Source organism: Choloepus didactylus, chromosome 15, assembly GCF_015220235.1.
Source record: "Choloepus didactylus isolate mChoDid1 chromosome 15, mChoDid1.pri, whole genome shotgun sequence".
NCBI classification, from domain to species: domain Eukaryota; kingdom Metazoa; phylum Chordata; class Mammalia; order Pilosa; family Megalonychidae; genus Choloepus; species Choloepus didactylus.
In genome coordinates, this window is record NC_051321.1 from 32838362 (window position 1) to 33082154 (window position 243793).

Genomic DNA, 243793 nt, shown 5'->3' on the forward strand with positions numbered 1-243793 from the left:
ATGCTATAGGAAAATCCACCAGAAGGGAGGTTGTACTGGCTGACCCACCTACCAAGCCTCTTCCTGGGATTATTATTATAGTTATTCACAAATTATTAATACAATTATTCACTAGTATTGATGATTACAGTTACCATAATTCAGCCTAAAATTCTGGGTACTTTACATTTTTAGCCATCTCCCTTCATCCTCACAGAACCTCTGCAAGGAAGACAAACTATCCTCATTTTACAGATGAGTAAACTGAGGCTCAGAAAGGTTAAAGCAAGTGCCAAGGACACATGGCTAGTCAGCTACAGAGCTGAAATTTGAACCAAGTCTGTCTGACTATGATGCCCATGCCATTTCCACTGAACCTCATTCATTCATTCCCTCAACAAACATTCGTTGGTTAAACAGAGATCCTACAATTTTGCAAGTAAAGACTGAAAGCGATGTGAGTCCTTAAAAGTACAGGAATTTTGGGGGGGGAGGGGTTGGGGGTGGGGAGTGTGGTGGTGGGAGGCAGTGCCACAGTATAGAAGCTGAAAAAGAAAAATCCTCACAAGACACTCTCTCCACCATCCCCTAAGTGGTCATATGAGTCTGGCACACACACTTGTACATGTCTGTCTATGTGGACAGGCACATCTGCATGTATATGAATCCACCAGGGAGCCACCCAAAGACCCAGCAGCCAGAGGGGTGGGGAGAGAGCTGGAGGGCTTGATAGTCAGGTGACGCTCCTTGGTGGTCAGTGGGAGCTGTCTGTTTTCAGGGATGCCCATGCTTGTCCAGTGTCAGCCAGGCCAGGCCAGAGGCACTCGGAGCAGCACATCTGAGGGCTGATGTACATTCTTCAGTTCCCCTTTCTCCACCCTTACCCCTAGATCTGGAGCAGAGGGTGGGTAGAGGGGAGGGAGGGAAGGAGAGAAAAGGAGGGACAGGAGCTAGAATGGGACAGGGCAGGGGTGGCATCCAGAGATTTGGAAGCTGTTTGTGATGCAAATATGTATAAAAGCTCTGCATTGCCTCCCCTGAGAAAGGAGCCTAAAATTGAAGTCTAATTATAACGAATGATTGTTAATGAGTTGTCTAAACATAATGGATGGAAAGAATTAAATGCCCAGAAGAAACAGGGTTTCATTAACACACAATAAAGAAACCACAAGTGGGGTAATCAGAGCCCTCCCTGTCATAGAAGAGCCCCTCTCTTTCCCCCATGGATGGGCCTGGCAGGTGGGAACAAGGCTAGGACCCCCAACCAGAAGCTTGGGACATGTTGGGGGCACATGTCCACAAGGCGGACATTGCCTGGGTCCTCACCTGCTTGGGTGCACCTCTGCATGGGTGCCCACCCCAGGCAAGCACATCCACAGTCCTGTGGGAGTTTGGTCAAAATAAGCAAATGTGTGGATGTGAGCGAGTATGTCTGTTCCTGGGAGTGGCCTGCAGTGGATGTGGCCTGTGGAATCTTGGAAAGGCACACTCCTTCCAGGTTGGGAGTAGCCTCTGGGCTTTGGGGTCCTGCTGCAGACTCCTGCCCCTGCACATCTTGGCTCCCTGGGAGGGAAAACATCTGTGAGAGGACACAGACTCCCATGTACACACAAGTGCACGATTCTGAATGTCGAGAATCAGCCACACCCACCCATACTCAGAAGGCTGGAAGGAGGAAGGACATCTGAGAACATCTGGCCCAAACCAGATCACCTAATAGATAATGCCAGTGAGGCCCAGAGAGTAAGGTGACAAGTCCAAGGTCACACAGCTCAGATCTCCTCATTCTGGTCCAGGGTGCTCTAGTTTTTAGAACAGTCATCTCTCATGAACGGTTTGGAACATGTATACAATAAGATAATATTCTTCTTATCATACACACACACTGCACATGGGCAACACAGGGCCCTAAACTCTTCTGGGGAGGCATCAGTGTTTAGTGAATCCAAGGGGACAGGCCGGGTGATGCTAAGTGGTCCCAGGATGGCACAATGTGCAGGAGCACACATATGCAGGGCTGGTGGAGGGCAGAGCATGAGGGCTGGAGAGAAGTGAGCTTTGATTGACAGGTTAATGAAGCACTTTATACTGGTGGTGTAACTGCAGAGGCAGGCTGTGAGAAGGCACACACACACGTACACCCACACACAAGCATACACACCGTGACACACAGGCGACACCCAGCAGGGCAGAAACCGAACTGGCCAACCTCTAGAGCATCTCCCCACACCCAGAAGGATGCCGTCTCTGCACCTCTCTCCCTCATTTTTCAGGGATCTTGTGGGATACAAACCTACAATCACATTGATTTAGTCCAGATTATGCATGGATGGGGAAATGGGGGTTGGCAACTAGAACGTGGACCCATGGCTCTCTGTGCTCACTATTGGGATGACCTCATCCACAGAGAGAGTAAGGACAAGGCTCAGACTCCCTACAAGATGGAGCCCAAATACACTGATAGGCTCCCCGGTGGGGAAAGAGATACGGTGGGCTTGGGAGATATACTCTGGACGGACATGCAGGTCCTCAGCTGATCTCGCCTCGACCCACCCCAAGCCAGGCAACCTCCCCTCCCCCCAGCTTCGCCCTTCCTTTGACCCCGCCCCCCTTGGAGCCAACACTGATTGGCTGCCACGCAGGCAGTGCCGGCCAACCAGCCCCCGCAGCGCCAAGAAAAGTTAATTTGGAGTTCTGGTCTCCTCCCAGGATGCATTTGGGCGGCCGCCCGTAATGAGATGCATAATTGCGGAGGCCTGCCAACAAAAGCAGGCTGGATTTAATTGAGTCAACGCGTGGCCATTAATAATCTGACGGCAGCCCTCCCCCACCCCCACTCGCCATCATCCAACGCTCTGCAGCCCCCAACTCACTGAGCCTCCTTGCTGAGGGAATCCGTTCTGATCCAGCTTGCCCCCAGTGCCTGCTGAGGCCGAAGAGAAAACCCAACTCCCCTAGAATGTCTCGTGATAAACCTGCCCACCTCCACCATCAACACCAACACTTGACCATAACCACCCACTCACCTCCACCCCCCACCCCGGCCTTTCAGTCATTCCACAAATATATCCTGAGCTCCCACCATGTGCCAGGCACTGGGCTTGGATGTGGGAATAGGGCAGCCAACACAGACATGGCCAGCCTCCTGGAGCTCAGCGTCACCCTTCACCTGTCCTCCCATACCTTTTTCATGTTCCTGACTCTCACACCTGTCCCCACTTACTCACATCCACACCCACACCTCCATACACCAGCCCTCTTACACCTTCCCTGTTTACCTGCAGCCTACACCGTCCTCATGCCCTTTTCCCAACACTGGTCCCTCTTATGTCTTAGTCAGACACCTGTCAACAATACACCCTTTTCCGTACTCCTGCCACCAGCATCTCTTCCCCCAGGCATGTCCCCAAATCTCCTGCCTGTCCTCATGCACAATTCCCGTGCAGAACCCTGTCCACACACTCCCCTCTCCCCCACATCTGTTCCTTTAGGGAGCCTGCACAGGACATGCTTTCAGTACCCTTGTTGTGGTTGCCTCTCTTCTGCCCCTCCCTGACCCTACAAACCTCATCCAAACTCCCCAAGGGGGCCCATCTCCTAGAGCTGTTCCTGCATCTGTAAAATGAGGATACTGTTAATAAATGCCTCGTGGGGTTGTTGAAATGATGATTTCATGAGGTAATCCATGTAAAGTGCTTAGTGCAGAGCCTGGCACCTGTAAGCACTCCCCAACACTACGTGCTGACATGTTTGCTGGGAGGAAATAATCTGATAAACTCTCCCACTGGACCTCCTGAGTGACGCCCAAGGATAATCTGTTTTACATAAACTTAGGAGAGGGCCTGGCCTAACCCTAATGATTGAAGCTAAAATGAAGGAAATCCAGGCATAGTGGCCAGCTTTTTATGCCTCTGCAGGAAGGTGTGTTTGTTTCCACCCTCACCTGCCTCCCCCCACCTGTCTGTCCAATATTCACCTGGGGGAAGTGGACAGACCTTAAATTCGGTATGGAGTCTTTGGGAGGAGGGAATGGGGCACTACTCCTCCACCAACTCCCCTCCCTTCCCCAAATCTCTTGTGGAGTGAATAGAGGTTAGTCGGGTTTGGGAACCGGGTGCGCTGGGATTCTGGGGGCACTGGAAGGCAAAGTTTCTTACGAAAGGACAATAAGAACCCTCCCCTCTCCCATTTATTCTTCAGTTTCTGCTGTACGGTCAGGGAGGCAAAGGAAGAAGGGGAAAGAGCCACCGTTTGAGGAGAGGTGGATCTGTAGCCGCCTATTCCTACCCCCCACCTTCCCTGCTGGGGGCGAATCTGTTTACATGCGTTCAGGAAAGGAAGATACCCTCTCACCCCTGCCCAGAGCCTCTCCTCCACAACCAGAGTCGGGCCCGCGGGCTTCCGGGAGGAGGTGTCGCGGCTGCGTTCTGCTGGGGCCCTTAGGCGGGCGCGCGCGGGCACGCGACTCCTGGGAGAATCTCCGTCACTGCAGAAATCGCCGAAATTGGCTGCAACTAGTAAAGATGCCAGGAATTTGCACCTTGCTCTGTGACCTAAAGCAAAAATGACATGAACATTGACAAATTTGACAAGGAAATTTGTGCAAAAAACAACTTCTATTTGGCTAGCCAAGCAGCAAATATGCCGGATGATACGCTTTATTAAGCAATCCATTTCTCAGCAATAGCGGCGCCATCTGCAAAGGTTACCGCGCATCAGGCTCGGCACAGAATTTCATCTGCGTCTGCAGTCGGGGCCGCACGCGGACACATTTTTCATGTACATGCGATTCCGGATGCAAATAGAATCCGTGATGAAGGAGGTGACCTTCCGGGCCGAGCCGCGCGCGCTAAAGTCACGCGCGGTCGCGCGGGGAGCGGGCGGGGCAGGCGAGCGCGGGGCACACACGGGGCTTGGGCTGAGAGTTGTGTGGGGACGGGGGTCGCGGAGGGCCTAAGGGGCGGAGGTCGTTGGGGGAGGAGACTGGAAGGGATTTAGGGGAGAGTTGGTCCAATTCTCTCACTTTACAGATGTGGAAACTGAGGCCCAGATCTGGGGAGGGTCTTGCCCAAGTCCTACTGCCGGGTCACGGTAGAGCTGGAGCTGGGCCCGGGAGCCCTGGCCCCCAGGCCTGTGTTAGCGTGAGGGCTCAGAGCGTAGTCAAGAGTGTGCTGGGTTCTGTCTGTCACCAGTTGCTAACTGTGTAACCCTGAGCAAACAAGTAAAGTTCTGTGCCTCAGTTTCCTGTTCTGTAAAATGGGTGTAAGCTGTTACCCATCTCACGGCCCTGTGATGAGGATTAATTGAGTTAATATGCATAAAGTGCCCCGAACAATGCCTGGCAGAGAATAAGCTCCATAAAAATGTTTGCTGAGCAAATAAATGCATTCTTCCATCCCTCCTGGGCTCCCGAAGCTACCAGCACCGTGACTTTTTCTGAAGAGAAAGCTCTTGTGGAGGCAGAATGGGTGCAGGTGGGGGGAAATGGGTGAGCTAGCACCCTCGTCATAGTGAGGAAGGGGGGCAGGTCCTCTTCCCTCTCAGAGGAAAGCTCCTTGCTGCCTGCCCACCCTATTTTCCTGATCTTTTCTTTCTACTTCCAAACCACCTACCCACCACCCTCACCAAGCAAAGAAATAAAATGCATCTTCATTCTCACATTTCCGCTTCCAGTCCTGTTCAGTTACTTGCAGCTACTCCAATTCTGATTGTGGTCTGTTGGGGCACCAGGGTCTGTCTGTCTTCTGTCATGTTCTTCTGTCATACTTGTGTGCCTTAATTACTGGTCATTCCTTTTGGCTTTCTGTTGAGTGGGGTGGCGGGGGGGTGGTCACCCTGGAAGGAGCTGCGCTTTTCCTTGATAAAGCCACTTTGAATTCTTGTCCCCCTCCCCCACTGAGTGACCTCATCCCCCATCCTTGGTAACTTAATGCCTACTCTCCGATTTAAGATAAATCCCCACCCTTGTCACTGCTCTGCATTCCTCAGCCCCCTCCATGATCTCCCAGTTTCCTAAAGTTCCCTCCCCTTCCACCCCATCCTTCCGCCCCTAGCCAGGACTGTGCACTGAGGGCACCTGTAGGAACCATCCTGATAAGTTGGGCTCCCCCACCTCTCGATGAAGCACCCTCTCTACAGTTCCTTGAACTCCCGGGGGAGGGCTCAAGCATCACTCTTTCCCCCAAGCCTCTTTGTGATGGATCAGGCTTACTACACAAAAGATCTGCTTCCTCTGGGCTTGTCACACCCCATCTCTCCGCCACCATTGCTCTCCAGTCCTCGCACCTACAGCAGCCCCCGCCTGTGTGGGGAGGTTTGGAATATAGCAGACCTAGTCTTAAAGCTAGGCTCCCGAAGCTACCAACACTGTGACTTTGAGACAATCAACCTCCAAACCTGGCTTTTCTCATCTGTAAAATGGAGGATGTTAATAGTAACAACCTCCTTAGGTTTGGGAGGGTTTCATGAGATAAAATGTTAAGATCATTAAATAAATAAATGGGTTTCCTTTCTTCTCCATTTCCACTTGGGTTCCCCGGCTCTCAAGGGCTGCTCAATCCCGCCATTGTTTTGCCACGCCCTCCCCAATTTGGGGTGTGTTTTTTTCCAAAAGGCCAGGTTTTAGACTAAAAGAAAATCCGGTCCTGCCCCAAGTCCTCCATCTCTGGCTCTCAGCCTAGACTGTGGGACAGAAGTCAGAGGTTATAATATATTCGTTTAACATGTATGGAGAACCTATGAAATGCAGAACTCTCGACTCCTTGAGGCTGCGTGAAGCAGGCCTTCGTCTATCCCCTCTCAAGCAGCTGCTGGTCGCCCCCGCGAGGAGGTGGTATTGGAGTGCCCTGCCTTGCTCCATGTACCCCTAAACCCCGCAGCAGAGGTCTTGGTTCGGATAAGAGATGATGGGGCGGGGAACTACCCTAAAACCTTCGCGAGGCCGTGGAGGCCCCACCCAGGGTCTTTGATCTCCTCTCCCCGGACCCCCATCCCCTGCCTCCCTTCTTACGGCCACGTCTGGCTCTGACTATAGGGGGAGGATGCAGCAGCTCCGAGGGTCTCGGGACGGCCGGATCCCCCGACCAGGCTGTGGTCTGAGGAGGTGCCCCGCACTACAAAACATGCTACCCTGTGGAACCTCTTTGGTAAGACCCCACTCCCTGCCGGGGATGGTTTCTCATCCATCCAGGAGGCCGGAGGGGCGGGGGTCCGCGGCTAGGGGCGGGGTCACAAGGCCCCGCCCACTAGGCCCCCCACTGCTCCGCCGCGCCCTTAGCGGCCCTAGCAGGCCAGCCCACCCCTCCCCCCGGCCCTGGCACGCTACAGTAATCCAGAATGTGTATTTCTGCAGATGATTAAATCAATACAATCTTGACAGGACTTGTTGGAACATGCTTCTTTATTTTGCGCAATTCCTTCCCCGCGTCACCGGCATTTATCACCCGCTCGGCTGTCAGCACCGAGATTGTGCGGGGCGAGGCGGGGTGGGGTGGGGGAGGGTCGCACTGCGGGGGACCCTGCCCTTAGGCAGGAGGAGCGGACCCGCGACCACTCTGCACTAATACAGACAAATAAACTTAGGGGTCGGACTACGCCCCACCCCCCCCACGCCTCGTGCGCTTCTCCTTACGTTCGAGTTGGAACAGGGAGATTTAGGATTGGGACCGTGAGGTAGAGGAGGCCGCAAAAAAGTGGGGGTCGGGGGGCTCAGGCAGCACCCACAATCGCCTGTACGCACTGTGCCCCACTCGAGGTCACAGCCCCTGCCAATGGCACTCCCGCCGATCCTCTCCTGCCCCTCTGACCTTGGGCCTGGCAGCTGAGGACCCTCGGGGGTGGGCTGGGGGGGGCGGGGAATCGGGCGCCTTCGCCCTACAGGCAGGTGAGCCTTGGCACCGCAGGCGCTGGGGGAGGCGGGGAGAGGAGGCTGGCAAGGGGGGTGGGGGTGAGGGGCGAGGATGAGTAGGATGAAGAAGAGCAGGAGGAAGTTGAGAACCACTAGGAGGAAAAAGAGGAGGAGGAGGAGGTGGGAGGGTGTGGAGAGGCAAGAGGAAGGATGGAGGGTGAGGAAGAGGGGAAGGGGAGGAGGGCGAAGGGAGGAGGACGGGGAGGACGGGTAGGGAGGCTCGGAGGCGGTGGCGGCCGGTGACAGGTGCCTCGGCGGTGGCGGCCCTCGGCAGACGTGATTGCCGCCGTGGCTGCGCGCCGGAGCGTGACTTTACAACTAATCCTGTTTGTAAGTTATTATTTATCTTCAGGAAAGTTTGTCAAACTTGGGCTTTGATTTTTCGCCCTGATTTCCCTCTTGTGGCGCTCTCTCGCACGCGCTCCCATATAATTTATGACTGCCTCTGGTCCTGATGACAGATTATTAAAAGTAGAATTAGTTTTTCGCGCAGAATTTTTCCACTGGGAATTGGGAAGGCAGCGCTCTCCGCGGAAGGTCTCCGGCGAGGTCTCCATTACTAATAGAAGTTTTTTGATGGGGTGAGGAGACTAATGATTTGAATTTACTGTGGCAGCAGTCATGTGGGCGGGAAGGCATCAGCCGAAGAGACAAGAGGTTAACTTTCTCCCTGTGGAGAGGTTTATTGGATTGTTTAGCAGCAGAAGGATAATGTTTTTGTCATAGACTGCTGGTGCCGCGCTGCAGTGCGGTGGCCGCCAGCGCCCGGAGAGGGGAGAGGGGAGAGAGGGGGAGCCAGGGAGACCGCGCGAGGCGGACAGACCGACAGACGCAGCCTGGGAGAGCGGGAGAGTTAGAGGGCCACGCACACAGAGACACAGAGAAGCAGGAGAGACGGAGAGAGACAGGGAAGGGGCTTGAGAGATACCAAGACGCAGAGTGACAGCCCGAGAGACAAGAGCCCCAAAGAAAACGACAGTGAGAAATAGAGGCGGGTTGGGAAGAGAGAACCAGGGGACAGCGACACAGCGAGACAGGAAGGAATTGGGGACAGGGGGAAGGGAAGGGTGGGAGAGGCCCTCCCAGCTCCCAGGGCCGAGAAGGAAGACCCAGGAGGAGGAAGGGGTCCCGGGGGTGTCTGCGCTGGCCCCTGAGTCCTGGAGGTGGGGGCGGGGGGCGCGGCGAGGGTGACCCCAGGCCGGGGCCGCCCCCACCGGGCCTGTTTGGGTATCTGGGAGGCGCGGGCCGCGCTGGCGCCCCCAGCCGGGCGGGGATGGACCTGGAGGGGCCGGGAGTGGGGGGAACTGGGGGTGGGGGGAGCGCGCGGCGGCGGCGGCGCGTTCACCTGGCCGTGCGCTCGGAACTTGTACTCCCAGCATGCCTCGACAACATGGGAACCGGAGGGGAGTCGCTGCGCAGCTGAGAGCCTCGGCTTAATCTTATGCACCATTAAGCACTCAGCAGCAAGCCCGTCCTGTTCATATACATCATCCACGCTTAATAAACATAATGATGACATAAGATGTAATTCTAGATGAATTTTCATTTTATAGGGAAATGGAGAATTCCTGTAGAAGGGAAAAAAAGTAAATTATCTGGGAAGTGCAAAATAAATGATGTTGCTCCCAGAGATGAATAGAGGTGTTAGAGGGAGAGAGGGAGAGAGAAAGAGAAAGGGAGGGAGGGAAGGAGGGAGAGAGCGGGAGAGAGAGGAGCAGAGACAGAGAGAGAGAGGGAGAGAGAAAGAGAGAGAGACGGAAAAAGCCACGCGGGTATGGGGGTGGGGCGGGCTAGTGCGATGTAGGGGGGGAACCCCGAGGGATGGAGGCGGCCAGGGTCTGGGTGGGAGCTGTGGGGGGTGGGTCGGGACCTACATTCAGCGGAGGGGCCGAGGACTGGGGGCGGCGGCGGCGGCCCGGGCCGAGGCGAGGGTGACGGTGACGGACGGGGCCGGGCCGGGCGGTTCATTCATCAAGGGAAGGATCAGGGGCCCGAGGAGTCACTTACGGGCGGAAATTGAATTCTGATGAAAGCGCGGAGCGGCGAGGGCGGGGGAGCGAGGACCCGACTCGGGCCCGGTTCCCAGACTTGCCAAGGGGAGGGGGAAGGGCCCGCAGAGCCCTTCCAGACTGAAGCCCACGCCCTCTTCCTGTCTGGAACCCACCGCGACCATACCTGCCCCGGGCACCCAGCAGGGATGTCCGACTCAGCTTGAGAGGGTGGCAGGGCCTAGAGGTGTATCTAGAGATTGAAAAGGCGCCTCTCCCTGTGAATTTGACCACAAAATGCCATGGTCTGGCCAGGGGATGATTGCCCGGATGGGGGAAAAGGTCAGAGAAATGCCGGGGGTGGGGGTGGGGGTGGGGGTGTATGTGGGTGGGTGGGGATTGGTTTAGTGAGAATTAGAGGGAAGGGGGGCAAGAAGGGTGAATGGAGATTTGGTGGTGGATCTGCAGTCGGAGTCAGGGAGGAAGAGGGTGGGCTAAATGGGGGAAGGGTACAGAAGGGTCAGGAGTCGTTAATGGGGGAATCAGTGCGAGGGTCTTGAGGGTTAAGGGGAGATAAGTAGAGGGTCCAGAGGTAGGGGGAATCCCTAGTGGGAGGGATGGTGTAGCTAATGTGGAAGGCAGGCCCAGGAGAGAAGTGGGGCTGTCAGCACATTAACTGCAGAGTCTTCCCCTATTAAGAGGGAAGGAGCTCCTTGATGAAGGTCTTAGACTGCATAACACTCACAGGGTTCCCTGTGGGCAGGGTGGTGGTCCCCTGGGCAGCGTGGAGGAGAGTCTGTTCCATCCAGTCTCCCCCATGGTCTGAGCTGGAAGGAAGGTGCCAAGTCTCTCCTACCAAGAGCACGGTGGGGGGAGGGTAGGATGGAGATAGAAATGGGATAAAGATGGGGGCCATAGAGAGCTGGGGCTGGGGTTTAATTCTGCTGGGTTGGAATAGGGAGAAGGGCTCCTAACCTGAACTCTGCTCCCAGCACATGCACCCAAACCTACCCTAACTCCCCACATATGCTTCTGCAGCCAACCATTGGCTCATCGGCAAAGCCTTTGTGAGCTTCTGCCTTCCCTTGCTCAGGGATAGTCATAGCCTGGTGCACAAAGAGCTGGAACCCAGTATGTCCAGTCCCCAGCAGGTAGGAAAAAGAAATTCATGTCTCAGAGGCAGAGAAACCATGCTCCAGGAATCACTGGTGATACTGATGGTAGTCATGGTGGGAGTCAGCATGGAAGCCTTGGAGTAAATGGCATCAAACCTGGTCTTGATGATCCTGAGGACTAGGCAAAAATTGGGATGAGGGTGAGGCTAAAGGTGGCATTTGAGGCAGAAAGAAGAGCATGGACAAGGTGGGGAAGAAGGGAAACATGGAAGATGTTTCCTTAGTTGCTTGGATGGGGCTTAGGAAGTATGTTGAGGGGGTAGGGGAGCATCAGAAAAGCAGGCCAAGAGAGCAGGTTGAAGGGAAGAGCATATCCTATTGTGAAGCATTTGTTTTGCTTGACAGAAGAAGGAATGTGGACTTTATTCTTTGGGCAGCAGGGAGCCATGGATGGTGTCTGAGCTGTGGAAGGAGAAGTCAGAGCTAATTATATTGATAGCAGAAAGCATGAAGGAAAAGATAAGGAGAAGGTCATGACAAGGATGACACTTTGTTCCTGTGCCTGGATGTCCCTAAGAACATCAAAAGGGTGTGAGAGATGTCCTCTCCAAGTGTGATCCAAACCCTTTATCAATGAGATCCCTCTCACCCCTCCTGAATTCCTTTCCCTCGAGATTTCACCTCTGAATGAGTCTTTCCACAAGACCATCAGCAAGCAAGCTGAACCTCTTCCAGACATCCCATTATTTCCTGCAGTGATGTGGTAGTCTTAGTGACTGGATATGTGACTTGTTTTGTCCTATCTAGGCTGAATGGCAGCAGAAGGAGATTAGAGTAATGAAAGAGGTTATAGCCACAAAGATCAGAAACACAAGACCTCACACAGGGAACCAATACCTACCACTTGCCCCCTGAGCCTTGGTTCTCAGGATTCTAAAACCTCAAGAGCCCTTAGTGGTGATTTTGGGGTCACTGGGAGGCCCTGGTGGGTGGGACTATCTTTTCATGCCCTCTCCTCAACCCCTCCTCACCCCAATCTCATCACTCTTCCAGCTAATACAAATAAAGGCAATCAGCAATTATGTTCCAGGCTCTGTGCCAAAGTGACCCTCATGTAGTGGCCATTGGGCACTAGGAGGGGGCAGAGCTTGGAGGGAGTGGTGCCTTGAGGGGGTCTCCTGCCAGCCCATGCAGGAGTGCCTTTGTTCCAGTTCCATACAGGGAGCTAGGGTTGAAGCTGGAAGGTCGGTCATTTTGCTGGTCCTCCAGAGGAGTCTACCTGGTATAGTGGAAGAAGGTCATGCCTCTAACTCTGCAGTCTCAACGCTGTCAACTGTTGGGTGAGCGAGGAGGGTACCATTCTGGATTGCCTACACCCCTCAGGAAGGAATAGGTCCAGCATTAGAACTAAGTGCTCCACACTCAGCAACAAAAGAAACAACAGAAATACCCAATGCCCCCCCATACCATCTATGTAACTATCCATCTTAGACACACAATACACTCAATACCTAAAGCTAGACATGTATGTAAATCCACATACATCATAAGCATGGATTCATAAATAAATACACACATGTACCCATTTATGTCGATGTTGCAATGTGAGTCTGTGGGAATCATTGTGTTTCAGTTGTCACAGTGTATGGTTGTATATCACAATTTCACAAGTGCAAAAATTCATATAGACATATCAACATACATATACTGCTTATGGGTGCCTTTACATACACATGAACAAATACATCATGCTCAGTTTCTATACCCCAGGGGCTCATTTGAAGATAGGGAAACAAAAGGGAGCAAGAACATGATGGGGGCAGGAGTGGGGGTGGGGCACATGGTGGGGGGAGCACTTGAAACTGCAAGAACTACAGGGAAGTAATGAGCTGAGAAACCCAGGCCTGCCCGGCTCCTGTTTGCCCCCCACTCCTCCATAGGCCCTCCCAGAAGGGCCCAATGCAGCCATCCCCTCACCTCCCTTGGAGCCCGAGTTTTAATTTGGGCGGTGTAATTTTGGTGCGAACGGTTGGGCGCCTTTCGTTGGGAAATTGGGAGGAATGCAAACAAGATTTCACTTCATTAAACAGGGGCAAACAGTAGAGAAATTGCACTTACTTATGGAAATGACTTTTAAACATGCACAGCATTTACTGGCACTGCCCGTGCTGAAATTCTGCGAGGATTATACATGTGAATAATTCACCGTGGGCCAATTAGAGCTCCCTCTGTCCCTAACCCCCAGTAGCCCCCATCCCACCCTGTCTTGATTACTCCCAGCCTCCTCCAGCTCCCCCTCTGTCTTTCTCATTCCTAATGTTTCACTTGCCAACCCAGGCTGAGAAGCTGGTTGTCCCACACATCTTAAGAGACACCTCAAACATTGTGACACAAGCATTGTAACACCTCAAACATGTTCCAACACACAAAGATATGCAGTGTGAAACAGTGTGAAAATGCACAGGGTGAAAGCACCATGAGTCAATATGGCAATACCCAGATACATTTTGACAACCCAAACATGTTAATACACATTATGACAACTCAACAATTGTGACATACAAGCTTTGTAACACCTTAAACATGGCAATATACATAGTAACAACTCAAACATGATATTCACAAATGTGTATTTATAACCCTGTAACATAAATGCAGATGTATATCTCATACATGGTGATATACAACCATACACTGTGACAATTGCAACACAGTTTTTCACACAGACACACATTGTAACAACATGAACATCTGATAACTCAAAAACCCGGCATGTATATTATGCCAATTCAAACAGAGAGAGAAACACCAAGTTGTTAAAATGCAAATATGTTGTCACATAAAGATAAACCATGACAATTCAAATTTGGAGTCATTCACAGAGATGGAATTTGATCATTCAAATCTGGTGACACCCTCACAATTTGGGGAGAATTCAAAAAAGATGACACAATTACACAAATTGTGTCAAATCAAAACTGATTACATACAATGGTACCCCCTGATAACTCAAACCTGGCAACATATACAGCCTTACACTGTGACAATGCAAATACAATGCTATACACATGGTGACAATTTAAACATGCTGACCGATTCTTATTCTGCCCACCGAAACATGCTGGCTCACAAGAACACATGATGGCAACACAAACATGGCAACACACACTAGGCAATTCAAACACAGTGAGATAGGTTTAGGCATTCATTATATCAACCCAAGCATTATGATAACTCCAATGGGATGATACAAACATTTTGACAACTCAAACATGGTAATGTACACACAGCACATTGTAAAAACACCAACACAATGATATTCACAAGTATTCATTTATTCACATGTTGTGTAAAGTCAAACACAGTGACCCACATGCTGACACATAGGTGAGATACAGTCACAGAATATGACATATATGAAGACAATGCTGAAATAAAATACTCTGATGCATTGATACAGCAATCATAATCACACATTCTAACCCATGGACATTCAAGCGACCCAATGACACATGAATGACAAGGAGAAATGGAAGGAGACTTAGTGACACTCATGAAAGATACGTAGCAACACATACACAAGTACATTGACAATGCCACACCCTCATGGATGGACACACCCAGATTCCCACCCCCCATACCCCTATTCAATCTATGTAATTAACAGCACAGAACCTGTCTAGGTAGGAGCAAGCCTCTAGGGTTCCAAGCATGAAGCTAAGGGCTGAGAAAGGAGTAGAGAGAGTAAACACATCATCTGTAAATCCAAGACAGAGACTTCTGTGGAGAAGGAGAATAAAAAAATTAGTGAGGCAGATGGCTAGTACTTATAGAATATTTGTCCCAAATACTCTTTGTAAGAAATCTTGAGGATTCAATGTTGACATTTCAGGGAAGGGAGTGTTCTCTTCTCTACACTCACAGCTCAGAGAAGAATGGAAACTGGGCCCAAAGTAGACCACTTCTGCTGGCACCATTCACACCAGCAGTGCCCTGGGCCAGTCTGTGATGGCCTTGGTGGTAGTCGGGGACTGTGGAGGAGCTGGCTCACATTTGGGACCTTGATGCAACTTCCTGAGATGTCCCTTCATGGCTCTATCCAGTATCCAGGGTTGGGGAACAATCTTCTGACCCATGGATGGTCTTTCCCCATCACTGAGGCATATCTCTTCATGCTGCAGAGTTGCTTCTGTTCAGGGAATCATGCTCTTTGCTCTAGTCCAGAGAATGCAGGGGGCAGGACCAAATAAATAGAGCCTAACCAGTAAAGAGGGACACCCAGTCCAGCTCTGAGCTTCCTGGACCACTGAGTTTGCCTTGAGAATCAGTGAGGGTGTGTCAGCATCAGGGAATGTACCTACTATATTCACATGTCAGTACCAGTGTGTGCTTAACCACGAATATCAGCATGTATTGGGTGGTAAATACCACTGGGAATCAATGACCCTTGAGCCCAAGTGTGTCCTGGTGACATTTTGATTATTCATGCATCCTAGTGTGCACCTGAGTGTTTGTATCTATGTTGCCTTTATGTGGGTCCCTGGGCCAAAGTCTGATTGGCACTGCATATGTTTATACTATTTTAACACGCATGGCTGTGACATCTCAGGTATAAATACATGTGTTAGCATGTTAGGGTTGTCATAGTGTGTGCCAGGGGGTGGGTCAGCAGGTTTTCATTGTCATATTGTGGGTGGTGTGATTCTGCCAGGACCTCAAGACCATTAAGAAGAAAAAAGACAGCCACATTACCTATTGCCACAGCAGGTCACCCTGCCATGGGGGGTGGGGGTCTGAGAGGCTGACCTCCCAGAAGACTGGCTACATCAGGACTCATGGTCCCATGAACAGTCAGCACTTTTGACTCCTGCCTATCTGAACCCCATTCTCTCTCTTATCTGCTTCCAGGTTATTCCCATTTCACAGAAGGAAACATTGAGTACATGTGACCAGCAAGGTCATGCTGAGTCTGGACAGGGGAGAGGAAGTGAAAGCCTGGAGCCTGAGAGAGAAGGTGGAGATATCAGACAAGCCATGGCCAATGGCTTGGTGCCCATGACCTTGTCCACCTCTTCCCACCCATGATGGAGAGCACCTGGGCCACAGCTGCTCTGCTGCCTTCCCCCACCCTGCCTTCCTCGACCCCAGTCCCAAGCCTCAGCCCATCCACATCCTCCTCCCTCCCTAGCCTTCCTCCATAACCCCCCCACTCCCCACTTTCTCCCTTGCTGGCTCTCTCTCCAACGGGCACATGTCAGAGAACATTATGTGCACCGCGGATTTGCATAATTCAAGAAGCATCAAATTAAATTTGCATAATTCCTTTGATTACACTTGTTATTAAATGTAAGTGACATTGATTTACAAAATGGCCCAATATAAGGTTAATAGCCAATGTCACCTTCCAACAGGGTGAGTGTGTGTGAGTGTGTGTGTGAGTGTGTGTGTGGCAGGGGCAGGGGGATTGCGGGAGGGCGGATCTGATCAGTTCCTAGCATCCGGCTCAGCCCTTCTTTGCCCACTCCTTCCTATCCCTCCCCCCAAGCTGCCCCAGGCCCCCAGTCTCCCCTCCCCAGGTTCTGAGTCCCAAGAGAAGGAAAGCAACTCACTGTGCCATCCCCCTTTCCTTCCCTCCTTCTTCCAGGGCTGGATCCAGTGAGCATAGGTTGAGGGGCAGATGCTATAAGTCAAAAGACATTGGGGGGTAAATGGTTAGGGATGATTAGGAATCAGAAGCTATGAAGTGGTGGGGGTGCTTTAGAATTTGCCTCAAGACATTTCTGCTAGAGGGTGAGTCACTCAAAGGATGTGGGCTGCTTCTGATCTGAGTTACATCAGGGAGACCCCAGGTCGGGTGGCAGAGCATGTGCAGCTTATGCTCCTGAGGCTCCAGGCACAGGGCTGTAAGGAACCCCTGAGAGTAGTGTGGACACACTCTCTGGGCATTGAGGAGTCCGAGGTTTAGGACCATGAGAACTTGGGCTCAGGAGCCCACAGAGAGGCTCCTGGGTGAGCAAATCCCGGAGATGGGGTCAGGGAATTCGTAACTTAGTCACCATGGCCTACTTTTGAGGTAGGGGGAGGGGCCAGAGAGAAGGCACTGACTGCCTCCCCCCTCCCCCCACCCCCACCTCCAGCGAGAGAGGACCAACTCCTCCCAAGGAAGGAAGGAAGTGCAGGGCCCAGGGTGGGATGGGAAGAGAGTCACCCTGGACAACTGTGAAGGGCATGGACAAGAATGTACACACAGCAGGGCCCAGAGCCCCGCACCCCCAACCCAAACCAGCAGGGCCCAGAGCTCCCCACCCCCAACCCAAACCTGTACACACACAGACATAGACATACACAGCATCAGAGCATGTACAGCCTCATACTAACATGGAGGGACACAAAGACTCTAATATACTTATTACTGTGTTCCACAGACAGACACATGGATGGCTGTTCACCAAAGCACATGAACACAGAAGCTCACAAAGATACAGAAACATGCAGAAAGTACATGACACCGAGAACTTGGACCAGCATGCTGTCCCACCTCCAGTAGGGCCCCCCCTCCTCTGGGGGTCTTCCCACTGCCTTCCAGACCCTGGAGATGTTGGAGAGGATTGTGAGGGTGGGGTGGCTGGAGGGGGCTTGCTCTGTCTGCAGACCTCCACCTTTGTGGGAGTGAGTGGAGAATCACAGGGGTTCCTTCCAGTGCCCCCGCAGAGTTCCTTCTGGGCCTGCCTCCCCTCTCCTACCCCAACCCCTTGCAGAAGAATCCCTTCATCCTTAATCGGCCGCAGAATGTGTGTGTCAGGGGCAGGGACAGAACCCCACCATTCATTCTCTCCCTTGGTGAGAATATCGACAAGGAGGTAACTAATCGTTAAACCCACTGGCCCTTTCAGGCAAGGAAGGAGGATTATTGGCAGGACTGTGAGGGGCAGGGACCCCCTCTTGGGCCCACTGAGGTGGCAGTGGTCTCAAGACCAAGCTTTGAACACAACTCAAATCCAAACTCAACTGTCCTTGCCCCAACTGGGGAGCTCGAACCTAGGGTGAGGATGTGGTTGTGCATCTGAACTCACAAATCCGCAAGGACACCCACTGGAGCCTGTTCAGGCACAGCCTTCACACAGGAACACACACCAAGAGTCTACAACCTGTGGACACCCACAAACAAATGCATAATGTTGCAGGACACAGACACAGCCACCCCCTCCACACACACAGACACACATTCTTCAGGATGATGGTCAAGAGTGGGAAGTCTAGGGCCACACGGATCTGGGGTCAAATCCTGACCCTACCATTTCCTAGCTGAGCAGCACTGGGAAACCTGCCAAATCATTCAGAAGCCCTGCTTCTTCATCTGGTCGGTGGGAGTAAGAGCAGCACCCGCCCCAGTGGGCTGTCATGGGTATGAAATGAGATAATCAATGTCAAGTGCCCAGCGTATGGCTTGTGCTTAGCTGAGCTAAGTTGGTGGAGGTGATGCTGTCATTGTCGTTCTTGTTATTATTATCACTTCCCATCATAAGCACTTGCTGAGCACTGTGTGCCAGGTACTGGCAGGCCCTGGGGATACAGTGATCAGCAGGACTGACAGTTGTGGGGACCCCATGTGGGACAAAAGGACTGAGGACAAGGCCTCACTCACCCCACCCCACCCCACACACCCACCCAAGGGCAGGTGCAACAAAATCCCAGACAGTGGGCCCCTGAGATGCCGGGGCTGGACTGGGCATTATTTTCCGGTCTGCCTGGGGCACCACCGCCCTCCACCCTGAGCCCTCAAAGAAGATTCCTGGAGCGTGTCTGGTCATCCCTTCACTTGCAAACCCTGATGTGTCCCTAGACCCCTACCATGAGTTTTGTGTGTTTTTTTTTTAAACTCTATCTCTCATAGCCCAACAGGTCCACACAGGCGTGATGAGTGTGTGCACATGCACACACAGATGCACGCGAGTATGTATACTCCTCTTCTTAGCTTCTTTCCCCTGGTATGCTCCCTGCACACCCTCCTGCGCTATCCAGGTGGGGACACTGCTGCTGTTCTCCTAATTAGCAAAGCCACAGGCTCCTCTCAGTATTTCTTCTCTTTGACCTCTGCCGGCTTTGGCAGCAGCTCCACCTCTCCTCCTTGAAACTGTCTCCTGTCTTGATTTCCATGACATTGCACCTTCCTACTCCCCCTCCTGCATCTCTGAAGTTCCTTTTCTGCTGTCCTACCTGCTCCTCTGCCTCCTCTCACCCCCTAAATATAAGTGTGCCCCACGAGTCTGCCCTCAAACCTCTTCTCTCCCCTCTCTGTATTTTCACAAACTGTCAATCCCAACTTGATAGATAATCTCTCTGGAAATAAACATCCTATTGAGATCTCTAACCCCAAACTCTGTCTTCCAAATGACTTGAGTTTCCACTTGCCTGTAATCCGGTATGTCAAATTCACCATGCGCAAGACTGAATGCATTCCTTTCTTTGGCAAACATTTCCCGAACACTTACGATGGCAGGCAGCTGGGCAGGCACTGAGGGTATGGAGTGGAGGACACAGTCCCTGCCCTCAAAGAGCTTAGAGTCTAATGAACTTTGCCCCTCTTGACCCCCCTTTTCATTCCTTCATCCTTCCATCCTTCCAATTATAAAGCCTCTGAATCATCTTAGACCCCCCTTCTCCCCACTTCCTCATCCCTCCCCTTCCCGTCAATCATCAGGTCTTTAATCCCCATTGCCACTGGCCTGTCAGGTCCTCTCATTTCTTGCCTCATAAGCAGTCTCCTCCTGCCTGTCTTTCTAGGATGTAGTTCACCCCACTCACCCCTGCTAAATTAATCTATCCAAAGCACAGCTCTGACCATGTCACAGCCCTACTTGGGAATCTTCAGTGACCCCCAATATATATATTAAAGTCTAAACTCACGTATGATAATAATTATCACTTCAAAGCATTACTTTCATATATTATTTCATTCAATTTTCATCACGGTCTTAAGAAGTAGCTATTTTCATTTCATCCTATTTTACAAATAAGGAAACAGTTACAGAGATTCTAAATAAGGTGCCCAGGATCCTAAACCTTGGGCTGAGGCCCCAGAGCCTGCACCCTTAACCTCTAGGTGATTGTGTCTCTAGCCAAGGCTGGCCACAGAGCTATCATTCCAGCTCCATTTCCAATTCCCCAACTGCTCATATTCTAAGCTCTGACCAAGTTGGTCTATTTGCTGTTCCTTGAATGCATCTCACACTTGGGCTTATCCTGCCTCTTTGCACATGCTGGTTCCCTTGACCAGAAATGTCTCCCTTAACCCCAATATCTCCACCTGCTGAAATATCACCCATCCTTCAAGGAGCAGGTCAAATGCCACTCCTTACTGATTGTCTAATAAGAATCAACCCCTTTGTGATTCCTTTCTTACTGCACTTAACGCCCTTTCTACCCCCATACAGCTCAGCACAGTGTGTAGAATGTAAGCGGCATTCCAGATAGGTATTTCACATTGACTCGCTGTTCCTTCCCTGGAGGAAATCAGCATTCTATGTCAAGGGCATGGGCTTCAGAGTCAAACTAGTTTGTGACTTGAGTCTCAGTTTTGCTCGCCTGTGAAATGGGGATAACAATTCTTACCGTGCAGACTTGTGAAGATGAGTTGGCCAAATCCCCTTGGGAATGGTGGCCTCTTCTTTTGGAAAACAACCTGGGGGTCCCAGAGAGAGGGTCTTCTGAGTCTCGCCAGAGTCACTTGGTTCTAGACTAAATGCTCGACCCATGCAGAACAATCAGGGCCCTCTGGGATCCTTCACACTGGATCTGAGAGGAAAAGTGATCCTTCTGGGAGGTGGGAACTGTAAGGTGAAATCCCAGAGACAGAGAGCATTTTTGTTTCTGTCCAGGCCCTATTCTGAATGTGCTCGAAGCTCAATAGCAGCTCTGCCCTTCCCTCTCTTTGACTATTTGAACCCTTCTTTGATTACCTGAGATGTCCCTATCCCTTCCCATAGATTCCCTCATTGCCTAGACTAGTTCAAATTGGGCTTCTATCACTTGCAACCAAATGAGTCCTGACTGATACAACATACAAAGAGTCTGACACTTAGTAGGGGCCCAATAATTGCTAGTTCCCTCCCTCCGGGAAGAGGCTAATGGAATCCCTAGTCCCAGAGAGGTTGTCCTTGGAAACTGTCCCAGAGGGGAGCAGAACCTCTGCTCGTTTTTCACACCTGGTGGACGTGTGTGCAGCCTGGCCAGGGCCTGACGCCCAAAAGGCTCCAGCCCTTCATGTCACTGTGAATTTTTAAAAACTTCATTCATACCCTTTGAATACTAGCAAAAATAATTTATGAGCAAGAGACCAGCAAGCTGAACTAAAATTTTAAAACAGAAACATATAAACTGAAAATCAGAGTGTGCCATTAATAGATAGAGACAGATGCTTTAAGTTCTTGGGAGATGATAAAGTTGGGTAGAAATGGAATCATTGCAGATTATTTAAAACCTGGAGTCACTGGCCAGACATTTCCTGGTTGGCTCACAGGCAGGAGGGCTACGTGTGAGGCTGCATTGTCCTAGCTGCCCCTCCACACCGCTCTGCTCCAAGGCAAGCCTGGCATTGACCAGATACGGAGCCGCCTGTCCTGGCAACAGATCCGCTGCGGACTTACAATCGAAAGTGACCTTTGCCTGAAGGCAAGTATTAAAAGGAATTGCCTCTGAAAAAAGAAGTTGGTGGGGCTGTGGGCTATCGGAGAATTTTCACATATTACTCTGCATACTTCTGTATTGTTTGAATCTCTCATCTTGAGCATGTATTATTGTGTAATTTTTAAATATTTAGAAAAAACCGCAAGTGATCTTACTGTGTGTGTACACGTGGATACTGTGGACGTGAGCTCCTGGCCCTATGCCCTCCTGCGGGATCCTTTGTGGGGTTCTTGGTGAACTGAGCACTCACTCTCCTTCCGCTCCTCTCCAGCAGCTCAGCAGGCGCATCCTCTCCGTACAAACCACCCAGGCTTAGGCGTTTAGCTGGGAGAGCTGCCTGCCGCAGCAGAGGCCCCAGGACCAAGGAGGGCGGGGGCCCCCGTCTGCTGCCCATATGGGGACATTGTCTGTCCCTGCCCGAGGGCCGCCCCCTCCCGCCTCACATCGTCCCCCTTGCTGTCTCCTGCTGGCCCAAGCCCCGGCCTGCGTCTTTCCTTTTCATTAGCCTCCTAGTGGTAGCCCCAGGCAGGACACAGGGGGCTGGGATTCTGTTTGCTCTTCTCCAGCCTCAGAGCCCCTGGCCAGCTCACACTGGACTCTTCCCAGCCCGGCGTCTGAGCCTCACATGCGCGCACGGCTCGTAGGTGGAGAAGTACCTTGCTCGGCAGAGCTTCCGGGTCCAGCTATGCCTCTGATGGCCCCGGCTCGGGCTCCAGTTGTTCCCCTTTCCCTTTGTTTTCCTTTACTTCGTGAATCTGGGAATGAGGCCCAGATCCCCCATAGTCAGGGCTGGGGGTTTCTACTTTGGGGAGAAATTCAGAGAGTGTGGGGGTGGAAAGGCACTCCCAGTTTTGGCAATGCTCCGAGCCTGCAGGGCATGGCCCATTGGGGTTGTTTTTAAAGGATAAATTCCCACAAAGCCCTTTTCCAGGTATTGGAGGACAGGTCACTTAACAGGGTATGGGGTCCAAGAGAGACCAAAAGGCAGACACCAAATGGCTTCAGTCTCAGCTCCCACCACTTCAACCAGGCCGATTCCTAACCTTCTTCATCAGATGGTGTCCAACCCAATCTCTTCATGGTTCTCTAGAAGCTTCCTCTTACCCCCCCCCCGGTCTCTTGAATTTCCACTGCTCTTGTTGCGGCGTCCCACCCCCATAGATTCCCATTCAGTAGGCCTAAAATTTTGCATTTTTAACAGGTTCCCAGATGACGCTGATGCTACTGGCCCAGGGACCACATTTTGAGAACTACTGGTTTGGACCATTCTCTAAGGGTGGGAGTTCTTAGGGGAAGGTGGGAAGGGTGAAGGAGGGTTGTAGAGCCTTGGTCCAAAGGCAGAAAAAACTTCCTTGGCAAATACTCCTAGACGTACACTCAGAGTATATTACTCAGTGAAAAGAACATGGAATTTAAAGTCAGGTGACCTGGATTCCCCACCTCTTGCTCACTTGCTGTCAGACTTCACATGGATCATTGATCTCTTTTAGCTTTAGTTTCCTCATCTGTAAATGGGGTTTGATAATAATCCCGACTCAGTTTATTGAGGAGATCTAATAAGACAATACACATGAAAGTGCTTTGCAAACTCTAGAAACTGGACAAGTTTTAGTTTAGAAGGTTGTGGGATTTGCTTGTGTTTATTAAATATTTTCATACTGTTTACCATGTGCCAGGGAGCGTTTTAAGTTCTTTATAAATATTAACTAATTTAACCTTCACAATGATCCTATGAGGGACAAGATTACATGACTAGTAAGTGGCAGAATTCGGATTTGAACTCAGATAATCTGGCTCCAGAGTATACTGCCAATCACCACTCTATGCCACCTCTCCACAGGTTGGCCTCCATTTCTGCCCCCATGTTCATGTTTGCAGATGTGTATGCATTCTCTAAGTTTAAAAGATGTTCTGAAGTGCTTGCAAGTGTGTGTAAAGTATGTATCATTTAATGCTCAGTTCTTGTGGATGAATGCTGAGAGGGGTCAGCTAACTTACACGTGTAGAGAGGACTGGAGGGGTTGGTTCAAATAGATGTCATCAGGGCCTTTACTCTTAACCCCTTTGCCACACTGAATGTGTCTGCATGTTCAGCGTGGGGGTATGTATATGGGTGCATGTTTGCATCTAAGTATCTCTCTCTCATCCTTTGTAGATAGATCTATCACCTATCATCTTATCTGTCATCTATCTATCTGTCTATCTATCTATCCATGACTGTATCTAAGTATCTAATCTATCAGCAGCTGGGCTAATTGTCCTGGGTCAAGTTTTTTGGAAACCAAGCAGTGGATTGGAAGAGGGGTAAGGAGGAAGTTGTGGCCTCTTTCAAGTGTTCTCTTGACTCCAGAGCACCTGTAAGGGGCAAAGCCCCTGCTCAGGTGTGCAGAGGGAGGGGTCTCACCCCAAGGGTGGGTATTAACGTTTCCTCATTCTCACCACCCCCGAGCAGTGGGCTGGCGACAGGTGGACACAGAGGGGCCTCGTTGCACTCCTGAGAGTGCCCACCAGGAACCGACCATCTATCTGTCTGTGTTGGCACTTATCCAGAATCTGTACGCTGGAATCCAAACAAGTTTGTATCTTCAAGAGTGATTTCCTTTGTGTTCTTCCTTAGCATTTGTTAACATTTGGGGTGGGGGGAGGAGGGAAGGTTAAATCTGGTTTTAAATAGCCATTGAGAAAACTGGAAGGCAGATCTATTCGAGCTGATGCCCCAGGAAGGAGGGACTGGTGGGTAACAGAATCAAATGATTTGGGAGCCAAAAAGAGGAGCATAGTTCAGTGTGACTAATGAGTTTCTTTTTGGGGTGGGGCCAACCAACCTGGATGTGATGGGGTAAGTATTATTTTCTATCTTGAAGAAAAATGTGTGACGTTTATACTGTCTCAGAACAAATAGGCCCCTGACTGATGGATAGTTTACCATTTATGTAGCTGGTTTCATGTACTTTTGACAGCTCAATCAGGATTCCAACAGTTATAAAAAATGATTTTCTTCTAGGAAGTTGCAGGAGGGGAGCGTGTACCCCTCTACCCCGCCCTGCACTCACTTGACACTGTACTTCTGAGTGAATAAAAGACCAGGATGTGGAGAGAAGTATTTGAAGTTGGAAGAGGCCTGTGGGTGCCCCAGAGTCTCAAGTTGGATATAGGGTGTCGCACTTCTCGAGGGCTGCCTTGGCACCGTTTGCCTGGACTGTGGCCTGGGGGCCATTCAGGAAGGTCCATGAGCCCTACGACAGGGTTTGGGGAGAGGACAAGGGGCACAAGGATAAGCCCATCAGGAACCCAGGACAGCTGGGCCCAGACTAAGACCGTCCTTGCAGCCATGTGGAAGCTTTGGGCCCCCAGGGTGGCTTCTCCATCCTGGATCCAGCACGTGACCTAACTACTGTGTCTGCTGACCCACTCTCCGGGCAGGAAAGGGACCATGAGGACAAGGAGCAGGGTCGAGATCCTCCTGATCCTCAAGTGGTAGCAGCAAAAATGGACAGTGGCCAAAGCAGGAAGGAGAAAGGTAGGAGGTGGTATTTTGCCACCGTGCACATGCCCAGGGGCATTTTTTTTTTTTATTAAATTCAGTTTTATTGAAATACATTCACACACCATACAATCATCCATGATATACAATCCACTGTCCACAGTATGATAACATAGTTACGCGTTCATCACCACAATCTATCTCTGAACATTTTCCTTACATCAGAAAGAACCAGAACAAGAATAAAACATAAAAGTGAAAAAGAACACCCAAATCATCCCCCCCATCCCACCCCATTTGTCCTTTAGTTTTTATCCCCATTCCTCCACTCATCCATACACTAGATAAAGGGGGTGTGATCCACAAGGTCTTCACAATCACACTGTCACCCCTTGTAATCTACATTATTATATAATTGTCTTCAGGAGTCCAGACTGCTGGGTTGGAGTTTGGTAGTTTCAGGTATTTACTTCTAGCTATTCCAATACATTAAAACCTAAGAGGTGTTATCTATATAGTGCATAAGAATGTCCACCAGAGTGACCTCTCGCCTCCATTTGGAATCTCTCAGCCACTGAAACTAATTCGTCTCATTTTGCATCCCCCTTTTGGTCAAGAAGATACTCTCAGTCCCACGATGCCGGGTCCACATTCATCCCTGGGAGTCATACTCTGCGTTGCCAGGGAGATTTACACCGCCCAGGGGCATTTTAGGTTTGGGTGTCCCTCAGCTTAAACCTGTCTCCATATAGGGAAGTCTGGATTTGCACCAAAGATCACTTAGAGGCTGATGGGCTGGTGGAAACTGGAAGCACAGAAAGGCCTCAGCCAGGTCTGGAAGCTTTGCCCACACTGGGGCAGGTAATAGAACTGAGAGCCTCCCCGGGCACAGACTTTCCACCAGAGGCATCGTCAAGCCTCTAGCCTGTGACTTGGAGAGCAGGGTCTTTGAGATTGCTTTCAAGGAGGCAGCCTCAAGGTGTAGCTAGCAATCCTCCAGTGCAGGCAGGCAAGGCCATTCACATGTAGTTTTCAGGAATACCCACAACCCAAGCAGGCTCTGGAGTCAGACTACCTGCATTCAAATCCTTCCTCCTCTTCTTACAAGTTGTGTGATCTTGGGCAAGTCACTTAACTTCTCTATGCCCAGTTTCTTCAATTGCAAAATGGGCATATATATTATAGCAATCTCATAGGGCTGCTGAGAAGCTGAGAACATTCAATGAAATGACATGTTGTATCTATTTAGCACAGAGTTCAGTACATTTCAAACACTCAGCGGACAATAATGATTTCTGCTCCTCCCCCTCCCTCTTTTTCATAATTACCATTCGATTAATAGCAACCACATGCTCATCACAGCTTTACATAAATTTGTTTAAAAATGCATATCAAGTAGTATAGTTGGTGTTGAAGATGCATTAGGGGACAATGATGATGATAATATCTAGTATCTATTGAGCACCTACTCTCTGCCAAAGCTTCTTAAATACTCAACATACATTATCTCATTCATGAAGCTAACAGTTTAAAAGGTGCTTTACATATCTCATCTACTGGAGTCCTCACAACAACCCCATGAGGGAGATATTGTTGTGCTCATTCTACAGACGAGGAAGCTGAGGCTGCGAAAAGTCAAACAGATTGGAAACAATGGGACTTAGATTCAAATCCAGCTGCGGGGCTCAAAGCCCAGACTCCTGCCCCTGTCGCGCTGCTGCCCTGCCCACATGCTGCTCTGTCATGACTAAAGGCGTGGATCCCCTGTCCTGAGTGGGTGCTGAGGTGCCTCGACCCCCACGTCTGGATGCCTCTCTATGACCAGATGCCACGTGCTAATGAGTATGGGTGGTTGGTGTACTTACATCTCTGCATCTATGTCTGAAGGGAGACTGTTTACGTGACTTTGTAGGAGTGTAGCTAAGTGTGGTGTAACTGGGCGTGTGGGCCTGTCTGTTCCTTTGGTGGTGGGCCTGTGTAACTACAGGGGATCAGGTTCGTGGTGGTTGTATTGGTGTGGGGGGTTCTCCGGACTCCCCCTCTAAAGGAAGGAAGAGGGGCGCTGGGAGCAGGAGGGAGTGGCATCCGCCATGCCTGGGCCTGTCCTTGCCTGCTGGCTCCACGGGTGCTAGCTTGCAGGCCGAGAGATGGAGAAGCTCATTTCCCCTTAAACACCGCAGATTAAGGGCCCGCAGTGGCCACGGGCGGGAGGGCGCCGTGTCGCTCACGTTACAAATCAATTCATTACCGGCACTCGCAGTCGCCTCCGATCTTCAAGGATCGGGGGTTTGATGAAGAGGATTCATTTCAAGAAATAAACCTTTTAAATTAACCACGAGATGAGGGAAATTTCTTTATTTAAAAAATGCTCAGGCCCTGCCAGCTTTGTTTTCTCTCTTATTAGCGCTGTTATTAATAATACCATCCCCTCTCTCCAGGGTATAGTCCACCCTGGCCCTGGGGAGCAGGGTGAGTTCCTCCTGCTTGGGGGCGGTTCCCCATCCCCGGACCTTGGGTCAGGTCTGTCCACTCCATCAGGTCCGAGGACCAATACGGGGGCCCCAGATGGACTCTCAGGCCCAGGGGCATGTGGCCAAGGACATGCGGCCTGACCTTGGGCAAGTTCACTTGACCTCTCTTTTCTCCATGGCACACTGATCACAGAATCATCACTTTCCACAACTGGAACTTAAATTTAGGATTGTAGCACTTTCATATCATCAGTGAGACAGTTGAGGCCCAGAGAGGGGAAGTAATTTATCCACAGTCACACAGAATCTTCATGGCAGAGATGGTTTCAAGACCAGACTATTTCTTGGTCTAGTTTCTACCTGGGAACAAGAATTTGGATTTGTGATCTATAGAGTACAAAGCACCTTGGTATACGTGAACTCACTGGATGTGCATAGAAAACTTTTCAGATGCACATCATTATTGCCACTTTACAAATGAAACCGAGGAGCACTGGGAATGTACCTGTCAAGTTTTGGCAAGGAACGGATGACATCCTCTATTGGGTCATCTGAGGAGATTTTAATAAAGCGACTACAAAGGTATGGCCAGGGTTTAGGAAAAGTACCAGAGATGATGCAGTCATCCGGGGCTAGTAGTAGTGGGAAGACATGATTGCCCCAGCCCTAAAGGGACAAGGGTGGGTGGAAAAAAGTTACCAGAACCAGGGGAGAGGGTTGGAATGCGATGGCTCCCCAACAGGAACCGTGGCCTTTGGTACAGAGACGCCGTCAGTCCACAGCCAACTAGAAAGGAGGGTGCCATGGAAGGAAATGCCCCGAGCCTCCTCTCCTCCCTCCCTCACCTTTCCTGCCAGTGTCCCTTTTGGTCAAACCAAGGGAGTCAACTAAGGCAGACTGTGCAGGCCAGCCTCCCGGGGCCCAGAGCAGAGAGCAGAAGGGTGGGAGTGGGTCTGGAGGGGCAGACACCCAGCACAGGTGGGATGCTGTTTGCCAGCAAATGGCAGAGAGATGTGGCCCAGGATGCCTGAATGGAAGGTCTCCTAAGTCCAAAGACCTAGTCTTTTCTACAACCCTGCCCTGCTCCAGTGATAACCGCCCCCTACCTCACATGAGATGCCGGGCTTGGAGGTGTAACCTCTCATGAGGAGGGGCTGCCCCCCAACTCGCACCCTGTGGCCCCTCCAGAGCGGAACAACCAAAGAATGGCATCCGGTGATGACTGGTAACAGCATCTTGGGGAGCATGTTTGCCTGGGTCACCCATGGGAAGGCCCAGTGGATGTGGGGGAGGCCCTTCCACCAGCCCACACTGCAGACAACCATCTGCCCCTAAAAGAATCTGCAGGCTGCAGAGCTGGCCCAGGAATCAGAGAGAACAGACCTCCCTCCCCTTCCACACAGGGAGAGTGGTAAGGGGGGGCCCTTGGAGGGCAACCCCCACCTCTTCCTTTGGGGCTCATTCCCCACCTTATGTGGGTGAGGTTGGGGGATCCCAGGGAGACTCAGATTAGGGCTCTTCTTGCTTTGCCATCTCCTAAAAGGAAAGCTAGGTTGACAGATTAGGGTCATAGAAAGATCGAGAAACAAAGGGCCAGAAAGGTGGAGAGCTCAGAGCCCCGGAGCACCCAGAGTCTGGGGGAGGCATCAGGGAATTTGGGGTTCTACAGCCTGGCAGAAGGAGGGGGTGGGAGCTGGGAGGGGCCCATAACCAGGCTGTTTAAACCCTGGTGTCCAGGTTCCATCCCAACTGGTATTTATGGAGTCCTTTCTGGAGTATGGATCTGATATCTTCCTCCAAACAGGGGCTCTCCACTGCCACGACCATGTTTTTCATCGTCAAACCAGGGGTCTCTGGGAAGGGGCCATAGCTCATCCTCTGGGTGGCCTCCTAAACCGGCCCAGGGTTCTGATCTCAGGTGAGGGGCTTCAGCTCAGGCATGACCTCCCCGCCCACAGATACAGACCTCAAAGTCTCCCTCTCCCTTCCTCAGTCCCCTCCCAACCACACCCTCCCCTCCTTCGCTGCAGACTGGGAGAAGGAAGGAAGGGAGGGGAAAGAGGCCTTCCTAGCCCAGACGTAGACCTGCCCAGGTGTGTGGGGGAGACCAGCTCACCATCTCATTAATGTGGAATTGTTTTTAGGTTAATAATCTTGCGTTAATTTTCCCTTAAAATATTGTCTTTGACCGTTAAATGCTCACACTGTTATAAAAAGAACGTAATAAATGATCTTGAAGCAAATTCTCCTGCCAAATGTCATAATTTATTTGCATAATTAGCTCTTAATTTTAATTCAATATGCAAATCCACGCTTCCTTTCCATTGCAGCTGCCTGTTTCCCAGCCGGGCAGCCATGAATTTACTATGACGCTCTCTCCGCGGCTGTCAGAGGCTGGGGGTGGGGAGGCGGGCGTCTTCTGGGGCTGGTGCCTGAAGGAGGGGCTCAGACACACAGACTCAGATGGACAGACCCATGGACCCCGATACAGAGATACAGACTTCCATCGATGGATCCACGTGGACACCAGAATCCTGTCGTAGAGATTGTCAACAGTAGAGAAGCACCTATGGACATCACAGGTGGAGAGACCCACAGGGGAAGGCACAGGATCACAGACTTCTAAGCTGACACCTGGAGAGACCCATGGGCACCTGCTAAGACACACTGCACAGGCAGAAACACTGACACGCATGAGCACAGACTCACATGCAGACACAGGAACTCCTGGACACGGGTGTGTAGACTGACATTCAAAGGCATAGATATACCCAGATATACCTACAAACGCGGGCAAACACACAGAGACCCGGCCAGCAAGCAGAGATGCATGGGCAGACACAGACAAACACACAGGTGGGCCCAAAAACCCACAACGCAGAGAATTGCAGGCTAGATACTGATGTGCAGAGGCACCCTTGCCGAGACAGTGCTGAAACTACAAAGCTATGTGTGTGCATTTATAACGGGACGTGCTATCACACACAGAATCCCTACAGAAAAGCCAGGATGCATGTGGACACCCTCCCCCCCTACACACACAGACACACAATGCTGGATAAGCCACTTTGTCCTCCATGTCTCCATAGCAGAAAGATTTTTGAGGCCTTTGTGGGGATTGTGGAAAAAGCACAGAACTTAGGCTGGGTTCTTGTTCTCCCACCAGCTCCACTCCTCACTTGCTGTATTACCTTGAACAAGTTACTTCATTTAAAAAAAATAGCAGCTTTATTGAGATATAATTCATATGCCATACAATTCATGGGTACAATTCAATGGTTTTCAGTATCGTCACAGAGTTGTGCAAGCATCACCATAAGCAATTTTAGAACATTTTCATCAGCTCTACCTAACCCCCAAAAAACCTCTGTACCCATTGGCAGTCACTCCCCATTCTCCCCACCGCCCCAGCCCCTGGCAACCACTAATCTACAGTCTTTATTAATTGGTCTCTTCTGGACATTTTATGTAAATGAAATCATACAATATGTGGTCTTTGTGACTGACTTCTTTCACTTAGCATAACATTTTCAAGGTCTGTCCATGTTGTAGCAGGTATCAGCACTTCATTCTTTTTTTGTTGCTGAATAATGTTCCATTGTATGGATATACCACATTTTATTTATCCATTCATCAGTTGATTGACATTTTGGTCACTTTTACTTCTGGGCTACTATGAAGAATGCAGCTACGAACAGTCTTGTACACATTTTTGTGTGGACATGTGCTTGCATTTCTCTTGGCTATAAACTAGGAGTGGAACTTCAACTTTTTAGAGCTTGACTTTTTCATCTATAAAAAGAGAAGGCTCTCTCTCTAATGGAATCCTTCACAGGTTTATCCAGCTGCAATTGTTTTTGATTAACATGGTGTTCTCAAATTTGAGATTATGGCTTTTTTCATACAGCCAGACACACACAGACACCCGGACAGACCAACAGACACACAGACACACACACAGTGCGGTCACGTGCACAATCACCAGCGCAGCCGCCCAGACACACACAGAGCCACAAAGGCACAGAGGAACTCAAGGTGAGCTGGACACGGGGACCCATTCCTGAGATGGAGCCCAAGAAATAGATGGAAACGCAGTGAGGGGGAGACTGAGACAGCTACCCAGTCCCAACCAGGAGAGAGTCCTTTCATGGAGAAGGGGGCTGAGGTTGAGAGTTTGGGAGGGAGGGGCTCAGGCTACAAGATGGAGAGAAAAGGCAGGGTGAGAGGGAGAAGTGTTAAAACTGGGGGACCTCTCTGAGAGGAGAGGTACGTAGATGGGGTCAGGGTCTGCTCTGGACACCAAGACACTTGGGTCCCCTTGCCCTCCTGTTTCTGCCCTCCCTGCTCTCCCACTGGGCTACCCTTTGTCTCCCTGCTCTCCTCCCTCTGGGAAATGTGACTCCTCCCACCCTTCAGTCCCCTACCCCCACCCCCACCCTCACCCTAACAAGACGAGAAGACAAAAGGGATCTTTTTCCAGGATAATTAAGCCTCAAAGACAGCAGCTCCTCCCAGGAAACTGATCGGGCTTGCCCTGAGTGTCCTTTAGTGTGGGAGGGGAGGGAAAGGGAGACAGAGAGACCAGGAGACAAGAAAGTGAACTCAGAGACCGCCGGGCCCACACTGACTCCTGCGGCCGTATATTACCTGTCACAAAAGTTTGATCTTTAATTCCCCTTCTCGGGAGAGGGGTTTATGAAGTTAGGGGCCTGATTAGCTACAGACCCTAGTATACTGTCTCCCTGTAATCACAGAAGTCCTGGGTGTGGATGAGCAGAAGACCCACACGTGTGTGTGTGTGTGTGTGTGTGTGTGTGTGTGTGCGCGCGCACGCATGCATGTGCATGCCAATGACCACAGTTATTACGGATGTGTGTCTAAGTTGTGCATCAACGTGTGAGTGGTGAGTGTGTCCGTCCCTAACCCTCTCAGATCCCCACCCCCACCCTGCCCCCCTGCAGAAGACTCACTGTGCGGCCTCAGCGTAGTTTCTAACCTGGAGTGATCGCTTTCCTGATTTGCCACTTTAGTACTCTTGTTAATGAATTTTTAATCTTCTTAATGACATTAAACACGGAAAGTAATTAAGGAAAACAAGTTTGAAACTGCTGACTTCAACCCTTTATTCACAACTATTTAATGTAGAATTAATTTGATTTTGCCCATTATTCAAATGAACGCGCTACCTTCTCCTCGGCCCCAGGCCTGTCCCCTTGCCACCGCCCCTGCGTGCCCGGGGACCCCCTGTCGTGATCACCCAGTTATCACTGACCCGAGTGGGTGGTGGCTTCTGTGTGTCCTGCCTGCACTGGGGGCCTGGGTATGAGGACACAGCCATACGCCTGGGTGGTGCGGAGGGCAAGGGGCCCTCTCCAGGTTGGGAAAATTGAAGGGAACGAGGAGGGAATGGGAAGGAGGAGAGGGCAGGATGCTGGGGTGGTGCAGGCCCCTTCCTCACCCTCTTTCCATATCAGATTTTCAGCCACAGACACTCAGCCAACAGCCTCAGGCGCTTGGTGACCTGAGCACTGAAGGCTGGGCGGCCGGCAGCCCTGGGTGTGCAGATCCTGGGGTGTACAGATTCACGGGTACTCCGAACGAAAACACTGTCTTCAAATGTGTAGAAGTCAAGATAATCAGGTGTTTGGAGGCTCTGATGCCAAGGTGGGCATGTGAATGGTTATGTCCTGGGATCCTCCATTTTTCAGGATTTCAGACCAAAGAAAGAAGTCCCCTGGCCCCCAAACCTGGGCTTCAGGCCACTGCGTGGATGAGGATGAAATGGGCAAGTCAGAGCTTGTTGAAGCTGGGCTTGAAACTCCTCTGGGTCAGAGCAGAAAGCAGGCCCCAGGGCGGAGCCAGCCTGTCCCTGGGCCTGAGAGGACGTGGCCACCACCTTCCAGAAGGTCCTTTACCTTCTGTCTCTGAGCCTGGGTGAGAGAGAGGGCAGGACCCAAATGAGCCTTGGGGTGGGCAGTCCCTGCACCTTCTCTGAGTCTGAAGCCACTGGAGCAGAGGGCTCTTCCCCAGCCGCTCACCCCCAGCCTCTTGACTGCTGCCCTGCAAGGCTTTGGGGCTCCCAGGTCCTGTCTTGCAGGTGAATGTGCATGTATCTGTGTGGCAGCAAGGACGGGGTGGGATAGACACAATTGTGGGAGGCAGCGGAGGGGAGCGGGAAAGCTTGACACATGGCGCCAGGCAGATCTGGCTTAAATCCCAGCTCTGCCCCTGTCATGTGATTTGGGGTAAGCCCTTGACCTCTTCTGCTTAGGTTCTTTCCTCCTCTCTGAAGTGAAGAGATGGATTATTACCTTGAGGAGTTGCTGTGAAGATGAAATGACATGTCCAGGTACAATCCCAGCACGGTGCCTGGCATACAGTGAGCCTTCTCCATCACTTCAGGCTCCCCCAATCTCCCCCAATGGGAAGAAAGGAGACCCCAAGACCAGAGGGGCCAGAGAAGAAAAACTGAGGGCTTCTGGGGTTGGGGCCAAAAGAGCTGATGAGAGGGGAGTTAGCATTGGAGAGCATCCTCCCCCTTTATCCCTTGAACATCCCCTGAAATTTTCCCTGGAGTCACTTGGCTGAATTATATCCCTGGGAGGGGTTATCTCTCGCCCTCCCTCCCCCTCCCCCCTTCCTCTTGCTTCCTTTCTCCAAACAAGCCTCCCCCAAGTCACTTCACTCATCGTGGCTCCTGGAAGAAAACCAGCCCTAACCCTTTGCCCCCGTCCTCACTCTGCACTGAGCCATGACTAGGCCTGAGCTGACACGAGAGTCTCTCTCATGCCTTTCTCCCATTCCAGGGACTTTATGGGCTGAGACGTTACTGGCTGCTCACTTCTCTTTCACCCGCTCCTCTTTCCATTATTCTCCATTTCTCTGCCCCTCTCTTTCCTCCCCTGCCATCGCCTGTCTTGCTCTTCTCTGTCTTGATCTCTATGTCTGTCTCTGCCTCTCTATGTCTTTCTTTCTCTAAAGACTTTGCATTCTAGAACATTTTCAGCTGCATCCATCCAGGGTGCACTGCCAGGAAAGGAAAACTGGTCTGAGTCCAACAGGAGGTACAGTGGGAGGGACCCACCCCTTAGAGTGCCTCAGGGTTAGGGGAGAGCTTGATCCCTGATATCTAGTCCAGGAAAGCCCAGAACTGGTGTGACTGGGGTCTCCTGTCCCCCCATTACTCTGCCCACTTCCCCTCCTTGTTGACATCTTGGGAGGGGTCATGAGAGTTACGAAGAAGGGGACTTGATCAGTTTAGCATACCCACACCCCACTCCCTCACCCACTCAGCCACCCCAGCTCTCTCACACCCACAGAGCCCTCTCACAAAGACCCACATTCTCCCACACAACATACACCCACATAAACAGACAAACTTGCACCACACACACACACACACACACAGAGACACAAGTACACATGGGCGCAGAAACACACGCAGATACAGAGGCACACTCACAGATACACTTAGCCATCCCCTCCAGATGCGTGCACACACACACAGACAGAGATCCCACAGGCGCCCAAAAGCACAGGGCAATGATTAATGTCCCCTCAGAAAAAGAAATTATATCGAATAAATTAAACTACTGTGGCAGCAAATTGAAAAATAAGGATGTAAATGAGGTTTGAATACTTAATATTGAAGAGAAGGGGGGAACGAGAAGGGATCACTGGGTCCCCTGAGAAGGGAAAGGATGGTCCCTCCTGCCCCCCAGTTTGATCTGGCTCCTGTCCAGAGATCCCAGAACCCCAGGGGGGCTAAGGCAGGCTGGGGACTTTGGTCAGCTCCGGGGACCCTCCCCTCAGTGGCCTTTGCAGAGAAGGTCCCAGAGCTTCTGGAAAGACTCAAGGCTGGGGAATGGGGAGGAGGTGGCGTGACCACCTGGCAACACCTCAAAACCACCCCACAGCCCCTTGCCTTCAGATCTAACACATGCTCCTTTGGAAGGCCCATCCAAACATAGCTGCACCCACTACTCTCTCCCTCAGGGACCCTCGCACACCCCAAGTCACTCAAATACACCTGATCATATACGCCTTGTCCAACCCTCCCATGACCCAATCCCAAAGCACCCACATTTTCAGAACTCACCTGCCTTCCCCCCCCCGCCCCAGTATATCCTAACCCATACACACACCCCAACACAGCCTTAACACCTCAAAGACTTTCCTCCTCTCATGCCAACCAACAGCCTGGTACTCACCCTGGCACACTTCTACCCACGCCAGACACCATAAATGCATACTTGCACACACATGTGGCACATTCTCAAGTATAAACACCTTCCCTCGGTTCATCACCCTTGGAGCACACTGTGATATAGCCCCGTCTCACACATGCCCCAAATATAAACCTGTGCACACAGGCACACACACACACACACAAAGTGGGGTGGCCCATCCGGGACTCTGTGCATCAGAAATTGTGGGAAGGAGGGGAGGAAGGGTTGGAGGAGGGTCTTCTTTCCCCGCCTAGCTCTAAGCGAGTCCTCCCTACCCACACGCACACACACACACACACACACACACACACACACACACACACACAGAGGTTCTGTGTGGCTCACTTCCACACAGCCTCCATCCCCTGTCTCTCTCTGCCTCCATTTCTGCTGCTATCTCAGTTTCCCTCACTCTGCCTGTCAACTGCTTTTTTCCTGTCTGCTTTTGTCTCGGACACCCCAATATATCCCTCCCTCCACCTCCTCCCCATCCGTCTCCTGGCCCTGGGGCTGCCCCCCCACCCCACCCCCACCCTGCTGGACCCCCACCCTCACCCCTTCCCCCCTCCTCCGCGTCTCTCGCTGTCGTTCTCTGTTCATATATATTTAGTATTTATTTACAAGGCTGGGTTTTTTCCCTGGGCGGGAAGCCAGCCGTGCACAGAAATCCTTAAGATGCTATAAAGCTGGTGAGGTATAAAATGGAAAGTGGTTAGTGCGTTGTTTGGAGATATCTCACCGGCGGCCGGGGCTCCGCGCCGCCCAGCCGCCCGCTGTAAATCTCCCGGAGTTTAGCGCGCTTGTTGGTAGCTGGCCCGGAGGGGGAAGGGCGGGGGCGCCGGAGGGGGGCGTGCGGCGGGCGGGATGGGGCGCCCCCCAGCGCCGGGGACGCTTCTCGAAAGGCTGCTAGCCTGAGGGGTCGCGGTCCTTTCTCGCAAGGAGAAGGGGTACAGGGGGGAAGGGGGGGTGCTGGGAAGACCTCCATTAGGGAAACAGGGTCCCTCAGTTGTGCTGCTTCTGGACTTTGCCACTCCCCCAAGGGGGATCAAAAGAGAAGGATTGAAAACCCAGAGCCCAGAGGGCCCCATCAGTGCATGTGAGGGGGCAGGGGGGTTCAGTCTGTGAACCTCCTCCCCAGGGGTCCACCTAATCTACCCCCAGTCTCCAAAGAGCTGGTCATATGGGGAGGGAGAAGACCTCTCCAGGAGGTCAATCCAGGACAGAGCTGAGTTTAGGGGAGACCCTGTGGAATTCATCCACCCTGGCTGGGAATCAAGGCTCTGTCACTTCCAATCTGGTCCTTTCATACAAGTTTTTCTCACTTCCCTGAGCCTGGGTTCCCCCTTCCTCAATGGGGTCATAGTAGCTTCTGCTCCACAAGGTGGAAGGGGAGATGAAATGAGTCACGGCAGGTAAAGGATTTATCAATGCCTGGGATGCAGTAGATGCTCAATAAATGCTGGCTATTGTTTTTAGTGCCCATCTTCCCAGTACTTTCTTTATCCATGTATTTAGTTAGTTGCTCAATTGCTCATTTACTTAGTCAACTATTCACGGCATCCATCCACTCATTCATTCAGCAGTTTTAAGCTGTGCAGTTCTGGGCTCTGTGGTAGAGGATTCCAGAGACAGCAACAGCCCTCCTAGGAGAGCTCACGGTCTGGACGGGGCAGTAAGATTTACCCCCAAAGGGTAAAAGAGTCACTTCTGGATTAAGCAGCATTACAGGGCAGCTTTGAGGAAAGGGCTCCCCCATCTATCAGCGTGCCCAGCCCTGTCCACAGTCACTGATGGATGCCCTGAGTTCCTGTGGTCAGAGTCACAGGAGGAGGGGTGGGCCCTGGTTGCAAGGAGCGACTGGACTGTGAACCCCCAGAGGAAAAGTCTCACCCCCGTTTGTCTTCCCTGATCCCAGCAGCGCCCAGAGCCAGCTCTCAGGAGCTGTCAGTAAGTGCCTTTGATTGATGGGTTGGAAAGGCTGAACTCTGCCACACTCCCCTCTCACTCTGGAGGGATGATGCACCTGTCATACAGCCTGCACAAAAGTGTCCCAGCTCACCTGGACACATGTCGGGAGGGCTGGAGCAATGACTAGGAATTCTTTGTTGGTCACTGTCTGAACAGAAGGCACAGTCGAGCCATGTCTGGGTCACACAGCCATGTCCTAACCAGTTTTGCTGTGTTGATTCATTTGTTCACTCTCTCATTCATTCATTTATTCAACACATATTTACTGAGTTTCCTGGGCAAAGGGATAAGGAGGACACAAATGAGTATTACTCAGTCCTGGCTCTGAAGAAGATTGTCATCCAGGAGAGCACTGAGGGTAACCGTATCAGGAAATCTATGACAGGAGCCAGAAATGCTATAGAGAGAGCTGTAGGGTTCATAGGGAGGAGATACCACTTTTGAGGGTGGTAAATGATTTTGATGATGATGATGATAATAATAATAATAATAGCAGCTATGAGGCACCTTGCTACATATTTTACATGCAATATTCTAGAAGATGGATTTACTCAAATTGTTCTTGCAGAAAGATTAGAAAATTGACCAGCAGAGATGAGTAGGGATGTTGGGGGGTGAGGACATTCCAGGAGGAGGGAGAACAAGAATGAATGCACAGAGATGGAAAATTGCTAGGTGGGGAGTGTTCATAGGAACCACTCAGAGTCCAATTTGTCTGGCAAATAGGAGAGTGAAGAAGAGTAACGGGAAAGCTTGGAGATAGAGATAGGTAGGGGCCAGATCATGAAGGACTGTGAATATCATAGTAAGGAGTTTGTACTTTAGGTAGTAGGCAATGGGGAGCCATTGAGGGTTTTTGAGCAGGAGAGTGACATGATCAGAGCTGTGCTTTAGGAAAATTAATCTGGCAGCCGTGTGTAGAACAATTGGAAGGGGTTAGAACTTAAAGGCAGAGAGCTCCACTAGGAGAAAGATACCCTATGGGGTGACTGGTCCATGGTAGACACCAATACTCATTTGTGTACTCATGGACTCACTTGTTGTTTGGATTGAAGTGATCCAGGAAAGTAGTCATAAGGACCTTCCTGGGTGCAGTGGTGATTGTGAGGCCAGGGCGAGTGCAAAAGATATCAAGGGGTAATGTCTCTGAATTTATAAACTGACTGAAGGTAGGGATGAGGGCAAGGGAAGAGGCTTCTGGTGGGGGTAAATGCATGGGTGACAGGGCTATGAACGAAGTGGGAGAGTCACAAGTTGTCGCTGACTTGGGGAGACCTATCAGTTTGCTTTCAACATGTTAAATTTGTACTGCCTGCATTGTGGACTTAGGTCTCAAGAAAAGCTTGGAGTTAGAGGTAGGTATTTCCATCACCTGCAGGGAGATGACAGCTGAAGGTGCTAGAATGGACAGTCACTCCCGAAAGACTGCAGGGAGAGAGCAGTGGAGAGCTGAAGTTGAAGTGTGGCACTATATCCACACTTGGGGGAGTGTGTAGGAAGCGGTGCTCAAGAAAGAGACAGAGAAGGAGTGTTAGAGACGGGGGAAAAGCAGGAGAGGGCAATGGGCAAATGGCAAGGCAGCCAAGAGTGAAGTGAGTTTTAAGAAGTGGGCAGTGTTGCCAAGCATACGCATGGGATGGGGCCTGAGATCCGTTGTGGATTCTGTTGGCCAGGAGGTTGGCCGAGAGACAATGGGCAACCTTAGGGAGAGAAGTGTTGCTGGTGTGGGGGCTGCTGAAGCCAGGCTGAGGGGTGCTTCTGCGTGCAGGGATGACAGTGTGGGGTGAACTCCAGGGCATGGCACTGAAGGGCACTCCATTACCTACACTGCTCAGACCAAGCCCCAGACCCGAGGTTTTGCCAGAGGCCCTCTTTTCCCTCTCCTGGATGGAGCGGCTGCCAACCAGGCCTGGAGAAGAAAGCCAGGATCAAGGAGGCTGACCACATGCTGACTTGGGATCCCTGAGACCCTGGGATCTCAGCACAGCTGAAGGCTTGTTGAGTTCATGCTATTTATTTGGCTCCAGGACACACGAACCTGCTCTTCTTTCTGATGCAAGCCACACCTGTCCAGTAGTCCCCTGGGCATGCTTGGCCATCTTCCCTGGCCTTGGAGATGATCCTGGCTCACGCCTGTTGCCTCTGTCCTTAGCCTACCCCAAGCACTAGGCTGATGATGCCCAAGTCCCCCCAGGGGTACAGGAAGTGCCTGGGGGGTCAGAGGGACAGAAGGGGCAGAACCCAGAATCTTGCTTCCCATTTAGGAAGAGCAAGGCACGGGGGGTGTTGTGGGCCCCCACCCTCCCGGAGGGGACCCGCAGTCCTAAATGCCCCCGCGCCTTCTCCATATTGTGGGAAAAGCTGCTGCATCCATCACTGTCAGGCGCCGAGTTTGAATAAATTTGAATGCACTGAGCCGTGGGCTGCAGTTTCTATAATATCACTTTCCAGTTTGAATATTTCACTTACTTTTTTTTTTTTTTGAATTTCTTTTTATCCAGCAGTTTCTCCTCCTTTTCATCTACCCCGTTGTAGCCAAGCTCTGGATGTAGTGAGAGGACAGTGCCTCGAGGGTGACTGAGATGAGAAGAGGCCAGGCCTTACCAGCTTTGGCATCTCTGTCCTCCCACCCACACACCCACCCACCCCCAACCAGGGAGACATGTGCACTCCCTGGGCCCCCACTCTTGTAAATGGGGAAACAGCAGCCAGAGAAAAGAGCCACCCTCACATGCCCACCCCTCTGCCTGAGCAGACCAAGTGTGCAGAGCCCCTTGTTTCTTCCTTATAGGGGCTGAGTCCCTCACCTACTGGCTGTTCATCACACACACAAACAGATACACACACCTGCACACACATGTACACATACCACTCCATATAACATATTAATTTATACCTAGATATTAATGGCAGATTGCAATTTCCCTATAGGAAGCTTGCTCCTAAGTCCCTCTAGCCACTGTTCTGCCTTCCCCTATAAATAAGGAGCCCAATCCTGGATCACTTTCCCCCCCAGTCTTCCAATATTTCTTCACTCTCCATCCATCAGTGTGACCTTCTGGATGAGGGCCGCCGGAGGGGGGTGGAGAAAGGACTAGAGTCCTGGTGATGCCCTTTCAGAGAACCACTCCCAGTTCCAGGCAATGAGCCCCATCTCCACTCCCCACTCCCCACTCAGAGCTCAGGGGCCAGGGGGAGCTGAGGTACAAACAGAGAAAGAGGCCATCCTGGAACAAAGTTATTCAGGATTCTGTTCAAAGTGGAGTTCAGATGGGAGTGGGGAGGTGAGGAGGTTAAGAAGGATCTTCAGCCAGTAACTCTCCATAGCGGGGTCTGGGAACCCTGCCCCTTGGACCATCCGTAAGGGACCCCCATGACACTGACAGTCTCTAGAGGGCAATGACCATCAGTGAAGACACTTTCCTCTATGGAACACATTGACTGACACAAGCCTCCAAAGAGCATCCCCAACACTGACCATACGGGGATCACTGACTTTCCAAGGAGACTCCATCTAGATGATCCACCCGGAGGTGCTCCCACAGAGCATGATCTCCTTCTCCCTACCAGGAAGAGCACTTATTTGGACACAAACAGCCCCAAGTCTCCCAACAATGCCCACAGCTACCAGCCAGTAGGTTCTTACAGCAGAGTGTGGGTTGGGGAGATCAGAGGAAGCAGAAGGCGGAAAAGCTGAGTGTGTCTGTGACTTTAGGGAGGTGATGGGGCAACTCCCCTCCATGTGTCTGGTCCTGTGCTCTCAGAGTTAGGCCATGGGAAAGGCAGGAGTCAGGGAAGAAATTGTCAGACTTTGGGAGCTCACAATGTGGTTGGGGAGATGAAACTGTCATTAAGCGCAATGTTGATTTCTACTTTACATTTTGTCATGCTCAGAGGGGGTTTGAGGAGATTTGAGGGGAAACACAAACACACCAGAAGAGTTAAAGAGAAAGAAAGGAGGCAACTGGAAGCCCTTCAGAGGCAGGGGAGAGGGAGGCCTCCGCCTCCGAAATCTGGTGGGAGAAAGTGTCTGCAGTTAACGTGGTCATTGCATAAGAGCTCGTGCTGTAATGCGTCCACCTCTCAGGGAGCTCACCCAGGGTTCAGGTAGTCAAGGAAGCCTTCCTGGAGGAGGTGGAGCTGGTCTGGGAACTTGACAGATGGCAGAAGTCCCAAAGAGGTTGAGAGAATGGGGGAAGTATTCCAGCGGCAGAAGCCAAGTGAGCAAAATCAGAGACATGGAGCTGAACATACAAGTGTGGCAAAGGCTGGGCCAGGGAGGGTCTGAGAATGTGAGTGGTGAGTTTGGGGTACCTTGAGGAGGTGGGAGAGATACAATGTGTTTGGGGCACAGTGAAGAGATGAGAAACTGTGGGCCATTGACAGAGGGGTGGTGGGGTGGTCAGTGTGTTGGGAGTGCCTCAGCCAAGCTTGGTCCCACCCCAATTTTTCCTGATTCTAATACAGGTCCCTTGGCACCCTCTTCTTGCACCGCCCCACCCCACCCCACCCCACCAGGAGCTCAAACTCAGCACTCGAGCCACACAAAACAGCCCCCCCCAGGAGGAGGCTTGCACCCATCAGGGAGGGGGCCCCAGCGTCCCCCTTCTCCCCAGTGTGCCCCCGGCTGGGCCCGCAGCAGAAGGGAGTGTGGTGTGAAGGGAGAGCCTCTCCTGCCGCACCATGACAGATGATTGACTCGAAACAATATCTAAGGCGATCAGGATAAAGTGCTGGCCATTTCAAGGCTCAGCAGAATTCAGATTCTAATTAGACTTCTCACCACATTCCAAATAAAAATGGTTCCCCTGGTATCCTCTTTGCCTATCAGGTGTCTCTCCCTGATCGCTGGAACAAAACGCATAAAGAAAGTGATTAAAGCCATAACAAAGGCATAAAATTGGAATTATCGCTGCCACCACATCTGGGAGCACGGAGTGTCACTGCGCCGCCCCCGCCTCCCCAGACCCACACACACATACACACACATGGAAGGGCTGCCCCGTCGTGGCTCCTGGCTGGGCACCCTGCAATGAGAGCCACCAGAAGGGCAAAGGAGAGGCGGGTGGCAGGGCGGGGAAGGGGGTCCAAGGAGCCAGGGCTTGGGGATCAGGACTCGAGCGAAGTGGGTGAATGAGGAGCTCCTGGCTTGGGGACAAGGGGGTGAGCGGATCAAGGAGTGAGGGGTGGGTCCAGATAATGGTCACTGTCTCTATGTTTAGATATTCCCTAGTGGGAAGAGGCCTTGGGCTCTTGCCTCAATAATCTCACCACCCCCAGGACAGGCATGTGTGTGCGCTTACACACACACACCCCCCCCCCCCACACACAACCAGGGTTTACAGCACGCTATATATGATCTCAAGCACACTACCTGGTATCCGTCTTTGTTGGGAGACCCCTGCTCTGCCAACAAACCACATGTCCCCCCAACTGACCCAAGGTTGGTGTTCAGTCCCCTTTCCCAGCCTATGTCCAATAGGGACCACTGAGTCAACATTGGTCCCAACGTGGATGTGCACAGCCAGCATGCAAATCTAGAGACCTTGGTCCCCTACAGTACACGTTTGCACATGTGTGCATATGTGTGCACACACTCACTACACCATGCCTCTAACAAGACCCTCACATAGTGCACACTCTGGAGCTAGAGCCAAGGTCCCCATTTCAGCAGGATGCCCTGGCCAGAGGGGTCTCTCTGTCCTCTCCAGCCCTTCTGCCTGCCCTGCCGCAGCCCCCATCTGCCCCTCGCAGCCAGCCTGGAACCTGGCACAGGGCAGCCTTGTTCCCTGCGTGGGGCGGGTGGGCAGGCGGGAGGTCCAGAGGGGGGTGAAGCAGTGGGAGCGGGGCTCTGAGCGGGGACGATATAAAATTAAAAGGTAAAAAGCAGGAACGCAAATGGAGGGTGCTTTCAGCTTTCACATTATTAATGACTCTTCAAAAAATCGGCGAGTTTTCCAATCTTCTCTGAGAAGCGCTTGAAGGAGCTCACAGATGAAACTGACCTTCAAAATGTTCTTTGGTCTTTAGTTAAGAAATTCGCTCGCCATTATGGCATCATTAGGGAAACAAGGATAAAATTACTCCATGGTTAATGACCTATAGTATCTCCCCACCAAAATTTGTTTCAGATCTAATAAAACTGTGCTTAACACACTCGGATGAGTTATGAGGACTGTTCTGCAGGGTATTAAAATGTGGAAAATAGATTTTCTGAAGCTGGGGGGACTGGACTTTTTGAATCAGATAGCAGAATGGAATTTTCTGGGCAATAAATTCTTCCATGTCTCAATTTCATCTCGCTCTCTCTCTCTCTCTCTCCTGCCTGCCTCTGCCCCTCTCTCTCTCCCTCATTCACTCTCTCTCTCTCAGTCTCCCTCTCTGTCTCCCGTCTTTTTTCTAAAATATTGAAGCAACATAGAAACCTTTAGAATTTGAAGCCTACATAAACTTTGAAAAAAGCACACTGACAAAGGACCACTGTGTGTGGCAGTGGGAAGCGGTGTGTGCGGACACATGTGTTTGTGGGTCCTGCCTGCCTCCCTGGAGTGGAGGCAAGGAGGCAACTGCCTCTGTCACCTTGCCCGGGGCCTCTGTACGCACGTGAGGTGGGAGTCACACCTCCACCTCTTTATCGCTGGCCAAGCTGGCAGATCGTACCCTCTACCCCTGAATCTCAGGGCACACCCAGGCTGATGACCCTTCCTAGCACCCACCCCACCTGGGCCCTAGACACCCACCGAGGCCAGGTGTCAGCCTGTAACAGACCACCCCTGTCCTTGTCCACCCTAGACGTCACGGTGCTGGGAGGCGGGTCGGCTGCATTGGCCTTGCGAAGGGTCAGAGCGTGCCCTGTCTTGCACACATGCGTGCACATGAGCACACGAGAGCCCCACCGATGGGGCACACCCAGATGCCCCGGCCAGCCAGGCTGGAAGCTGAGACCTGAGCCCGGGGCTGAAGCGGTGGCTGAAGGTACTCGGGGGCTAGATGCTGCCACGGAGAGAGGTGGCTGGCGAGGTAATGGCATTTTGCTCTCTTTAAACTTTAATCTTTCCTATTAATTCCCTGCAACTGGAGAATGTGTGAGAGTTAATGTTCCGTGAACGTGTTTCGCACTCGGCAGTCTCTTCGAGCTAATTACCTTCAGGTGCTAAATGGAGGGAAATTGCAATCCATTTGGATGTGAAAAAATTTCGCCTTCCAGTCCCCTGTGAGACATCCTTTTTCCTGAGTGCTGCAGAAAGAATGCTCTCTGGGTGGGAGTTTTTTTCCTAATGTTTTTTTTCTTCGGCCTTCTCCCCCGCCCCCTTTCTCCAAGAGTCTGGGTTTTGCAGGACCATGGTGGGTTGGAGACTGGAGGAGGCCTGGGCCTCGGGCACAAGGTCGGGTCTGGGGTGGAGACCAGGTGGGAAGGGATTTACGTGCAGGGGAGACACCCCAGCTGAGAATCTGGCCCCTGCCCCTGGGAGGCCCTGGAGTGGAAGTGTATTTACACGCTTAATAACACGCTTATTACCAGTGTTTCTCAGCTGCTAGGTTTTGAATACAGATATAATGGAATTTTACAAGCCACATAAAAGCTGTCCTTCTCTTGGACCCTGAACTGGGGTGTCTGGTAGGGTGGAGGACAGGGGATGGAGGATGAGAGGAGGAGGGGGCTTGAGGAGGTAGGGAAAAAATGGGCCAGAGACCAAGATGGAGAGAAGAATGGGATGGGAAGAAGGTGGGTCTGGGGGTGGGGTTGTATGAGGATGAGATTGAAGAGAGGCGGGTAAGGACCTCTGCCTCCATCTCAGAGGAAAACTACTATACCAAGGATGAAGGTCCTAAGACTAGTGGAGTAGGCTGCTTCAACAGAGCACACCCACCCTGAAGTGGTGAAAGAGCCATCCCTCCAGCCCCATCCCTGACCTCTGATGTCTGACCCCCGCCTCAAAAGGCCTCACAAAAAAGACGTCTAAGTTGACCACTTCTCTGGGGCCTGCGTCTAACCCCGTTGCAAATCCCATTGCTTTACTGAGGTTGGGGCAGGTTGCTGCCCAGATATAATATTTTGCTTCTCCCACCTAACAGGAAGCAGCCTGGTTTAGAAGCACAGGGCAGAGTCCTCCCAGGCTAAGCAGTGTCCACTTGAAAGAGGTTTTGGCCCCCATGATGGCCTCCGTGCTCACATTTGCCTTGAAGTTCTCTGCTCACACCTGTGCCTGACTTAGGAGGTGACGCCTCCTTCTAACACGAAAGAGCCTTCTTCAGAATATACTGGGAAAATATTGGAATGGCTTGGGTTTTTTTTTTTTTTTTTAACCTTTTTATTGCAAGGAATTTCAAATATAAATTTCAAATATAATTTTCAAATATAATAAAACCTGAATGTATCTCTCACCAACCTGCTGCCGATCTTATTTCCTCTATACCTCCCTCCTCCGTCCCCCAGGATTATTTTGACGGGAGTTGCAGACATCATATCAATTCACCCAGGAATATTTCAATGTGTATTTCTAAAAGTTAAAGACTCTTTTAACATAACCACAATACTGTTATCTCACCTACATAAAAAATAAACTACAGTTCCTTACTCTCGTCAAATATCAATTTAATGTTCAAATTTTCCTGAATCAGGTTCTAATCAAGGTCCACGCATTGTAGGTGGTTGAATGGACCTTAACATTTCTTTTATTCTGTAGGTTACACTTTTCTTTTCTTTTCCTTGCAATTTATTTATTGAAGAAGCTGAGGGCCTTTTATCCTACAGAATTTCCCTCGTTCTGGATTTTGCTGACCATATTCCTGTGGAGTCATTTAACATGTTTTTCTGTCCCTTTAAATTGGTAGATTCTAGAATTGCTTGGCTTCAGGTTTGATTTTTTGGCAGTGCCACACTTTGCAGGTGGTATTGTGTTCTTCTCAGTGCATCACATCAGGACCACCTAATTTCTACTTGTCTGCCTTTGTAGGATACCAAGACTGATCAGTGAGCTCAGTTGCTCTCAGCCCATCTATCCATTATAAAGTTCCCCATCAGCTTTTTTCCCTCCATCAGCTTTTCACCTAATGGTTTTAGCAGGCACTTACTATCATCCACTAGATCCATTATTTCATTAGGGGTGGTTGCATTTATCTTAAGTTTGTCTATATTTTCTTAACTTTTTATTTAGAAAAATTTAAAACCTGCAGAAAAGTTAATTGTTGCAATGAGCACCCATATGCCCTCACACTAACATTTGTGTGTTAGTTGCTGACATAAATACCTCAGCATTTATCTTTTAAGAGTAAGGGCATTTTTCCATTCAGCGCAAACCAATGATCACTTTCAGGAATTTAACATTTATCTGATATATGAGAGTCCACATTCAAAACCTCCTCGATTGTTCCGACAATGTCCTTTACAGAAGCCATCCCCCCATCCCAATCCAAGATCTTGTGTTGCATTTAGTTGTTTTGTCTCTTTAATCTCCTGTATTCTGGAATGGTTCCCCAATTTTATTAATTTATTTTTTTTGGTCTTTCACGAATTTGGTATTTTTTGAAAGTCCAGGCAGAATGCCCCTCAATTTGGATTTGTTTGGTTGCTTCCTCATGATTAAATTCAGGTTAAACATTTTGGGCAGAAATACCATGTGGGCAGTGTGTCCTTCTTGGTGCATCACAGAAGGAAGCACATGATTTCAGATTCTCCCATTACTGGTGATGATGAGTTGATAACTTTTAAAGTGGGATCATCCAGATTTCTCCATTGTAAAGGTGAATTTTCCCCTTTATGAAGAATACATGATCTGTGGTGGGAAATTTTGAGACTGTGAATATCCTTTTGTCTAAGAATCTTTATCCAATGGTTATGGCATCTATGGATGATTCTGGCCTGAATCAATTATGACTATAGTGGTTGAAAAATGGGTGTTCTTTCCAATTCTATAATTCCTTCTACCTTTATTAGTTGACACTCTTCTCTAGTGGTGTTTATTTTTAATAAGGGATGCTGTTCCCATATAGGAAGGCTTGATAAGGACGGGGAGGCTGTGCTGGTCAGGACCGGGCATGACTCTGGTCTCTGGGGAATACCAGGCCCAGAGAATGGCTCCTCCACCTGGCAGCCTAGGTACACCTGTGGCCCCAGGGGCACCTCCCCACAGGGCCAGGCCTGGCTCAGTGCTGTGGGATGGGACTTTTTATGCATTTACTGCCATTCGTCCAGTGCAAGTCCAGGCTGCACGCTAGGCCTGGCAAACCCAGGTCAGAGCCTTCCAGCCACTGCTTCTGGGATGAGACAAGATGACAGGCAGACTCAGTTTCTGCTCTGGGGTGGGATGGGAGTCCTTTGGCCACAATGCACCAGAGCTTCTGAAGTGGCAATTGTGTGAATCACTAGGAGAGGACACTTCCTACTGAGGAGGAGATTCCTTCTTTAACTAAATCATGTTAATAAGGCTGCAAATGGCAGAAAATAACCTAAACTAGCTTAAAGGGATGTTTATTGAGAACCTCTAGGAGTATTTCATGCATGTAGGCTTGTGAAGGGCAGAAGTCAAGGCAACTCTGGGCCTCCCACATCTGGAGTCCATCAGCCTTCTCCTTCGTGTGTCACTTATTGTCTCTGCCCCATAGTTTGAATTCCCAACTCCCAGGAGAGGGAATCAGATTGGTCCACTTCGCATGAGGCATCTTCAATCAACTGTGGCGAAAGGGGCTGAAATGAACCCACCTCTAGGTAGGGAGAGGAGTTCTCAAAGACGTTAAGCAGATACCCCAAGGGGGGCATATCACAGAAATAAAGCATGCAAACTCACCAAGGGACAGGCAGATAAAAATGCTTGAGAAGAACAGCTCTATCATAAGGGGCAAGGCCTTGGCCCTAGGAGGTGCTGGCCAGAGTTGAAGGATAGGACCATCAGGCCACATTGGCAAGTCCCATGGACCAATCTCACTGTCATAGGTCTGGAGGGACAATAATATGCAAGGGGAGCTGTGTCCAGAGGTGCAGTTCTGAGTGTCTGTGGATGTCTGGTCAGGTTGATGCTGGAACACCAAACTATGGAGCAGCTTCAGAATTGGGGAAGGGGCTCTGGGTCTCCAAATAATGAGCCTCACCCAACTTCCTCCTACCTTGTTTCAGTCATTTCATCTACTAAAGGATATATACCAAACCTTCCGCTTTGGTCTCAAACCCCAGTGCCCCTTAGGTCCGTCCCACTCATGGAAGTGAATCTGAGAGAAACACCAAGGGCAGCACACTTGATATTTTTGAGCTCCATGGAGGAGTCCAAGTTGTTACCTCTGCCCGCTACTGGGGGATTCTGGTTAGTGTCTTCTACTTTTACCCCTAGACTTTGCAAAATTCAAATACTAAAATTCACAAGTATGTACCCAACGTATACAACAGTCATAAGCTGCACCCAAGAAGAATAATATGTTTTCTCCCAACTGTGACCTGTTTTTGTGCTCACAAGACGGGCTGGGCACACCCTGCCCTGCACCGTCCCCAGCCCAGGCAAGTACAAGCCAATGCGAATGTACTCAGAGCAGGAACTCAGCTCCCCAGCCACAACTAGGAGCCTGCCTGGGCTGGGCTCAAGCTTCTGAGCAGGCCCTCCTCAGCCTGTTTGTTCAGTCGTTCCTTTTTCAATAATCAGTGTCCCTCTTTAACCCTATTAATGTTTTTGCTCTTAAATTCTCATCTGGTATCAATAATGCTAGCACAGCTTCCTTTTGGTTAATATTTCCCTAGCATATCTTATTATATATCTTCATTTTCAACTTTTCTGTGATTTTATGTTTTAGGCATGTCTTTTGTGATCGGCCTATATCTAGATTTTTAAAAGGTCTCCTTTATGGGCAAGTTTGGTATGTCTATATTTATTGTGATTACTGCTGCATTTGGACTTACTTCTACCATCTTATTTTGTGTTTTCTATTTACCATGAGTTTTCTTTGCTCTCTTTTTCCCTCTTTAATGCCCTCTATTGCATTGACAAAGTTTTCTTTATTCTCTCTATTTTATTTTCTGCTGATTTGGAAGTTATACATTCTGTTTCTAGAGAAATAAGAGTTACCCTTAACCTTTTTTAAGATGCATATTTTAATTAACAAAGATTAAAGTTAATCTACATTTCTATTCTCCTAAACAATAGAAGGATCTTAGAATGCAAACTAACCCCTTCCATCTTTCATGTTATTTAACAATATGTATTTTAGTTCCACCATCTATATTTTTATATCCTTTCAAAATAGTCATTGTTATTATTATTTTATTAGCATTATTTTAATGGTTAATGCTTATTTAGATCTGCCTACTTATTTACCATTTCTTTACTCACTATTGCTTCTGATAACCCAATTCTTCCTTCTGGGTTCAAGTTCCTTCTTGCTGAAGCACATCTTTTAGAAATTCTTTTAGCAAGGATCTGTGACTTGTAAAACACTCTTGCATTTGTATCTGAAATTGTCTTTATTTCATCCTTTCTGTTGAATGATAGTTACCTGGAGTATAGGGTTCACTATAGTCTAGGTGTAAACCTATTTTTATTTATTCTGCTCAGGGGTCCAGTTGTGTTCCTTCTTACTGAGAATTCATTTCTGCATTCAACACTGGAAAATTCTCTACTATTTTATCTTCAAACATTGATTCTCCCCCCTTTAGCTATGTTCTCTCCTTCTGGAATTTCTAATATCTCTATTGGACCTTCTCATTTTATCCCTCATGTCTCAACTTCTCTTTATATTTTCTATGACTTTAACTCTGTGAGCTACAATTTGGATAATTTCCAATATATCTTCCAATTCACTAATTCTCCCCTCAGCAGTGTTGTCAACTGTTTAACTCCTCCATTGGATTGTTTTTACTTAAATATTATTTTATTTCTATTTTTCCCTTGTACCTTATTCTTGTCTTTTGGGTTTTATTTTCCATATGGTTTTATTATCTATACAGTTATCTGAATTTTCCATTGTATTGTTCTTGCTGACTCTTCTTCTTAAAGTGGTATTTTTCTTCTTACAACTTGTAATTTTTGATTGTGAACTCATTTCTGGCAGGACTTGGTTTATGTGGGAGACTTGCATGCCCTTGGGGTATCAAGCAGTTTTGCCTTTACTGGGATCTTACAGGTTTCATCATTTCTAGACCAGTTTCTTTGTTATTTTGTTGAATTGAGGTTCTCACACCTTGTAAGTAGTGCAAATGTGCACCCCACACCTATGTCTGGCACAGATTTGGGGTCCTGACTTCTCACAGATGATTCTTTTCCCAACTTTAGCCCTGGAAATATGAAAAACTTTTTACTGAATCCCCATCAGTGAGTGGAGTTTTCTTATTCCTGTTACATGCATAGGCAGCCCACACACACCCCTCCCCACCCCGGCCCCTAAATGAAGGGAGCTCAGTTCTAGCCCCTCAACATGTGGAGACCTGGGGGACACTCTTCTGCCCTTAACATTGTTAGCCCCTAGCTCATCTGACATATTGGCTCTAAATATGAGCTCCCCCTGTTCACTTTGGCTTTGAGTTTTTATTCTCAGCACTTACAGACTTCCCTTTCTTGCCTTAGAACTTGGTGATGTACTTTTCAATTGATATATTTTAAAATTTATCATGTAAAATTTTATTCTCCTCCTTGTAGTTTTTATTATCACCAACTTCAATATTTGGGGGCGACAGAAAACCAGATTTTGGATCTGCCATGAGCATTTAAAGTATGTAGTCAGGCTGTTCAGCCTTTGGTATTGCACATCTGAATTTCATTATTCATGAACAACATCTCCCTCAATCACCTTCAAGGACAAGTCATCATCTATTAGACCAATGTTTCTCAAAGTGCAGGTCACAATCCATTAGCAGGTCATGAAATCAATGTAATGAAATAGAATAAAATAGAAAATAAAATATCAGAGTCCATCACATATGTAAGCATAGGTATTGCTTATGAAACTTTTGTCTCAGGTTTCTGTATGTGTTTTTGTGTTTGTCCCAGGTCACCATGCAAAATTTATGTCAGGTTGTGATTCAGGGTAAAAATGTCTGAGAGTCACTGATTAGATAATATTCTGCTTTCCCCTGAGACTCCACTCAACCTACCACCCATTTCTAGCAGGCCCATCTTCAAGAGCAAAGATTACTTGCAAAGCCAGGAAAAGTCAAGGTGTGTCTCTTCCATATAATATCATACCCCAGGGCACAGAGAAGGTCCCACAAAGGTCCACACTGCCCTGGATTGTCAGCCCCATGAGTGGTCAAGGATTCCCAGTGAAACCTGTGATTGACAGGTATTTCCTGTGCTCCAGGCCCCCAGACTTAACTCTGATATCCCCTCCTCAGCTTCCTGGGCAAGTCTTTCAGCTGATGCTCAGCAGACCTTTGAGACCCTTAAATGCTGCTTCCCCAAAGTCTTAACCCCTTGACAGCTCCTTGAACGTGACTTTCAAGGCAGCTATATAATATCCACCTGGGAGGACACCTGGTAAATTACTCCCCTGCACTTAGCTCCCAGAGAAATTACCATCTGCAGAACTCCCCTACACAGCCTAAAAGGTAGAAGTGTCAGCTGTAAAGACCACATTTTGTGTATCAGCTTCATGGTCAAGAAGTGCCCCAACACATGCTCCTCCTCTGTACCATCTTGAAATGTCTGCAAATCACATACATTCAACCCATTTCATATACAATGAACCCCAGTATGAAGGGATTTGAGCTTCATTTAACTTCCACATTCAGTGTATCCAGAGGTTCCAAAATAACAAAAAGAACAATTGTCTCTAAAAATCAATTAAATTGACATTTGTTGAGCTCCTATGTGTCAGACACTTTCACATGCATTATCTCATTTAATCTTTCCAGCAACCATATGAGGTTAGTATGATTATCCCCATTTTATAAATAAGGAGATTGAAGATTGAGAGTCAGAGAAGTTGAATAACTTGCTAGAGGTCACCTAGCTAGAATGTGGCAGCAGAACTGAGATTTGAACCCCAGTCTGGCAGACTCAGCCTGAGCACTTAACCACTATTCCATATAGCCTTTTAACAAAGCGGCCCCCCTGCCAGTGAGGACATAGACTCCAGGACCAACTTATGCAGAGCCAGAGCTTTCTCTGCATGGCTGGCCTAAGAAGCAAATGATTTGTGTGTGCACGCCTGCTCCAGGGCTGGCTCACTGTGTGTCCTTGGGTAAATCGCCTCTCTGAGCTTCAGCTTCCTCATCTATAACAATACTTGGACTATATCCCTCAGAGGGCTGCTGCAAGGAAGACAGAAGATAATATGATAGTATTTTATAAAGCATAAAGTGCTGTGCCAAGAAATGATCTTCTTATAAAAAATCCATATTATTAATTAACTGAATGTGTCTGCATTTTCCTTGTTAGATTGGGAGTCTCTTCATCAGCTTCCACTGTTCTTAGGATGAGATTCAAAATGCCAATTTGACCTGCAAGGCCTGCATGATTTGCCCCTATGTTCATTCCTTCCTTCCTCATTGTGTTCTAACCTCACTGGTCCCCGTTTCTACCTCAGGACCTTTGCACATGCCGTTTTTGTCTGCCTGGAACATTTCCCACTTTTACCACCAACCCCTGCTTCTCCCACCCCCTGCCTTGCCTGACTAACTGTTCATCCTGCAGGTGACAGGTTAATTTTCTCAAGGAGTTCTTATATGACTAGAGTAGATCATTTTATTAAATGTTCTCATAGCATAGAATGGGCTTTTCTTCCATAGTACTTTGGAATTTATTTACTTTGTGTGCATAGTGGTGGTGGCTGTTTGTGGTTTAACAGGTGTATCCCCCATTGGAATGGAAGCTTGATGAGAGCTAGAACCATACATGTTTCAGCAAGTCCTGTGTCCCCAGAACCTAGCAGAGCGCTTGGTACAGAGTAAGGGCTCAACAGATACTTGTTGGATACATTTAAACAAATGAATAAATGTGGGCAGAGACATTTTACTAATATTTTATCACCTATTAGATTTGCAACCAAGGCTCATTTTGCTGCAATCACCTTTAGACTGGCATTTCTGAGCATGAGGCCTATAAGATGGACAATAGGTATTACATGAGAAAAGGGTTCTAAAGTCAAATACTTTGGGAAACAGAAGGTTACACCAATGGAAACAGGATTTTAGGGTTTTTGTTTGCTTGTTTGTTTTTACCACAGGATGTCTCAGAGTCATGCCTGAGGGATGACAAGGTAAAGCAGAGTCTCCTGGGCCCAACTATGATGACCACATACTGTGACAAATAAACCTCTCTTCCCTAAACCACTGAGATTTGGGGGTTGTTATGGTGGCATAACCCAGCTTACCCTGACCAATACATTGTCTATATGGAAAATTTTTGATATTGGAAAACCTATAGAAATCAGAAGCCAGAAGGTTTCTGGAAATCTGTGAGAAATGAGTCCATAGAGATAGCTGAGGAGGTGGGTGGGCTGGGTGACCTGAGCTTGCTCATTCACTAGGGTCAGTGGATTAGAGTCATGCTTCTCCACAAATGAGCAGGGAGTCAGAAACATCCTTACATAGCAAATGAAACCTGATGGGTAGTGGCTTCAACTTTCAAACTAAAAGGGGTTCCATCATTGATTGATTAATGCATTAAATAAACAACATTTATTGAGCATCTACTACATGGCAAACACTGTTAGGTCCTGGAGACATACCAGTGAATAAGGCATAGGTTTTCAGAGGGCTCAGAATCCAGAGCAGGGAGCCAGACAGTAACCAGTCTATTTCAATATAGTATTTCAAAAGTTGAAAAGACAATCAACACAGAGAAAAGGCACCCAACCCAGAAGCAGATCTGCAGGTAGCTTCCTTGAGAAGGTGATATCTGACCTATGATCAAAAGGATAATTAAAAAGTAACCAGGAATGGGTGGCAAGATGGTGGACTGGTGAGCTGTATGTTTTAGTTACTCCTCCAGTAAAGTAGGTAGAAAGCCAGGAACTGCGTGGACTGGACACCACAGAGCAATCTGACTTTGGGCATACTTCATACAACACTCATGAAAATGTGGAACTGCTGAGATCAGTGAAATCTGTAAGTTTTTGTGGCCAGGGGACCCGCACCCCTCCCTGCCAGGCTCAGTCCCGTGGGAGGAGGGGCTGTCAGCTCTGGGAAGGAGAAGGGAGAACTGCAGTGGCAGCTCTTATCGGAAACTCATTCTACTGATCCAAACTCCAACCATAGATAGACTGAGACCAGACACCAGAGAATATGAGAGCAGCCAGCCCAGCAGAGAGGAGACAGGCATAGAAAAAAACAGCACGAAAACCTCCAAAATAAAAGCGGAGGATTTTTGGAGTTCTGGTGAACATAGAAAGGGGAAGGGCAGAGCTCAGGCCCTGAGGCTCATATGCAAATCCCAAAGAAAAGCTGATCTCTCTGCCCTGTGGACCTTTCCTTAATGGCCCTAATTGCTTTGTCTCTTAGCATTTTAATAACCCATTAGATCTGTGAGGAGGGCCCCCTTTTTTTTTTCTTTTTTTTTAAATCCTTTTTTCTTTTTCTAAAACAATTACTCTAAGAAGCCCAATACAGAAAGCTTCAAAGACTTGCAATTTGGTTAGGTCAAGACAAGAGCAGAACTAAGAGAGCTCTGAGACAAAAGGCAATAATCCAGTGGCTGAGAAAATTCACTAAACACCACAATTTCCCAAGAAAAGGGGGGTGTCCACTCACAGCCATCATCCTGGTGGACAGGAAACACTCCTGCCCATTGCCAGCCCCATAGCCCAGAGCTGCCCCAGACAACCCAGTGTGACGGAAGTGCTTCAAATAACAGGCACACACCACAAAACTGGGCATGGACATTAGCCTTCCCTGCAACCTTAGCTGATTGTCCCAGAGTTGGGAAGGTGGAGCAGTGTGAATTAACAAAGCCCCATTCAGCCATCAGTTCAGCAGACTGGGAGCCTCCCTACACAGCCCAGCAGCCCAGAACCGCCCTGGGGGGACAGCACTCACCTGTGACATAGCACAGTTATCCCTCAACAGAGGACCAGGGGGTGCACGGCCTGGAAGAGGGACCCACTTGCAAGTCTCAGGAGCCATACTCCAATACCAAGGACTTGTGGGTCAGTGGCAGAGACAAACTGTGGCAGGACTGAACTGAAGGATTAGACTACTGCAGCAGCTTTAAAACTCCAGGATCACCAGGGAGATTTGATTGTTAGAGCCACCCCCCTCCCTGACTGCCCAGAAACACACCCCATATACAGGGCAGGCAACACCAACTACACACGCAAGCTTGGTACAGCAATTGGACCCCACAAGACTCACTTCCCCACTCACCACAAAGGCAAAGCAGGGGAGAACTGGCTTGTGGAGAACAGGTGGCTCATGGACGCCACCTGCTGGTTAGTTAGAGAAAGTGTACTCCATGAAGCTGTAGATCTGATAAATTAGAGATAAGGACTTCAATTGGTCTGCAAATCCTAAAAGAACCCTATCAAGTTCAGCAAATGCCAAGAGGCCAAAAACAACAGAAAATTATAAAGCATATGAGAAAACCAGACGATATGGATAACCCAAGCCCAAACACCCAAATCAAAAGACCAGAAGAGACACAGCACCTAGAGCAGCTACTCACAGAACTAAAGATGAACAATGAGACCATAGTACAGGATACAAAGGATATCAAGAAGATCCTAGAAGAGCATAAAGAAGACATTGCAAGACTAAATAAAAAAATGGATGATCTTATGGAAATTAAAGCAACTGTTGACCAAATTAAAAAGATTCTGGACACTCATAGTACAAGACTAGAGGAAGCTGAACAATGAATCAGTGACCTGGAAGATGACAGAATGGAAAATGAAAGCATAAAAGAAACAATGGGGAAAAAAATTGAAAAAATCGAAACGGACCTCAGGGATATGATAGATAATATAAAACATCCAAATATAAGACTCATTGGTGTTCCAGAAGGGGAAGAAAAGGGTAAAGGTCTAGGAAGAGTATTTAAAGAAATTGTTGGGGAAAACTTCCCAAATCTTCTAAACAACATAAATACACAAATCATAAATGCTCAGCGAACTCCAATAGAATAAATCCAAATAAACCCACCCCGAGACATATTCTGATCACGCTGTCAAACACGGAAGAGAAGGAGCAAGTTCTGAAAGCAGCAAGAGAAAAGCAATTCACCACATACAAAGGAAACAGCATAAGACTAAGTAGTGACTACTCAGCAGCCACCATGGAGGTGAGAAGGCAGTGGTGATGATATATTTACAATTCTGAGAGAGAAAAATTTCCAACCAAGAATCTTTATCCAGCAAAGCTTTCCTTCAAATTTGAGGACAGCTTAAAATTTTCACAGACAAACAAATGCTGAGAGAATTTGCTAACAAGAGACCAGCCCTACTGGAGATTCTAAAGGGAGCCCTACAGACAGAGAAACAAAGAAAAGACAGAGAGACTTGGAGAAAAGTTCAGTACTAAAGAGATTTGGTATGGGCACAATAAAGGATATTAATAGAGAGAGGGGAAAAATATATATGACAAACATAAACCAAAGGATAAGATGGCTGATTCAAGAAATGCCTTCACAGTTATAACGTTGAATGTAAATGGATTAAACTCCCCAATTAAAACATACAGATTCGCAGAATGGATCAAAAAAATGAACCATCAATATGTTGCATACAAGAGACTCATCTTAGACACAGGGACACTAAGGAATTGAAAGTGAAAGGACGGAAAAAAATATTTCATGCAAGCTACAGCCAAAAGAAAGCAGGTGTAGCAATATTAATCTCAGATAAAATAGACTTTAAATGCAGGGATGTTTTGAGAGACAAAGAAGGCCACTACATACTAATAAAAGGGGCAATTCAACAAGAAGAAATAACAATCATAAATGTCTATGCACACAATCAAGGTGCCACAAAATACATGAGAGAAACACTGGCAAAACTAAAAAAAGAAATTGATGTTTCCACAATAATTGTGGGAGACTTCAACACATCACTCTCTCCTATAGATAGATCAACCAGACAGAAGACCAATAAGGAAATTGAAAACCTAAACAATCTGATAAATGAATTAGATTTAACAGACATATATAGAACATTACATGCCAAATCACCAGGATACACATACTTCTCTAGTGCTCATGGAACTTTCTCCAGAATAGATCATATGCGGGGACATAAAACAAGGCTCAATAAATTTAAAAAGATTGAAATTATTCAAAGCACATTCTCTGACCACAATGGAATACAATTAGAAGTCAATAACCATCAGAGACTTAGAAAATTCACAAATACCTGGAGGTTAAACAACACACTCCTAAACAATCAGTGGATTAAAGAAGAAATAGCAAGAGAAATTGCTAAATATGTAGAGACGAATGAAAATGAGAACACAACATACCAAAACCTACGGGATGCAGCAAAAGCAGTTCTGAGGGGGAAATTTATAGCACTAAACGCATATATTAAAAAGGAAGAAAGAGCCAAAATCAAAGAACTAATGGATCAACTGCAGAAGCTAGAAAATGAACAGCAAACCAATCCTAAACCAAGTAGGAGAAAAGAAATAACAAGGATTAAAGCAGAAATAAATGACATAGAGAACAAAAAAACAATAGAGAGGATAAATATCACCAAAAGTTGGTTCTTTGAGAAGATCAACAAGATTGACAAGCCCCTAGCTAGACTGACAAAATCAAAATGAGAGAAGACCCATATAAACAAAATAATGAATGAAAAAGGTGACATAACTGCAGATCCTGAAGAAATTAAAAAAATTATAAGAGGATACTATGAACAACTGTATGGCAACAAACTGGATAATGTAGAAGAAATGGACAATTTCCTGGAAACATATGAACAACCTAGACCGACCAGAGGAGAAATAGAAGACCTCAATCAACCCATCACAAGCAAAGAGATCCAAGCAGTCATCAAAAATCTTCCCACAAATAAATGCCCAGGGCCAGATGGCTTCACAGGGGAATTCTACCAAACTTTCCAGAAAGAACTGACACCAATCTTACTCAAACTCTTTCAAAACATTGAAGAAAATGGCACACTACCTAACTCATTTTATGAAGCTAACATCAATCTAATGCCAAAACCAGGCAAAGATGCTACAAAAAAGGAAAACTACCGGCCAATCTCCCTGATGAATATAGATGCAAAAATCCTCAACAAAATCCTTGCAAATCGAATCCAAAGACACATTAAAAAAATCATACACCATGACCAAGTGGGGTTCATTCCAGGCATGCAAGGATGGTTCAACATAAGAAAATCGATCAATGTATTACAACACATTAACAAGTCAAAAGGGAAAAATCAATTGATCATCTCAATAGATGCTGAAAAAGCATTTGACAAAATCCAACATCCCTTTTTGATAAAAACACTTCAAAAAGTAGGAATTGAAGGAAACTTCCTCAACATGATAAAGAGCATATATGAAAAACCCACAGCCAGCATAGTACTCAATGGTGAGAGACTGAAAGCCTTCCCTCTAAGATCAGGAACAAGACAAGGATGCCCGCTGTCACCACTGTTATTCAACATTGTGCTGGAAGTGCTAGCCAGGGCAATCCGGCAAGACAAAGAAATAAAAGGCATCCAAATTGGAAAAGAAGAAGTAAAACTGTCATTGTTTGCAGACGATATGATCTTATATCTAGAAAACCCTGAGAAATCGACGATACAGCTACTAGAGCTAATAAACAAATTTAGCAAAGTAGCGGGATACAAGATTAATGCACATAAGTCAGTAATGTTTCTATATGCTAGAAATGAACAAACTGAAGAGACACTCAAGAAAAAGATACCATTTTCAATAGCAACTAAAAAAATCAAGTACCTAGGAATAAACTTAACCAAAGATGTAAAAGACCTATACAAAGAAAACTACATAACTCTACTAAAAGAAATAGAAGGGGACCTTAAAAGATGGAAAAATATTCCATGTTCATGGATAGGAAGGCTAAATGTCATTAAGATGTCCGTTCTACCCAAACTCATCTACAGATTCAATGCAATCCCAATCAAAATTCCAACAACCTACTTTGCAGACTTGGAAAAGCTAGTTATCAAATTTATTTGGAAAGGGAAGATGCCTCGAATTGCTAAAGACACTCTAAAAAAGAAAAACGAAGTGGGAGGACTTACACTCCCTGACTTTCAAGCTTATTATAAAGCCACAGTTGCCAAAACAGCATGGTACTGGCACAAAGATAGACATATAGATCAATGGAATCGAATTGAGAATTCAGAGATAGACCCTCAGATCTATGGCCAACTGATCTTTGATAAGGCCCCCAAAGTCACTGAACTGAGTCATAATGGTCTTTTCAACAAATGGGGCTGGGAGAGTTGGATATCCATATCCAAAAGAATGAAAGAGGACCCCTACCTCACCCCCTACACAAAAATTAACTCAAAATGGACCAAAGATCTCAATATAAAAGAAAGTACCATAAAACTCCTAGAAGATAATGTAGGAAAACATCTTCAAGACCTTGTATTAGGCGGACACTTCCTAGACTTTACACCCAAAGCACAAGCAACAAAAGAGAAAATAGATAAATGGGAACTCCTCAAGCTTAGAAGTTTCTGCACCTCAAAGGAATTTCTCAAAAAGGTAAAGAGGCAGCCAACTCAATGGGAAAAAATTTTTGGAAACCATGTGTCTGACAAAAGACTGATATCTTGCATATATAAAGAAATCCTAGAACTCAGTGACAATAGTACAGACAGCCCAATTATAAAATGGGCAAAAGATATGAAAAGACAGTTCTCTGAAGAGGAAATACAAATGGCCAAGAAACACATGAAAAAATGTTCAGCTTCACTAGCTATTAGAGAGATGCAAATTAAGACCACAATGAGATACCATCTAACACCGATTAGAGTGGCTGCCATTAAACAAACAGGAAACTACAAATGCTGAAGGGGATGTGGAGAAATTGGAACTCTTATTCACTGTTGGTGGGACTGTATAATGGTTCAGCCACTCTGGAAGTCAGTCTGGCAGTTCCTTAGAAAACTAGATATAGAGTTACCATTCGATCCAGCGATTGCACTTCTCGGTATATACCCGGAAGGTCGGAAAGCAGTGACACGAACAGATATCTGCACGCCAACGTTCATAGCAGCATTATTCACAATTGCCAAGAGATGGAAACAACCCAAATGTCCTTCAACAGATGAGTGGATAAATAAAATGTGGTATATACACACGATGGAATACTACACGGCAGTAAGAAGGAACGATCTCGTGAAACATATGACAACATGGAGGAACCTTGAAGACATAATGCTGAGCGAAATAAGCCAGGCACTAAAAGAGAAATATTATATGCTACCACTAATGTGAACTTTGAAAAATGTAAAACAAATGGTTTATAATGTAGAATGTAGGGGAACTAGCAATAGAGAGCAATTAAGGAAGGGGGAACAATAATCCAAGAAGAACAGATAAGCTATTTAATGTTCTGGGGATGCCCAGGAATGACTATGGTCTGTTAATTTCTGATGAATATAGTAGGAACAAGTTCACAGAAATGTTGTTATATTAGGTAACTTTCTTGGGGTAAAGTAGGAACAGTTTGGAAGTAAAGCAGTTATCTTGGGTTAGTTGTCTTTTTCTTACTCCCTTGTTATGGTCTCTTTGAAATGTTCTTTTATTGTATTTTTTTTTTATACAGTTGATATAAAAAAGAAAAAAAAGTTAAAAAAAAAAGGGAAAAAAAAATATGTAGTGCCCCCTTGAGGAGCCTGTGGAGAATTCAGGGGTATTGGCCTACCCCACCTCTATGATTGCTAACATGACCACAGACATAGGGGACTGGTGGTTTGATGGGTTGAGACCTCTACCATAGGTTTTACCCTTGGGAAGACGGTTGCTGTAAAGGAGAGGCTAGGCCTCCCTATATTTGTGCCTAAGAGCCTCCTCCCGAATGCCTCTTTGTTGCTCAGATGTGGCCCTCTCTCTCTAGCTAAGCCAACTTGAAAGGTGAAATCACTGCCCTCCCCACTACGTGGGATCAGACACCCAGGGGAGTGAATCTCCCTGGCAACGTGGAATATGACTCCTGGGTAGGAATGTAGACCTGGCATCGTGGGATGGAGAACATCTTCTTGCCCAAAAGGGGGATGTGAAAGGAAATGAAATAAGCTTCAGTGGCAGAGAGATTCCAAAAGGAGCCGAGAGGTCACTCTGGTGAGCACTCTTACGCACAATTTAGACAACCCTTTTTAGGTTCTAAAGAATTGGGGTAGCTGGTGGTGGATACCTGAAACTATCAAACTACAACCCAGAACTCATGAATCTCGAAGACAATTGTATAAAAATGTAGCTTATGAGGGGTGACAATGGGATTGGGAAAGCCATAAGGACCACACTCCACTTTGTCTAGTTTATGGATGGATGAGTAGAAAAATAGGGGAAGGAAACAAACAAACAGACAAAGGTACCCAGTGTTCTTTTTTACTTTAATTGTTCTTTTTCATTTTAATTATTATTCTTGTTATTTTTGTGTGTGTGTTAATGAAGGTGTCAGGGATTGATTTAGGTGATGAATGTACGACTATGTAATGGTACTGTGAACAATCGAATGTACGATTTGTTTTGTATGACTGCGTGGTATGTGAATATATCTCAATAAAATGAAGATTAAAAAAATGTAATAATAAAAAGTGACCAGATAAGAAAGGAGGGAAGAGCATTCCAGGCATAAGGAACAACTTGCAGGAGGTAAGAGATCTGCTCTGGGTCACAGGAGGAATCTAGCACGAGACAGTGAAGCTCCAGGAACTCTACTGCCATCTCCAAGCCACAAGGCAGAGGAGAGAAACAGACCCAAATATCAGACGGGAACCTGAGTGAGGAAGCCAAGCTCTCTGAGAAAGCTAGTTTAAACCTCAGACAGCAGCAGTGCATGAGGTAACCAGGATTTAAGAGGGCAAGAAGTAATGGGGCTGAGGGTGAAAGTGGGGTCTCTTCTACCAAGGATAAGTCACCCAGGAGGCACGAGAAATGGGGATGTCAAATCCATACAACATGAGCCAGGCCTTAATATTCTTCACCAGACCAGGACCCTAGGGGCTCGGCAGCTTGGAGGTAGAGGGATGGGCAGCTAGCTAGAGGACGGGTACTCAGAGAGGGCAGCTAAGAAGGAGGAATGGGGAAAAAGTGATGCCCCCCAGGCCAGGCTGTGGTGCCAGCCTGAATCTCCCATGTTTTATCCACCCAGAGTTGAAGTGAACTGTTGAATTGGGAAGGTTTGGCCTATAAGCCTTGACAGCCACACTGGTGTGTGGTCCAGCTGCTAGTATGTTGGGGTCATGGGTTTGTAGCTTTGATGTTTTCCCTTTATTTTGTAATCAAGGTTTAAAAATTTCAGCAAGATTCAGTTGAAATAAAAGAAGGTGGGATTGAACTAAAGGGAGGCCAAGGGTGATGATGGCCAGAATTCTGGAATAGATATAGAAGATGGGACTGATGTGTTCCAGCACCAGGGGCAGGCTTTCTCTATCACCCTCAGTAGGTCTCCACTCCTCCTCTAAGAACACCCAACCCTCTTCTTGGGAACCCTGTCACCTCAGGAAATTGCCAAGGCATCATGAGCCAGTCAGTCTTCCAGGGATACCTTCCCCATTGTAGGAAAATGTCCCCCAACTTTCAATGTTTCTCTGTCCTCTGCATACTTGCCTACATTAATTTATTTGTTGATGCAAAAAAATACTAGTAATAATATAGTATGGTACATAAAAGTGTGGCTTTTGGTATCAGACAGAAACTCAGCTCTACATCTAGTAGCTATGAGACAGGAAAGTTACTGAGCTTCAATTGAGCTTATCTATAAAATAGGGAGAGTATACTTTCTTCAGGTAATGATTAATTGAGATATGTATTGAAGCATTTAGCATGGTTCCAGCACAAAGTTAGAATTCAATAAGTGTTAGGTAGTATAACTGATATTATTAAAATAGGTTTTTTTCACAACCTACGCTTACCTGACCCATGGGCTTAAGTGACACCATCAGTTCCTTTGTACAACACACTGACTCATGCTCATGGCTTGTCAAATGTTCACTGTTAGGAAGCCATATACTGTGTTCCCCCCATTTGGTCAAATTACAAATTACAAGTCATTTGTTTTTAACTCAGCTGGTTTATGGCAGTTGTGCATATTATTCTTATTATATAATTTAACTAAATGTTACATAAACCAATAAAATATGAGTCCAAAACTAATGTTACTGCTTGAAAGCATTCCATAACAGAAAGTTGCTAAAGAAATTTATCAAATTATGTATTGTTGAGACAACTGAAAAAGGAATGCAAAAAAATCATAAAAATCTAGGAATCTGCACTCAGATTGTTTCCCCAATACTTTAAAGTTTGCAGTGCATATTAAAGAAATCAAAATGATATGTTCAGATATGTTAATTCAAAGGTATGGGAATGGATGGGGTAATGATTGTTTGTTAATGGGATTATAAGTATCAGGGCTGTATTGAAGGTGAATAGGAGTGAAAGGGGTTGTTTAAAGGCATATATCCCATAGATTGGCACTACAAATATAGATAGGTGTTTGCATTTTATACTTCTAAGGTATGACACTAGCACAGAGAGTTGACAACAGAAACTCTGCCTGTTTCATACTAGGGACTATAATTAATAGGAGTACCTTACTGGTACCACACAAATACTAGGGACAAATAATTAAGGGCTGAAAAGATCTATGGGGTGTTTTGGATCATGAGAATTGTTTAAAATGGAGAGTGTTGAGGATTGTACAAGTAAGTGATGGTAATGTGAGATAAGGATGGATTATTGTGGACAGAACATATGCTATGTGAACTTAGGAACCCCGTAGTTTATAAGTCAAGCCCTTGATCTGGAGGCTTGTTCTTGTGAAACTTATGGTTGTAAAGGGGAGGCTAAGCTCACCTATAATTATGCCTAGGAGACACCTCTAGAGAACCTCTTTGGTTGCTCAAATATGGACTTTCTCTAAGGCCGACTCTGCAAATAAATTCACCACCCTCCCCACAACATGGGATGTGACCCCCCAGATGAAGGAGTCTCCCTGGCGACGTGGGACATGGATTCCAGGAAGGAGCCTGACCCTGGCATTGGGGGTTGAGAATGCCTTTTTGACCAAAAGGTGGGGGTGGGTGTGGGGGTGGGGGTGGGGAGAGAGGCAACAAAAGAAGGTTTTAGTAGCTAAGAGAATTCAAATAGAGTTGAGAAGCTGAGCTAGAGGTTACTCCTATTCAATCTTCAGCTAGATATGCCAAATGGCCAAAGTAAGATAAGCCCAAGTCAGTAGTAGTCCCCCAAACCCTAAAGAATACTCTGGTCCCTATCTGAGACTCTATAAAGTTTCACTCACTAAGTTTATTCTTCAGAAACTTAAATCCTCCAGAGAACTCCTATGCCAGCTAAGTCCCCAAACCCAGAGGCAATAGCCTCTTCAAGAACATCAACCAGATGTGTCCTTTTTTCACATAATGTTAATACCCCTTTTTCTCAACATGAACAGGTTAGGGTGGTCACTGCCTAGACATCCCTGAAGATTAGGAAAGTGATTAAACTACAGGAAGGGGTAGCAACAGACAAGATAGAATTTAATAAAGGATTAGAAATACTCAATCTCTATATAATTTTCTTTTTCTTAGTTGCTAGAGTATTAGAACAGCTAGAAGGAAAGAATTGAAATGGTGGATATGTAACCTATAGCATTCTTTGAAATTTGCTCTATAGTTACTTGTTAAATTGTAATTTGAAAGTTATCACCTTTCTGTATATATGTTATATTTCACTATAAGGAAATAACTGAAACTATGATACTGTAACATAACATTTTTGGAAATTTCCTATATAACTAGTTGTTAAATTGTATTTGAAAGTTATTACCTTTTTGCGTATATGTTATATTTCACAATAAGGAAATAACTGAAACTGTGGAACTGTAACCCATAACATTCTTTGAAATTTGCACTCTGACTACTTGTTAAATTGTACTTGGAAAGTTATCATTTCTATGTATATTTGCTATATTCCACAATAAAAATATGATTAAAAGAAATCAAAATTGAAAATGGTAGTCAATGTATTCTGGGTGTAGTTCATACAAGAAAGATGATGGTGGAATGCCAAACAGCACACCCATGCACAAAGAAAGGTCTTGGCCCTGTATCTAAAAACTGGAAAATAAATGTTCTTTCATTTATTTCAAGCAAAAATGAAACATTTAAGGTATGCAAAGGCAAACTGAGAGGTGATCCTAGTCTTCAAGGAACATATAGTCTGGGGGGAGGGAGGGAGAGGCAAGTAAGTTATTGATCATAGTGTATTATAATGGAGGTTAATGAAGCAGAGGGGAGGGGATACCTAACTTAGACAACTGTGGGGAGGATTCCTGGAGGACATGTCTCCTGAGCTGAGTCTGCCCTTCCTCTCATCTGTTTCTCAACTCTTTTCAAAGCTTCCTCCAACATAAAAGCTTAAGACTAGCCCTCTAGCTTTGTCCTACTGTCCCGTTAATTTCAGATCCCACTATGGACAAGACTCAAAGGGGACAGTCTGCCCACCCTGGCATTAAGGAGCCCTAAGGATCACAGAATGCCTTAAGGATCTGTCATCTATGCATCTGTTTAGACTTGTTGTTATTCTGTGAATATTTTCAGCTATGCCCCTTCACCCAAGGGCTTGTGCAAAGCAGTGCTAATTTTCTGATCACTTTTTAAAATAAAATTTTTTACTTTGAGATAATTGTAGATTCACATGCATTTTAAAAAAATAAAACAGAGAACTCCCAAGTACTCTTTACCAAATTTTCTTCAACAGTAATATCTTGTAAAACTATAGGGCAATATCACAGCTGGGAGATTGATATTGATACAATCAAGATACATAATGTTTCTATCACCACAGGATCCCTTCTGTTACCTTTCATAGCTATACCCACTTTCCTCCTACTCCTATCTCATCTTTAACCCTGGCAACCACTAATCTGCCCTCCATTTCTATAATTTTGTCATTTCAAGAATGTTATATAACAGAATCATACAGTATGTAAACTTTTGGGGTTGGCTTTGTCACTTAGCATAATTCTCTGGAAATTCATCCCAGTTGTTGCTTCTTTTTATTGCTGAGCAGTGCGGATGTACCACAGTTTAACCCTTCACCCACTGAAGGACACCTGGGTTGTTTACAGTTTGGGGCTATTACAAATAAAACTTCTATAAACATTCATGTAAAGGTTTTTGTGTGAACATTAAGTTTTAATCTCTCTAGGATAAATGCCCAATAATGTAATTTCTGGGTAGTATGGTAGTTGCATGTTTGGTTTCTTAAGGAACTGCCTAACTGTTTTCCAGAGTGGCCATACCATTTTACTTTCCCACCAATAATGTATGAGTGATTCTGTTTCTCCGCATTCTCACCAGCATTTGGTATTGTCACTATTTTTTATTTTAGCCATTCTGAGAAGTGTGTAGTGATATGTTATTGTGGTTTTAATTTGCATTACTCTGATTGCTAATGATGTTGGACATTTTTTCTTACATTTATTTGCTACCTGTATATTGTCTCTTGTCAAATGTCTCTTTGTGTCTTTTGACTATTTTCTAATTTGATTGTTTGCTTTTATATACTGTGTTTTGAGTTCTTTGTATACTCTAGATACTAGTCCTTTGTTGGATATGTGGTTTGAAAATATTTTAACACAGTCTATAGTTTTTGTCTTTCCATCCTCTTAACAGAGTATTTCACAGAGCAAACATTTTAAATTTCAATAAATTATAATTTATTATTTTTTTCCTTTTATGGATCATGCTTTTAGTATCAAATCTAAGAATTCTTTGCCTAGCTTTAGATCCTAAAGATTTTCTCCTATGTTCTTTTCTAAAAGGTTGAGTTTTATGTTTTACATTTAAGTACATGATCCATTTTGAGTTAATTTTTGTGTAGGGTATGAGACTTAGGTTGAGGTCAATTTTTCTTTTTTTGCATATGGATGTCTGCTTGTGTCAGCATCATTTGTTGAAAAGGCTCCCTTGCATTGCTTTTGTACCTTTGTAAATAACAAGTTGGACATATTTGTGTGGGTCTATTTCTGGTTCTCTATTCTGTCCCATTGACATCTGTTTCTATATCTTTACCAATACCACACACTCTTGATCATATAGTCATATAATAAGTCTTGAAATTGGGTAGACTGATTCCTCCCACTTTATTGTTTTAGCTATTCTAGTTCTTTGCCTTCCCATACACATTGCAGAATAATCTTTTTATATATCTATGAAAACTTTTGCTGGGATTTTCACAGGAATTGTGACAACCTGTATATCAGGGGAGAAGTATATGTTGATACTTCCAATCCATGGACATGGTATGTCTTTTCATTTTTTAGGATCTTTGATTTCTTTCATTGGCATTTTGTAGTTTTTATCATACAGGTCCTGTATGTGTTTTGTTAGATTTATACTTAACTATTTCATTTTTTTGATTGATTGTAAATGGTATTGTATTTCTAATTTTGCTGTTCACATGTTCATTGCTAGTATATAGAAATACAACTGATTTTTGTATTTTTATATGTTTTGTATACTGAGACTTTGCAGAACTCATTTATTACTTTTAGGAGGTTTTTTTTCTTAGATTAGTTGGGATTTTCTACATAGACATATCATATGCAAATAGGGACAGTTTTAGTTCTTTCTTTGCAATCTGTATACCTTTAATTTCCTTGTTGTGCCTTATTGCACTGGGTAGAACTTCTAGCTCTGTGTTAAATAAGAGTGGTGAAAGCAGACATTCTTGCCTTATTTCGGATCTGTGGGGAAAGCATTCAGATTTTCACAATTAAGTATAATGTTAGCTGTAGGATTTTCATAGATGATCTTTATCAGATTGAGGAAGTTCCCTTCTACTCTTAAATTTTTCTGGGTTTTTTATGTTTGGGCATTGATTAGTGTCAAGCGCTTTTTTTAAAAACATTTTAAAAATATTTACAAACACACACTCCCCCTTCTCCCCTCCCCCATACCTTCTTCCCTGGTAAACTCTATTCTGCTTTCTATCTCTGCAAATTTGCTATTTCTAATCATCTCTTGTTAAGTGACATCATACAATTTTTGCCCTTATGTGTTTTGCTTATTTCACTGAGCACAATGTTTTCTTCTATGTTGCAGCATAATTCATAACTTCATTTTTTTCTCATGGCCAAATAATCTTCCATTGTGTATATGTACCACATTTTGTTTATCTGTTTCATTTGTTGATGGAACTTGGGTTGCTTCCAGTTTTTTACTCTTGTGAGAAATGCTGCTGAAAACATTGGTGTACATGTATCTGTTTTCACTCTTTTAGGTGGGCAAGAATCTGTACAAGTATATTCCTAGAAGTGGGATTGCAGGGTCAAATGGTGATTCTATATTTAATTTTTTGAGGAACTACCATATTGCTTTTCACAGTGGCTATACCACTTTATATTACCACCAACAATGTACCAGAGTTCCAATTTCTCTGTATTCTCTGATACTTGTTATTTTCCATTTTAAAAATAATAGCCATCCTTGTGAGTGGGAAGTGGTATGGCATTGTGTACATTTGCATTTTCCTAATGGCTAATGGTGTTGAAGAATATTTTAATTTATTTAATTGGCCATTTCTATATCTCCTTTGAAGAAAGGCCTATTCATGTCCTTTGCCCATTTTTAAAATGTGTTGTCTATTTGTTGTTGAATTGCAAATGTTCTATATATATTATGAATATTAAGCCCTTATCTGAAATATGGTTTGAAACTATTTTCTCCCATTCTGTAGGTTGTCTTTTCACTTTCTTGATAATTTCCTTTGAATCAACAATGTTTTTAACTTGATGGAATCAAATTTATCTATTGTTTCTTTTTGTTGCTCATGCTTTTGGTGTCACATCTAAGAATCCATTGCTGAATTCCAGGTCATGAAGGGTTGTCCCTATGTTATCTTCTAAGAGTTTTACAGTTTTAACTTTTATATTTAGGTCCTTGACCCATTTTGAGTTGATTTTTGTATATGGTCTAACTTTATTCTCCTGAATATGGATATCAGATTTTCCCCACACTATTTGCTGAAGAGACTATTCTTTCCCATTGCATGTACTTAGCACCTGGGTCAAAAATCACTTGGCCACAAATGTGTAGGTCTATTTCTGGACCTTCAATTGTGTTCCACTAATCTATTCGTCTGTCTTTGTTCAAGTATCACAATGTTTTGATTACTTTCCCTCTGTAATACAATTTGAAATTGGGAAATATGACTCCTTCAACTCTGCTCTTCTTTTTCATGATTGTTTTGGCTATTCAGGGCCCCTATCAGTTCCATATAAATTTGAGGTTTGGTTTTTCCATTTCTGCAAAGAAGTCTGATGGAATTTTAATAGGATTACATTGAATTTACATTATACTACTTTGGGTAATATTGACATATTAATAATCTTACCTCTTCCAATACATGAATATGAGATTCCTTGCCATTTAATTACGTCTTCTTTAATTTCTTTCAGCAGTGTTTCAAAGTTTTTAGTATATAAGTCTTTTGTATTCTTAGTTAAATTTAGTCCTAGATATTAAATTCTTTCAGATGCTATTGTAAATGCAATTGTTTTCTTAATGTCCTCTTCAGTTTGTAAATTGCTGGTGTATACAAGCACAACTAGTTTGTGTGTTGATCTTGTACTCTGCCACTTTGCTGAATTCATTTACTGGCTCCAATAGTTTTCTTGTAGATTTCTTTGGGTTTTCTGTATATGAAATCATATTGTCTGCAAATAAAGATAGTTTTACTTATTCCTTTCCAATTTGGTTACTTTTTATTATTATTTTTTTCTTGCAGAATTGTTCTGGCAAGAATTTCTAGTACAATATTGAGTAGCAGTGGTAAAAGTAGGCATCCTTGTGTCATTTCTGATCTTAGGAAGAAAGCTTTCACTATTGAGTATGATGTTATAGGTTTTTCATAATAGCCTTTATCATGTTGAGAAAATTTCCTTCTATTCCTACTTTTCTGAGTTTTTATCATGAAAAGGTGCTGGATTTTGTTAAAAGCCTTTTCTGCATCTATTGAGATAATCATGTGGTGTTTTTCCTTCATTCTATTTATATAGTGGGTTATACTGATTGATTTTCATATGTTGAACCACTCATGCATTCCTGGAATGAACCCCACATTGTTGTGGTGTATAATCTTTTAAATATGCAGTTTGATTCATTTTTCTAGAATTTTGTTAAGGATTTTTTGCATCTATATTCATAAGGGAAATTGAAGGTCAGATTTTGATATCTGAGTAATGCAGGCCTCATAGAATGAATTAGGAAGTATTCCTTCCCCTTAAGTTCTTTGAAAGATTTTGAGAAGGATTGGTATTAATTCTTTAATTGTTTGGTAGAATTCACCAATGAAGTCATCTGTTCTGGACTTTTCTTTGGTGGAAGGTTTTTGATTATTGATCTACTCTCCCTATTTGTTATAAGTTTGTTGATGTTTTCTGTTTCTTCTCAAGTCAATTTGGGTAACTAATATATTTCTAGGATTTTTCCCATTTCTTGCAGATTATCTAGTTTTTTTTTTGGCATACAATTGTTCATAATATTCTCTTATAATCCTTTTTATTTCTGTTAGGTCAGTAGCAATATCACCATTTTCCATTCTGATTTTAGTTATTTGCACCTTTTCCTTTTTTCTTTGTCAGTCTAGCCAAAGGTTTATCAATTTGTTTGATTTTTTTTTTCAGAGTCAACTTTTTTGCTCTTATTCTCTCAATTGTTTTTCTATTCTCTATTTCATTTATCTCTTCTCTAATCTTAATTCTTTCCTTTCTTTTGCTAACTTCAGGTTTACTTTGATCTTGTTTGTTTAGTTTTTCAAGATGGAAATTTAGGTTATTAATTTGAGACTTTGCTTTTTTTAAAATAGGCATTCATAGCTATAAATTTCTCACTGAGCACTGCCTTTGCTTCATCGCCTAAGTTGTGTCTTTGTTTTCATTTGTCTCTAAGTGTTTTCTAACTTCCCTTTTAAGTTCTTCTTTAAGCCATTAGTTGCTTAAGAGTGTGCTGTTTAATTTCCACGTATTTGTAAATTTTCCAGTTTTCATTCTGTTATTGATTTCTAGCTTCATTTCATTGGAGTCAGAGAGATTATTTTTATGATTTCAATATTTTAAAATTTATTTAGACTTCTCTTGTGCCCTAACATTTGGTCTATTCTAGAGAATGATCTGTGAGCTCTTGAAAAGAATGTGTATTCTGCTGTTGTTGGGTAAAGTATTCTATGCATGTTGGGTATAGTTGGTTTATAATGTTGTTTGGGTCCTCTATGTCTTTGTTGGTCTTCTGTTTAGACATTCCTTACAGTATTGAAAGTGGTGTATTGAAATCTTAAACTATTACTGTAGAACTGCTTATTTCTCCCTTCAGTTCTGTCAATGTTTGCTTCATATATTTTGGCACTCTGCTGTTAGATGCATATATATTTAAAATTGTTAAATCTTATTGTTGAATTGATCCTTTTATTGATATATAATGTCTGTCTTGTAACAGTTTTTTACTTAAAGTCTATCTTGTCTGATATTAATATAGCTGCACCTGCTCTCTTTTCATTATTACTTGCATGAAATATTTTTCCATACTTTCATTTTCAACCTATTTGTACCTATAGATCTAAGATGGGTCTCTTGTAAACAGCATATAGTTGGGGGATGTTTCTTTATCCATTTTGCCAATATCTGCCTTTTGATTGGAGAGTTTAGTCTGTTTACAATTAAGGAAATTACTGAAAAGGCAATATTGCTAATTGTGTTTTGTAAGTCATACCTTTTTTTGTCCCTTCTTTCCTCCATTACTGCCTTCTCTTTGTTTAGATGATCTTTTATAATGAGCCATTTTGAATCACTTATCCTTCCCTTTTGTGTAGATTTTTAAGGTATTTTCTTAACAGATACTATGCAGATTTGAATTTATTATGTCTCCCACAAAATCTATGTTCTTTAATGCAATCTCATAGGGGCAGACTTATTAACCTTATGATTAGGGTGGGACGTTTGGTTAGGTTGTTTCCATGGACATGTGACCCACCCAACTGTAGGTAAGACCTTTGGATTAGATCATTTCCATGGAGGTGTGATCCTGCACATTCTCGGTGGGTCTTAATTAGGTCACTGGAGTCCTTTTAAGAGAGCTCATAGAAAGAAGGAGCTCAGAGAAGCTGAGAGAGACATTTTGGAGAAAAACTAAGATATGTAATCCAGAGTTTGCCCCTGGGGGATGCTAAGAGCTGACACAGACCCAGATGTTTGGAGACACTGGGAGACGCAGACAGAAAGATATTTGGAGATGCTACACTAAGAGATAAAGCCCAGAGTTGCCCCAGAGAAGCTAAGAGAGGACCCCCAAATGCTTAGAGAGAAATGCCCTGGCAAAACAAGCAGGGATGCACAGAGGTTGAGAGAGAGAAGCTAAGAGAGACAGAAGACCAGAGACATTTTGGAGAAAGCCATTTTGAAACCAGAACCCAGGAGCAAAGGACCAGCAGATGCCAACCATATAACTTCCCAGCTAACAGAGGTGTTCTGGGCACCATTGGCCTTTCTTCAGTGAAGTTATACTCTTGTTGATGCCTTATTTTGGACACTTTATGGCCTTAGAACTGTAAATTTGTAATCTAATAAATTCCCTTCCTTAAAGCCAATCTATTTTTTGGCATTTTGCATAACGGCAGCTCTAGCAAACTGGAACAATTACCATGGGGATTTCATTTAGCATACTAAATCTATTACAATTTGATTTCAGTAGCCTACACATACGCAGTACCTATATCCCTCCATCCTTCCCTTTTATGGTGTTCTTGTCATGAGTTACATCATTATGCATTGTATGCTCAGTAACAAAGATTTATGCTTGTTTTTATGCATTTGAATTTTAAGCCTTATAAGAAGTAAAAGATAGCATTACAAATGAAAAATGAAATGATACTGGCCTTTATATTTACCCATGTTGTTATTTACACTGGAGAGCTTTATTTTTTTATTCAGCAGTGTGATACTGTCCAGTATCTTTAACATTTCCTGTAAAGCAGGTGTAGTGACAATGAACTCCTTCAGCTTTTGTTTGTCCAGAAATGTCTTAATTCTTACTCATTTTTGAAGGACAACTTTACTTGTTATATTATTTTTGGGTAACAGTTTTTCTTTCAGCATTTTAAATATGTTTTCCCACTGGCCTCCATGGTTTCTAATGAGAAATTGGATGTTGATCTTATTAAGGGTCACTTATATGTGACACTTTGCTTCTCTCTTGCTGTTTTAAGATTTCTGTCTTTGTCCTTTGGCATTGGACAGTTCTATCATAATACGTCTCAGTGTTGATCTCTTTAGTTTCATCCTGCTTGGCACTCATTGAACATCTTGGATTTGTATATTCATATCTTTCATCAAATTTGGGAATTTTCTTGACATTTCTAGAGATCTTTTTTCTGGCCCTTCTCCTTCTGGGACTCTTATGATGTGTATATTGGTGTGCTTAATGGTGTCCCATGGATTCCTGAAGCTCTGTTCATATTTTTTCACTCTTTTTTCTTTCTGCTCCTCAGCCCACACAATTTCAATTGTTTTTGCCTTTGAATTCACTGATCATTTCTTCTGCTTCCTCCTATCTGTCCTTGAACCCCTCTATTGAGTTTTTTACTTCAATTATTGTACTTTCGAGTTCCAGAATTTCCATTTGGCTCTTCTTTATAATTTCTATCTTGTCATTGAAATTATCATATATTGTTTTCCTGATTTCCTTTAGTCATTGGTACTATTTATGAGAGTTATTCTAAGATCTTTGATTAGTAATTTCAGAGACTGCACTTTCTCCAGAATATTTTCTATCAATTTCTTTTTCTCCTTTGACTGGGCCATACTTTCCTGTCTCCTTGTATGTTTTGAATTTTTAGTTGAGAACTGGATATTCTAAGTATTATGTTAGGGTCATGCTGAAAATTACTCTTCAGTCTGCCTGTCTAAGAACAAGGGAAAAAAAGGGAGAGAAAAAAAAAGAAAAAAATACTAACAGACAAGAACACCCACAAACACACACACAAGAAAACAAGAAATAAAAGCAAGGAAAAAATAGTGAGGTACATTGGGTCTCAAGTTTCTTATTATGTGCTGGTGGGAAGCCAGAAGCTGCTGCTTTTGAGGCCTAAACCTAGGTCAACATCCCTGCTTTTCCATCAGGGATCTGCCAAACTGAATAACACAAGAAAGAGAGAAAAGAAACTCAGCCAATGAAAAAGTGCACTGGACATTTATGTCCTGGTAGACACTGGTGTGAGGCCAAAAGCTGCTGCTGCAAGAGGGCTGAAACCAAGGCCAGAGTCTATGTTGTGCCTTCAGGGATCTGCCAGGCCAGGAAAAACCCTAACACAAAGGGGAAAAATCAGCCAAAGGAGATGCATTAGCTCTATGTCCAGATGGGTGCTGGTGGAAGGTTGGAAGAATGCTGCCTAGAGGGCTGAAACTGAGGCCACCTTTCATGCTGGTCCCTCAGGGATCCCCCAAACTGACCTGAACCCTCAACCCCAACTTTAGAGGAGGTAGTTTCTTTTGCAACCCCGGCCCCAGTCATCTGCTCTCAGAATCCAGGGAGCATTGCTGCAACTGCAGCCATTTCCACAGCTACTGCCACAGGGCAGAACAGTGTCGTCTGGTGACTGGTTCATGCTTTCACTTACAAAAGCTGAACTCTCGGCAGCCTCTCACTTTCTCTGGCATTCCTACAGTTGATAAAATTGTCCATTCTAGTTCAAGGGTTATCACCTAATTAATTCCATTCTCTTTCTTAAGCTCTTTCATTTTTCTAACAAAGAGAGTGATTTGTAAAACGTCTTACTCCACCATTTTACACCTGCACTCTCTTCAGTACCCTCAACTGCTTTTTTTTTTCGCATCAATTGTTAAGATCATGTGATTCTTTTTCTTTAGCCTGTTAATATGTGTAAAATATTGATTGATTTGCAAATATTGAACCAGGCTTGCATTCCTGGAATAAACCATACTTAGTCATGGTGTGTAATTCTTTTTATATATCACTGAATTCTATTTGCTAGTATTTTGTTGAATGTGTGCATCTATATTCATGAAAATATTGGTCTGTAGTTTTCTTTCTTTGTACTGTATTTGTCTGGTGGTAGCAGAGTAATAATAGCTCCATAAAATGAAGTTGGAAGTGCTCCACCCTCTTCTATTTTCTGGAAGACTGTGTAGCATTGGTATTAGTTCTACTTTAATCATTTAGAATTTGCTAGCAAAATCATCTGGACCTATAGATTTCTTTCTTGGCAGTTTTCAATTAAAAATTCAATTTCCTTAATAGTTAAAGAACTATTAAAATTATGTATTTCATATTGGGTAGACTGTGGTAGTTTTTACTTCTTAAGGAATTGGTCCATTTCATTTAAGTATGTCAAATGTATGTGTGTGGAGTTGTTCATTGTATTCCTTTATTATCCTTTTGACATCTGTAAGGTTTATAGTGATAGCACGTTTCATTCCTGATATTGGTAATTTATGTCTTCTTCTTTTGGTCAATCTTGCTAGAGGTTTATAACTTTTATTGATATTTTTGAAGAACCAACTCTTTATTTCATTGAAATACTGTTTTTCTTTTTTCAATTTCATAGATTTCACTTCTATCTTCATTATTTCCCTCCTATTTTGTTTTGCTCTTTTTTTCCAGGTTCTTGAGGTGGCAGATTAGATTATTGAATTGAGATGTTTCTTCCTTTCTAATGTATACAGTTAGTGCTATAAACTTTCCTCTCAGAACTGCTTTAGTTATGACTACAAATTTGGATATGCTTTATTTCCATTTTCATTCACCTTAGTGTATTTTATTTTCTTTGAGACTTCCTCAATGACATGGATTATTTAGAACATGATATTTAGTTTACAAATGCTTGAAGATTTTACTCTTATCTTTCTGTTATTAATTTCTGGTTTGATTCCTTGTGGTTGGAAACAAATTCTGTGTGACTTTAATTATTTTAAAATTGTTGAAGTTTTTTTATGTCCCAGGATACAGTCTATCTTTGTACATGCCAAGTTGGCACTTGGGAAAATGCATAATCTGCTGTTTGGGGTAGAGTGTGTTACTAGTGTCAGTTAAAATCTGTTAGTTGGTGGTGTTTTTAAATTCTCTGTATCGTTGATGATTTTCTGTCTAGTTATTCTGTGAATTGTTGAGAGGGATGCTGAAATCAACTATGATTGTGGATTTGCCTGTTTTCTCTTTTGTTTGTCTCTTTCCAGTTCTATTAGCTTTTGCCTCAGATATTTTGCAGCTCTGCTGTTTGGTGCATACTCTAAACATTTAGGATTGCTATGTCTCTTGGTGGATTGACTGTTTCATCATTTTACAATGTCTCTCTATGTCTCTGGTAATTTTCTTTATTTTTAATTCTACTTTATCTGATGTAAATAAATCTATTCCTCCTTTATTTTAATTAATGTTTGCATGGTATTTTTTCAATCTTTTACTTTCCACATGCCCATATCATTATATTGAAATGAGTACCTTGAACAGCATGAAGTTGGATCATGTCTTTTAAGCCCCTCTGCTGATCTCTGTCTTTTAATTGATGTATTAGACCATTTATGTTTAATGCAATTGTTGATTGTTGGGCTTAAATCTCTATATTATTTTATTTTGTTTTTTGCCTGTTTGTTCTGTTTTTCATTTCTGTTTTCTTTTTTCTGCTTTCCTGTGGGTTACATGAACATTTTTTAGAATTCTGTTTTGATTTATCTATAGTATTTTTGAGTTTATCTCTTTGTACAGCTTTTTTATTGGTTGCTTTAGGCTTTACATTATATATACACAACTTATCAAAGTCTACTGGTGTCATTATTTTACCAGTTCAAGAAATGTAGAAAACCTACCTCTCTTTATATCAATTTACCCTCCCTTCTTCTACAATTGTCTTAAATAGTTTCTTTATATACATGAAAGTGTTATAATTTTCAATCCAATAGTAAACAATTTAGAACTCTCAAGAGGAGAAGGAAATTCTATTGTATTTACCCATATTTTTGTTTATTGTGTTCTTTCTTTCCTCCCAATGTCCCAAGTTTCCCTCTTTTATCATTTCCTTTCTGATTAGAGAACTTCCTTTAGCCATTCTTTTAGCACAGGTCTGCTGGAGAAAAATTCTTAGTTTTCTTTTCTCTGAGAATGGCTTAATTTCCCCATAATTCCTGAAGGATATTTTCACCAGATATAGGATTCTGGGTTGACATTTCTTTAAATGCTTGAAAAAATTTATGCCCCTTCCTTCTAGCATCTATGGTTGCTGATGAAAAATCTGCTGTCACTTGAATTGTTTTTCCCCTTAAAGGGTCATTTTTTTTAAGTACTGCTTTCTAGGTTTTTTCCTTAATCTTTAATTTTCAGAAGTTTGACTATGCTGTGTCTTGATGTGGCTTTCTTTGGATTTATCCTGTTTGAGGTTTGTTTAACTTCTTGAATGTATGGATTTATGCCTTTTGCCAAGTTGGGAGGTTTTCAGTCATTATTTCTTCTAATATTTTTCAGCCCTGTCCTCTTTCCAGGCCTCTCATGACATGAATGTTAGATAATTTGTTATAGTCCCACAGTCCCTGAGACCATTTTTTTTTCTCAGTGTATTTTCTCTTTGATATTCAGAATGGGTAATTTCTATCATTGTATCTTCCAGTTCACTTATTCTTTTCTGTGTCCCCTCCATTCTGCCTTTGAGCCCACTCACTGAGTTTTTAAAATGTGGTTACTGTATTTTTCAGATCTAAAACTTCCATCTTCTATTCTTTTGCTGGAACTTTCTTTTTCATTTGTTTCACATGTGTTTATAATTGCTTGTTGCAGCATTTTTATGATGTTTGCTTTAAAATATTTGTCAGATTATTCTAATATCTTTTTCATTTCTGTTTTGGCATCTATTGAATGTCTTTTTTCCATCAGTTTGAAATCTTCCTGGTTCTTGGTATGATGAGAGATTTTTCAACTGAAACTAGGACATTTGATGTATTATGTTATGAGACTCTAGATCTTGTTTAAACCACCTATTTTAGTTGGCTTCCTCAGACACTGTTCTAGCAGGGGAAGGGGACACCACCTTGTTACTGTAAGGAAAGGGTAGAATTCCAGGCTTCCTACTCAGTCTCCCTCTTTATTACTTCTGGACAAGGGTGGGTATTCTGGCTCTCCAAAGGCTTCCACAGACTTTCAGAATGAGAGGGTGTCTTAGTTTCCTGGCTGCTAAAATAAAATACCATACAATGGTTTGGCTTAATACCACCTTCTCTAATACCACTTAGTGGGATTGACAGCCATGTCTCCTGCCACATGGTTAAAAGCATAGCTTTAGACACAGACAGGACTGAGTTTCAGTTTCAGCTCTGCCACTTACAAGCTCTATGACCCTGGATGAGTTATTAACCTCTCTGAACCTCAGTCTCCTTGCTTATATGACAGGGGAAAGATTAGTACCAATCTCACAGGCTGTTGGTGGACTAAATGGAATGAGATAGTGCATGTAAATTACTTTGCATGGTGTCAGGGCATTGTAAGTGCTTAGTAAATATTAGTTGTTGTTCTTATGAGGTAAGCTGGACCAAGTGTATTAATTCTCCCTTGGTCTGGTCCTCTCCAGACAAGGTGGGCCTCTTGTCTTACTTTGTGCTTTCTTTCTTTCTTTCCCTTGATTCATTGTGGCAACATTCAACTGGATATGGTCTCTTTGAAGAGGCTAAGATGGATGGAGCACAGAATGAATGTAACATAATGTTTACTTTTTCATTCATTACATTTTTAAATTTACTCATTCATTCCTTCAGCAAATCTTTGTTGAACATCAACTCTATACATGGAACCATGAGGGGAGCTAACAATCTAGCAGGGTAGGCATCTAAGAAATATAATGCAAGATAAACTCAAAGTGCCAAAAAGGACAAAAATGGAACATTCTGGAAGTTCAGAAGGGGGAGAGATAATATTTGGACAGAAGAATCATGGAAGGCTTCATGGAGGGGGTGGGTGGGGCATCTGAGCTTGACCTCAATGGTAGACATGGAGGAAAAGCATGAGAGGAGCAGAGAAATAGAGAATGGTAAAAGTATCCCTAGAAAATTGAAAATAGTATAATTGGACTACAGCATTGTGTACTTGTGTGTAGTGGGGTAGAATGAGAAGATTCTGGAAAGTATGCTGTGGCCAATATTTGGAGAGCCTTGAATACCAGATATATCAGTCAGGATTAGGGTTGATTGAAAGCAAACAAAGGTAAATAACATATAAGGATTTGTTTTCCTCTGAGTAAAATCAGTTCACAAATTGGTATGGAAGCTTTGCTGTCATCAGGGACTCAGTCTCCTTATATCCTTAGCAAGTGGTTTCATCTCCAAGGTTGCCTCATGATCCAAGGTGGCTGCTGGAGCTCCAACATTCCAGACAGGGGGGGGGGGAAAGAAAGGGAAAACAGGTGATCTGTCCAGCTATTTGTCCCCATTATGGAATCTGCCTGGAAGTGGCACCCAATAACTTGTATGCTTGCATCTTATTGGCCATAACTTTGTGACACAGCTATTTAACTGCAAAGGATACTGGAAATTCTGGGCATATTGCTTCCCTAAATGAAATATGAGTTCAATTACTAAAGGTGAAAGGCAGAATGGGTACCAAGTGGGCAAATGGAAGTCTTTACAACATCAGGGTAAGGCATTTAGACAGTTCAGTAGGCATGAGAGCCCTGTGGTGGACTGTTTAGCAGGATACTGGCATAATCCAAGTTATTAAGAATGAGTAGTTTGGAAGTGTGGGAAACGGATTGTAGTTGGGAGAAACTAGAAGCAGAAAGAATAGTAGGAGGCTATTTCACTGGTCAAAGAGGTAAGATGAGGATATGAATAAGGATATGGCAATAGAAAGTGAAGAGAAGGGGACAGAGGGGAGACATATTTCAGGAATGTATTGGAAGCTGACTGGGTGTGAAGGTGTTAATCTAAGCTACAGATTGATTTTGGATTGAGAAATTTCAGACCGTTGACCAATGGACATGGAATTAGATGGTGGGGCCAATTCTAGAAAGAAGAAAAGTCAGAAGAGGAGCTAATTTGAGGCAAGGTGATGAACTTGGTTTGGAACAAGAAGTTTAGATGGAACATTTAGGTCAGTGGTTCTTAAAGTGTAGTCCTCAACAAACAGCATCAGCATCATCTGGAACTTGTCAGAAACGCAAATTTTGGGACCCTACACCAGACCTACTGAAGCAGAAACTATGGGATTAAGGGCTAGCAATCTGTGCTTTAATAAACACAGACTATATTTCTATATACCAGAATGATCAATAGATAATTTAAAACAGGTCATTTACAATAATATTACAAAAATATTAAATACTTAGGGATAAATTTGATCAAAGGTGGGCAAGACCTGTACTCTGAAAACCATAAAATATTGCTGAGAGCAATTAAAGAAGACCAAATTAATGGAGAAATACTATGTTCATGGATTGGGAGGCTCAATATTGTGAAGATGTCAGTTCTCCCCAAAACTGACTAATAGATTCAGTGTACTGTCATCAAAATCCCAGTAGGTTTTTTTATCTGTAGAAATTAACAGATTCTAAAATGTATACAGAAATTCAAAGGCTACAAAACAGCCTCTGAAACAACTTAAAAAGAACAAAATTGGAAGGCTTATACTACCTTATTTCAAGACATAAAGCTTCAGTAATACAGTATACATACTGTGTGATCCATTTAGATAAAATTCTGGAAAATGCAAACTAATCTATAGTGACAGAAAACAGATCAGTGGTTGCCTGGGGAATGGAGTGGAGTTGGGAGAGGAGGGAAAGAGGGATCATAAAGAGGAATGAGGAAATTTTTGAGGGTGATGCAAATGTTAATTACCTTGATTGTGGTGTTGGTGTATTCATGTGAAAACTTACCAAATTGTTCACTTTAAATATGTTAATTGTATGTCAATTATATCTCAATAATGCTGTAACAAATATTCTTTGAGCCCACCCACACCTACTGAGTCTGAAACTCTGGGAGTGGAGCCTAACAACCTGTAGTTTAACAAATGCTCCAGGTGATTCTGATGCACAGTAAAGACTTAGGATCACTAATATAGGTGTTAACCTCCTAGCAGGTGGTTGAAATAAGGCTCTGAACTGGAGTACAGATTTAGAAGTCACCCATTTAAAGGACATAGCTGAGGTTGTAGAAGAGGGGATTTAGAGAGTTAAGAACAGGAAACAAAAGATAGAGACTTAGAGAAAAATCTACCCTCAGGAGATGGGAGGAAAAAGAGGAGCTCATGCTAGAAACAAGAAAGAAGCAGCCACAGCTCAGAAAGACTGTAACAGATGCCAAAAAATGAATTTCAAGACAGAGAGTGACCAATAACGATGATAGCAATGTGGCATCTTATATTTGCTTAATCTTTACAGTTAAAATAGTTTTCATGTACATTAGTGCATTAACCAATCCAGGGGCTAGCAGGCAGACATCAATAACATTATACCTGTGGGCAGTGCCTGCTACTAGAAAGGTCCATGATTTGGAGTCAGAGAGACCTGGGTAGAATCCAGCCCCTTCTCTTACTCATCTGTGTATCTGGTTAAGTTTCTTGAGCTCTGAATTGCCATTTCCTTATTTTCCAAAGGGGATAATTCTACCCACTAACAGGGTAAAATATCTGTGGTATGTGAAATACCTGGACACCAGATTATCGGCCAAATTGTGAGTTTCTTCAAGCCCTCCACCTCCACTTCATGATTCCTCATGTTACAGATTAAGGAATTCAAGTCCAGAGGGGTAAGTGACGTACCATGGGTATGAGATTGGCAAATACTCCTTGTTCAGGGGACACATTCTTGACTTGGAATTAATGGATCACTGTGGGGGCGGGGGGGGGTGGATACATGTTTGAAGTGAGAGGTGAGGATGGGGGAATTTGTGAAATTCCTGAAATCGTATGCAGACTGGGTGTAAATGTGCATTTTTTTCTGGAGCATGTGTTCATTATTTACATTGGCATCTCCAAGGGGTCTGGGATCTTAAAAGGTTAAGAACTTCTGTGCAAGTCAGTTATATTTATTTTTCCCTAAGTGCTTTGATTCACACCTCACCATATTCTCAGCCACCCCTCTTCCTCCATCCTTTCAGAATGTAGTTTCACTACTTCTTTGCTGACCAACCAGTCTAGAAACCTGGAAAGTTCTTCATGGTCTCACGTCAGATCATTCATTCACTCCACATGCAACTCTGGTCACCTGAGGGCCCCGTCAGCAGCACACCTGCATGGTGGAGGACCCAAATGTGGTTGAGGACCCTACTTGTGAAGGAGCTTACAGTCCAGTAGAGGAGGTAAGGCCCTGGATGAGGGTCATTAATTTGGTGATTCTTATGGTTCTCCAGTACTTACCTGGCTCCACAAGTACCCCCAAATCAGACTGTGAGGCCAGAGCATTGATTTCAGAAGGCAGGATCTGCAGGGATGTACCAACAGTGAGGTTTTGACACCCTGTCACAGAGATGGTGTGTCGCACACTCTGAAAACAAGATACTTACACACAAACTGCTCCCAGCCAAGATTATGTGGACCTCCAAAGCACTAGCACTCTTGGACCCCTAAATCTCCAAATCCCTGACCCAATTTCCCAAAGCCAAATCCTTGACCTGAGAACCCTAAAAAACTGAAATTTCAGACCTCGCATCCTTGAATTACAAACTCCAAATTTTAATCCCCTGCACCTCAAATCAAAGAAACAGTGCAGTGTCTTGGAAAAGCACAGCTTTAGAATGAAAAAAATCTGAGCCCAACTCCTAGATCTTCCATTTATTGGCTTTGAGACATGGGGTGAGTCACTCAGTTACATAAAGCCTTATTTCCTCACCTGTGGAACAGACATGATGACAATCCCTTCTCACAGATTGTTTTGGTGATTGAGACATCATATTTAAGACTGTTAGCAGTGCATTTAGCACAGAGGAGCCACTCAGTACCTGACAGTTCTTTTTCTACAAATGTCAGAATCCTGAATCCTAAGAGCCAGAAGTATAATATTAGAATAACTCTCACTTTTATAGTACTGACTATGCACCAAGCATTGTTCTAAGAGCCCTACTTATATCAACTCAATCCTTTCAACAATCCTATGAGGTGGGTTCTATTATTAACCTTGTTTTGCAGATGAGGACATGGGACACGGAAAGATTAAGTAATTTGCCAGAGGTCACACAACTAGAAAGAGATGGAGTCAGACTTAGAACTCAGGCAGTCTGGCTCCAGGATCTCTGGTATGGGGTGGCAGGGGCACACAGTGGGCTTGCGAGGACGCTTGCTGATGATGAGAAGGAAGAGCAGGGGTGGGGAGGAAGTGTCACTGTCTGAGTAGGCAATGAGGAAGGTTGAGGGGGAAAGGACAAGGTCCATGACCCAAGAGAGATACCAGGGCTTGCTTGGGGCCAAGGAGAATGTGGAGCCCAGAATATGAGAGTCTTGGGGGTGAGCCATTCATGAGCCTGGAAGAACCTGGACTCTGACCAGAGCGAGTGGAAAGCACAGGCCACGGCCATGGAAGAGCTTGGTGCTAATGCCAACACTGTTGTCGGTAGGTCAGTGTGCACATGCCTGTAACAGTGTATTTGGTGCCTGAGAGTCTGAGCTGGAACCTCTTGTAGGGGCAATCAGGGAAGGCTTCCTAGAACAGGTGACAGCTGAGTGTGGCTTTGAAGGATGTGAAAAGTGATTTAGTGGAGAAGCAGGAAACTGCAGCCCTGTCAGGGAAGGTAGCCCATTCTGAAGGAGATGGGGGGGAGGGAGTTGGAAGGGCTAAGTTGGGGGTCCATACTGTGGAGAGCGTGGAGTGCCACACTGAATCATTTCAGGTCAATGGGACACTTGCTCAGAGTAATGCTTCAGAAAGAATAATTAAGCAGCAGAAAATGAAGGGGCAATGATGAGGAGGAGAGGCTCTAACAGTCATTAGGAATACCCTGGGGTGCCCCCTGCCTGCATCCTTGTGAAGTCATCCCCTCCATTCTCCTCATCCCCTAGCACATTGGTTGTTCCAGGCAAATGGAGGAGAGACTGACAGAGAGTCATCAATCTCTCTGGGTCTCCTGTTCTCTAGTGGGAACTGGAGGCTGATATTGTGGGTATAGGTGGTGTGAGAAGAAGGCTGAGTTAGAGAAGAAAGAAGAGACCAAATGCATGGCATCTAGTGCTACTATGAATATTTATGTCAATAGGGGTAAAGACACCCAAAGAGAGATACCCATAAAGGGGAGAAGAAAAAGATGCCACCAGAAGGCATTTTGTTTTATTTCCCATTTGTTACCCATAGCAGCTAGCAGTTCATGGTAGGAGCTCAATAACTATTTGTTGAATTGAGAGACTCAGAGGAGACTCGGAAGGTGGCCAAGAACTGAGATGGACAGACACAAAAGCTGGAGAGAAAGAGGTTGGGCTGGGGAGCTTGGGGGACCTCCCTTCACTTACTGCATCTGTATTTGCCACAAAAAAAAAGCTATCCCTGAGTCTGCTCCCTTCCCTTGAGCCTGGCAAATGAATAGATCTTGGGTGAAGACTCCAGATTAATCCCCAGGTTCTGGGAATCTCTGGCAGGAAGAAATGGGAATGAGGGGGAGGGGTGGTCTGGAAAGGAACCCTAGGCCAGGACTCAGTGGCTGGATTAGGGGGGAAGTCTGCCTGAGAGTCGGAGGAGAGGGCTTCTCCGCCTTCCCATGGTTTCCACCCTCCTCCCAGGCCCGAATCCAGGCCCTGCTCAGAGGCAGCCCTTGTCACAAAAATAACAAACATGTCCTATTGTGGGAGGCAGAGGGTCAGCGTGGGTGTGGAGACTTTCAGAGACAGGAGCAGGTGAGGGAGGGGAAAAGGGGAAGCAGAGAGGAAGGGTGGGAGAGGGAGAGGAAGCGGGGTGGGGGTGGGGGGAGGGCATTTTTCCCAAACAAGAAAAATGCTTTAGTCAAGAGAAACAAGTATCTAACAGGTCATGTTTCAAGTCTCTGAGTCTGATTGTCTTTCCAACTGTCTGCTCCCCAATTTATCTGTTTTTTTTTGTTCATCTCTTTGTACATCTGGCTATCCATCCATTCACATACCCATTTCTCTCTTTTTGCTTTTTATTTGTCTAGCCAGATATCTGCATCAAGTCCTGGTTTTGCCTACTTGTCTGTCTCTTTGTCTACCTGCCCATTTATTTGTCTGTTTTTCTTTTTTTTTTTCATCTACCTAACCATCTAACTGGCAATCCATCCATCCATAACATACCTGCCTGCCTCTTAGTGATCTATTCATCTATATTCACTCTCATTCTCATTCTCTCTCTGTCACACACACACATACATCCATCTATCTGTATACTGATCATTTTGTTTCTCTGTTCATCTTTCTGCCAGAAATAGGCATGTTGCTTGCCAAATAGTCTGTCTGTCCGTTTATATATCTGTGCAAAACTTCCTGTTTTTCCTTCCTTCCTTTCCTTCTTTCCTCGTTTCTTCCTTCCCTCCCTCTCTCCCTCCCTCCTTCCACCCATCCATCTGTCCATCCATCATTGCTAGTCAGTCATTCATTCCATAAATATTTATTGAGCACCTACTATGTGCCCAGACTTGTGCTAGTCTGGTGATATTAAAAGTGGGTAAGATGTGACTCCTGTCCTAAAGGAACTTGTGACATGGAACATATCAAGGAGAGTGACAAGGAAGCCAATTTTCACCACACAGCAGGTAAGGGCTGAGATGGTGTTGTACACAGGTAGCCGTGAGAGTTCTGAGAAGGAAAATCCAAATCAGACAGGGGTCAGGGAAATTTTTTTGGAGAAGGTGTTAGTGGCCTGACTGACAGTATGTCTGTCTGTGTCTCCATCTGCCAGTCCTTCCATTTATCCCCCCATGTTCCAATCCATATTTCCGTTTGTCTAATCCATCTCTGTTCATCTGTATGCTTATGTAGTATCCATCTATTCACCATCTGTGTCTCTCTTTGTCAGTTGAAGAATGTGTTTACTGCCTATTGGTCTACTGTTCATCTTGCTAGCTATATGTCTTTTTGTCTACTGCTTGAACTCTCTTCTCATACATCTCTCAAATTCTCCATTATTCATCTGCCAATTTGTCAGTTGATTTATATAGAAATTAGAATGCTTTTGGCTACAGGTAACAGATGACCCTACCAAAAGTGGCTTAGATGATTAAAAAATGTTATTTCACATAACAAGATGTTTGGTGGGTAGGAAGATTCCCAAACTGGTTAATGTGGCCCAATGGCATCATTAAGTACCTATTCTTTTCACATCTCTCCTCTGCCATACTTGGTATGTCAGCTTTTGAACTCAGGATGAACCTCAAGGTTTCAAAAAGGCTGCAGGAGCTCAATACATTACATCTTCATATAGCAAAGTCCAAAGTCCAAAAGAATATAAAGCTACATCCCTTCTATGCGTTCCTTTTTAAGAGTGAGGTAAATTTTCACAGTTCTTTAACAGACTTCCTCCCACATTTCGATGGTCAGAATTGTATCACATATATATTCTAAATCAATTCCTGGCAAGGGGAATGGAATTATCATGATTTTTCTGGACCAATTAAAATTCACCTGTAGGATAAGCGAGGAGTTCAACCTTCCCAAACGCACTTGGTCTCCAAACACCAAACAAAAGTGAGTTCCATTAGCAAGGATAAAGGACAGAACGTGGGGAATGGCTAGTGGGTAGGCCACCAACAGAACCTACCCCATTCTGTCTAATGAGCTACGCATCCATCTTCTCTGTGCCATCAGCTGTCCCTCTATTTGTCTATTGATTGGTCTGTCTGTTAGTCTACATGTCAGTCACTCCTCAGGACTGGCTGTCTGCCTGCCTATTCATGTCAGTCCATACATCTATCTGGGTCTCTATTTGTCTTTTGGTCTGTCTAGAAATAAATCTATTCATTGGTTTGTGTGTTTAGTCAGTATGTCTATCTGTCTCTCTATCCATCCATCCATCTTGAGTTTCTGTCCACTACTGCTCTTCTCTCTCTCTCACCTGTCCCATATCAGATAGCTCTTTTGTTTCTTCCCCAACCCCCATCCCCAAAATAGTTTGAAATAACTCATAAAACTGATTTCACTGGATAAGGCACAGATGACAGGGCCCACATCTCAGCAAGAGAGATGATGGCAGGGCAAGATTGCACACCTCATGGTGTGCAATCTCCTCTCTGCCCAAAGGCTGGGCCACATGTGGTCCCTTACCAGTGTTGGTGGGGACAGGCCCTCCCAGAGATTTCTGAACTCCCAGAGATCACATCTGTCCATTCATTCTTGGATAAATATTGAGCACCTACTACATGTCAAGCCCTTTGCTAGGTGATGGGGATACAGAGGTGAACAGGAGAGACATTGTTCCTGCCCCCATGGGACAAACAGTCTATGCACAGACATGTCCATTCAGACATACTTACACTCCATGAGGGGTGCTCCCATGTGCACATACAAGTAGGTTCTCAAACATACATTTACAGACCTACATGTCACACACATGCCCAGACAGCCTCTGCAGACACTTATTGAGTCTAATATGTACACGGCACTTAAGTTAGAGGTGTTCAAAAATGCATCTTACACCCCTCCCCCTCGCCCCTAACACACACACACACAGTGTACTGCCCTGGGACTTCAAAAGCAGAGCACAAGAAAGTGGCACTGGCTTCTTGACCATGCAGTGCCCCCTGGTGCAAAATGGTGCAACGCCTGGCCCAGGAATGAGCAAACACCCCTCACTCCCTTGAACTACTTTACTCATTTCTTTTGTGGGATAAAAGTTGCTTTTGATCTGTCTCTCACTGTAAAGGTGCTTCTCTCCATACTCCCCTCCCTGCCTATCTGTTTCACTTCTTGTCTCCAGAGGGTCTCCTGACAGTGCTCCTGATTTTGTGTTTCCCTTCAGAGTGGGACAGTTGTTGGGGACAGCTCTCTGTCTCGTGTGGTGTTCCAGTATTGGGGTAGTGTTTGAGTTCATATCTGAGGATACGCTGGAACCACTGTGTTATTTGTATGTGTGTCTGCTGTGTTTCTGTGTTTTTATCTGAGTGTGTGTGTGCACACGCGCGCTTGGCTCCCCTAATATGCTGAACGGGCCATTACGCTTCTTGCATGCGGGGTTGGGGGTGGATGGCGGGGAGGGAGGGATGGAGGGAGGCAGCAGGATTCTGTAAGAACATTAAATCCCAAATAAAGTAGAAAATATTTTTTAAAACTACCGACTTCCCGTTTTCTCCGAAATGGAGTGAAACGAGGCTGGTCCCGAGGCAGGGGCTCCGCGGGGCCAGCCACTGGAAAGGGGCAGCGCTTTATTTTTTATTTTTGTAATAAGAGGAACTGAATTAGAAAAAACGGGGAAGGAAGAGCAGAGTCAGATTGTTAAAGGATTCAATGAGCTGTGGCCAATGTATTCGAAAGGTGCTTAAGGCAGCAGAGCTGCTCACCAAACACACGCGCGCGCATGCACGCACACGCATGCACGCACACACACACACTGTCACACACACAGCCACACACAGCCACACCAAGGCACCACATATTGCCATCACACTCGCGCTACCAAGACAAAGGCACATTCAGCCACACTCACGTTGGGATACCACCCAGGGACACACATAGACACACCAAACATGTCCTCACAACCCCCACACACCCTGAGAGGCACATCCCAGGCCCACGTAGATACACCCTGAGAGACACAAAGTATCTACAGTGATCAGATACACACAATGACACAAAAAGCCAAAGGCCAACACACACAAAGACACTTACATTCCCCTCTTGGGTCCACACAGATATTTTTACATACTTCAATACAACTAACCCGTACCCATTTCCACACCTCAATCACTCCCACAACACTCATCACAGAGTTCCATGCTCACCAACAGACCAAAAGACTTGTTCTCTCGCTCAGACACTCACCATGACTGATGCACGAAGACCCTGAGGCCCCCAGACACACTCACACCTCTCACCATCATACCCAGTCACACCCAGCCCCCACCTCCTGTGCAGATTAACAGCGACAGTGCACATTCACTTCATGGTTCACAGTGGACCATTTCATTCTATTCAAGTCTCACAATCATCCTGTGAAGCAGATGCCCTTTTCCCTTCTCCCTAATTTAGAAGTGAAGCTACAAAGCTTGGGGGGTTAAATGACCTGCACAAAGTCACACTAGCAACAGGTCAAGTCGGGACCAGGGCCCTGTTTCAAAAGTTAAATTTCTCCATATAGAGAGCTGAACAAACACAAACACACATGGTCTTCCTCACACGGTTTCATGCACTCAGCCTCACATTTATTTACTCAGGTTCCAATTCATATCCCTAGACAGTAGCCTCTGTGTGCATGTGTGCACGCCCCTGCCACATATGCACATGCCCCCACCCCGTCATCACCTTCTACGCCCTTTCAGTTTTTCTGTTTCTCCAGTTGCTTTTTAATCCTACCTTCCCTAGACAGATTCGGCTAAGATGGGTTTTTATTGGGGAAAGGGAAGAGGCCTGAGCCAGGCTCTGCCTCTCAATCACACCCATGAGACACATCACTCCCACCCCACCAAGAAAACCCACTTTGTGGCTGCCCCAGCCCCCTCCTCCAGGGCCTGGGAAAGGTGAGCTACAGGTTCCCTGGTCCCTCTCCTCCCACACATTCTAACCAAGGGGACATTACAAAGTGCTGACAGGGCAGGGGAGAGGCCACCTGCCTGCCCGCCTGCCGGGCCACTTTCATCTTGGCTGCCGCCCGCCACAGCTGCTGGCCCTGCCTTCCCTCCCCCAGGTCCCTCTTTATTAATCCGGACTGTCTGGCCAGTCCCGGACCGCCCAGGTGTCCCCACCATCCCCTTTCCATCCTGCACCGGTGGGGGAGGCTCTGACTCCCAACATCCCTGGCTGCGCTGGGCAGAGTCCCTGCATCAATCACTCCAGGGGCCATAGAGAGGGCCTCCAACCATCCTGGGAGACTTGTTCTCCTGTAGGTTTATGGCAGGAGACAGGGTCTCTCCTACCGCACAGACACACAGACATATTACCCCAAACGGCCTCACCCGGTCAGGGCATACATGCCACACATTGAAGGTTGTACATTCACATTACACAGCAACACACACAAGCACCCACAACCTCAACCATACCTAATGATCGTGTCACATCAAGTTACATACCCACAATAGTCACACATAATGACACCTAAAGGACTTAAACCAACAACCATACAATAACACAACCACCCACAGTGGAAGTCCATGGATCCCATGGTCTGCACATTCATGCCCACATAATGACAACATCGCACACAAGGACACAGAATTCCTATGATGTTGGCAGTCCATAATGATAATCAAACAGGACCTGGCTCATGGAAACACTTAGAAACTTAATCTTTGTTGAATGGATAAATGATACAGCAGCAACAGTCACACACTACCATCTACAATACACTTCTTAGAGCTGAAATGGATATGGCATAAAAAGGTGGAAACAGGCTCTGCTGAGAACTTCAGCATGTGACTGAAGTCAGAAAAGCAGACATAAGGAAGAGATGAAATGAAAGGAACCCAGCTGGGGCAGGGTTGGGGACAAGACCTTCAATTACCCTTTGAAACTGGAGACATCTTTTCGAAACACAGATCTAACCCTGTCACCTGCTGTCTCCACTGCACCCTGCTGGTGCTGACCCCACACTCCAGCCATAGTGGCCTTCTCTCGTGCCCTCATCCCACCTTGTTGCCTCCTGCCACAGGAGCTTGCATATGCTAATCCCTCTGCCTGGAACACCTTCTCTCCCCTATTCTTCTGCTTTACCTTTAGCTCTCCGTCCCAGGTCACTTCCCAACCAGGTTTCCCCTGCTCCATGCCCTGCTCCATCCCCAAGGAACAGTGTTGTGTTTCTCCTGCTTACCAGCTCCTTCTTGCACTGTTTACCTCATCTTTTGGCATTTCTCACGGAGGTAGTTTTACATTTATTTTAACGATTCTTTTGACTATGTTCTGCCCCTCCCACTAGACTGAGAACCCTTTGATGGCAAACAGTGTCTGTTTTTGCTTCCTGTGGACTTCTAGGACCTGGTACACTAACCCAAGACTACTGTGTACCTGACACATAGTAGGTGCTCGATAAATATCTGCTCAGTGAGTGGATGACAAACACAAAGTACATAAAAGAACACCAGAGAAGGAGCTTGACTAGAAATCAGTAAACTCTAAAATGTAGAACTGGGAGGCTTTGGGCAATCCTGAGTTCTCACTCTTGCTGTGTGACCTTGGGCACGTCCCTTCATCTCTCTGAGCCTTAGTTTTCCCATCTGTAAATGAAGACATTGAACTTTCACAGTGTGCCCTGTGGAGCTGCAGGGGTTCTCAGGAACACCCAGGGCTGCTTTGGGCAAGGGTCAGAGGAAGGACGAGTAAGCTTCTGTCCCAGCACTTCTGCTGTAATCTGTGTTTATGCTTCTAGAATTGAATAGGAGGCTTTAAGTTTAGAAAAAAAAATTCTTTGAAACTCCTAGACTGGGTAATCTAGTTCCTTTCCAGATCTTACAATGCAATAGAAGCAAGAATGGTTCCAAAACAGTAAGATACCAGGGCACACATGCTGCTTTTTATGTGCAAACTTATCTAAGTAGAAGCAACAAAGGGGCAATAAGAATTGAATGAGCCCAATGGGAGGAGGATTCCTAGAGGAGAGGAGTCTTCAACATCCTTTGCTGATTCCTAATTCTGGTGACAGATTCAAAGGGACCAGGGAGCTGTGGGGAGAGGGAGTCAGGGTACCACTTCCTAGGAGGAACAGTGATCAAAGCAAGGGTCAAAACCAGGCAGACCGTGGCCTGAAGAGGGATTGCAGGAGACAACGCAGGGGAGGGGAGATGCGATGTGGTCCAGAAACTAATTGAAAAGCTCATACAGCAATGAGAATGATAAATGGAAAAACTCTAGTCAAGTCACCGTAAGTGAGCTGGACTTTATCCCAGGGAAGGGAAAGCTGAGGAAGGAGGAGTCAGGGAACTGCTCTGTCCAGAGGACAGAGTAGTCAAATGAATCAGGACGGTTACAGAGACCTGGGCTCTCTGTTTTTCTCGCTGTTCCTTGGGGATGGAGCAGGGGAATCAGCCTCAAACTCAGGCCATAGTGGGGGGAAGCAGGGAGAGGGAAAGTCAGAGAATAGAGCCTGGAGAAATCCATTACTTTCTACCTGGGGTGAAGGGTGGTTCCTTGTGAATCCCTTAGCTCAGGGAAGAGCCTCCTTATACACGTTCCTACCCTTACCTGAATTCAGGTCTAATACAGGTCAGCCTCATTGTCTACCTTTCTCTCTCACATACACACCCTCTTTGACCTGACCCCTGAACCACAGTTCCCACCCTCTCAGCTTTAACCCCCAAACTTCTCCAGCACACTATCTTCATCCACTGCCTCCTTCCTCAGCTGCTCCACAGCCTCTCTGGCTTCCCCACGAAGCCACTTGCTCTGGGAACTACCAGCTTATTAGCCTCTGCTCTGAGGTGCCTGGCACTGGTGATGCCCCCCCAGAAACTCTCTGTGGCCTGCTCTCTCCTCATTCTCAGACCTGACACTCCTCTCTGCATGCCAAAAGGGGCCCAGTCACAGTCTGATGCTTCCCCCTCCACCCTCTCTCCTATGGTGACCTTATCTACAATAGGATTTCAAAATCAACTATGAACCCCATAGGAGTGACCCTCAAAGGAGTCTTATTCTATGTGTTTTGAGCATCATGGCTACTCAATAGATGTTGGCTAATCACTCCTAAATTGGCATTTCCACCCAACTTCTACCCATATCTCCAGCTCCTCACTGGACATCTCTCAGATTTCCCACTATCACCTTAAATTCACTGTGATCATCTGAAGTCCCAAACCAACTCACCTTGCTGGATCCAGCCCAACCTTCTCCCCACTCACCGGCCTTTCCACTGGGAGTTTTCCTTCAAATGTCCCTCAGTGTTGCTACTTTTTCTGCATCTTCCAACAGCAAACCTCAGCCCAGCCTACATGCCCCCCTGGCCAGGGTTTGTTCTCACTGCCCTGTTGGTCCCCAGATTCTCCCCTTTCAACCCACCCTCTTCCCTGGCTGCAGGAGCAATCTTTCTAGATACATCACACCCCTACCCAGAACTCCATGGCTCTGTTTCTCCCACTCAGTGTGAAGTCTCTGCAACCTGGCCTTTTGTGCCTTCCAGCACCCAGCCCCAGCCTGCCTTTGCAGCCTTACCCCTGCCCTCCCACCAGGAAGCCTTGCCTCCGACAGGGTCTGATTCTTCCCAGCCCCTCGTGGGCCTCTAAGCTCATTTCAAATGCCCAGCACTTTCTCCAGCTGTCCCAACCTCTGGAATTACTCTTCTGAGGAGTTAAATCCCAAGCCCCCTTTCCAGGTGAGTTTCTTTTGTAATGTTCTCAACTGGGATGCGACCAAGCTCTGCCCACCAAAATCTAGTAGCTCCTCCAGGCCACTGTGACACCAAAAATGTTCCTGGTTGACAACTGGTTGGATCCTGTTCTCTCACCTTTCTCTCCACTACCTGACTCCCTCTAAATCACCAATATACCCCGGGGCCTCCTTTCACTTGGCTCCAAGTCCTTGGCTTCTGGCTGGAGGCTATGAGGAGGAATGATAACAACAACAACAATAATACACTCCAGCTGCACTTTCTGTGTACTAGGCATGGTTTTAAGTCCTCTAACAGATGAATTCATTTAGTCCTCACAACAATCCTGTGAGACATTATTATCCCACTTTACAGATGAGGAGATTGAGGGAGAAATGAAGTAACTTGCCCAAGGCCAGCTATCTAGTAAGTAGCTGACGAAAAGGGATACAGAAAGTATAGTCTCCGGAGTCAGAAAAACCTTTCAAATATCAACCCTGCCATCGACTGTCTCTGTGACCTTGGCCAAGTTACTTCCCCTCTCTGAACCTCAATTTCCTCAGTTGTAAAATGGTAATAATAATAGTGCCCAGTTCCTGGGTTTTTTTGTGAGGATTAAATTAGTTTGTATAGAACAGTGCTGGGCACAAACCAAGTGTTTCCTTCCTGTCCCTCCTCTTGTTCTTTTCTCCATCCATATTCCATCTTCTCAGATACTTAACATTAATGATGACGTTGATGCCCCACATTTGAACTCAGGGTTCAGGCCCTTGACTCCCAGGCTGCACAGCCTCCCACACTGGTCCATCAGGCCTTCCCAGGCCCAGCTCTAGCAGCTCTCCCTCCCCGAGGAGGCCCCTCACTGCCCTCATGGCGCCCTGGCTCAGCCTGACGCGGAACCCACCGCAATCAGGTCGTCACACTGAAACTCGCTTGCTCCATCCTGCTCCCGGAAGTAGAGCCCTGCTTCAAAGGAATCCAAGGCAAACCCCAGCCTGACTGAGCAATCCATCAGTCAGACATCCAGACTGTTCCTGTAACTTCCAACCAAATTCTCCACAAGTAACAACTCCACCCCTTCTTCAACTCAGCTCTAGCCTGGCCACCTGCACCTGAAACAGCTGATTCAACCTTGACCAAAGCCTGGGCCCAAACTGGGTCCCACAACTTTGCCCCTTTCCTCCCACCGCTCTTAGGCTTTAGCCTCCACTAGGCCCTGGCTTTCTGACCACTTTCCCCTCTAGAACTTGGCTCCTCCAGGTGTCTGCTCTCTCTTTAGCAGCTTTCAGTCTCTCCCTCTCCTCTGGTTCCTTCTCTGTCTACAAACTTGCTCATCTCTACCTGGCTCACAAAGCTTTGCTGAAGCTTCCTTTTCAAATTACAGGCCTGTCTCCCATCTTTCTTTGTGTATTCTCAAAGGATAACCTACAGTTGTCTACAATTGTGGCCCTCATTTCTCTCCACCAACTCACCCTTTAGCCCCACCATTCTGTTGACTTTTCAATCATCAACTCTAATGACCTTCTCTGGGTCATCCTCCCCCAAACTCCTCTTCAGTTTCACTCAGGTGACCTCCCCTCCTGGATTCTCCCTTCATCTCAACAATCTCCACTCCTTAGCTCTACCCCCACTTACCTGGGACCTGCTTCCATAGCATCCTCCTCTCTCCCCCTCCCCCCACCTCGGTCTCCTCAGGTGCTCTCATTTTGCCCTCCAACCTCAATCCTCATTGTCCTGATTAAGATGAGCCCAACCCAAAGTTTCTTTCCTCTGCCTTCTAGCCTCATACCTCTTGCTCCAGCTGACCCTCTGTGCCTTTCTCTTTCACTCTGCACCAACAATGGACCTTGCCCTCCAATCAAGCAAGTCTCCTCACTGTCCCCCATACCTCAGATGCTCATTCAGGCCTCTGTAGCTCTGCTCCCCTGGCTTATCTTTCTGAAACAGACCGACATTCCCCACTTTCCCATTCCATCATTTTTAATTTTCTTCATTTTTTATGGAATCATAATAAAAAAACACTTGAAAAGCAATTCCTACCTATTTTAAGATACAGATCCAGCTGCCCCCTTCTAGGGAACCTTCCTTCATAGGCTTTCACACCTTTGTGATCTACTAGATATTTACCAGCAGAACTTCACAAACCAGTACTTGGCTTTACTGTACTTCCCTTTTCTCTAGGTAACTCATGAGTCTTGTCTCCCACCCCAGGCTCTGGGATCCTCAGAGGCTTATGAGGCAGGGCATTTAAACAAGGTATCTGCTCCCCATGACAAAGCCAGGAGAGGCTGCATCAGATGGTGTTCAAGTTCTTTTGCAGCTCCAGTGTTTTAAGATTTGATAATCTGAAGATGTGCTCTAGAATGTTCCTCTGGGAAGGTCCTCAGAGTTTCTTGGGGCTGTCTTTGACCATCAGACCCCCACATGTTCATAAGCTGACAGGAGTGTCTTCCTTCTGGGGAGTTGAGTTGCAAGAGATACCAGGAGGGTCAAACGATATTCTCTGAGGGCTGGGGGTGTGGGCAGGGAGTGTCCTGGAGATGGACCCCTCTCAAGTCAGTCAGGAAATCCAAGTAGGGACTTTTGAGAATCTCATTGCATAAACCAACCTTTTTCCCATCCCCTACAAACACACACACACACACACACACACACACACACACACACACACACACACACACACACACACACACACCCCTATACCCCCTGGGGGCAGGAATGTTTCCTCAGAAGCTCCTAAAAACAAACCCCTCTCCTCTTACACCAAAAAAAGTCAGAAACCTGAAACTTGATGTCTCACCACAAATCACAAAGCATGGCTACCCTCACTTCACATCTTCATCATCACAGTCTCCATTCTGTCCTCTTGGCCCCATCATGATAGAAGAATCTCCATCTCCAGACCCCCAAGAAAACACCAATGTACTTCACTCTGTCCCTCCAGCTCCTCCTCCTTCCACTCTCTACTCCTAGTACATTCCAACCCCATTCCCTTCAATGACTCATTATACTCAATACTCCAACATGCTGACATACCTCCAGCACCCCACCTCTAAGTGCTGCCACCCCACCCTTAGTGGCAGCACCCAACCCCTCAATGGCCCTCAGTACATTCCATCTCCCTAGGTTTTGATCTTACATATCGTGTCCCCAATCTGGATCTGCCCCTTTCCCCCACCATTTTTGCTGCTGTGACCTGGAGAGCATGCCTGCCTGCTGTCAGCCCAGCCCCGTGATCATCACGCTATCCTTTCCAGGGGCTTGGATGGGAAAAGAACTAATGTACATTAGGTAACCTTGTATGTCCTAGGTCAGTTTCTCAAAGTGCATCAGAGGGCCATGGATATCAGAATCACCTGAGGAGCTTGTTAAAAATACAGATTCCTGGGTCCTACCCAGAACTGCTAAATGACTATGGTGGTGGGGCTAGAAATCTGCATTTTCAACAACCTCCTCTGGTGGTTCCTCTAACAGTTCAGAATTATTGCCCTAGATGCTTGGCCCATTCAATCCTCTAACAACCCCCTGAACTTGGGTATTCTACTTTGAACAGACAGACAAACCCAGGACCTTCTGAGCTTAGGTACATTGGTGACAGTCAAACAGCCTGTCAGCGGCAGTGACAGGGGGTTGGGGCTTGTCAGTGACTCCACAGCGATGGAGCTCTTGGTCTCTGGGACCTTCCTGTTAAATGTGGCCCTGGGCACCGTGAGCTCCCTGCTACTGACAGGCAAGAGACCACGTGGAGAATAGCCCAGGCCGGACTGCTTGGCCCAACAGGAGTCACATCTGGATTCCACTTGTGGTTTGTGGCAAGGGCCGGCTTTTTCACACCACAGCTGCCGTCTTGTTGTACAGGAGTCCTGGACCGGCCACGCCTACGCAGAACGGGTTCCGCTGGCGCCCCACTGTGGGAAGTACGCAAAGCGTAGCTGCGGCTTCGCCTTCCAACCTGCTACCGTCATTGGTTCATGATCCCCACATGGAGCGAAGGCGCCACATTGTGGCCGCAGTGGGGGCTGCATGTCCCAGGGGCGCGCACTGCAAAGTGCTTGAGATTCAAATTTCCAGTTTGCTTCCCACCTCAATGCCCCATTTCCCATCTACCTCTACCACCAAACCAGACCCCACCCAAATAATTCCTAGTTCCTTTACCTCAGAAAGGCCTGGGATGAGATTCATAGGACCCATGGGAAGTTAAGAAAGCAGATCTACATGTTTCCCCAAATCCCAGAAAAGTGCTCCAAATTCCAGAAAAGTCTCTTTGCCTGGGATGAGATTAGACCCCCACCCTTCATTCCAGAATTTCAGCACCATAAAATCTCTGGCAAGTTTCTAACAATATCCAGGCCCATTCTCATGCTGGATGCCTGTTGAAAATATTCTCTTATTGGCCACTGACCTTATCTAAAGAGAACCTTATAATTGGACCTGGTGTTCCAGAGATGGCCTGCCCATTCAGAAAACAGTGGTGTAAATACTTCCCTTAATCTGGCTGCTTCATTTTGGTCAATGCAATTCGTGATTGTGTTAGAGGTTTTAGCAGTCACATCACATATTTGACTCATATTGAGCTAGCAGTCAACTATATCCCCCAGGTCTTTTCTTCATGAACTGCTGTCAGGCTGGGTCCAACCCCCACCCAGTACTTATGTCATTGATTTTGCTTTAACCTAAGTGCAGGACTCTACATTTATCCCTGTTATATTTAATCTTGTTGGTTCCAGCCTGTTGAAATCGTTTTGAATCCTGACTCCTTCATGCAAAGTATTAGCTGCCCCTCCTAGCTCTATCACCTGCAAATTTGATGAGAATGCTGCCTCGGTCAGTTGTCAATAACAATGTCAACCAGGACACAGGCCCAGACTGAGCCCTAAGGCATACTGCTGGAGACTTCCCTCTAGTCTAGGCTGACATGGATCCATTAATCAACCCTCACTGGGTCTGGCTCTTCACCAAGCTTCATGGCCATTTGGTTCAGATGTCTCTACTACCTCTACAAATAACATGAGAGGCTTTGTCAATTGCTTTGCTGGAAATTTCTCCTGTCCCAGGCTGTGGCCGACATCAGGCCCTCTCTCTACCCTCTAGTTTAGGGGATTATAGATTTCCAACAGTGCCCCCTCCTGGATCACTTGAGCTGACAGGAAGATGTTTCTGGCTTTAGGATATTCCTGGGTGGTAACCTTTGCTAACCATCTCCTATCTCATCACCCCATACCTTCTCTGAGACCTTATTCTTACATATAAATTCTCTCTTAGCTCAATATCTTCCCTTCCACTGGCTCCTCCTCTGACTGCAAATATGTGCAGTGGCCTCCCTAATCTAAAAAGCCTTCTTTCTACCAGCTGCCTCTTTAAACTGTGGTTGGTTTCTGCTTGTCCTTTTCTTGAAAATACAAACACCTCCAACCTCACCTCTCATGTCCTGAACCTTCAGCAGTCTGTCTTCCATCCTTCAGCTAAGCAACCACATTATCCAGACAATGGAGAGTGATGACATTGGGATCAGGGTTTGGGAATCACCAGTCAGAAGATTCACAGCAAAGCCAGAAAGATCAGGTACAATCAGGTATGGGAGCTTCATAAAACAAGACCTGGGGCCCCTCACAAACTAAAGTGAGGCTGTGGTCAAACTAAGCAGTTGATTAGGAAGTTCACAGGAACTAAGACATGAGGTTAGAGTTTAGGTGAAGGGTCTGAGCAAGAGGGGACAAGAACAGCAAACACAGAATTCCTAGCCTAGGAACTTCTTACATACTCCCCATGGAGCCTGGGACCAGTACTGAGGTCAGGTTAGATGGAAAAAGACAGATTGGCTGGAATGGGGATGATGAGAGTAGAGAGGAAGGCAGAGCCTGAACTTTTCCTGAGACCTTATCCCAGGCTATGCAACCAGTTGTTAGGAACTTCAGAAAACTGCTAGTTCAGAGGTCACACACACAAATGCCTTTATGGACAGACAGGTCACAAAAATGAGGGAAACAAACCAGGTATAAGGTACAATGATGAGTGGAGACTGTGACAAACTGAAAGAAACATACCTAAAGGGATGGTTGCTATGCAGGTCCAGCCAAATGTCTTATGGGAAATGTGATTTAATTGTTCCTGTATCTTCTGATTTTCCAGAGAAGTCAGAAATCTGGCCTTTTCGATGACAGTTTTTGGTTTTTTAAACTCTTAATTGTTGGCAACTAATTTTTTAAAAATTCAAAAACATGTCTGTGGCTCTGAGTTGACGTGTGGCAGCCATCTTTTAAGTGCTGCCAATTCCCCAGTACTTGGAGAGGTTAAGTGACTTGGGTTCATAGTAATACTATAATTAGAACCTTCCCTGTGAGTTTTTTGAACGTCCATGAGGCTGATTTTTATGTATAGATAATAATTATTCAGAAATTACTTTTATTTTTTAAAATGTTCCATTTTTCTCAAAGTGACAAATTCAAAATCCTAGTTCTTTTCTAAGCTTTTAAATTCAGTGTATAAATCTTATTTTGCTTTATAAAACAAAGGAGTTTGATTTAATGGTCTAATTTTCAGTTAATTAAACTCCTTTAAACATTTAAAGGGCATTTATAAAGTTTAATATATTTGATTTCCTTAAGTACTTCATTTATCTGACAAAACTTTCTGAAACACTTAAGTAATTATATTTCTAATAAGTTTATAAATATAGCAAATCTTAAGTCATTTTAAATGTTCAAAAACTATAGAGAAACTTAGCAAGATTTTAACTTAAAATTGCACATCTAAATAAATTACTCAACATTTTTTAATTGGAATTACAAGGCAAACCTGTTACTCTAACAGCAAGTTCTCTTCCACATACCAAGGAGTTAAAACGCAAACTCTGTACAGACTCCTTAAAGTAAAAATATTAATACTGTATGTTTGATGTTCTTAAACATGCTTATCCTCTATTCTAAGGACACCAGTTTAAAAAAGATGCTTATTTATCAAACAAATAATTGATGCTACTAGCATCAATTACCTTCTTATATGGCTGAGGTTTGCAGAACAACCAGAGACACTGTTTGAGCCACTGACTGGATTCTGAAGTGACCCAGAAAGCCCTATTTCTGGCCTATGACAAGGCCTCCATTACTTAAAGAGATGGTCACCCAGCCATATCCTGGTTTGATGCTCTTCAGTACCTAACTCTATCACAGAAGCCTAGTACCCCATTTAGGCTGCCATACTGGGTGGTACATCTCTTTGGCTCTGAAAACACTTAAATGTCTCCCCTTCTTGATGATTTCTGCTTTCTTTTTATATTCTCCCTTTCTGGGAGGACCACAACTCTTAGAGGAACTATGATGACACCTGGTTGAATGCAAGATCTCTCTCACAACTTTTGACTTGTGGTCACAACTCCCGAGGTTCTCCTGACAGAACTCTGGTTTCCTCACTCTTAGTTCAGTGTCCCATCCTCTACTCCACACTGCCCCTCCTCGTTTGGCTTTTCCACTCTAGCACTCAGCACCCGTCTTCATTCTTGAAACTCTCACCTCTTAGCATCACCCTTTCTTCTCCCCACCCAGAACTGACTAGATGACAGAGGATCCCTACTCCATCTCCAACACTGTAGAGTCCTGCCCCCTTCTCCATGATTCTTCCCCAGTCACACTCACTACTTTAGGGCAATTGATCTCATCCTAGAAAAGAAGAGAAATCTGGTACTACTTGTTACCATTAAGGCATGATGACCTAGTCCCTTTCATGCTGAGTAAACTGAATGCTTCCTTAGGGGAAAAGGAATGGAAGAAAGAGAACTAACATTTATTGAGCATTTACTAGGCAGTGAATTAATCACTTCGCTTGAGTTGTCTCATTCATTCCCAATAGCCACATGGGGGTGGGGTGCGGTGGGGGAGGACCTGTTAAGACGTCAAAGCTCAGAGACAGTAAATAATTTGACCATCTTACTGTTGGTAAATTGTGAGACCAAGATTCAAACACAGTCCAAGGAACTACAAAATTAACTCTTTCTTACCACACTGTTTTTACTTCTAAAAATCAAAACAAAATCCTTACTAATTAAGTTTTGGTAGTATGCGAACTGTATTTTGGTGGGAGATGTGGCTTTACTTATTTCCTGCTGGAAAAGTGGGAGGCTCTAATCTAGGAACACCAGCAGTTCTGGGCCCACTCATTTTGGAAAAGCTCTCATAAGCCCCACTCACAACCCAAAACTAACATTTATATAGCACTCAGTTCACATAGGATTTTCATATATATTGTCCCATCAACCATTCATTCCTTACAGAAGAGAGTAGTGTCATTGGCCACTTTTAAAGATGAGGCAGCTGAAGCATAGAGACTTAACATGTCCGAAGTCACCCAGCTGTGTCAAGTACATTTAAGATTCAAGATTCACACAGGCTTTGTCCCCAAATCTTGTGTTCTTTTCACTCAACCACACTGTGTCCTCCACAGACGCCCTCCCACCCCATATCCTTTGTTCTCTGGGGAATTAGATAGTAACCCAGAGTCTAGGTCAGCTTCTCAGGACCCTACCCTGGACAAAACCATCTTTGTCCCCCACCCTACCCTTCATGGATTGTCAGTCCCTTCCACTATCTTATGACCTTCATTTTGCTCTCCCCACTCCAACTCATTACCTCAAGCCTATCTTAAGAGTCAGAGTAGGATCAGAAAGTTGTGCTCCCAGTGGTTTCTTTTCCTCTAAGCACTAACTAAACACTGTTCATAATCAGTCTTCCTAATAAAACCATTTCCTGAGTGCCCACACTGAACTGGGTATTTAAAAAAACATTACAACAAACCCTCATGACAATGCTAGCAGGCTATTTGCTAGCTGCCATCCCATCACTCACAGGTGAAGATGCTGAGGCCTTGAGCTGTTAACTTACCAAAGGTTACAGACTTAGAAATGGCAAATGGGGATTTAAACCCAGGTGTCACCTCCAAAGACTCTTTCTTGTCAGTACATTACATAGTCCCTTGTGAAAACCAACTGCAAAGTGTGTGGGTTTTTGCTCAAATAACATGGTCAAAAGCTCACAATTTAAAAACTTGAAGGGTACATTCTCAAGCCTATGTTTTCCTGCCCTAGACTAGCACAGCGGCTTCTGAACCAATCTCCTTGTCTCCTATGTCCCTGGGCAACCTACAAACATCTCAGCATCTCCTTCATGCCCTGTGACTGTGCCACCAGCTTGCAAACCTTCAGTCCCTGTTTAGGTAACCATCCTCTTATCTTCTCGGGTAGCAGCAGGTGAAGCATCTTTATTTTTATTGGTGGTATGTTCCAGGTATTTTTAATATTGCAGAGAAGACGTTTTGGAAGATCATTCCCCAGCGATAGCAGTAGTGATAGGGCCTAAGTGAGACCCCTGGGAAGGGGTAGGGACTGATAAGGTGAGCAAGAAAGTTCATGCTCATATATCTTCTCTGCTCATAAGCTGACAATTAGACATGCCCTGAGACTAGAAACAGGTCATTAGTCAGAAAGCCAATGGAGAAGAGAGGTAAAGGCTTTGAAACAGAAAAAGACAGAAGGGCTGGGGCCACTGGATGCTAACGATGACTGAGCCCTCACTATGGACCAGCCATTCTGCTATGACTTTCTTTACATAGTTTATTTCATGTAACTAAAAAGGTAGTTGTTATCCCCATATATATGAAGATGAGTTTCAGGCAGTTTATCATTTGTCCAAGGTTGCACATAAAAAGACAGATTCGGGATTCAAAGCAAGGTATACAAAGCCTTGTTCTTATAAACTATACTACATTGCCTCCAAAAGGTTAATAAAACCAGATGTAGCTTAGGGTGAAGCTTTGGGTGAATGAGTGGATTCCCTGAGGAGAAGGACTGACCTTAATGACAAAGTGAGTAAGTTTTAAGCAATCTGAATAAAGCAAAGCAAAACTGGCCAAGGCCAAAGAGAAGGCATCCAAGGCCCAGAGCCAGAGATAGCGAGAAGGGAAAAGGTGACTGCAAGGTGACTGCAGAATGGCCTGCAGCCCAGAGGGATGGCTTGGCAAAAGCTAGAGGTGTCTTCTTCACCCACAGAGACAAGAGAATCTGAGTGGCTACAGAGGGGAACTGCAAAAAGGCTTGGCTTGTAGCAGGGAGGGGTGGAGGTGGTTAGGGGAGCAGAACCTAGATCAGTGAGATCAGGTTGTAAAAAGGGCTGAGAATTCCAGCCAGCCTGAAAATAGCTTGGGCTGAAGTCTGAGTAACTTGATCCACTGTCTCTCCTGAGGTCTGGCACGGTGGTTCCTGAGGCTGGAATGCAATATTCTGAGGGAGGACTGGAAGAGATACAAATAAGCAAGTCTAATCCATTTGCACTCCAGTGCAGATCTGAGCAAGCAACCAAACTGCTTTTCAAAGATTTCTGTGATTAATTTTCCAAAAAGCTTTCTTCTTTTTTTGGGTTCACTGCCTGGGTCTTTCTCTGGAGTGATTACCAACAAACCCCTTAAACTCAGAGGAGCAAAGTGTTTGTTTCTGGACTGGGAGAGAGAGAAGCCAGAGGAGAAATACATGCCTTTTACCACTCTTCACCCTCTGGTTAACTACTCATCTTCCAGACTAAGGCTAACTCACTTTCTGCAGGAGCCTACCCTGACCACCTGAACTTGATCAGATGCTTCTCTTTGTGTACCAGTAATTACTCTAATTTCCTTCTTGTTGCCCCCACTGGACCAAGAGCACGCATGGGTCTGGGCTAGCAGTGCCAGAAACAGGGCACTCAACAAATGGTAGCTATTAAGATAAGCCTTATACTTTTCTTAATTCTCCTCTGAGTGCCCCTCTGCCTTATAACAATCTTATCACACATGTAACTAAAGCACATTGAAGGGAGTAGAATAAAACTGAATCAACAGGGCCCCATTTGACAGTGACAGTGTCTCATGGTTTGAGGTGGCAACAGCTTCTCTAGGTGTAATGAGAAACCATTCAACTGCCCACAGCCCCTCACACAACGTAAGAAAATCATACCTGACTCCCCTGGGGCTGGGGCTGGAGTGTGGAGTCTAGATGACCAGGTATCTCCGTTTCCCTTTTTCCAGGACTAGTTTAGGAACCAAGACTTTTCCATTTGCCCCCAACTCAATATGGGTTTCTATAGGGTATTTTGCATTGTTCTGTCCTATGCTTTTCTTGAGAGGAAAGGAATAAATGGAAATCTAGTTCAGAGATCGCCAAACCCAAGGTGCAGAATAAGTCAGATAAGAAATATGACAATCACCACCACAACCATTTATTAAGTGCTTGCCAGGCACTGTGCTAAAGCTTTACATACATTATTTCAGTTAATCCAATAACCCTGAGGTAGATATTTTCAACGCCCACTCCTCCCCCCCCAATATCATTATAGTTGAGGAAACTGAAGCTCAGAGAGGTTAAGTAAATCAACCAAGGTCAAACCCAGACAGTAAGTTGCAAAAACAGAAATCTGAACCAAAGACATCTGACTCCAAATTCCATGCATTTAAACTCTACGCTAAATTGTTTCCCATTGGAAATTAAAGAACACATCCTTCTTCTCAAAATATTGCCTGGAGACCAGATTTTAGGTGGGGAAGAAGGAAAGGCCCAGTTGACACTAACTTCTTTAATCAGCTATTGCATTCAAACTCTTGCAGGTGTGAAGCAATTGGCTGGGTATAAGCTAACCACTGGGTCCCTCCTGTTTTACCCCCAGCATCCAGGGTTTTTATTATCCAGGACTTCCACTGCTGATATCTGACTGTTCAATATGCTGTTTCCCTTCCAGCAATTGCTGGAATGCAGAGGTCAGACTAACATGGTGACTCAGAGCACCGCCCAAGATTCCTGAGCAAAATTAGGAGACACTCACAAAATGTCTATCATCTCTATAAACAGCTGGATTCTAAGGCACACAGACGCATTTAGATGGAAACAAAACTTCAGTTCTTCCACCCTGGCTTGCCAGGCCTGGCCCCACTCCTGGGGAGTCTCCTGAAAACCACCCACCCCCTCATCTCTTACTCTCCATTGTCCACCACTCTCTAGGATTCCCTCTCCTGACTAATCTATGGAGGCCTTGCTCACCAGAAGCCCCTGGGCCTAGAAGCTGTCAGATGCTGAGGCTTCCACTCCAGAAATGTTCCCAAAAGGGCTCCAGCAGGGTTCCACTCAGGATCCCAGACTTGTGAGGACTGGAGATATCTGAAGACAAGAAGGGCCACCAGAGTTAGATAGTTAAACCAGGGTGTACAGAACTGACAAAGGAATGAGAAAAGCACCGAGGAGATGCAGAACATATGGACTATCCCTAGTTTAAAAAACAGAGCTATCACAGGTCAGAAGAGGACCTAAGAAGAATAGGGGTAACCCCAAGGAGAGAGATCCTAGAAACAAGACCAGTTTATCAAAACATTTGCAACCATGGAACTTCTGAGGGAAGGGAACTGTTTAGGAAAAAAGACCTTGGTGAAGGGGACACTGGAAAGAGACTGAGCAGGACGAAGTTGGATACGGGGAATTGGGGGGGGGGGGGTTGATTTGGAAAGGGAAGCTAGAACATCCCTGTAGAGAAGACAGTTTGAGAGAAGAGGGCAGGGGGCTAGAAGACAAGCAGCTGGAAAAGTTTCCAGAGAAAGGGGGAAAGGACATGGGCTAAAAAGGCTAGGGTCTCTAAAATCCAATGAGCCACTTTCAGGTAATAATCCCTTTTCCAGCCTGTTGTCAAAACTGTACACTGAAGGTCGTTCCCCTCACTACTCCTAATTCTGGACTCGATTTTGAAGGGTAGATCCAAAGGAAGAGGATGACTTAAGGATAAAGACATAGTCCCATCCTTGGAAAGTTTACATTCTCAGGGAGGCAGAAAACTCCTCTCCCTCTAATCCTTGAGGGAGCCTAAAGAACCCCTGCATATAAGTCACAAAACAGAAGAACCAATTCATGTCCTTGAAGTCTGAAGGGGCAGAGGGTGAAAGGTGAGGCTGGGAAGATCCAAGTTGGGATTCTCCACACTGCCAAGATTCAGCCTATTAGCTAATTTCATCACTGGTTTGCACATCTGGGCCAGGAACCTTGGTGCCCTTCATATAACCAGAACTGCATTGAAATAGGGGGAAAAAAAATCAACCCTTTTGGGAGGTCTAGAGTAAAGAGTCCCTTCCTGGGGAGCCCAGGGGTTTGGAGGAGCTTGGGGGTAGAGCTTTGTTCTCAACTGATCATCCTCCTCTATCAATAACCCCTAAACTGATCCACCCAGGGAGCTTCATACATGGCTTCATAACCTCTGGTTGTCTCATGTGGGTTCCTCTCCTTGATTTTGATAAAGACCAGGTTCTCTTCATACCCTGAAATGCTGAAATGTAACAAATACTTGGAACAGGTAGGGTATCAGGGTGTTGGCTATTATAAAGACATTTTCCACAAACAGTAAACACGTCAAAAGTATTCTACTGTACTGTTATTCTTTACCCTGTAGCCTGGATTTGACACCCATATATCTTGTTGGCTCAGGTCCATAGATGTCAGTTCCTGAATCTATTTCGGGCAGGGGACTGGGCCCACCTAGTTTTGTTTTGTTGTTGTTGTTTAATAGAAGCTCAGTCCACTTGTGGGAATACTGAAAGGGTGTGTGGGTCGGGGGTCAGCGACAAAGGTAGGGAGTGTATCCCCTCACTGGGCTGGCCCATAGATAAGGATCCTTCCCCTCTGTCTCCTAACAGATTCAGATTAATGATCGCTCATTCCTAATTGTCAAATTTCTTTTCCTTCATCCTGTGTCTAATCACCAGTGACAGAAACCATTACGCAAATGAGAGCAGACGACTTTCCCCAACTGTTCATGTTGGTAAAAACCTTGTAATTTAGAGCTCTGATTTGTAGGGGAAGCTGGTCTCCCCCAGGCATCCTGGGCATCTGCTCAACTGATGCCCAGAACAGCTCCTTCCCCAACCCCCAACCCCAACACCCCAACAAATATTTGACTTCACAAACAGTAGTTTCCTCCATACATGCTAGTGTAAAAAGAGCTTGCAGACTGGACAACCACTAAACAGCGCCAAATCCCCACCCTCCCTTGGTCTGCTTGCCTCCCATGCTTCTGGTTAGGATGGGGTGGGGGGTGGGGGGTAAGTAACTGTAGCAGAAATATTTATTCCTGTGCAAGCAGAATTTAGAGCTTAAACAGTTCTAAACTAGGTAAATGAAGGGAAGACCCTCAATCTCCTCTTTATGGGAGGAAGCAGCAGCAGAACACAAATAAAGTCTTAGTGATCATCTAGAACAAGGTCTATGAATACAGAAGCATGCTGGGAAAAGTTACAGGACCTAGTCAAGGACACACAAGCAATGCAATGAGATCTAGAAGTTAAGTACCCTAGTTCTTCCTATCAGCACTCTTAACCCATAAGATGGCTTCCCAGGCAGTCTTCCCAAGATGCCTTTAGCTAGAGCCTAGACAAGTTTCCCCGAGCTTATTTTCTGCACCCTCTTGGCCTGAAGCTGCCAGGACTGGACACTGCCCAGTGGGGTGAGATCTGAGAGGGCCCGTATTACAAGGAAGGGAAGTAAAGCAGGAAAATCAACACAGTTTGGTGGAAGGGAAGGAGTAGGGAGTTTTGCAGTCAAACAGCCCAGGTTCAAATCCTGATTGCCACTAATCACTTAACCTCTCTGAGCCCATTTCTTCATCTGTAAAATGAGAATACCTACCTTGCAGGACAGTGAGGAACAAAGATAAAAGTACTAGGCACATATTAGGTATCTAATAACTGGGGGCTGCTATTATATTACCCAAGGATCAGAACCAGTCCTACAGAGATTCCAAGGTTAGCCCTTTCCCTCTCCTTTAGCCATCACCTTAGGTTATTAGAGTGAGCACCAGCTGTGTGGCACATGCCTCCCTGCCACATATCACCCACATCTTTCAGAGCTGAGCCAGAAACAAGCAGACCTACCAAGGAGAATGAAAAAATCTGCTGTCTTTCAAAGTGTGATTGTGGCCATGTTTGCCCTCCATCTGCTTTGTTAGCTTTGCTGTGCTCCTCTACCAGAAGTGGAAGAGAGATGGAGATCACTGCAATCATATTTTTCCAGCACTGGCTATATTTGAAAGGACTACACTTGAGAAGGTACCGTGTTTGCAAACCCACACTGTATCAGAAAAAAAAAAACAACAAAAAAAAAACAGAATAGGGTATACCAAAAGTAAACATCCCTCTCCAACTATGCACACAGGTGTGCACACACACATCATCTCAGTCCATCAGTGCACTGTAAACTGAGCTTTGGGGGAACAGCCATAACTCAGAAGCTAGAAGTAAACCTTTGGCTAAAAAAAAAAAAAAAAAAATCAAACCCAGAGACTTCCAACTCCTTTTTTCTTCCAGAGAGAAGGTGGGATGGAGATGGGAGTGAGATGAAAAAAAACACAGGGCCCCCACACTGCACAATTCCAGGGGCTCTACTCCCACTGAACAGATGTGAATGATGATGGCCCTTCAAGTTGTGCAGGACACAGCCACCCATCTGCAAGCTGCAGCCCTGAGAGGAGTTCTCTTGAGTAGTTATGAACTGAAAAGGAAATTCCACTTTCATGCTTCAACAGTTGTCCTGCCATTCAAGAGGGGTTCTGGAGCATTACACGGGGTCTGTCAGAGGCGCTGGTTTTATGAAGGAAGGCCTCATTTTTGCCTTTGCCTTGAGGTGGATGACACATGGTCAGTTAGCTGCCTAAGCTTGACCCCACTTCATCTACTCAGCCAGGAAGCTCAACAGGAGAAGAGGATGTGGCCTGGGCAGAGAGGGTCATAGGACTCTGAGACTCTAGCCAGTCATCCTCAGGCAACCAATATACAATGGCTAAAATCTGAGTTAAAAGGCTTTAGGCCAGATCCAGCAGTACTTCCCTGGGGATCCCACTGGATAAGGTTAAGTGGAAGAGGCTGGCCAGTGTAGACATGTGCATGCACGCGCACACACATTTACACCCACACCCAGAGGCTTGTACCCCTAAAACCTAGAGAAGCTACTACTAGGAGAACTCCCTTGGTGTCCCAGCACAGGGAGCAAGAGCTGGTGCTGAAAGAGAGAAACTGCAGTGTTTGTAATTTGGAACTTAGGCATAATCCTTGGTTCCTGTGCCCCAAGGCTCATTCCTGTGTATGGCCTGAGCTTGAAAATCCAAACTAGAATACTATCTAATCCTCTCTCACACAGGAAGGCTGTCTAGGCTCTCAAATGCAACTCTCCCTCTCCCTCTCCCTACTAGAGTGCCTGTAGCCATGCCCACCCAACTTAGAGGCCGTGGAAATGGGAAGGAGGCAGACAGACCAAATGGTCAGGACAGCTCTGGTCCTGTAGCCCAGATGCAGCTGGGTCCAAGAAGCATCTCCTCTCTCTCAGGCTGAGGCACTGAGCTTATAGGAGATGGGGCTGAGAGCCAGAAGTTATATCCTGGTCCATGAGGAAGCAACGAACAAATACATACATGCGTGTGCATGCACACACATGTACACACATCCCAAGGCTGACAGACTGACACACAGATATGATGACAACCAGAAGTTGGGACTCCACACACTGAATGCAGGACTTTAGTGGGGGCAGAGAGGGTAGGTGCTGAGGCAAAGCAGGCATGGGTAAAAAGTCCTCCAAATAGGAGTGGAGTGCCAAAACACCCCGCCTTGCCCCTAACACCTGCCTCCAGGGCCATGGCAAGAGTCCAGTCCATTAAGTGCAGCGTGCAATTCTAGCGCTTGGAATCTCCCGTCCTCATCAATGAAGCAGTGTGGACGGGATAGCAGTCACCCGGCAGGAGGCCTCAACCCCCAGCAGGCTAGTTGTATCGACCCTTGATCATTGTGTTCAACAAGGGTCCCACCTGTGAAGAGACATGAGGAGCCAGTCAGAACTGCCTGTCCTCTAGTCCTGGAGCTGAACAGGGTATGTCTGTAGACATTCCATGTCCAGTCAAGAGAAGGGACAAGGTTTTCCTTCAATCTTTTAAATCTTCTAGCCAATTCTCTTCCTGGAGATTGACCCACTATTCTGGGACATGATCTTGTCCTCTGGGGTCCATCTTGTATTACCTTCCCCCTCACAATACCCTTCAGCTGTAAGCAGCACCAAACTCACAAAAAGGTCAGGGAAGCTAATCCCCAAACACTTGAAAGTACACATCTGCAGGTTTCTAAAATATGCCAAAAGAACATTAAATGCCTCTATGTCCTCAAAAGGTCACCTACAATTGGGGCTGGTGTCATCTCCCAACTCCAAAGGTCCTCTGGATGCTAAGGCCACCAATAAGGAGGAGGCAAGAGCATTACAAATGCAAAATTCTCCATTTACCTAGGGGGCCACTGGAGTATCTGTGTGGGAAGTAGGTCTCAACATTATCTAGAGCTGCCTTGCAAAGCTGGGAGAGTGCAAAGAGATGCTTTACTGCTGGCATCTTTATTCCAGAAGAATCCCCTCAGGGGTCCCCAGCTGGCACACAAGCCCCATGGGGAACATTACCACTAGTATGGAACAGATTTCAATCTGCCAGTCAAGCCCAGCTCTCACCAGAAAACAAGGATTTCCTGAACATGTAGTAACCTCTATGGAAGGAGGGGACACCAGATACTGAGAGAGAGGTACTATGGAGACTGTCACACCAGTTCTGATGTTCCCCGGACAACCCGCCCACTGAACCAAAGGAGTGCCACCTTGGGGCAGCCACATACCTCTTGTGGGTTCCCCAGGGCCTCTCCAAGCATCTTCTCAATGTTTCTCATTATGGCCACTTTCTGATGAGCTTTAAGAGGATATTCAATTCTCTTAGGGGTGGGGGCCCCCTGCAAAAGCAGCAGCAGCTCAGAAAATGCCTTTAGCAGCAGGCTTCAGTGTTACCCCACTCTTCCCAGCACCTTCTTCCCTTTAAGAAGCCCATTCAATCCTATCCCTTTTCATCTTTCCAAAGACCCAGGAATCATTTCCAGGAAACCAACCTCCCACTTGGCCTCAAATCATTTATTACACCTACCCCACCCCAGTCCCACCTAGAAAATAATCAACTATATTCACCTTATACCAGAAGTTCACAGTGATGGTAATTCCTCCATTTAATAATGATTCTATGTGATGCCACCTGCAAGAAAACAAATAGGCTCCTGTTTGCCATTCATATCAGAGGCAGGAATGGAAAAACCAGGTGAAGTCCAGCTAAGGGAAATAGTAAAGACAGTATCTTTACACTCAGCCTGTAAAATACACACATGTAAAATACAGCCTGTAAAACAGAGGCAGTGATGTTCAGTCTTCAAATACCAAAGAGCCAAGAACAGCTTTCTACCCTAAGCTTCTGGGACGTCATTAAACATGAGGAATTGGTCATCCTCTCCTAAAGATAGGGTTTTAAATTCCCCCATGTTCAGTATGCTTACATCAGGATATGCCAACTTTCCTGTAGACTACACAAGACCACTCCTGCTGCAACTCAGAAGGGATACAGACAAGGCTTTCCAAGGAATGGGAAAGAAAGCTCCCAAGAAACCCCCAGCCCTCATCCCCTCCTCACCAGTACATAGGGATGTATAGAACATCACCAGGGCCAACCACTGTTTCATAGCCAATCACATTCCGGAAATTAGGAAACCTCTCGTAGTCAGGATTGTCAAAGTCCACCTGAGAAGTTCAAGAAAAAAAAAAAAACTCAATCACCAACTCTTTATCAGTTACTACTATTAGTTAGTTACTTTGGTGGTCAAAAAAGATGCCTTAAAAAAAAAAAAAAGATGCCTTTAGAGTTTATATCTACCAGAAGACCCAATTCACATTAAACATTTTCTCCCTCCCCCTGCCCCCTCCCCTTCTTTCTCTCTCTCACAGAAAGACCTAAGACAGAGCATACTTGAATGCTAAATTATAAAGAATTCTTTGGCTTCAGTGTTCCTGAGGTCAGGAGTCAATCAACACAGCTTGCAAGTCAAAAGACCTCTCTATGGCCTGAGGACAGGAAGCAAAATTTTTTCCCCCAAACATTCTAATTGGCAAATACTCCTACATGAAGTGGCTGGACAGTGTTCTCCTAGAAAGAAGATGACTTCTCTTGCTGTCCACAAAGTCAACCATATTACCTTACTTAGATCCAGGAAATGCATTAAGTGACGTATCTCAATTCTATTAGCCCTTTCTGCAAATGAAAAAGGAGTGGCATCCATGACGAAAGAATACAATGATTAAATCCAATGGCAGCACAAACATTTTGTTCTATGAACTTGTAAGCCAATCAGAGTAACACAGTATGCCAGCATCAATGATGGGGTTTGCCCTCTAGAATTAGCTCTATGGGACTGTTATGCTTAAAGACATCTGCAGATAACCACAGGGGCCTGGAATATGTGAGCCACACTATGAAATTTTTCTCTGGGTTTGTTTGTAAAGGAAGACCAGTCTGTAATCCAAATCTGACGTACCACCACATAACATCAGAGCAGGGAAGAGGAAAGGCATTTCAGCCATTGATCCCAAAGGAGTTCCTAGGATCTAGAGTTCTACACCCTCTTTAGACCACACAAGCTCACCTGGCTCTGTCTGTCACAAGGGTGATGGACAGGGTATGGGTAGAGGCACTCAAATTGATCCGGAGGGAATAAGATGCATCGCTTATGGCCTTTGATCTGAGCAAAGAAGTTCTGTTGCTCATCATAGTGAGCAGGTGTCACATTTCCTGCAGGAGGAAAAATATTTTCTTATCAGAGTAGTGGCTCTATTGCCCAGGCTGGAATACAGGGCTCAGCACTGTAGAGAAATCCAGCCTGCCCTCTCAGTTAAGGGTTCCAAACCCAAATCAGGGAAAATGCAATTACAGCGCTCAGCAAATTAGGTGTAACACTTTTAACAGGAAATAAGTTTAGCAACCATTACTGGCTAAGGGTCCACCATCGATCAGCAAAGAAGACTTTCCTAAATGATGGCTACTGCCCTCACTGGAAGCAATAGCTCATCAAAATTGTACTCACAAACCCGGCAAAGAAATATACCAGGAAATACTTGTACTCCATTTAACTATGGCAAGAATTCAAGGGCAGTAAAACAACAGAAACTACTGGTATCAACAAAATGCATGTTCTACTTTGACGGGGTGAACCAGTCATCTTAAGCTGTATGAATACATACTTGCTTTGGGTAGCTCTTATGCAGCTCAGATTTGCAACCTTTCCTCCCACTTCAACCCACCTGTGGGATGCAACACTTCTTAGTAACACTGGGGTTCACTGGGACTGCTGATTCTCATGTGGGTGAGGGGGGATATCAGATTCCTGAAGAGTGTGTTGTATTATTTGAATAAAGCACATTTAATTAGTTCTTTCCTTGAGTACATATGATCATTTACTGTATGACTGAGGCCATGAATGTTGTTTATCCTTTGCACCATTCTTCAGGACTGAACACACAGCTCCGCAGGGCAGAGAGTTTGGAAAACATTCTCTAGCTCTGCCTGGAATATGCCATGACAGCTGCCTTCTTGAGTGCTCAGAGTCCATGTGCATTCTCACAGGGGAGCTGCTCTCCTTTCTCTACCTGAAGGATCTGCTTCCCTGCACCCCACCAAAGGAAAGGATGGCAACAGGAAAGCTCAGAGTCAAGTAAACCAGAACTGGCTCCTGGCAGGTCAACCAAGACCCAGTTTCAAAAGGCAGGTAAGTGTCAATTCATAAGCTGCACTTCTGGAATTCTTTATTGTTACTGGCAACAAAGGAACCAAATTTGAAGAAAGGAAAATCAAAGGGAGAGAAGAGATTTTTTAGAGCCCAGAAGTGAATGACAAAGAATTCATTCTGGGCTCTAATTACTCTGTGACTAACAAGATCTGTTTCTTTCTTCAACCCAGTTTATTCATCTACTATGGGCCTGGCACTGAGTTAGTGCCAGAAATAAAAATAAGAATGAGACAATGACCCTACCTATAAGTAGCTCTCCTCCTAAATAGGGTTTAAAGGCTTTTCCTTTTATAAAGAAGAAAAAAAAGCAAAAGAACACATCCACACACTTGCTTATGTAAATTCTCTAGAAGGATACACAAGAAACTAACAACACAGGGTACCTCCTAGTAGGGAAATTGGAAAGCTGGGAGACAGGGAGAAATAGTTGTGCCTTTTGAATTGTGAACCCATGTGCCGGTTCGAATGTATTATGTCCCCCAGAAAAAGTCATATTCTTTGATGCAATCTTGTGGGGCAGACATTTTATTGCTGATTAGATTGGAATTCTTTGAGTGTTTCCATGGAGATGTGCCCCACCCAACTATAGGTGATAACTCTGATGAGATAATTTCCATGGAGGTGTAGCCCCGCCCATTCAACCTGGGTCTTGATTACTGGAGCAGTATATAAGCTCAGACAGAAGAAGCCAGCTTGCTACAGCCAGAAGGGACACTTTGAAGAAAGCACAGGAGCTGCAGATGAGAGACAGTTTGAAGACAGCTGTTGGAAGCAGACTCTTGCTCCGGAGGAGCTGAGAGAGGACAAATACCCCAAGTACAACTAAGAGTGACATTTTTGAGGAACTGCAGCCTTGAGAGGAACATCCTGGGAGAAAGCCATTTTGAAACCAGAACTTTGGAGCAGACGCCAGCCACATGCCTTCCCAGCTAACAGAGGTTTTCCGGACACCACTGGCCATCCTCTAGTGAAAGTACCTGATTGCTGATGTGTTACCTTGGACACTTGATGGCCTTAAGACTGTAACTGTGTAACCAAATAAACCTCCTTTATAAAAGCCAATCCATCTCTGCTGTTTTGCATTCCGGTAGCATTAGCAAACTAGAACAACCGATAAACATATTATCCACCTAATAAAAAGGGTTTTATTTAAACTGGAAAATACATTTCCCCTCTTTTACTGGGGTAAAAATCTTCTGAATGTAGATAAATCCAATAGAGATCAGTACTTCAGAAAGTTCCCTGTGCCAGTGTGAATCTGTTATGTACCCCAGAAAAGACCAGGTTGTTTTAATCCATTCTTGTGGGAGCAGACCAATTTTGGGTGGGAGCTGTTGGTTAGGCTATTTCAATTGAGATGTGACCCAGCTCATTCAAGGTGGGTCTTAATCCTTTACTGGAGTTCTTTGTGAAGACCATAAAGACAGTGAAAGCTCAGAGAGCTGAGAGAGAAATGCCCAGGGAAAAATAAGCAAGGACCCACAGGAGCTGAGAGAGAAAGCCATGTAACCAGACCCCAGGAGAGAAGGACATGCAGACGTGGCTGTGTGCCTTCCCATGTGACAGAGGAACCCCAGATGCCAGCAGACTTTCCTCAGAGAAGGTATCTTCCTCTTGGTGCCTTAATTTGGACATTTCCATGGCCTTAGAATTATAAATTTGTAACCTAATAAATCCCTATTGAAAAAGCCAACCCATTTCTGGTATATTGTATTCCACCAGCTTTAACAAACCAAAACAGTCCCTAGAATCTAAGTATATGCACTCAGCAGCTGAGGGAGGGAAAAGGAACTCTTTCTTTAGAGTGCATGATACTATCTTAAAGACTTAATGTATATCACCCTCATTTAATCTTCACAGCTATTTATGACATATTAGTACACACCTTTTACACATGAGGAGACTGAGGCATAAGAAAGCTAAGTGACTTTCTCAGAGTCATAGAGTTAATAAGTGATAGAGACAAGATTAGTAACCAGTTTTGAATGACTCCAAGCCACACTGCTTTCTGAGTATTTCTTACCTTCCATGCCAATGAGTAGCAGATTGGAGGTCAGTTGCCCCCAGCCGCGCTTTCCCTGCTGCTTATTAATCCAGTTCCAGTTAAAACCCAAGAAGTCCATGACAATCTTCCTGCCCACGGTATCATTGAGTGTCTGCTGCAGATATAACCTATGTTCCCAAGAAGAAATCCCATTAGAGCACACATACATGATCCCTGGATGGCCTTCCCATATCTGAAAATACAAATCCCAAAACAAATCCACAGCAGCTTCTCTTATAGAGAATATGTGAAGTCATGTAAATCTTACCCAACCCAGATTCTCGGAGAAGAACTGAATTTTTTCCTATCCTTCTTAGAGCTCTGATCAACACCAAATTTTTTCCTTTAAACAAGTGACTTTTCTAGGTCACAGCACAAATTCTTTAAGAATCCAAGGAAAGTTCCCTCTAAAAACACACATACACATAGAACTTGTCATATATTTTCACATATTCCTGGAAGCCTATCCATATACCTAAGAATGATGAATCAGCCTTGTTCTACACAGTCTTGAGGCCTGAGATATCCTCTTTTGCTCCTAATAGCCATTGTGGAAGACTGTGTTACTGTTCACCAAGAGCTGGTTTCCTCCCAGTAGGAGATATTCTTCTGCAGCCTCTTGAAGCCAGGCTTGCTTATTTAACTTGCTTTGGACAACGAAATGTCTGTAGAAGTGACTTGTGTTATTTCTAAACTGTAATTTTAAGAACCAGTACATATTACCCCCACATTCTCTTTCCCTCTCCTAACAGAAACTGCAAAGTTCCAAATAGTAGCTCCTGGTGCAATCTGGGTCCCAGAGTGAAAAGGATGATGTGAGTGCAGAGTCCCCAGGTGACCGATGATGAACATGTAGATTGAGTGAGAAATAAACTTTTGTTGTTTCAAGCCTCTGTCTTCTGGCCTGAAGCCTAGCCTATCTTGACTGATTCAGTCACCAATCTGTAGTAGCTGAAACAAACAGGAAGATACCTCATCGGGCTTTCTGCAGACTAAGGGGTCCTAATATGCCTGAGGAAGGCCAGAGATTACTTAAGGGATATGAAAACCAAGATACACTTGATCAAGCCCCAAAAGAGACATACACTTGATCAAGCCCCAAAAGAGACATTAATAAGGGAGCAAACCTGAAGAATGGAGGAGACAGAAAGCAGCCCTGTTCCAGTCCTGAGAATGTTACTTCATAAGGCTCAAAGGTATCCCACTGCTTAGAACCACAACATTTAGGGCAACATTAACCAGAAATTTTGAAAAGCTGGGTTTAGTGACTACCTTTCTGGGGACACAGAACCCTTCAACACTTGAATGAAATGTATGGACTCCCCCTTAAGATTATTATAAACCTTCACACAAGAATTCTGCAAAACTTTGAGTCAGGGACATTCCCAAACATGAATCTAAACAATATTCACATTACATCCACACAGGAAATGCTCCACATAGTTCAAAGAGGATCCTAATATCTTCTACTCCAGAATCACAACAATCTACTTAATTATACAGTGGAGCTGGCTGGTGCTAAAATCAGCTGATAGGGCAAAACCTGCACACAGTAGATTTTCTTAAAAATTCCATAAATCACCCATAAAGTACAGATTAAACTCATATCTCATACTTAGTGAGGCACAACACTATCATTACAGGAGATAAGAAACTTTCAAGAGATGAAGAACCAGAAGATTAATGCATCACTCATGCTCAGTCAGGACATACGTTCATTCAATGGAATTATAAACCCCACCAGCACCATTTAAATTGATCAGTCTCTTCCAACTCTGTATGTGTGCATGTGCGTGTGTTTGCACTGTGTTGAGTTTGAGGAAATCAATGCATGACATGATTGAATTGAACCAGACCTAAGACCTAAAAGACAGCTCAAGCACAGTTCTGATCCTGGAAACTCTTTGGTCAAAGCCCCATCATTATAACAACTGCTGAATGCCAGGAAGAAAATAAGATATTTCAAATTCATTCATTTAGGTACAGACTGCTGACAGGGAGACAGGAAGAGAACTGAGGCAGGAGACCAGGGAGAAGCCCAGGGTTGGGGACCAAATGTGAGCTGGTAATTCACCATGGAGTAACAACAGGGATTTACTTAACAGAGCTATTCAGTGAAAGGAGGAAATGTTTTAGTGTAGAAGTAAATGTTCGCTGGGACCTACATAAGATGCATTCCTCATAAGTCAGGATGAAAGGAGAGAGGTAGAATCACGCTCCCAATGTTTGTGCCTTGTTTGCTATCACTGGCACAACATGGAACATCATCATTCCCCAACCTCAACCCCTCTCCCCCCACCAATCTAAACTGATCTTCCCTAAACTGGACGGTCCTTTCATCCAGAATCACAACAATCTACATAATTTTTCAGCCTGAGCTGTCCCAAGCCAGCCTAATACTTTAGATCTAAGGCTGCAAACTGGCAATCTCAGAGCCACATCAAATGACAGACTTTTCTGTTTGACTACCATACAGCATTAAAAAAAAAAAAAAAAAAAAAAAAATGAATTAGATGCCAAAATTTAAGTTAAGGATTTAAAATAAAAATCTCGATTTCTAACTTCTCTTGAAGAATCAGAATATCTGGCAACCCTGGGCCTACACTCCCAAATGGAAACAAGCAGAGTCAAGTAATGACTTTTCACTCTGAACAGGGCACATACCTTCACCTTCAGCACAGATTCCACCTGGCCAATTTCATTCATTTTGTTCACCTACCTGACGTTTCTAGGCAACTGTGACTCTCACTTTATGAAAAGGAAGCCAAGGAACTAGAGAATCACAGCTTAAGTCTAATTATTACTTCATCACTCAGGCTAGAGAACTGGCTGGCTAAAGCCACAAGAACCACTAATAACAACTCAAACCCCTCACAGTCTGGAAGAGCAGAATATTCATTCAGCAGAAATCCAGAGATGTGAGATGCCAATCTCCATTCATCCAACTCCTCCACACCATCAAACAGGTACAAGAAAGGAAAAACAGATGCCCTATATTCAATGGAAAGTCATGATCTCTGAATCTTACCTCTCTTCTCCTCCTTGCTGCTGTATATCCTGCAGTTTTTCAACAAACTCATGAAACTTCATTTCCTCCCTGTTGGACCTTGGTTTAAAGTTTTGGAAATTAGTCATCTTCTTCTCATCATAGTATAAAAACTTGTGGGTGCTGGCACTGTACACAGAGAAGTCTCCATTGCCAATATTCTCTTGCAGGTATTCAAGGTCCCACTTCAGGGCAGGATACACAAGATTTGTGTCGGTAAGCACCACAGGCTCCTAAGTGAAAACACCAAGTGAAAAAAACACAAATGAAGTCGTACCAAGGAGCCCAGTGAGTTACTGTGCCATCATTCCAACCACCTGCCAACTTCAGAATAATTTCTTCCGTTAACCAGCACAAACTCCTCAAGTCCTATCTCTCCTCACCTATCCATCTCCCTTAGGTTCTAGTCCACTGCCCGGCCATTCCCACCTCTTTCACCATTCGCCTCAGACCTCCCTTTCCAACTAGGTCCCTCCCCCACCTCCTTAGCCTCGGCCCCGCCCCCCACCTCATTCTCAATAAGCTCCTCGGCCCGGGGGTCGCTCTGACTCAGACGCGGGATGGGCCGTGTCGGGAAGCTATAACTGCGCAGTTGGGACTCATCCCAGGCAGGGCCGGTGACTTCAGCCTCTTCCCGGGGCCCTCCAGAGCCCGAGGCCGCAAGCTCAGCCGCCGCCGCCATCTCTACAGCTAGCGACGGCCCCACCGGAACCGGAAGTTCTGCCCCTTCCGGATGAAACCACAACGGAGACCATAGAGATACACCGCAAGGAAGAGAGAGAGCAGTACAGCGACCCTAAGGAGGCGGAGCCGAAGCCTGGGAGAGGGAGAATGCTCCACCCAGCGGTGACCTGCGCGGCTGTACATTCTAGGCGCCGTCCCTGAGAACTGGAGCTAGTCCTTAGGCGGTGACCACCTGGTAACTAACCCCAAAATGTTATTGCTGCTTCAGCGTGCCCAAGCCTACACAAGAGGCAAAGAAGGAAGCAAGTTTAATGGGGCATTAAGCTTTACACTCATGGATGGGAGAATGACAAACTCTTGACCCACCTAAGGAAGTCAAAAGGTAAAGCCATTGTGACATCGATAGATGTTGGGAAAAGACTGCTTGGAAGTCCTAGGCAAAGGTATATGGCAAGTTGAATTCTTCTAACATCACGTGCATTTGTGTTTTGTGTAACTTTATTTGATTTTTCTGCCTCTTTCACCATCTCTCCCACTTTAAGATATTTTTGCCTGGAACCAATGTTAATATTAGTGGCAAACCATGGATATCCCACGTTTTCAAACAATCCATATTGGTTATAAAAGACTATGTTAATTATCTCTATCACTTCCTTAGATAGTTCTCATGTCAGCTGAGGGAGGCGGACTTCTAATATTCCTAACCTCTGGTGTACATGCCTTGTATATTTCTCTTCCTTTAATGAGAGCAGGACTTGTGAATATCGTGGGCTATCACTCCTGTGATTAGGTTACATTATTTGGCAAAGATGTAATTAAAATTCCTAATAATTCACCTTGAGTTTTTATTATCCTAGGTGGGCCTGACCTAATCATTTGAGCCCTTTAAATCTGGGTTTAGAGGTGAAAGAATGACCTCTATCTCAGACATTTACAAAAAGTAACTCAAAATGGATCAAAAACCTAAATGTAAGAGTTAAAATTATAAAAATCTTAGAAGAAAGCAGTAAATCTTCATGACCTTGGATTAGGCAATAGTTTCTTAGATCTGGCATCAAAAAGACAAGTGACAAAAGAAAATATAAATTGGACTTCATCAAAATTTAAAACTTTTGTGTACCAAACAGCACCATCAAGATTGGGACCAGACAACCCAATGGAATGGGAGAAAATATTTGCATATATCTGACAAGAGATTTCCACTTAGAATACATAAAGAACTCTTACAACTAACCCAGCTGAAGATCATAGTAACTGAAATTAAAAATTCCCTAGAGGGGTTCAATAACAGATTGGTGTTAGCAGAAGAAAGAATCAGTGAACTTGAAGATAAGACAACTGAAATCATCCAGTCTGAGAAGCATAAAGAAGCAAGAATGAAGAAAAGTGAACAGAGCCTGAGCAACCTTTGGGACACCATCAAGAGTACCAATATGCACATTGTGGGAGTCCTACAAGGAAAAGAAAGAGAGAAAGGAGCAGAGAGAATAATGGCTGAAAACTTTCCAGATTTAACAAAAGATATGATACACACAACCAACATACTCAACAATTTCCAAACAAGATTAACCCAAATAGATCCACATCATGGCACTTTTGGTTTGTTTGTTTTATCATTATTACTATTTTATAGATAAGGAAACGAAGACATTCATGAAAACTGAAATTCATTGTACAATGTACAATATAGTCAGAGATCTTGAAATAGAAGGAGTCTTGCTCATGATTTAATCAACAAACATTATTCCTCTTTTAAAAGTGGTAAAAAACTTACCCATATCATATTAGACATACTGAAAATAAACATCATTAAACACCACTAAATGATGACTAGCTCTACATTTCTCTAAACTCTTTGCATTTATTAATTTGCACTTCAGAGTAAAAATAATTATGGTTTTTGTTATATTTATAAGTAGCTTCATATCTCTTTAAAATATTGACTAAAATAGACTTCAATCTGGGGAACAGATAATGTCATTTGTTTTTAAACAGAATTATATTTTAACCATCAAAGCTAAATACATAATAAGAGAATGACATTATTGCTTGAAAGTTGTCTCAAGTCTATTTTACCACCTAATCATAGCACCCTTAAATTAATTCCAGCAGAAAGTCTGCAGAATTCGTGGATCAACCTGCTAAGCACATCAGGGAAAGTGCTAATACACCGGATAATTAGAAAAACAAAGACATTAGGACATCTTATTTGAACTTTTGAGATAATAAAACAATACAGAAGTAGGAACCACTTTGAATTTTTTCTCATGTTGGTAATAAGAGCATTAGTACCTTATATTGGTGGCACACTGTAAGATTTAAAGAATAAAATAAGCAAGAAAGTGCAATAATTCACTTGAAATAAGAAAGACTGTGCTTTAACTTTTACAGGCATGAAGTTCCTTCAGTTTCAAACAAGTCTGGTCAACCCTCCATAGTCATCAGAACTACTTCAAATACACCAGCTTGCAAACAAGCAGCCCTCTACATATGGTTCATACCTATGACATACGACTTAGGATAAACCTGTTTATACTCTGAACAGTGACATAAAGACTATAAAGATGGCAATCATGCCTCACTAGTTGGTGAAATTTCTTGCCTTCTTTTATGATTTCTTCAATCTTTTTTTCAGTGGATAAATGTTTTTCTAAATAATCTAAATCTTCCAAGTAGAGCTCATCACCTGGAGCTCTAATAGCTGAAGCGGCCCAACAGCAGTTCATGTGATCGGCAGCCATCTTTCCCTCCCTTCCATTGCATGATCCAACCAAAATTTGTGCAAGTCAGAAAGAGAGGCAAAGTTTTCGAGCTTTCTTATTTTATAGAACTGTGGGGGTTGCCAACCAAATTTCTTTTGATATGAAATTTTCAGTTGCCTCTGATGGAGATGACCACTGGCAGTCCACCACCTCGGTCAAGTCCGGGCAGATGGACAGTGCCTCCAGCAGGCAGCACAGGAAGAAGGCTGTGTCAAAGAAGCGGCCATTGGGTCACACAAAGGGCATGAGTCAGGCGCTCCAGTCATGCAGGGCCCAGATGTTGGGTATGCAGTCCAGGTGCATGCACAGGTGAAGGAAGTGGTGAGGGTCACTGCGGATGTGGGTGCACCAGATGGCCAGACCTGGAGGCAGCTCAGGCACGTGGCTTGGCTCCAGCCAGGACTGGGGGAGCAGGGTGGGGGAACGCTATGGGCTGCAGCAGCAGCATGCCTGCCTCCTGGAAGGTCTCACCCACACCATGGCATTTTATAATCACTCTGTCAAATGCTAAACTGAGAATTCTGAAAGCCACAAGAGAGAAGGAATGTATCTCATTCAAGAGAGTGTCAATAAGATTAAAAGCTGATTCTCATCAAAAACCCTGGAGGTAATATGTCTTCATATTTAATGTGCTGAAAGCAAAAAATAGCCAAGCAATAATTCTATATCCAGCAAAACTGTCTTACAAAACTGAGGGAGGGATTAAAACCTTCCCACATAAACAGAAGCTGAAGGAGTTCACCACCACTAGAGAGGCCCTATAAAAGATGCTAAAGAGAGTTCTGTAGGTTGAAAGGAAAGTGTAATAGAGAATATATCAAAGCCACATGAAGATATAAAGATCTCCAGTAAGGGTAAAGACATGGGTAAATATAAAAGCTAGTACTATTGTATTTTTGATTTGTAACTCTGCTTTTTGCTTCCTATAGGATCTAAAAGGCAAATGCATAAAAAGTAATGACAAATTAGTGGTTTTGAACTCATAATGTATAAACATGTCATTTGTGACAAGAACTAATAAAGGCGGGGGGACAGAGGGATATAGGAACATAGTTTGTGTATACTATTGAAGTTAAGTTGGTTTCAAAGCAAACAAGATTATTATAGATTTAGGATGTTAAAATTTAAGCCACATGGTAACTATGAAGAATATATAAAGAAAATATCAGAGACTATGCAAGCTCATGCAGACAGAAAGTAGAAAACAATTTGCCAGGGGCAGGGGTTAGGGGGAATGGGAAGTTAATACATAATGAATATAGGTTTCTGTTTGGGGAGATGGGAAAGTTTTACTAACAGAAGTTGGTGAGGGCACTGCAACACTGTGAATGTGATTAATCCCACTGAATGGTATGCTTGGGAGTGGTTGATATGGGAAAGTTTATATTGCATGTGTATTCCCACAACTTAAAAAAAAAAAAAGAGTAACTAAAGAGACAATGACAATTGAATGTAATATGTGATCCTGGACAGGATCTAATAAAGGAACAGAAAAGCCTCAAAAAAACATTGGAACATATGAAAAAATTGGAATATAGACGGTAAGCTTTATATCAGTGTTAAATCTCTTGAACTTAATAACTGTGCTAAGGTGGTTGCAAAAGTGAATATCCTTATTCTTAGGAAATGTAAATGGCAATGTTAAGTAAAATAAAATGGCTGCCTGCATTGGGCGTTGCCAGGAGGACCCATTACTGAGAAAAAATTTTCCAGAAGACAAAACCAATTGATCTTCAGAAATTTACTGAGAAATGGAAAAATGGAACACATTCTCCAGAATTGCAGATAAGCAACACCTTGTGATAAACCAGTTTCAGTCCAGGAGAGAGAGAACTTATCAGAATGGATATACCATACTAATCAATATAGATCTGCTCCCCACTTGGTAAGAACCCCTCCCTATGTAAAATGGAAACTTAATGTCAGCCAATCAGAACATTTCCTTGCTTCCATATTAGCCCTATATAAGCTTCTGCTTTCCACCCCCTCAGCAGAGCTCCTTATCACTTTCGATTTGGCGTTACCCAATTTATGACTCATCTGTTGCCCAATAAGCTTTAACAAAAATTTTTAAACACCTCAGTTTGTCTTTGACAGTGGTATTAAGTGTTTAAGGAGCATGATGGATACAACTGCTCTGGTTTGCTAATGCTGCTGTTATGCAAAATACCAGAAATGGATTGGCTTTTATAAAGGGGATTTATTAAGTTACAAATTTATGGTTCTACAGCCATAAAAGTGTCCAAACAAAGGCATAAACATGAGTATACCTTCACTGGAGAAAGGCCATTGGCATCTGGAAAAACCTATGTTAGCTTGGAAGGCACATGGCTGACGTCTGCTTGCTCCCAGGTTGCATTTCAAAATGGCATTCTCCAAAATGTCAGCATCAGCTTTCAACGGCCATCTTCAAAATGTCTCTCTAAGCTGCAGCACTGAGGTCCTTCTGTTTTATAGGACTCTGGTGATTAAATCAAGACCCACCCTTAATAGGCAGGGTCCATATCTCTGTGGAAATAATCTAACCAAAGTATTACCCCCAGTTGGGTGGGTCACATCTCCATGGAAACGTCCAATCAAGAGGTCACACCCTAATCAAAAAGATTAATCAATCTGTCCCCACAAGATTGCATCAAAGAATATGGCTTTTTGGGGGGAACATAATATATACAAACCAGCACAACAGCCTACAATCAAGTGTTCAGAAAATAGATTGATAAACAGATAGACAGACAGATAGACAGATAGATGGATAGATAGAATGATACAGCAAATGTGGCAAAATGTTAATATTGGTGGAATTGGGCATCTGGGGGATAGGGGAATGTTGGAGTCCTCTGTATGGGGTTTGTATTATTTTGTAAGTGTTCTGTTAGTTTAAAATAATTTCAAAATAAAAAGTATAAAAAATGGACAAAGGATTTGACTAGACATTACTCTAAAGAAGATATAAAATGGCCAAAAAGCACATGAAAGATGCTCAACATCACTAGCTATCAGGGTAATGGAAATCAAAATCAGAATGACATTCCACTTGATATCCACTAGGATGGCCATAATAAAAAAGACAATAAGAAATGTTGGAGAGGATGTGGAAATGTTGGAATCCTCATACATTGCTGGTGGGAATGTAAAATGGTACAGCCACTCTGAAAAACAGTTTAGCAGTTCTTTGAAAAGTTCAACAGAGAGTTACCATATGACCCAGCAATTCTACTCCTAGATATATGCCCCAGATAACTGAAAACATATGTCCAAACAAAAATTTGTATAAGAATGTTCATAGCAGCATTATTTATAATAGCCAAAAAGTGAAAACAACCCAAATGCCCAAGAACTGAAGAATGGATAAATAAAATTTGGTATATCCATATAATGGAATAGCATTCAGCCATAAAAAGGAAGGAATTTCTGATATATGCTCTAAACCTGAAAGCATTATGCTAAGTGAAAGAAGTGAGACACAAAAGGCCACATATTACATGATTCTATTTGCATGAAATGTCCAGAATGTGCAAATTCATAGAGACAGAAAGTACATTGTGGTTACTAGGGACTTTGGGTAGGGATGAATAAAGAGTGGGTGTGGGATTTCATTTTTACCGTGATGAAAATGTTCTATAATTAGACAGAGGTGATGGTTAGACAACTTTGTGAATATACTAAAAATCACTAAACTGCACGCTTAAAGGAGGGGAATTTATGTTATGTAAATTTTATCTTAATAAAAATAAATAAGACCCACTATGTTTCTTGACCCAGAATAGATCAGGACTTGTGATTGGTTGAATGTAGGTGCTGTGATGTAATCCTCCCCCAATTTATATAATAAATAGTATACTAAATAGTATACATCAGTTTTTATTGTGGTGTCCATTTGAGAATGTCTATAGTAATGGATTCTGCCCCCAAACACAGTGATCAGCCTAAAAGTTTCTGGAAATATGTGCAATTTATACTATGTAAATTATGCAAACCCCACTTGTATAAATAAGGTGAAAACATGTTGATAGCCCGGCATAATCATCTTCTCCATTCTTTTGTTACACCACAGTCTGTTAATTGTCTGGTTTGAAATCTATTTTTCCACGTCCTAGCAAACCTGAGGCTTTAGGCAGCTTCTAGAGGTCTCTAGTGATATGTTTTACATTTGTTGGGTTGAGGTGCTTGAGACATTCAGATGTAAGCACGAACTGGAACTGAAAGCCAATTCTGGGCTGATTTCTGTGTTGCGTCACGCCATCTACGTAAAGATCAATTTGGAGAACAGAACTAGACCAAGGGCAAAATTTGAATAATGATCACAATATGGGATGGAAGGAAGAAGTGCCAGTGAAACAGAAGAAAAAGGCAAGCAGCCAAAGAAGAGACTAATACGATTCATTTTACTCGTACAGCTCCTGGGACTGGCCACCTGAGATGTTCAGGTTTTGGGTCCCCATTATCCCTGGGTTGGTTTAAATCAGCTGAGGGAGGAAAGGGACTTAATCTGAAATATCAAAGCAGCGACCTGCCTGTTTTTCTCTCCTTCCCGCTATTCCTCGCCTCTTCCCATCCCTCATCTCCCCATGGGCTTTCCAGCCCCGTTCAAACCCCGCCCTTGTTGAACCTTTCTAAGATAAAACTTTTCTTCACTACCGGCTTCCAGTGTCGCGTTTGGACCGGCTCAGCCGGCGTGACAAGGCCTTTGCGCATGTGCGGGGTGAAACGTGAAGAAGGTGAAGATGGCGGCGGCCAGGACGGGTGTCCTGGGAATCCGATGGCTGCAAAGGGCAGCCCAGGGAGTGGTGCCGTTGGGTGCACGGACAGGTCGGCAAGAACGGGCGAGGCTTCAGAATGGGAAGGGGATACCTCGGTTTGTCTGCCGGGAGGAGGGTATCGTGGGATACCGCGGCGGCCGTGTTCCGGCTGGGTACCGAGGTGGAGTTGGTATATCCAAAAAGAGGGTGGAGGCTCTCTCTGGTTCCGTTAAATCTTGGGCACCGCAGTCCCTGCAGCTTGAAGCTTTGGGGGCGGCAGGGGAACGGGGTCGCTTCTGACCTGCCCTGTTCTGCGCTGCAGCTTCCCACATTACTAAGGACATGCTCCCGGGGCCCTATCCCAAGACCCCAGAAGAACGGGCCGCCGCCGCCAAGAAGTATAATATGCGAGTGGAGGACTACGAGCCGTACCCGGATGATGGCATGGGGTGAGATAGAGAAGGTCTGCTTGCAGCCGTGTAGTGATTGGAGGAGGCTGACTGGATTGGATGGCTCGATTCTGACCCTTTCCCCAAAACCCTCTCTTGACCCCGCAGAGTCAACGAAGTGGATGCTTTTCTCAGTGGTGGGAGGTGGGAGGGAGTGGGTGAGCAGCTGCAGTCGAGAGGACTTCAATTTTCTCCTTGGCTCAGGCTGTTTCCTCAATTGAGGAAACCGAGGTTTTGATGGCTCCCTTGAGGACCCCCAAATAGCGGGAACCTTCCTTGGCTCCATCCAGATCGCTGGGTTTCATTTAGATTGAGCATCTGCTGGGCTCAGGTGATCAGGCTGGAATTGGACACGTGATCAGGCTGGAATTGGAACCCGGTCATGAGAACCATATTTGAAGATGGAGTACTCCATATACCTCTTACAAAAAATATTTTTGCTGTTGTGCACATTTTTTTAAGGCCTGTAGAAATTAGCAACCGTTAGGCAGAATAAACAGCCATCCTCTTTAATCCAGTTGATGATGTGCACACCTCCCCCCCCACCAATATCCATATAACTACCCCATGGTTAATTATCTGAAGTGATTAACATTGCCCCCATTTCCTGACCTAGCGTCACTCTTTCAGTCTTAGTTTCAGCAGCTCCTATTCTTGTTGTTTTCTAATAATTTTCTGTGGCACATCTAGTTGTCATTGTTTTCTATGTTTTATATTGTCTTGTGGATAAGAGCAACCTTGGTAGCAGTCTGTATAAAGTGAACCTGGATCTGTTGGGGAGAAACCTAGATGAGCAAGAAAACGAGTGAGGTTTTTGAGACACTGGAGATGTATGCAAACTCTGTGGTTGAGGAATACAGTCGCAATGAAAAGAACACTTTTCTAATCTGTTTTTGTATTTATTCCAATTAGCTGGGTGAACTTGAGTTCAGACCCTAAATTTTCTATCTAATGAGGGAATCAAAGTAATTGATTACTAAGTTCCCCTTCAGTTCTAACATTATAGCATTGTGTGTTTTTTTTTTCCTTTTTGTTGAAAGAAGGTAAGGAAAGCTTATATATGTTATAATGTTTTAGAGTTTGGCAGGAACTTGTAATCACAATTTGGATTTGGATGGTTATTTCTGTGTTTAGTGACTAGAACTTGAGATCTGGAGTTGAGAGCCAATTCCTTTGTCCTTAGGTGAGGCAGTTATCTTTGACCCTTGGTTTCTCATCTCTGAGGTGAAGAGACTCTGAATTGTCTGAGTCTGTTTAGGGACTCTTCCAGAAGTTCTTGCTGTCTCTCAGGTATGGCGACTACCCGAAGCTCCCTGACCGCTCACAGCAGGAGAGGGATCCATGGTATGACTGGGACCACCGAGACCTGAGGTTGAACTGGGGTGAACCGGTGAGAGAACCACATTCTCTTTGACCTTCTTTCTCCATAATGTCTTCCAGAGGGTTGAGTCTTTAGCTTAAATGACACTTCCCTGTTTAAGCAACACTAAGCTTTTCTGCCCAAGGAAAGAAGATCCATTGGTCTGAGGCCCGAGGATCTATGTGTGGAGTGAGACTTCTGGGAATAATCAAAACTTTGTGTTGTGAAAGTTTTGAACTTCCATCAGGCCAGTACCTAGTCCTGTGTGTTGTGGTATCTCAGACCTGGCTCTAAGAATATTGCTGGGGGCAGTAGAAGCCTTGTGTCAGGCTCTGATCACTCTGGACTGTCACCTTGTACAGACAGAGCAGTATGTGACAGTTATCTGTCTTTCTGCTTTAGCTACACTGGGACCTAGACATGTATATCCGGAACCGTGTGGACACATCCCCCACACCTGTTTCTTGGAATGTCATGTGTAAGCAGCTCTTCGGCTTCATTGCCTTCATGGTTTTCATGTTCTGGGTGGGAGAAATGTACCCCACCTACCAACCAGTGGTGAGTATCTGGGAGGTGCTCCATTACCTCCCTTTCCTGAGGGAATAAAGTGTCCAGAGTAGAGATTCAGCCAATACCAAGCTTGGCTTCTTGGATCTAGGGAGAGGAAGATGGAAGTGCCTTATGCATTGGCCTGGCACAAGTACCACAGCATTATTCCACTCCTACATCATGGATCAGTTTGGGTGAAAAGAAAGTTTAGAACTGGGTGAGGAATGAGAACATGGAAGCAGCTAGTCTGCAGAGCTGCCACTAACAGCAAGTGATCATTCAAGGTAGAGTCACAGAATCTAGAACTAAAATCTTCTTGCCCAAGGTGTGAAGGGCACTTACTTCTTATAGGGAACCAGAAACAATTAAGTATCTACACAAGCATAGACAATTATATTTTGGAAGCAGTAAAGGACATAGAAAATATATTCTCTAGCTTTATGGAATTTAATTTGGTTAAGAAAATTTAGATAAATGACATGATGATCAATATTTAAACAGGTATATGCGAGTTTGTCACAGTTTGTGTGTATACATGTGCGAACATATGTGCTAAGGGCTATGAGGTGCTGTTAAGGAAAAGGGTTGTAAATGAATGCTAAAAACTGGAGTTGGGTGGTGGGAAGACGTTGGAGAGAAATTTGGGGCAAGAGAGAACAGACTGGAAGAAGGAAAAAGGTGAATTAGCTGGATTGGAATATGTGTATAAAATAGTTCCTAGATAACCAACTGCATTGGTTATCTGGGAAACTGCTACAAATTCAGATGCCTTGTTTTCACTCCCTGGAGATCCTATTTCAGTAGCTCTGTGGTGAAGTTCTAGAGTTGATATTTTTAACAAGCTCCCAGATAATTCTGATGTGCATCTGGGTTTGAAAATCACTATGTTAAAAATATTGTGAGATGAGTTGATCAGTTAGATTGGAAGGCTGGGCAGCCTTTATTGCATGGCTGAGTTACTTGGACTTGATGGTATAGTAACTCACTTCATTCAACAAATATTTATGGACCCTCTACTATGTACCAGGTGCACACAGTGCTAGGGTTTGGGGATACAGTGATGACTTGGTCTGTCTGTAGACAGCAGGGAGCCATTGTGGATTTTTGAACAGAAACATGTCATAATGAAGGCTGGGTTTTTAGGAAGATTAATCTGGGAGTAGTCTTCAAGATGGATTGAAGGGAAAGGAACTGAGGAGGCTGCTGAGTTTGCAGTTGGCTGTCCAGAGCTACCTCTGCAGAAATAATCAGTGTCCTGATGGTAGCTGGTATGTCTGTGTGCACTGACATGAGCCTTCCTACCAAGCCCCAGGGGCTCCTGGCTGGAGAGTACACGTAGGGCTGGTGTGAGCACTAACTTCACTTCAGGAGAGCAAGAAACACAGTGTGGCTCTTCCATTTTTCAGTTCTCTAAGCACATCACCTTTTTCTCCTCCCCTTGAGCTGTGTTCTCTGACAGCTGTTTGTTGGTAAAGCCAGCAGCTCCTAAAGCACATCCCAGCCGTATCTCCTCTGTGCTTTCCCCCACCACTGCTCCTGCACGCCTCATTTGCTGGGCCACTTTAGTGGTAGAACCATTAGAGGCTGAGTGACTTAAAGGAGATTGAGTCTGTCTCGACCCCGAGAGAGAGTGGGATGGATGGATGCATCGTCTCATTTAGAAAGCTTTGACTCTGTCTCTCACACACACACAAACAGTGTAGACACCACTTCTTTTACAATCTAGGCTTTCTCTCTGCCTTGGGCTGAGCAGGAAAGAGGAATGCTGCTCTTGCCATTCTAGCCCAGCTGGGTCTGACCAGAGGCTGCCATGTAGCCATTTACCATGTGTAATTGTTAACTCAGAGTGGGGTATAGCCTGGTATTGGCTGGATGTATGTGTTCTTGCTAACTTGTGTTTTTTTCCTTAGGGGCCAAAGCAGTATCCTTATAATAATCTGTACCTGGAACGAGGCGGTGATCCCACCAAAGAGCCTGAGCCGGTGATTCACTATGAGATCTGAGGAGGCTTCCTGGGTTTTTGTGCCCCCAACTAGGACTCTTTTATTCCTAGAGATTTAACCTTAATGAATCCCAATAAAACTTAGTGCTGTGGTATCTGTGCCTCTTTTCCCCAGGAATAGCCAGTAATGAGAGACCTCATCCTTTTCCTTTTTTCCTGCCTACTGTCTGGCCACTCCCCCTTTGCTGCTCTGAGATTGGAAAGATGGACAGGAAAGGGGTGGGGGTGGGGGTATGGGCAGGCATAAGCCAAAGATCATTTTAATTTTTTGCTGGGGCTGTGAAGGTAGTTAAGGGTTCCAGTTGTGCAGCAGGTGGGAAGGGTAGCTTCTTTTCCCATTTACAGGGTCAAGGGAGAAGGAAGACATGCCCCTGAGTTCCCAAGTTGGAACAAGATTTATTTCCCATTTAAAAAAAAAGTTTTTGACAGTTTTTCATGTTTTGTTTTTTTTTTTTAAATTGTACTTTAACATATTTAAGCACATTATAAGATAAAGAAGTATTTTTTTACTGGCCTGGGGCTGTAACTGCCTCCAACTTTATTTTCCTTACAAGAATACGCTTTCTTTATTCCAAAGCAACTTCTGAATCATAGCTTCTGAATAAGTTGACCTTACCAGTATTTATAAATTAGAGGATAGTTGCACGAGTTATTACTGAACCAATGCATAGCTTTCATTACCTTAATGATTTATCCATGCTCCTATAATAGCCTTAGAAAGGAAATTTTTGTTTTTGAGAGTCTACCTCATTGCATCTGTTTTTAATTGAACCAGCCCATGTTCTTTTCACCTCTTTGGGGACATTTTCTTAAGATACAATCATACTGCCTGAAAATCTGCCCCATAAAAAAAAAATGCACTAAGTATGTATTCAACATGACTTATAGAAGACAGTTCATTCAATTTAGATATTGGATCCTTTGGGGGTTGTTCAGGCAGACCTTTATGAGATCTGGGAATGGGTGTTTCTAAAATGCCTCTCTGAAGGTCACTTGCTGGCTTTTATGTCTTCATGCTCTATAGTGTTTGATAATCATTTATTTAACAAACATGCGTGTGTCTAATATATATCAGACATTGATAGATCCTAGGGATATAAAGTTGAACGAGGCAAGATAATTAGCTTCAAGTAGTTAGGAGATCAGCAGTTATAAAATAAGGTGAAAGAATTCCTAAGAGATGTTTGAGTTGAGAGAAGAATGCACTTTAAAATTTTTAAACCATGTCCTGCTTGGAACTGTGACCTTATACCTTTGGTTCAAAATTCTCTTCGTTACGCTCCATCAGTGGCTCTTCTACTTCATTTCCTAATTTTAGATGTTGCCTAAGGTTCAGTTTTCAACACCCTTGACTTTTCCTTAGGTTTCATCCACTGTTGTGGTGCTAAGAAGTTCAAGAAATACTTGTTGAGTGCTTAGTATGGGGAATGAGTGGGCCAGGCTCATCAGATAATACCCTAAATTTCTCCTGTCCTGACTTCAAAACATGAAGATCGCATGAGAAGGGACTCTCGAGTTGCTGACTCCCCATCTTTGGAGGTGTATCAGGCAGGAATTTGGTAGAATTCAGGCATTAAATGGAAGTTTTGAATCAGATAACTAGGTCTAAGATGTTTAATTGCCTACAGGACATTTTTATTTGGAAACGCCACAATTTTCCTTGATCAACATAAAAAAACATTGTATATGGATTACCTTCCCACCTCCTTGCACTCTCTAGCTCTGTTAACAGCACCACTGTTTTTCTAGTCTCTTAGGTTCAAGGCTGTAATAATCTTGAACTCTTTACCTTTATCAGTCACAAGAGTCTGTCGAGCTCTCTTTACAATCATTGACACTATATTATTCTAGGCTTTCATCACCTGGTACCTAGGTCATTCTGCCTCCAGCTCTGTTCTTTCTCCAAGGGGATCCACATTCAAAATGCAATCCAGTATCAAAATACAATCTTTACCTTATTGCGTCCTTTACCTGTAATTTTCAGTAACGAAGTTATCTGCAGAGTTGAGGTGATATTGCACAATCTGGAGCCAGCCCGTTTCTCCAATCACAGCCTCGGTATGGGATAAGCAAGGGTGCCCTCCCCGCTAGAACACCATCCGTCTTCTTGCAGCCCCAAAGAGTAACACCAGTGTCAAGTCCCTGATGCCTTCCAGGAATCCACTGACCCGCAGTAATCTCTCCCTCCGCACAGACATAGTCCTTAATTAATTCATTTCAACTAACAGCTTTTGGACACCGGTTATATTACTGGGCTGCAGTGCGGCACTCACCGCCATTTATGGTTTCGATTGCTTTTTACCTTTTCGACTAAATGGATTCCACTGAGAGCTCTTGGGGCTAGGGCTGAGTGTTCTCCCGCTTCAATAAATAGATAATGAATTGAATTAGTGTTTTCCCTTTTCGGAAGCTGTCCCCCAGAGCCTGGTTCAAATTGAATAGACCATAACTTACTGGTCGCAGGATCTGACCCAACGTGCCACAACTGTGCAATCGCAGGGCACGTGAGGGAGGCTGGATGAAAAGCAATAATCCTACCAGCGAAAGCACCTAGGGCCCTGCCGGCGTCCTGAGCTCGGCTCTTCTCCCAGGTGCGTGTGGGCGGTGGTGCACGGCCGCTGGGATTAGTTTTGACCCTTCGCAGCTGCCGTCCACAGCGCCCAGCTGAGCCCCAAAGCCCTTGGAGAGTGCTGGCTCTGGCTTTGCCGCACCTGACCTCTGACTTGGGGTTTCTGTTCGCAGGTTGGTTTTCTTCTCCTCTCTGGGAGTCTTGAGGCCTGGAGGGTAGAGGCCTTCCACGGGTCGGAGAGGGTGCTGGGGAACCTTTTGGAGAGCGCTGGGGGGAGCTCACGCTCCGCAGAGACCCGGGCCCGCTCCTGCCCCGCCCGCGAGTCCATCCGCCCTCAGGGCTCAGGGTCGGTACGCCACTTAGGGTCCATTAGTACAGCTGTCCTTGGATGGGACCAGGCTCCATTCAACTTGCCGCGTTGGGCTTCCCCTGTCCGGCGAGGGTCTCTCTTCAACGCTGCCGGAACGCCTCCCCAGCCGCCCAGGGTCCTGACCTGACCTGACCCGGCGCGTCGCGTTTTGGGGAAGGCGGGAGAGAAGCTGTACTGATCGCCCCCTCCTCCCCCCCCCCGCCCCCCGCCAGGGCCTGAACTGCCAAGGTAGCTGGCGTCCTCCTTCACTGCAAGAGGCTGCTAAGTTTTGGTTGAATAGTTATACCTCTCTCACCCTTTGCCGCCCAACCTTTGTGGTTTTCTGACCCCAGTGGGGCCCATTTGGTGCACGCATGCCTCTGAACAAAGTGGATTGAAGTCCATTTTGCCAATTCCCAAACTATTAGGATTTAAACACTTAATGGAGTTTAGTTTAGTTTAGACAAGCATAGCTTCTATGCCTAGCCAGTTTCCTTCTCTGTAAAATGGGGGTAATAATAGTACCTCATAGAACTATTGTGAGAATTAAACGAGATAATGCACTTTGAATGCAAAGTGTTAATTGCAGCTCCTGTGCTATTAGTTCTTTTCCTAGAAACATAAAAATGGCTGTGACCGGCAGATGGCACTAGTGTGCAGCATGTTAGAAGTTACCTGAAGTATCCGCATGTGTTTAGAGACCGCCTGGAAAGCTTGGCTTAATTGGCAGCCTTAAACTTTCTTCAAGGTGGAAAGTTCCTTAGAAATTAAATAATTCTAACCCCCTATTTTTGTAGGTGAGACCGACTTGACTGGTTTGCTGAATTAGGTCACAGTGGATTCTAGGCTCTTTTTTTGTCTGAGGAAGAAGCTAAGCTCAGAAGGATATGGTAAGGAACTAGTCATACAGAGAGTGAAGGAAAGAGCATTTGTAAAGGCTCTAACATGGGAAAAAGTCAAGAAATAAAATCTAGTATGCCTGAAGCATAATGAATAAAGGAGAAAGTAGTGAGAGGTGAAGTTGGATTGGTAGGCTGGAACCTTTGAGCAGGGCCATGGTAAGGAGTTTGAATTTTATTGTGAATGTGATAGAAGTAGTTGAAAGATTTTAAGCATGGGAATGCCAAAATCCTATTTATGATTTTTAAAGTTCACTTCTGCCACTATGTAGGGGACAAATTGGAGGATAGCATGAGTAGCAGGGACATGATCAGCTTGGAAACTTTTGCAGTAATCCAGGTGAGAGATAATGAAATCTTTAATTGGAGTGGTAGCAATGGAGATGAAGGGGAAAAAAAGTAGACAAATTAAGACATATTTTGAAGGTAAAATCAGGAGGATTTAGTGACGGATTGGAAGGGAATGAGGAAGAGGGAGGAATCAAGGATGATATTCTGGTTTTTGGCTTGACCAACTGGGTGGATGATTTACCAAGATGAAGAAAACTGGAGGAATAACAGAAGAGATTTGGGGGAGGGGGGAGGTGGTGGAATAGAGAATTCATTTTAGAGTGACTGTTAGGCATCTTTGCTATATCCAAGTGGAAATATTTGATTAGCATTGGAGCTGAGAGAAAAGATGTTTGTTGGTGACATAAATTTGAGAGTCATCAGCAAATGGATGATATTTAAAGCCAAGAGAATGGACAAGATAACTAGTCTGTGACAACCTGTATGTTTGAATATCCTTGACAGTTTAAAGCTTTGGCTTTCAGTAGTTAGGTAAATGAACTGTCCTTACAGTTCTGCAAATGGTCGTGTATTTCTTACCTTGTTTGCTCTGAAATGCCCCATCCTGTGGTGGAGAGAGAGAAGCAAGATCCTGAGTCCACAGATGCTCTGTGGATCTGGCCATTAAGCTTGCTGGTTTCTGTTTTCACTTGGCCATGTCAGTTTTCTGCCACCTACAGGACAGACCATGAAGCTGAAGGAACTTGAGCGGCCAGCTGTCCAAGTGTGGAGCCCAGCTGGCCTGTACCCTGTGTATCTGGCCACAGGTATGGCAACTGTGGACTAGGATCCACTGGAAGTGCATAGACTGAGGAGAAACTTAGTATTTACAATTCTTTATTGAGCACCAGAGAAAGCTTTAGGGTCACAGAAAGGTGGGGGGTTGGCTTGCAGCATAAGCAAGTGTATATTGATTGGGTGTTTTTGGTACCTGGGGGCAGCCTTACAATATGGCTTTCTTCCTTTCTTTCTTTGGAGTTACCATTTGAGAAGGGATTACCTGGTCCTTTCCTGTTCCTCCTCCTTTCCCTTCCTTAACCCATTTATATGCCAAATCCATGCATATATTGTTGCTCATATGCTGCCTCTTGACTTTTCTTGTGCCTAGGAACGTCTGCCCAGCAGTTCGATGCCTCCTTTAGCACAAATGGCACATTGGAAATCTTTGAGGTTGATTTCGGGAACCCTTCTCTGGACCTGAAACTCAAGGGAGTCCTTTCTGCCTCTAGCAGGTACTGTGTCTGAACTGTTGATGGGTATGCAGGGCAGATCCTCATGTGGATCTTGATGAGGAGTCCTAGGAGTAGTGTGTGTTTCTCAGGGATCATGGGGAGCAAGTGGGTGGAGAATGAGCTGCGCCAAGTTGTAGAGAAGTTAACTCTGGATTTATTTTGTGAAATGATTTTAAAAACAACAACCTCTATCTTTCTGGTCAGCAACAGTAGCAGCAGTATCAGGCAGAACGCGTGTGATAGTGATGCCTCACACATGCCTGGACCTATGTGTACCTGATCTCTCCTTGACTTTAGAGATGTGCTCTCCTTCCTCCCTTGCCTCCTGTGAAGATAACAACCGTACACAAAATATCTCCCCTTTCTGCTTATGAGGAGGAGAATGAAGGATCTTCTCATTACTGTTAGGCACAAATTGTGTACTCATGGATTTCATTGGCCCTGGCAGGCCTCCAGGGCTGGGTACTATTGTTCATTGAGCTCATATGCACCTGCCAGGCACTAAGCCTAAGAGCTGAACCATTATTCCCATTTTAAAAAGAAGGGAACTGATGACTGAGGAGCTGGGATTTAAATCTAGGCCTTTCTGACTCTAAGGCCTACCTTCTTGCAATTATTCAACTGCTCTTTTATAGGTTTTTGTAAGGGTAGATCTTCCAGTCTGGAGCAATGACCTCAAGATGTTATACCATCAGGAAATATGTGAATAGTCACTTTACTCAAGTTATGTATTCAATATAAATAATATACATGTATTATTGTACTGTTCTATTAATAAAATACAATTTCTGTCTTCCTTTTTGATGAAATCTTTTTCTTTTAGCCTGATGAATTATCTTGTCCACCCCACTTTAGAGATTCAGTTTCCGTCTGATGATTGATGAATCCCTTGTGCATTTGTTGGTCCACCTGAGTAGTCAGTTAAGAAATTTAGACAGAAGTACCCTCTTCTTTCTTATGACAGTTTAACCTAATAATGAAAGGTTAGTTGTTGTTCTCCTGCCCTTGAGTTCCTGTATCACTTTATGACAGTTCCTCTTCTTACGACAATGTCTACATATCTTTGTATGTCAAGCACCTGGGCCCTTTGAAGAGCAGGCACTTGAGGATTCACCAGTAATGATGATATATTCTTAGCTTCTAAGCAAGCATTTAAAAAAGGGCCCCTGAAAGGGGTGGGCCAATTCAATAATGTTTATACTCTTGGAGAGAAGAAAAGGGAGCCATGATCTGGGCTCTTCTCCTCAAGAAGCTAAGCAACAGCTTCAGCACAGTAGTGGCTCCTTGGGGCTAATTACTCTGAAGAAAGAGACAATATAGTTGTTTAAGAAATGTTGAAACTGAATTCTAAGATCCATGTGGGCAGAGATTTTTGTCTCTTGTATTCATCTCTGTATCTCTAGCATCTAGAGCAGTGCCTCACATATAGTAGGTGCTTAATAAATATTTTTTGAGTGATCAAGTGATATTAGAAACTTCTGAGTTCCCAAACTGAGCATTCATGTCCAACACTTCAGTTAGTTACAAACAAGTTGGTGAGAGTCTGTTTATTTTGCAGTCAGTAAGGTTAAACGGACTGTTTTTGAAATGTTGGTACTGAATTTGAAAGTCATGAACTTCACCTCATACTCCTTCTTTAACCTGCAGGGGTTTGGGGGGTGTAGCCAAAATAAATAATACATTTAACATTATTGATAATAATTAATCTCTACTTTCTTTTTTTCCACCTCAGTAACTGTGTTCAAAGATTGAATCTCATTCCCCAAGACCTAAGGGATTACCTTTGACACAGCCCAGCTGGGGCCTTTCTGTAGAAATCATCTTTTAGACCTCAGGGTCTAAGACACCTCCTTTTGTTCCAGCCTGGGTTAGATCACTAACTCAAAAGTCAGTATCACAAACTATTGACCAAGATAGACAGAGTAGATAGAGGGTTCTCCATCTTTTCGTTTATGCTTCTTCTCTCTCTTTTCTTTTCTCTGTCATCTTCTGCATGGTGTCATGGAAGGCACAGTTGCTTTGGATTGTAGCTTTGGCTATAGCACCAATAAAGCTGTGTTGCTTTGGGCTAGTTGAGTTATATCAGTGGTTTGGGGTTTCCTCATGTACAAAGCAGAGGTTGTGTGAGATGGCTTCTAAGATCCTTCTGAGCACCAAATTCAAGGTTTATGTTCAGTTTCTCTTTCCCTTTTTTTTTTCCCCTCTAGCTTATTCTGCCCCCCCCCCACTTTTTTAACCCCTTCCTGTGTCTATTATTAACCAAACATAGGCTTTTCAAAATCTCCCCCCTTCTTCTGCCTGCCCTTTTCACCAGACCTGTGCTGCAACCAAATCTGGATCCTGAATATCCCCTTATCTTCAACCCATGGTGCATCAGAGAAATATTATCTATCTGGAAATATCTAACCGAAAGAGAAATGTGAAACATCAGTGTGGCTGTAGATAAGGAACAGCCTCAAGCTATTAAGAGTCTGAAGAGAGTGCATGGATAAATGAAACTGGACACAGTCAGAATCAGTATAGCTTAGCATGTGCCCTGAAACAATGTTGAGTTCATTAGATGGGTCCTACTCAAGAGGAAAGGTTTCTGGGAGAATAATATACATTGTTTATTTTATTGACTTTTGGACATAGCTGTTGTGTTTGTATAACCCAGGGGTCTGAATGAAGTCAGGCTCACTCTACTCTCTGTCTTCACTGAGGTTCTTGATCACTGTGTGGCCTATATAATCTCTGTATGACCCATCCTCTAGTAACATGGATATAATAGGTGATCAATCTTCCAGTACCTTTATCAGTCCTAACTATTTGGGAGCACTGTGACCTCTCTTTGGGTACCTGTGTAAGGGACAGCACCACGCAGAAAAGGATCAGTTTATGTACCTCTCCTAGTTTTCTTGTTCCCAAGGTTTTCCTTCTCTCTAGAGGTATTAAGGTCATAGAGTAGAGAGAGCATGGGCTTTGTTCTTGGACAGACAAGGATTCAGATCCCAGCTCTGTCATTTACTCTCCTCATGAGCATATTATTTAACTTCTCTGACCGTTTTATCCACTGTAATTTAGGGACAGTGCCTGGTACATAGTATGCCTTCAGAATAAGGGAGTTTACCTCTTTGCTGCTTTGCTCCACTTCTACTATCTTCATTCTCCAGCTTGAAGCACTGCCAGAAATTCTCCACTCTGCTTGACTTTTTTTAAAAATACAACTTTATTGAGATATATTAACACGGCATAGAAACCATCTGAAGTATACAATCACTGGTTCACAGTATCATCACATGGTTGTGCATACAGCCCCATGATCAAATTTAGAACATTTTCATTACTCCAGAAAAGAAACAAAAATAAAAAAGAAAACCATAATCCTCCCATACTCCTTATCCTGCCCCCCCCCCCATATTATTGACCCATAGTGTTGGTGTGGTTCATTTGTTACTGTTGATGAAAGAGTATTAAAATATTACTGATAACTATAGTCCAAAGTTTGCAATAGGTACATTTTTTCCTATATACTCCTCTGTTATTAATTCCTTATAATAGTGTTATACATATGCCTTAATTCATGAAAGAACTTTTTAATATTTGTAAAGTTAATCATGGACATTGTCCACCACAAGATTCACTGTGTTATACATTTCCATATTTTAACCTCCATCTTTCCTTCTGGTGACATACATGACTCTGAACTTCCCCTTCCACCACACTCACAGATTCAGCACTGTTAATTATTCTCACAATAACATGCTACCATAACCTCTGTCCGTTTCCAAACATTTAAGTTCACCCTAGTTAAACATTCTGCACTTATCAACTCTTCTTGACTGACAAGGAAACGTGGATCTCCCCAGCTATTTTGGCCTGGATGTGGAAAATTCTTTTTCACTTTAGTTCACTAATATGGGGTTGGGATTTTTCAAAAGGAACTTAACTTAGCAAATGGAAGCAAAATCCCAAACGAGGAAGAACATAAATCACAGACCCAAGAATTTGTACAGCACATATTCCTAATTGTAAGTTAGCCAAAGCTCAGCCACAGATTAGTTTAGCTTAGTACAGCCTCCTGATCTCACGGGTCTCAGTTTATTCTCTTTTGCTTTGTCTCTTTCATTTTGTGAGAAGCATAGTCATGAGCTGGTTGTTAGCCCTGGTTCTATCTTTATGAAACTCAACTTCTTCCCCTTTTGTTCTAGGCTGCTTTGTGTGTCTGATGTATCTAGTATAGCAGTTCTCAACCCTGGCTGCTTGTTAGAATCACCTGGAGCCTTTGTTAAAAATGTAGATTCTGAGGACCTGTCTCTGGAAATTCTGCTTCTTGAGGTCTGAGAAGGAATCAGAAAATCTGTATTTTCTTCAGGTGTCACCCATCATTTTTTGATGCCATAAGTCTTCATCATTGCCACTGTTATCCTGGGAATCTATTTAGCAGAGAATTCCATCCTTATTCCTATGTTTTGAAAGTTATCATTTTCCTATACAAACTCTTCTTCCTATGTCTTCTCCTTAAACTTCTCACTTAGTTCCTGTATCAGGTTTAAGGCTCTCTCTTGTTTTTTGTCTTTTTATTTTGAAAAAATTAAAAGTTATAGAAAAGTTGTAGAATAGTGCAATCAACATCCATATGTCCTTCACTTCCATTTGCAGTTGTTAACATTTTGTCACATTCATGCTCTTGCTCTTTCTCTCTTCTCTCTCTCCACACACATATACAAACAAATCTCTTGTTTCCTGTTCATTTACAGAGCAGAGGTGATTGACTCATTCCTTGAGCCCTCTGAACGATCAAGTCTCTTTTCTTGCTTAATATGTTAGCTTTATCCCACTCTCAAAGGGGATCTCTGTCATGACCCATTCAGGTACCAGCTTTCACCCTCACTAGTGAAGTGGTTAACGATAGGTATGTACTTTATACATACATATAGAAAGAAAATCATTTTGTCACACCCTGCGTTCTGCATTTCTATCACTTTGAAGTACCTGTGTTCTATTCTTTAACCTTTTGGTCACCCTCCTTGAGGGCTCATCTCTCTTTTACTCTGATCTGCATGTGTGTCATGTGCTCTGACCATACTGAGGTCACTGCATTCCCAGGTGGTTCCTATTACGACCCATTATGAACTTCTCTAGCTGCTCTGTTGACTTGCCCTCTGCCTATGCTGAGCTGTCACCCCTGGATGATGTGACAGCCTCTCAAACCAGTATGGAACAATTCTTCTGCCTTATTAAGATCAACACAACCTTAAAAAACAGCCCTTCTGACAGTAGCTTTAGAGTCACTATTTGTGTCACCTTTGCCCTTTGATTCAGACGCTGACCTGGTCTGAATTGGTGCTCAACTCTTCCCTTCTGACAGGTTGCCTCTGCTCTAATGACTGGCCAAACAGGTCCCTGCCCTATCACCACACTCAATTTCTTTGCTGACAGTTCCCAGAGGTTGTGATAATTTCATTGCTTCTAGACCCAGCAGCTTACTTTTTGAGATCTTGTGACACTGTTCAGTGTGAAATCTGGCTTCCCTGAAGGGCTATGGAAATGTCCTCGACTAGCAGCTGTGAACTGGAAGACAGACCACCTTTGGGGCTTTAGGTATTTCACGGGCCTTCTCTAGGCATATGTAGCTGCAGACAGCCCAGGGTCAGTCTTTATCTTCAGTGCAAGATGCTGGCAGCACTTATTAGAAGCATCCTCTGAAAGCCAGAAAGTATTTCCCTAGTGGGGCATTTATCCTTTTGTGACTCTGTCTCCAGAGCTGGCCCACTGCAGTCATGTGGCAGCTCCACTGGGCCAGCCACATGAGAGAGGAAAGGGGTGGGGAGGTCATTTTTAGGTCCTTGGGTATTTTCTCACTTCTAGCAGAGGGGCAGTAATTGTTGACCAAGAGAATCTGCTTCTCATCTGGTACAGAAGAATTAGGATCTGCCTCTAAGCAGGAGGTAGTATTTTATAGTGATTGCGAACTCAGGCACTGGAATAAGATGGGCCTGGCTTTGAACTTTGTCTCTACCACTCTTCCTAACTGTAAAATTACTGGCTGAATGAACAGAAGTTTTGTAACTTTTGTGCCTCAGTTTTCTCAATTAAAAAATGGAAATAATAATAATCTTTACCTCATGGGATTGTTGAATGTTAAATCAGCTAATACATGTAATGCACTTAATACAGTTCCTGTATGTAGCAAACACTCGATAAGTGTTAGATGTTTTTACTATTATACTTGCCTATTTAAATTGTGAGGATTAAGTGAACTAATCTATTTGATTAATTTATCAGAGGGCCTGGCCTATATAACCCCAATAATGTTAACTTTAAAAACAAAAAAGCACCCACAAATATAATTTAGTTGCAGTAGCCACTGGGCTTGTGCCGGTTTGAATGTATTGTGTCCCCCAAATGCCATTAACTTTGTGGTCTTGTGTGGGGCAGAAGTTTTGGTACTGGTTGGATTTGCTTGGACTGTGCCCCACCCAGCTGTGGGTGATGATTTCGATGAGATGTTCCCATGGAGGCATGGCCCCGCCCATTCGGGGTGGGCCTTGATCAGTGGAGCTATATAAATGAGCTGACTCAGAGAAAGGGAACTGAGAGAGTGCAGCTGGGAGTGATGTTTTGAAGAGGAGCAAGCTTGCTAGAGAGGAACGTCCTGGGAGAAAGCCGTTTTGAGGCCGGAGCTTTGGAGTAGACGCCGGCTGCCTTCCCAGCTAGCAGAGGTTTTCCGGACACCATTGGCCGTCCTGCAGTGAAGGTACCCGATTGCTGAGGCGTTACCTTGGACGCTTTGTGGCCTTAAGACTGTAACTGTGTAGTGAAATAAACCCCCGTTTTATAAAAGCCTATCCATCTCTGGTGTTTTGCATTCTGCAGCATTAGCAAACTGAGACAGGGCTTCCAGTGGAATAGAGATAGAATATTCTTTCAGAGAAATGGCATGACTGGGCAGAGGAGACCTCTGTTCTACATCTGGGAAATGAGGGAAATAAGCAGGCCCTGGCTAGGGGTGGGGATGCCTGCAGAGTATCAGAGGCTGACAAGGATGCCACCTCTGCTTACTGACGTGGACCTGAGTTGGTGCTGATGACAGTTCCTCCTCTTTGTAGGTTTCACAAACTGAACTGAGGGAGCTTTGGCAATGGGCTTCTGGAAGGCTCCGGGGTTATTGCAGGTGGCGGGGACAATGGCATGCTTACTCTATACAATGTGACCCACATCCTGTCTTCGGGGAAGGAACCTGTGATTGCTCAGAGACAGAAGCACAAGGGGGCTGTCAAAGCCCTCGACTTTAATCCTTTCCAGGTACTGCATTCCAGTTGGTCAAACATGGCCGCACCATGGAGTAACAGGTCTAAATAGAAGCATTCACTTAAGACTTCCAGTCCTTAACTCTGACCACTTCCCAGGCTGTTACAGGGAAGGCTTTGGATAGCCCCAGTGTTGGGTCTCTAGTCCCCCCTTTCCTGTTCTCATCTCTTCCTGGGATGGCTGTGTTTTCAAAGCCTATTCTTTATACAGGGCAACCTCCAGGCCTCAGGGGCCAATGATTCTGAAATCTTCATTTCGGATTTGAATAATCTAAGTGTGCCAATGGCACCAGGATCCAAGTCACAGGTAGGGAGGCTCCTGACACTGTTTCTTAGCGTGTATAGCTGACTTTCCCAAGGAAAGTCTTGAATTTGAATTCTGTAGCAGTTAGTGCACAGGAGATTTCAGGCATTACCACTGGAGGGCAGTAAAGCTCCACACACTAAGATGCTACCAGCCAGATGGTAGCAGGGTTGGGAGGGGGAGTGGAGGGTGGGTGGGGCCAGAGTGGGGTGGTGTTGACTCAGGGTCATTAACTGTCCCAGGGGTTTCTGGAAGGAAAATGAAGAAAACAGGCAGAATAAAAGATACTGAGGGACGGAGTGGAAGTGCTATTTGTCATTAGTATAGTTTAGGCAGGGTTGGGTAGGGCCCTGGGCTCCCTAGAGAGAGAGCAAGAGTAGGACACACAGATAGACCTGTGTTCTTTGTGTAGGAAGGGTCAGCCTTGTCTCCGTATATGGTTATCCTATGCAGTGGAGGGTCTGCTCTGTCTTCTTTCTTCTGTCTTTGTGTGCTTATCTGTTGGTCTATAACTGGCCTCATCTTTTTGTTTCCTGGCTTTTCTCTGTTTTATGCTTACAATATTGTGGGGTGAGTTAAGTAAGGATTTGATAGCACCTTGTGCCCTTGAAATAGCAGTGATTTCTCTTTCTGTCTCATTCTTTCTGGGGAATCTTGGGGATCTATCTTTCCCTTCTTCACTACCCCTCTTTCTCCCTCTCTCTTAGTCATAGACAAGAGGGCTGTTTTAAAATCTTGCCTCTATCCTCTGAAGAGCACCTTGAGATAGGGTTAAAATCCAAGTATGCCTTCCATTCCCTCGGCTTCTACATAAATATCCTAAAGGATCCTCCCTGGAAAATGAGGGCAGGTTTTGTGTCATCTTCCATATGACTGAGAATACCACAGCCATCAGGGATTGAGTGATGACCATGAATAAGTGAGCTCCCTGAGACTGTCTAGGTTTGACTAGCCCCATGTCTAGTCTTGGGCTTTCTCTTGTTGGTTGGGAGAGTGGAGCAGCAGGTGTCCCTTGGTCAGTGGGTGACAAGTTGTCCCCACTCCCATCTGCCTCAGCAGCCCCCAGAGGATATCAAGGCACTCTCTTGGAACCGGCAAGTCCAACACATTCTATCTTCTGCTCACCCCAGTGGCAAGGCGGTTGTGTGGGATCTCAGGAAGAACAAACCCATCATCAAAGTCAGTGATCACAGCAACAGGGTGAGTAGTGGAAGCTGGAATACAGCCTTGGTGTATGGCCTCTCTCTCATTCCTAGCAGGTGGAGCTGCTCTTCCCCACTCTAGGGTTCTGCTTTCAGCCACTGCCCATGTGTATTCAACCCCTTAGCCAATTTGCTGTTGAGAGTGAAAGTTTAGGAAAGTGAAACAGCCGATCTGAAGACTTTTGCCTTTCCTTACTTATTCATGGTCATCATTCAATCCCTGATGGCTGTGGTATTCTCAGTCATATGGAAGATGACACAAAACCTGCCCTCAGAGTAGTCCCATTCTAACTGGGCAGAAAAGGTTCATAGCCAGAAGAGTCAGGTTGCTTCACCCACTGGGATGTGCTTTGTTCACAGATGCACTGCTCAGGCCTGGCCTGGCACCCAGACATAGCCACCCAGTTAGTTCTCTGCTCAGAGGATGATCGTCTCCCGGTGATCCAGCTTGCCTCCTCCCCCTGAAGGTGCTGGAGAGTCACAGCAGGTAACATCTCAATCCCATCCAACAGCCTCCCCAGCTGTGAAGCCATCCCAGTGAAGACACAGTCACCAAGTCCTAGCTCCAGCGCCAACCAAGAAGAGTTCCTTCCTAACTTTGGGTTTTGGAGAGTAGCCTGAGAGTCCATCCAGCTTCTAGAGATGGGAATGGGTATGGGGTCATGAGAAATATTGAAGCCAGTTTTTAGTCCACCTTAGATCAGACTGATCTAAGGTTAATGCTCATTTCCTTAGGATGAGGTTACCTTCTCCAAATCTCTTCCTTAATAAAAGCAACTTAGCTTTTATCTATTCTGCTAATAGGCCTGCCCATGAAGCTGTAGCTCTTGGGTCCACAGCGGATGGAGAACTCCTCCCAACCCCCACTGCTAGTCTGTTCTTTCTAACCAAAGGGCCATGTTGCCTTTATACTTCCTTGGGAATTTTTGAGGATTAGGTCCTCACTACCTCCCTGGGCTAAAAACTCTATAGAAGAGGGTTCATCTATAGCGATGGGTGCTTGCCTGCTCCATACTGATTCACAGTCCCTACTCTACAAACTGGAAAGCAGGCCATCCTGCATGACCCTGGGAGGTAGAGTGGTTCAGTGCATGGTGTACAGACTCTGGAGTCAACTGGGTTTCAACTCCCACCAGTGCCACTTTCTGGCTGTGTAAACTGTCTGAGAGTTACTTAACTTTTCAAAGCCTAATTTTTTTTGCATTTGTGAGATGAAATCAGACCACCCACTTCAGAGGGCTGAGATTTATCTCAGATATACATAAGGTACCCTACTTATAGTAGGCATTCAATAAACGTTAGTTTCTCTTTCCTTTCCTTTTCAGGGGTATCTTGTCAGTGTCATGGAGTCAGGCTGACTCTGAGCTGCTACTCAGCAGTGCCAAGGACAACCAAATCTTGTGCTGGAAACTGGGGAGCAGTGGGGTAGGCTAGGCCTTCTGTGAGAGTGTTGGGATGGGAGGTGAGATGGTAGAGGAACACAACTACAGTTGTATGTTTTGGGTTGCCTTGCCTAAGTCAGAGTTTTGTGGTCTACATGGTCCCTAATGGTTGTGTTCCCTCCTATTAAGTGGTATATAAGCTACCCACACAGAGTAGTTGGTGCTTTGATGTGCAGTGGTGCCCCTGGAACCCTTCAGTGTTCTCTGCTGCCTCCTTTGATGGCTGGATCAGTTTATACTCTCTGATGGGTAGGAGCTGGGAAGTCCAGCAGATGAAACAGGCTGAGAAGGTTAGAAGGGATTGACAGAGAATGCTGGAGAGAAGGGGCTTCTCTATGGACAGGGAAGGTGGGAGTGAGGGGTAGAACATACCATCTGGGAAGAGGTAGGGTCTGTTGGAGCCCAGGAGACCAGGGCCCTGGGTTTGGGAGGGCTGTGCCTTTGCTCCAGTGCCCATCTTCCTGGGAGGATGTCAGTTACTGCCACAATACAAAGGAGACCTTCATCTTGACTCTTGATCTTGGATGTTTCCTGTGGCATTTCAGTGACATAGGACTTCCATGCTTGGACCATTATGTCAGGAGTACGAACTGTCTTTTCTCCCTCTCTCCCATATACCATTTGCATCACACTCCATTGTAGACCTTGGGTGCAGTAGGCTCTCCAGGAGTCACACTGCTGCATGGGAATTGCACCCTCACTCCCAGCCCCAGCCTCAGCCTTTGGAATATGAGTGTCCAGCCTTTCTAGGCCACATTGGGTGTCCCAAGGATTCCTCTCAAAATGGAGTTTGTAGGTGAATTTCCTGGGTAAGTCCCCACTTCAGATTGGTAATGCAGGTATCGTTTTGCCCCCAGATCTCCTCTTCTTTCAGCAGCTTCAGCTCCTTTGGCAGAGGCCAGCCTCTCCTGCCATTGCAGATGCCAGAGCAGGTGGCCCAAGCAACGATGATACCTTCCCTGAAAAAGCCTCCCAAATGGATTAGAAGGCTGACAGGAGTTTCATTTGCTGTAAGTGTGGTGTTTATATAGTGTGTATGTGTGTGTGTGTGTAATTGTGAAGCCTACCATGTGCCCAGCATAGAGCAAAGTTCTATTGGAAATTTATTCCCATTGCTTCTGTCCTAGATCAGATAGCACTTTACCTCTTGAACAGAGAATTACTATAACTTCTGTCTCTTCTACCCCTTCACACTTTCTCTGCCATGCTTGCTGTTCCAGTCCTGTCTAAAAGTAATTGATTAATTTAGACCTCTTGGTTATGGAGAACAGCCTGATATTCCACCCGATTTTCTCTAATCCCTTACCTATGTCTGGAAAGCAGGAAAGAAAAAATGTAGATTTTATCATGTCACTTCCCTGCTCATAACCCATTGAGCCCCCACACCTTGTAGACTTAAGGCCAGTGTACACAGGGCCTTACTTGCCTATCCGGGTTTTGTTCTCACTTCATTCCCCAGTATTTCTTATGCTTCAATTACATGTTACTACTTTCTGTTCCGTGAATAAGTCCTCAATTCCCCTCTCTGACTGTACTCTATCCTTCAGCTTCTCTCTTGTAGTTATTTAAATACCTTTTTGATCCTTTCAATGTAGCCTTTCAACGTTGTGCTTAAATACCACCTCCTCCATGGAGCCTGTCTTTAACCCTAGTCAAAATTAACCTCACTGGTGTAATCCTGCAGATTTATACTCCGGTAATGATACATTCTAACTGCACTGAAGTTATTTATGTACATATCTGGAGACCCTACAAAACAATAGATTCCTTGAGGTTAAGGACCATGTCCATTTTTTGTATACCTTACGCAGTACTTCTCAAACTTCAGTGTGCATACAAATCACCTAGGGATATTGTTAAAAATTCAGATTCTAGTTCATTAGGTCTGGGGTAGACCCCAAGATTCTGAATTTCCACGTTCCAGGTGAAGCTCTTGCTGCTGACCTGAGGACCACACTTGGAGTATCAAGGCCCTAAAGCACCTAGAATAATGTTTAAATATTAGGGTGAAGTGTAACAGATGTATAAAAGCAGAGGTTCTTGTTTTCAGAGCCAACAGTAGTGAGGTGCAGAACTCTGAACTAGAGGTCAGGAGGCCTGAATTCTTATCATAGTTCTGTCACTTATTAGCTGGGTAATCTTGGGCAAGTCACTTAACCTCTCAGAATTTCAGTGTTGTTATCTGTAAAACAGGGTTAGTGATATCTTACCATCTTATATTAGTGAATGGATATGAACCACAAATGAGAATGTGTAAGCATTTGGTAAAGGCATAAAGTACTATACAAATAAAAAGTTAAGATGGTTTTGAATCTGTTTCAGATTTTTTCCTTTATTCTTTTTTTTCCAACAAATTTTAAATTTTATATTAAGCAAGTTGTAGGTTTATAGAAAAAATCATGCAGAAAGTACAGTTACCATATACCCTCCTGTACACAACACACACACACAGAGTTTTCCCTATTTTTAACATTTGTATTAGTGTGGTACCTTTGTTTACAAAATGATGGTCCAATATTATTATAATTATGGTATTAACAATATTTCATAGTTGATATTAGGGTTCATTTTTTATGTTACAGAGTTCTATGTTGGTTTTTAAAATTTTTTTTCTGGTAAGATGTAACCTAAAATTTCCTATTTTAACCACTTTAAACTATACAGTTCAGCGGTGATAATTACAGTCACAATGTTGTGCTACCATCACCACCTGCAGGAGTCACAACAAGTAAGAATTCTGACTGGGAAAGTTCATTGAGAAGGTAGGTCTTAGGAATTGGTGAATGGTTAGGAAATAAAACAGAAGTTCTCAACCTTGGCTGCACATTAGAATAACTTGGAGAGCCTTAAAGAATATTGGTACTACCCCCAGAGATTCTGATTTTATTGTCTGGGGTGTGGTGTGACAACCCTGGATATTCGTTTTTTAAAAGCTCTCTAGCTGGTTTTAATGTGCAGCCAAGGCTGAGAACTGCTGGAGTAAGGACCTTTACTAAGCACCTGTTTTGTGCCAGGTGCTTCATATAAAATATCTAATTTGACACAAAGGTGGGGGTGTTGTGATGGGCAAAGGCACAGAAGCAGGAATGAACCAGGTATTTGGGGGATGTGGCAAGATCACATATATGATCAGGGATAGCTGCTTGGAGAGGAAGGTTTGGCTCTGGTTTTGGAGGATTTTGTACACTAGAGGCAGAGGAGCTTAAGCTCTCTCCTGTGGCCTTGTGTAGTCATTACATGCTCCTGAGTAGCAACAAGGATGTGGTAGTCTAAGGCTTGTATTGGAGAAGGGTAAAAACCAGAGGCTAGCAACCTAGTCTGGTAATTTATGTGTGCTAGCAGAGGGAATGGAATAATGTCACGAGAGACATTGAACAGGAAGAAAAGATAAGACTTTGTCACTTGGCTATAGTGGGTATAAAGGCTGTGATAATGCCAAGGTTTTTAGCCCATTTTAGGAAAATGGTGGTACCAGAAAGGGTGAGAAGATGAGTACTAGGTGCTGAAGTTTTAAGCTGATGATTCTGAGAGTGCAGAGGTGGTTTTAGCATGGGGGGCATATTCTGTGCTTAGTTTCTGATCCTAGTCCACCCCCAGGAGTTCTCTTACCGTTGATTTTCTATTCTGGGATTGACTGATAGATAGCCTTTGCTTTGATCCTCATTTGGTTGTTAGTTTTTGGCTTTGAAAGTTGATATTTGCCCTTCTTTGTTTTTCCTCACCAGTTTGGGGGAAAGCTGGTCACCTTTGGCCTCTCCAGTAACCCTGTCCATCAGATGCCACAGCATTGCCCCCGCCTAGTCTTCATCAGTCAAGTCACCACAGAATCTGAATTCCTGATGAGGTCTGCTGAGCTGCAGGAAGCCCTGGGATCAGGAAGTCTCCTGAGTTACTGTCAGAACAGGATCAAGCAAGTTTCAATGCAAGATGAAGAGATGCTTTGGCAGTTCCTGAAGGTAGGACGCGTACAGACTATGCTCAGAGGTGTTTCCCCAAAGCCTGGGATGCACATCTGACATTCCAGCCTGTGTCAAATCCAGGGCATACAAAACTATCTGTGACTCAGATTACAGAGGTTCTAACTCTTATTAGATTTTCTCCTACACTACACCTACCCACTGGACAAAAAATCTTCACCCTTTACAGAGACCAAGAGGCCCTTTGTGAAGTGACTAGGGAAGATAAAGAATGCAAGGTTGTTTTCCTTTGTTGCCACTATTGCTGATGTCCTGGGTACTTTTCTAGAGCCAAGGTGAAGGCTTTTCACAGTATCATGCCAAAGAACAGGTAGGATAGGAAGGAAGAAGAAAGAAGGGAAAGAGAAGGAAGAGGGAAGGGAAAGAAAGGGAAGGAGAATGGTAGAAAAGTACATCATCATGAGCAGGCTCTAAGTTTGTTTCCAAATATCCAAAGCAAGTCATTGTGGCAGAACTCACTGTTCAGGTCCTACCATACTCTGGATACATGGATTCAGTTTCACTTCTAATAATTTCAAGCTGTTTATGACATCTGGAGGAGTGGCTATACCTGTCAAAGGAAATGAGCAAATGAGAGGTGAGGATCTGAAGGAAGGAAGGGAAGAAGCTGGCTGGACAGGCAGTAGGAGGATTGTTTAAAATCTTTGGGATGGTGGAGAAGAATGCAAAAAAAGGACAGGGCCTGCCCCTGGGGGTTTGAGAAGAAGGAGGTGTCTGTGCTTCAGGTTGTCATAGAATTTTATGAGAATAGATGACCAGAGAGCAGGGGAGGAGAAAGGAATTTGAGAAAGATCATCAACTGTAGAGCGAAAGCTAGAAAAAGATCTGGGAAGAAAAGAACTAATAAATTGTGCTTTCTGTTATGAGCAGGATCCAAGTCAGAGCTCCAGGAATGGTGGGGAGAGAGTGAACAGTTTAGCATTTACTCTGCTGAACAAAGGAGACCCGGGTGCCTACAGGACAGGGGAATCTGGTTTAAAAAGCTACCTGAGCACTGTCTATCATTATGGTTCCTGAAGCTGAAAGTGGATGAACATTTCCAAAGGAAGAAGGAGGGGGCCCTGAGAGGCTATGAGAGAGATCATAGCCAGAATTCAGAATGGCACTGTGGGGTAAATGCAGGGGCCAGACCGGCTAACCCAGATTAGGTAGGGCGATTCAGGAAGGTCTGGCCTTCAGTATCAGGGGACTTTTGAGTGGGTAAGCTGACTCTTTACTGTATCTGTGCAGCTTCTACTAAGGCTGTTCTCAACTAGACATTTAGACTTACAAGACTACCAAGGCTACACTTGGTATCAGTCTCCTCAGCGGGATATGGGACAGGGACCGCAGCCTTAGACAGTCCTCACTTCTTCAGCTCCTCAGAAGACAGCTCAGGTGCAAGGAAAGGCGATACACATAGGGCAGGTATGAAATTCGTCCTAACTTACAGGCCTCATGCTCCACAGGAGGCAGTGTCTCTTGTAGCAACGCCATAAGCATAGCTTCCAGAGTCCTACAAGGGTTCTGTCCAGTTACAAGAGTATTGCATTCAGGAAAGCCTAAAACATGGTGTCCCCGTCAAATCTGTCTTTTATTTGTAGTCACTTCCAGTTCAGATGGAATTCACCAATTTCCAGCAATGTTGCTGGGAAATATAGTTGACATTTTACTCTTATCAGGGAAACAGAGAAAGTCAACTGAATTCTGTTAACACTTTGCTCACAGCCCAACAGTAAATCAGATATGGGGAGGAAAAGGCAGAGTTGACATTGGCCTTGGCAGTCACTTCTGGTAATACAAAGAACTATATTTGACGGAACAGGGAAACACTGGAACAGATGCCCAGATTTCAACAGGAGGAGGGTCATTAGCATTCACTCATTTTCTGTGTTCTCTGGTTCCTTAGGCAACCTTAGAGCAAGACTCTAGGATGAAATTCCTAAAGCTGTTAGGATGCAGTAAAGATGAGCTTCAGAAGAAGAATAAGCTGCTTTTCACATCAGAAACATATACTTAATGCAGAGGATAATTAATGCCCATTCAAGCATTTGGCCTTCTGGCATTAAGCTTTTTCCCAGAAAATAGTCCAAGAATCTTAGAGAGTCCAGTTGTTGGGATACATAGGTGGGAAGAAAGCATAAGAAAGCTGATTTGACCTTATGCTGGGAAGGGCAGTCCTCGTAGGTCTCTCCCAGTAAGTGGCTGAATGGTTGAAGAGTGAATGGGAGTCCTCAGTCCAAAGGAGATGACCTCAACAGTAACAGACAACAGACCTTCTACAGCCAGGTGTGGTAGGGCCCCACCAGCCAGACGTAGGGTAGCACAGAAGACATGCCTTTAGGACAGCTTTCCCTTCCTCGTTATTTGCTTTGCTCCCAAAATGTGCTCAGCTTTTGTGGAAATCTTCACAGTCTTCAGTTTTCTCTTGGAACCAAAGTGAGACAAACGAGTCCATAAGCAAGAGGACAGGGCATGATGGTGGAGTGGTGAAGTGTGGAATTTAGTTACTCTCTTAGGGCAGCTGGTAAATAGTCAGGGACTGTCTGGAACAACTGTTGGGACTTCTGTGACTGGACGCACATCATACATCAGTCTGGAACAGGTGGAACGGCTAAGATCGCAGTGAAGAACTGTAAGTTTCTCTGGCCAGGGGGCTGGCGCCCCCTGCCCCCGCCCCAGGCATGGCAGACTGTCTTGGAGCTGTTTACCTGAGGGGAAAAGAAGCAGTCTATGCTGGGAGCAAGGAGGGAGGCGCAACCAGGTTCCAATTGCAGAATTAATTAACAAATTCAGACTGCTGAATAAAAGCTCCAAGCACAGATAACAGGAAAGGAACCAGGAGGTTTCAGCCCAGCAGAGAGAATGCAGGGCGAACAACAACAGCAAAAACAGACTTTTGGAATTGGAGGAGCTCAGAATACTGGAAAAGGGCTGGGCCCCAAGAAAAAGGGGCATATAGAAACAGGTATGAACTCTGGCTCTTGATTGGCAAACCCAGGGAGCTGAGGTCCAGCTCTGAAAAAGGTTGTTTTTTTTTTTTTTTTTTTTCCTTTTCTATTCTTTCTCTCTGATTCTTTATTTTTTTACTTTTCAATATCCCATTAGAGCTTCTGGAACTGTCAGGTTTCAGCATTGCCCCAGGCAAGGGCAGAATTAAAGTTGTCTGAGAATAACTAATCAGATGAAGGAGATAATTCCTTAAAGGGTGTATCTTTAAATAGTCCATACTGGAAGCAAGGAAAAGTAGCTAGGCAAAGCTAAAACTGTGGCTTTAATCCCAGCAGAGAGAAGGCGGGGCTGACAGAAAAAAGTAAAATGAAATAAAATAAAAAAGAATAAAGATGGAGGCATTTGGATTTGGCCAAGCTCAGAGTGCTGGAAAGAGACTGTGCCCCAAGAAGGGGGGCAGGGCATGGAGCTGGGTACCAGCTCCAGCTCTTGACTAGCAAAACTTGGGGGCTGGGGAAAGGCTCTGAAAAGGGATTTCTTTCTTTTTTTTTTTTTTTTTTCCAACTATTCTAAGTAGCCCAGTAGGAAAAAATCTCAGATATTTTCAATTGTCAGCTGGACCTAGGCAAGGGTAGAGCTAAGATAGGTCTTAGAGACAAAACAATGAGTCTAAGTTGGGGGAATAATTCCCTAAAGGGCATACTTCCCCAAGTAAAGGGGGACGGGACCCATCTCAATTGGCAGTCCTTCTTCAGAGACCCTTAAACCCCAGAGGCTGGGAAAACAGAAAACGCTTTAGTTACCCACACCCCTGGCAGGGACAGGGGCTGCTGAGAATTAGAAGGCACTGCTATCTCTTTACACTGGTGAGGAGCTACGGGCTGACAAGCGCCACAGAGGAAAAGCACACAGTTATAGAGGCTTCACAGGAGGGTCTGACAGCCTGCAAGGTCTCATCTCAGGGAAACTTGATATGGATTACACCCTCATCCTGAGACTTGGGCCTGTCTCGACTGGGAAAATCTGATTGGGGTTGATCATATCTGGAAGACCCCCTCACAAAAAGGTTTATGCAGAGGCAGGGCAAGAACCAAAAAAAAAACAAGAGCTGAAAAATTCTGATCAACTAAACAGAACGCTATGTAGAGGTCTAGAATAAGTTGAACTGAATGCCAAAAAACAAATAGGAGAACAAAGCCAACCAACAAGAAAACTCTAGGTGGGTGAAAATGAGCTCCAGAATAGTCAAGAAAATCAGATGCCTAGACAGCTAAAATAACAAGCCATACTAGGAAATATGAAAATATGTAACAGCCAAAGGAACAAACTAACACTTCAACTGAGATACAGGAGTTGAAACAACTAATTAAATATGTTCAAACAAATCTTCTAAATCAAATCAGCAAGCTGAAGGGAAATGTGGTGAAAGAGATGAAAGATATAAAGAAGACACTGGATGAACATAAAGAAGAATTTGTAAGCTTGAAAAAACAAATGGCAGAACTTTATGGGAATGAAAGGCACAATAGAAGAGATGAAAAACACAATGGAAACATACAACAGTAGATTTGAAGAGGCAGAAGAAAGGATCAGTAAATCATCTGAAATCACACACACAAAGGAACAGATAGGGAAAAGAATGGAAAAATATGAGCAGGGTCTTAGGAAACTGAATGACAACATGAAGCACACAAATATACATATTATGGGTGTCCCAGAAGGCAAAGAGAAGGGAAAAGGGGCAGAAAGAATAATAGAAGAAATAATCACTGAAAATTTCCCAACTCTTATGAAATACATAAAATTACAGATTCAAGAAGTGCAATGTACCCCAAACAGAATAGATCTGAATAGACCTACTTCAAGACACTTACTGATCAGATTGTCCAATGTCAAAGACAGAGAATTTTGAAAGCAGCAAGAAAAAAAGCGATCCATCACATACAAGATTTTCCAGTTTGCTAATGCTGCCATTATGCAAAATACCAGAAATGGATTGGCTTTTATAAAGGGGGTTTATTTGGTTACAAAGTTATAGTACTAAGGCCATAAAAGTGTTCAAACAAAGGCATCAACAATAGGTACCTTCACTGAAGAACACTGATCTGCCTGGAGAAACTGTCATCTGGAAAGGCACAAGCATGTGGCTGGCATCTGCTCCAGGATTCTGGTTTCAAAATGGTTTTCTCCCAGGACATTTCTCTCTAGGCCTCTGGAGGTGTTCTCTTAGTTTCTCCCAGGCAAATTCTGGATTAGCAAAAGTCTACTTTCGGTGGCCATCTTCAAAATGTCTCTCGTGGCTGCAGCACTGAGCTCCTTATGTCTGAGCTCTTATAGGGCTCCAGTAAACTAATCAAGACCTATGCTAAACAAGCGGGGCCACACCTCCATGGAAACAATGTAATCAAGAGGTCACACACTAATCAAAGGTGTCACTCACAGTTGGGTGGTTCACATCTCCATGGAAACACTCAATCAAAAGGTTCCAGCCTAATCAACCCTAATATGTCTGCCCCCACAAGACTGGATTAAAAGATCATGGTTTTTCTTGGGGGACATATTATATCCAAACCAGCACAAAAGGGAAGCTAGATAAGACTATGTATGGATTTCCCTGCAGAAACCATGGAGGTGAGAAGGCAGTGGTATGATGTATTTAAGATACTGAAAGAGAAAAACTGCCAAGCAAGAATTCTATATTTGGCAAAACTGTCCTTCAAAGATGAGGGAGAGATTAAAATATTTTCAGACAAACAGACACTGAGAGAGTTTGTGAATAAGAGATCTGCTCTATAAGAAATATAAAGGGAGTGCTACAGGCTGACAGGAAAAGACAGGAGAGAGAGGTTTGGAGAAGAGTGTAGAAATGAAGACTATCAGGAAGGGTAAAAGGAAAGAGAGAAAAAAATAAGATATGGCATATAAAGTCCAAAAGACAAAATGATAGAAGGTACTGCCCTTACAGTAATAATACTAAATGTTAATAGATTAAACTCCCCAATAAAAGGAATAGACTGGCAGAATGGATTTTAAAACAGGACCCATCTACAATAGACTCACTTTAGACACAAGGACAAAAATAGGTTGAAAATAAAAGGTTGGAAAAGATATTTCACACAAACAACAACCAGAAAAGTGTGGGGGGTAGCTATATTAATATCAGACAAATTAGACTTCAAATGTAAAACAATTAAAAGAGACAAAGAAGGACACTATATGTTAATAAAAGAGACAATTCATCAAGAAGACATAACAATCATAAATGTTTATGCATCAAGCCAGAATGCCCCAAAATACATGAGGGAAACACTGACAACACTGAAGGGAGAAGTAGATACTTCTACAATAATTGGAGACTTCAATACACCACTGTCATCATGGATAGAAAATCTAGACAGATGATCAATAAGGAAACAGTTGATCAATAAGGAAACAATGTTGAATTGTACAATAAATGAACTAGACTTGATAGAAATTTATAGAACACTACACCCCCCAACAGCAGGATACACATTTTTCTCAAATGCTCATGGATCATTCTCTAGGCTAGACTACATGTTGAGTCACAAAGCAAGTCTCAACAAATTTTAAAATATTGATATTTTACAAAACACTATCTCAAATCATAATGAAATGAAGTTGGAAATCAATCACAAGCAGAAGGTTGGAAAATTCACAAATATATGGAGGCTAAACAACACACTCTTAAAAAACCAGTGGGTAAAGGAAGAAATTGCAAGAGAAATTAGCAAATATCTTGAGGCAAATGAAAATGAAAACACAACATATCAAAACTTATGGGATGCACACTCAGCAGGTGAACTCACTGCCCTCCCTCCTACATGGGATGTGACTCCCAGGGGTGTGAATCCCCCTGGCAACGTGGGAAATGACTCCTGGAGATGAGCCTAGACCCAGCACTGTGGAAACAAGATCTTGACCGGAAGGGGGAAGACAGATGAAACAAAATAAGGTTCCAGTGGCTGAGATATTTCAAATGTAGTCAAGAGGTCACTCTGGAGGGTATTCTTATGCACTATATAGATATCACCTTTTAGTTTTTAATGTGTTAGAATGGCTAGAGGGAAATACCTGAAGCTGTCAAACTGCAACCCAGTGACCTTGATTCTTGAAGACGATTGTATAACTAGATTGAATAGTGCGATTGTGTGACTGAAAACTTTGTGGTTTGCACTCCCTTTATTCAGCATATGGACAGGTGAGTGAAAAAATGGGGACAAAAATTAGAAGAATAGGGTGAGATGGAGAGGATGGAAAGAGTTAGGGTTCTTTTTTTGCTTTTATTTTTATTTTGGAGTAAGGGAAATGTTCAAAAATTGATTCTGGTGATGAATGCACAACTGTATGATGGTCCGTGAATAATTGATTGTACACTGTGGATGACTGGACGGTATATGAATATATCTCAAGCTGTATTAAAAAAAGTAAATGAACAGGTGGAGGAGGGGAATGAGATGTTTTGGATGTTCATTTATTTTAATTTTAATTTTATTTTTTGGAATAATGAAAATGTTCAGTTTGTGGTGATGAAAGTACAACTATATGATGATACTGCTAAACACTGATTGTACACTTTGAATGATTGTGTGTTATGTGATTATATCTCAATAAAATTGCAAAAAAAAAAAAAAACTTATGGGATGCAGCAAGGCAGTGCTGAGAGGAAAATATATTGTCCTAAATGCCTGTGTTAAAAGACAAGAAATAAATAAATTGAGGAATTAACCATTCACTTGGAGGAACTAGAGAAAGAACAGCAAACTAACCCCAAAGCAAACAGAAGGAAAGAAATAAAAAAGATTAGAGCAGAAATAAATGAAATTGAGAACAGGAAAACAACAGAGAATTAACATAACCAGAAGTTGGTTCTTTGAGAAAATCAATAAAATCGATAGGCCTTGTGCTGGTTTGGATATATTATGTTCCCCACAAAAGCCGTGTTCTTTAGTGCAGTCTTCTGGGGGGCAGACTTGTTAGTCTTGATTAGGGTGGCACCTTTTGATTGAATGTTTCCATGTGACCCACTCAACTGTGGGTAATAACTCTGATTGAATTACCTCCATGGAGGTGTGGACCCCACCCATTCAGGGTCTTGATTAGTTCACTGGACTACTTAAGAGAGCTCAAGAGCTGACACAGATGCTGATGCTTGGAGATGCTTGGAAATGCAGACAGAAGGACATGTGGAGATGCTAAGCTAAGAGATGAAGCCCCGAGTTTGCCCTGGAAAAGTTGAGAGGACTCCCAGACATTTGGAGAGAAATGCCTGGGAGAAAGAAGCAAAGACACACAGGAGCTGAGAAAGAGGAGCTGAAATACAACCTGGGACAAGCAGATGCTAGCCAGGTACCTTCCCAGCTGAAAGAGGTGTTCCAGATACCATTGGCCTTTCTTCAGTGAAGGTATCCTCTTGTTGATGCCTTAGTTTGGACACTTTTACAGCCATAGAACTGTAAGTTTGTAGCCAAATAAACCTCCTTTATAATAGCAATCCATTTCTGGTGTTTTGTGTAACAGCAGCATTAGCAAACTGGAACAGACCCTTAGCTAGGCTAACAAAAAAAGGGGGGGGGGGGAGCAGATGCAAATCAATACAATCAGAAATGGGAAAGGGGACATAACTACTCACCTCCAGAAATAAAGGAGATAATGAGAGGATACTACGAGCGACTATATGCTAATAAACTAGACAACTTAGACAAAATTGTCAACTTCCTAGAACCAACATTGACTCAAGAAGAAATAGATGGGGAGTCGGGGCAAGATGGCGGAGTGGTGAGGAGCAGAATTTCTTCTCTCCCCTAGAGCAGCTGGCAATTACCCAAGAACTATATGAAACAGTGTTTTCGGGGTCTCCAGTAACCAGTCACACATTGGACACAAGTTTGGAATTGGAGGAAAAGCTGAGATCGCAGCAAACATTGTAAGTTCCCCGGACCAGGGGTCTTGTGCCCCTCCCCACTCAGACCTCACAGACTGTCTTGCTGCCGGCTCCCTGAAAGGGGGGAGAAAAAAAAAAAAACAAAAAACAGCAATCTGCTGAGGGCAAGAAGGGAGGCTCAACCCAGCCTCAACTGCAGAATTAATTAACAAATTAACTAACTAACTTTGGGAGCTAGGGTGCTAAAGAAGGGCTGAGCTCCGAGAAGTGGGGGCACGTAAAAGTGGGCACCCATTCCCAGACTCCAAAAAAGCCATTTTTTTCCCCTACATTTTGTCCCTTCTGGCTTCTCACTGATCCCTTATCTTTTTGCATTTCAATAGCCGCACGCGCCACACACCCCCCCCCCCCCCCGGCGCCCCCCCCCCCTCCCCGGCAGAGGTGGAACTGAAGCGGTTGGAGAGTAATTATCAGACAATAGCCCAAAGCATATCTTTAAATGCTCTATTCTGACACTGACAAAACTTCCAGGCTGGGGAAAGACTTTTAAAAGAGACTCTTTTTTTTTTTTTTTCCTGTTTTCTTTTTCTTGATTTCTTTTCTATTTTTTTTTTTTTTTTAAATCTATAAGTAATATATGTGGTTATTTTCTATCGGAAAGCCCAGGTTGAGGGACTAGGCTGGGCTTGGGGGAGACAGAGTACCCACAGTGTCTTTGAATTCCGTATTCACTACTAAAGGCCTCCACCCCCGTCTTTAATTGGCAACTCAGGCTGACCAAGGAATCTACCTGGAGAGGCCCCAAAGAGGAGAGGGGAGAAGGGAATAGTGCCCCTGAGAGACAACTGGAGTTCTGAGGATTGGGAGAGTAGAGGGAGGTCCAGCTCAACTGGCAGTCCTCCTTCTGGGAATTCAGACCCCAGGGGCTGGAATTCAGATTCTGGCTTCAGTCAGCCATGCCCCTGACAGGATCAGAATCACCAGGAGAACTAAAGTCTCCACACCTCCTTACACTGGTGGGGGAGCTGCAGGCTGGCAAGTGCCACCTGCTGGGCAGGAGAGGAAAAGCACCAATTCTAAAGGCCTCATAGGAGGGTCTCATTCTCAGGAAAACTCCATACCCTCCCAAGGAGACCTGGGCCTCACTAGACTGGGAAAATCTGACTAGGGTCGACCATATCTGAGGAGACCCACTCACAAAAAGGTTACATAGAGGCAGAGCAAGAAACAGAAAAAACAAGAGGGGAAAAATTCTGATCAACTAAATAGAACCTAAGTTAGAGGTCTAGAATAAGTTGAACTGAATAACAGAGGCCAGAGAACAAAGCCAACCAACAAGAAAACCACTAGGTAGAAGACAGAAAACAAGCTCCAAAATAAACTAATCAAGAAAATCAGATGCCTAGACAACTTAAGATAACAAGCCATACCAGGAAACACGAAAACATGGACCAGCCAAAGGAACAAACTAATAGCTCAGCTGAGACACAGGAGTGGAGGCAACTAATGCTAAATAAATTTGATGAAATGAAGGAAGATATAGCAAAAGAGCTGAAGGCTGTAAAGAAGACACTGGCTGACCATAAAGAAGAATTCATAAACTTAAAAAAACAAATGGCAGAACTCATGGGAATGAAGGCCACAATGGAGGAGATGAAAAACACAATGGAGGGACACAACAGTAGATTCGAACAGGCAGAAGAAAGGATCAGTGAACTGGAAGACAGGTCATTGGAATTCATGCACACAAAAGAACAGATGGTGAAAAAAATGGAAAAATATGAGCAGGGTCTTAGGGAGCTGAGTGACAACATGAAATGCACAAATATACGTGTTATGGGTATCCCAGAAGGAGAAGAGAGGGGAAAAGGGGCAGAAAGAGTAATAGAAGACATACTCATTGAAAATTTCCCAACTCTTATAGAAGACAGAAAATTAGAGATTCAAGAAGTACAACGTACCCCAAATAGAATAGATCCCAATAGACCTACTCCAAGACACTTACTGGTCAGATTGTCCAATGTCAAAGACAAAGAGAGGATTCTGAAAGCAGCAAGAGAAAAGCAATCCATCACATACAAGGGAAGGTCAATAAGACTATGTACAGATTTCTCTGCAGAAACCATGGAGGCAAGAAGACAGGGGCATGATATATTTAAGATACTGAAAGAGAAAAACTGCCAACCAAGAATTCTATATCCAGCAAAACTTTCCTTCAAAAATGAGGGAGAGATTAAAACATTTTCAGACAAACAGACACTGAGAGAGTTTGTGAATAAGAGACCGGCACTACAAGAAATACTAAAGGGAGTGCTACAGGCTGATAGGAAAAGACAGGAGAGAGAGAGTTGGAGAGGAGTGCAGAAATGAAGATTATCAGGAAAGGTAAAAGGAGAGGAAAAAATAAGTTATGACATATAAATTCCAAAAAACAAAATGGTAGTAGAAAGTAGAGCCCTTACAGTAATAACACTAAATGTAAATGGATTAAACTCCCCAATAAAAAGACACAGACTGGCAGAATGGATTAAAAAACAGGACCCATCTATATGCTGTCTACAGGAAACTCACTTTAGACACAAGGACAAACATAGACTGAAAGTGAAAGGTTGGAAAAAGATATTTCATGCAAACAACAACCAGAAAAAAGCGGGAGTAGCTATATTAATATCAGACAAGTTAGACTTCAAAAGCGAAACAAAAGAGACAAAGAAGGACACTATATATTAATAAAAGGGTCAATTCATCAAGAAAACATAACAGTCATAAATATTTATGCACCAAGCCAGAATGCCCCAAAATTCATGAGGCAAACACTGCGATCACTGAAAGGAGAAATAGATACCTCTACAATAATAGTTGGAGACTTCAGTACATCACTCTCATCAATGGATAGAACATCTAGACAGAGGATCACTAAAGAAACAGAGATGTTGAATTGTATGATAAATGAACTAGACTTGACAGACGTTTATAGAACACTACATCCAACAACAGCAGGATACACTTTTTTCTCAAGTGCTCATGGAACATTCTGTAGGATAGACCACATGTTGGGTCACAAAGCAAGTCTCAACAAATTTAAAAATTTTGATATTATACAAAACACTTTCTCAGACCACAATGGAATGAAGTTGGAAATAAATAAAAGGCAGAAGGTCATAAAATTCACAAACATATGGAGGCTAAACAACACCCTCTTAGAAAACCAGTGGGTAAAGGAAGAAATTACAAGAGAAATTAGTAGATACCTCGAGGCAAATGACAATGAAAACACAACTTATCAAAACTTATGGGATGCAGCAAAGGCGGTGCTGAGAGGGAAATTTATTGCCCTAAATGCCTATATTAAAAGAGAAGAGAGAGCAAAAATTGAAGAGTTAACTGCTCACCTGGAGGAATTAGAGAAAGAACAGCAAACTGACCCCAAAGCAAGCTGAAGGGAAGAAATAACAAAGATTAGAGCAGAAATAAATGCAATTGAGAACAGGAAAACAATAGAGAGAATCAACAAAACCAGAAGTTGGTTCTTTGAGAAAATCAATAAAATCGATGGACCACTGGCTAGGCTAACAAAAAAAAAAGAGCAGATGCAAATAAATGCAATCAGAAATGGGAAAGGAAATATAACTACCGACCCTGCAGAAATTAAGGAGATAATGAGAAGATACTATGAGCAACTATATGCTAATAAACTAGACAACTTAGATGAAATGGACAACTTCCTAGAAAAGCATAAACAACCAACATTAACTCAAGAAGAAACAGATGACCTCAACAAACCAATCACAAGTAAAAAGATTGAGTCAGTCATCAAAAAGCTCCCAAAAAGGAAAAGCCCAGGACCAGATGGTTTCACATGTGAATTCTACCAAGCATTCAAGAACGAATTAGTACCAATCCTGCTCAATCTCTTCAAAAAATTGAAGAAGAGGGAAAGCTACCTAACTCTTTCTATGAAGCCATCATCACCCTAATATCAAACCAGGCAAAGATACTACAAAAAAAGAAAATTATAGATCAATTTCTTTACTGAATATAGACGCAAAAATCCTCAACAAAATACTCGCAAATCAAATCCAGCAGCACATTAAAAGAATTATACACCACAACCAGGTGGGATTTATTCCAGATATGCAAGGCTGGTTCAACACAAGAAAATCAATTAATGTAATACACCACATCAATAAATCAAAGCAGAAGAACCACATGATCATCTCGATTGATGCACAAAAGGCATTTGACAAAATTCAACATCCTTTCCTGATGAAAACACTTCAAAGGATAGGAATAGAAGGGAACTTTTTCAATATGATAAAGGCAATATATGAAAAACCCACAGCTAACATCACACTCAATGGGGAGAGACTGAAAGCTTTTCCTCTAAGATCAGGAACAAGACAGGGATGCCCACTATCACCATTGTTATTCAACATTGTGCTGGAAGTTCTAGCTAGAGCAGTTAGGCAAGAAAAAGAAATAAAAGGCATCCAAATTGGAGAGAAAGAAGTAAAACTTTCACTATTTGCAGATGACATGATTCTATATGTAGGAAATCCAGAAAAATCTACAGCAAAGCTACTAGAACTAGTCAATGAATACAGCCAAGTGGCAGGCTACAAGATCAACACACAAAAATCTGTAGTGTTCCTATACACAAGTAATGTACAACAAGAGGAGGAAATCAAGAAAAAAATCCCATTTACAATAGCAACCAAAAGAATCAAGTATTTAGGAATAAAGTTAACCAAGGACACAAAAGACCTTTACATAGAAAACTATAAGAAACTGCTAAAAGAAATTGAACGAGACCTGAAAGAAATGGAAGAACATACCATGTTCATGGATTGGAAGACTAAATATAGTTAAGATGGCAATTTTACCTAAACTGATTTACGGATTCAATGCAATACCAATTCAAATCCCAACAACTTACTTTACAGAAATAGAAAAACCAATAACTAAATTTATTTGGAAGGGTAAGGTGCCCCAAATCGCCAAAAATGTTTTGAGAAAGAGGAATGAAGTGGGAGGTCTCACACTACCTGACTTTGAAGCACATTACAAAGCTACAGTGCTCAAAACAGCATGGTACTGGCATAAGGACAGATATACTGATCAATGGAATCAAATTGAGTGTTCAGAAGTAGACCCTTACATCTATGGACAACTGATCTTTGATAAGGCAGTGAAGCCGAAGCAACAGGGAAAGAACAGCCTGTTCAATAAATGGTGTTTGGAGAACTGGATATCCATTTCCAAAAGAATGAAAGAGGATGTCCATCTCACACCTTATACCAAAATTAACTCAAAGTGGATCAAAGACCTAAACGTTAGCACCAAGACCATAAAACTCTTAGAAGAAAATGTAGGGCAATATCTTAAAGATCTTGTGAAAGGAGGTGGTTTCTTAGACCTCACACCCAAGGCACGAGCAACCAAAGAACAAATAGACAAATGGGATCTCCTCAGAATTAAACACTTTTGTACATCAAAGGACTTTGTCAGAAAAGTAAAAAGGCAACCTACACAATGGGAGATGATATTTGGAAACCACATATCAGATAAGGGTTTAATATCCCGAATATATAAAGGAATCCTGCATCTCAATAACAGAAAGACAAACAATCCAATCAAAAAATGGGCAAAAGACATGAACAGACATTTTTCTGAAGAGGAAATACAAATGGCTCAAAAGCATATGAAAAAATGCTCAACTTCACTGGCTATTAAGGAAATGCAAATCAAAACCACAATGAGATATCATCTCACACCTACCAGAATGGCCATTATCCAAAAAACAGAAAATGACATGTGCTGGAGAGGATGTGGAGAAAGAGGCACACTTATTCATTGTTGGTGGGAATGTAGAATGGTGCAACCACTCTGGAAGACAGTATGGAGGTTCCTCAGGAAGCTAAATATAGATTTGCCGTATGACCCAGCTATTTCATTGCTGGGTATATACTCAGAGGAACTGAAACTTAAGACACAAACAGACATTTGTAAACCAATGTTTATTGCAGCATTATTCACAATTGCCAAGAGATGGAAACAGCCCAAATGTCCATCAAAGGACGAGTGGATAAACAAACTGTGGTATATACACATGATGGAATATTATGCAGCTGTAAGAACAAAGACATGGATCATGTAATAATGTGGATGAACCTTGAGGACATTATGTTGAGTGAAGTTAGCCAGAAACAAAAGGACAGATTCTGTATGTTCTCACTAATATGAACAGACATTAATGAACAAACTTTGGGAGTTAAAAGCTGACAACACAGGCGACCAGGAGACAGAAAGAGGGCAGAGATCAGCCATTTGATGCTGAAGGACTAGAGAATGCTTAGGGTTGATTGCATAGATCCAGAAATAGATAGCATAATACTGTGTGATGGTAGCACGGTATTGTAAGTACACTGAACAAAGATGTCTGTGAGTAAAGCTGAAAGAGGTGGGATAGGAGAATGTATGACACCAGAGGTAAAGATAGATGATAAAGACTGGGACTGTATAACGTGGCAAAAACGAGTGGCCAATGACTGTTACTAAATATATAAATATAAAAATGTTTTTGCATGTGGGAAAGCAAATGAATGTCAACCATGTAGAAATTTGAAAAAGGGATGGTATTCAGGAAAAAACATAATCAAAGCAAACTGGAGTCTATGGTCAACAGTAACATTGTAATATACCTCCATTAAATGTAACAAAGGCAATATGCCAATGCTAAATGTATATGAGAGGGGGATATAGGGGAGTAATAAGGGATTCTTGGTAGTGGTGTTATTTGCTGTCCTTAGTAGTATATTGTATTGTATGACATGTTATTTTTCTTTTTATCATTTTTTCTTATTGCTAAAAAAAAAAACAATTTTTCTTGTAGTAATCAGTATGTTCAAGTGCTGATTGTGGTGATAAATGTACAACTTTATGATGATACCATGAACAACTGAATGTACACTGTGGATAAATGTATGGTATGTGAATATAACTCTGTAAAATTGTAGGAAAATATATATATAGGAGTAAGTGTTGGAGAAAACATGGTGAGAGGGATGATGCCTCACCAATATGGACCAACTACAATGTGTAAACTCAGAATTGAATCTTAGAACATAGCCTAACGTGGACACAATAATTGTAATAGTCCCTAGATTGTAAGCTCTTACAGCAGTTAACTCTATCCCTGAATTGTAAGGCCTATCTCTAAACTTTGAGATGCTGAACTCCTAGCGTATATCCTGATTGGTCTCTGGAACAATGCGTATCTCTGAGACACCTGAAACTCAGAGCTAGAGCTCGGCAGATATGAATGTCAGTATTAGTGCATACAGCCACTGTCAAAAAAAAAAAAAAAAAAAAAAAGAAGCCGAAAAAGAGCCCAGACTTCAATTAGTGATATGAATGAAGCAGGTCTGATTAAGACCAGGGCAAGCCAGGCCAAAGGGTAAAGGTTGAAACTGATTGTGTTTTAAAACTTCAATTTTCATATGAGACCAAGGGAATAGATATCTATTTGGTACAGGATCTAAATTTTCTAAACAGTACAACTTTACAGTCGATTTGTTCAAACACCACAATTGCATGGAACTTTGAATAGGAAGTGAGATACGGTAGGTTAGTATAGGCTGGAGTGAAATAGTGACACATCCTAGAGTAATTTGGGCAGATAATAAAAAATATATTTACAGCCTCCCCCTCCCCAACCCGGAGGATCTGGGGGAAGGTGCAGATGTGTTGGACTGGTGTTGATGTTGTCACAAACATTGGGACTGGCGGTTTGATGTGCTGAGCCCTCAAGCACGGGACTTGCCCTTATGAAGCTCATTACCACAAAGGAGAGTCTAAACTTGTATGTAATAGTGCCTAAGAGTCTCCCCCTGAGTACCTCTTTGTTGCTCAGATGTGGCCCTCTCTCTCTCTAACTGAGCCATCTCGACAGGTGAACTCGCTGCCCTCCCCACTATGTGGGACCCAACTCCCAGGGTTGTAAATCTCCCTGGCAATGCAGAGTATGACTCCCGGGGATGAATGTGGACCCGGCATCGTGGGACTGAGAGTATCTTCTTGACCAAAAGGGGGATGCAAAATGAGACAAAATAGTTCCAGTGGCTGAGAGATTCCCAATGGGGTCGAGAGGTCACTCTGGTGGACATTCTTATGCACTGTATAGATAACACCTCTTAGGCTTTAATGTATTGGAATAGCTAGAAATAAATACCTGAAACTACCAAACTCCAACCCAGCAGTCTGGACTCCTGAAGACAATTATATAATAATGTAGATTACAAGGGGTGACAGTGTGATTGTGAAGACCTTGTGGATCACACCCCCTTTATCTAGTGTATGGATGAGTGGAGGAATGGGGATAAAAACTAAAGGACAAATGGGGTAGGATGGGGGGATGATTTGGGTGTTCTTTTTTCACTTTTATGTTTTATTCTTGTTCTGGTTCTTTCTGATGTAAGGAAAATGTTCAGAGATAGATTGTGGTGATGAACGCATAACTATGTTATCATACTGTGGACAGTGGATTGTATATCATGGATGATTGTATGGTGTGTGAATGTATTTCAATAAAACTGAATTTAATTAAAAAATAAAATTAAATTAAAAAAAAAGAAGAAATAGATGACTTCAGCAAACCAATCACAAGAGATTGAGTTACTTATCAAAAAGCTGCCCCAAAATAACAGCCCAAGACCAGATGGCTTCACATGCAAATTCTACAAAGCATTTAAGAAAGAATTAGTACCAATCCTGCTGAAACTCTTCAAAAAAATTGAAGGAGAAGGAAAGCTACCTAACTCATTCTATGAAGCCAACATCACCCTAATACCAAAGTCAGACAAAGATACTACAAAAGAAGAGACTTACAGACTAGTCTCTTTAATGAATATAGATATATAAATCCTCAACAAAATACTCGCAAATCAAATCCAGCAGCAGATTAAAAGAATTGTACACCATGACCAAGTGGGATTTATTCCAGGTATGCTAGGTTGGTTCAACACAAGAAAATCAATTTAAGACACATCAGTAAATCAAAATGGAAAAACCACATGATCATTTTGATTGATGCAGAAAAGGCATTTGACACAATTAAACCTCCTTTCTTGATGAAAACACTCAAAAAGATAGACATAGAAGGGACCTTTCTCAATATTATAAAGGCAATATATTGAAAGCCCACAGCTAACATCATACTCAATGGAGAAAGACTGAAAAGCTTTTCCTCTAAGATCAGGAACAAGACAAGGATATCCACTGTCACCATTGTTTTTCAACATTGTGCTGGAAGTTCTAGCTATAACAGTTAGGCAAGAAAAAGAAATAAAAGGCGTCCAAATTGGAGAGGAAGAAGTAAAGCTTTCTCTATTTGCAGATGACATGATCCAATGTGTAGAAAATTTGGAAAAATCTACAGCAAAGCTACTAGAGCTAATAAGTGAATACAGCAAAGTGGCAGGGTACAAGATCAACATATAAATATCAGTAGCGTTTGTATACACCGGTGATGAGCAACATGAGGAGGAAATCAAGAAAAAAATTCCATTTACAATAGCAAACAAAAGAATCAAGAATTTAGGAATAAACTTAACCAAGGCCGCAAAAGACCTATACATAGAAAACTACAAGAAATTGCTAAAAGAAATCAAACAGGACCTCAGAAAGTCGTGTTCATGGATTGGAATACTAAATACAGTTAAAATGTCAATTCTACCTAAACTAATTTATAGATTCAATGCAGTACCAATTAAAATCCAACAACTTACTTTGCAGAAACAGAAAAACCAATAATGAAATTTATTTGGAAGGACAGGGTGCCCCAAAGAGCCAAAAATATCTTGAGAAAGAGGAATGAAGTTGGAGGTCTCACACTACCTGACTTTGAAGCATATTACAAAGCTACAGTGGTCGAAACAGCAAGGTACTGGCATAAAGATAGACATACCGACCAAAGGAATCAAATTGAGTGTTCCAAAATAGACCCTATCATCTACGGTCCATTGATCTTTGATAAGGCAATCAAGGCAACGCAACTGGGACAGAGCAGCCTATTCAATAAATGGTGTTTGGAGAACTGTATATCTATATCCACAAGAATGAAAGAGGACTCTTATCTCACACCTTATACAAACATTAACTCGAAATGGATCAGAGACCTAAACATTAGAGCCAAGACCATAAAACTTTCAGAAGAAAATTTAGGGAAATATCTTAAAGATCTCGTGATAGGAGGTGGTTTCTTAGACCTTACACCCAAAGTGTGAGCAATGAAAGAAGAGATAGATAAATGGAATTTTCTCAAAATTAAACACCTTTGTACATCAAAGGACTTTGTCAGAAAAGTAAAAAGGTAGCCTATGCAATGGGAGACAATATTTGGAAACTGCATATCAGAAAAGGGTTTAATATCCAGAATATATAAAGAGATCTTACAACTCAATAATAAGAGAAACAACCCAATTGAAAAATGGACAAAAGATATGGACAGACACTTCTCTGAAGAGGAAATACAGATGACTCAAACATGAAAAGATGCTCAACTTCACTGGCTATTAGGAAAATTCAGATCAAAACCACAGTGAGATATCATCTCACACCTACTAGAATGGCCATTATTAAAAAAGAATAAACCAGTAAATTACAAGTGCTGGAGAGGATGTGGAGAAAGAGGCACACTTATTCACTATTGGTGGGAATGTAGAATGGTGCAGCCACTCTGGAAGGCAGTGTGGCAGTTCCTCAGGAAGCTAAGTATAGAGTTGCCATATGATAAAACAATTCCATTACTAGGTATATACTTAGAGGAACTGAAAGCTAAGACATGAACAGACATTTGTAAACTGATGTTTATAGTGGCCTTATTCACGATTGCTGAGAGGTGGAAATAGCCCAAATGTCCATCAATGAACGAGTGGATAAACAAACTGTGGTATGTACATATGATGGAATATTATGCAGCTGTAAGACAGAATTAAGTCATGGAGCATTTAACAATGTGCATGAACCTTAAGGACAATGTGCTGAGTGAAATTAGTCAGAAACAAATGGACAAATACTGTATGGTCTCACTAATATGAACTAACATTAATGAGCAAATTTTGAGAGTTAAAGCTGAGATCACAGGTTATCAGGAGATAGAAAGTAGGTAGAGATCGGCCATTTGATGCTGAAGGAGTATAGAATATTCAACAGGATTGATTGCATAGATCCAGAAACGGGTAGCACAATATTGTAAGTATACTGAACAAAGATGACTGTGAGTGAAGTTGAAAGAGGAAGGATAGGGGCAAGTATGACACCAGAAGGAAAGACAGAAGATAAAGACTGGGACTGTATAACTTAGTGAAACATGGAGGGGTCAATGATGGTGCTTAAATATACAAATATAAAAATGTTTTTACATGTGGGAGAACAAATGAATGTCACCTTTGCAAGGTGTTGACTATGGAATGGTATTGGGGAAAAAATATAATCAATGCAACAGTATATATATAATATAATCAATTAACAGTAATGTTGTAATATATCCATTAATTGTAACAAAGACAATATACCAAAGCTAAATGTCTATAAGAGGGTGATATATGGAAGGAGTATGGTATTCTTGGTGGTGGTGGTGTTGTCTGACCTTCTTATTTTATTTTTCCTTTTATCTTTTTTATTCTTATTTTAATTTTTTTTTGAGTAATGAATGTGTTCAAGTACTGATTGTGGTGATGAATGTGCAACTATATGATTATACTCTGAATAATTTTTTGTACACTGTGGATGGTTGTATGGTATGTGAATATATCTCTATAAAATTTCAGGGGGAAAAATAGAGAGATGCAAGTGCTGGAGAAAAACGTGGAGAGAGGGATGTACCTATTCATTGTTGTTGAGGAAGTAGAATGGTGCAGCCCATCTGGCAGGCAGTGTGATGGTTCCACAAGAAGCTAAGTATGTGGTTACCATAAGGTCTTGCAACCTCATTATTGGGTATACACTTGGAAGAACTGAGAACAGGGATGTGAATGGACGTTTGCACACTGGTGTTTATAGCAACAGTATTCACAATTTGCAATGGATGGAGGTGGCCTAAGGGTACATTGACTGATGAACAGAATGGTAAACTGTGATGTATGCATAAAATAGAATATGGAGTGGCTGCTAGAAGGAATGATGTGAGGGTGAGGCATGCTACAAGGTGAATGGATCTCGAGGACAGCATTTTGAGTGAAATAAGCCAGAAACAAAAAGACAAACATCATAATGACTCACTAATATGGACAAACTCTAATGTGCAAACTCTGAGAATTGAATCTTAGAGCACAGGTTATCAGGGGAAGGTTTATGGTAAAGGTGCCTAGATTTTAAGATCTTACAGAAGTCACATTTATTCCTGAGTTGTAATGGTTATCTCTAAATTCTAAGATGCTGAGCTCTTTGTGTATAACCTGGTCAGTCTCTGGAACTTCGAGTATCTGTGTAACACCTGAGACTCAGAGCTAGAGTTCAACAGCTATGAATGCCAGTATTACCCATACAGCAACTGTTAAAAAAGCTGAAAAAGAGTTCAGACTTCAATTAGATATGAATGAAGCTGATCTGGTTAGGACTAAGGCAAATAAGTCTAAAGGGTAAAGGACAATATTGACTGTGTTTTAAAACTTCAACTTCTGTGTGAGACCAAAGGGAAAGATGTTTATTTGGTGCAAAATCTATATTTTCTGTAGCACACTAAATGATTCAACTTGTACAGTCAGTTTATCCAAACACCATAATTACATGGAACTTTGAAAAGGAAGTGTAATCTGGTTGGTTTGTACAGGTTACCGTGAAATCCTGATACATCCCAAAGTAATTTGTGCAGAGAATAAAAATGTATTTGCAAAGCCTCCATGAGGGACTGGGAACAAATGTGGAAATCTTAAACTTCCCCACCTGGGGAATTACTGATATTCTCGCAAGCACTGAGGACTACCAATTTAGAAGGTTGAGCCTCGATCTTGGGGTTTGCCCTTATGTAGCTTGTTACTGCAAAGGAGAGGCTAAGCCTACTCATAATGGTGTCTAAGAGTTTCCCCAGAGAACCTCTTTTGTTGCTCAGATGTGGCCTCTCTCTCTGTAAGCCCACTCAGCAGGTAAACTCACTGCCCTCCCCACTACATGGGACATGACTCCCAGGGGTGTAAATCTCCCTGACAACATGGAACATGACTCCCAAGGATGAGCCTGGTCCTGGCATCGTGGGTGTGAGAAAGTCTTCTTGACCAAAAGGGGGAAGAGAAATGAAACAAAAGAAAGTTTCAGTGGCTGAGAGATTTCAAATGGAATCAAAAGGTCATTCTGGAAGTTATTCTTATGCATTATATAGATATCCCTTTTTAGTTTTTAGTGTATTGAAATAGCTAGAAGGAAATACCTGAAACTGTCAAACTGCAACCAAGGAGCCTTGATTCTTGAAGATGATTGTGTAACTATGTAGCTTACATGGTGTGACTCTGTGATTGTGAAAACCTTGTGGTTCACACTTCCTTATCCAGTGTATGGACAGATGAGTAGAAAAATGGGAACAAAAATTAAATGAATAATGGGTGGGGGGTGTTTTGGGTGTTCTTCTTTACTTGCATTTTTATTCTAATTTTTATTTTTTTGGAGTAATGAAAAGGTTCAATAATTGATTTTGGTGATGAATGCACAACTATATGATGGTACTATGAACAATTGATTGTACACTGTGGATGAGTGTAGGGTATGTGAATATATCAATAACACTGAGTTGAGGGGGGGTCCATAAGCTTTTGGGCTGGGGGTAGAGCTGTGTCTTAACCATGAACTGATACCCTTTCCAAACTTTGCCTAATTATTTATTTAGCTCTACCCATTAAGGACCATATAGTAGAGCGTTCAGAGATAGCCACTAAGCCAGCAATCTGTCTCTCTCCTGGGTTCAGTTCCTAAGTGGACACCTCTGTCCTTTCTTGTATAGGCCTCCAAACATACCACAGAAGTTGTCTCTGCCTCCTCAGCTGCCTTTGATGTGCTGGTCCCTCAGAACGTGACTCAATGGGAGATCCTTACCACAGAAGGTACCCTGACCCTGGGGAATGGGGTCCTCTGCTTGGGAATAGGTAGACTCAGAGTGCCTGGATTTAAGGATATTCCTTTCTTATCCTCTGCCTCCTGCCTCCTTCCCTCCTTATCTCAAATACTGGGTGGGTCTCTTACTAGTTAGAGCTCTCTCTGGTTATAGATTTCCATGGATGAGTCCTTCCCATGGGAGACTCTTACCAAGAGACTTATTGCTATCCTTTTTGTCTCTTGTTAAAGGTCTGTATCCCTGTCCTGGCTGTGCAAACACACATCACAGCTATGATCCTGCCACATGAGGCCCTACCCTGGTTTTGTGTTCTGTCCTTAGAGAGTTGCCTGTAGTCCTAGGCAGGCCTAGGATACCCCACTACATTTTGTTGCTGAGGAATGAAAGTTGGAAGCTTGGTTTGGGACAAGCAGGGCTGAGTGATATGGAGATATGGGGGATGTGCTGTGGGCCCTGCAGGGGACAGGAAAAGTCTAGGGGCAGGCTAATGTGGAGGGGATGCCTCTGCCAGCAGGCACAGATGGACTCCTGAGCCAAGCTCTTCTGCTCGGGGAACTGGGTCTTGCTGTGGAGCTGTGTCTAAAGGAAGAGCGCTTTGCTGATGCTATTATCCTGGCCCAGGCTGGGGGTGCAGATCTGTTGAAGCAAACACAGGAGCGCTACTTGGCCAAGAAGAAAACCAAAATCTCCTTGATAACTGTTCACCATGCAGCAGAAGAGGGGAGGGGATTACTTGAACCTTAACAGGTAGATAGATGCCCACACCTTGGGTCTGGTGTTTAGAGTATCTGCTTGTCTCTTTTTTTCCCACTCTAACCATCCCTCCTTTACCCCCAACCCCTACTCAGTTCTCTAACAGGAAGCCTGCTAATGAGTGACTTTTCTGCACACCCCTGTGCATGACTTCTGCTGTCTGTGGTTGATGAATGACTGATGGCTTCCTTCTTTCTCTGCCTGTTACAGCTTCTAGCCTGTGTTGTGCAGAAGAATTGGAAGGATGTGGTGTGTGCCTGTGGCCTGCAGAACTGGAGGGAGGCACTGGCCTTGCTACTGACATACTCAAGGCCAGAGGAATTCCAAGCTCTGTGGTAGGTGTGGCCTTGAGCTTTAAGATCGAGTGGAGGGGGTGGGGCAAGATGGCAGACTGGTGAGCTGTAAGTTTTAGTTACTCCTCCAGGAAAGTAGGTAAAAAGCCAGGAACTGCGTGGACTGGACACCACAGAGCAATCTGACTTTGGGCATACTTCATACAACACTCATGAAAATGTCGAAATGCTGAGATCAGCGAAATCTGTAAGTTTTTGCAGCCAGGGGACCCGCGCCCCTCCCTGCCAGGCTCAGTCCCGTGGGAGGAGGGGCTGCCAGCTCCGGGAAGGAGAAGGGACAACTGCAGTGGCTGCTCTTATCAGAAACTCATTCTTCTGATCCAGACTCAAACCATAGATAGACTGAGACCATACACCAGAGAATCTGAGAGCTGCCAGCCCAGCAGAGAGGAGACAGGCATAGAAAAAAAAAAATAACACGAAAAACTCCAAAATAAAAGCAGAGGATTTTTGGAGTTCTGGTGAACACAGAAAGGGGAAGGGCGGAGCTCAGGCCTTGAGGCGCATATGCAAATCCCGAAGAAAAGCTGATCTCTCTGCCCTGTGGACCTTTCCTTAATGGCCCTGGTTGCTTTGTCTATTAGCATTTCAATAACCCATCAGATCTCTGAGGAGGGCCCTTTTTTTTTTTTTTTTTTTTTTAAATCCTTTTTTCTTTTTCTAAAACAATTACTCTAAGAAGCCCAATACAGAAAGCTTCAAAGAATTGCAATTTGGGCACGTCAAGTCAAGAGCAGAACTAAGAGAGCTCTGAGACAAAAGGCAATAATCCAGTGGCTGAGAAAATTCACTAAACACCACAACTTCCCAAGAAAGGGGGGGTGTCCGCTCACAGCCACCATCCTGGTGGACAGGAAACACTCCTGCCCATCGCCAGCCCCATAGCCCAGAGCTGCCCCAGACAACCCAGTGTGACGGAAGTGCTTCAAATAACAGGCACACACCACAAAACTGGGCGCGGACATTAGCCTTCCCTGCAACCTCAGCTGATTGTCCCAGAGTTGGGAAGGTGGAGCAGTGTGAATTAACAAAGCCCCATTCAGCCATCATTTGAGCAGACTGGGAGCTTCCCTACACAGCCCAGCAGCCCAGAACTGCCCTGGGGGGACGGCAGTCACCTGTGACATAGCACAGTCATCCCTCAACAGAGGACCCGGGGTGCACAGCCTGGAAGAGGGGCCCACTTGCAAGTCTCAGGAGCCATACACCAATACCAAGGACTTGTGGGTCAGTGGCAGAGACAAACTGTGGCAGGACTGAACTGAAGGATTAGACTATTGCAGCAGCTTTAAAACTCTAGGATCATCAGGGAGATTTGATTGTTAGGGCCACCCCCCCTCCCCGACTGCCCAGAAACACGCCCCACATACAGGGCAGGCAACACCAACTACACACGCAAGCTTGGTACACCAATTGGGCCCCACAAGACTCACTCCCACACTCACCAAAAAGGCTAAGCAGGGGAGAACTGGCTTGTGGAGAACAGGTGGCTCGTGGACGCCACCTGCTGGTTAGTTAGAGAAAGTGTACTACACGAAGCTGTAGATCTGATAAATTAGAGATAAGGACTTCAATAGGTCTACAAACCCTAAAAGAACCCTATCAAGTTCAGCAAATGCCACGAGGCCAAAAACAACAGAAAATTATAAAGGATATGAAAAAACCAGACGATATGGATAACCCAAGCCCAAGCACCCAAATCAAAAGACCAGAAGAGACACAGCACCTAGAGCAGCTACTCAAAGAACTAAAGATGAACAATGAGACCATAGTACGGGATATGAAGGAAATCAAGAAGACTCTAGAAGAGCATAAAGAAGACATTGCAAGACTAAATAAAAAAATGGATGATCTTATGGAAATTAAAGAAACTGTTGACCAAATTAAAAAGATTCTGGACACTCATAGTACAAGACTAGAGGAAGTTGAACAAAGAATCAGTGACCTCGAAGATGACAGAATGGAAAATGAAAGCATAAAAGAAAGAATGGGGAAAAAAATTGAAAAAATCGAAATGGACCTCAGGGATATGATAGATAATATGAAACGTCCAAATATAAGACTCATTGGTGTCCCAGAAGGGGAAGAAAAGGGTAAAGGTCTAGGAAGAGTATTCAAAGAAATTGTTGGGGAAAACTTCCCAAATCTTCTAAACAACATAAATACACAAATCATAAATGCTCAGCGAACTCCAAATAGAATAAATCCAAATAAACCCACTCCAAGACATATACTGATCACACTGTCAAACACAGAAGAGAAGGAGCAAGTTCTGAAAGCAGCAAGAGAAAAGCAATTCACCACATACAAAGGAAACAGCATAAGTCTAAGTAGTGACTACTCAGCAGCCACCATGGAGGCGAGAAGGCAGTGGCACGATATATTTAAAATTCTGAGTGAGAAAAATTTCCAGCCAAGAATACTTTATCCAGCAAAGCTCTCCTTCAAATTTGAGGGAGAGCTTAAATTTTTCACAGACAAACAAATGCTGAGAGAATTTGCTAACAAGAGACCTGCCCTACTGGAGATACTAAAGGGAGCCCTACAGACAGAGAAACAAAGACAGGACAGAGAGACTTGGAGAAAGGTTCAGTACTAAAGAGATTCGGTATGGGTACAATAAAGGATATTAATAGAGAGAGGGGAAAAATATGGCAATCATAAACCAAAGGATAAGATGGCTGATTCAAGAAATGCCTTCACGGTTTTAACGTTGAATGTAAATGGATTAAACTCCCGAATTAAAAGATATAGATTCGCAGAATGGATCAAAAAAAATGAACCATCAATATGTTGCATACAAGAGACTCATCTTAGACACAGGGACACAAAGAAACTGAAAGTGAAAGGATGGAAAAAAATATTTCATGCAAGCTACAGCCAAAAGAAAGCAGGTGTAGCAATATTAATCTCAGATAAAATAGACTTCAAATGCAGGGATGTTTTGAGAGACAAAGAAGGCCACTACATACTAATAAAAGGGGCAATTCATCAACAAGAAATAACAATCATAAATGTTTATGCACCCAATCAAGGTGCCACAAAATACATGAGGGAAACACTGGCAAAACTAAAGGAAGCAATTGATGTTTCCACAATAATTGTGGGAGACTTCAACACATCACTCTCTCCTATAGATAGATCAACCAGACAGAAGACCATTAAGGAAATTGAAAACCTAAACAATCTGATAAATGAATTAGATTTAACAGACATATACAGGACATTACATCCCAAATCACCAGGATACACATACTTTTCTAGTGCTCATGGAACTTTCTCCAGAATAGATCATATGCTGGGACATAAAACAAGTCTCAATAAATTTAAAAAGATTGAAATTATTCAAAGCACATTCTCTGATCACAATGGAATACAATTAGAAGTCAATAACCATCAGAGACTTAGAAAATTCACAAATACCTGGAGGTTAAACAACACACTCCTAAACAATCAGTGGGTTAAAGAAGAAATAGCAAGAGAAATTGCTAAATATATAGAGAAGAATGAAAACGAGAACACAACATACCAAAACCTATGGGATGCAGCAAAAGCAGTGCTGAGGGGGAAATTTATAGCACTAAACGCATATATTAAAAAGGAAGAAAGAGCCAAAATCAAAGAACTAATGGATCAACTGAAGAAGCTAGAAAATGAACAGCAAACCAATCCTAAACCAAGTAGAAGAAAAGAAATAACAAGGATTAAAGCAGAAATAAATGACATAGAGAACAAAAAAACAATAGAGAGGATAAATATCACCAAAAGTTGGTTCTTTGAGAAGATCAACAAGATTGACAAGCCCCTAGCTAGACTGACAAAATCAAAAAGAGAGAAGACCCATATAAACAAAATAATGAATGAAAAAGGTGACATAACTGCAGATCCTGAAGAAATTAAAAAAATTATAAGAGGATATTATGAACAACTGTATGGCAACAAACTGGATAATGTAGAAGAAATGGACAATTTCCTGGAAACATATGAACAACCTAGACTGACCAGAGAAGAAATAGAAGACCTCAACCAACCCATCACAAGCAAAGAGATCCAATCAGTCATCAAAAATCTTCCCACAAATAAATGCCCAGGGCCAGATGGCTTCACAGGGGAATTCTACCAAACTTTCCAGAAAGAACTGACACCAATCTTACTCAAACTCTTTCAAAACATTGAAGAAAATGGAACACTACCTAACTCATTTTATGAAGCTAACATCAATCTAATACCAAAACCAGGCAAAGATGCTACAAAAAAGGAAAACTACCGGCCAATCTCCCTAATGAATATAGATGCAAAAATCCTCAACAAAATACTTGCAAATCGAATCCAAAGACACATTAAAAAAATCATACACCATGACCAAGTGGGGTTCATTCCAGGCATGCAAGGATGGTTCAACATAAGAAAAACAATCAATGTATTACAACACATTAAAAACTCGAAAGGGAAAAATCAATTGATCATCTCAATAGATGCTGAAAAAGCATTTGACAAAATCCAACATCCCTTTTTGATAAAAACACTTCAAAAGGTAGGAATTGAAGGAAACTTCCTCAACATGATAAAGAGCATATATGAAAAACCCACAGCCAGCATAGTACTCAATGGTGAGAGACTGAAAGCCTTCCCTCTAAGATCAGGAACAAGACAAGGATGCCCGCTGTCACCACTGTTATTCAACATTGTGCTGGAAGTGCTAGCCAGGGCAATCCGGCAAGACAAAGAAATAAAAGGCATCCAAATTGGAAAAGAAGAAGTAAAACTGTCATTGTTTGCAGATGATATGATCTTATATCTAGAAAACCCTGGGAAATCAACGATACACCTACTAGAGCTAATAAACAAATTTAGCAAAGTAGCGGGATACAAGATTAATGCACATAAGTCAGTAATGTTTTTATATGCTAGAAATGAACAAACTGAAGAGACACTCAAGAAAAAGATACCATTTTCAATAGCAACTAAAAAAATCAAGTACCTAGGAATAAACTTAACCAAAGATGTAAAAGACCTATACAAAGAAAACTACATAACTCTACTAAAAGAAATAGAAGGGGACCTTAAAAGATGGAAAAATATTCCATGTTCATGGATAGGAAGGCTAAATGTCATTAAGATGTCAATTCTACCCAAACTCATCTACAGATTCAATGCAATCCCAATCAAAATTCCAACAACCTACTTTGCAGACTTGGAAAAGCTAGTTATCAAATTTATTTGGAAAGGGAAGATGCCTCGAATTGCTAAAGACACTCTAAAAAAGAAAAACGAAGTGGGAGGACTTACACTCCCTGACTTTGAAGCTTATTATAAAGCCACAGTTGCCAAAACAGCATGGTACTGGCACAAAGATAGACATATAGATCAATGGAATCGAATTGAGAATTCAGAGATAGACCCTCAGATCTATGGCCGACTGATCTTTGATAAGGCCCCCAAAGTCACTGAACTGAGCCATAATGGTCTTTTCAACAAATGGGGCTGGGAGAGTTGGATATCCATATCCAAAAGAATGAAAGAGGACCCCTACCTCACCCCCTACACAAAAATTAACTCAAAATGGACCAAAGATCTCAATATAAAAGAAAGTACCATAAAACTCCTAGAAGATAATGTAGGAAAACATCTTCAAGACCTTGTATTAGGCAGCCACTTCCTAGACTTTACACCCAAAGCACAAGCAACAAAAGAGAAAATAGATAAATGGGAACTCCTCAAGCTTAGAAGTTTCTGCACCTCAAAGGAATTTCTCAAAAAGGTAAAGAGGCAGCCAACTCAATGGGAAAAAATTTTTGGAAACCATGTATCTGACAAAAGACTGATATCTTGCATATACAAAGAAATCCTACAACTCAATGACAATAGTACAGACAGCCCAATTATAAAATGGGCAAAAGATATGAAAAGACAGTTCTCTGAAGAGGAAATACAAATGGCCAAGAAACACATGAAAAAATGTTCAGCTTCATACCATCTAACACTGGTTAGAATGGCTGCCATTAAACAAACAGGAAACTACAAATGCTGGAGGGGATGTGGAGAAATTGGAACTCTTATTCATTGTTGGTGGGACTGTATAATGTTTCAGCCACTCTGGAAGTCAGTCTGGCAGTTCCTTAGAAAACTAGATATAGAGCTACCATTCGATCCAGCGATTGCACTTCTCGGTATATACCCGGAAGATCGGAAAGCAGTGACACGAACAGATATCTGCACGCCAATGTTCATAGCAGCATTATTCACAATTGCCAAGAGATGGAAACAACCCAAATGTCCTTCAACAGATGAGTGGATAAATAAAATGTGGTATATACACACGATGGAATACTACGCGGCAGTAAGAAGGAACGATCTGGTGAAACATATGACAACATGGATGAACCTTGAAGACATAATGCTGAGCGAAATAAGCCAGGCACAAAAAGAGAAATATTATATGCTACCACTAATGTGAACTTTGAAAAATGTAAAACAAATGGTTTATAATGTAGAATGTAGGGGAACTAGCAGTAGAGAGCAACTAAGGAAGGGGGAACAATAATCCAAGAACAGATAAGCTATTTAACGTTCTGGGGATGCCCAGAAATGACTATGGTCTGTTAATTTCTGATGGATGTAGTAGGAACAAGTTCACTGAAATGTTGCTATATTATGCAACTTTCTTGGGGTAAAGTAGGAACATGTTGGAAGTTAAGCAGTTATCTTAGGTTAGTTGTCTTTTTCTTACTCCCTTGTTATGGTCTCTTTGAAATGTTCTTTTATTGTATGTTTGTTTTCTTTTTAACTTTTTTTTTCATACAGTTGATTTAAAAAAGAAGGGAAAGTTAAAAAAAAAAAAAAAAAACAAGAAAAACAAGGAAAAAAAAAAAAGATGTAGTGCCCCCTTGAGGAGCCTGTGGAGAATGCAGGGGTATTCGCCTACCCCACCTCCATGGTTGCTAACATGACCACAGACATAGGGGACTGGTGGTTTGATGGGTTGAGCCCTCTACCATAAGTTTTACCCTTGGGAAGACGGTTGCTGCAAAGGAGAGGCTAGGCCTCCCTATATTTGTGCCTAAGAGTCTCCTCCTGAATGCCTCTTTGTTGCTCAGATGTGGCCCTCTCTCTCTGGCTAAGCCAACTTGAAAGGTGAAATCACTGCCCTCCCCCCTACGTGGGATCAGACACCCAGGGGAGAGAATCTCCCTGGCAACGTGGAATATGACTCCCGGGGAGGAATGTAGACCTGGCATCGTGGGACGGAGAACATCTTCTTGAACAAAAGGGGGATGTGAAAGGAAATGAAATAAGCTTCAGTGGCAGAGAGATTCCAAAACGAGCCGAGAGATCATTCTGGTGGGCACTCTTACGCACACTTTAGACAACCCTTTTTAGGTTCTAAAGAATTGGGGTAGCTGGTGGTGGATACCTGAAACTGTCAAACTACAACCCAGAACCCATGAATCTCGAAGACAGTTGTATAAAAATGTAGCTTATGAGGGGTGACAATGGGATTGGGAAAGCCATAAGGACCAAACTCTACTTTGTCTAGTTTATGGATGGATGTGTAGAAAAGTAGGGGAAGGAAACAAACAGACAAAGGTACCCAGTGTTCTTTTTTACTTCAATTGCTCTTTTTCACTCTAATTATTATTCTTGTTATTTTTGTGTGTGTGCTAATGAAGGTGTCAGGGATTTATTTAGGTGATGAATGTACAACTATGTAATGGTACTGTAAACAATCGAAAGTACAATTTGTTTTGTATGACTGCGTGGTATGTGAATATATCTCAATAAAATGATGATAAAAAAAAAAAAAAAAGATCGAGTGGAATAATCTCCTTAGTCAAAGGACACTGTGAGGGAGGCGGCAATGTTGTTTTGGGAGGTCAGACCATGTTGTTAGGGCCAATATCTTGCTCAGCCAGGAGGCAGGGACTAGCGTGCATACTCCTACTTTCAGTAAGGATCATTTATTGTCCTGTTTTACTTTTTCTAGTCACAACTTGATGCAGGAGCTTTGCCCTTTAGTGTAGAGTAGGGTTATCCTCAGTGTTGTCTTAAAGCCACTGTAGTTATTTGTATTGAAGCTCGTAGTTCTTCACCTATTTCCAAACCAGAGAAGGAGGAAAAGCAAAGGGAGGCTGTGCCATTAATGAAGTTTCCATCTCTCTGCAGACACACTGGGAACTCTCATGGAGCAGGACGGCAGCAGGGCACTAACCTCCAAAGCCAGACTCTGTTATGTGTGCTCAGGGAGTAGGGAATGGCTGGTGAAATGCTGGGAAAAATGCCACCAGGCTTCACCTCCCTTGGCTCTGCAGGTACCTTTTCTCTGCAGGGTACTGGTCACTCCACACTGGGCCAGGAGAGAGGCTAGTGGTGAGCATGTGCAAGAATAGTAGAAGCAAGTCCTCGGGGTGCCCAGGCTGGAGCCTAGAAGAGAAGGTCTGTCAACATCTGGGACCTTCTCCCAAGGATGCAGTATCACCTCCTTCTCTTCTCAGTCAGGAGAGATTGAGCAGCAGTTGCTTGGATATTAACCTTCATAATTTTTTCTCATTTCAAGTTGGTTATGCAAGTGAATTCTATATTTGGGTAATTATGATCCTGGCTCTTCTGTTAGCAGCATGTGAAAAGTTTTGTGGATCTAACCTGTACCAGGCACTCTGTAGGTGACCAGAGAAGGCAGGGATCATAGATTCATGAGACAAAGTTACAATGAAACAATGGAATGGTATAACAGAGTTTGTAATAGGTGACCTACTAGCAGAGAGGGTAAAGAAAGCAAAAAGAGGAAACAGAGATATACAAGAGTCTAAGACCCAGATGGGTCCAATTGAGCCCAAACCGAACAGTTTGGGAGATGAGGCCACGTGGCCCTTCTCTTATATATCATTGCCTGCTGCCTTCACCTGGGTATGGCATGAAAATGTTCTCTTCATCTCTATCCATAATGGGAAATCCATGGGTGAGCTGCCTGGGCTTAGAGAGCAGGATGTATTTTAATGAAGGCTGACCCCCTCATTCTTGCCTCTGTAGGATCTGATGGAGGAGGTGATGGTCCTCAACAGGAGCGTGGAGCTATTCTGAGGTCCTGGTGGGATGTGCCCAGGTCCTGCCACCGCCTACAGAGTTACTCAGTATGCCAATCTCTTGGCAGCCCAGGGCAGCCTGGCCCCAGCCATGAGCTATCTACCCAGTGACTGTGCTCAGGTGAGTGCAGCCCTGCGGAGAGAGCAAACCATTTCAGTCAGCTAACACTGGCTGAACACCCACCATGTAGCGCATGCTGTGCTCAATGCTAATGCTTCCAGGATAAATAACATCTGGTCCCTCAAGCCACTCAAAATCTTTTGGGGGAAGATCAGATGTCAATAACTAATAGTGCATAGCAGAAGCTTGTACAAAGCACTGAAGGGCCTGATTTTGCCTGGAGGTCAGGGAAGATGTCCCAGTAATTAAAACTGTTGAGCTGGACCTCCAGAGAGAAGTAGCTTACCAGCAGATGTTGGACATTCTAGACAGAAAGAACAGCAAGGAAGGAGATGTGGTAGGGTTTAGTGAACTTTGAGTCATCTAAGGGGGCTAGAGTATGGAGGGGCAGCTGAAGTTCAATTGCTATATGGGCCAGGCTTGTAAGAGAGGATGTTTTGTTTTAATTTTACTTAACTCAGTTCTTCCTTTTAACAATTCTTACAGCCATCAGTTCAGCAGCTGAGAGATAGACTTTTTCACACTCAGGGTTTTGGTGTCTTGAGCCAACAGTCTCCCCCTCTCCCCTTCCCCTGGGTTGTTGTGGGAGCTGCCCCTCAATCTAAAGAAATATCGTCCTACAGATTGGGATTCCAACCTTCTTACCAGGTAAGACCTTATTGGTTTGTTCATTTATTCATTCATTCAAAAGTACTTATTAGTGGCATGCCAGGCATGATTCTAGGCACTTGGAATTTGTTAGTGAACAAAATTGGTGAAAATTCTTGACCTCATAGAGCATAGATTCAGTTGCTTTTCTAATAACTGTTTATTGAACAACTGCTCTTAGAACAGAAAGGTGCACAAACCATAATCCTTACCCTCACATAGTTTTTAGTCTAGTGGAAAGATAGATATGTGAAAAATAACTACAGTGCATCAAACAATAGCAGATTATACATTCTTAAACAGATACTTATACACCAATGTTTATAGCAGCATTATTCACAATAGCCAGAAGGTGGAAATAACCCGTGTCCATCAATAGATGAGTAGATAAACAAAATGTGGTATATACACACAATGGAATCTTACTAGGCTATAAGAAAGAATGAAGTTATGAGACCTGCTGCAACATGGAAGAGTCTTGAAAACATGCTTGGTGAAATAAGTAAGGCCCATAAGGACAGATATTGTGATATCATTTATAAGAGATGAGTAGAAATAGCAAATTCTCAGAGATGTAAAGTGGATTAGAGTTTACCAGGGGATGAGGGGAGGAGGGAAGGGGAGTGTTTGTTTGGAAAAATTTTATTTTTTTAATTAAAAGTTAAAAAAAAAAAAAGTTAAACATAGAACTTTCATATAACCTGGGAACCCTTACTTCTAGAGATATACCCAAAAGCATTGAAAGCAAGGACTCAGATAGTTGTACACCAGTGTTCATAGCAGCATTATTCACATTAGCCAAAAGGCAGAAGCAACCCCAGTGTCCATCAACAAATGAATGGATAAACAAAATGTGGTATATACATAAAATGGAATATTGTCAGCCTTAAAAAGGAATGAATTTTGGATGGATTGTATGGTGGGTAAATACATCTCAATAAAATTGCTTTAAAAAAAAAGGAATGCACTGTGGATGATTATAGGGTATGTGAATATACCTCAATAAAACCATATTAGAAAAAAAAAAAGAATGATGTTCTGATCCATACCACCAAATGGATGAACCGAGAAGACATCATGTTGAGTGAAATGTCAGGCACAAAGGAGCAGATATTGTATGATTCCATTTATATGAAATAGCTAGAATATGCAAACTCGTGGAGACAGAGAGTAGAGTACCAGGGGAGAGGGGCAGGAAGATTGGGGAGTTAATGTACAATGAGTATAGGGTTTCTGTTTGGGGTGATGGGAAAGTTCTGGTAATGGATGGTGGTGAGGGTACTACAACATTGTGAATATGATTAATCCCACTGAATGGTATGCTTGAGAGTGGTTGACATGGGAAAGTTTATGTTGTATATATGTTTCCACAATTTAAGAAAAAGCAACTAAAGAGACAGTGATAATTAAGTGTAATACATGATCCTGGACTGGATCCAATAATGGAGGAGAAAAGGCTCAAAAGGATATTATTAGGACATATCAAAATATGAACTTGGGACATAGTCTGTAAGCTTTATATCAATGTTAAATTTCTTTAACTTGATAACATGGTTACATAAGTGAATATCCTTGTTTTTAGGAAATATACATGGACGTATTATGTGTTCAAGGAGAATGTTTAGAAAATAGACAGACAGATAGATGAATAGATGGATGGAATGATAACAGCCAATATTGCAAAGTGTTAAAATTGGTGGATCTAGGTATCTGGGGAGGGGTATGTTGGAATTCTCTGTTTGGGTTTTGTATTATTTTTGAAACTGTCCTGTAGGTGTGAAATTATTTCAAAATTTATAGTTTAGGAAAAAAAACTACAGTAAAACTCATAAATGTCATGATTAGGGTATGATAAGTTGCCATGGGATCACGCAGAAGAAAGCACTTTGTGTGTATGTCAGGGTGGTGAGGGGGCTGGATGTTCAGGCAGTGTTTCAGAATGAGTATGATGTTTGAGCTGAAGATTACAAGTTATTTAGGCAAAGGAAAGGCTAGATGGAAGCTGTTTCAGGCAGAGGAGGGATCAGCGTGTACAAAGGCCTTTAATGTGAGAATGGGCAAAGCCCATTTGAGAAACCACTAATACTTTAATGTGGCTGCAAAACAGGTGTTTGTAGAATGGAGTGAGGTTAAATGAAGCTGGTGAAACAGGTAGGAGTTAGAGCTGAAGGATTTGGTATTCTGTGCTAAAGAGCTTAGACATCATCATGAGGGCAGTGAGGAGCTATTGGATGGTTTTATGCAGGGGAGTGATATGATTAGCTGTGTTTAAGATGGGCAAGGCTGGAGGCAGGGAGACTAGTTAGGAGGCTGTTGCAGTATTACCAGCTAGAGGCAATAAGTACATGAAATGACCTAAAGCTGTTGGAGAGGAAGGTTAGATTTGTGATATTTAGTAGGTAGAATTGACAGAAATTGATTATAGTTTAGAGTTGTGGGGGATGAGGGGGGAGAGGGAGGAATTGGGAATAATCCCCAGGATCCTGGCCACAGTGACTAGGTGGATTAGGTGCTGTTAACCTGTGAGACCAGGAGCCTGCTAGAGGGTCTGGGGAATAAAATCCAGGGAGACTCAAAGGTAGAGATATCAGGCAGATGCTCTGATGATATATCCTATCCCATATTCAACTTCCATCCTAGTTCTTCTTTCCTTTTCCTTCCCTTCTTTTATTTTATTTTAAAGTAATAACTGATTCTCAGGAGACAGCAAAGAAATATACAGGGAAGTCCCAAAGTCCCATATACCTTTCCCCCAACCCCCCATGCCAACATCCCACACAACTAAAGTACGATATCAAAACCTAGAAATCAACATAGGTACAATTCATAGAGTTTAGTCAGATTTCACCAGTTTTACATGTACTTATCTGTGTGTATGTTTATAGCTCTATACAATTTTCTCAAATGTGTAGCCTTGTGTAACGACCACAATCATGATACTCATCTGGACCACCACGAAATTTATGTGACTTCTTTATAGCCACACCCATCCATTCCCTTCCCATCCTCAATCCCTGGGAGCTACTAATCTGTATAATTCTGTGTTACATAATCTGTATAATTATGTTATATAATTATGTTGTTTCATGATTGTTCCATAAATAGAATCATGCAGTATTTATCCTTTTGAGATTGGTTATTTTCACTCGGCGTAAATTTTTTGAGGTTCATCCAAGTTGTTGTGTGTATCAGTAGTTCATTCCTTTCTGTTGCTGGGTAGTATTCCATGGTGTGGATGTATGAGTTTCTTTAACCACCCACCCTATGAAGGACAATCTGGGTAATTTCCAGTTTTGGGCTATTATGAATAAAGCTCCTATGAGCATTCGGATACAAGTTCCTGAGTGAAAGTAAGTCTTCATATTTCTGGGATAAATGCCCGAGAGTACAATTGCTGTGTTGTATAGTAAGTCCAGTTTTAGTTTTGAAAAGCTGCCAAATTGTCAACTAGAGTGGTCATACCATTTTACATACCCACCAGCAATGTTTGAATGATTCTGCATCCTCACTAGCATTTGGTGTTATCATTATTTTTCAATTTTATAATTCTGATAGGTGGGTAATGATACCTCTCATTGTGGTTTTAACTTGAATCTTTCTAATGACCAATGTTGAACATCCACCTTTTTATGTGTTTATTTGCCATGAATATATCCTCTTCAGGATATATAGCAATGGCTGTTCATGTCTTTTGCCCATTTTTAATTGGATTATTTTTTTAAATGTTGAGCGTTCTAGTTTGCTAATGCTGCCAGAATGCAAAACATTCTGGAAATGGATTGGCTTTTATAAAGGGGGTTTATTTAGTTACATAGTTACAATCTTAAGGCCATAAAGTGTCCAAGGTAACACATCAACAATTGGGTACCTTCACTGGAGGATGGCCAATGGTGTCCAGAAATCCTCTGTTAGCTGGGAAGGCACGTGGCTGGTGTCTGCTCCAGGGTTCTGGTTTCAAAATGTTTCTCCTAGGACATTCCTCTCTAGGCTTCAGTTCCTCAAAAATGTCACTCTTTTTTGCACTTGGGGCATTTTTCCTCTCTTGGCTTCTCCAGAGCAAAAGTCTGCTTTCAACGGCCATCTTCAAACTGTGTCTCAGCTGCAGCTACTCTTTCAGCTCCTGTGCATTCTTCAAAGTGTCCCTCTTGGCTGTAGCTCTTCTTCAAAATGTCACTCTCAGCTACACTGAGTTTCTTCTGTTTGTCAGCTCATTTATATGGCTCCAGTGATTTAATTTAGACCCGCCCTGAATGGGTGGGGTAACACCTCTATGGAAATTATCCAATCAGAGTCATCACCCACCGTTGGGTGGGGTGCATCTCCACAGAAATATTCAAAGAATTACAATCTAATCAACATTGATACCTCTGCCCACACAAGATTACATCAAAGATGATGGCGTTTGGGGAGAAATAATACATTCAAACCAGCACATTGAGTTTTGAGAGTTCTTTGTATATTCTAGATACAAATCCTTTGTTGGATATGTGATTTTCAAATATTTTCTCCCAATCTGTAACTTGTACTTTCACCCTTTTAACAGAGTCTTTCACAGAAAAAAAGTTTTTAATTTTATGAGGTCCAATTTATAATTTTTTCCTGTTATGGATCATACTTTTGGCGTTAAGTCTAAGAACTCTTTACCTAGTCATAGGTGCTGAAAATTCTCTCCTATGTTTTTTTCTAGAAGTTTTATAGATTTATGCTTTACGTTTAAGTCCATGTTTCATTCTGAGTTAATTTTTTTATAAGGTGTAAATTTTGGGTCAAGCTTCTTTTGTGGTGGTTGTTGATGAATGTCCAGTTACTCCCATCACCATTTATGAAAAGGCTATCCCTCCTCAATTTAATTGACTTTAGTCCCTGTCAAAAATTAAGTGGGCATTTTTGTGTGGCTCAATTTCTGGGTATCTCTCCCTCCTCTATTAGCACACTGTCTTGATTATTGCAACAATAAGTAAGTGTTAACATGGAGAAAGGTAGTCCTACTTTATTCTTCTTTTTCAAAATTGGTTTTGGATATGCTAGGGCCTTTCCCTTTCCACATAAATTTTCGAGTAAGCTCATTTATGTCTACAAAGAAGCTTGCTGATCTTTTTATAGGAATGCTTTAAACCTATGGATTAATTTAAGGAGAATTGACATCATTACTATATTGAGTGTTCCAATCCATGAACCTGGTATGTCACTACAAGTTTTTAGGTCTTCTTTGATTTCTTCCATCAGCATTTTATAATTTTCATCATATGATCCTATACTTATTTTGTCAGATTCATACCTAAGTAATTTTCTTTGGCACAAGTTTAAATCAAATGACATTGCATTTTTTATTTTGGTTTCCACTTGTTTGTTGTCAGTACATGGAAGTGCAATTGACTTTTGTGTGTTGATCTTCTATCCTGTGACCTTATTGAACTTCCTATTAGTACTAGGAGTTTTCATTTTTCATTTTTTTAAAAAAAATTCCTTGGGGTTTTCTACATAGACAGTCATGTTGTCTGCAAATAGAGACAGTTTTATTTCTGTTTTTCCAATCTGTATGTACTTTCTTTTTCTTTCCTTATTACAGTAACTAGGACTTCCGCTACTCTGTTAAATAAGAATAGTTGGAACAAACATCCTTGCCTGTTCCTGATCTTAGAGGGAAGGCATTCTGTCTTTCACCATTAAGTATGATTTTAGCTGTAGGTTTTTGGTAAATACTGTTTATGAGGCTGAGAGAGTTTCCCTCTATTCCTAGTGTACTCAGTTTTTTTTAATGCAGTTTTATTGAGATATATTCACACACCATACAATCCATCCAAAGTATATAATCAAAGGCTTACATTATCATCACATAGTTGTTCATTCATCACCACAATCTATTTTAGAACATTTCCATTACTCTAAAAATAAATAAATAAAAAAGAAAGCTCAAAACATTCCATACCCCTTATTCCCCCTATTATTTACCCTTGGTATTGATGTGGTACATTTGTTACTGTTAATGAAAGAATAATAAGATACTACTGTTAACCACAGTCCATAGTTTGCAATAGGTACATTTTTCCCTTATATCACTCTATTATTGACTCCTTGTAATAGTATTATACATTTGTTCTAGTTCATGAAAGAACTTTTTAATATTTGTACTATTTATCACAGTCATCATCCACCACAAGATTCACTGTGTTATACATTCCCATGTTTTAACCTCCAGCTTTCCTTTTGGTGACATTCAGGACTCTAAACTTCCCCTTTCCACCACATTCACCCACAATTCAGCATTGTTAATTATGCGCACAATAACATGCTACAGTCACCTTTATCCATTTCCAAATGATTACATTTGACCTAGTTAAAAATTCTGCACCTAATAAAAAACTGGTCCCCATTCTCTAGTCTCATTCTGTCTCCTGGTATAGTCTAGCTTTTATGTCTGTGAGTTTACATGTAATTAGTTTGTATCAGTGAGATCAGACAATATTTGTCCTTTTGTGTCTGATTTATTTCACACAACATTTTGTCTTCAAGGTTCATCCATGTTTTATTTGCTTCAGGATTTCATTCCTTCTTAACTGCTGAATAATATTCCATCGTATGTATATAACACATTTTGTTTATCCATTCATCTGTTGATAGACACTTGGGTTGTTTCCATCTTTTGGCAATTGTGAATAATGCTGCTGTGAACATCACTGTGCAAGTGTCTGTTCACATCCCTGCTTTCAGATCTTCTGAGTATATAACAAATTGAACTGAGTTAAAAAAAATTTTTTTTATCCTCATTGGGTATTGAATTTGTTGAATGGTCTTTCTGCATCATTTGATATGATCCTATGTTTTTCTTCTTTTGCCTGTTGATATGGTAGATTACATTGGTTGATCTTCAAATATTGAACCAGCCTTAGATGACTGGGAATAAATCCCTCTTGATTGGATTTGATTTGCTAAAACTTTGTTGAGGAATTTTGTGTCTAAGTTCATGAGAGACATTGTCCTACAGTTTTATTTTGTGCTGTCTTTGTCTGGTTTTGATATCAGGGTGATAATGCTGGCTTCATAAAATGAGTTAGGAAATATTCCCTTTTCTGCTTTCTGGAAGAGATTGTGTAAAATTGGTGTTAATTCTTCTTTGAATGTTGGGTAAAATTTTCCAGTGAAACCATCTGGGCCTGGAAATTTCTTTTGGGGGAGGTTTTTAATTAGAAATTAAATTTCTTTCATAATTATAGGACTCTTCAGGTTATGTGTTTCATCTTGGCTGAGTTTTGATAGTTTGTTGGTTTTGAGGAAGTGGTCCATTTCTTCTAGGTTGTTGAATTTATGAGCGTAAAGTTGCCTGTAGTATTCCTTTATTATTTCCTGTTATGGCTGCAGGATCTGTTGTGATATCCTCATTTACATTCCTGATATTGATAATTTGTGTTTTTTCCCTTTTTATCTTTGTCAGCCTTTCTAAAAGTTTATCAATTTTGCTGATTTTTTTTTGAAGTACCAACTTTTTGTTTCATTAATTTTCTTTATTGTTTTTCTATTTTAAATTAATTCCCTTTCTTTTCCTGTCCAAGAGCAACCTTTTTTCCCCCCACAGGTACCAACTCCATCTCCAAGGCCAAGGGTTTTCACACCTCAGTCATCACCAGTGATGCTCTTGACACCTTCTCATCCTAGCCCTTATAAGGATTCCAGAACCCAGAATGTAAGTGACTACAGGACACCTGGATCCCAGGCAGTCCAGCCTTTCCTCCTGGGCCCTGGGGTAAGGACTGGTGAGTGAATAAGTGAAGATTTGTCTGGGGCAGAGCACAGATATCTCAGGAAAGCAATTGGCATGGCTAGTAGGGGTTTGGGAGGCAATCTGTCTGTCTAGTGAGAGGAGGTTAGAATTGAAGCCTGAATTTCCAGCACTATCACTTATTGGGTTTGTACCGTGGGCAATATATTTAGCCACTCTGTTTCTTTTGTAAAATTAGAGTAATTATTATATTCATTTCAACCCCCATAGGATTGTTTTGAAGGCCAAATAAGGAATATGGTTAAAAGTAAAAGTACTTCATAAAGGGTAGATCATCATACACATGTACTGATCATTTATTATTCTTACTATTAGTTTTTAAATTTTGTATTGCTGCGCTATTCCTCCCTGTTGTGCTCTGGGTCTCTTCCAAATTGAAGTTAGATGGCAAATAATCTGTTTCTATTCCACTTCAGTTCTATCTCAGCTGCAGCAGTTAGGAGGGCAGAGGGCTCAAGCTCCTAACCTCATGGAATCTCCTGGAATATGGCCTCTTCCATGTCCCCCTCTACCCATGACACTCCCTAACATCATGCAGCCTAGCTTTGCCTCCGTGCCTAAGACTCCTCAACTGTTCCCTCTGCCTCCTGTGAGACTACCAGGTCCCAGCCCTGTGAGCTCCCAGCTCCCAGCCCCTCCTACCAGTTTCCCTGTGGCATACTCTCCAGGAGGGCCAGGTTTTCCATGTTCTAGCACCCTCCTGACCACGGGCACCTTGACTCCTCACCCAGGTCAGTCTTCCTCCCGTGGCTTCCCTCTTCTGGGTTATTGCCTCCCTCTCCTCCCTTCCCTACTACATCTTATGATTCTCTTTCCTCAAGCCAATGAACTGGGTCCCCTTGGGTTGGAGAATGTCAACTGGGAATGTGGTTGGTCTGCAGAGGGAGATTTGGTGGACTCCAGATAGAATAATTTTGCTGGCCTTGAGGCCAAAAATTTCCAATGTTCCTGACTATGCCCCTAAATACCTCTGTTTTTTTTTTTTCCCCTATACAGAGCCTCAAGATTCCTGGAAAGATGCTCCAGCCCTCAGGAGAAACCTCCAGAGGAAAAAGGTCAATGCACTCATGTATTCACCAATGACCCACATCTAGTTCCTTCTCATTCTCAGGCATATACTCTGTCTTCTCTCTTTCCCACTTACTGCTTATTTCCTCAGCCCCTTCCTCTTTCTGTCTTACATACATACACCAGTCCTCCACATCCCAGTTCCCCACTCATTATTTTGTCCCCTTGATCACTCATTTCACACCCCCAAACCAGGGCCCAAGGAGTCTCTCAGTTTAGAGTCACATTCCTTTCTTTCTCTGTCTTTAGCTGCCAGAGATATTTATGCCCCCAGCAACAATTACTGCTCTGGTTATGAGCCTCACGCCTAAGCCACAAGGTGTCCTTTCATCACACCCCCTTGTCCCCAGCGTGACTCGTGCTCCCCCTGGGGCTCCAGGAGATCTCAGCCTGCAGGTGGCAGGTGTCTCCCTCCCCTGGGAAACCTTTCAGCCCTCTTTGGGTGTAGGAAAGTGGAAAGCATGGCAGATGGGCCTCATTCCTCAAGGTAGAGGTGGTCTCTGAGCTGAAGGAGACTGGAGGTGGGTACCAGGTGTCTTTATTGCAGAGAAGGGGAGGGTGATCCTCTCCCCAACTCTGTTCTGCTACAGTGGGAGCAGGGTGACTAAGTCACTGAGGACTAATCCTTAGGGAAGCCTTGAGAAGGACAGCTTATCTGTCTATCCTATCTCCCTGCTCCTCCATCAGCAAATTCAACAACTGCCACCAGAAAAGATAGAAAGGAGGGAACTGCCCCCAGAACATCAGTCCTTGAAGACCAGCTTTGAGGCACTTCTGCAGTGCTGTTCCCTGTCTGCAACTGACTCAGTAAGTCTCAACATTCCCCACAATGCCCTCCTCATATCCCTAGCTGGTTCCAAGACCCCTTTAGCTATAGGCCAATTCTTTGTATGACTCTGTTCTCACTGTCCCAAGACATGCTCTCTGTGTATCTTATACTTATTTGGTGCCCATGAGGAGTAGGGGAGGGGTTTAGAATCTGGGCTGAAGTCCAGCTCCTTAGTAGCAGAATCTAATAGCATTGAGTCTTAACTCCTGGAAAGGCAGCAGGGAGTTACTGGAAAGAGGGTGAAACCAGGAGTAAGCAAACCTTATCCTCTTTAGGCCTCCATTTTTACCTCTGTGAAATGATGGAAGCAGCATTAAGCCCTTCTGGCTCTAACATTCTGTGATTATTTACAGCCTTGTGTAGTTTTAGGCTTAGGGACTGGGGTCAGAATCCATTTCCCTTCCTGCAGAAGACAAAACGGAAGCTGGCTGAGGCAGCCGAACGTCGAGAATGTCTCTATGAAAAGCTCTGGGAGGAGACAGTAAGTACACCTAGTGTGCTTCCTTTGCAGTCACCCATGGTCATAGAAAGCCCAGTATCTTCTCTTCCATAGACCCTTCTTGCCTGGACTGGGCTCCAAAACTTGAGTCCTCTCCTGTTCCTTGCGTGCTGTCAGGGTAGGGACTGGCTTGGGCGTACTACCTAAGTGTCAGTCCCTTCACAGCTCTCGTCTCATGTCCTGGCTGGGCTCCACAAGGTCACCTGATGTGTGGATGCAGGAAGATTTGAGCAGGGCCTTGCCGTGCATGCCCAGGTGGTGAGCTGCAGCAGCTTCAGCGAGGTGTCCAGCTTCATGCCTGTCCTGAAGGCTCTCCTCACCATTGCTCATAAGCTGCAGGTCTAAACCAGGCAGCCTCTCTTGCCAAGAGGCCATTTCTGCTGTTACTTCACTCCTCCCCTATAGAAAAGAGAATTTTGGAACAGATTCTGTTTGTTTTTCCCAACCCTCTTCCTTTGCTGCCAGGTATGTGATCTTATAGGCTCTGCTCCAAACCAGCTAAGTGCCCACTTCCTACCCTTTTTTTGCCTGGCCTGCCTCTTTCGGTCCCCAAGGCAGGTTATAAGCCATTTCTTCACTTTTGCTAAGACCACACTCTGCTAGGACCTGGGCAGGAGGTCTCCCCCACAGATAATTGGTTTAAGTGGCTTCTGAGAGGATGAACAAGTTTGCTACTTCCAGATCTACCTCTGCTGTACCCATCTTGTAAGAAAAAGTCTACCCATCTTTTGTTTTTCCTCTTCTGTGGTTTATGAATCTGACCTTACCTTCTTCTTGCCTCTGACTTCCTGTTTCCAGGTCCATATTTCTCTCTAACCCCAGGGTATGGGGTAGAGTTGACTGCTGTTCACACTTGGAACACACTTTGGATGTGAGGGGTGGGTGCTGAACAGAACCAAGAAAGGGAGCTGTAGCCCTTTTTAAATGGAACTACTCATCTGCCATTATTTTTAAGAGTTGTTAGGTGTCTTTTCTGGAAACCATCTTAGGCTGTGAGACAGGAGCAGAGGGACCACAGCCTATGAGAACAGCTCCTGATTCCACCTGTGTATGGGCCCTAGTAGAGGGTGCTAGACCATTCATTCTGTGATGATAAGCCCAATTCTGGAATAGGAGCCATGTTAACAATGACCATCTTCTAGCACTGCTCCTCAAGGGTCGGGCCCTTCTCTCCATCAGCACATCTCAGGACTGACTACCTTCTCTGGCTGCACTTTCATGGTTGGACTCTGCATTTGATGCACTGATGGACTTAATGGTACAATAAAGCTGCTTTCATTTGGTTTCTTTAGTCATCTCCCAATCATTTTCTCCTCTGGATCCTATTTTGTCACTACCTCTCTTCTTTCTGGTCCTCTTTGTTCTTGCTCCCTGTACTCTAATAATGCATGAGAGAGGCTTGGGGAGAAGTAGGGAGTCAAGAGAATTGAAGAAAGGAGGGTATCCAGTACCTCTGCTAAAGACTGCAAGGCTCTCTCCTTGCAATCTAGTGTGTGAGTGTGTGTGTGTGTGTGTGTGTGTGTGTGTGTGTGTGTGTGTGTGTGTGTGTGTTCCTATGTCTCTGTCTTAGCTCCAGGGTTTTCTCCACACCACTTCAGGACAGAGCTCAGCTGCACAAAGGGGCTGGGTGTGAAGCTAGGGGGTACTAGCCCTAATCCTGTTGTAGATCCCATCATGTCTGTGGGCTAGATGTGTGTGTTTGGGAGGGAGGGATTGTTAGGCAGTATTTGTTTGTAAAGCCACTTGCTCTTCAGATAATACTTGCACTAACTTCTATTGATGAAGCAGTGTGAGCCCCAGCAAAGTCCTTTCCCAAAGTGTCTTTGAAGCCAAGAGCCCATTGAAGGGAAGAAAAGAGGGGAGAGGGGATTAGTTTGTTCAGCAGCTGTGAATTTCAGTGGGAGGTTGATGAACTCTGAAGTCTTTGTTTAAATTAAAGGGGGGGAGAAAAAAGCCGCTGCTGGAGCGAGAGCCCCACTTGGGGCCCTGAACTAACACAAGGAGAAGTCTGAGCTGCAGGGAGCTGTGTACTGACTGAGAAGACTTTTCCCAAACACTTTCGGAAAAGGTGTTGTGAGAAGAGAAGGGGGCGGAGTGGGGGATTAGCATGTGAAATGAAGTTTTCATTGACTCCAGTGGGGGTAGAAGGCTATTTTAATGGCATTTTGTTCCCTTATTTTCTCTTCTTGAGCTCTTTAGAGATATTGTTTTGCTAAGACAGGCTTTCTTCCCCGTTCTTTCCAGTCTGAGGATTGCCTCTATGGGAGCCAACATAAATATTTCTCCTCCAGGAATGCAGGTTAATTAAAAGGAAATGAATGAGTGGAAGCATCCAATCCAGGCCCACAATAGGCGAGTGCCCTGGCCTGCCCTCTCCACCCGCCAGCACCAGCACCACCAGCGCAGAGGACGACCCTGTCTCTGTCTTCACCCTCACCTGCTGCTAAGGCCAATCGAGGCTGGGATTCTTTTCAAGAAAAGAAAGCCCTGTCTGTGTGTAGGCTCACAGGCCAGGGAGAGGAGGAGACAGTGTTTTGCCCATCCCAACCAGTGTCCTTGTCACTTCTCAGGACCTCCTTTTGCCTTTAGTTGAGACAGGTGGGGTCCTAAAGAATACATGAGAAGAAGGAAGGGTCCTGGACTCTAGTGCTCCCCTCACAGTAACTTACTAGTTGACAGAACAAGTCAGTCACCTTTCTTGGCATCAGTTTAATCTGTAAGAAACAAGGTTTGACTAGCTGACCTCCAAAGTGTCTTCCCAAGCAACAGTTCTGGAGTTATCCATATTTTTAAAGGGGAACTCTGAACCCTGGTGAATGAATATAAGGTGAGAGTCTAAACTCCATAAATAAAGGGATGGTATTGGTGTGTCAGTCACTATTCTCTTTCCACTATAGTGTTTGTTGAATGAACAAATGAATGAATGGATAATCCAAAGCGGGGGATGGAGGGAGCAATAGAGATCTATGATAACTCAGTAGTATTTTCTTTATAGACCTTGAATGAATCTGGTATCAATCATACCTGTTTAGGGATGCAAAACAATAACCAATGAAAGAACTTTCTGGCAGTGTGGCATGGTTAGAGTACTGACCTGGAGTTACCAACTGTGAAATACAATAGTTCCCTACCTTTATGCCAAGAGTCCTGGAGAATGTAGTTTTACTTTACAATGTTTTACTTTTGTATATTCTGCTCCTCAAGGGTCAAGGAGACTTTGTTCCTGTACACTATCAAATTATTCTGCGAAGTGGAACAGCTGAGTTAGGATATGCTGCTGCTTGATTAGGGGAGAAGAGCAAGTTGGGAGATTCAAGAGGCCCAGATAACAGCTGAGAGAAGCACAGAGAGTCTTTTGCTGATGGAAGTGGAAATGAAGTACCTGGAAGGGAGGTGTATCTTGTAAGGAAAGAAGGGACCTCTCACCTCAGTCAGTGTTAGTACGACCAGAAGATGTGTAGGGATGAGGCTGGGAGTTTGGGCTCTGGCCCAGCTATTGTCTTGATTTGAAGCCCTTCTATTGTTACAGGTTGGTCATTAGAGCCTTGGCTCTTCTTACCAACTTGGAGCCATACCTCCTTTGCGCCATCCCCTCCTTATTCTGGGAACAGCGGGGTTAGAGTGTCTAGCATCTAAGCAGTTCTACTCCAGAAGAGCTACCTAATGCCCAGACCCAGGACTGGCCTAGGGGAAAGCTGGGAAGCTCCTTAGGCTGTGAAGATCCGTTAGGGATTGGCTCTTCCTTCCCCAGAGCCCTATTTCATAACCAAGTTGCAGCTGTACTGCTTGTGTCTGAGAATTGAACTAGAAGACTCAACCACTACAAGCTACTGAGTAATATATTAGTGGATGATTTACTAGTCCTTGTCAGAGTCAGCCTCAGTCAAGTCAGGATAACTACTTAAGCCATCAGGGAAGTGAAACTCTAGGGAGTATGGGATCCTGGCAAGGTGAGAGGAAGGAGAGGGCTTAGAGGCCATATCCTACACACACACATATACACACAGTATCCCCCCCAAATAAGTTCATTACCTGGGGAAACAGGCACACATCACAGTGACTACAATAAATTAAAGTTCAAGGTGCTGAACATCTTACTAGCAAGTTTCATTGCAGGAAGCTTATATATTGAAGGAAGGTATCCAATGCCTGAATCCTGCCTGTTTTAAAACCAAGTTATTGAAAAGGAAAAGTCCCAGCTTTTCCTTCCTTTTGTCCCTCCTTTCGAGGTACAGTCCAGGGCCTGAATGGGAAATTGGCTTTATTTAGCTCAGTCTTGGCTCAAAGGAACAAGGTTCCTTTGGGGAAAGAGAAGAGGTAACGTTGGTTGCTAGGAGGAAGTAGGTTAGGAGCAGGGAGAAAGTAACTTTAAAGGGTAGAAGAGGATAGAAAATGACTTATAGTTCCTAGATATTTTGGGGTACATATCTGGGGTACCTTGGATTGTCTAGGAAGGCCATTGCTCCACTCATAACGTCCATTGACAATATAATCAAAGAGGATGTCAAAAGGATGAGTCAGCCCTCTTCGTTTTTAGCAAGTCAGCACTGTAGGGTTCCCACTTCTTTCATCTTCAGCCCCTGCCTCTAGGATCCAAACCAGAGACTTCCCAGGGCAATTTTCTCAGTTTCTTGATAGGCTCTTCAGGAAAAGAAGAGAAAAGGAAAAGAGGAGAGAGCACTAGAGATTCCTCAGTAGTCTGTGCTGACAGCAGGGAATTGAAAGCCCAGCAGGAAGAAAATGAAGAGACTCAGCAGCAGAAAATGGGGGTGAGAAAATGGGTGAAAGAGAAAAGCCATGGCTTTACTTGGGCCTTACATATCTAAGAAGGGTTCTTGCAGCTCCTAAGGCTTGACAGGCCAAGTCAGGTGTTAGGGCAGCTAGGAACGAGGAAGAGAAACGCTATTCTCATCCTAGTCCAAGGGTCAGTAGCTCTAAGGACCTAAGTGGCCAGTCTGAAGACTATTCAGAGTTCCTGGAGAGCGTGGAGAAAATGGAGGAACAGGCTGGAAAGCGGCAAGCTCCCAGAAATGGCAAAGCAAAGTCTCTCTCTCTTAGGATCCATGGGCTTGAGAGCGCGGGGTCCCCATTTCCTAGTTTCCTCTGTTACTGGGGTTCTAAAAGAAGCCAAGGAGAATGGGGTAAGGAGGGAGGAGAGGAAACTCAGGGTTTTCTCCCGGGTTTGTGCGTAGCGCCTGCCCGCGGCCGCTCCGCGCGGCTACAGAAATACTTGGTGACCCGCCGGCGGCACTGCTCGCAGCGAACAGCGCAGCACCAGTGGAACTTGCAGTTGCAGCTGGACACGGTCTCCGCGCGGCGCTCCTCCACCGCCAGCCCGCAGTCCCCGCAGAGCCGGCGGCAGCTGCGGCGCTCCCAGCGGCCCAGGGCCCGCCCGCGCCGCAGGCACTCTCGGCCTTCTGTGCCCAGCAGCCCTAGCGTTTTGTTCTCCAGGCAGTAGTCCGGGGAATCCTCCAGGTGCACCAGCTCCCGAGTGGAGATGGAACGGAAGGTGTCGGCGATGGCGCCGCGGCCCGCCGCGCTGTTGCCGGTCCCCTGCAGCAGGTCCACCTTGAGTGCTGCATGGTACTTCTCCTTCAGGTGCGCGCCCACCTCGCGGAACTCAGGCAGCTGCAGCCAGCAGGTCTGTGTGGTGCAGCTGCCAGACACCCCGTGGCATTTGCACGTGCGTTTCATGGTGCCCTTCACCGCCTGGGGAGAGAGCGAGGAGTGAGCGGTCCAGGGATTAGGCGCTTGGCTAGCCTCTGCCTCTTAGGGGCGTCTGGCTAATTCACTTGGCCAGCCGGCTTTGTACCTCGATTTTTCAGTCTGTTAAATGAACTGAAGAGTTGTTCGCAACTAGGGCTGGTAGTGGATGGAGCCAGCCATCTGATCCCAGGGGCTGTGGGACTCACCTTGCGGCCGGCCTCGTTGTTGTGCAGGTTCATGGCTGCCCGGGCATCCTGTCCTGTCTCCAGAGCATCGACGAATTGCTTGGAAATTGCCTCTCCGAAGCCCACGTTGTCACTGCAGCCTCCCCACAGCCAGCCTTGCCCCCCTGGAAAAGCGCAGGGGAGGAAATGTCATTGAACAGGCAGGCATGGAGCTTCCTGGGCTTGCTGTTTCTAATTGGGTTTGAGGGACCCAGAATGGGGAAAGATTAAGGTTGGGCGAGTACCCTGTGCCCGGATTAGTTTCAGCCTGCGAGATTTGCTTTTGCCGCCTTTGTGCCCACGCTTCCAGTCTCAGCCAATCCCCTGCTCGGAGCTTCGTGACGTAAGTAGTTGCCGAGTGAATTTTCTGCAAGGTCCTCTCGGGCCACACATCCCCACCCCCACCCCACCCCCAAGCAGTGTTTCTGGCCGTTGGGCAGAGTGTACAAGTGCCCGGCCGGAGTTAGGTCCAGAAAGGACAAAGTGGAGCGAAGAAAGTGAAGGAAACGTGAGCCTTGAAGGGGAGAGAGAGACGCAATTGAAATAATATGGAACAACGAAGTTGGAAGTTAAGAGGAAGGGCACAGAGGACTAGAGATGGCATTGAAGGTAAAGAGTGGAAAAGAGACAGGGATAGGCAACATAGAAGGAAATTCCTATGTTTAAGAGAAGGCAGAGAGGATAGAGGCCACAGGGAGTGTTGCTCCTTTATTATTATAACGTTTAACCTAAGGAAGCCACTCAGTGAAAGAAGAAGGGCCCCAAGCTACATTTAGCCTAGTTTATCACTGCAGGGTTTGGGCTCAAACTGGTTCACCCACTTCAGCATGATTTCCCTCAGACTTAGAATACAGGTCTATTGACTTTCTTTCTTTGCCCCACCAAGATACGTACCAAGATTTTCATTCTCTAAGTGAATTTAGCTGGCGGGCCTTACTCACTCCAATATCACTACTCACCCAGTTGCCCATTGCGGGAGTCATCACAGCCGCAGTTGTCAAAATCCCCAAGGCTGCAGTTTCTAGTCAGGGTGTACATGACCCCAGCAGAACTGATGGCATGTACAAACGCTGTCTCCCGATTAGCTGCCAGGAACCCAAAATTGACAGAGTTAGTGGGACGGATTGTAGCCCAAAGAAATACCATCATTCTACTCTCCCTTCCCAGTACCATCCTATTTCTCCATCTTTATAAAGTACCTTATCCTCTTCTAGGATCTTCTCCAGCCCTAGCTGCAGCCCTACTCCTCTGCTCTCCCATCTTTTCAAGTTGAGCATTTTACGGCTAGGTGGTTAGATTATTGCTTACATACCTGGTCATAAAGGGTTTAGGTGGAAAGAGCCCAAGGGAGAAATGGGGATGGAGATATATATGAGAGCCAAGTGTAAAGAACCGATCTCCATTTCCTCCTGGGATACTGGAATCTAAGGGGGCAGACCCCAGTTAGTCCTGAAAAGAATGTCTGAAAGGTGGCTCTTTCATTTACTGGCATAACCACTCTTTATCTTCTCTATAGGAATTTGGTCTCCATTTTAGTCCCCATTTGCCCAATACCTCTTTGCTGAGTCTGCTGCAGATTGGGGAAAGGGGCTAAGAGGCACAAGGAATTATTATCCAGCTCCGCTTACTTCCTGATGTTATTCATTTTTATGAGGAAACCTTTTCACCAATGGGGAGGCCAAGGATTGGGGTTAAGGCCAGGTCCATTCATTGAGCAGTGGAGATGTTGAAGAAGGAAGAAAAAATCTATAGGTAGGAAAGAGGAGCAGGAGAAGGAAAAGAGAAGATCCTGCAGAGAGAGTTGATGTGAAAGAAGAGACCAGGAGGGGAATAAGGTTGTAGAGGAGACGGGCTATCCCTAGAGAGTGGGGCTGTAACCTGTGGCCAGGGGGTCCAGGGAGCTGTGGCCAAGGCTTTCCTTACCACTACGAAGTCCGCCATGGCTGGACAGCTGCAGGGCTCTCTCGGGGCAGTTCCAGCGGTCCCAGGCAAACTGGTATTTGCATTCTTCAATACCACTCTGGGCCCCAGCTGCCACACTGCTGGAGTAGATCAGGTAAGCCTGCAGGGACACAGGAGTCAGCATCCAGACTCACTGCAGCTGTACGTGGGAGGCATTTGCCCTAAAGTGGCCAAGCTCTCTTCCTGCCCACTCTCCCATCTCTTCAAAATAATGACAGAACCAGTACTTTAAACCTGCTGTCTCATTCAAGATTACAAACAACCCTACAAAATAGGTACCATTTTATAGATAAGGAAACTGAGTCTTGGAAGTAATTTGCTCAAGGTCTCACAGCTAGCAAATGGCAGAACTAGGAATGAAGCTCAGGTCCATCAGGCCTTTATTCACTATACTATACTGTCCCTCCAAAAGTAGTCAAAAACCCACAACTTATTTCAGCTTTGCTCATCTCACTAGTATCTTAAAAAGCAGAATTTTGGAGCTAGAAGGAATGCTTAGAGATCATGCAGTACAATTCCAGCGTTTTAATGATGGGAAACTGCAATGCACCACTGTACTGAGAAGGTTGCGTGACTCTGCAGCCTGACACCTGTGAAAGGCTGCTGACTTTTCTGGCTCTGGAAAATTCCAGTCCTAAATTCAGATTCAGTACATCTGAGTTTTTGTCTTGGCTTTGAAGCTAGTTTGCTAGGTGGTTTTGGCTATATCCCTATCCCTCCTTGTGCCACAGTTTTCCCATCTCTAATATATACAGCATAGTAAAAAATGTGGATAAAATGAAAAGAAATGGGCATGTATAGTCTTTGATCAACAAGCTAAAATTAGTGAGATCCAAGGAGATTAAAGAATTTTTTTTTCTTACCTTTGGACCAGTCATCAGGAAATTGTTCACTGACCTAAAAGAGAAAAACCAAGAGTATAACTGGAGAGGTACTAATTCACTTCTGCTTCCAATAGTTGTAAGGATGACTTAAGGAAATATAACTGATAGGAAGAAAGAGAAAATGGTTTTGCCATGAAAACATCACATATAACTAATCTACTAAAGATTATTTAGTTTAAAAAAATGTAAAAAAGGTAATATGATTCCTTTGGGTTTTGAAAGTCAGTTAAGATTTCAAATACCATAAAAATTTGGAGTAATGTTTGATCGTTACTTTGCTGCAGGGTGGAGGAGAGCTAACATTAACTCCCTATTGTGTACCAATACTCTACTTTCAGTGTTTTACAAGTTGACCTTCTCAAATCCTTATATCTCAGGTATTATTATCCCTGTTTTGCAAGAAGGGAGTCTTAAGACTCAAAAAAGTTCAATATCACCCTGTTGGTAAGTGATTGAAGCAGGATTTGAATCCAGATGAGTTTGACTCCTCAAGCCTCTGGAGATAGCTCTCTAATCAGAGAGAGGTAAACAGTAGAATATCTCTCCAGGGATTGAGTCATAATTAAATTCTAAAAATAAATAATCTGACTCAGGAAACTAGTTTGGCTTTCCTTTCAAAGCTAAAAGTGGACTTGCCATATGACCCAGCAATTGCAGTCTTGGATATTTATCCAAGAGAAATGAAGACTTATTTTCACTCAGGAGCTTGTGCTTGAATGCTCATGGCAGCTTTATTGATAATGGCCCCAAACTTAAAACTACCCAAATGTCCTTTAAAGGGTGAATGATTAAACAAACTGTAATTCATCCATACCATGAAATAAAAAGGAAGTACTGATATGACAAGAGCCAGTCTCAAAAGGATAAATACTGCATTATTCCATTTATGTAACAATCGTGAAATAACATTATTATAGAAATGGAGAACAGAATCATGGTTGCCAGGGGTTGGGGATGGCGAGGGGAGAGGATGCGTGTGTCTATAAAAGGAAACAGGAGAGAGTCTTGTGGTAATAATAGAGTTGAGTATCTTGATTGTGGTGGTGGTTATGCAAGGCTACACTTGTGACAAAATGGCATCAAGCTACCCACACACACTCACACAAGTGCATGTAAAATTGGTGAAATATGAATAAGCTTTGTAGATTGTCCCAATATCAGTTGCTTGGTTTGGATATTATACTATAGTTGTGTAAGATGTTACTATCTGGGAAGGTTAGGGAAAGGGTCCATGAAATTTATTTGTATATTTATTGGCAACCATCTGCAAAGCTATAATTATTTAAAAATAAATGTTACACACACATATATATATATATATATATAATTTGGAGTTCTTAAGATTTGGAGAATGGACCTCGGTGTGGGCATTTCAAAATTAATCAAAATATAGATATTATATTGTATATTAATCATTTTACATTATAATGTAAGTAACCTGGGAATAATTATGTATCGTATGAAAGCTGATGTACCCCTGCAGTTCTAAAGGCCAACAAGACACTGGATATCATCAGAAAGAGGATTGGAAATGAAATACTGCACAAGTTCAGGCTCTTGTCAGAGGCCAAAACATCTTGACTGATTTCCGTCTTTATAAAAAACACAACACCTAAAATGTGGGGAGTTTTTGAAGACAAATTATAAACAAACTGCCAAGAGAGAAGATGAAAAAGATTTAAACTTTCTTACAACAAAAAAAATCAGAAAGAGATATAATAGAATTTTAGAAAATCATGAAAGACTACAACATCTAGCAAAACTATTCCCTGTTTTTTAAAGCTTGGCAGGCATAATTAAGTCAAATAAAAGGAGGCACTATTCTCTTGTGGAGAAGAGTCCCAGCAAAGCACAAAAATAAACTTGAATTTGAATCATTTGGAATGATTGAAATGAATTCACAATTGCCAAAGCCGTTATAGGTGTGGAGATAAATTTCTGATCCCTAAAGACAGGTGTCAGAGAGTCAGCCAGGCCCTCTGCCTCAGAGAAAGGAGGCTGAGCTTTCTTTAACTCAGAAGGGCAATATTTATGTAAGGAATAGCTTTCAGAGATTTGGGATGTTATCACAACAGACAGGGGCTAATTCCCATTCCATAGACAGACATTATTAGGAAAGAAAACAAAACAACAAAACAAAAACTGAATGACAAAGGAAAAAGCTTTGCTGTGAGCCAGGTTGAAGATACTTCCTGTGAGAGGATACAGCAAGTGATGGGCAGAGATACTAAAGGATTCTTCTTTCTTAGAGGATGCCGTAATATGTAAAGATTTGTATGAAGTGCAGATTTAGTCCAGTTGATTAATCAATCAGACTTAAGTGAACATGGGACAAGACTGTAGGCCTATTTGGACAGCATACCCATGAAGTGAATTGTGTTGTTAACTTCTGAGTTATTTGCAGACATATTTGAAAGTTATGGTTGATCGCCTCATGTCCAAAATATCTGGTATTAAGAAAAGACTGTGTCCTTGTGCTAAACATCAAAGGAGGAGGACCCTGTCTTTGATTGAGATGACAACAGCATAAATAATATGGATTACAGAAAGCACAATGAATGTAAGAAGTTACAAAGAAAGCCAAAAAAAAAAAAAAAAAAAAGAATTTAAGTGCTTCTATGGGTGCCACCTAGGGACAGTAAAATGAATGAAGGAGAGATGCTAACAAACAATGGAAGATATAAAATTTGTTTAACAACTTTGGGCAGCTCCACCGAGCATGGCCCAATCAGCATACTCCTAGATGAAGGTACAGGCTTCCCACGCCCATGAGCATGTACAGCTGCTGACGGTTCTGTCCAGATTAGGTGCCATTCAAATAGCTCATGCCTTCCTGGACACTCCCAAATATTCTCAGACCTTTTCTTCAACTCTCAACCTTCATATCCAACTACCTTCTTGGCATCTCCACTGTAATATTTGTTAGGCATTTCAAACTTATATCCAAAACTGAAATCCTGATCCACCCCAAACCTGCTCCTTCTGTACTCTTCCCCTTGTAAGCAAAGGACAGTTTCTCCTTCTAGATGCTTAGACAAAATTCTTGGCATCATCTTTGACTCCTTTCTTTCTCTCACCCTCCATATTCAATCTGTTGGCAAATTCTGCCAGCTCAATATATATCCAGGATCCAATCAGCTCTCACCACCTTCCTGGTCTAAAATGTCATCAGTTCTTGTTTGAAATATTATAAAAGCCTACTAATGGATCTCTTTGCTTCTACTGTTATACTCTCACATTCTATTCTCCAATTGATTGGTTCCTTTAAAGATTGATCTCTTTAAAGTATAAGTTAAATTTTGTCCTACTCTGAATTAAAATCCTCTAATGCTTTCCTGTCTCATGCAGAGTAGAAGCCACATTCTTACAGTGGGTTATAAGATCTTATACAGTCTGGCTCTCAGTTATGCCTCTGGTCTAATCTCCCACTACTCTCCCTCACTTTACCTTGCTCCAGCCATACTGGTCTCCTTGTTTCTCAAATGTGACCTACACTCTGCAGCCCCTGGGGTGTTGCACCTGCTGTTCTATCTGCCTTGTATGCTCCTTACTCAGACATCCTGCATAGTTTGCTTCCTCAATGACGTCAGGCCTTTTATCAAATGTGCCAATCTCCTTTAGGCTTTCCTTGATCATCCTACTTAAAATTGCATCCCATCCCCTGTCTCTGATTTATTGTTTCCATGGCACTTTTCATCATCGGAACACTATATGTTTTACATCTTTCTTTACTATTTGCCTCCTCCCACTAGAATGTAAGCTCCATTAAGACAGACTTTTTTGGGGGTCTGTTTTGTTTACCAGATATTACCAGTGCCTTGAACAGTGCCTGAAGATAGGAGACACTTAATAAATATTTGTTGAATGAAAGAATGAAGTAACATACATTTCGTGCATGGGTGTAGGAAGAAATATCATCTAAGGAAATTCAGAAGGAGCAGCTATCTAAAGAGATAAAGGAATAGGAGAGAATCTATCATGCATGCCCATGATTTATAAGCCATTGTCTCACAAATCTTTACCTCCAGCCCTGATGTCTATCTTGAGTTCCAGAACTGCATTTCCAAATGGATGCTAGACTTCTCTACAGGGAATGATTCATCAGAATTGTAAAGGCAGTATGTCTACAACCTAACTCATCTTCCTTAACTAGCCACTTCTCTTGTTAATCAAACCACCATTTCCCCAACTCTTTCCCCATCCACTATCACCATCCAGTCAGCTATCAAGAACTGTATGTATTTTACCTATATTTTTTACACACTGGTTCCCTGGTTTCTACTCTCACTGCCACTGCCTTAGTTGTGGCCTCTGACCTAGATCTTTGCAGAATCTCCACCAACTGGCCTCTCTACTTACAGTCTACCCCATTCTAATCCAGTGTATAGTTTGCAGCCAGATCTATCTTCTGAAAGCCTGATTCTCATGTCATTCTTCTGCTGAAGAATCTTCCATAGTTATCATCTCCTGGCACTCAAGGCCCTCCATAATCTGACCCTACATACTTTTCTAGCCTCATTTCCCGTCAAACATCCCTTCTTGTCCTGTCCTCCAGTCATGCTGAATTAGTTGTTATTCCTGCATTCCATGAGCTCATGCATCTTTGTCTTTTTTCATGTTGTTCTGTTAAATCTTACCTTAGTCTTTTCAACAATTGTTTCTGGGAAAACTGAATATCCACATGTAAAATAATGAAGTTGGACCCCTTCCTTATACCATATACAAAATTTAATTCAATATGGATCATAGACTCAAATGTAACAGCTAAAGCTATAAAACCCTTACAAGAAAACATAGGGATAAATCTTCATGACTTGGGGTTAGGCAATAATTTTCTTAACCATGATATTGAAAGCACAAGCAACAAATGGAAACAGATAAATTGAACTTAATGAAAATTTAAAATTTGTGTGCTGCAAAGAACATTACCAAGAAAAGTAAAAGACTACCCACAGAAGGGGAGAAAATATTTACAATCATATATTTGATAAGAGACCTGTATCCAGAATATATATACCCTTACAACTCAACAATAAAAAGAGAACCCAATTTAAAAATGGGCAAAGGATGTGAATAAGTATTTCTCCCAATAAAATATAAAAATGACCAAAAAGATGCTCACACAGAAAGATCTCAATATCATTAGTTATCAGAGTAATACAAATCAAAACTACAATGAGATACCATTCATACCCACTAGGATGTCTAAAATTAGAAAGACAGACAATAACTAAGGATGTGTAGAAATCAGAACTCTCATACATTGCTGGTGGGATTGTAAAATTGTGTAGCCACTTTGGAAAACAGCCAGGCAGTTCCTCAAAAGGTTGAACATGGAGTTACAACATGACCCAGCAATTCTATTCCTAGGTATACACAAAAGAGAGTTGAAATGTGTGTCCCAAAAGAACTTGTATGTGAATGTTCATAGCAGATTATTCACAATAACCAAACAGTGGAAATAACCTATATGTCTATCAGTTGATGAATGGGTAAATAAAATATGGTATATTCATGCAATGAAACATTATTCAGCCATAAAAGGGGATGAAGTACTGATATATGCTATAGTATGGATGAACCTTGAAAACATTATGTGAAAGAAGCCAGATACAAAAGACCACATATTATATGATTCTGTTTATATGAAATGTCCAGAAAAGGCAAATCCATAGAAACTGAAAGTAGATTAGTGATTGTCAGGGTCTGAGGGGAGGGAGAAAGGGGAGTGGCTGCTAGTGAGTATGGGGTTTCTTTTGGAGGATTATGAAATGTTCTAAAACTGGATGTGGTGATAGCTGCACAAGTCTGTGAATATACTAAAAATCACTGAATTGTACACTGTAGAAGAGTGAATTTTATGGCTTGTGAATTATGTCTCAATAAAGCTTTTATTTTAAAATCTTACTCTTGAATATCTAATTGAAATGCCACAACCATATTTATTATTTCCCTCTTTCAACCCTCATAGTACCTTTTTCTGTCTCATATTAAGCTGTCCCTTTATTCCCTTATATGAAATGATAAGTAGGGACTGCTTTAATTATCTTTGTATTACCTCCAGCTCCTCATATAGTACCTTGAACATAGTAAGTACTCTTTAAACATGGATTGAATTAAAAGGTTTTGAAAAAGGATGAAAGTATCCAATATAACAGAAAATTCGAAGAGAACAGAGCTGAAAGAGATTTGGGGGGATGTGAGAGGGAAGTCTGTGACAAGCCATTGCTCCCATTAATTTTTTAACATTGTGACCCTGCCACCTTAGCAAATGATCATACCAGCAAGAGGCAACAGACACTGAGTATATGTAGACAGAGACTGGTATTATAATCAAGCCACAAAGTCCATCTGACACATTTAATGCTATGTATCATTGTTACTGTGTTTCATTGTCATTAGACCGAAGTGGTAAGCAAGTCACATAAATAACTGTAGTTTTGCTTTTACACTGCAAATAAAAATTTTATAATTGTTTCTTCTCCTTTTCTTAGTCTTCCAGAATATATATATACTGATTACATATAAAACTTAATTTCTATCACACAATAATAGCTAACATTTACTGAGCATGCCCAGACCCCTTTTACTGCTATACCTGTATCTCCTTTTAAAACAGTTGCATGGAGTATGTACCATATTATTTGAAGGTTTATTCTATTCACAACAAATACTAACTGCTTTCCATGTTTTAAGTTCATATATTTATCACAACAATTATATAAGGTAGAAATTATTACCTCCATTTTGCAGATAGAGAAACTGAAACAGCATGGTTGGTTGTCCAGGGTCACACAGCTAGTTAAATAGTAACACCAGAATTTGAACCATGGTCTGATTCTAGGGCATGTATTCCTGAACTGTTACGCTCTTCTGCACCCTTTATTTCCCTTTCTCTTACTCCCACCTCCTAATCTAGGACTCCTGATACCTGATAGTTCTTGGTACATATTTCTGGGAGGTCTCAGTGATGTTTTGCACACACTTGTAAACCAATCCAGTTTACTATCACATTGTCTCCTCTGCTTTTTTCTTCTCTCACTCCTTCAGCCCTGCCTTCAGCTTCTATGTCCACCAGGCACTCATAGCTGCCAGGCATAGTCTCTGCTTCATCTGGGAACCACCACATCCCCTGGGCATGTTTTCTGGGGACTGTTGCTGCCCACACTGATTCTGTGCATAGAAAAGTGGAGACAAATGTCTTTTTACCCTCTTTAGAGTTTTATTTTTCCACTTGGATATCAAAACTGTGCCATTTGTGTCCAAGGCTCTTACAGTTTCAGAAAAATAGTTCTTTCAGTTTTGCTTACAGCACCCCCTCCTAGTAACTCCCAAATTCCTTCATTGGACTGTAACTGAAAGGCTTGCTAACAAATGCAAGTGAAGCTTCATTGCTGGATCTTCTCAATTCTGAGAGTCTCTCCTGGGAAGACCCTATGGTCGCTTATTTAGATAGACTTCTGGGACTGCGGCCTTACCAGTTCTCCCGACATGCCCGGCTACATTGAATCCAAGTGGCAGACCCAGCCTAGAGCCCCTGCAGAGAGTTGTCCTTTCATAGGGTGCCATCTTGCAAAGAAATGGGCAATTTTTTTAAAAAAAGCATTAAATAAGTCTCTCTGCTGTAGTCATTAAATAGAGTTCCGGTGATACTCTTCTTGGGCTCAGCCTTCAGGGCCCCTGGCTCCCTCATGCTAACAGCACATTAACCTTGACACACTAGCCATACTCACTCACTCACCCAGGACCTCTTCCACCCCTGTAATGACTCTCTGAGGGATGAGTGTTAGTGCTCTTTCTGATTCTGGGGAAGACTTTTTAAGGTTATTACTTGGGAGCTGGCAGTTTGCACTGGCTCAAAAGCAAACACATGGGAACTAAGGTCCGGCCAGATGAACAGGATAATTCCTGAACTGGGCCCTGAATGAAACTCCAGCCCTTCCTGTCCTCTGATACCAGAAGAGGACACTTTGGTGAGAGTGCCTCCCCGAGATCTGGAATTACTGTAGGACCTGGTGGTGGCGGGTGTGGCCAACAAAATTCTTGACCAATTCCCTTTAACTGTCAGGTTGCTATAGTGCCTGGCCTGGACAGGATTATTCTTCCCCTACCCTGATCCTATCTCCTGGTGTCTGCCTTGCTTTAGAGGTTCTGTTTGAGGTATTCAGTCTAGGATAGTGGAATCCTCTGGGGAGTTTATTCAACGTGAAGAGTCCTGGGCTCCAGCTCCAGAGATTCTTGTACAGTTCTGGATGGAGGCAAATGGGGGTAGTAGGGATCTGCTTGTTTAAGAAGTGCTGCAGATGATTTTTTCACAGATAATCCTCAGATTCCACTTTGAGAAATACTGGTACAGAGGCTGAACAGATAGGTGCCTACAAGCATCTAATACCTAAGTAATAATTTGAGGACATGGAAGACCTGAATTGCTGCTTCAATCCTCAGGAAATGGCTGTTTGAACTGCAACAGTGAAAATTTGGTGAACATGCTGATTCTTGAGTCTGGAGCTTTGCTCTGGAAGGACTCTTCTTTTGTATCTGGATGGAGTACCTTCTGGTTTAGTAGCTCTCAAGGCTACTCACTGGTCACTGCCCTGAAGGGCTTGGTCTCTGACTGCACTGAGTATTAAAATTGTGACTCTCTTTCCTTCCTGCCATTTTTTCTTGGTATCATAGAGTATTTTCCTGTCAATTACAGCTGTCCTGTTTATGCCCATCTTCCCCACACCAGGAATAAAATATATGGGGGTGAGGGGTGGAATATTCCCAAAGGATCCTGAATCTTTGTCTAGGGGCCATCTGCCCTCTAGGAAACATGCTGGCTAGCCCCAAGAACAGAAGACTTTAATGCTAAAGCTATTACTGTAAATTCTTAGACCACCTCTACTCTTTGGTCACCAATCCTGAAATGAGTCTTTAACTCACTCTTTGGTCTATACTTTTTCTTACAAGCTTCTAATGCCACCTCACTCTCCCCTGCCGTGCATTCTGAACTCTTACAATAACATTTCACTGTAAATAGCCTCTGCTGTCAAATGCTTCATCTAGATAAGTTGGTCAAACTGTGTCCATTTGTCCTTGTCTTCACTACCTCCTGCCACAGCTCATCTAATATCAACACTTACATGGCAGTTTTCTCCTCTTCCTTTTAATGTGTGTCTAGTTCCTTGTTATTCTTTTCATTATGAAATATCTATTCAATTGTTAAACAACCACCCACAGATACATAGGCATCAGTAGTTTTGAGGCTGTGGTAACCTCTAAAGCAGAGCCCTGTAGACTTTGTATCATCTCCCCATTGCTTCTCTGCTCTAATGACCTTCTAATCTTGCAACATCTCAGTGGTGTGACCTAGCCATAATTTGAAATTCTTCTATCTAGGGCACTATGACTCCTCAAACACCCACAGCCTTCAGCATTGTGCAGTTTCTCTCAAGGGTTGTATTGCTTGCTGAATTGCTTACTTCATAATTAGCCAGGTCACCAGTAAAATTTGTTCCCCAGAGAGCTGAGACAGGAGGGGAGGGACTTTGGTTTGACCCAAATACAAATGCCAAAGCCTCTCTTTTAGCTCTTGGAAAGTCTCCAAGTTTCTTTTGTTTTGTTTATTGGTTGGTTGGTTTGTTTTCTTTTTAACTTAACATTTATTATTGATGGATTCATGCATATTAATTTTCAAAGCCCCTGTTCACCTAATACCATTTTAAGAAGTCTACCTTGTTTACACCTTTAGGAAGTTCACAAAAAATGACAAGGTCCCATTCTCTGTTGGTTACATCTAATTGGGAACTAGAGGTTTAAGTCACCATCCAATTAGTTTCAACCTGTTCTCCCTATTTTGGGTAGTTCTCCAAACTAGCATGGCCCATGAGGTGGTCTGTACTGTATCATGTTGTATGGTTAGTGGTTTGTCAGCCATGCTGAGAACATATGCCAGATTCTCTTCTAGAGACAGCACATGGCAGAGATGGGCACTGAACCACAAGTGTCAAGCAGCATGCTATATTCAGACTTACTTCTCCCTTTGCATGATGAAGACCTTGTTTCTAGGCCAAGTTTATGTGCTGGGCAACCTCTCCCCTTAGAATGAGAATGAATGCTGTCCCAGGAAACTACTTAGTCCCGCGAACCAATCTTCTCGCAGTCCAGCCTCACTCTTTTGCCAAGTGTGCCCTGATATGTTTGAATCCCAGTGTTTGATGTGGCTTAGACTTACATTGGGATTCCCCTGCTCCCCGCACCCCCATTTATTTTTAAAAAGCAAAGGTTCTGAATATGAATTTCCAGAATTTGACATTCTCTTCTCTAGGACTTGCATCCTAATGCCCTCAGATCCCTTCCTTTGTTTGGCCTCTCTTCACTTCCCCAAGTCTTTGAGTAACATGTTTGGCTTCTCCTTAACGTTTAATCCCATCTCTCAATGCCCATAAAAAATCTCTGGGTCATGAGACTCTAGTTGGCTTCTGTCAGGAGATACAATCTGATTACCATAATTTGGTGCAGTGGTCCAGGGGAAAAGAGAAGTAGTGGTGAATGAATGTTGACTATAGATCTTCTCCATCAGGAGTTTTGGTACAGAGGGAGTCCAGGGAAAAGGGAAAAGTAAGGGGAAGGTCCAGAGTTGGGAAGCTGCCTGGAGCTGTAGCTAGAAGATGCCCCAATAAAGCAAATTGCTCTTAGAATCAATTTCTGACAGCAGCTTTTCACCCCCATCGAAGTCGCAAGATATCCTGGGTAGGGGAAAGCCCAAAGACAGCTCTTTCTAAGTGAATTTCCTTGCTACTCTGTCACTCCTCCACAACATCTGACTCACGAAATACACATCCATGATTGCACATACCCACATATGTACACACACACACACACACAATACACAAAAGGCAGGCTTTACTAACAGGCTGTGAAATAATATCCCCATTGTTCAAAAATTTCTTCATCACCCTTCTCTGACAATCTGTGAAGGTTTTAAAACTAGGAACAACTCACGTACAATTAGAGTTACATAATTGCAAATATTTATTTTCAAGGGTGAACAGTGTAACCAATTCTTATCCATTCTAAAATATAAATAATTGAAATCAGGTTCTTTCCTGTTTAGTTAGGGGAAGGGATTAGGAAATAGAAGTCACTAGATATCCAAAGTCTTGAAGGGAAGGGAAGTCTTCAGAAATTTGAAAACAAATTTCCTTCTACTTAATAATTTGTCAAGAAGAAACAAAGGTGATATCACTGAAGAGTTCTATTTCACCAATGAAACAGAAGCCAGATTACAGAGAGTGAAAAGTTATGAAGTTAAAGCAGCTAGTGTAGACTCATTGAAAGAGAATGGTATTGAAAAGAAAGAGAGAATGGAGAGAAAATTTGCAATGGAGATTGGGGCCAAGTGAAGGCTTTTTCAAGATGGATATAAGGGAAAAATTAATTAACATGAAGCTTTTGGTGATATCCCATATGTATTACACTGATTCAAACACCATATTTTTCTTCAAAAGGAGTTCAGCCCTATAAATAATTCTCAAAATGTCTTTTATAAATGTGAATTGTCTATACTACAATGCCATGTCCTAAAATAAGAAAAATATCTTGTAAAACAGCTGGTGAAAGACTCTTAAACAGAAGTGTCAGTTTTATTAATGCCCTTATGTTAAAATATATATTAAAATATCACACTATTCCAAATTCAGCCTTGCCAAACAATTACTGACGAAGACCATATAATAGGGCTAAGGGACAACAGTGGTCCCTGGACTCTGCAAAACAATCTCAGGCAGATTCCTTCCCAAGCAAATCACACATTTTCAATGGAGAATCTTTTCCCTGGAAACAAATATGTCATCTTTATTACAGAATATTTTATCGAGTGGTAGTCTTTCTTTCCTTGTTCTTATTTCCTTCCTTCTTTATGTATTGTACCAAGCTCTGCTGAGAAACATTCAGCTACAGAAACAAAACAAAACAAAACAAAAAACACTTCAGCACTTAGCATTTAAATGAGGACTCTAACTGGAAATAAGCTGTACTCTCACTCCCCTTTCCTTGGTCTCTAAGTGAAAGCTGCTAAAGAGCAGCTCAAGCCACTGTTCCCAGAAAGCCTGGGACTGCGGGAGCCTCTTCCGGGATCATTATGCAGGCAGAGAATTTTGCCTTGTTTTCTAATCTTTTGCCTCGGTCCCTGTAGTATAGATTTCAGAAATATTCATCTTCTCAATTATACTGATGGATACAATACCAGTTTGCTTCAGGATCAAGAAGATAGGTGTACAATCTAAGAATTATCCATAAAATAACCAGGTGGACAGTTTAAGGTAGGAGAATTGGCAGGATTTGGCACATTAGTACCATTTTCAGTACTTAAATGGAACTAAATCCATATGGCTGGTATAAATTTTCTCTCCTCAATATAATCCAACTATAAATTTCTGTTGGCTTTGCCAGCCAGCCACAGCTCAAACAGAAATAAACTCAGACATGTATTTGAATGAATTACCCCTTTTTAATCATTTGTATTCTCGATTCCCCACTAAGGGCATCTCTAATTGTATGATATCCCCCAAGGTTTATTCTTGTTACTGACTCTAGATCCCTGAAACCCAGGAAAGAAGATTCCATTGCCCATGCTCCTTCTCTTCCTGTTTTGAACTGTGGTAGTTTTTGGAGGAATTTGACTAAGAGAAATACATGCAGTTGAAAATTCTACAGAACGCATACATGAAACAAGAGTGGCCAGGGGGTGATAAGTGTTGAAGCTCAGTGATGGGGATTCATTATACATAATCTTCTCTCTACCTTTGTAAAACAATGAAATTTTCCATAACTTAAAATTTAAAAAACAAGCAGAATTCTCTTGAAACAATATTCTATGTAATGTGGACTCTACTAGATGCCTTGGGCTAAAGTGAAGAATGCCAAACAGGATAATCAGAACAATCTATTGGTTGCTATTTATTATCCTGGATATTGGTAATGGAATGGAACCTTCAAAGTCTTTGATATGGTGAATCTGAAGAGCCTGTATAAAGGAGAAGGCTTGAGATTTATGGTAGCAAAATGGAATTACAATTTTGAATGAGAGGAAAATTCCTTCTTATGCAGCTTGGTTTAATCTTGGTCTGAAGAGCATACAAGTTTCATCTATGGAATTGCACAGAAAGATGGAGCTAATCATCCCACCTACAGGTCTTATTTGGGACTGCTGGACATAGCCTCATACTGTGCAGTGACCAGAGGATGATGAAGTTGGGAAAACAACCATTTTTTAAAAAGTGAATGTGGACTGGTCAGATAACAGTGAATTTAAATAGTACCATTATGATCTGAATTTCTGGTGCCCTGGGGGAAGCTCTGGCCTAAGAGACACACAGAAAAATGATGTGATCAATTACGGGACATATGATAAAGGATGAGAAAAAAAACAAACCATAAATCTTTGGCTTCTAATGAGAGAAGAGTCTGTCCAGCATGTATGGTAGTTTCTTTAGAGAGGCAGCTGGGGTGCAGATATATTTCAAATGGGAAGCCATGAGGAAAGTTATTTATGTGAACCAAGTTCAGAGTTTCCCCCAGCTGTTAGCCCAGCCTAGTCTTTTGGCTAGTAAGAAAAATCTGCTCTCTGAAAAATAAAGGTTTATCTTAAGAAATATTGTGTTAACCTCACTCTCTAAGCCATATGAATTTTCCTCAGCCTTTCGGATGGAACAGAAGACAGTCAAGGGAGCCCAGGCAGAAAGGATTTTATTAAGAGCCCCAGGAGAGAATAACATTACCCAATATTGAGCAGCATTAAACCAACTGTCTTAGCTAGGAAAAGGAAAGAAAATCATCCCTTTCCATGGAAGAGAGAGGGTTTGGATTAAAACTACTTTTCTTCTGATACTTTTTAAACCCTATTTACCTCTATATAACATCACATAAAAGATACCCTTCTTTGTGTCATGTTATAATACACACACACACACACACACACACACACACACACACACACACACACACACAAATGTAGGTGTACCTGGGAGCATCGTCCTTATTACTTATACAAATTGGTTTCATAGGAAAAGCTGTAATGAAGTGTCTCTTCCCAGAATCTCATAGCTTTTGTAAATGAAACACTCCCCCCCCATCCCCACCAACAATAACAGTAACAACTCCTTACAGGAGAAATAGAGACCAACAGGAAAAACCTAGGTCTCAGTGAGGAATCAATGACAAAAGGAAATGAGACTCCCCTGGGCTTGGCTAGAGCCCTGAGAAGCACTTTCTACAGTGCAGTCGCTAGCCTCGTCCTACCCAGAATGACTCCACGAGTCCCGAGCTTTTATTTATTTATTTTTAAATTGTGAACCTTAACATATATACATAACAGTGATCCAAGCTTTTTTTATGGACCAGAGCAGCTATTCCATATATGAATCTTTTATATTGGCATGTTCCAAAGCAATTTCTCACACCTTACGTTCTGCGTCTCTAACTCCCACGTCTCTGTGAAGATGAGGATCCCTTTCAAATGTGGCAAAGATTCACGGACCCTCACTTGATCACAATTGTTCTTTTTGTGTCCGTTAGTGGGAAATATGACCCAAAAAACTACCGTGGATTCAATAATTTAAAAAATGGATTCAAAGATCCCCTACAATAGCCAAGTCCCTTGTCCATCAGAGTTTCTGCATGTCATCAGATGAACTCAAGAGCCGTGGGAAGGTAACTCTAAAAAGGGAAGTGTAGAGAGCCAAGGGAGGGTGATTTGCCCTAAAAGCCAAAGATTTCTAAAAAGTTCTTGCCCGGCAGCAGAAAAGAACCTGGCCCTGTATAAATCCCTACTCCAGACCTTTGTGAAGAAGTAGGGGTGTGATCACTTGCAGAATGAGAAAGGGAGTCTCTGTGCCTTTCTGCCTTGGCGGTGGAGCTGAGCAGAGAGAGACTGAGAGATGGACGGAACTGAGCCAGACCCAGTGTTATTATGCGACACCATTTGGAGTAAAATGAGGACAGTAGTTAAGGTAAAACATACTCCAGGTCTGTTTGCTCCAGATGAGTAAGCGTATTGGAAGTCAAAAAAAATCTAATTTGTTCATCTCTAGACACCGTTATAACCATCACCATCTGCTTGACTGTATCAGGCATTTCCATTTTCTTTTCCTGTTTCTTTCTCTCTTTCTTTCTTGCCTTTAGGATTTAAAATAAATTCAAGGAAAAGTACTTAAGTACCTTGAAAAAAATATTTTCCTTGAATTTATTTTAAATCCTAAAGGCAAGAAAGAAAAGATGATTCTCCTCAGAAGTGTCCCAACAAGAAGAAACTGGGGAGAATGCCCCCCACCCCAATTATCTTAGTACTGATTGACCTAAAGAAATCATATATTGTAGGTAAATGTCATTACACATCTCTTTTCAAGCACAGGAATTTCTGTCAATGGACTCTTTTAGGCAGAAATTTCAGGCAGGCCTACAATCACACAGCCAAGCAGAAATTGTGATTCTCTATTTGTTAAGTGCTTTTGAGAGCCTTAGATAAAAGATTGATCATGAAGTCTTAAGAGAAACATTTCACAGGCTGTGGTTGGTCAAATTTCTCTGCATGTCACAAAAGGGAAGATGACCTTAGGCAGAACCCTGATAGTTTCTTTATAAGAATAATCAAGATTCAATGTTAACTTTAAAAATCACTTTTCAAATGCGACCAAAACGAGACCTTGGGCAAAGGATAAATGTTGAATTCAAATTGAGGGTTACAGGGGGGAAAGCAATTAAAATCTAATTGCATTATACAGGGGGTTTTAAAATTTTCTCCTCCAAGTCACGCAAGGGGAGAAGGGGTTCTTAAAACCCTGTTTTTAAATTAGAACTTTTTTTCACTTCTCTTTTTTCTTTTTTCTTTTTGAATCCAGACACTTGAATTTGGACAGACAAGCAACCCAGCCACCTTTCAACGTGGCTGTGTCAGTATCGCAATGGAATGAACATGACCCCTCCAGCAGGGAAGGGGACACACAGTAAAGGTATTTTTGATAGAACAATTCTCCCCACTGCCCTGGTGACTGGGGAGAGGAATCTCGTGTTTCTCTTTTGCTGATACTGAATCAGCTGAAGAATACCGTGCACATCAGTAGGAATGCTCTGAAATAGTCTCCTCTCCCTTTTGTCTTTTTGTTCTCATGTGGGAGAGAGAAGACAAATTTTTTTTTTAAACGTTGAAATATTTAAATAAAATGCCAGTTAAAAATTCACCAATTATTTGGTGATTAAGTTCATAATCAGAAATGTTGCAAAGGGTTGCATTAACTTGCAAGTAGCTGTATTCATTTGGCATCCTTCTTACCAGTTCTCTAATAAAGATGGCTACACTCGTTTATGATAAGAATACACTCTCAATTAGCACAGGAGGCTGATTTCAGCAAAGAAATTCCTATTCTTGCTTCCTCAAGAGTTTATGTTGCACTTGGATTCATAGCTTGGTTAAATAAATGGTTGAAATGAGAATTGATGAAAAAGAAGCTGACTTTATATCTGAATTGGGGGAAACTCCAAAAACCCTAGCAACAAGCAATTCCCAAGCTGTACTTCTATACGTTTTTGTGTACGTGCTTATTATTATTTGCATGTATAGATACTTTATGTGGGAAGATATACACATAGTGTTTTCCAAGAACTAAATGAGAATGATATCATCTCTCATTTTTGCAGAGGTTGATAGTTTACAGGGTACTTCCACATATGTTATCTTATTTCATGAGCAATTTAGAATTATTTGTAAATTAAATCAATAAATTTGCAGAGAAGTTTAGATTTCTAAAATATTTGATTTCAAACATGTTTGTTAACCCAATGTCAACGCAGTAGCTCAAGAAAAATTCTATTAACTAGGAAATGATGATTTGAGCAGTCAGACTATTCCAAGAAAATTTAAGTCAAGTCAGAAAATGCAAAATCAGATCCCACTGAATTTTGCCTGCAGCCTTCACCTCAAAGATCCGATTCAACACGCAGTAGAACTTGCTTCGAACTCACCTTCCTCTTCTGCACGAGGCTGACATCAGGATTTGGTAAAAATGACTACTTCCATTTCCCCTAAAACCACTTTGAATATTTGTGGCATAGCAATTTATAAAAATAGGAAAACCCATTCATTTTAAAAATCCATTCTTTTGTTGGTAGGTGTTCTGAAGATTTACTGGAACCAACAGTAAATTTAGAAAGAGTCCTACTCCATAGAACAATTTCCCCCAGGAGGATCCTAAGGTTTCCTGCCTTTCCGGAAAAGGTGAATTCCCTCTAGTATATTACAGACATTTACTTCTTCCCACTTTCAGGTAGGAGTCAGGATTACTTACCAGGTGTGGCTGAGTTGGAGGACACAGGTGAAAAGGAAGATACACACAGAAGTTTCCATAAGAAACATAATCCTCTGGAGGAACAGAGATAGAAAATTCTATTAAAAAAAAAAAAAGGGAGACAGAGAAGTAAGCGGGGGGAAGTATCCTCCCCAGTGGTAGTGGGATGGAATTCTTCTCAAACCCCAACTTCCTTGGTGGGTAAGCGATCCCAAACAGAGGTAAAGGAGGTGAAATGGAGCTGCCTAACTTCCAAAGAAGAGATTATCTACTTAATTAAAGTTTTTTTTTCCCTCTGAGTCCTTCAGCCAATCAGAACTCAAGTGCCAGAGAAAGATTGAGTCGATCAAAAGAACACTCCAGGATCCTCCGGGACAAATGCAGAAGAAGGGGACAAGGAAAAAGGGGACAAAGAGAGGAACACGGAGAAAAAGGACAAAGAAAGAAGGGGTGGGGGGGGAGAGACATAGCAAATCCCCTCCACACAATCACTGCCTGAAGCCTCCTTCCTCCCTCTTGCCTATCCCCTCCCACCACCACCACCACAACCTTCCCCCACCCCACTCTAACTTACACACAGACACAGACACACAGGGAGAGACCAGTCCCCAAAAGGGATTTAGAAGGGACTGTACTTTCCCGGTTGTCCTTTGTAGTGCTTTGAAACTGAATTTGCATTTCAGGATGGCTTTCTTTAGAAAAAATATGCCATGTACTGGATGAATCTCAGCCCTCTGATTTGAGAATGAGGATCTACAACCCAACCATCTCATGTATTCTGTAAGTTAGAAAGAAGGCTAAGAAACTTCAGGCAGCCCTTTCAACTTTTTCATCAGCCAATTGCTTATTGATCACCTTTTGTGTTTTCAAACCTACACTAGGCATGGTGGAAAATTTTAAAAAGCAAAACATGATATCTGACCTCAAGACATTTACAAATCAGTAAGGGAGTCCTCTAAGAATGGAATTTACTAAGTATTAAATTGCTGCAAACTGACTATGACTCATACAGGCTTATTTAGGGGCAGTTTTCTGAAGAAGGTAGAATTTGGGCCTCGAAGAAGAGGTGAGATTTCAATAGGCAGACAAAAGTGACCTCAAAATCCCGACCCTCTTAAATTCGGGAAAGAAATGGTGATGCCAACAGGGCACCCAAGCCTCTTGGCCACACCTGTCTGAGTTGCTGTCCCTTCTGGCCTGTGACGCAGGAAGGATGCCCTCAGCACGGTGCAGGTGCTCCGCGAAGGACCCGGACTCACTCCCGAATGGCTGCAACTTCCAACGTAGCATCCACATCGCCTTCCAGAATGATCTCCTGTTCTCTTTCCTTCATCCTTGCTTCAGAACCCTCTCTACCCAGATCGACACTGGTAAACTGAACTAGAAAATAAAGAATCATTAGACTAATTCATCTTGATTATTTAGGCCAGATGACAAAAGGGTCTACACATGAATTTTTTTTTTTCTTTACTTTATCTAAGACATTTATTCCTTCTAATATTGAATGAAATACCTCCATTCAGATATGAACTTTATTGTTAAGCATGTAAAAAATATCTGGTGGACAGAAAATGTTTAGCAAGCAAACATAAACCATTAAGATGTAAACAGTCATTTCCAATTTCAAACCAAATTGAAATTTGTATTTGGAAATCTATAAAGAATACAAAATGGAGAAATTAACACATCTATTGAGCATATAGTACATACAAATGTATACTACACATGAACACAAGAAACTGATGCACCTGAATATTTTGATCAGGTAAATTTCTTGCCCACCTGGCATCTTCCAGACCAGGACTTTATTTGGGAAAACTTATAGTGACTTGAGCTCAGTCAGTTTTTTTCCTCCATATACAAACTTTAGGTTATCTTCTCTTTCTTCATTTAGAAAGGGAATAGCAGAGTCTATTAAGACCAAGAGGCACATCCCAGGAAGGTAAGGGGTAGTAACTCCTGAACTTAAGTCCTGGCTTCTCCCCTGACAACAGCAAGGAACAGGTTTCTCTCCATTTATTGACTAAGGAATTCCTAGGGGATGGAGAAAACTTACAGGAGGTAGAGCAGGCTTGGGTGGTTTTCATGTGAGGAGAACTAATTTTAAAAATGTTTCTTGATGCCCTCAGATTTTCTTCCACAAAAGAAAATTTTAATACCTTTATTTTTTTTGTACAAAGTTAATAGACTTTCATTATAAAAGTTTAAACATGACAGAAATGTATAAGGTAGAAAATACAACTGCCCTTTGACTACCCCTTTCCCTTCTTCTTTCTCTAGGATGACAATTGTTAACAATTTTTGGATATCTTCCAGGATTTTTATATGCATTTATGAATATGAATATGTATATAAACATTTTTCACAAAAGTGAGATTAAATAGATTATATTTTGCAAATTGCTTTTCTCATTTAGTAATATATAGCTTTCTATGTTAAGGCTTAGAGATCTAAGTTTTTTTTAAAGATGATATAGTATAAATAAATAGATGTGCAAGTAATCATATTTTACTGAAATTTGGACTGTTTTCAGTCTAGCAAAGGAATTGGCGACTATTCAATTTACTTCAATTTGGTATGTATTGCTGTTTTAGTCACTTTGACACTGCTGAAGAAAGTCTCTATCTCCATGTCTTATGTATGATGGATTATGAACAAAGTTATGAGTAGAATGGTTCCACAGTACTTTGTCTTTGTTTTCAACTTTATAACCCTCTTAATCTCCTCTCATCATCTCCAAATCCTGGGTCTTGGTATCCTCAAATCAGGGGTCCCATGTAAAAATGAGTTACGTTTGCATTATTCCTCTAAAAATGAACCATATTACATTATTCAATAGCTTTGAATATTATTTATTTTTTAAAATAAGACATTCTTAGGTCTCCTGAGATTTTATACTAGCAGTCAATAAATTGAAGCATTTTACAACCAAATTTCTTTTTTAATACATTTTTAATTGTGAAATTTAACATATATACAGAACAGTGACAACTTTCAAAGTACAATTTACAAGTAGTTAGAGAGCAAATGTCAAAGAATGTTATGGGTTACAGTTCTACAATTTCATTACTTCCTTATTGCAATATATAACATATAAACAGAAAAGTGATAACTTTCAAAGTATGATTTAACAATTTCAGACCTAAAAATGTGGAAATTAAGGCATAGGGCAGAAAAGCAAAGTACTGAATATTTTAAGCCTTCCTACTCTTTAAATTATTATTTTTAATCTCCAGACATGCCACTATATTGTTTAATCTCTATTCAAAACTTTGATGGTGGCATATTTGCTTTGTTGTACTTTTCTCTGAGAAAACACAGAAATTAATCTTTTAAAATGTTAGTTTGTTTATATATTTAATTGGTTGAAGCTTAATGACCTAGGATGTATCAGGTCCTTTGCAAGATCCTGGATTACAGTGACAGAGGAGGATGTCATCATATTCACAGTCTTCTGGAAGAAGCAGAATAACAAACACTCAAGGCTGAGGGAGAGATATATGTGAAGAGCTGGGGGCACAGCAGAGGTATACCTAAAGGAACAGGGGAAAGAGGCAGAAAAGACTTCCTAGAATTCACAAAAGTTTGACTGAGTCTCAAAAGATTACCTATCTATCTATCTATCTATCTATCTATCTATCTATCTATCTATCTATCTGTCTATCTCTCTCTCCAGGGAGAATATAAGTTTATCAATAGTGAAGGAGAGGATGGTTCCATATAGAGGGCATGTCAAATGGTATAAAAATCTGTGACTCAACAGAGTGCCTTTGAAGCTCTATAATGAGGATATTGGGATGGAGTGTATGTGGCATGGAGCTAGGAGGAAGACCTGAAAAGTTAGGTAAGATGCAGGTGGTGAGGGCCTTGTGCTAAGGAGTTTGGATGTATCTCAAAGACCAATGCAAACCATCAAAGGTTTTAATCAGATGTGTGACATAAAATTTGTATATCAAAAAGATTAATTTTTGGCAGTGATGAAAGATGGCTTAGATGAGATTGAGATGGGAGGTAGAGCAATGTAGGGCCTGTGTAAAAGTTCAGATGAGGAGAGACTAAGTGAATAGAAGAAGATGGAGTTAGATATTTAGTATGACAGAGGCTGCTATGATTTGCTTGGTGCTTTATACTCCCTAAGTATTCAAGATTCATTTGTTAATATTTTTTTTTTCATTTTTATTGAGATTGTTCAGATACCATACAATTATCCAAAGATCCAAAGTGTACAATCACTTGCCCCTGGGTACCCTCATACAGCTGTGCATCCATCACACTTAATTTTTGTTCAATTTTTAGAAACTTTTCATTACTCCAGACAAGAAATAAAGTGAAAGATGAAAAAAGAAAAAAAGAAAAGGAAACTCTAATCCTCCCCTATCCCTAACCAACCCCCCTCAATTGTTGACTCCTAGTATTGATATAGTACGTTTGTTACTGTTTATGAAAAAATGTTGAAATACTACTAACTGTAGTATATAGTTTGTAATAGGTATATAGTTCTTTCCTATATGCCCCTCTGTTATTAACTTCTAATTGTATTGTCATACATTTGTTCTGGTTCATGAAGTGATTTCTAGTATTTGTACAGTTGATCATGGACATTACCCACCATAAAGAATCAGACAATACCACCAATGTCAAGTGTCTAACATGCCTCTCCTATCCCCCCCTCTTATCTGCATTTACCTTAGTATATCACCTTTGTTACATTAAAGGAAGCATAATACAATGATTCTATTAGTTACAGTCTCTAGTTTATGCTGATTGCATCCCTCCCCCAATGCCTCCCCATTTTTAACACCTTGCAAGGTTGACATTTGCTTGTTCTCCCTCGTAAAAGAACATATTTGTACATTTTATCACAATTGTTGAATGCTCTAGATTTCACCAAGTTACACAGTCCCAGTCATTATCTTTCCTCCTTTCTTGTGGTGTCTCACATGCTCCCCATCTTCCTCTCTCAACCGTATTCATAGTTACCTTTGTTCAGTGTACTTACATTGTTGTGCTACCATCTCCCAAAATTGTGTTCCAAACCACACACTCCTGTCTTCTATCACCCTGTAGTGCTCCCTTTAGTATTTCCTGTAGGGCAGGTATCTTGTTCACAAAGTCTCTCATTGTCTGTTTGTCAGAAAATATTTTGAGCTCTCCCTCATATTTGAAGGACAGCTTTGCTGGATACAGGATTCTTGGTTGGTGGTTTTTCTCTTTCAGTATCTTAAACATATCACACCACTTCCTTCTTGCCTCCATGGTTTCTACTGAGAGATCCGCACATAGTCTTATTAAGCTTCCTTTGTATGTAATGGATTGCTTTTTTCTTGCTGCTTTCAGGATTCTCTCTTTGTCTTTGACATTTGATAATCTGATTATTAAGTGTCTTGGCGTAGGCCTATTCATATCTCTTCTGTTTGGAGTACGCTGCGCTTCTTGGATCTGTAATTTTATGTCTTTCTTAAGAGATGGGAAATTTTCATGAATTATTTCCTCTATTATTGCTTCTGCCCCCTTTCCCCTCTCTTCTCCTTCTGGGACACCAATGATACGTACATTATTGTACTTTGTTTCATCTTTGAGTTCCCGGAGACGTTGCTCATATTTTTTCATTCTTTTCTCCATCTGCTCCTTTGTGTGTAGGCTTTTGGGTGTTTTGTTCTCCAGTTCCTGAGTGTTTTCTTCTGCCTCTTGAGATCTGTTGTTGTATGTTTCCATTGTGTCTTTCATCTCTTGTGTTGTGCCTTTCATTTCCATAGATTCTACCAGTAGGTTTTTTGAACTTTTGATTTCTGCCGTATACATGTCCAGTGCTTCCTTTACAGCCTCTATCTCTTTTGCAATATCTTCTCTAAACTTTTTGAATTGATTTAGCATTAGTTGTTTAAATTCCTGTATCTCAGTTGAAGTGTACGTTTGTTCCTTTGACTGGGCCATAACTTTGTTTTTCTTAGTGTAGGTTGTAATTTTCTGTTGTCTAGGCATGGTTTCCTTGTTTATCCAAATCAGGTTTTCCCAGACCAGAACAGAGGGAAGAAATATTCAGTATCTGGTTTCCCTGCGGGTGTGTCTTAGAAAATTGCTCCACCCTTTGATGCCTCGGGTCACTGTGCTTTTCTGCCCAGCAGGTGACACCTGTTAGCCTATAATTCTTGACTGGTGTGAGGAGGTATGGCCGTGTTCCCCCAGGCTCTGGGGTCTGGTTCTGAATGGAAAGGGCCCCACCCCTTTCCTCCTAGAGAAGACAGAGCCCCCAGGTGGAGGTCATTAGCATTTCAATGGTCTCGCTCTCTACTTGTGGTGTCTCCGCCCTTCCCCGAGTCACAGCCCTGGAAACTGAATATGACTGGGGCTTTCTCCACTGAGCCGAAAAAGAAACAGATAGTCCCCTTCAGACCCAGTCAAGGCGACCCTCCGGCTCTCCCAGGTCAGTCGTCACCCAAAGCCTCTGTCTGTTTTTTGGGCATGCGTACCTGTAGTGAGCAGTTCACACTCGCTACTTAAAACCCCAGTTGGAGCTCAGCTGAGCTGTATTCGCTTGCTGGGAGAGAGCTTCTCTCTGGCACCACGAGGCTTTGCAGCTCAGGCTATGGGGGAGGGGGTCTCACGACTTGGATCCGCAGGTTTTACTTACAGATTTTATGCTGTGTTCTCGGGCATTCCTCCCAATTCAGGTTGGTGTATGATGAGTGGATGGTCTTGTTTGTCCCCCCGCAGTTATTCTGGATTATTTACTAGTTGTTTCTGGTTTTTTATAGTTGTTCCAGGGGGACTGCTTAGCTTCCACTCCTCTCTATGTCGCCATCTTGCCTGCCCCTCCATTTGTTAATATTTAATCCATTGTTCTCCAGAGTGTTTTTAAAAATCTGTTGTTAAAGTTGATCTGAGAACAATTAATTTTGAGCATCATTTTAAAAATTTAACCAGTCATTAAAAATCCTCTCTAATCAAAATAGTCTAATACAAACTAAGAATATTTTCAACATCTATGTCAAAAAGGAAATATCTTTAATATATAAAAAATTACTACAGACCTCTATGATGAAAATGAATAGCCCAATTAAGAATGGCAATTCACATGGATAAGCTCTTCAAAAGTGCAGAAATAAAAATATCCAAGAAACAGATAAAAATATGCAGCTTTGCTAATTATAAAAGAAGAGATTGAAACAATGAGACATCACCTTCACTTATCAAATTGTCAAAGGTTTAAAAAATGGACCTGAATATTGACAAAGGTATTGCATTTTGTCTAATAGTCCTTTTACACACTGCTGGTAGGAGGGTGAATTAATCTAAATCTTTGGGGAACAAATGGATAACATAAATTAAAAACCTTAAGCATATGAAGACACTTTGACCCAGTAATTCCTTCTTTAGGAATTTATCTTAGTAATTAGATAATGTTTACCACGATGTATATACAAGGCTATCCATTGAATTATTGCACACAATAGCTTTAGGAGAGCATTTTTGGGGTGCTGTCTGGTTCATGATGACCTCTTTTATGGACTAGCTTACTTCTGGAGGCGAGCCCCTCACTCCCCCCCTACAAATGACTATAATTGATAGAGAGGAAAATAGTATCTCTGTCAAGTTGAGCTGAATTTCCATGTTTGCTTTTTTTTTTTCAAGAGGAGAAGAATGCTGAGAGCAGAAAGGAGAAGCGTGAGACGGCAAAAAGTTTTCTGAAATAGAAGATAAGGAAGGGAGAGACTTATAGCATTTAGAAGACCTATTATAGTGGGTGGAAGAGGCCAAAGCTGAGCATAAGACTTTGCACAAACCAAAAAGACTGAATCAACTTAAATAAGCGATGCCTGGGTGAGGCGGTTTAATGTTGAATCACACAACTAGGGGCAATGATCCTCTTTCCCGTTAAATGACCTCTACTTAGAATTCTAGGCAGGAACTAATCAGTGACCCAGGTGTTCTGGTCCACCCATTCCTTTTTTTATTTTAGTGTTCCATTTCCACTAGCTTTTCAAGGATTCTAAGATTGGATGAAATATTCCAAGACTGAGAGAGAAAAAATGATATAGAAAACTAATTTGTAAGTTGTAGATAACATTAAACATTTCAGTCCAACAGACCTCGTACTCTTATTTAGATACTGCACAATCTCAGATGTTAACACTTTGTACCCTCTCACTTGAGTTGTCAAATCCCACACATTAGACGAAGGAAAGTTCTGCATGCCAGTGCCTGCAATTTGCATATTGAGCTTTTCTCATTGAGCTGTTCAATTTATTTTGAGAACTCTTCAATTAGTTGTCGGAGAGTTAGATACTTAGCTGATGGAGAGTGGAGTTGATGAACTGACTCTTCTGAACATAGACTTCTCATTAGTTAGTACCACATCTCACCTGTTCCCTCTGCTGTATCTGGTGTTTCCTATTTAAAAGCTTCTCCAGGATTCTGTAGGACTGAGCAGAGCTCCTCTTGGCTGGATCACTATTTTTGGCAGTAGCTTCCTCTTCCTGGCTTCATTAATTACTCTTTCTTTATCCTTTCTCCAACTTCCAAACATTGGTTGAAATCTTTCCTTTGTTCAGGTGCTCCCTCATTATTTTCACCAGTGTAAGTTTTATTTATTTATATGTTAATTCTTTATCATTTTAATGGGATGGGGATTCCATAGGGGGAGGGGAAAACTGTTTGTATTCAATTGGCTATCTAAAATACTTAAACCACTTAACATTTTGATAGATATGGCCAAATTGCCTTTCCTTTTTGATATTTATACTTCTTGATTCCTTTTCTTATTTTATTGCATTGGTTAAACTTGAATATAATGTTGATGGTGGTAGTGGGCTTCCTTATATTCTATTTTAGTGGAAATGCTTCTAATATTTCAACATCAAATATGACATTTGTTGTAGGTCAGTATCCTACCGCAAATGAGGCTGACAAATTTTCTTAATATGTCTGATGAGTTTTTTTTTTTTAACCTGGAATGCTTTTTAGTCTTAAGTTATATTGGGAGTATCTATTGAGATAAAAATGAGCCCCTCATTTAATATGTTAATATAGTGGATTACATTAATATGGTTCCTAATTTAAAACTATTCGTTTATACCTGGAATGTACCTAGCTTGGTCATTATGTGTCTGGTTTGAATGTATTATGTACCCCAAAATGCCATTATCTTTGATGTAATCTTGTGAGGGCAGATGTATCAGTGTTGATTAGATTGTAATTCTTTGAGTGTTTCCATGGAGATGTGACCCACCCAACTGTGGGTGATAACTCTGATTGGATAATTTCCACGGAGGCGTGGCCGTGCCCATCCTGCGTGGGGCTTGATTAGTTTACTAGAGCACTATATAAGCTCAGACAGAAGGAACAAGTTTGCTACAGCCAAAAGGGACACTTTAAAGAATGCACAGGAGCTGAGAGAGGAACTGCAGTTTACAGAGACATTTTGGAGATGGCCTTTGAAACAGACTTTTGCTCTGGAGAAGCCAAGAGAGGAAAAAGCCCCAAGTGCAAAAAAGAGTGACATTTTTGAGGAACTGCAGCCTAGAGAGGAATGTCCTGGGAGAAAGCCATTTTGAACCCAGAACTCGGGAGCAGACACCAGCCACGTCCCTTCCCAGCTAACAGAGGTTTTTCCGGACACCATTGGCCATCCTCCAGTGAAGGTACTCAATTGTTGATGTGTTACCTTGGACACTTTATGGCCTTAAGACTGTAACTGTGTAACCAAATAAACCCCCTTTTATGAAAGCCAATCCATCTCTGGTGTTTTGCATTTTGGCAGCATTAGCAAACTAGAACATTGTTTTATTATTTTACTACATAGCTGGATTAATTTTACCAATGCGTCATTTCATATATTTCATCTCTGTCATAAGTAAAACTGGCCTACACTTCCTAACCTTGTTTGGTGTTGGTAGCAGGATTATGTTAGATCTTTGGAATGAAGTGGAAGACTTTCATCCTTTTCTAAGCCCTAATACAGACGATACAACATGGAAATTATCCTTCCCTTTAAGATTTGTTAGAAATCACAAAAACTTTCTGGATCAGGTGCTTTTTTGAGGAGTAGGGCTTTGGCTACCTTTTCCATTTCCTCTGTACATACCAATATTTTCAGATTTTCTACATATTGTTGCATCATCTAAAAGTATTATAAAATATTATAAAATATATCATTCAGAACTAAGATATAACAAAAATCTGTATTCACTACCCAACTCCATTAAATCCAAACATTTAATTTACTTGCTTAATTCTTTAAAAAGAAACTCAACACTATAGATACAGTGACGTCCCTGACATTCCTCTTCCCGGTTCTATTCCCTGAGTTCCCTCCCCAGACGGAATCACTATCCTGAACATGGTATTTATGACTCCAGTGCGTGTTTTATACTTTAACTACATACACATATTCATAACAATACATAAGCATTATTTTGCATGTTTTCAAAATTTATACAAATGCAATCATATGCCATGTATAATTCTGCATCTTCCTTTTTCGTGTGTGCAATTTAGATATTTTAGGTATTTATTCATGTTGACACATGTAACTTAGTTCTTTCATTTAATCTACCGTGTAGTAATTCCCTTGTATGAATATGTAATCATCGGTCCACCCTCTCTTGGTAGATATTTAGTTTTTTTTTTTTTAAGCACAGATATTCTTGACTCCTGGAACTCATGTATCAGATTTTCTCTAGACTATATATCTGGAAGTGGAATTGTTGGCCTAAAAAATGTTCTATATTCAACTTTACCAGATTCTGCCATTTTTTTCTGCAGAGTATTCACACCAACTTACATTCCCATAAGCAGTATGAGAGTTCTCATTTCTCCACATCTTTACCCACACTTGGTATTATCTCACTTTCAATTTTTTTTTCAATCTGATAAGTGTGAAATGTATCTCATTATTTTAATTTGTATTTTATTGGTTATCAATGACAGTTATTCATGTTTTTTTTTTTTAATTCTGTGACTTGCATTGCACCATCATTTATTGTCTATTCAGTTAATTTTGGGTTTCATCTTACTAATTTCATCTACTTTCTTTGGGTTTACTTCATTTTTTGTAGCTTCTTGCATTATGTGCTTTATTTTCAATCATTCTTAGTTTTCAGTGTATGATTTAAGGCTGTAAGTTTTTTCCTAAGAATTATTTTGGTCATACGCCATATTTTAAATTTTCTGTTTTAATTTTTGCTCTAATATAATAAAGTGTTTTAAAATCTCCAAATAGATTTTTTTAAATATTTTTTTCTTAGAGGACTTGCAGATTTACATAAAAATCATGCCAAAAATACAGAGTTCCCACATATCCCCTCACACACAAATATACACAATTTTCCTTGTTATTATCACTTTGCATCAGTGCAGTACATTTGTTATGATTGATGAACCACTACTATTATAATTGTATTCTTAATATAGTCCATAGTTTACATTAGGGTTCACACTGTTTGTGTTGTACAATCCTATGATGTTTTAAAAATTTTTATTCTAGTAACATGTAATCAAGCTAAACTTACCCTTCCCACCACATTCAAATATATAACTCAGTGGTGTTAATTACATTCACAATTTTGTGCTACCATCATCACCATCCATTACCAAAACTCTTCAGTCACCCAAAACAAAAACTCTGTACAATTTAAGGTTAACTCCCCATTCCCTTCCCCCACCCCAGCCCCTGGTAACCTGTTTTCTAGTTTCAGACTCCATGAATTTGCTTATATTATTTCATATCGCTAAGATAATACATTATTTATTCTTTTGTGTCTGGCTTATTCCACTCAACATGGTATCTTCAAGGTTCATCTGTGCTGTCACATGTGTAAGAACACCATTCCTTTTTTATGGCTGAATAATATTCCACTGTATAGCTCTACCACATTTTGTTTATCCATTTATAGATTGATGGGCACTTGGGCTGTTTCCATCTTTTGGTAATTGTGAATAATGCTGCTATGAATATTGATGTGTAAATAACTGTTCAAGTCCCTGCTTTCAATTCTTTTGAGTATATACCTAGATGTGGGATTTCCAGGTCATGTGGAAATTCTATACTTAACTTTCTGAGGAACTGTCTTCCACAGTTCCTGCACCATTTTGCATTCTCACCAACAATGAACAAGTGTTCCTGTTTCTCCTCATTATCTCCGACACTTATTATTTTTCAGTTTTTAAAGGTATCCCTTCTAGTGTGTGTGAAATGGTATCTCATTATGGATTTGATTTGCATTTCCCTAATGACTTATGATGAGGAGTATCTTTTCATTTGCTTTTTGGCCATCTGTAGATCTTCTTTGGAAAAATGTCCATTTAAGTCTTTTGCCCATTTTTAAGTTGAATTGTTCATCTTTTTGTTGCTGAATTGTAGGATTTGTTTACAAAATCTGGATATTCAACCATTTCAGATATTTGGTCTGCAAACATTTTCTCCCATTCTATAAGTTGTTTTTTTACCTTCATGATGAAGTCCTTAGATACACAAAAGTTTTAAATTTTGATGAAGTCCAGTTTATCTATTTTTTTTTTTCTTTTTTTGCTCATGCTTTTGGTGTAAAGTCTAAGAAACCATTGCCTAGAACAAAGTCCTGAAGATGCTTTCCTATGTTTTCTTCTAGAAGTTTTATAATTTGGGTTCTTATATTTAGGTCTTTGATGCATTTTGAAATAACTTTTGTATATTGTGTGATTTAAATATCTTTGAATTTATTAAGACTTGTTTTGTGACCCAACATATGGCCTATTCTGGAGAATGACCTATGTCCACTTGAAAAGAAAGTATATTTTGCTGCTATTGGGTGAAATGCTTTATATCTGCCTGTTAAGCCTAGTTGGTTATAGTATTGTGCAAGTCTTCTGTGTCCTTATTGATCTTCTGCCTAGATGTTTTATCCATTATTGAGAGTGGTGTATTGAATTCCCCTGCTTTTAATGTAGAGACATCTGTCTCTCCCTTCAAATCTGTCAATATTTGCTTCACATATTCTGGATCTCTGCCATTAGGTGCATATATATTTATAATTGTTATGTCTTCTTGTTATATTGACCCCTTTATCAGTTCATAGTGACCTTCTTTGTCCCTCATATAGGTTTGTTTTACTTAAACCCCAGCACTCTTTTGGTTACTATTTGCATGCCATACTTTTTCACCATCTTTCCACTTTCAACATAGTTGTGTCTTTGGACTTAAGTTGAGTCTCTTGTACACAGTATATAGTTGAGTCATGCTTTTTTAATCCGTTCTGCCAGTATCTACCTTTTGCTGGAGAGTTTATTACATTTACATTTAAAGTAACTATTGATAAAGCAGGACTTTCTCCTGTCATTTTGTTATTTGGTCGTTGTTAAGTTTTATACCTTTTTTTGTCCCTCAGTTCTTCCATCAATGTCTATTTCCATATTTATTTGACTTTTTGTAGTGTACTATTTTGAGTACCTTCTCATTTCCTTCTGTATATGTTTTTCATAGATTTTCTTTATCATTAGCATGGAGCTTAAATTCAATATCCTAAATCTGTAACAACCATGTTTGATTTGATACTAACTTAACTTCAGTTGCGTACAACAGTCAGGTGGGCCATTGTGGTCAGGAAATGTGGCCTGTATAATTGCTACTTTTTGGTATACACTAGGATTTTCTTTCTGATATATTTAAGTTATATGAATGTTTCATTTGTGTTTAAAGAGTGGGTATAAAGTCCTATATGTACTATTATATCTAGCTTTTTAAAATTGCTTTTAGATATTAATATTACTTAAATATTAAGTAAATAGAAAATAATATTTATAAATGTATACCAAAAATAAAGAAGACACAATGAACACCTATGCATCCACAACAATATAAGTAACAGAACAATTCCATTGTCTTTGAATTCCCTGTGTGCTTCTTCCTAATTTTATCTCCTTTACTCCCTCTTCAGAGATAAACAATACCTTGAATTTTTTTTCTTTAGCATAACCTGCTGTTCACATGTTGTATTATCTGGTTTTGTGTTTTTGAACTTTGTATCAGTATGTATTCAGATATTTATTTTATACTTTATGTGATGGTTAATTTTATGTGTCAACTTCACTAGGCTAGTTTAAATACACTGTTATTTAATCAAACACTATTCTAGATGTTGCTGTGACTATATCTTGTGGATGTGGTTAATATGTACAATAATCGACTTTCAGTAAAGGAAATTACCCTTGATATGTGGGTTGAGGGCTCATCCATCAGTTAAAGTCCTTAAATTAAAAACTGAGGTTTCTAGGAGAAGAAAAATTCTGCCTGAAGACAGCAGCATAAATTCCTGCCCGAGTTTCCAGCCTGCACCAAGGATTTCAGAGTCAAGACTACAATACAGATTCTTGCCTGATTTTCCAGCCCACTGGTCTGCCCTACAAATTTCAGACTTGCCAGTCCCCACACCTATGAGCCAGTTCCTTAAAATAAATCATCTATCCATCTATCATATATCTATCATCAATTCTATCTATCTATTGATTGATTGATATTGATGTATTGATATATCCTATTGATTCTGTTTCTTTGAAGAACCCTGACTGACACGTTTTGGTTATTATCCAATACTACATTATTTTGCTGCTCAAATTCTTCCAGCTTTGGCCATCAGGAGATTGGGAGCTCTTTCGATTGGCTCCTTTGTCCCTTTGATATATCCCCATTATTGTAGGGTTGTTTTTTGTCTTTTGTTTTGTTTTTCTTAATTTTGGTAATACAAGATGCTCCAGACCCTTAGACTGTTCCCCAATCTGAGTTTTGCTAAGTGCATATTCCTGAGTTCAAAAGACTCCTCTGCCCTGTGCATTTCCTGATAATTGGCTGCAGGATACAGAGTCCTGATCAGATGACTCATGTTTGATTCTTTTGGCAAGACTGTAGGTGATATTGTATCTTTGATCAGAAAGCAAATGTTTGGTTGTCCCTCTCTTTTTTTGTGGTTTTAGCAGCTGCTGATGCTCAGTGGGTGCCCAGATCCATTAATTCATTGGGAGTTGCAAAATGATGATATTCTAGTTCTATAATTTCTTCTCATTCATTTGTTGGAACACTTTTATAAAGAGGTTTCCTCTCATCTACTGTTTGGTTACCTGATGGTATAGTGGTGCACTCACAGGAACGGCAGGCAAAAATTGCTTGGTTCTTTCCATTTATTTACAAATTTTATCTATCAACTCCTTTAAATAGTTTTTTTTAAAAATGTCATTATAAACTCATGGATTTAAACATATTTGGGTTTCCATTAAAGTTTTTATCCTTTATGAAACTCAGATTGTCCCATCTTTGACCAGTGAGAGACTTCTAAATTTGGCTCCTGAGTCTTTTTGACGTGACTCCAGTAATCTTTGATAGTTTTCTTATTTCTGATATAAAATGTGCTAAGCTCATCTTGGATATTTCTTGTCCCAGACCTGGAACTGGAATCATTTTCCCAAGAATTCCGGAGGCTCTGGGCTTGGCTCTCCTACTCCCTGAGGAACACTGAGCAGGTCACATTACCTCTCTGGACTTAAAGATAAATATTACTTTTCTAGCAAATTCTTTCAAATTGCATTTTAATTTACTTTCAAAAAAGAAAAGAAGACATGTAGGGCATGTCTGGACTTACTGTCCAGTTGTTTTGGTAAGTATCACTCCCTTTTTTTTAACCTTGCCCCTTCACATATGTGTGTTATCTATCTGCCTAGTTCCTGAAAGCTTTTGAGTTTGATGCCTTACAAGTAGATAATTTTGAAGGCTGCGTTTCTCAAAGTGTGATTTAAGGGTTTTGTTAAAATGCAAATTTCTGTGCTCTGTTCCCAAGTTTACTTAATCAGACTCTTGGGGAGTGTCCAGGAAATTGCATGTTATTAAGGGTTCCAGATGATTCTATTGCTCATCTAATTTGAAAATTACTGCTAAGGTAAGTTCCAACTATATCATTCTACCATTATAGATAGGACTGGAAAGGTGTTTATTTTATCTACTTGTTATGATTCTGGGATGGGAAGGCCACTTTTCTTACCGTACTTTCTTTATGGGTTATTGGAGGCAAGGCCAAGCAGTTCTCAAAGCCGGGTATTAGGACATGAAGAGATTCTGTGTACTTAGAGAGTCATCAGATTACACAGGTACTGGGGTGAAGTTCTAGAGCTCAAGGTATCAGAAAAAGTGAGAAGGCTAAAACCATGGTTATTAATAACTGACATGTATTGTGCACCAGTCAGTGTGCTGGGGATTCATATTACCACCTTTGAATCTTAGAAAGCCCTCAGAAGCAGGTCTGATGATCTCCTATAATAAATAAAGGACCAGAAAGGTGAAGTAATCTTTTAATTCCCCTGAGCTGATGAGTTGTTGAGTTAAGTTCACACCCAGTTCTGAATGTCACCAAAGATGGTCCGATCACCCCTGTTTGATCCCTAACTGTGTGGGATCCAGGACTAAGAGGGAACTAGGAATGTGTTGGTTCACAAAATCTTTGCCTAACATGGACTGGAGAAAGCACTAAACAGAAGACTGTTCAATAAGCTCCTAAAGGATGCAGATGAACATATTCCATGAATTGTGCTCTTATTTCCTAGAGAACGCACTGGCACATAACAGATTCTCAGTAAGTTTGTTGCTATTGAATTGAGAAATGAAAGTTGTGTCTGCAGAGCCCTGCAAGGACTGATTCCTCTTAATTTTTTTTTTCTTTCCAAAACTTGTGCATATGAAACACCAACAATCTTCTGGGGAGCTTTTCTAAAGGACGGGTTTCTGGACCCCTTCCCAAATTTATGAATCACAATTTCTTGATGTAGAACCTGGGAAGCTGTATCTATAAAAAATTTTCCCTAGTGATTCTGTTGCTCAGCCAGGTTTGGGAAATAGTGGATTAGATTATTCCAAAAGGAATTGCTTGTGCTAGGGGACAACATGCCTAATTACAGTGATTCTGATTTGAGGTGTTAGAGAAGACCTGGCCGGTAGAAAAGGACAAAGGGACCTTTAATTTTCTTCCTCAACCTCTCCCTCCTCCTCCTTCCCTTGTGCCGCCTCCACCCTCTACCTTCTTGTTCCTGCTGTCACCGAGTCGGGCCCTAAACTGGATGTAAAATGACCCTTAGAACAGTAGCGCCACATTGTGGAAACAAACAATAAAATACTACAAACAGGAACGGGACGCGGCCTCATCACCGGGGCTGCGGTACCACTTTGTCCTGCAGAGGGCAGCACTTCCTTACTTTTTTTGGTGAGGCGATTAGATGTACCTACGTGACCGAGCTCAGTAAACAACCCCTGGGGGAAGACAGGGGGTGGAACATCCCTTCCAGATCAGAAATCAAAAACCTCCAACCTTTGAAACTAGAAATAAACCAGGGGGGAGGGCGTGTGGAGGGGAATTAGTGCTGAGGTTAAAAGCCAATCTCAGTGAGAGTCTTGGTCAGGGAAAGACTATGACGGATCCCAAGTCACTGTGTGACTTTATAGATCCATGTCTCTCTGGGATAGTACCTGCTGGCAGCTATGTCTTGAAAAGAGTTCTTTCCTTTATGGCATACATGAGTCAGCCATTAATTAACAGATCTGGCCTCCTGTCTGGTGATATTTCTACCCAATGACAGAGGTTTATGTTGGTGGAGCTGGGTTGGGTCACTGTAGGGTTTGATGATGCATCTTTTGATCTATTCATTCTCTCTCTCTCTCTCTCTCTCTCTCACACACACACACACACACACACACACACACATATTTCTCTGACATTTGTACTTGAGTACCTTTTTCAATGATTTAATCATATTTAGTGATCTAGCTAACTTATAGAAATATCTATTAAAGTTACATAAACCCACCAATCCACTAGTTGCTTTCTCTTCCTTTTCCAATAGCTGCACTTAGGCCCCCAAAGTTGAGGAGTATTGGGAGAAGGATGTACACCTCTGTAGATTTTCATAAGATTCTCTAGCATATGCTTGCTTGGCTTTATTTCTCTGCTTTGACTCTTCTAGCTGCTTGGTTTCCTGAAATCTAGTTAGACGGACAGCCAGGATCATCTGGTTTAGTGTAATGATTTCCTCATTGTTTTGCTTTCTCTGATATGTTTGCTGTTTCCCTAACTAGACTGTAAGTACTTCAACTTTAGGCTCCCAGGTCGAGGTTTCATATCTCCTGAACACTCACCTTGCAAATGGTCTGACATGTACTACTTGCTCAATAAAAATATTTAGGTTGATAGGTGAATAATGAGGAGGGGTGTTTTTAAAACAGTGTGAAGTAGGGGAGAACCAGGAGATAGAAATGAATAAAAAATGTTTCTAAAAGATTGGCTTGGCTGAGCAATGAAAGGAGGTAGCTGAGGAAAGGAAAATGGAGGAGGAGTCTATCAAAGCAACCAAAGGAAGGATGTTGGGGTCTAGTTTTTTTTTCATAAAATAGAAATGATGTTGTGGACAATGGTAACTTCTGAAGAGATGGTCGTGGTCAAACTGCAAAGAAATAAGATTTCCTCACTGGTTGAAGGAAAAATGAATGGGTATCCTGTGAAAGAGAGCTGTAATTTTGGAGTTCAGATTGATGAATGAGTCTACAGATTCATTGCACTAGGCCAAGATTAAAATTATCCCTAAATGGTCCAACTGAATATTGACTACCAAAACCATTTTTAAATTTTTGCTTTATTGCCCTGTGGAATTGAACCAGTTTAAGGATCCATTAAAACTTCTGCTTTAACTTTAGCTTCTTAGGTACAGTGAATTAAAAAGACGGGGCTAGCCATTCTGACACTCATTTTCATCAGCTAAGTACATTTTCCAGAGACCTTTATTTTTAAATGTTTATAAGGATTAAGATTTATTGAAATAAAAGAATACTTGGAAAACAGATGTTTTATTTTTTTTTTTGCTTTCTAATTGCACATAGGAATGAAAGAATGCACAGGAGTATTTTAAAATAAAACTCAGAATGTTTTCATTCATGTCTATTTCTTATTTAAATAATTGTTTTTGTGTCTGTGAAGTGATTGTTTGGTGGCAGCATTTCATATTGTTTGAAGGAGAAATAATCCATTGATTTTAGTGGTATTAAGTATGAAATAGCTGGGATCTGGATCAGTGATTTGGTCATGGTTGTAAAGAAGAATAAATAAGTCTAAAAGCAGTAGAATCTTGGAATAGAGTCTACCGGTTAATTGGGTTTCTGATTAACTATGGGTTAACGAGAAAACACTTTTGTTTCAATGCTTACTGACGATCTTTCTAAATTGCCTCAGTCCATTTTCTTGCTTTAATAAGTAGTCTAATGAACATAATTAAATCTTCTCTTACTGATTCAGCATACTGCAATGCCTCAGAATCATTACTCTGAACAGAATATTTAATTCTGTTCTCTACTGTAGCTACAGAAGGTACCGGAGTTCAGATTGACTCTTGGGCATTTCTTTACTTTTCAAAAATAAATTCAATGTGATCTGCATATTTTACTTATAGAAATTTACCATAATTAAGCAATCAATCCAATGCCTTTTATATATCATAGTAAAATAGATTATTCAGTCCAGAAGGGACTTTTAAGAAATTCAATATCATCGTTTAACAGAGGAAGAAACTAAAGTCTAGAAAATAACCAAGAGGATTGGTGCAATTAGGACTGCAAACAGTGTCTCCTGATTGCAAACCCAGTGCCCCTTTTTACATGATGCTGCAACTTTCAAACGAGTTGTGATTCTGATTGCTTTCCTCCCTTCCCTCTTGAAAGGGGAGTTCGTTCTCAAAATTGATTGTTTGAGACTTTTGTTTAAAATGTAAAATGTAAGCTCCACAGGAGCAGGGACTTCTGTCTGTTTTGTCCACTGATGTATTCTCAGCACCTAGAATGCTGCCTGTCCCTTAGTAGGCATCCAATAAATGTTTGTTGGTTGAAAGAATAAAATGAAGATTAAATATTTATAATATATAAGATTACTTGATTTCAAGTTCATGGGCTGCATATAGTTCTACGTTTGATTACTCAGCACTCATTAAAACTGACAGTATGCAGATTATAGCTTAGAATCATAATAGTCCAAATGTTGAATACATAATTAGAAAGTGACATAAAAAGGATAAATATTAAACAATTGTTATGGTAAAACATCTGGAACTCTTGTCTCACTTTGGCTGTGTATCTCAGTTTCAAACACCAAAGGAAAACCTACCATATCTTGAGCACCCAGATGTTAAACTGTAAAACTCTGCAGATGGTCAAATGAATCAACCAATTAGAAAATATCAAAGTTCAGCTTTACAGAGCTGTTGTGTTAAATATGAATTCTCCGTAGTAGTCTTACACTAAGAATTAAGCACACATCTCTTCAAAACAAGGCAAACAAAGTCATCCAACTAGGGAGAACAGAATATTAGTGGACACTGGACCCTGTGCTTATTATTAGGTATGCCCTTTGACTTTTAAAATTGGTAGGTGTGCTTAAATCATCTGGCAAGACAAGAATATTAAGAAATACCTCAGAAACAAGCTCAAGAATGGATGAATTGCGAAAGCCCTTTATTTAAGGAACAGTTTAAAATTTAACAATGTAAACACCTGAGGTTATATGCATACACAGGTGTATTTGAACAGTCCATGGTTTCAATAATACAACCCCAGAAGATGTCACTTAGCTACAAAAGTACACCCATGTGTTATCAGCTTTATATTCCAGGGGATGCTTTAGGTCTCCAGAATTCTTTAAATTTCTTTATTCTTGAGTCACCACTAGACTATAAGTTCCTTAATGTCAGGGATCTTGTGTAATTCATATTTGTTATCTGCAGTGCTTGGCGCATTGTTGGAAAATAACAGGTACTTAATAACAGACTTAAGGGCCCTGTTGTTCTAAATTGTCATCATAGATGAAACGTTAGTAGAAAGGAGTTTATAATGTTCAGAAAAATTTAGCTGGAGTAGAAGATACAGGGAAATGAAGTGTCTTTTGGACCTCCAAATCTTGGGTATTAATACTCATCATCACAAATGTTCACTAGTAGCAGAGCTTTGTGAGAAGCACATACACACAAAAGCACGTTTGCTGTTACCAAAGTACATTGAAAGGACAGCTTTTGATCATTTCTTCATTTTGTCTAATTTCTGAACTACACATGGTATTAGTTAACAGTCATATGTTTCATGCAGATGTTGTTTTCTGGGGAGAAATTTGTCTTTCTGTGCCCTCTGTGCTCAGCTTTCTATTCAAATCAACTTTAACCCCTTCTTGGTGAGAAATTACATAGTAGGAGTCATTACTACATGATGGTGAAAATGATTGGACTGTAGAGAATGCAGGGAGGAGGGGGCTGTCACCCGGCCCCTTATCCCGGGAAGATAAGACTCAGAGGAAGCAAAAGAGGTGAGAGCTGGCAGGCCAGGACAAGGTGGATGGCTTGTGCCTCCTGACATGGAGCTGTCAGGATGGAAGGTCACTTAGAGGTCAG

The 243793-nt window shown here is 43.0% G+C and overlaps 4 protein-coding genes and 1 pseudogene across 5 annotated transcripts; 2 read left to right on the plus strand and 3 right to left on the minus strand.

The window, feature by feature from the left end:
• Positions 1-110658: 110658 nt before the first annotated feature.
• On the minus strand, positions 110659-120778 carry HIF1AN (hypoxia inducible factor 1 subunit alpha inhibitor). The gene is made up of 8 exons (XM_037804975.1): positions 120570-120778; positions 120044-120294; positions 116995-117143; positions 113832-113977; positions 112826-112932; positions 112333-112396; positions 111993-112103; positions 110659-111148 (listed from the first exon to the last, which is right to left on the minus strand). Exons 1-8 carry the CDS (start codon positions 120741-120743, stop codon positions 111104-111106), a joined length of 1047 nt encoding a protein of 348 aa, XP_037660903.1. The 5' UTR covers positions 120744-120778; the 3' UTR covers positions 110659-111103.
• Positions 120779-123229: 2451 nt separating this feature from the next.
• Positions 123230-127750, minus strand: LOC119509862 (annotated as a pseudogene).
• A 147-nt stretch (positions 127751-127897) lies between these two features.
• On the plus strand, positions 127898-132701 carry NDUFB8 (NADH:ubiquinone oxidoreductase subunit B8). Its single transcript, XM_037804400.1, has 5 exons — positions 127898-128316; positions 128569-128695; positions 129986-130085; positions 130458-130613; positions 132515-132701. The coding sequence occupies exons 1-5, from the start codon at positions 128232-128234 to the stop codon at positions 132605-132607; spliced, it is 561 nt and encodes a 186-aa protein (XP_037660328.1). The 5' UTR covers positions 127898-128231; the 3' UTR covers positions 132608-132701.
• A 399-nt stretch (positions 132702-133100) lies between these two features.
• SEC31B (SEC31 homolog B, COPII coat complex component) lies at positions 133101-197555 on the plus strand. The gene is given in 26 exon segments (XM_037804356.1): positions 133101-137520; positions 137862-137985; positions 145077-145272; positions 145489-145584; positions 146638-146781; positions 147144-147237; positions 147240-147270; positions 148109-148206; positions 148352-148515; positions 149083-149235; positions 151951-152181; positions 154091-154170; positions 154380-154470; positions 175026-175125; positions 175651-175835; positions 176100-176224; positions 184389-184551; positions 185270-185443; positions 185930-186091; positions 193665-193842; positions 194285-194599; positions 194865-194923; positions 195186-195341; positions 195624-195743; positions 196175-196246; positions 196430-197555. Coding segments are annotated over 26 exon segments (3570 nt in total). The 5' UTR covers positions 133101-137441; the 3' UTR covers positions 196610-197555.
• An 887-nt stretch (positions 197556-198442) lies between these two features.
• Positions 198443-222456, minus strand: WNT8B (Wnt family member 8B). 2 transcript variants are annotated; one of them, XM_037804354.1, is made up of 6 exons: positions 222365-222456; positions 205020-205053; positions 204118-204256; positions 203154-203279; positions 202177-202319; positions 198443-201973 (listed from the first exon to the last, which is right to left on the minus strand). In XM_037804354.1, the coding sequence occupies exons 1-6, from the start codon at positions 222430-222432 to the stop codon at positions 201428-201430; spliced, it is 1056 nt and encodes a 351-aa protein (XP_037660282.1). In that variant the 5' UTR covers positions 222433-222456; the 3' UTR covers positions 198443-201427. The 2 variants fall into 2 exon arrangements, with proteins under 2 accessions (XP_037660282.1, XP_037660283.1); XM_037804355.1 differs by lacking the exon at positions 222365-222456 and adding an exon at positions 211781-211797.
• Between the last annotated feature and the right edge of the window lie 21337 nt (positions 222457-243793).

What these genes read in the sequence shown, in the direction of transcription:
- HIF1AN (XM_037804975.1), bottom strand. Translation starts at nt 120,743, where the DNA reads ATGGCGGCGGCGGCTGAGCTTGCGGCCTCGGGCTCTGGAGGGCCCCGG. An exon ending in CTATACATCCCTATGTACTG is followed by an intron (nt 112,397 to 112,825) that starts GTGAGGAGGGGA and finishes GTTTTCTTGCAG; the next exon opens with GTGGCATCACATAGAATCAT. An exon ending in CTGTGAACTTCTGGTATAAG is followed by an intron (nt 112,104 to 112,332) that starts GTGAATATAGTT and finishes CTGCTTTTGCAG; the next exon opens with GGGGCCCCCACCCCTAAGAG.
- NDUFB8 (XM_037804400.1), top strand. Translation starts at nt 128,232, where the DNA reads ATGGCGGCGGCCAGGACGGGTGTCCTGGGAATCCGATGGCTGCAAAGG. An exon ending in GGTTGAACTGGGGTGAACCG is followed by an intron (nt 130,086 to 130,457) that starts GTGAGAGAACCA and finishes TTTCTGCTTTAG; the next exon opens with CTACACTGGGACCTAGACAT. An exon ending in ACCCCACCTACCAACCAGTG is followed by an intron (nt 130,614 to 132,514) that starts GTGAGTATCTGG and finishes TTTTTTCCTTAG; the next exon opens with GGGCCAAAGCAGTATCCTTA.
- WNT8B (XM_037804354.1), bottom strand. Translation starts at nt 222,432, where the DNA reads ATGTTTCTTATGGAAACTTCTGTGTGTATCTTCCTTTTCACCTGTGTC. An exon ending in TCCTGATGACTGGTCCAAAG is followed by an intron (nt 204,257 to 205,019) that starts GTAAGAAAAAAA and finishes GTGTCCCTGCAG; the next exon opens with GCTTACCTGATCTACTCCAG. An exon ending in ACAACGAGGCCGGCCGCAAG is followed by an intron (nt 201,974 to 202,176) that starts GTGAGTCCCACA and finishes CTCTCTCCCCAG; the next exon opens with GCGGTGAAGGGCACCATGAA.